Genomic DNA, 265,580 nt, shown 5'->3' on the forward strand with positions numbered 1-265,580 from the left:
AGCTTTCAGGTAGTTTTCTTATCATTGTTGCAGCCACTTAGTGCTCAACTTACAGTGTTGTTTTATCTTTTATTGTTATTACATTCAGCAGTAAAATGCCTAAGTGAAAGTCAACACTTAATGCTTGAATAGTCTTATTGCTAAGATTCAGTCCGGACATGTGGATTAAATTCCTGGCTCTGCCACAGACACCTTGTGTGGCCTTGGGCAGGCCACATCACCTATCTGTGCCTCACTTTCACCAGCTATAAAATGGATTAATGATACCTACCTACCTTTGTGAACGGCGTTGAGATTTACAGATGAAAAAGTGCTATACTATTGCAAAGAATAATTAATAGTGACTACTACAGAATGGAGATTTTCTACTAGAAAAATAATGTTTATTATCATGAAATATACAGTATCTGATATATACTGCAATGAAACTGACTCTGAGACTTGGAGTTGTTCTGATCTGAAATACGTGCAAGTTGCCCAGAGAGCTTTCAGGTAGTTTTCTTATCATTGTTGCAGCCACTTAGTGCTCAACTTACAGTGTTGTTTTATCTTTTATTGTTATTACATTCAGCAGTAAAATGCCTAAGTGAAAGTCAACACTTAATGCTTGAATAGTCTTATTGCTAAGATTCAGTCCGGACATGTGGATCAAGTTGCAGTGGGGGAGGTTTAGATTGGATATTAGGAAAAACTTTTTCACTAAGAGGGTGGTGAAACACTGGAATGCGTTACCTAGGGAGGTGGTAGAATCTCCTTCCTTAGAGGTTTTTAAGGTCAGGCTTGACAAAGCCCTGGCTGGGATGATTTAACTGGGAATTGGTCCTGCTTCGAGCAGGGGGTTGGACTAGATGACCTTCTGGGGTCCCTTCCAACCCTGATATTCTATGATTCTATGATTCTATGATGTGTTTTTTCACCAGGGAGCCAGGGGGGAGATCATGATTGAGCAAGACAACTTAAAATCCTGGGGTGAGATTCCATGTGGCACCTCTAAGAGGCACAATACAGAACTCAGAGCCCAGAAGGAGGACAGGTAAGGCAGCTTTTAGCCACGTGCGTGCTCTCTGATTTTGGGCTGCTCTGAGGGCTGGAGAGGTCCCCAACCTAATTTACAAAGCTCTGTTATGGCCCCATTCCCAACACACTCTACTGCCCGCAGCCCACTACCTATGCTCGAGCTTGGTAGAGGGTCTTCTGGAAGTAGCCTATTATCCAAACTTCCCAGCCAGAACTGGGGCTTTTAAGACTCTTTTGCATCTCTCTGGCCCTATTATGCAGAGTAAAGAGGCTGCAGCAGGGATGAGAATCTTACCTTTGGTCCTTTCACTCTGATTTGTACTGTATATAGAAAGCTGCATGTCAAGCCATTCCACAATAGCTTTGGCTAACACGCACTGTGCATGTAAGCCTATACCTATAAATATAAATAACAGAGCAGAGAGAAGGAAGCTGCATATAAGGCACCACTGTATGCTCCCGTGCTATAATTTTAAACAATCTATATTCCGAGCAGGAGAAAGCTTATATGTCACATTTTCTATCCTGGTGACTGCTAGATTAAATGCTGATATTTGCAGATGGTTTTAGTAAAAATGAAGAGAAACTGTATCAGTTCAACTGTATCAGTTCTTCCCAAATTAGGGGTAAAAAATCTCGTTATGTAAGAAATAATCCAAATTATGGCCATCCTCTTTTTGAGTGGGAGAGGAGGTCTTTAACAAGAAGGGGTGACTTGATGTATGTGGACATGGACAGTAGTGTGACCTGGCATTTCATACAAGTGTCAGCATCTAACATGGCAAGGGGGGCTGAGATGCTAGTGAAGGATTAGCCTTGTCATTGTGCACAAATCTGAAGGAACATCATACTAATTAGGGCTTGAGTGGGAGTCTTTCCACTGACATCAATGGGAGTTGGGCAGACCCTTGAGCTTTCCTATATGGGCTTGTATTAGCACTGCTTAAGAAGTGGCACATTAAAATAAAGTTTGCAAGTGAAGTACTACTTTGGTTTCCTTCACCAGTGTAATCAAGGGCTTTGCAGGGGAGGGGGGAAATCAGCATTTTTGTTTCATTTGGGAAACAGGTAGTTTTTCTGGTTTAAAATTGGTGAGTCCTGAGAATTGGATTGTTAAATTAGATTGTTTTCTGTTGGACTCCCTATTACCCTGAAAAGGGTGGGATTAAACTGTGACTGGGCTGGAGGGCTAAATGAAGGGAGGGTGAACAACCAGAGGCCCGAAGTGGATGTCAGCAGGGGGTGCTAGCTGGGACAAGAACTGCTACACGAGGCCCAGCCATGAATTGGTGCTCCAGGGGCAACACCACTCTTTTACCAGGTGATAGGATGCAGTGGTAAAAAAAATGCTGGTGACCAGTTTACCCTAATGTTCCTGGTGCTGCAGCAATAGTGGGAGAATTTCACATGTAGTTCCTTATAGATACAGCCATAGCATAGTCAAAGCTATTGCAGCTTGGTTCACTTGATTTAGTGACGCTTTTCTGGCTTTTTTTTTATTATTTATTACTTCTATCATTACAGAGCCAACAAAATCCTGGGAGAGAGAGCTGGAGTCTACTGTGGCTTGTGTGTCATTCCTGATATTTAAATTCTGAATGCAGAATCTGTTTTTGCTTCTGAGTGGTGAGGCATGAACCAGAAAAGACTCAGCTTAATGTTTAAAGCCCGGGTTGAGTTTACAAGCAGGACAGGAAAAACTCAAAATATGGCATTTTTCCTAAATAGAACAGGTTTGATCTGGAATTAAGGGAATAATCAATCTGTAATCACACTGTTATTTTTAAAATCACTTTCCAGGCTATACCTGCACTTTCAGAAGCTCATTACATTACATTCCTCACTGACCATACAAAAAATGCGGGGCCAGGTCTCAAGCTGGTGTAAATCAAGGCTGCTCTATTGGTTTTAATGGCACTAAATCAATGTATACAAGATGCAGATGTTGCCTATGGTTTGTGGTTTATCAGTACAGGAAGGTACACACACCTCTTTGGAGTAATTACCAGTTATCAAATCTATATGAAACATAGTTATAAAAAGATATAGTAACATTTCAGTGGCTGAGAAACCCTGCTCTTCAGAGGCTATGACATTTACAGCTGTAGATTATAATACTTTATATTTAATGCCTTTCATCTGAGAACATCAATGCCTCTCATGAGGGGCTTATTCTCTAAAACAAAGCTAAGATCTAGTTGTTGTCAGCTTCTTATTCATTATTTGTGTTGTGATAGTGCCTAGGAGCCACAGTTATAGACCACAGTGCTAGTTACTGTACAAACACAGAACAAAAAGTTAGTTTCTAACCCAAAGACCTTACAATTTAGGCATAAGACAAGAGACAACAGATGGCTACAGGTAGATACACAGGGGAACGCAAGCAAACAACACACGGGGGAACACAAAAAAAGAATAAGACATGATACACAGTGATCTGATCACGCCAGCTGCTAACCATTGTTGGTTTTTGTAGGCATCACAGCAAAAGGAGCTTTTTAAGAAGAGACTTGAAGGGGGATAATGAGGTAACTTTGCAGATGTAGCCTTCCCTGCTTATCATTACATTCTAACTGAACTTTTAGGCAAATATGGATAAGGAAGCATCTTAGAAAGTTACTTACACCAATGAATTAATGTCACATATACGTTTTTCATCGCAGGCCTTTGTTGTATAATATCAAAATGTACCAGAGTTTTGTAAGGCAGAAATCTGACTTTCTTGGCGCCTGATAGGGAAACAGTGGGGGCAAAAGACGTATCTGGTTTCAAGACTACGCTTAATAAGTTTATGGAAGGGATATGATGGGATAGCCTAATTTTGGCAATTAATTGATCTTCGACTATTAGTGGTAAATATGCCCAATAGCCTGTGATGGGATGTCAGATGGGTTGGGGTCTGAGTTAATACAGAGAATTCTTTCCTCGGTGTCTGGCTAGTGAGTCTTGCCCACATGCTCAGGGTTTAGCTGATCACCATATTTGGGGTCGGGAAGGAATTTTCCTCCAGGGCAAATTGGCAGAGGCCCTGGGAGTTTTTCACCTTCCTCTGCAGCTTGGGGTAGGGTCACTTGCTAGAGGATTCTCTGTACTTTGAAGTCTTTAAACCATGATTTGAGGACTTCAATAGCTCAGTCATAGGTTAGGGGTTTGTTACAGGAGTGGGTGGGTGAGATTCTGTGGCCTGCGTTATGCAGGAGGTCAGACTAGACGATCATAATGATCCCTTCTGACCTTAAAGTCTATGATTCTATGATAGAATACCAATTGAAGTTAACAGAGCTTTTCCATTGCCTTCACTGGGCTTTGTATCAATCTCTTGTTCCCCTGGTACCTGGGTCACAACAGTCACAAAAATCACAATAGAATTGACTGTACAGTTTTACTATGCTAAGAATCTTTACAGACTCCCAGTGTGATTCTGTGGTTGCTGACTGGTCTACAAAAGATATCTTACCTTTTTTTTTATAAATGTGATTGAGTGCAGTTCAGACAGGGATAATGAAGAAATGAGTGAATCTATCAATCCTATTTTTATAGTGGGTGACGGAAAATAGAAATGACTCATGCTTTCACTCATCATTTGGCAGGCTCATCACACTCTGCAGCAAAGTTTAATCGTATTGTGTAGTGGCTTGGGCCAGGTTTCTGACTGGGAATGTGGGCTGGGGCAGCTCTGCGGCTTCCTGTCTCAGTTTTCCCTTTTGGACTCCTCAATAACCCACAAAAGGCTTTCACAAGTCCAACAACAATAGCCCTTCTTGGGGGTCTCGTTTATTAACATAAAGTTGGAAACAAACACAAATGAGTCTTCCACCGCTGCCTCAAGTTGGGCACTTCCCTGAGGGTCTGTCTGTCTTCCGGTTTCCAAGTTGGACACAGTTTTTCAGCCCTTCCCAAGTTTAGTTCAGTCTTTCCCCTTAACCCATTGTGGGATCCTTTAGGTCACTCCTGCTCTCTTCTGAGTAGCCACTCACACACCTTACTAGATGGAGTCTTTCACGGGCATCTGTCTGCCTTCTGGTCTCCTCTCAAGCCAGCACCCTACTGCTGGACTTCCTTCCTTCAATGATCAACCCTGCATAGGTGTATCAGGATGGGGCTAATGGAACAAGACTGACTGGTACAAGGCCTCTGGCCCTTAAAGGTGCATGCCACCCTGTTACAGTTATGCTAATAAATTCACTATTCTGGCTTCAGAGAAGCAGCATGAGATTTAAGAATCATCCCAGACTACTAAATAAAGGACTGGTCCTATAGTCATTTGACTCAAAAGAGTTTTGCTAGCATAGGAACTGCAAGATTGAGTCTGTCATAGTATATGGAATTAAATGCCATCTTAAACAGGAAGTGTTTATTAAATAAAACAACTACAAACTCAGACACAATCAGACTTCCCACCCCATTGGAGTTCCAGCTTTGTCTCCCTTGTTTACAGAGGACTACATCCTCAATGCAGCATGCAGAGGCAGAGCGGCTGAATAATATTCTGCAAATAAGCAAATAATTGGAAGGCCTCATAAGAGATTCTGTGGCATTTGGAGGCAGCTGATGAGGAGTGAGTGGCTTTAATCACAGAGGCAGGGTTTCTGGCACTTTGATAAGAGCATGGTATCGGAGGCAGTGGGAGGAGTGTGCCAGATACTCGAGTCCAAAGACCTTTGGCAACTGAAGCACCTACAGTGCTTGCTTCAGCCATGGTACGCCTGGTTTCATACCAGGGACTGTGTCATAGAAGTTTGGTACCATGGCATGCTGGAGACTCCATGAAAAACTGCTGTTACAATTATAGTGCAGGTTTCAGAGTAACAGCCGTGTTAGTCTGTATTCGCAAAAAGAAAAGGAGTACTTGTGGCACCTTAGAGACTAACCAATTTATTTGAGCATAAGCTTTCATGAGTGAGCTTATGCTCAAATAAATTGGTTAGTCTCTAAGGTGCCACAATTATAGTGCAGTTACCATGCTATGTAATGCAATTCTGGTGCAGTTACAGTGCAATGTACAATTACAGTATGTTACAGTGCAATATTATAATGCAAATTACTTCTACTGAGCATAGCAAATCAGATAAGCCATGCAGAAGGTTGGTTAGACTCTGTGCATAAATATATTAAACTTATCAAGCAATGGCAGTAAATCCAGATGCACATGTGGTTATACATTTGCCCATGAATTATTGTATGTAATATTTGAAAATATGCATTTCCTGGATAATATTATATAATATGGGCTGTTGATTAATTGCAGTTAACTCATGCGATTAATTCAAAAAAATTAATCACAGTTTCAATCGCACTGTTAAACAATACCAATTGAAATTTATTAAATATTGTGGATACTTTTCTACATTTTCATTTATATTGTGTTCTGTGTTGTAACTGAAATCAAAGTGTATATTATTTTTATTACAAATACCTGCAGTGTAAAAATGATAAACTAAAGAAATAGTATTTTTCAATTCACCTCATATAAGTACTGTTGTGCAATCTCTTTGTCGTGAAAGTGCAACTTACAAATGTAGATTTTTTTTGTTACATAACTGCACTCAAAACCAAAACAATGTAAAACTTCAGAGCCTACAAGTCCACTCAGTCCTACTTCTTGTTCAGCCCATCACTGGGCTTGTCTACACCAGGCAGCTTTTAGCAACAAGGCTGTGTCGACACAGCCTTGTCGCTAAAAGTCAGCATGCGTAAACACTTTGTTGGTACTTTCTTGGCACTTTTGCCGACAAAATACTTCCAGCCTTGCAAGTGGCATTAGCTTTGTAAGCAGGAGAGCGCACCTGCCGACAAAGCCACATTCACACTGCCACTTGCATCGGCAAAACTTTTGTCTTTCACGGGGAGGCTTTTTTAAGTACCCATGAAAGACAAAAGTTTTGTTGACAACTTTGCAGTGTAGACATACCCGTTAAGACGAACAAGTTTGTTTACAGGAGATAATGCTGCCCTCTTATTATTTACAGTGTCACCAGAAAGTGAGAACAGGCGTTCACATAGGATTTTTGTAGCCAGCATTGCAAGCTATTTACGTGCCAGATATGCTAAACATTCGTATGCCACTTCATGCTTTTGCCACCATTCCAGAGGACACGCTTCCATGCTGATGACGCTCGTTAAAAAATAATGTGTTAATTAAATTTGTGACTGAACTCCTGGGGGGAGAACTGTATGTCTCCGGCTCTATTTTACCTGCACTCTGCCATATATTTCATGTTATAGTAGTCTCGGATGATGACTCAGCACACTGTTGTTCATTTTAAGAACACTTTCACTGCAGATTTGACAAAACGTAAAGAAGGTACCAATGTGAGATTTTTAAAGACAGCGACAGCACTTGACCCAAAGTTTAAGAATCTGAAGTGCCTTCCAAAATCTGAGAGGGATGAGGTGTGGCGCATTTTTTCAGAAGGCTTAAAAGAGCAACATGCCAATGAGGAAACTACAGAACCCGAACCACCATAAAGGAAAATCAACCATCTGCTGGTGGCATCTGACTCAGATGATGAAAATGAACATGCGTCGGTCCACTCTTCTTTGGACTGTTATCAAGGAGTTCCCATCATCAGCATGGATGCATGTCCTCTGGAATGGTGGTTGAAGCGTGAAGGGACATATGAATCTTTAGCGCATCTGTCATGTAAATATCTTGTGACGCCGGCTACAACAGTGCCATGAGACCGCCTGTTCTCACTTTCAGGAGACATTTTGAACAAGAAGCGGGCATAGCATTATCTCCTGCAAATGTAAATAAACTTGTTTGTCTGAATGATTGGCTGAACAAGAAATATGATTGAGTGGACTTGTAGGCTCTAAAGTTTTACATTGTTTTATTTTTGAATGCAGTTATTTTTTTGTACATACAGTAATTCTACATTTGTAAGTTCAATTTTCATGATAAAGAGATTGCATTTCAGTACTTGTATTATGTAAACTGAAAAAGACAATTTTTTTGTTTTTTTTACAGTGCAAATACTTGTAATCAAAAATAAATATAAAGTGAGCACTGTATACTTTGTATTCTGTTTTGTAATTTAAATCAATATATTTGAAAATGTAGAACACATCCAAAATATTTAAATAAATGGTATTCTATTATTGTTTAACAGTGCAATTAATCGCAATTAATTTTTTTAATTGCGCGATTAATCGTGATGTAGAGGGGTTTGGCTGGGGTTCGTTCCCCTCCGGTACAGCAGGGAACCACACCGCCACGCTACTTCCTTCCAGTTGCTGGTGGGGAATTAGCCAGGCAGCAGGAGTCTCTCGCAGTGGCAGCAATAGAGGCAAACACAAACAGTTATTCACGCCCGGCCCATGGTTTGGGGGCCATAGTGAGTCAATGGCTCAGGCCCTTAGGCTAAGGGGCTGAGCAAACAGTTATATAATTGGCAGGCCCAAGCCCTGGATCAGGGCGGGGCAGCAAAGAGTCAGTGGCTCAGGCCCTCAGGCAGGGGCTGAGCAAAGGCAGCTAACCATCACTGTATGTCTCCTGGGTGCTGGCAGACACGGTACTGCATTGCTACACAGCAGCAGCTTATTGCCTTTTGGCAGCAGACAGTGCAGTAAAACCGGTAGCCGTCGTCAATGTAGTCCGGGGTACTCTTTTAACCCACCTCGATGAGGTCAGGGGCGCCTGGGCAAACATGGGAGTGACTCAGCCAAGTCATTATCCTTTTAAGTTTCGTCTCATGGCGATTCAGTCCTGCCGGCAGTCCTACTGCACCGTCTTTTAATGAGCAGCCAGGAGACGATGATGGCCAGCAGTCATACTGCACTGCCTTCTGCCGAGCACCCAGGAAATGACGATGGCTAGCAGTCGAACTGCACAGTCTTCTGCCAGCAAGATGTATAAAGATAGATGAAGTGGATCAAAACAAGAAATAGACCAGATTTGTTTTGTATTCATTTTCTCCTCCCTTTCTCCCTCCCTCCATGAAATCAACGGCCTGCTAAACCCGGTTTTGAGTTCTATCCTTGAGGTTTTGAGTTCTATCCTTGAGGAGGCCATTCTGTTTCTCGCAAAGCCACCCCCTTTGTTGATTTTAATTCCCTGTCAGCCAACCCTGTAAGCCATGTTGTCGGTCGCCCCTCCCTCCATCAGAGCAACAGCAAACAATCATTTCGCGCCCTTTTCCCTGGATTGCCCGAGCAGGAGCAGACGCCATAGCACAGCAAGCATGGAGCCCGGTCAGCTCACCGCAGCCGTTATGACCATTGTAAACACCTCACACATTATCATGCAGTTTATGTAGAACCAGCACCTGAAAAACCAGACGAGGAGGCGAGGGAAGCAGGGTGATGAGGACATGAGCATACTTTTCTCTGAAACTGCAGTCCCCCGCAATTTGGAGATCATGGGGTTAATGGGGCAGGCTCATGCCGTGGAACACCGATTCTGGGCATGGGAAACAAGCACAGGGTGGTGGGACCGCATAGTGTTGTGGGTCTGGGATGATTCCCAGTGGCTCTGAAACTTTCGCATGCATAAGGGCACTTTCATGGAACTTTGTGACTTGCTTTCCCCTTCGCTGAAGCGCAAGAATACCAAGATGAGAGCAGCCCTCACAGTTCACAAGCGAGTGGCAATAGCCCTGTGGAAGCTTGCAACGTCAGACAGCTACCGGTCAGCCGGTAATCAATTTGGAGTGGGCAAATCTACTGTGGGGGTTGCTGTGATGCAAGTAGCCAACGCAATCATTGAGCTGCTGCTATCAAAGGTAGTGACTCTGGGAAATGTGCAGGTCATACTAGATGGCTTTGCTGCAATGGGATTCCCTAACTGTGGTGGGGCTATGGACAGAACGCATATCCCTATCTTGGGACCGGACCACCAGGGAAGCCAGTACATAAACCACAAGGGGTACTTTTCAATGGTGCTGCAAGCACTGGTGGATCACAAGGTACATTTCACCAACATCCACGTTGTATGGCCAGGAAAGGTTCATGACGCTTGTGTCTTCAGGAACTCTGGTCTGTTTAAATGGCTGCAGGAAGGGATTTATTTCCCAGACCAGAAAATAACTGTTGGGGATGTTGAAATGCCAATCGTTATCCTTGGGGACCCAGCATACCCCTTAATGCCCTGGTTCATGAAGCCGTACATAGGCACCCTGGACAGTAGTAAGGAGCTGTTCAACTATAGGCTGAGCAAGTGCAGAATCGTGGTAGAGTGTGCATTTGGATGTTTAAAGGGTCGCTGGCGCAGTTTACTGATTCGCTCAGACCTCAGCGAAACCAATATTCCCATTGTTATTGCTGCTTGCTGTGTGCTCCACAATCTCTATGAGAGTAATGGGGAGACGTTTATGGCGGGGTGGGAGGTTGATGCAAATCGCCTGGTCACTGAATATGCACAGTCAGACACCAGGGCGGTTAGAAGAGCACAGCAGGAAGCGCTGTGCATCAGAGAAGCTTTGAAAACCAGTTTCATGACTGGCCAGGGTACTGTGTGACACTTCTGTTTGTTTCTCCTTGATGAAAACCTGCCCCCTTGATTTGCCTCTAAATTCCCTGTAAGCCACCCGCCCTCCCCCCTTCGACCACAGCTTGCTTGCAAAGGAAATAAAGTCACTATCATCGAAAAAACATGTATTCTTTATTAACTGATTATAAAAATAGAGAGATAACTCACAAGGTAGTCCGGTGGGGTGTGGGAGGAGGGTATGAGGGAAGGAAAAGGCCACTTTAAAACTTGTTGAATGACAGCCTTCTGTTGCTTGGGCTGTCCACTGGGGTGGAGTGGTTGTGTGCCTGGAGCCTCCCTGTGTTCTTGGGTGTCTGGGTGAGGAGGCTACGGAACTTGGGGATGAGGGAGGGTGGTTAAGTAGGGGCTGCAGCAGCAGTCTGTGATCCTGCTGCTGTTCATGAACCGTTTGATCCCGCAGTAGCCCCAGCATTGCCTCATGCCTCCTCTGATCTTCCTGCCGCCACCTCTCCTAACGTTCATCAGCCACTGTCCTGTACTCTGCTATTGTGTCCCTCCACACAGCTCTGTCAGTGCCAAATGACTGCATGAGCTCAGAGAACATTTCATCGCGTGTGCGTTTTTTTCGCCGCCGTATCTGAGATAGCCTTTGGGATGGAGGAGGGAGGCTTGAAACATTTGCAGCTGCTGGAGGAAAAAAAAGGGAGTGAAGTATTTAAAAAGATACATTTTACAGAACAATGGCTATACTCTTTCACGGTGAACAACACTATTCACATTACATAGCACATGTGATTTTGGTACAAGGTCGCATTTTGCATCTTATATTGAGTGCCTGTGGCTTTGGTGTTAGAGATAACACACGCAGTGCCGGGCAACAGAATTCGGCTTGCAGACAGCTATGGTAAGTCATAGTCTTTCGGCTTCTGCAACCTTCATAACAGCAGCACCCTCCTTTCCCATACCAAGCAAAGCCCATTGAGTTGGCCATTTAGTGCTGCGGTTTTCCTGTTAACGTGCAGCAGCAGAAACCAAACTAACCCCCTCCCCTCATCCAATTCTCTGGGATGATCGCTTTACCCCTCCCCTCACTGTCTGGCCGGTATCAGGGAAGATCCCTGCTAGCCATACGTGAACAGCTCAGCGCCAATGCCCCCGCCCCCACCGTGTGACTAACTGTGGGGAGGATTTCTTTTCAGCCACAGGCAAACAACCCAGTAAGAATGGGCACCTCTTAATGTCCCCTTAATTAAATTCCCCTATTTCAACCAGGTTACCATGAACAATATCACTCTCCTGAGGATAACACAGAGAGATAAAGAACAGATGTTGCTTGAATGCCAGCAAACACTGGGACCATACACTGCCAGGCTTTGTCATGCAATGATACCAGATTACTTGTTACTAGCATGGCATGGTAAAGTGTCCTACCATGGAGGACGGAATAAGGCTGCTCTCCCCAGAAACCTTCTGCAAAGGCTTTTAGAGTACCTCCAGGAGAGCTTCATGGAGATGTCCCTAGAGGATTTCCGTCCATCCCCAGACATGTTAACAGACTTTTCCAGTAGCAGTACTGGCCACGAATGCATCCCAAGTCCTCAGGGCTACTTAATTATTAAAAAACGCTTGCTTTTATAACGTGTATTATATTTTAAAAGGTACTCTCACCAGAGGTCCCTTCTCCAGCTTCGTTGGGTTGGGAGGGTATTTCAGTCAGGGTGATAAAAAGACCCTGGCTGTCGGGGAGAACGGTTTACTGTGTGCTTTCCCCAAGCTCGTCCTCCTCCTCCTCATCTTCCCCATCTGCAAAATCCTCAGGCATGGCGGAGAGTACCCCATCATCGGAGTCCACGGACAGGGGTTGGGTAGTGGTGGCGGCCCCCCCTAGAATTGCATGCAGCTCAGTGTAGAAGCGGTATGTCTGGGGCTCTGTCCTGGAGCGTCCGTTTGATTCTTTGGTTTTCTGATTCGCTTGTGTGAGCTCCTTAAGTTTCACGCGGCACTGTGTTGCATCCCTGATGTAGCCTCTGTCCCTCATGGCCTCAGATTTTTTGAAATGTTTTGGCATTTTGTCTTTTGGAACGTAGTTCTGATAGCATGGATTCCTCTCCCCATACAGTGATCAGATCCAGTACCTCCCATTCGGTCCATGCTGTAGCTCTTTTTCGATTCTGGGACTGCATGTTTACCTGTGCTGATGAGCTCTGCATGGTCACCTGTGCTGATGACCTCGCCTGGCCAAACAGGAAATGAGATTCAAAAGTTCCCAGGGCTTTTCCTGTACACCTGGCCAGTGCATCCAGGTTCAGAGTGCTGTCCTGAGCGGTCACAATGGTACACTGTGGGATAGCTCCCAGAGGCCAATACCTTCGAATTGCGTCCACACTAACCCTAATTCGAAACAGCGATGTCAATTTCAGCTCTAATCTCCTCGTTGGGGAGGAATACAGAAATCAGTTTTAAGAGCCCTTTATGTCGAAAAAATGGCTTCGTTGTGTGGATGGGTGCAGGGTTAATTCGGATTTAACACTGCTAAATCCGACATAAACTCGTAGTGTAGACCAGGCCCAAGGGTCCCACACATGCCTAACACAACATGTGGTGTACCTCCTCCAGTGCACTAAATGTCCCAGTCACAATTATGTGAGTGAAACCAGACAATCATTACACTTGAATGAACTCACACAGAAAAATGATAAAAGACAAAAACACCATCTCACCCCTGGTCAAACACTTTTCACAAAGCAATCACTCCATATGTGACCTCTCTGTCCTCGTCCACAAAGGAAACCTCACAACAGCTTCAAAAGATGAGCATGGGAGTTTAAATTCATATTTTTACTAAAAATCATGGACATAATAAAGACACTGGGTTTATGGCATATTACAATAATCTGTATCTCACCGACCACCCTTTTTAGTCCTTTGACTGCCAGATGCTGAGACTGGATGACAGGAGAAGGATCACATGATAATTGCCCTGTTCTGTTCATTCCCTCTGAAGCATCTGATATTGGCCACTGTCAGAAGACAAGATACTGGGCTAGATGAACCACTCGTTTGACCCACTACGCCCATTCTTGTACTCTTAGCTGTTAACTGGCCACCTCATCTTGAATGGTTTCTTACAATATGTGTTAGCTACTTATTCTAAACAATTTGTTCCACCTTGTACTTAGCTCTGACACTCTGAGTACTTTTCCCAGACCTGAAGAAGTGCTCTGTGTAAGCTTGAAAGCTTGTCTCTTTCACTGACAGAAGTTCGTCCAGTAAAAGATATTACCTCACCCACCTCTAAGATGAGTCATGACCTAAAATGAAACAAAGAAGGCATTGAAAGGCAACACTGCAGAACTACAAAGTCTTGTTATTAATCATTAATAATTATTTCTTCAATGCCATGAGATAAAGAGAAAGGTTCCTGCCATCAAAAGCCTCCAAACTACAAGTAACTGAAATTTCAGCATGACTAAGAGTATGTCTATTCTGCAATTAAAAATCTGAAGCTAACTTGAGGTCACAGGCAGTGCTTAATTTGTAATGAAAGAGGTGCCAGGGCTCAGGCAATTTTTGTACATTTATAACTGATGTAGCAAGCCCAGAGATGCCAGGGCTATAAACTGCCAAGCCTCCAGGTGCCAGGGCTCACCCCGGCAAGTCCTGGCACAGATTAAGCATTGGTCATGGGGCTTGGGCTGAGGAACTGTTTAACTACAGTATAGACATTCAAGCTTGGGCTGCAGCCCAACCTTGGGGACTCTCCCACCTCACAGGGTCTTAGAGGCCGGGCTCAAGCCCAAGCCCAAACATCTACACCACAGCGAATGCACCACAGCCCCTTAGCCCAAGCCCCTTGGCTTGCATCAGCTGACATGGGTCAACCACAGGTTTTTAATTGCAGTGTAGACATACCCTAATGGTGGCAGAATCAGACCCTAGGTTAAGAAGGCATTACTGTGTCCAGTGAATTACTTAGGTCAATAGGGAAGGAACAACAGGAAAGATACTGAAATAGTGACAATGGTCATGAACGTCATAAATACACAGAAGACTTTTTGAGCGTTAGGGAGGTCAAGGGTGGCTGAAGGGAATAAAGAAATTGAGCAGGCAAGGGCAAAGCAGATGGAGGAAGAGATGGGAGTAGCTGAGCAGACGGATGTGGGAAAGACGTAAAAAGAAGAGAGATTAGTGGTGGGGGTGTGCGGGTGAGTATCCAAAAACAGAAGAGAAAAAAAAAGAAAAGAATTAGGTATCATTTTGGAAGAACATGATGATGTTGAAATTGTACCTTTGCAAATATATATATGGCAGATTTTTTTTTCTTGAAATGATTAAAGAACAAAGTATGCCATCCCTGTCTCCCAGACACTCAAACGCTTCCCCCCGAAGGTCTAGGAAAGGATTAAGAAAACAGCATGTATTTCTGCTGTGTGATTCAAGTTTGTTTTCCTTCACTTGGCTGACGGATATTTTTCCACTAGACTTTGCAAAGACCTGAGTTGGGTGTTCAACTGTTTGTTTACAAATACAAAAATATCTCTGACATCTGTCTGCATTCTCTCAGTAACTACATCACATTTCCTGCAATTTCCCACAATCACATGCTGACCCTTGCCATAAACTTAGCATAGTTACATTTGCTGAAACACCCTTAGCTTTACTTTTCTTTTTAAATATCACAGCTAATGTAAATTGTTGTTTGGGAGTTGCAAATTTTAAGGGACAAAGTTAAGATGGATGGGTGGTGTAAGTCATCTGGGCTTATAGTTAGTGATGAAAGATGCATCCATTTCCAAAAATTATGGACAAATCATCAGCTGATCAGGATGCAGTGGTGGAGAGATAAGGAAACCACCTTTGTATCTCTCCCAGTCACAGGCTACCAGGGCAAAACTGGTGGCTTAACTAACTCAGAGCAGCTAGAATAGATCCCCTAGGAGCTGGTCCACTATCTGGGAATTGGTGGCTCCACTCTATCTGTCTCCTAACAACTCCCCAGGCCTGTCTCCTGCAACATGGGGTGGGCTGAATCCTTGGTGACCTAATAGTTAATTAGTTAATTTTTGCTACTTCAGTAGCACAAAGTGAATTTGGAGGGCAGAGGCTCTGGCCTTGTAATTTTTTTTTAAAATTAAGTGTGGATTTTTTGTAAAGAAATTACAATATTGTCAAGGGTGTTGGCTGGACTCCACTGATGTGCACATTCAACCTTAACTCTCTTTTAATGAAGATTTTTGTTTACGAGTATGTGGAAAAAGATCAGCGTGTGTGCCCAATTGTCTCCCTGCTCTCTGCATCCCTGCTGCAGACCCTATTTTCCAAATACAAATGCTTCTTGATTTTTATTTTAGCTCATTAGGCAATTCTTTAGGATAAAGGGGAACATAAAGAAACTATAATGGATAAAATATTGGATCACAATGGAAGAAACCACTTCAGTAACAAGATGATTCATTAAAATGAGCCAATGTTTATATTTCACTATTTGATAACTAAACAAGGATTTATTGTAGAATTCTTGGAAAAAGTTTAGAGTGAAAGACTTAGCCATCTGGTAACTGGGTATACTTTTACAGAAGGGACTGCAAAAATATAAGATAGCTGAAATATATATATATATATATATATATATATTAATTTTGTGTAGGGACAAAATACACATGGAACTTCCTGTTTTTTGTATTAGCCAACATAAAATAAACCTCATGCTGTAGAATTGTGCAGACAGTCTTAAAAAGAATGTTTTCCTGCCCCCATAACTGCAAGAAAATTGCATTTTATGTAGTAAAAATCATGAGAGTAAATGTATTTACAGGATTGCAAGTCTGACTGGAATTACAAATGAAGTGGCTTAATCAGAAATATATAGTGATCTATTCATAGCTGTTTCGAGATGCCAAGAACTTTGCAGATGCCATTGGGTCACATTTTATAAAGCGACGGATTATAATGGGGACAGTGTGTGTGAGAATCAAACAAAACTCCTCAGAGATGTATTTTCTGACAAATAAGCAACATTATTCTCCCATGGCATGATTTCATAATTGTTAGCATTCTCTTATTTTTCATACAGATATGGGGTAGTTGTCTGATCACAGGATGGGGCACAAGGAACTCTTGGGGTGAAGTTCTGTGCTGCCCCTCTGAGATGCACAATACAGATCTCACATTTAATGGGGAGAAGGATAAGGTGGCTTTAAGCCACCCTTACCACCTTCCTGATCTTGGGCTTCTGAAAGGGCTGTAGAAGCCCACAGTGTAATTTAGCTCTGGTGCCCTATATAAATGAAGGGAGCCCTAGGGGTAGCAATGCTGTCTGGATTTTCCACAGCCTTACAACTGTCATAGCTTCTGTTCCAGGGGAATCACCTCCCAGCTGGAAGTGAGGCTTTTAGAGCCCTTTCCATGCTCTGAGCCTTTTAGCTAGAGTAAAGAGGCTGAAGCAGGAATGAGGATCTCATCCATAGTTTGGAATCCCAGTTCTGACACTGACACTACTTCTGTGGGTTAGGTATGTTACATTTTTTGCCTGTATTTTGTCTATGAATGTGTACAATACTGTAACCTGTTTCTGCTAGTGGTTCTGTTCCACCGGTGGGGTTCAGAGATGGGAGTGCTAGTGTAGAATAGCCATCCGTGTTTTAAGTGCCTTGTCACCTTACCTTTCTCAGTTCTACGTGGCACAGTGCTTAAAACACCAGCAGATCTTAGTACCTTGTCTACAGTAATGCTCCCATTGCTTTTACCATTGGTGGAGCTGAACCACTGGTTACCACAGTAGGAAAGGTCAGGAAAAAGTTTGTGGTGTAAACAATGGTTGAGTGAGTCAGTGACACAGCCAGGACTAATACCTGAGAGTGAGTAGGTTGAACATGGAGTGACTACACTGATGTTCATGAGAGCAGAATTGGCCTACTGTCTTCAAGTCACATGCCTTGTCCTAGAGACCACAGCATCTGTTGTTTTACTGTACGTAAATAACCTGAAAACCAAGTCACTACTGCTACATAAAGTATCTTGAATATATATTCTCATCAAGAGGTATGTTAAAGCAGACTGTTGTGGGAGAGAAGCAAAACTCTCATTGTAGCGCATAATGCTGGAAACATCCTAGTTTCCTAAACATCCTAAACATGTAGTTTAGACTCAGTTTGTGGATTTAATAAGATTAGATGAGATCCATTACATTTGATTTTAGCTGACTAAATACCAAGGTTCAGATTCTGGGCTGCACCTCTAAGAGGTGCAGCACAGGACGCACTGCCCAGAGGAAGGGGTGGGGTAAGCTTTAAGCCATCTTTGTGGACTCCTGCTCCCGGGCTGTTCTGGGGGCTGGAAAGGCTCAGGACATATCTTAGATTGCTCTGAGGGCCTTTCTGAATTCTGGCAGCTGCTCTAGGCTGCTCTGCTGCCCACAGTGCTGGGTGCTGCCGCACCCCAGCTCCAACCCAGTCCTGTACAGAGGCTTACAATGAAATTCTTGGAATGCAGCCTTCCAGCTGTCTTCCACAATACCTGTGGTGGTGGAATCCTGTCTTATCTGGATACAGGGCTTTCCACTGCTCCAGCCAGCCCTTTTACATGGCATAAGAGTGCCAGAGTGTGTGTGGGTGGGTGGGTGAAATCCTGGTGCTATTGAAGTCAGTGACAAAATTCCCATTGACTTCAACAAAGCCAGGTTTTCAGCCAGTATATTGTATTTTGTCCATTATGAATGGAGTTGGTAAAATGATTGGATGGCACTGAAGAGCTATTTCCAGCTCACAAAAGCTAATGAAAACTCTGCACTAGAATGCAAGCACCAACACTGTTGCACCCAGGGATCTGACTAAGGATTAGGGGTGATGTAGAGCACAGAAGTGGTATGTGGAAATTGTAGAGATTAATTGGTACTAGTGACCTACGTTAGTCTCATTCATGGTTTGCAGAAGCAACAGCTTTTTCATATAGTTGCAGCCAACTTGGAAAGTATTATTCAGTAATGGGAAGCTCAAAATACACCATGGGAAACCCAGGTCTGAACACCCCCAAACTTTCAGTTTGAAATCTAGAGCCAGATTTTGTAATTTGAGTCCATGTCGAATCAAATAGAAATTGCCAATTTGCAGTTATAATTTATGGGTAACAGAAACAGGCAGTTGATTGAATTTAATCCTGAAATGAGCATGACACAAGGAAAGGTTGCAGTTTATTTTCATACTATGACAAATGTGGTTAGTTGGCTAAGCACACTGTACCCTTAAAATACACGATTCGCCTCTGCTGATAATATCAAGTGATGAAATCAGTTTTCAGCCGAGAGAAAACTCTAGTGCTTATTTCTTTTCGCAAGTCAAGATGATGGAAAAAGAAGAGCATATGTCACATAAATTGGAATTGATGGTATCCGTGCTTTCAAGACCTACACCCAAAACCAAACCAAAATTAACATTGGAGTATTTATCTAACACCATAATTAGTTAACTACAAATGACTCATGTTTAGTGCTTGGTTCAGCAGAAAAATTGCAAAACTGTTTTTTTGAATTTTTACTGAAGAGGCAGTTTCCCTTTAAAAGAGTAAGGGGTAAATCTGGTCACTGTACTTGCCTGGGAGGGGGCAAAGGATATATTATCTGTACCTGGAATCTGGGTTTTGAAGGAAGAGTGAACAGGCACTTTTGTTTTCTGAATAAGACGCGAAAAGTCATGACATAGAAGCCTGATGATGAACCTTAAATGTTTTTTTAAATGACTTTTTGCTAAAGGGAGCTCTAGAATCTAACCATGGAACAACCTATTCCCATGTTTTCACAGGAACATGGTATTTTGTTAGTGGAGTATAATCTGTACTAATATCACTATACATGTATTTGTCCACTTTGTCTAGTGGTTAGTTCACAGGACTAGGAGTCTGAACATGAGGGTTTCATTCGCCTCTGTCGCTAACCCCATCTGTGACCTCAAGCAAATCACTTAAACTGGCCATGCCTCAATCTGTAAAATGAGGTAGTAACCTACTTCACAAGGGGGCTGTGGATTAATTAATGTTTATAAGGCATGGTGAGATCCTCAGATCAGAGGCATTATATAAACACAAAGAATTAGCATAAATTCTGATTTCAGTTACATCCACAACCTGGTTGCTCATGTGTAACACAACATCATTTGGCCAATTTCCTTTTCTGAATGGCTTTGGTTTAACCTGCATTTGAAGTAAGATTAAGGAAAGAAATACACTCACCATTTTAAACATTTGATTTGCATAGACTGTTACTACTACCTGAGTGATTTACTTTGCTGGGTTAACCAGTTAAGAATTTCCATTAGGCCTTATCTCTGCCTGATGCTTTTCACTTCTGAGAGGGGCTGAGCTCCCTCCATTTCCACTAATTTCAGAGGGAGTTGAGGGCAGTCAACACTTCCCAGAATCAAACCCTAGATAAAACCATTTTTTATGGAGATGATTCGAGTTAATGACTGGATTGCTAGAAATATTGGCATTGACGACCAAAACATTTAAACTTTAAGAAGATTAAGCTGATACCATATAAACCAACTGTAGTTTTGCAAATACTATGCAACCATTAGGAAGCCCCAAATTAGTTAACTGTGATACCTAGATTGCCAAGGATAAATGGAAAAGGATGAAGAAATAAATATGCCAAAAGGGAACGCAAGTCAGCAGTCTATATGAGGCAGCTGTTTAAACAAACTGCTAGACACTGGTGGTGATGTCTAAGAGGTACTTGCAGACAGAACCTTGCGTGTTCCTATCAATGGCAAAGTGTTTCACTTTGGGCACAAATGCCATTATGTTTGTCATCGGTATTTAATAATGTAAAATCAGAATGGGAAGTTTTCCATTGACTGCAATGGACTTTGGATCAGGTCCAGTGTTTCTAAAGCATTTGTCAGCATTTCATAGGTTGAAATTCACACACATTTCTACTGGATTTTTCAGTCTTGTGTATCATTCTGAAAGAGTATCCTGTCAGTGTCTGAGCTTTTTGATTGTGAGGAATGCTTGTTTTACATGGATGCTATATCAACTTTTGGACATAGCAAGGCTACGCATGGCAGAGTTTATATTTTTTACAAATACTTACTTGGCTTTTGCAGGATGGTTTGGTAATGCCAAACTTTTGGGTAAGTTGATCAGTACTGAATTCCCTCCATTTCCCCTCCATCAGGCACTGTGCTTTTATTTCATATTTAACTTCTCGCTCCTGTCTAAGGCTGACAGGGCTACGTTCAGCAGTAAAAAAAGATAAAGCTTGGTCTGTGTGTTTGACTCTCTGAAAAGACATTGCATCCAAATCAGTTACAAATCTGTAATATGCAATATCGTAGTAATGACATTTCTTTATTAGAGAACCAACTCAAATATTCATCCATTTCACTTGGTATTTGAGATTTAAATCTTCAGGATCACAGCAAGTACCCATCTAAGCAGGAACTGACCAGGCCATTCCTTGGATGGGAGACCTCCAAGAAAATCTGTTTCTGGAGGCTGAATGGAATTATATTGGTGAGTCAATTGATGACATTCTTATTCCTGATTCTGTATTGAACAAATGGCCCTCAAGAGATGCTACTTTCTTGATGAGATGTAAAACTAAGCTCTGATTATTAATGTTTCTATGGCACTTTCAGTAGGAGTGGAGAATATCTCATGAGCCAAAGTTTTGGTAATTACCCTTGCCTGCCTAAAACTGCTTTAGTAATTTCAAATGGACAAGGCATTCTTCAGTTCTTGATCTGAGGGGCTGTACTCTGTCAGATTCTTATGCACTATTAAACAACTGACATGTTACAGTGATGAGTGAAATGATTTCTCTGTATAGAGGACCTGGTACTGCAGTCTTTCCTGTCTAAACTTCTTTTGAAATCACTAGGAATTTGTCTTGAGTAAGGACTGCTGATTTGGACCTATACTTTCTAAAGCACTTTGTAACCATTCTGGATGAAAGGCACTATGGTCCAAACTAAAAGCTGTGTAAATAAATGAGACTTCACTGATGTCAGTGGTGTTTTATTCCAGCTCTGAGTTTGGTCCTATGAAAAGTCATTACATTTCCATGAAAAAAAAGAAAATAAATGATAGACTCAATTCTGTACTATAATTTGGCCCCCTTTGTGTTGGTTTAGTGGCAAAAAGGGATTGGAAAATTGCTGGATCTCCCCAGCTCAAGGAAGTCCCCACCTAGTATAGCGCAAGTGTAGCTGTTTCCTATGTCACCTGTTCTGTCAGCTCCCAGTGTCTGGCTAGGTCAGGAATGGGAGGGGGCATGACCAGAGTGTTACTACATTCACTTCTCAGTGTACCTTTTTCATTTCTAATCATGGGCCTGACCCTGCAAGCATAGAACTCCTGTTTACTTTGGTGGGAATTTTGTAGGATCATGCCCTGTATCACCTGGAAGCAATGGGAGTTCCTCATGCAGAAGACTTGCAGGATTAAGTCCTCTGTACTGCACCCACAGTATTTATAAACATCAAACTTAGCAATATGTTCTAGGACTTATTTGAACAGGAAATTGTTACTGACCACGTTAATTTTGCTAAACAAATGAAACCACCACATTGCTGATTCAAGTCTATAATAAGCCACCAAACACAAAGGGAACCAAGCACTTTAAAACGGTTAGGAGAGAAGTTCTCACTTTGGCATTTAACTGACATCTAATTAAAACCAGACTCTTACAGGAGGAAGGAAGAATTAAAATGGTAACACGTACACTATGAAACACTTTTCAGTCAGCATCTCATTATGCAATTTACTATCAGTATTAGCGTTTTCCAAAAGACTATGCTGAGCATTACCTGCCCTTTAGGAGAAAAAGGCTTAGAATCTATACCAAGTACCAGATTATGTCCATTCTACTATGCCCCGTTGAAGATACCACTCAAAGAACATGTGAGATGACATGTTTTATTAGGCAGGAGACACAGCTGATATTTCATGCAGATTGTCAGCTACTTATGTTCTCAAAACTGGGCTAGGAAAATCACGTGAGAATAAGCTGTTTATGGATTTCCCAGTATTTCCTGATTATTGACTGACACCTTAAAATACAGAGTGAATACAGAGTGGTATTTTAGTATTCCCACTTCTGATTCTAGTTAAAATCATCATGTGCAGAGACACGTGAATAATCATTTTGGAGTCAGAAGAAAGAAAACGCATAATGATGCTTGTATTATCCCACACTCTACATTTGTTTGCCTTTATTCTCAACCTCAAATTTTTACCTTATAGCAAGGTCAGAATTTACATAATGCAACAGAATAAACAGATAATAAACAAACATAATAATCAGATAAATAATAAACAGAATTCACATAAGGCAAGTGGTGCTTTTATCTTACTTGAATGTAAAAGCTGTATGCTGAAACTTCATGTCTGATTGCTTTTATCTCAAAGAAGAATCCATACATGGAAATTATTTCTTCATGATATCGTGGCTCCTAAAGGACAATTAATTAAGAAAAACTCTCTCCAAAGTAAACTCAAAAATATGTGGGCAAAAATCACAGATAATTATTATTAGGAAAAATATGTCTCATTTTGCTTGTCATGTAAAAGAAAAAATGCAGTCGCTGTGAAATTATATTTAAACTAGTGGAAAGCTATAAGCGGAGTGCAATGAAAATCAAATACAGACATTAAAAATTATAATGCTCTAGATCCACAAGAGTTGTAAGGGGGCGTTTAAGGCGGGGGGACTTTTAGGTTCAGGGGGATGTCTCTTGGAAGCCTGGGGTCTGTGTCTTATTATTCTTTGCCTCTATGTGCTCATCAAAACCAAAGTGTCTCCAATATGTATGGCAACTGGGATGGAGGAGCATTAGGAGCTTAGCCTGGAAGGGTAGAGCAGGAAGGAAGGCCTTCTGTTGTGTCTGATTACAACATATAATGAATTTTCTATTCATCCAGGGTGGAATTCATCACAGTGCAGAAGGCCAACACAAGGCCAATGCCTTACTTAAGCCTTACCTAGGCCCTCAGAATTGTAAGGGAGACATTTAACCGCACAAAACACATGCCACACTGGCAGCGCCTGTGCAAGCTTCTTCCCGCATGTGTCTCAGTCTGAGAGTGGTGTTCAGGTCCATTCAGTCACTGACTACTTCAGAGACAATTATGACAGTGAATTCTGTCTTGTAGACACTAGCCTATTTGGAATTGGACTGCAACTGCTATACATTAAATAGATAACTGTCAATTTACATAGGGTTTGATACAATGCCTATTGAAGTCAGCTCATCCCCAGCTTACCCTCTGCCCTTTTCAGGGTCCACGAATACAATGAAAAATAGGATTTTGAATTAATACACATCATCTAGCATTTCTACTGTGACAAAGTTCCTTCTCTGCCTTGGTGGGTCTTGAGCTTATTGGCAGATTTGCTTGCCTCAGAGATTCCCGGCAGCCCTCAGTTTGGCCACTTTTGCTAGTGGCTCAAACCTGCCATCCACTCAGCTAACCTCATCGCTGGCCAGCATGGGGGAAACAGAGAACAATCCCCGCAGTCTCTGTGTCCCACCTAGTGGGTCGGGAACAGGCCATATCCCTTTCCAATTTAGGCCTTCCCTTCTGGTGTTTCTCACAGACCAGGTCAACTCCTCCTGTGTCAGATCAGGAGTTGGGGAGATAGGGGGAACCCAGGCCCACCCTCTACACCGGATCTTCCTCCTGAAGCCTGACCACACTTGAACTCTTCAGTCCTTCCGCAGCACGCCTTCTCACTCCCTGATCCTTGTGTGCCTCCCTACTAACTGATGGGAGGTCCTTTTTAAACCAGGTGTCCTGATTTACTTGCCTGCCTGGTGCTATCAGTATGGGGTTACTGCAGAGGGCAGTCCATAGGTCTGTGAAGGCTCTCTCTGCTGCGTCAGACCATCTCACCAGATCAGGTCCACGGGCCTTCACTAGGTCTGACAGAGGGCTTGCCCTTGTGGCAAAATGGGGGATAAATCGTGGGTAATACCCCACCACACCTAGGAATGCCCGGACTTGTTTCTTGCAACTTGGAGGAGGCCAGTTTTGGATGGCCTCTAACTTATTCAGTTGAGGTTTTACCAGACCTTTTCCCACAATGTAGCCAAGATATTTGGCCTCTATAAACCCTATGGCGCACTTGGCAGGGTTTGCTGTAAGGCCAGCTCACCTGAAAGTATCGAGGACTGCCTCCACCTTCTCTAGGTGGGTTTCCCAGTCTGGGATATGAATGACCACATTGTCTAGGTAGGCAGCAGCATAATGATTATGGGGGCATAACAGCTTGTCCATGAGGCACTGGAAGGTAGCTGGGGCCCCATGTAGTCCAAAAGGGAGGACAGTATATTGGAAAAGACCCTTTGGTGTAGAGAATGCAGTCTTTTCCTTTGCATCTTCGGCAAGGGGAATCTGCCAGTACCCCTTTGGCAAGTCTAGGGTAGTCAAGTACCGGGCATTGTCCCAACGGTCCACTAGTTCATCTATTCAAAGTATGGGGTACGCATCAAACTGGGATACCTTATTCAGTTGCCGGAAGTCATTGCAAAACCTTGTGGTGCCATTAGGTTTGGGCACTAACATGATTGGGCTGGACCACTGACTGTGGGATTCTTCAATGATCCCCGACTCCAGCATTTTTTTAAACTTCTGCTTTTATTTCCTCCCTTTTGGCTGCTGGCACCTAGTAGGGCCTCATTGTTACTCTGGCCCCAAGGTTCATGATGATGTGGTGATATGTCTCAGTTGTTCGACCTGGTTTTGTCGAGAACACATCTTGGTTCCGGAAGATCATCTCAGACACCTCATTCTTCTGGTCTGGCGTTAAATTGGGAGACACCCTCACCTGTTCGGAGGATTTGTTTTCCTGGGATAGGTCTTTTCAGACAGCTGTGCATGCCAGGGTTTCAGAACGTTGACATGATATATTTGCTCTTCTTTCCAACATCCTGGTTGTCGCACCTTGTAATTTACCTCCCCTACGGGTTCAGCTATTTCGTACGGTCCTTGCCACTGGGCCAAAAGTTTACTCTCTGTTGTGGGTACCAACACCATTACTCGTTCTCTGGGCTGGAACTGCTGAACTTTGGCTTGGTGATTGTACTGAGCTCATTGGGCCTCTTGTGCCTTCTCTAGGTGTTCCCGCACAATGGGAGTGACCCGTGCAATCCGGTCCCACATTTGTAACACATGCTCAATTACATTCTTCCCCTCATTGGCCTCCTCCTCCCAAATTTCCTTGGCTATGTCCAAGTTGCCTCAGGGGTGGCGCCCATATAATAAGCTCAAAGGGAGAAAACCCAGTTGAGGCCTGAGGTACCTCCCGGATGGCAAACATAACGTATGGTAGTAGGGTGTCCCAATCCTTCCCGTCTCGACTTACCGCCTTCCTTATCATAGCCTTCAGGGTTCAGCTGAACCTTTCTACCAGCCCATCGGTCAGTGGATGATAGACCGAAGTCCTCAGGGTATGTATGTGGAGTAGATCACATAGGTCCCTCATTAGTTTTGACATAAATGGGGTTCCTTGGTCCGTCAGTATCTCCTTTGGTAGCCTCACTCGGGCAAAGATCCCCACTAGCTCTTTGGCTATTGTTTTAGAGGCTGTGTTCCGCAAGGGGACAGCTTCTGGATACCATGTAGCATAATCCAGAATGACAAGTATATATTGGTGGCCCTGGGTAGTCTTCTCTAGGGGTCCCACTAGGTCCATGGCTATTCGCTCAAACATCATGGCTATGATGGGTAGGGGTACCAAAGGTGCTCTCAAGTGGGGACGAGGACTGTGCAGCTGACACTCTGGGCAGGAGGCACAGTATCTCCGCACTTCTTTGTGCACCCCGGGCCAGAAGAACCTTCGTAAGATCTTTGCCAGGATCTTCTCTACCCCTAAATGCCCCCCCAAAACATGGCTATGCGAAAGGCTTAATATAGCCTTCTGGTGTTTGTGAGGCACTAGGAGCTGCTCTACCTTCTGTCCTTGTACTGGTGCAACCCGGTACAGGAGATCCTTTTTTATAATGAAGTAGGGGCTAGGTCCCTGGGTTTTCCCTTCCATGGGAACCCCATCTGTCTCTGTTACCTTCTTCCTAATGTTGTCGTACCTTGGATCTTCAGCTTGCTCCCGTCCGAAATGTTCCCTCCTGGGGCTGGTCTACCCGAGTTCTAGGGGACGGGTCTCTATTGCTTCTGCTGGTTCGGAGGCATTAGGGTTGGGGTCTGGCTCAGGTGTTTCTCCCTCCCGGGTGGCCTCCTTTTCAGCTGCCTGGGTCCGCCTACCCACAAGAGCGACCCTCTGGCTTTGGGTCAGTATTCGGGTTCCCAAAGCCTTAGCTGCCCTTCTTTCCTTTTTCTTCTTTCTGCCCCACTTGGGAGTAGAGAAAATGTCTGGGGAAATTTCGGAGAAAACTGGGAGTTGATAGTCTACCGTGGATGCCTCACTAGCTTCAGGGTCCTCCCCTTTCTCCAATCCCCCTACTCGGAGTAAGTCATCAAATCCTGGAAAGTCCCTCCCTATGAGCACCGGGTAAGGGAGTTTAGACACTACACCTGTTGCTACCTCTGTAGCGTTCCCTTGGATTTCAATTTTTACCGGGATGGTGGGGTAGTAACTAATCATCCCATGAACACATGTCACCCTTGGGCATTTTGCCTGTAGTAACTGACAACATTTCACGAGCTTTTCTGAGATGAGTGTGATGGCGTTCCCCGAATCAATCCGTGCTGTGGTCTCTACTCCATTTAACCTCAGTGGCCTGGTATATTTGTGTGGGGTTAATGCAACCCCCACAATGTGAATTAGGGAGCATGGGTTTTCCTGGTTGCCTAGGTTATGTTGCATAGACTCCTCAGCATTGGGGCACTGTGCAACTATGTGTCCCCCCTCCCCACAAGCGTAACATCTGTATGGGGCCCTAGGCATTCCCTCGTCTCTCGGTTTGGGCAGTCTAACATCACGATCCTCTTCACTCTCAGTGCTTTGACTTTTGGTGGCCTCTGGTGGGCCTTCAGTCCCCCTCTTTTTCCACCTGGGTCTTCCTGAGGGCTCAGTTGACTGAGATCTGGGGGTCGGTGCCACTAGTTAATTCGGGGCACCTCTTCTTTAACTATTTGGGTCAGTTCCCTCGCTGTCCTTTGCCTCTCTACCAGTGAAACAACCTCATCGTAGGTGGAGGGGTTGCTCTGGCTTACCCAGGTGCGAAGGTCTGGCGGTAGTCCTCGCATGTACTGGTCAATGACCAGAATCTCTAGTATCTCTTCTGGACTCTGAGACTCGGTTCGTAACCACTTTCGTGCAAGATGGATGAGGTCATATAATTGGGACCACGGGATTCTGTTTTCCTGATACCTCCACTTCTGATATCACTGGGCCCACACTACGGTCGTTACCCCAGAACTGGCCAGGATCTCTGCTTTCAGATGGGGGTAGTCTGCCCCAGTCTCTTCAGACATATCATAATAGGCCTTCTGGGCCTCCCCACACAAGAATGGGGCGAGGATGCCAGACCACTGTTCTTGGGGCCAAGCCTCCCATATGGCTGGCCTCTCAAAGGCCAGGAGGTATGCCTCTATGTCATCCTCCTGCATCATTTTCTACAGCCAATTGCTGGCCCATATGACCCGTGTCCCATCCTGGCTGCGGTTCAGCTCTGGAAGAGCCTTCACCTGGTTTACCAGTTCCCGCAACATAGCACGGTCTTGAGTGGCCTGGTCCATTAACAAGCAATTGGTCTCCTGCTGCAGCCTCACTGCCTCCTCACTGCTTAGAATAGAATCATAGAATCATAGAATATCAGGGTTGGAAGGGACCTCAGGAGGTCATCTAGTCCAACCCCCTGCTCGAAGCAGGACCAATCCCCAATTAAATGATCCCAGCCAGGGCTTTGTCAAGCCTGACCTCAAAAACTTGTAAGGAGGGAGATTCCACCACCTCCCTAGATAACGCATTCCAGTGTTTCACCACCCTCCTAGTGAAAAAGTTTTTCCTAATATCCAACCTAAATCTCCCTCACTGCAACTTGAGACCATTACTCCTTGTTCTGTCATCTGCTACCACTGAGAACAGTCTAGAGCCATCCTCTTTGGAACCCCCTTTCAGGTAGTTGAAAGCAGCTATCAAATCCCCCCTCATTCTTCTCTTCTGAAGACTATCCCCATGTGTTCCAGTCCCCTAATCATTTGTTTCCCTCTGCTGGACTCTTTCCAATTTTTGCACATCCTTCTTGTAGTGTGGGGCCCAAAACTGGACACAATACTCCAGCTGAGGCCTCACCAGTGTCGAATAGAGGGGAACGATCACGTCCCTCCATCTGCTGGCAATGCCCCTACTTATACATCCCAAAATGCCATTGGCCTTCTTGGCAACAAGGGCACACTATTGACTCATATCAGTGCCATCCATTGTGGTGGGGGAGAAAAAAATAAACCCTCTCCCTCTTTTTTTTTTTTTTTTAAAACCCTCCTTTTTCCACAACGCGGTGCACCTGATCCCACTTTTCACACCAGTGTGACAAAGTTCCTCCTCTGCGCGGGTGGGTCCTGTGCTTATTGGTGGATGTGCTTGCCTCAGAGATTTCCAGCAGCTCTCAGTTTGGCCACTTTTGCTAGTGGCTCAAACCTGCCGTCCACTCAGCTAACCTCATCACTGGCCAGCATGGGGGAAACCGAGAACAATCCCCGCAGTCTCTGTGTCCCATTTAGTGGGTCAGGAACAGGCCAGATCCCTTTCCAATTAAGACCTTCCCTTCTGGTGTTTCTCACAGACCAGGTCAACTCCTCTTGTGTCCGATCAGGAGTTGGAGAATGGGGGGAGCCTGGGCCCACCCTCTACACCGGGTTCCAGCCCAGGGCCCTGTGGATAGCAGCTGTCTACAATGTTCCCTGTATCAGCTGCATGACAGCTACAACTCCCTGGGCTACTTCCCCATGGCCTTCACCCAGCACTTTCTTTATCCCCCTGCAGGATCTTCCTCCTGAAGCCTGATCACACTTGAACTCTTCAGTCCTCCCGCAGCACACCTTCTCACTCCCTGCTCCTTGCATGCCCCCCTACTAACTGATGGGAGGTCCTTTTTAAACCAGGTGTCCTGATTAGTCTGCCTGCCATAATTGATTCTAGAAAGTTCATAATTGGCTCCAGGTGCCTTGATTAGCTTGCCTGTCTTAATTGGTTCTAGCAGGTTCCTAACTGCTCTAGGGCAACCCCTGCTCTGGTCACTCAGGGAACAGAAAACTATTCATCCAGTGGCCAGTATATTTGCCTTCTACCAGACTCCTGTACCCCACCGGTCTGGGTCTGTCACACTACTTTGTCTCATTTATTTAAAATATTTTTCGTTGTCCTAACAAAGAAACTAACTAGACTAACAAATGTAGGTCATCTTCCTTGATTTGTTTTCCCATTTAAAATAGATTACAGATCTGAAAACAGCTGCCATTTTTACAATAAAAAGTACGTGAGTAAAAATACTGGTATCCACTGAGAAACACACCAAAGCCTAGAGACTCCCACCGGACACTTTTGATTTCTTTGTTACATACCTGTTTAAGCAGCAGACCAAATCTCACAGCTTGCATAGAAAAATCTCTCTGCAATGTCATGTCACCACCATTCTCCAGCTGAAGGGAAAGGAAAATATGTCCCATTTGATGAAGTCCATTGATTCAATATATTATATAAAAGAAGCACAAAGCTAGGCACAAAGAACTTATGACTGTTTCTGCTGCTTTCTCAGTGAGGCAATCTTCATAGGAATGAGTATCCTACATTTAAATTGACAATGTATGGTAGATTGTACAGTTTTTCTTCCTAGCAGTTTGGAACAACTGAGCAATTAGTGACATGGGACCCAATTCTCCACTGTTTTGCATCTTGTGTAGTCATTTACACCTGTGCCAAGTGATTGAAAAGTGAGTGTAAAGGGGTACCAAAGCAGAATAGTAGCATTTTGCACCGACTACACAGGAATAAAAATCTACACAAGGTGCAAGACAATGGAGAATCAGGACCATAATCTAAAAAAGATCTTTTTAATGAAGTGGAGTATATTTATGTTGTGGAAAGTTATGATAAAATGTTCTGATTCAAGTTTCTTTGTCATTATTATTTCAGTATTTTCTTTTAGAAGTAGCATTAACTCCCCTACACATTTTTCCCTCCTCAGAAAGTATGCGTTTGAGATATGCAGCTGCTGACCTGGGCAGCCAATTGCAACAAAACTCCTAAGGGAGCGGGAATCAGTGCAAACTAGCAGGACATCCTCAGTCACGGTCCAAGTTCTATGCAGCTGTGCTCTGTCTTCCTCTTCCCATTTTGCAAGGCCATTGACTTCAATGGGAGATGTACCTGCTTACGCCATGTGTGAATTTGTCCCCATCTGCTTATGTGGAAAAAACCCCCACAAATAGCAAAACAATAGAAGTGTCTAAGAAGTTGTTAATGGAAACAGACTCTCTCAGAAAGCGTAGCTGGGTGTTTGTGTATGACAGCATAAAAAACCATCATATTATCCACTATCATGCCTTAAGCTCAGAAGAAAAGATTGCCAAAGCAAAGCAATTTTACATAGGAAAAATTAGACTACAGCCTTTTTTAAGCCAGGGATCATCTGTTATTCCATTTGTACATTACCTGGCCGACACAATGAGGCCTATATCCTAAGTGGGGCCTTGAGGCACTCCCTCAGAACAAAATATAAGAAAACGTCTGAGCTCCAATGAATATATACATATAAACACTTTCAGTTTTTGAACAATGTAGAAGCATACCAACTCACTGCATGGTAATGGTGGGACAGAATCTGTGTCAGCCATGGCAGCGGGAGGAAGTTAATCTGCCGCAAATCCTCCAGATGCTTACCTTTGGGATTTGGGGGGAAAGTTTGACAAATAAAATTGTATTATTAAAAGGAATTAAAGCAGACATATTACAGAGAACAGTTATGGCAATGTGGGAGGATCCGAATATAGAAGTCCACTAAAAATTCATCACCCAGCCTCACTTTTCAGACTCCCCACGTAATTCACGGAAGGGTTGTTGTGCAAATCATCCATAAAAGGAGCTAGGGAGGGGCATTCTGGGGATGGTCTCAGTGGTCAGGGTCATGATACACATGTTCGTGTGCAGACTGACACTTGCATATTAATAGCTCCTGCTTGCATCCAATTGTGCATTTTTTTCATATCCCTACCCTGTGGTAGGATTAATCCACATGGGGTGTATAAGGCTATGAAATTGGCACATGTTAACATGGTCAGCTCCAGGGATTTGGTGCATCTTTAGATAAAATCCAATAAAATGGTATGGAAACAAAAACAATAAAATATATATACCACACAGGTAAGTATTTACATTGATTTGGAAGGTTGCTGGGTTCTCAAGATCACCTTATTCACTTGTCCTTCACCCATTGGGTGTACATTTCAAGGGTCAATATTTTTCATATATTTCAGAGAAATCCAATTTTAAACACTGAAATATTGATTTCGGCTCACTTGTAGGAGAGTAGGAGTTTTCACTTTTAACTGTCACTATGCATTCTGCATGTGTGCAAAAGAAGTGTGCCTAGGTAAGATAGGTAGACAGTTGCATAATTCCTTGATATGGGCATGCTCACTTGTGTACATAAATTGGGCTTTTGCACACAGTGAATTACTGTGAGTGTAATTTCAGATGACAGTTTGAAAGTGTGGGCCAATGCTTTGTAGGTCACAAACACACTATAAACTTACTTGAAGTTATTCCATGTAACCGAAGGGATTGAAAAACAGTTATATATCTCTGTCCTGCTTCCCTTTCCAGAAAGGAACACCTCTTGGGTAAACTAAAAACAAAACAAAGTAGCAGAAAACTTAACTTAACCCAACATGATTTCATCTCCACATTCTAAATTTCACTATTTAGGGTTTGTTTTGTGTATGCACCTCTTAACATACCAGCTTTCAGCTGGACTGTATTTGACCCATTCATAAGGCAACTTTTATAGCATAGGAATTAAAAAGTACTGATTTACTTTCCTATCCTCTCACTGTGTTTTTTAAAGTAAAATTGACTTCTTGGAAGTTGTGCTTGGGTACTGATGGTCAGATTTGGATACACATGGTCACCAAATTTCACACATTTAAAGTAAAAAAACAAACAACCCACTTAGTGAGTCTGCTTTTAAAAATGTGCTTCAAATGACTATTACTTCTCAAAAGGAGATGAAAACATTATCATGCAAGTTTCTCAGAACTCATTTGGAAACAGGCTGTCGCTTACTAAAGGCAGATCAAGGCACGGACCAGCCCAAGACGCTCAGATTATTTTTCCATGAGTCAAGAGTTGCTCAAAACAAAAATTTCCCTGCCCATACCAAGCCCATGTTGTTGCACTACGCTCTTACCAGCAACACTGCTGCCAACCTCCTTGCTATAGAAAAAATGACAAATGGTTTGGACAGTTTTTAAAATTTGATTCAGTCTCTCTCTCTCTTTTATTTGTGCCTCATTTCTGAAGCCAGGTGCTCTTAATATCATGAGTTCAGCTGTACAGAGATTGGAAGGTGAGGAAAATGATAACTAATATATGTAAAACATCTCTAAAAATGACCTAAAATAGCTTGACCTAGCATGTGACCATCACAGATGTGATGAACTGGGAAAGTGGTTGCATTGCTTTCTAGGACTATGTGTGACTTTAGTTTCCCTGTTCAGTTATGTATTGTTGCCTGCCCAAACACAGAAAGTTTAATCAAAGGAGGCCGTACATGGGCTGTTGATGGACCAAGCGGGAAAGGTAAAACAAGGACACAGATAAGTCAGCATCATGTACACAGCTTCAAAGGAGATAACAATGGCTGGGCCATCAGCTGTGGGGGAGAAGTTATCTAGCTGGCTCTGTCCAGGCTAGGATGTTTTACTCTTCCCAAGGCTTAGCCTGGAATCAAAGGAGACACAAAAGATCCAAAAACCCTGACTGGCAGAAAGGGAGTGGAGAAATGGTCAGAGATGCTGACCAGGACGTGTTAGTGAAAAAGCTGACATGCTGGGAGGACTCACTGAGGGTATGTCTAAACTGCACTTGAAGTTCAGGCTCTGACTCAGGTTTGAGCCCAACCCCCACTTCTGTCCACACACAAATCAGTCTGACAGGTCAGCAAGTATTCATGACCTGGGTTCTAGGACCCTGCTGGGGTGAGGGTCGCAGCCCGACTCCTGTTGTCACTGAAGTGCAAACCCTGTCATTTTGCAATGTGGACGCAGCTCAAGCCGCAGTCCCAATTAAAAAGTCTGCACAGTGCAGCATAGACTTGTTAGCATGCCTGTGAAACCTGGGTCCAGCAATTGTAAACCCAAGTTTACAACACAGTGTGGGCACTCACTTGCAGGCTTGGATACACTGAGTCCACATGCCTGGGTCCCCAGACCTAGGTTTACAATGCAATGTAGACATACCCTGGAGAGACAGAAGGAGAAGGCTCAGAGATGGGGAAAAAGACAGACGGGCCTGAGCTATAAATGGAGGTTAAATTTAAATAAGGGAATACCATGATAGGTCTTTGTTGTTTTAAATCTACTTCTCCAAGCTCTGTGTACCTTTTAGTCCATAAAAATCACACTTTGTTTGATGAAGCTGTTTCTGACTCACCGCAAACACATACTGTCACAAGCTCCCAGAGAGAAACTATGGTAGGGTCCAGCCCCAGTTGGACCTGCTGAATTAGTCACAGTTAGTATTGGGGGCAAGAAGAGATATAACCTGGAGACACAGACAGAGAGTGGTTGAATTATAGGATCTTGCCCCAAAGAGAAGTGGAGTCATGGGCCTGCCACTTGAAAGGGGCGCACTCGGGGGATGAGAAGAGGGTCTCAGTGGAGCAGCCTACCCAGAGACTGTGACACTATCATTTTTCTTGTTCATCAGCAGTAACATTTGGGGAAACAGCCCAATCTCCATGATGGCTCTTTTTTTTTTTTAATTGCCTGTAAGATTGCTCTAGGGTACATTCATTACCATATTGAAAGTCACAGTTTTCTAAGTGACTTTAAAACTCTGTTTGCAAATGAAACTTCTTGGGGCCAATGGTGGCCCCCGCTGCAGTCCCTATTAATCACTTTAAGGGCACAGAAGGACCATTAATCAGTCTCAAGGGGCTGAAGGAGGATTCCCTCAGCACAGGAGCAGCACAGACCCAACGTAAATGGCCCTGCACTGTCCTTTTCACAACCCCCAGTGTCCTGCTGAAAGCCACAGGGGATATATATATATATATAATGTCTAACAACTTGTGTTATGTAATGATTAATAGGAACTAGGTACTTCAAGATTTCCTTGCCAAGCTGGAAGAATACAGTCCTATGCAGACTGTATCCTAAACAAAGTTGCCAAGTGTTCACTAATCTACCCACATCACTTAGATTATATTTGATAAGACAAAATGCCTTTTCCCCTATATTTCCTTTTATGAGTTGTTGCAGTTGCAAGCAGTGTCCTTCAGACCTGCAGTTGCATGCTTTGCAGTACTGAAGGTTACACTGCTGAAGCAAATCAACATCCGGTAAGAGAAAAAGGCTCTTGCTTTGTTTCTTATGTAATTCACATTTCCTATAGCTTGCTCTCCATCGACATATTTGACAGCAGCCTAACCTTCAGTACTGCAAAGAATGCAACTGCAGGTCTGAAGGACACTGCTTGCAACTGCAAGAACTCATAAAAGGAAGCTTTAAAAGGAAATATCGGTGGTCTGATTCTCAGAGTTGCTTGGCCCCCATAGCTCCCACTTACTTCCAACTGTTGGGTACAATTTTTTTAAAAAATATAATTACAGACAGACTGGAAATGAGTTGTAATTCCTACCATTCATGTTTGTAATCAGTAGAAGTACCTGACCACTACTGAAAAGGTCAGTGCTGACTGGGCTTCCTCTGTTACTGTATCTCAGCTCAGAAAATGATAAAGGAACTTAAAAGGGGTTTTCCCCACTTCTATTTGTTTGGAAGGAGAAACAAGTTGTCTGAGCTACAGTACTGCATATGAGTAGAGTCTACCTAAGTAATAAAGAGGTTAACACACAGCAAATTCATGTAACCATTAGAAGAAATTGTCTTTGTAGCAATTGCTCCCTTTTAGTGTATGAAAGAATAGGTGCTTCATAAAACGTTCTTTTTAACGTACAGTAGGCTCCAGCCTTGCCTGTTTTCTCTGTACAGTCTTTATTTAATAAGGCTAATGGGCTGGGCCCTGAAAGGCATAGCCTCCTTGTAAATTCTCTGCACATTTCAGGATATGAATTAATCAAAATAATAAATGGGCTAAGTCTTGAACTCAGTCAAAATGCCCATTGAAATCTATTAATATAACAGATGGGGAAACAGAGGCACAAAGATTAATGTGTATGTCCAAAAGCATGCAATGAGTCAGTGTGAAAGCCCAGACTAGCACCAAGTTGAAGAATTCCTCTTTCTGCTATAACTCCTTAAACTGTGTGGCACCATAAGGGGGCTAGAAAAGCCTTGGATTAAATTTGGGAAGAATAACTGCAGGTTGTTTACTAGGCCCCCTCCACACACCCCAGGGCCAGGAGGAGGCGCGACCAGGGGTGCTGGAATAATTTTTAAATTGGGGGTGCTGAGAGCCATTAAACAAACTGTAAATCCTGTATATGATGGAAACCACTTCAAGCCAGGGGGTGCTGCAGCCTCCCCCCCGCCCTGCATCCCTAGTTCCAGCACATGCAAGCGCAGCAATAGCAAATGCTGCAACACTGATTCTGGCCAACACTGCTGCTCTCTGGCAGGATGATTTGGGCTGCCTAAACTACTGTGGAGATGAAAGGGGTCAAGCTTAGGGAAAATGAACAGAAGAATCTGACCATTAGAGCAAACTCCAGTCCAGCACTTGGAATGGAACCCAAGATTCCTGAGTCTCACCATTGCTTTGCTATCAGCAAACATCTATGAAACTCACTGGCAAAGTGTCCTATTCTGCTCTAGTGGTAGTTCGTATGCAAGATGACAACCTACTACTGGTATCAGTTACTCCATTAGCTCAAGTAGCAAAGGTCAGTGTGGTGGATCTGAAGGTTCCAACCATGCTGATGAACCATGTGGGGGTCAATATGATGCCATCCCACAGGATGGAATTTCTGGGGGGTTTTCAGGTTGCTTAAAAAAATTAAGAAATTACACACAAAAACCTATGTTAAAAGATAGTTAGCGTTGCAAAGTAAAGCACTCAAAAGTTAGGAAATGCCAGGATTACGGTTGCCTGTGCAACCTTAATCTGGCCCCTTGTGAATATGCATTTTGATAGTCATTAATTACATGATCATATGCTTTTCTCTTCTACAGGACTCCTGACTCATTCAGTGCATAGAATGAACCTGCTCTAGGGATGAATAATGGTTATGTAATAAAGGAGACTGTTGGACCCCTTCATCATTGGTTGCAGAAGTTGGAAATTGTGTTGTGATTCAGGCCGGGGACTGCAGAAAGAAAAGGGATGATCTCATGCTTAAAGAAGTTGAATGTTGTCCTGGAGAAATGGATGTATCCTACCTCTGTCACAGAATTCCTGTGTGATGCTGGGCAAGTTGGTTACACCAAACTTTCCACTTTTTTGAGTACCTGACTTGATATCCTAGGATTTGATTTGCAGAAGTCCTGACCACTCACAACTGCAACTGAAGTAAATGGAAGCGATATTTTGAACATATAAATGGTTATAAAATGCTGAGTAATCTGAAAAAACAGGTACTAGGTGTCTCACATTGGGCACCCTGGATTACTGAATACTTTTGATGTTCATTTCACAGTGGCTCAGTTCCCCATCTGTAAAATGGGGATAATAGTAACCTCTCACCTCACAAGGGTATTGTGAAGATTAAATACTCTTTGTGAAAAACTCAGATACTATTGTGATGAGAGCCATAGAAAAGCCCATGAGGAATAAAACCCATGATGAAGTTAATAATTCTGTTTTCAGTGCACGATTTGGATAGTGTGCAGTAAATAAAGCTGGGGGCCACACAGCAAAGAATGCGGATAAAACAAAAAAATTGTAAACCTGATCACTAAGAGAGGACCGTCCATTCTGTGCATTGAATGAGGCATGGGCCTTGTGGAAAATGTGGTATGTGATCTTGCAATTAAAGACTATCATATTGCATAAGGGAGTGAAATTGAGATGGAAGACAACTTTAATTCTTTCATTTCCTAACTTGAGTGCTTGACTTTAAAACAACATCAAGTACTCCTGGGCTAAGTTCCCTGCAAGCTGCACAGGCGCACAGTAGCCTATTTAGCGCCACACAGGCGCTAAGGAAACCCGCCCGGAGACCTGCCATGGCCAGGGGAGGGACATCCCTCTCCCCCGGCCCCAACCTAGGCCAGCCCCCAACCTGCCGCGGCCGAGGCGGCCTGGACTCAGTCAAGGCCGGGGCGGCCCGGCCTTGCCCCAGGTGTGGCTGGGGCAGGGTGGCCCAGCCTCAGGCATGTCTGGGGCAGTGCAGCCTGGCCTGGACCCCACTGTGGCCGGGGCACCCCTCCCCCAGCCCGAACCCAGCTCTGGCCCAGACCTGGTGGGACTGGGAGAGGGGCGCCTTTCCTGCAGCCCCAGCCTTGGAGTTGCCCCTACAAGTGCTGCTGTGGGGAGAGAGAGCTGGGGGGAGTCCTCTCTCCCCACCGTAGCCCCAGAGTACCCTCCTGCACCCCAAACCCCTCATCCCCAGCCCCACCACAGAGCCTACTCCCCCAGCCAGAGCCTTCACACCCCTGTACCCCAACCCTCTGCCCCAACCCTGAGCTCCCTCCCACATGCTGAATCCCTCGGCCCCACCTCCACCACATGAATTTTGCTATGTGCACCAATATGAAGGTAATGTGTCACACATCACCTCCATATTGGCACACATAACAAAATTCATTCTGCACATGGGTGGGAAAAATGAGAGGGAACACTGCTCCTGGGGAATTCTGCACCAAAATATTAAAAATTCTGTGCACAATATTTTAAAATTCTGCATATTTTGTCATAACAACACAATATAAGCACTCCAGTTTCAATTATTTTGGTAATTTATTTTAAAATACCTGTCAACAAGTATGTCAACAATACAGACAACAGCAAAAAAGATTCCCCCAGGAGCAGAGAGTTAAAGAAACCCCTTTGACAACCTAGTTCCAGTTGGGGGAGGGGTGCTGGAGGGGGCTGTGTGGGTTCCCCAGAGCCCAGACACCTGCACTCCCATCCCCCCAGAGCCGAGCCACAGGGCACCCCCGGCCCAGACACCAGCACTCTTCTCCCACTACAGCCCAGTTGCGGGGTACCTTCTGACCCACCCACCAGCACCCCACTCCCCCCAGCCTCCAGCACCCCCAGAGCCTTTACTCCCCCCAACTTCTTTACTGTCCCACCATGGAACATGGCTTGGTGCGGCCCTGCCCTTCCTCACCCTTTGCCAGAGCTGGGTCTCCCAGACTCTCTCTTGTCCCTGGGAGACTGAGGATCAAGCAGACCATCCAGCCTCCAGCCCTGCCAGGCTGGGTGCTCCAGTCCCTGTGAGCTGGCCTCTGCTGAGTCCAGCAGTCCCTAGTGGAATCCAGCAGTTCTGTGGGGGAAGCAGGGAATTCTGCGAAATTCTGAATTGCGCAGTGGTACAGAATTCCCTGAGGAGTAATAAGGTTACAATAGGGGTTTTTTGTGTGTAATATAATATCTAAAGTGTCCAATGCTGCATTTATAGCAAACCTGCTTATAATCAACAATTGGCTTTACCCAAGGAAACCAAATGTGAAAAATCTGTATTTTTCCCAGTATTTAACAGTGGACAAAAAGTCAGAGTAGAGCAGCAAATGTATATGCTTTTATACATATTACTAATGCTCTGAAAAGGAAGTGGAAGGTAGTTCGCCTTTGTTCAGGAGTGAGGCAGAGAAGTCAAATTTCATTTCCTGAAAAATCACTTGCACAAGCTATATATAGTTTTACTCCTAAAGCATGGTTGAATAATTTATCATTTTATAGTACATTCTAGAGCTGGGTGAAATATCTGATGCAAAATGTAAAAGATGCAAAATGGGCTTGCTCCTGATTTAATGAAACTCCCTTACCCAGGTAGAGCAGATCCTCAGAATAGCTGAGCTCTGCTCAGCACAGCATTTGAGGGTGGGGAAAGGTCATTTAAAGTTATCCTTGCAATCTCCCATTTGTGGTAATGCAGCCTCAGGACTAGTTCTCACTTATGCTGGCTGTTAATAACACCTAAGCGTCTTGTGCTGCAGGGATAACCCCTGACATGTCCTCCATATTGAGGGGGGGTGGAGGGCCAACTATGCTGCACCCTGGGAAATTCCTGGCTGTCGTATTTGGGCACAAAAATTATTGAAATTAGGCACAAAATATTTTGCATTATCTGATTATCAGCAAAATATACACAGTGAATTTGAAATGTGAGTTTTGAACTGGAATTATGCACATGGCTGAAGTCACAAGGTATTCCTTCTATTTTCTGATTGGCCGAGTCATTCCATGTGCTGAGAAGCCCATTTTGATTTTTCTCAGCAGGAGGGGCTGCAATGCATGTGTTTTTGACATGCTAGTGAGAAAAAATGAGCATGTCTTCCATAGGCCTGAACAGTGAAGGCCACAAGGTCTTGTGGGGCATGTCGATATCCCAAAACTTCTTCAGTTGGCTGCAGTAGTAGGGAGAAGCTCTGTGCTGTTTCCTGCTGTAACCCTCGGAGGCAGACCACTTATTTCCTCTCCACCAAAGCCATTATGGAGTGAGGGGCAGCAGACCTAAGACACAGAAGAGACCCTGCTATCTGCTAAAATCACCAGAGATGGAAGAAGGTAAGACGGCAACACAAAGTAAGAAAACAGGAGCTGAGTTGTGAAGGGATTGGGGAAGGGTGCTAAAATGCTGGCATAGAATCATAGAAGATTAGGGTTAGAAGAGACCTCAGGAGGTCATCTAGTCCAACCCCCTGCTCAAAGCAGGACCAACCCCAACTAAATCATCCCAGCCAGGGCTTTGTCAAGCTGGGCCTTAAAAACCTCTAAGGATGGAAATTCCACCATCTCCCTAGGTAACCCATTCCAGTGCTTCACCACCCTCCTAGTGAAATAGTTTTTCCTAATATCCAACCTAGACCTCCTCCACTGCAACTTGAGACCATTGCTCCTTGTTCTGTCATCTGCCACCACTGAGAACAGCCTAGCTCCATCCTCTTTGGAACCCCCCCTTCACGTAATTGAAGGCTGCTATCAAATCCCCCGTCACTCTTCTGCAGACTAAATAACCCCAGTTCCCTCAGCCTCTCCTCATAAATCACATGCCCCAACCCCTTAATCATTTTTGTTCCCTCCACTGGACTCTCTCCAATTTGTCCACATCCTTTCTGTAGTGGGGGGACCCAAAACTGGACGCAGTACTCCAGATGTGGCCTCACCAGTGCTGAATAGAGGGGAATAATCACTTCCCTCAATCTGCTGGCAATGTCTCTACTAATACAGCCCAATATGCCGCTAGTCTTCTTGGCAACAAGGGCACACTGTTGACTCATATCCAGTTTCTCGTCCACTGTAATCCCCAAATCCTTTTCTGCAGAACTGCTGCTTAGCCAGTCGGTCCCCAGCCTGTAGCAGTGCATGGGATTCTTCTGTCCTAAGTGCAGGACTCTGCACTTGTCCTTGCTGAACCTCATCAGATTTCTTTTGGCCCAATCCGCCAATTTGTCTAGGTCACTCTGGACCCTATCCCTACCCTCCAACATATCTACCTCTCCCCCAGCTTAGAGTCTGTGACATTATGAGTGTAATATAATATCTCATTGAAAGGTGTCAGGGTCAGAAGCAGTTAATTAACTCACGGACTGACCTGACCCATGGCGGAATTTTAAAGACTGGTTAGGAAGATATGTAAATGAATAGAGCTTTGAAATGCAAGCCTGTATTGTTAGAGATAGAAGGGTAGATGTTTGCTCAGGTCTTGTGATGTAAGCAAACAAGTCTTGTCTCTTGCTATAGCTTTGATTCAAAGATCAAAAAAGGAGAATTAACATTTAAGAAGACACTTGAGTGAAATAGCATTATTGTCAATATATCTCTTTGAAGGTTGTGGTAACCTGTAGCTGAACTGTTTAATGGGTAAATTACCCTGTACTAATTGCCTTGATGTTTAGGAGAAGGAAAGTTAAGCCTGTTGTTTTCTCAGGCTAAAAGGCTGCTGGAAATGTATGAAAACCTTGCGACACGATCCTTCTTCATCTCAGATCTGCTTTGGGTTTCAAGAGGGGGAAACCTTAAGCCATAAGGATTGAGATCCCCAGTCACTGACTGGAGTCACCCTGAATATGGGCACTAGACTGTAACCTGTGGACTATTTCTAAAAGGACTTTTGGCAACTACAAGCTCATCTCTGCTATGTATCTGAACCTCAAGAATTGAATTCAAGTCTGTATGTATATTGATCTTTTAACCAAAACGCTCCCTCTTTTCTTTTAAAATAAATTTTGGCTTAGTTAATAAGAATTGACTATAAGTGTTTATTTTGGGTAAGATCTAAGTTATCATTTGACCTGGGTCTGGAGCTTGGTCCTTTGGGATCAGGAGAACCTTTTCTTTTATATGATGAAATAAGAATTTCAGCATTTATCATCATATGTTTGACATGTGTGTCTGGATGGAGGCCTGAGGCTGGGTACTTTAAGGGAACTGCATTATTTGGACTTCTGAGTAACCTGTGAGGTACTACAGAAGCTGTTTTGTGCTGGCTTGGTAAATCTAAGTATCAGAATATTCACCAGCGTTTGGGATTTGTTTGCCCCGTTCTGTTTGCAGTTCACCCTGATTGAGTGACCTCAGCTGGCTCCCATGGGCAGCACCATCATAGAGTCATCTGCAAACTTGCTGAGGGTGCAATCGATCCCATCATCAAGATCATTAATGAAGAAGTGGAACAAAACCGGCCCCAGGACCGACCTCTGGGGCACGCCGCTTGATCCTGGGTGTTCTCCAGTTTCATACTGGAGCACTGAGCAATCATACCGCTCTCTTACGTACAGTACAACTCCTCCACCTTTTCTCCCCAGCCTGTCCTTCCTGAACAGTTTATACCGATCCATGACAGTGCTCCAGTCATGTGAGTTACCCTACCAAGTCTCTGACATGTTCAGTGGTGACCACTGTGCATATGTGTACGTGACCACTGAAACAGCTTTGGGGAGGAAACTTGGGGAGAAAAAAAGTAACACTATACAGGTGTAAAATCTTTTTTCTTTCTTGCCAACAATGTATAAAAGATTTTTTTTCAAATATTTTACCAACTCTGTTCTAGGTTTCAAAAGTATGACGTGTTGGGTATACTGGGCTTTTCACATCATCATATTACAAAGGGAAAAATAAAAACGACCCCAAAGCCTCAAAAGAAAACTAAACCAAATAGTGAAAATTTTCACTAAAAAAATGCTTGACTTCAGCAGTCTTATTCAATCTTAACTTCCTTTCACAGAGATTAAGCTTGTTCTTTACAGGTGCTCTGATACTATGGTGATGGACATCCCAGAAATATTTTAGACGGATGGATGGGAATTTTGTCATTCCCTTCAGTGGGGTCAAGATTGTACCCTTAAGGTTTGATTCTCCACTACATCGTACCATAAATAAACAGTTGTGCACATGCCTTGTTGCTGTAAAGTGGACATTAAAACTTTCCCCTACTGCCATGAAGTAGTTCTACACCTCTAAGGAGAGACTCCATTTGTTCAAAGTCCTACTTGCTGAGAGCCAAAGTACAAGTTCCAAAAAGGACACGGCCTACCTAAAACTGGGTGTTAGTAGATATAGTTCTTATACTAATTGCACATACCCTATTGCTGACCCTAAGCATTCAAAAATCATGAGTCAGGCCCCCAAACTCATGAGATTGTCTTAAAAATCATGAGAGTTCACAAAAATAATTTGGTTTCAGAGTAACAGCCGTGTTAGTCTGTATTCGCAAAAAGAAAAGGAGGACTTGTGGCACCGTAGAGACTAACCAATTTATTTGAGCATGAGCTTTCGTGAGCTACAGCTCACTTCATAATTTGGGCGTTCTTTGTATTTACCTTCTGTTTTCTGAGCCTTAGGGTACACTTGGTTCAGGTTTTCAGGCTTTTCTCTGTAATCATGAAGTCTAAAAAAGTAACTTTCTTTTTTTTTTTTTTTTAAGAATGAGGTTCTCACATCACTTGCCCTCAGGAGCTAGAGCTTTAACAACATATCAAATATTGTGAGATATACAATAAAGTTGTGAGACCTAGCAACAGATATATATTGCTAAATCCTGCCCTATGTTGTGTATCCTCTTCCTTCCTTGTCTATGTGTGCAATAGCATAGCAAAGATAAATTCTCTACCCTTCTTTTGAACAGAAAGCCTGCAATTACCAGCGTGGCCTCAGAGGACTGAATCAGAAATTCCAACTGTAATTTAAAAAAATATACATCTTCAAACCCAGTTTATGGTAGGAAGCATTACTTAATCTTTTGAATTTATAGGATTACTGGGATAAAAACATTGTTCAAATTTCCCTTTCCTCAAGAGGAAGCATTGTTTTCATGACAATTTTAGTTTTTCCTTTTTTGTATGTAAAAACACCCCACACCACTGTTGCATATAATTTAATTCTGGGAAATTGACTCTCCTCTCTTTCCCTCCTAACCCCCTGCCAGGTGACTGCTACCATGAAAGAGACTTTTTGGGCTCAGATGTGTCATGTATCCTGCAGTAATTAATAAAATCACTGGCTTTTCCTAAGCATCTGGCAAGGAGTCATTGCATAGGTTAAGAGCTGTCTACACTCAGTCTAGTTCAAAATTAATAAATCTGAAGGATTTAAAAAGCTATTCATCATTTTCTAATTTGTTTTTATTGGCTAAAATGCTAGAGTGAGTTCTATCCAAACAAATTAGGCAGCTGCATCTGTTTCATAACAGAATAAAATGTCAACATCTCATTTTAGAAAATGACTTTCAAGTGGCGTAGACAACACATTCAGGACTGGATGCTGATCTCACTTTCACTGGCATAAATAAAAGGTATGATCCGTTGGTTCTATTTATTAAGTTATGAGAGTAAATGAGATTGGCACGAGGCTCTTAGTTTTCTCCACTGTGTTGTTTCCCCTACCGTACCTGTTGTTTGCTCACCGTACCCATAGACTGGGCTAGATCCTTAGCTGGCATAGTAGCACATAAGTCGATGGAGGCAGACTCATTTACACTAGATGAAGTACTAGCTCTTTGAGCCAAATATTCTTTAATATACGGAGGCAGGAATTTTCAATATAATGTTTTTAAACTTTGTTTTTATAATTGTCAAGGCTCTTCTTCAGCTGCCCAGTGAGCAGTGCTGCCTCGCCTGTTTTCACAGTCTCAGTCACACAAACACACCCCCTGTTTCTTTTCCGTTACATGCACCTTTAATCCTCTGTTTCCCAATAGGACAGGACATAGCACAGGTATACAGTAGGAGGAGCCTTCCATACATCTTCTCGCCTCCACCCAAGCTAACCCTCTGAGCTTCTCCTTACCTCCTATTCCTCCCAATTACATAGGGCTAATCTTCACTAGGGGCTAAATCGGTGCTGAGGCAGCGGCATCGATTCAGCGGGTCTGGGGAAGACGTGAGCACTCTCCCGTCAATTTAATTAATCCACCTCAAGCTATGTCAATGGGAGAGCGTCTCCCATCCACATAGTGTGGTGTAGTCACCGCTTTAAATCACTTTTAAACTTACGTAACATAACAAGCGTAACTTACATCGACTTACAGCATTAGTGTAGACAAAGCCATATGCTCCCCTTAACTGCTGGGCTAATGAGACAATTAGCTCAGTAACCACCAAGTGAAACACTAGAAACAATTAGAAAAAAATTAGAAATCCCCACTAGAAACAATTGATGGGCTTCAATTAAGTCTGCAGCCTTCTCTGTGCTGCAGCAACTTGAGTGCCCAGGGTGCTACAGCTAGCATAGTACTGTCACAATAATACATGTCAAACACAGGCCTGACTTTAAAACCAGCATTCCATTTTGCACTTGTATCTAATTAAGGGTAGAAATTCACAGATGAAATGAATTGCAGGAGTAACTGATCGTCATTGGATAAGTACCTCCTGATCTGAATACATATCAGGAGACATCTGAGAGACATAATTTTTCTCATGATTCTGCAGTTATTTGTAGGTGCAAAAGGAGGGTGGGTGGGTCAGTGTTTTATACCAGGTCCCAGACTAACCTTGGCTGCCCTGAACAGAGGATGGGTAACAGTTGTGGAAACTATAACTCTGATCCTGCAAAGAGATGCACATCATGACCTCATAGAGTTCCACTGACTTCAGTGGAAGTTTATATTTACATAGGATGTGGTGAACTGGGACCTATATAAATATGTGTGTAACAACGTCTAGAATACCTGTACCTACCACTATGAGTGGAAACTATAATAAAGCACCTTCCAATTACTACATTAAATACCCCCTAAAAAACACTGCTAATGTGAAGGTTTTTACATATTGCTCTTCTCTTCTGCTACTCTTAGCATTTATTTATTTATTTGTAGCCTGTGCATGTTTTTCCACTGTCTTGTGATATAAGTCTCCTTGTTGCTTCTAGGTTTTTGGCTCCTGTTGTTGCATCAGGGTTTGGTTGCAAAGTCTGGCCACATTTGATCTTCCTGAGATCTGGAACTTTTTTTTTTAATTAGAACCTGAACCTGACAGCCCTTCGTGCCCAGTATAACTGTATGTGCATTATTTGATCTTAAAACTACAATAAATACATCATGTTCTCTCTCAAAATGTCATAGATATCAATATCGTAGCATAAAAATCCAAATGCATAAAGAATGCTCTGATGAGACAGTGATTTAAATTCAAAATATACATTTAAATCCACTCAGAATACAGTTTGAGGATTAAATTAATCAAATAAATAGGCCTGTTAAAATGTAAAATCCATGCTAAAAGTAAAACATATATGTATATATTAATGTAGGTGACATAACAGAGAAAACTCTTAGCTTATTAAAAACTTCGTATTTAGCACCTTCAATCATTTTAATCATGCATGACCCACTAACATTTTTACACAAACACATCTCAGGTCAAACTAGTAAATAATGAAATCATCCACAATTTCAGCTCATTTCCTATCTCTCACTGCAAAAATGTTGATTCCAGGCATGGAAGTGCAACTCTGAGCCAAAAAGTAATTACTTTATGGTGTTCATGACTCATAGGAAATAATGTCTCATGAGGATCATCTTTAAAAAAATCCCTAAATATACTGGTTTTAAACAAGAACGCTAGCAAACTAAGGAAAAGGGGTCAGGTTCTGCCCTGTGCTTGACCTCGGTATCCTGCCCTTGTGGCTCCCACAGAATCCTCCTGTCCCAGGAGTGTTCACCATCCAGCACTGAATTGACACAATGGCTCTATCCCAGAACCCCATGGAGTTTTTGATGCAAGAGCATATCAAAGGTGGCCCAGGAGATAGGAGAGGAAGGGACATGTGGCCAGAGCACACTGTGCTCCAGCTAATGGCCTCTTGAGGGCTAACACAAGCCAGTGCAACTTGGAGAAGCCCAGTTCAGAATTCAGGAGGCCTTCCCAGACCACTTCCTACCTTGCCCTGTGGTGGGCCTTTGCCTCAGTCTCTTCCCCGGCTCACAGTCTATCAACTCTATTCTCTCTATTCTTCTTCCACCAGCTCACCTCAGGGCTTCTTAGCCCTTTCTGCTATCCAGCTGGTTCTGCTGGAGAAGAGTTTTCTCCAAATCCCTCTCATGCACTGCCGGACTCATAATGTTGATTGAAAGGATTTCTTTTTACTCAGACCTTCACTCTGTTACCTGCTAAAGTACTTTAGGATTTTTTCATGAGATGGTATTATCTGAACCCTTGGGTTTAGCTGTAGGTAGGTCCAACAAAGAGTTGTTTTCAGGAGGTAGAATTCATTGTATGTAAACAACCTGCCAAGAAGAAATGATATATGAATAATAGGTTGGTATGGATTGCTTGTATTGTCATCTAAGGAAAAGAATAAATACCAGAGATTACTTAAAATTACAATTGAAGAGCATCAGGAGTGGATTTATAGATTAGGCTTCTAGAGATATTTGGAAAATAACAATACTTCACAATTAAACTGAATTTTGCTGCATAAGAATTACTGTAGATCAGTCTAATGACCTATTTGCTCCCAGTATGAGATAGTAGTCAGTGCCCGATGCATCAAGGTAAGGCATCAGACTTGCATAATTCACTTACCGTTGGATGATATTCAACTTGGTGCAATAGGTCCATTACAGTTAAGGCTAAAGTCATCTTTCAAATCTTTTCTACCAGCGGGAGGGGGTCTCCCCTCTTGTCCCATATTGTTAGTGTGAAAGATGGTGATGGGGCCAGGCTGACTCACTGTCAATAATGCCATCATACAGAAGGGTTGCACTATTCCAACCTATCAAACTCACAGATTTCTCGCAGGCTAAGAAAACAGAATTTGCCTCTACAGCATTTCAGCATGCTTCCCCTCTGTAAAGCTGACTTCCTCAGGCTATATGCAAGAAAAGTGAATTTCACTCTTTGTATGATAGTACAATATCATGGAGCAGGGTGACTGTTGGGGAACGGGGGGGTGGGGGAGGGGGAGAGAGAGAGACAGTGAAAATTTCCTTCCCAGTATTCTGTGTTGTCCTTTTTATTGGAATTCTCTAATTAAATCACCCTAGAACACAAGTGGGCACAAAATACCTGAGTTCCAGTTCAATACACAGCTCAATCAGACCCGCCTATTAAAATCAAATACCTATCACATTATATTATTCACAACTGTATCCTTCCAGTTATTGGGAAATTGTTACTTTCCTGAATTATTAAGACATGTTTTCCTCTGTCATAAATATAAAGGGAAGGGTAAACCCCTTTGAAATCCCTCCTGGCCAGGGGAAAGCTCCTCTCACCTGTAAAGGGTTAAGAAGCTAAAGGTAACCTCGCTGGCACCTGACCAAAATGACCAATGAGGAGACAAGATACTTTCAAAAGCTGGGAGGAGGGAGAGAAACAAAGGGTCTGTGTCTGTCTGTAGTCGTCTTGGCCAGGGACAGAACAGGAATGGAGTCTTAGAACTTTTAGTAAGTAATCTAGCTAGGTATGTGTTAGATTATGATTTCTTTAAATGGCTGAGAAAAGAATTGTGCTGAATAGAATAACTATTTCTGTCTGTGTATCTTTTTTGTAACTTAAGGTTTTGCCTAGAGGGGTTCTCTATGTTTTTGAATCTAATTACCCTGTAAGATATCTACCATCCTGATTTTACAGGGGGGATTTCTTTATTTCTATTTACTTCTATTTTTTATTAAAAGTCTTCTTGTAAAACACTGAATGCTTTTTCATTGTTCTCAGATCCAAGGGTTTGGGTCTGTGGTCACCTATGCAAATTGGTGAGGCTTTTTATCCAACATTTCCCAGGAAAGGGGGGGTGCAAGTGTTGGGAGGATTGTTCAGTGTTCTTAAGATCCAAGGGTCTGGGTCTGTAGTCACCTAGGCAAATTGGTGAGGCTTTTTACCAAACCTTGTCCAGGAAGTGGGGTGCAAGGTTTTGGGAAGTATTTTGGGGGGAAGGACGCGTCCAAACAGCTCTTCCCCAGTAACCAGTATTAGTTTGGTGGTGGTAGCGGCCAGCCCAAGGTGTAATATTTTGTACCTTGGGGAAGTTTTGACCTAAGCTGGTAAAGATAAGCTTAGGAGGTTTTCATGCAGGTCCCCACATCTGTACCCTAGAGTTCAGAGTGGGGGAGGAACCGTGACATCCTCCATGGAAGCAATTTGTTTCTATTTTATGCATAAAGTGCCTGAGCATTAGGGAGGGGCAGGGTGTGGTGGCAGATGTTTTGAGCATTAGAAGGAAAAAAGAAATAGCTGGCTTTGTGAGGAGTCATAGCGTGAGAACCACAAAGTAACTTGCCTACTGGGCATAAGAGTATCAGATCTGATAAAGAAGACTGACAACTTGGAAGAGAGTGTAGAGAATGAGCTGCAGTTGTGGCGTGTGTTAGTGCCAGAGATGTAGGGAAATATAGGTGAGAGGTCTTGGAAGCTAAAGCGAGACGGGTCAGTATTGTAGGAGGAGTAAGGCTACGTATTCTGTATTCCATACACAGCGCTAACTAAGCATCTGGAATCCAGGCAGCTCAAATGCATGGTTGAAAAGATATTACAGAAAGGAGAGTCTCAAGTTACAGGAAAAGGAGAATCTTTCATTCATCAGGCCATTTTTGTTATAACATGAACCTAGAGACACTAAGCAGTGGAGTGATATCTTCTCATTTCACATACATAGGACACCAAACCATCATTAGATATCCTGCGGACAGGTACATACCAGGAGATAGAAAGCTCCTTATCACATAAACCCAAACTAATTTGTCCCCTACAATGAGTAGACTATGGCATTATTTGCTTATTTTTAATTGGAAGATCATTAGACTTTATTCCTCACTTCTCTTCATAATAGCAATTACCAGGTGAGATTCTGGTCCAGAGAAATAACACACAAGGGAAATATGCCCATCTACATAAGATAGAGGAGGTTTTAGGAGCAAAGAGTTTAGCACACCAGACTGTTCATGTTCTGAACCTTTAGCCAATCCACAAGTTGTTTTGAAATGAAACTAATATTAACCTCACCAGAAGTTTTCTATTTTATGGCCATCATAATTTTTCTCTGACAAACACCTCAACATAGCAGATATTCTGTGCAACAACACAGTATTTCCAGGCCTGTAAGAATGCTTTTAAATCTGAAGGGAAAGTCTTAGTTATCATCTTGAACTGCATGCTCAATAGGTATTTTCCTTTACGGGTTAAGGCAACAAAGTAATATAGATTAGAAAGATTCACTGAGGACTTGATTCATTGTGGATAGGTATACATTGTGGCTCGTGCATAGGGAGTAAATAATATTTGCATGTCCAGAAACAATGAACAGCACATCAGTCTGACCTGGGAGATCTGAGCACTTTCTGCAGCAGTTCTTGTGGAAGTTTCCGTAGATGGATCTGAGAGCTAAGCTGAGGAACAAGGTTCACCTCTAGCCACCTTTCGCAGTCTGTTACCAGTGTTTCCTGTTTGTACTGTTTAAAAAACACCAAAAGAGAGAATAGAAAGAAATCTATAAACCCTGGGTACCACCTTGTGGTCAAAACTGGTAGTATTCAAGCTCAAACACAGAGCCAACCAAAAGATTGGAATAAAATGCGTTTTTTCACTGAAATGTTAAACCTTCAACTATATGTCTGTATATCACTCTGCATTCAATTAATGTTATCTTACACTTTTTTTTTACCATATTGCTCACAATCATTAGGATCTGGCCTGTTTCAAATTGAGATGGAAATTGTTTTAAAAGTTCAAAAGCCAAAGAAAAATCATCCTTTTGGGGAAAAATTTCATAGCTCAGATCATGTTGTTCATTGGAATATTAAAATATTAATTAGATGGTGAACTACTCAACATTTACATTTAGATCCAACAACCTAAACTAGGTGTTACATTTCATATCATAATTCCCAGAGACTGTTGATAGCCATATAATGTATTATAAATGTAAATAAATACCAAATATGGTGTTGCAAACAAGTCTGCACACCTGAAAGAATTTACTAATAGGAATCTAGAACCTTTAAGACAGTTTGAACTTTCTCTGGTCTGAGATATAACTTGAAGCAACCTTGCTACTCAAGTGAATTTTTTTTTAAACTTCAGTAGCATTTCTAGCTCACCTTGCAAGCAGCACAATAATAGCTACAAATATTGGCTGAGCAAATTCCACTCTTCATAATGGACACACACCTAGCACAAAGAAATAACTAGTTTTAAAAGCAAAATATAAAATATTACAGCATTAAAAAAACAGGAGAGTATGGTTTACTGGTTAAAGTACTGACCAAGAAAAAACACTCCAGTTACTCCTGATTGGGCCACTAAGTTGTACTGTAACATTAGGGGACTTAGTTTAACCTTTATGTGCCTCAGTTTAATCATCTTACCCATCAATTTATCATACTTTCCTATCATCCTTCACAGTAATAATTTATATGGTAAATTTAAACAGCTCTTTACAAAACAAGTCAGAACTCATAATGTAAGATAGACAGGAAGTTGCACACAAGACATGATGTGGACAACTGTTCAGGGAAAGGACTGCTAGGAGAGACTGTTTGTAAAATGAAGGAAGAAAGGATTCTTGAGAAAACTGGCTTAGTGAACTGAAGGGGGAAACTGTTCCAAGCACAGGAAGGGCCGTATGATGGAAGGCACAAAGCCAAGAATGCATTGGCATTTTGGATAGAGTGGAATGAGGAGACAGAAAACAAGAAAGGAGAAGGTTACATTAGTGAAGACTAGAGGTGAGCAAAGCATTGATAAAGGTTTTTAATATTGGGGACGGAGAGGAGATTTTGGTGAAACTGAGGGGGAAGGAATGGTGAGACTTAGCAAGGAACTGCACTTGGGGAAAGCGAAGAGCCAAAGGATGTACTAGAGTTGTGACCTGAGCTACAATAATGATAGTGGAGTCATCTGTTGTTACAGAGAAGGATGCAGAGCAGTGGACTAAGGAGGAAACGGGAGACACTGTTTTGAAAAGACTGAGATGGAGACATAGTACGTGGAATATATGTAAAGTTCTTTAATAAGTACCCATTTTACAAAGTAGTTTTACATGCATAAGACTACGTCCAGATCCCACTTAAATCACTGTAAAACTCCAGTTCATTTCTGTCTCACCGGGATTTATACCAGGTAGAAAAATGCATTTGCAGTATATTAATAACCTAAATTGTTCTGTTTGGTTGGGCAATCAGAGTTCATCACTGGTAGTGCGTCTATGTCTCAGAGTATGTCTTCACTGCGAGTGAAGGTTTAGCTTTAATCTAGCTAGCACAGGAAATAGTAGCGGACACAAGGTGGCATGGGCTTCAGCACTGGCTAGCAATCAGAGTAAAAGCCCCTTGGGTATGTATTAATGCAGTTAGTACGTGCTGAAGCCCATGCCGCATTAGATTGAAGTGAGCACAGTTATGCCTATCCATTCGTTTGCAGTGAAGACAGACACACACACACACACACATTACCAGTGATGGACTGTGATTGGTCCAACCAAACAGAACAATCAGAATCCAACACTGGTCGTGGGTGAATATCTCTGCAGATATTATACTAGTGTAAACAGCAGCTTCTCTGTAACTTGAAGTCTTTAAATCATGATCTGAGGACTTCAGTAACTCAGTCAGAGGTTATGGGTCTATTATAGGAGTGGACGGGTGAGGTTCTGTGGCTTGTAATGTGCAAGAGGTCAGACTAGATGATCATGATGGTCCCTTGTGACCTTAGAGTCTCGCTTTGATTTAATGTGACTTTTACTTGGTTGCTAGCTTGGGCTAGCACATCCCACCATGTGTACACTACTGTTATTACCTGTGCTAACGTGTATGCCTATCCATGCTACAATCACACCTTCACTTGCAGTGAAGACATACCCACAGAGAGAGACTGTGATTAGTCCAACCAAACACAACAATGAGAGTCCATCACTGGTAGCGTGCATACATATCTGAGGCTATATCTTCACTGCAAGTGAAGGTGTGATTATAGCACAGGTAGGCATACCCATGCTAGCTTTAATCTAGCTATCCTGGGAAACAGTAGTAATGTCGATGTGGTTGGGTCTCAGCATGTACTAGCTACTTGAGTACATACCCAGACTAACATGAGTATGCCTATCCATGTTCCAATCACACCTTCACTTGCACTATAGACATACCCTGTGTGTTTGTAAGCATATTTTTCTCTCAGAGGAATAACTGATTCTTGTTTTTCACTTGTAAATATTCATCTCAACTTAAAAGTGTCTCCAATATTTCTCCCAATAAGCTTTCCCTTTCTATTTCTTTGGAGAACTTATGGCAGTTGTGGTCTACATTAATAATCCTGAAAGAAAGGCTTTCTGACAGTAGTCAACCCTTCAGCATCCATTTCCGGACTTCCATTTGTGGGTCTGCCTTGTCCCCTCAAGGGACCAATTGTAAATGCTGCTGAATGCTGAAATCAGCGGGACTTTAGGATGCTCAATGATTCATAAAATTGGGCATCAGTTGAGTGACTTTGATATTTTATTTTAAATATTAGTGTCCGTTAGTGTCCTTTTTGTTGTACTTTTAGAATTCTGCCTCTAGCCCAGACGTCTCAGGGCAAATGTTAGGGTGAATAGAAGTAGAAGAAAGGTATTAATTATCTCCTTTTTGTCTGTGAGAAATAAGTTTACCTATTCATAGCTCCTGAGGTCAAGTGCCCTTTGCCAAGAACTTCTCACTTGGCCAACTCAAGAAAAAATATTCAGTTGTAAAAATATTTTCCAGTGAAATAACAAACCAATGGATGATTCACTTCACGGCTGTTGGCAGATCAAGGGTGTTGTTTTGTGCTTCTGTTGGGTGACAACCACATATTTTTCCATCATCTCACCCTAAGGATGCTCACGCAAGGCCCATGTGCCAAGAGACTAAAAATATAGCCAGTGAGAAGTAAAACAAACTGTTTGTAGAATGTGAGCTACAGGCAGAGCAAAACACCCTTATGCCTGCAGGCGCATTGGCAACCGTGATCAGCAGTTTTATAGTTACTATACAGAAGTGCTAGTGTAATTCAACAAGCATTATAAGTTGAATCTTAAGTAAAAGCCATAAAGAAACTAATAGCAAACATACATGCATGATAGCAACTAACTGTGGCCCTGTCTCTTCTCTGCTAGCTACAACCATGTGTAAATGCTAACACGGAGGAGCATGGTTAACCTGAACAGTGTGGAAAAGAATAAGAACATTAGCCCAACTGTGCTACAGATACATCCTTCTTAGGTAGCCGAGACTACAGTTTTACAAAATGGCTAACACCATTTCAGCTACACTCACAAAAATAAAGACAAGCAAACATGATTAAGTTCTTAATCTAACTATTATTGGTTGCAAAGAATAAGAATTACAATAAACAGAAGATCTGAAGCCTTATCGACGTAATTGGTTACATGATTTAGGGCCTGATGCAGAGTCTATTGAAATCAATACATCTTTCCACTGATGTCACTGGGCTTTGGATGAGGTCCTTCAAGAACCTGGGGGATAGATACTACTAATTGAAAAGACTGAGGAGATGCAGGGGATTTTCATTTGTTTTTCAAGCAACTTTCATGCTGGTCAAGAAGTCTCCAATGTTTGGACACAAGGATATTGGGTTCATGTTAGTCATGGGTGTAAACTGCCAAGAGGGAAAAACACTGTTCTGGAATTTTTCATGTTTTCTATTTATTTTTTATTCTACTCTCATTACTCTGCAAGGTTTTGATGATTTACTGATGCAATAGAACCTACTCAGTTGTCACCCTGATATCATCTGTGTAGCTCTTTATTGGGGACTATTGCTAGGGAACAGTTCCAGCACGAAGTATTTCAAGGGTTCTGAATAATGAGCATCTGAATGACTGGCACAGCTGTTGTTGCCGGCAAGCCTAGTCTCTCTGGATGAGAGGTATAAATTGGTTTTTGCTGGCATAAATGCCCTGCTGTGTTATTCTTTGTATGCTGCTTCCCCTGCTATAAACAAGATGATTTTACCTTTCTGGGTGTTTTAATTTGTTGTTTTGCATACTGCTATTTTAAAAGCAATTCATAAACTCCTAAGAGTGAGATAGCACAGTGCACGCCCCTCAGTCTCTGCTAATCAGAATGGTTACCCTAATCCAGCATTTTTCAAATTCAGCCACCATGGCTGCATGCAGCCACCAGGGGCTTTTCTTGCAGTCATAGCCTCCTGGGTGCTGACTGGGGTGAGGGGGTGGCTGGAAGCAGTGGCCCCTCCCCCAGGCTGCCAGCAGGGGTTGGTCTCTGCCCTCTTTTGGAGCCACAAACACTATAGGAGCAGGCGACCAGGATGAGTTCCCCACCTTCCCAGGGGGTGTGAGGCTTGGGCTTTGGGCTTGAGCCCTCAGGTGGTGGGCGGCAGGCTCTGGCCATGAGGTGGCAGGCTTCATCCCCCAGCCACAGGGCTTTGGGCTCTGACCCCGCCTCATTCCCCACACGTCACCCTTGGGCCCCTGCTGCCTCCTCCAGGCCCCAGCTGTGCAGCAGAACCCCAGGATCCAGCCCCAGACTCACCCCCCAGGTGCCCCATACCCCGCTACCTCTTCCAGCCCCCAATCCAATCCCCCATCGCCCCTGGCCCTCCTTACCCACTGCCTCATCCAGGGGTTTAATTTGTCCCCCAGCTTGCCGGGGATGAGTAAGTCTCCTGTGAAAAGTGACATTAACACATATACAAATATCACTTTTCACAGTAGCAGACTTACTAGCTAGCAATTTTTTTTTTTAAATCAAACAGAAAAGGAAAACATGCAAAGCACATTATTTGTGTTTTTATTCTGTTTCGGTTCAGTAAAGATTAGAGACAACTGTACATTATTTTTATTACTGAGTCTGCAAAAAATCCCTACATAATGACATTACAATGATTTGGACATGGATATGTGCATATGTATTTGTTTTTTCTGAAGTTAATTATTTTAGGAAAAATTAAGAGTTGGTGCCGGCATTCTGAGGCCTCCAAAAAATTTGTTGTGAGACCCCCTGCTAGCACATTTCTGATTCTACGGACATGTGCCAATTCCAGTTACAGCAAGAGGATTTATTTGCTGTATTGTATTGTTAAGCCACTACACGACCAAAGTTCTTCCTGGGAACTAGGTCATTCTAATATAGCTGGTGTCGTTGAAATCAATTTTCATTTGGTCCTTTCCTGCAGCACTGATTATTATCTGTTAGGGTTGCAGCCTCAGCATCAAGTACCAGCATTAATTGTTACGGTTTGCAACATGGCATAGTGTCAGTGGCTGGCCAATAAAACACATTATTAATTCCTCTTTATGGTTTCTGATGTACTCTGTCCTGCCATATAAAAAGAACTGTGTCCACCTCATTTTGCACTTTCAAATGATTAAACGTGGTCGGCCTGTTAGAGAAATTCAGTTTTCCAAGTGATGGCATCTACATTTTTACTGCCATATTTTCATTAGGTTACAGGGAAGACTCCATGCCTGGGTTTCCTTAGCAAGACCTTTGCCAGATAATATAAGGGAGTACTAGCGGGACAACTAACCCACTCAGCACACATTATACATAATACCTTAAATCCCTACACATTAAGAAGAGTTTAGGACTTGACCCTCTAGTGGAGCAAAAGGTTATATTAGAAATAAAGCTCACAGGTTTTTAAATGCAAATACACAGGTACAGGTGAATAACTGATTATGAGAGAACTAAAGCAATATGGTAGAATAGGAGCACTAAATATATTTGGGGCAGTTTTATTTCTTTATCAAAGTGCCAAAGGGAAGATGCGGAGCTGACTGTGATGAACTCCTTCAGAGACTCTGGTGCTTCTTGGGGTTTTCAGGAGGAGGAGGAGGATACAGAACAAAATGTGACATCCAATGAGATGCTGTGAACTGCCAGCCACTGTATACAGAAGAGTTCTCAACAGCTGCAGAATCAGCTGTTCTACACTTAATCTATCACAGCTATCCATGTACTAATCCAGCCATGTCAGAAAGAAGTGGCCATTTATTTTCTTGTTATAAAAATGACCAAGTATTTTGGGTTAGCCTGGCATTCTTCTTCTGCTCCCAAGACACAGCCCCTTTCTGATGTAGATTTGTGTACATTTGTGTATGTTCACAGTCTGGTAGCAAGGCGGCTGGGAAGAGTGTATATTGTAGGTGTTGTGTTGTAAATAACCCATGTGCTGCAGGCAGCAGACAGTGATCATATAAATCACAATCATCTAGGGCAATTAGGCCTAGAACCCTAATCCTTCAGTTCCAAAAGCACAGGCCTCTTCCACTTGAGGTAAAGGGGAAAAAAATCACACAGCATCACACACACACACACAACCAGCATCTTACAGTGGCACAAAGTTTACTTACTTCTGGAAGAGGCTAGGGAACTGCAGCACAGATGCAGCTGCCAGGACTCCCACAACATCACCCTCTTCCACCTCTGGTTCAGTACTGTATAAATTCTTGAGTGCTATAGCAAAGGCTTCACAATGCAATATACAAACAAACAAAAAAACCTTCAGCATTAGGTTGTGCTTTCCTTTAAAATGGGGGCGGCTGCTGCACAAAGGATACGGCCCGTCTCCTGGTCAGTGTAGATAGTAAATTATTCGCTGAGACCACATGGTGGGGAAAAGTTCTAGTGTAGGCAAAGCCTTACTGTTAGCTTCATGCTCAGTTCAGTTAATGCTCAGAGACCAACCCTGGGCTTACAACCACAACCCAAGAATCTGGCAGTGCCCCTGAATGGTGAAAAGTCCCAGACACACCAGTGTCGAGACCTTTAGTGGAAGATACTGAAAAAAAGTCCTTTGAATTTTTCAGCAAATAAATGTCATAACCCAGCTGCCCTTCCTGAGAGAGATGGTTTGCATGCTTTCTCAACATAACTGCAAATAAGTGAGATCTAGGCTATAAAATAAGCATAGGCTGCTCTACGATAAAATTAACTCCTATGCATTGGGCTTGTACAAACCTATGTGCTGCTCCTGCTTAAATGGGATTTAAGTGGTGGATTGTCCTTATGCTGGCCCTCTGCACAGGCGTGAGTTTGACTGCTAGCATATAAAATGCCACCCCCACTCCATGGCTCAACAGCGAGTATGTCTGGTCTGATTGGCAGGGGATAGACAAGCCCTGGGGTCTTGAAAGGAGCAGGAGAGGTTAGCCCATCCCTTTTCCCTGCTACCCCATTAAAGTTAAAATTGATAATGTTGGGGTCTGCCACTTTAAATTCTATCCCTGTGTCTGCATTCCGTTCTCATGTGTGTCCTGATCAATGGGCCAAATGTCAGTATCAGAAATCTCCCTAAAAACAAACATTCTAACAAAATAACAAATGCTTCTTTATATTGACATTTCAGAAGTGTCCAAATAAGAAATCTGGTTTTATTTTTGTCCCCCATAGAGCACAAAGACTTAATTTGATGTAGGAATGTCGCGGACGCAGTGAAATATCCTGTTTGCATTTGTGGTGATAGTCACTATCTAAAAGACAATTTGCCATCTCTACATTACCAATTCTAGTGACTTCTGGGTCCTGAACATCCAATGAAATGATGATCTTTTTCATTTTTGACTTCTCTTTGCCAAGTGCCTTAGTTTTCTGAGCAGCCGGGTTGGACTGTTTATTGTGTTTGCCTTCTACCAAGAAACAAATTTGAATATACATGAAGATTTCATATGCGACTTGTGGTATTGTATTCACAGTACACATTCTAGAATACTTTGCTACACAACTCACTTTGGCAACCAATAAATAATTCCTGCTTAGGTGTAATACACAAAGAATGAGATATTTCTCCTCCATCAGAATTGGCACCCGTCTTTGGCAATCTCAACAGAGAAGCCAAGAGACCATGGAAACTGAGTTATCCTGGCAGTGGTCCTTCCAAAATCAGGTTAAGGAGATATTGGCCATAAGCTGTAGAATTTCCATTAACTTCAGTGGACTATGGGTTAGGTTCCATGTTTTTATTGCCATGCAGAACAGACTAGGAAAAGCTATCATGAGTCTGTGTCCACTCATTTCTCTCCTGTAGAGGAATTAACCCAGAAGTCCAACCCCTTCAGGAGCACTCAGAAGTCAGGACAGATCCATGTGACAAACTGTATTGACTGATAACTCGGCATTGTCCTTGAGAGAACCAAACCTTAATTATAGGAGATTAAAACCAACTTGGTTTCTTATTAATGTTATTAAAAGGTGGGTAGAAAGCTGGCTAGATTGTCGGGCTCAACGGGTAGTGATCAATGGCTCCATGTCTAGTTGGCAGCCGGTATCAAGTGGAGTGCCCCAAGGGTCGGTCCTGGGGCCGGTTTTGTTCAATATCTTCATAAATGATCTGGAGGATGGTGTGGATTGCACTCTCAGCAAATTTGCGGATGATACTAAACTGGGAGGAGTGGTAGATACGCTGGAGGGGAGGGATAGGATACAGAAGGACCTAGACAAATTGGAGGATTGGGCCAAAAGAAATCTGATGAGGTTCAATAAGGATAAGTGCAGGGTCCTGCACTTAGGACGGAAGAACCCAATGCACAGCTACAGACTAGGGACCGAATGGCTAGGCAGCAGTTCTGCGGAAAAGGACCTAGGGGTGACAGTGGATGAGAAGCTGGATATGAGTCAGCAGTGTGCTCTTGTTGCCAAGAAGGCCAATGGCATTTTGGGATGTATAAGTAGGGGCATAGCGAGCAGATCGAGGGACGTGATCGTTCCCCTCTATTCGACATTGGTGAGGCCTCATCTGGAGTACTGTGTCCAGTTTTGGGCCCCACACAGAAGGATGTGGATAAATTGGAGAGAGCCCAGTGAAGGGCAACAAAAATGATTAGGGGTCTGGAACACATGACTTATGAGGAGAGGCTGAGGGAGCTGGGAATGTTTAGCCTGCAGAAGAGAAGAATGAGGGGGGATTTGATAGCTGCTTTCAACTACCTGAAAGGGGGTTCCAAAGAGGATGGCTCTAGACTGTTCTCAATGGTAGCAGATGACAGAACGAGGAGTAATGGTCTCAAGTTGCAGTGGGGGAGGTTTAGTTTGGATATTAGGAAAAACTTTTTCACTAAGAGGGTGGTGAAACACTGGAATGCGTTACCTAGGGAGGTGGTAGAATCTCCTTCCTTAGAGGTTTTTAAGGTCAGGCTTGACAAAGCCCTGGCTGGGATGATTTAACTGGGAATTGGTCCTGCTTCGAGCAGGGGGTTGGACTAGATGACCTTCTGGGGTCCCTTCCAACCCAGATATTCTATGATTCTATGATTCTAATCTTCTCCTCTCCAAGACAACACCACAAGACTTCTGAATTTTTTCATTAGGCACTACTAAGAATACCTTTTTTGCTTTTGTGCTGGCTTTCCAAATCATTTATGTTCACTGGCTCTACTGCAGAAATTAAAAGCTGTGACAGCGTCTTGGATTTAAATAAATAGATACGATGAAGCTCCCATAAGAAGCCCAGGCACTCCAAGGCCACATCTAAAGAGACAGAATAGTTGGGTAATTATAACACTTGTGTTAAAATTCAGATTCTGATCCTAGTTACACCAGTGAGAATGTGGAGTAACTCCATGGAGCATTTTTTATTCAGATCATTATTTCTGTGACAGTATTTATCTGAGATGACCTCACCCGGTTCCATATCTTCTGTCATCTTCTGCGTGTGGGAAAAGATGACTTCTTTTGTGCAGGCTTGATTGGAGTGTACCCTCAAAGAAGAAAAGTTGAGGCAAAACCAACATTAAACATATTTATACATATTTCTCCTCTTGGTTTTTTTTTTTAGGCTAGTATAAAAAGACATAAGAAACATTTGTTACCTCTCCAGCTCATCGCCGTTCTGAGATTGTGGTGATAAACGTGGGCAATGGTCTTTTGTTTCAAGTTCCAGATCCGATGTCTGAATCTTTGGTTCATCAGACAGGGACACAGGTGTGTCAGCTGAAGAATTAAGGAAAGCACATTTCCTTATTATTGACTCAATGTATGTTGGGTAGGAAAATCCCAGGCAATGTCAGTTTAGCAAAACAAGACTTTTTTCCCACTCAGGAAAAATAGTTGGATTGATCACATTGTTACTTAAGAACTCAAAGGGTTGAGTTCTTGATTCACAATTACAGGCTCTTTACAGTTTTCACATCATTCACAGAGGAAAATAATACTTTACTATCTTGTCAGAATTCAAATATAGCATGATTAGGGCTCCTATGTGCTATAGTAAAACAAATAATATTCTTGGGGTGAAGATGGCTAAGGCACGAGTATGGGGAGTTCAGTTCAATTCCTGGCTCTGCTAAACACATCCTTGGCTGCTCTTAGGCAAATCACTTAGGCCTTGATTTAGCAAAGCATTTAAACCCCATCTTAATTTTAAGCCCAGGATTAAAGCCCATGGACTTCAATAGGATTTAAAAATGTGTCTAAAGTGAAGGACATGCATAAGTGCATTGTTAAATAGGACTTTGCACTGCCTAAAAGAGCTTTGCCAAACTGGAGTGTAAAAAAAAAAAATCTATCCTTGCCTCAGTTTCCCCATAATGAAATGGGAATAATGGTCTAATTAACTGGCCATAGGGCACAGTTGTAGTTCCAACTAGTGAAGGAGAGTAACAACTGTGAGCTTTTAGGCAGCTGCAGCTTTGCCACCATTCTTGCCCAACCTCAAAGGTGTATTGTGTGGCTAAGTTCATTGCTATGTAAAGCACTGTACAATGCAAAGTATTATTTACCACTGTATTTCTAGATAACTAAATCCTCTCTGCATTGACTTATAGCTGAAAACCCATGTCTCTGATGCGAATTGTACCTGTACTTTTAGTTTTGCCAGGGATTAGGCCTTTTTGTGGACCTATGGGTTAATAATGGCTTCACCTAAATGCACTGATAATCTTTTAGGAAGGGACCCTTAAAAGATTTGTTCAAACACGTTGCCATGTGATGAAAGACAGCTGTGACTAGGGCTGTTACAGTGGTTCAGATACCAACACAGAACTCCATCCTCACAAAAAAAACCTTTCCCCCAGAACTGGAACCTCTTTTGAGGTTCTGAGGTGCTCAGCTACTGCGCCACCCAAAGCTCCCTCTTGGCTGGGGATCCACTCCCTTGGTCTGCAGCTGCAAAACCAGAAATGCTTTGCTGGGCTCTTTTGCTGCTGTCGAGTCTCTGAATGCTCCAGAAGGCTGTTGTTAGATCTGTTCACCATCTCTGGTCTTTGCTCCTAAATACTTTAGTGTTTAAATGGACAGCAGCAGCATTTCTGTGTCTCATTGCCAACGCCAAACATGCAAAATCAAGTCCGTTCCAAAAAGGATGAGACTGGCCTTTTTTTTTTTAAGAAAGATTTTTTTAAAAAATAATAAATTTGGGGGTTTTTTCTTTGATGTCTGGTTTTTGAGTTTTTACAGTACAGGTGGTCACATTTTCAAGCTCTTCCTTGCAACCACAAGAATTAGAAACATATTTTTTTTAATGAAAGCTGAGACTCTCGTGTACTCGGTTGTCTCCAGAAATTGGGGCTTTAAGTCACACAGCAAATATGCAAAACTCACAATAACATTGCGAGAGCCGGCAACATTGCGTTGCTGCAGAACGAGAGGGTAAGGAAGCCATCTGCCTCCAGAAGAACAGCCCTACAGAGGTTGGGGAGGGAAGTGTGCACCAGCTGGTATGTCAAAGACATCACATCTATTGCTCAGCTCTAGCAGTAGGTTTACAGGCCAATTCTGAACATCCAAAGAAGGAGAAGGGATCAATTGGCTGGTTCCAAACATCTAGGAGGGTGTATAACAGCCATCTATTCATCCCTGGAATAATAGACTAGATCTGAAGGTGGTGGTTGATCGGATGGATTTTCCCCAAGTACCAAGTGGCACCCAGTTGCCGTGGGTTTTAGTTGGGAGGATGGGGGACTCTAAGTTCAAATCCAAACTTACCCAAAGTTCAGGAGTGTTTGGAGTGGAGATTTTCTTGTGGGCACATTTCTATTGAAAATGCATGAGAAATAGCAAATCATGCTTTCTCCTGTCTCCCTACCTGTCATCATCCTCTTCAGGGTCTCGTTGAGGCAGACTCTGAAAGCCTTATTGGCTTGTGCGGTTCCTAAGAGATCACAGCTTAGGCTGTAAGGGAACTGCCAGCGATTGGTGAAACCAGCTTGTATGCGGAAGTAACGTCTCAAGGGCAATGGAGCCTTAAACAAACATAACGATAAATCTTTGTAATACGTGTTTCTCAAGGTCTGGGTTTCTGCACCATTCTCTTACCCTGCTTTCTACAAATTCAATGGGAATTTTATACATGTATGGTAGAAAGAGCAAAATATTGGCGAGAAGTGTTGATTGGGTCTGAAAAGAAAATTTTGCCCTTAGTACAAACATGTATATGCTTATATGAGAATTATTCCAAGATTTTCCCTAAGATGGCTTTGCCTTTTTCACTGTTTGATTTATGCTGTTTGGAGGAGTACTTATTTAACTATTAGTGATCAAAATGAAATAATTTGGTAGGCTGGTAAATTATTTTGTACCTCACTGGATGGAAGGTTGGATTTGTGGGCACTTGATGGTGCATTGGGCCCACAAACAGGCAGTGGAGTGACAGGCAGGTTGCAGCTGGGCTTTAGGGACAAAGCTGTCCGTCTTTGATGGTATGGGAAGAGGAACATGTTGTGGGGGATACTTACATTCATCTACTGTACTGATTATTGCTTTAGGGAAGAATGATCTTTGTTGATGCTTGCACTGAGGTGAATTTGAGAGTCAGGATTTAGCAGGAATGCTGGTTGGATGCGGGCCAGTGGTGTCAGACATAAAGGAGGTTTGGTTTGAAATGCTTGCAAGGCAGCTAGGACAGGAAGCTGTCAAATCTCCTTATGTGGATCATGTCTGGAGAAGTGTGAACCAGGACATCGCTACAGTCTTATTGGACACAGGTGATACAATCACTGCATGCAGGAAAATCAGGTACAATGGTCTTGAGCACTACAGGGAAACTGGGCTCATTTATCAAACATGGAGGCCAATTTGTGGTTAGGAGAACTTAGAGATTGGATTGATGGAAGGCAGATACCAGGCACTGGGTGGAGGAACACGCCAAGCTAATTGCTGGCATCCCAGTGACCGTGCAGGTGAGATGCTCAAGGGTGTTCCCAGAGACAAGCATGGATGAAAGACCCTGGAGAGGACTGGTGGACTCTGTTAGCCTGGAGGAAGAAAGAGACCCCTTAAATTTTCATTGACTGAGGTGCTGTCAACCCTCCTCACAGAAAGGATCCAAAGGTGGGCTGAATTGTAGGGATTGGGTTGAATATATATTTAGTAAGAGGCCATTTACGAGGCCAGAGGGTAGTTTAGACCTCCCTATTAAAGTTAAAGCATAATAAAATGATGGCTTTCGGCTTTGAAACCTACCCCTGCACCATTTCTGCATTTGCAGATCAATGGCACTTTGAATCTCATCAACTTCACAACTCCAAAAAGCTGGAGTGAAATCTGCAATCTTTGCCACCTAATTATCCTGTGTCACAATGGATTCGCCTTTAAGAACTGAATTACAATTACTACAGTTCTAGGGTGTCTATTGTTTTCAGGAGCCTGCCTATACAACAGTAAATACATATGTGTAACTCCCATTAGCATTATTGGTAGTTATCCTCATATATATGCTATCAATGAGAGAATAGATCATAGTCTTCAGTGCTTATAGCTACAAAAATCAATAACTGTCATATGTTTGGGAGTGACAGTTTAGAGATTCTTATGCTATTTAGACGTTTTAACTCTAACAAGACATAGGCATCAATCTGAAGATATTATACCTACCTTGGATATTTTCTTTTCACTTGGGGAAAGTCCTCCCAGGGCTGCAAAAGGGACTGAGAGCAAATAGCTGAGAGATAACGGAACACAGTTAAAATTTCAAAAAAACAACAACAACAACAAAAAACCTCTGCAATGGTTCTGTTCATGTCAGTAAAGCATGAGACCAAAACTAGATTTTAAAAATTCGTAACGTTCTTCACATTCTCTCTACTAGAGAAGGATCAAATTCTACCCTTTGATTTGGGTGCGCAATTCCCAGGGAATTAATGGGAAATGCATTGCCAGTTCTGAAGACAGAATTTGACCATTTCATATTTAAAATCTATGGGCCCTGGGATGCTCAGCACCTTTGAAAGTGAGATCGTGGAGGTCTCAGATTGAGGCACAATGAATTAGTGAGCACATTTGAAAATTCGGCCTTAACTTTGTGCCTTGATTTCCACAGCTATACAATGGGGATATTTTCCTCCCAGTGCGGTTTTTTTTAGGCTAAATTCAGTAATGGCTGCAGAGCCCTAGAAGCCCCGTAGATAAGAGGAGGAAAATGCGAGTATGTGAGACGTCAGAAGGAAGTTTTCCTGCAGCATGCATGTATCAGTTGCATAGTGTTGCAGGAATCATTTGAAAACAAAAGTCAATTCTGTGAGATGGGAAGTGATCTCTCTTATTAGACAAGGAATCATCATTCAGCAGGAAATCTCACTGCTCCTTTCAAATATATCTGAAAACATTCACTCATACTTACCAATCTGCTGGTTTAGTATCTAATGAAGGAATCTTGGGAACAAAAGTAGTAAACTGTGCTAACTCTAGTGATTTCTGACTGGAGACTAAACCAGCAGTAGTCTTTAAATTCGCCATGATGAATGCTGTTAATAATGGTAAACTTTCTTATGTATTGCTGGTCTTAAACGCAGCTGGGGAGGGTTGGGGACTAGCTGCAGAAGGATCACAGCCCCCTTCCCCTGCCATCCACTGCCTTGCAGTTCTTCTAGACAGGCTATTGCATCATGTTTCCATGGAAGACACAAGACACAGTCTGTATTGGAACACAAGGGACCGTTCTAGTGGTCATCAGACGCAGACAGTTTGTTACTATGACAAGTTCTTCCTATTATGACATCATGAAATCCTTGAAGAAATGATGTATAAAGCATCCTGCAGCTACATTGTAATAGAAACATCCCCATTTGATAATTCCCCATTGACAACTAGTATTTGAGATGTCATTTATCCAGTTCTTAATCCATTTAACGTGTGGTTTTTTATATGATATAGACCTAACTTTTAAAATCAAAAAGCGTTACAGAAGTCGATGTACATCACATCTCTGCAGTTATCTTTTATCAATCAAACTTGTAATTTCAAAGAAGGCAATCAGGTTTGACAAGACTGTTTTCCATAAAACTCTGTTGAGTAGCATTAATTATATTCCTACCCTTTAATTCTTTATTGAATCATTCCTCAGCTTTTCCATTATTTTGTCTGGGACTGATGTCAGACTAAGTGGCTGATAGTTACCTGTACCTATGCATTGCATCAGAAGAACTGTGCTCGCTACATCCACATGTAAATGCTATTACAGCTAACTTAGCTCTAGCATAGTTATTATGAATAGTGTGGACAGAAATAAGAACAAGAGTAGCCCAGCTGTGCTAGAGACTAATCCTCCCTTGATAGCTGACGTACATTTTTACAAAATGGCCCAGATACTAGTATTATGGATCACAACTGGGAGGCTGCATGTCTGTATAATGTGAAGTCTCTGGATGGGTTGTCAACTGTAGGGACTGAACCCAAAACCCTATGGATCAAAAAGTATAAATCTCTACTGCCTGAACAAAAAGACTGAGTTCTTAGCTTAAAGCCAGTAGCACAGTCCACCATTAGAAGAGACAAAGAGGCAGCATGGGTTACACTCACACTGAAACAGCCTTACAGCAGAATATTTAAGCACAGATACTGATTGACCCAAGAGCTGCATACAAGTTCTTATTTCATTCGCTACCAAACAATGGTTTGAAATTGAAACTTTATGTGGAAAATGTTCACATAAAAGAAACTGAACTCCACTATACGTTCAGTTCCCAAATCCCTGGATGGCAGTTTAGATACGCACCATCATTAAAATCCACAGTCTATTTTTAAGTACTCCCCTTTAATATAGATATTAAAAGTCAGAAGCCTCCAGAGTTTCTTATTCCACATCAAGAACTAGAGACCAATCCTGAAGTTTGCTTGTAGTTGCAGGAAAATCTAAGGATGAAGCAAAGTCAACATAGATTTATAAATTCTTACAGGTGTGTTTGTCTCACAAATTAGACCAAAATTTTAAGCCTTTTTAAAAATCACACACATTTTAGAAAGACTTAATAGTAATAGGTATTTCCTGATTTTCTTTTTTCAATTTTTTATGTGGATTGAAATATTCTACTGCAGCCTTGAATCAAAAGATTTCAGTATTGAGCCAGTCTGAGTGCCTGAAACTCTTTAGAAAATGACTGCAATCAAAGGGAAACTAATTTACAGGGAAAGGGAGTGAAAGCTGTAGGGTTTGTCCATTAAGCAAAGGTTTGATTGGGGTTTGCCATTCTTACAGATGGTTACATTCTGGGAATCTGTGTCCCAGAAATACCATTCCAGAGTATGGATTCTTTTCATTGGGAGGCAGACATTGCCTGCCCACCTACTCCTCTCCAGAAGGTCCATTTAGTCACAACAGTCTCACCATCTCTGAAGAGACTGGAAAAATGAGGAAGCCCAGTCTCTGCTTCTAGTGACCAAAGGAGATGAACAAAGGAGATTTGGGGTATGTCTAAACTGCAAAAAAAAGACCCGCAGCATCAAGTCTCAGAGTCTGGGTCAACTGACTTGGCTCGCACTACAGAGCTAAAAATAGTAGTGTAGATATTTGAGTTCTGGCTGGAACCCATGGTCTGAAACCTGGTGATGGGGGTGGATCTCAGAGCCCAGGATCCAGCCCAACGCTGAATGTCTACACTACGATTTTTAGCCCCATAGTATGAGCCCCTCAAGATGAAGTCTGATGACCTGAGCTCTGAAACTCACTGCCATTGGTCTTTTTTCACAGTGTAGACATTCCATTTTGGTCTACTACCATAACAGGTAGAGATAAATGAGTGAGTCCACAAGAACCCACCTAGCCACTCCCACCTCCCAGGGAGTAGCCATAGATCTCTAAGGTAATGAAGGTCAGAGGCTAGGAGTAAAACCAAACCAAATTATTGTTCCAACGGATCGCATCTTTGGACTCTCACTTTCCGGAAAGCAAGAATCAATTCCCATAATCAACCCCCAGCCCATTCATCCCCATGGCCTTTCAACATTTTGGGAGGAAGAATTAGCATCCCTAACAGTCAGAAACGGGTAGACAAACTTGATCCTAGATGAGGAAAAAACTGGATGAAGTCCCTTATGTTTTACTTTTCATAAGACCAGCCCTGCACACAGAAGTTTTAGAACACTTCCCTGCCCATTTTCTCTGGATGGCAAATATTGACTTTTAGTGTCTGGTCTCACTGTATTCTGAATGGAGATCAATTTTATATGGATTTTGGGACTCTTCTCCCCACCACCAACTCAGTCAATGTCTATATCGAAAATCTTTTTAAGACATCTCTTAAACGCTCACTCCACAGACATCATCCATCATTTATTTATTTATATAGATAAACAGGTTTAACATATATATTTAATTTCCAGTATTACAAATGTTACAAATTACAGTATTACAAATTAAATGTTACATGTATATAAAGGAAAATATGGTCCTTTAATGCTGAATAGTAGCCACTGAAGGAACTATCAAGGTAGATCCAACTTGGCTAAAGGGCCTTCCCCAAATGCTAGCTTCAGCTGTTGGGTGAAAGGCAGCATGTATCCGAAGAATTAGCAATCTCCCCTTTCGTGCAATTTTTACAACTAACCACTACATACTTTTTTTTCCTTTTCTTTACAATATTCAAAGAATATATCCTGTTAAGCAATGTAATCAGTAGGGATTCTCTCAAGACATCTTAGCAGAGGAAGTGATTGGCAATTCCAGTCTAAAGATGCAGTTTTATTAACTAAGAAACATTATTAGACGCTGCACACATTTTATTCTCTCATTAAAGTAAAAGTATGTAATGTAGAAAGACACTACTTCTGACCACAGTTTCACTATTACAGAACTGTCTGTAATAAAGACAATAAATATTTAGCAGAATAAACAGTTTCAAGGAGCTGGATCAAAGTAATTCAAGCTAATAATAAAATGAAAAAACCCTGCTGATTTGCTAAATACCCTTTTATACATATTAGATTACATTTGTCTGAATAGTCTTAGTAAATACTCTCAGCTGAGTTCCTTTGTGTTGCTGCAATCTTATTATTATTCAATATTTCTATTAAGGTGGCTCCCAGGAGCCATAGTCATAGACCAGTCTCTGCCCCAAAGAGCTTACAATCTAAATATAAGACAAAAAACAACAGATGGGATACAGACAGATGGGCGAGTACAAGGAAACAATTCGATAACATTGGTCTGCATAATCAGCAATACTTTCAAAGCAGATCAGAGTTACACTATATCCTGAAGATATAGCAGCGTCAGCAATTTTATGTAAAGCAGCAATTAAGTCAAATGGATTTTACAGCCATCCTAAACAAAACGAAGGGAGTTTTGTAGATGCCTGCAGACTCCAAAGAATAAGTTATTGTCTTGCAATGATTTTCAACAAATTACTGAAGAACCAAAACTGGAAATCTAGTGAATTTGTAATTGTATTGTGAGTACAGTTGCATTTGTCTAGTGAGTTCCATAAACACAAACACCAGGTTTTTTTCAATGATATTGTAAAGTTAGATCTCTAAATCCATATTAAAAATATACCCTCATTTAGCTATAGCAATTGGACTTGAAGCAGAAATTAACTCAGCGAAGTCCTATGACCTGTGTTATGCAGATGGTCAGACCAGAAGATTACAATGGTCCCTTCTGGCCTTAAAAAGCTATGAATATTAAACATAAATTAAGATATTTAGGTTGCTATGGAGCACACAATAGTTGAACTACTACTAATGCCTGCTGTTTATCTAGTGCCTTTCATCTTGAATGACCCGAAGTGCTTTATGCTTTACTGTACAAGCAAATACACAAATTATTATAGTTTTGCTCCTGTTCCTATTGAAGTCAATTAGAGGAGAATCAGGCTCTATTTACAAGGATCACTCCACACATTATTAAAATACCTACATTTAGGACAGGAAGCAAAGAATACTATATCCAATTGAAATCACAGAGGCCATTTAGATAAGCAGAATGTCATTACTCAAGTTGTAATTTGGCTAGGACACTGGGATTAACTCCACTATCCTTAAATCTAGCAACAGAGTAAGTTGATCTTTTGGAAGGAAGCCCACCAGTTGACAACCATTTTGCAGATTAATGTTGTTTTGCTGTTTCATAGCAAGGTTCTCAGATTGTCACACTGGTCGACAGAAAATATCCATAATGTAGAATCTTTTCATACATTGTTTCTCCTCTCCTCAACTTTGGTTTGAATGATTCATGTTAATGATAATGATGAACATTCTTTGAAGGATTCTTAGATACATTATGGTGTATTAGATTTTTCAATTACTTTTTGAAATTTTCAGTTTGTTTTTTAATTTACTTATGCCAACAATTCAAAATCATTTCGAACAAGTAAATCCTTCTTTACCATGCTACAAGGCTGCTACTTGCAGCTAAGGTGGTGGGTTTTTTTCTAGGTATAATATCACATTAATGTATAAAAGTTCTGTAATAATGTATATGTTCCAGTGGAACACTATATATTATCCCTAGAAGCTCCTTAGGCTAAAGAGGGGGTAGGAGAGGGAGGTTGCCTACACTGTTAAGTCACAGTATAATCTATATCCGCCACTGTACATTTCCTTTGAACCTCCATCTTTTCATGCCAGACTTAACTACTCCCTTTCAGATATCTCTAACCTCCACTAATTGTTGTATTATATGTGAGCAACATTCTTAGGACTAGTTAGTCATTTTTTCTAAAAAGGCAGCCTTGTAGCGTGGGTTTACTGGGGTTTTGTTTTGTTTTTCACTTCAAGTTAAACAGCAGATGCCACAACACTGCAGAGACAAGGAGCGATAAGTGGCTTATGGAGATGGTGTTTCTTGAACCCAGGCTTTTGGCATTACAGTTGTTTGAATAACAACAGTGAACGCTCACTCCAGGTGCTTTGGATCCATCCCTTCTTGCCCGTTCACAGAATGATTTGAATGAACAGGACTTCATAACACCACCTACAACAGAGCCACATTTAATCCAAAACATATCAAGATGTTCAAGTTTGCCTACTTGTTTCACTGTCTTATTAACATGAATCTAAACATCCAATGATCAAAGGTAATGAAGAGATGAGCATCATAAGAAGCAATCATTTTGATGCTATGGCATTTTTATAAGTCTGAGTTTATAAGCATAAATTAATTAATTCGAACACTTGTTATTTTATTTCATCTACAATAATGCACATCTACATGGTGCATTATTATAGAGCATTAATAAGAAGAATTTAATGGCTACCTATATTACTATTTGTCACATTTCTGCTAATCCATACACGATAAGAGTTAAGATTTATTAACAGAACTTTTAAAAAAAGAGCATATGTTTAACTACCTATATTTTCTCATCATCTCACGACTAGCCTCTTCTACCAAATTGGTAATTTAATTCTCACAGGTATCTCTTGACAGAAATTAATACATTTGATACTTTTTGGTTACAATTTTGCAGCTACTTACTTGCTTGTCCTCTTATGACTGCACATGCATCTGAGAGCCCTGGACATTGCTGAGTTCCTTGTCTGTTACATTCTTCATCACTAGAACCTACACAAGTATAACATTGCAGTGCTTCACCTGTCATTAAGAAAAATTACTTTACATAGGTATTGCTCCTGAACTTGTTAAGATATTTTAAAAGCAACTGTTCAATTTCTTGGTTTTATTTCTATCTGAAGCAAACACTGAAAACGGCTAATTTAGTTACACTGAACTTTTAACTTACAATGTGTCTAAGGATTTTTCAAAATCCAATCAAGTTTTATTTGTCAGATTTGGATCTCAAGATAGCTTTTAAAGACATACAATGCATACATTGCTTTGGTTTTGGTATTTTGCACATAATGAGATATCTAAGATTATTTAATGTACTGTAATTGGCATCACACCTTTTTGTACAGTTAGGAAACAGATTCCACTAAAACAAACTGGAAGTATAACGTATTTTTTCATCACTGTCTTCTTCAGTTTACAGTACTGTGAATAGAATACACACCTGAGATCTATAAACACCTACCTGTCACGATGATACTAAATAATGATACTAACTAAGGGCTAATTTTCTCCTAAAGTATCTAATTCATTTGAAATATTATGATTCATTCCTCCCAGTACTAATCCAAAGATAAACTGTGCGGCAGTTTTAAAGGTAAGCATGAATTTGATAAGCACTTTAAACAACTGAATTAAAACTTGCAAACACAAGCAGGTGCTCTCGCTGTCCACTGGGAAACATGTATTAAAAATCTATTAGAAGAAAGATTGTATTTTACAATAATTATGTTAGATAAAATTCGGCTCTGTTATCCACATTAACAAACTAATTTGATAGCATACAAAACCAACGGAAAATCAAGACTGGCAAAGATTAATGACAAAGATGCTGAACTCTTTGCATGTGTCTGATATCAGAGACTATAAACAGAATTAGCTGAAATTACTTACTTTTGATTACAAAAAGCAAGCTGAGAAGAACCAGGCTGAAGATTGTCTTCATCATGGATATCCAAGAGATGCACCATTAGACAAAGAAAGCAGTTTGTCTGTCATTAAAATCCTAATGCTTGTCTTACATACCTAATCCTCTATAGAGGATGACTTAGAGGATGAAGAGGTGTGCAGAATGCTACTTATCTAGCTTATTCTGGTTATACTTCTGACCAGATGTACTTGTCCATTTCCATATGGCAAATTCTTAAAGTAATATCAGGAAGAAAATGTATTCACTACTTACCCTAAATATACTTAATAGAAGCCATCTCATAAAAATAGATCCTGCAACATGTTACTCATATGAGTAGTCCCATTACACACCTGCAAAGGTGCTTTGCTGAGTCAGCATCAGAGTGCTCAGCACCTTGTAGGATTAAGGCTATGTGTACACGTCTACAGGGCCCAACTCTGCAAATACTTATGTACCTGAGTAACTTTACTCTTGTGAGCAGTCCCATTAAATACAATGGCACTGCTCATGTGAGTTAAGTTACTCATATGTGTATTACTTGAGCAGAAATGGCATTTCCCCTTACCACGTTTCTGGCATTACATGTAGAGAAAGCACCAAGTAAATAAAATCATGCTTATTTCCAAGTTTCAACGAAAAAATTTATTTACAATAGAGAATTTTATTTACGAGACATGCATTTTTTTTCATTTTTAATTTTATTTTACAAATCAGCAAATGCAGATCAAGTTTACACTCCTTAAGGCAAGAGTCCCCATGCAAGTAATACATGTTTATATTAAATCCAAAAGATATCCAACATGGGAACTCATGTACGAAGGGAAGGCTAGGATCAGCAACTTGTAATTTACTAGAGAACTTGACCATCTCCCTGATACAGGAACTTTGAGATCAACTTGCTATGAAATATACTATGAAAATGCAAACGATAGCAAGAAATTCTGATAGTCATCTTAGTACTGCATACAATTAAATCAACTTTATTTAGAAAGAAAATACAGTAGTGCATACGAAAAAGTGAAAATACAACCTGTCCACATCAATATATGGACATCAGTGTGCCAAAGGTCATATTGCACTCAATGTTGAAGTCCAGAAATTTGGTTAAAAGTTAGCTTTTCCCCATTTTGGCAATCAGTTCATCACAAATCTTTGTTAATTCTTCTATCTCTTTATTCTAAAAAACAAACAAAACAAATTAATAGTGCAAAAATATCTTTTAAAATATAAACATTTAAACAAATATAAACATAAGGCATCTTTTGCATTTATTATTATGTGATTTTAGGAAAAAAATCTTTTCCCCACTAATAAGAAAAGAAAGATAGAAATGGATAGTACTGCGATCAATGCAACAGTGTCAATTTAGCAGGTCTGGTGAAGACACGCTAAATTGATGGGAGAGTGCTCTCATATCGATTTGTATACACCACTTCCCTGAGAAGCGTAAGGGAAGTCCGCGGGAGAGTGTCTCCCATCGACACAGCGCAGTGTAGACACCATGGTAAGCTGATCTGACTATGTCGACTTCAGTTATGTTATTCACATAACTGAAGAAGCGTAACTTAGATTGATTTACCATGGTAGTGTAGATCAGCCCTCGGCCTCTATTACCTCCCCCTCCCCATATGATCTGGCAACACTGCCAAAGCATGGTTCTGCTCTGAAAAGTAGGTTGGGGTCCTAACTGACAGACGGCGAATAACTGTGACACTACTGGTTCTGTAAATCCCAATAAATATGCGTGACTTAAAAAAAGGATAAAAGCTGGTGCAAGTACATGATTTAAAAACAAAGTAATTGACAAACAAATAAAAAAATTAACATTCTACAGAATTAACCACAATTTCTGTGCATTAAAAAACCTTTTAGTGAAAAGGAAACAGATATAGCTTAATCAAAGTCTAACAGGAAAATATACAATTTGTAACCCAGCATATAACACAATGCATTTTATAATGAAGTATGTATGATACACGAAAATTTTCTTCTTCGATTTAGCCTTCAAATTATCATCATAATCGTCATCATCATCGTGGGTCATTTTGTGATTCTAAATTTGTTCAGACAGGTTAACTGCATTAGCTAGAGCAGGGGTTCTCAAACTGGGGGTTGGGACCCCTCAGGGGTTGCGAGGTTATTACGTGGGGGGTTGCGAGCTGTCAGCCTCCACCCCAAACCCTGCTTTGCCTCCAGCATTTATAATGGTGTTAAATATATAAAAACATTTTTTTAATTTATAAGGCGGTGTTGCACTCAGAGGCTTGCTGTGTGAAAGGGATCATCAGTACAAAAGTTTGAGAACCGCTGACCTAGAGCAACTGATGCTGGCAAACTGCATCACTGTAACTGAGTTTTAGTACAGAAATTCTTAAATTACCTTTTGTTCCAGTGTTCTTTCCAATGCATCCACTTTCAGCTGCTCTTTACGGAGACTGGCCTGATATGCTGCTTGTTCTTGTTGAGCCTTGCCTCGGACTTGTGCAATTTCAGCATTGGCTCTATAGAAATACAGGTTTCTCTGGTGAATGTTAATTCTTGCAAAGGGGAGGACTAAGGCTAACGACAGCTAAAATAGATGTGGCGGATGAATGTGGTTGGGCAGTTGCTGGGCACCACTTTGAATGTGCCCTTGAAACTTTACAGCCACCTTTGACTAAGATAATAAGATAGTTCTATCTCCTTACTCCGGGCCTGCCTTGAATAGAGACTGTGAAACTCTTTTTATCAACAGTTTAATCCTGAGTTAACTGTTCTAGTGGAAATATCTCTTGTGTGTCTTAGTTCAGATAATTATCATAAGACTTAAACATAAGTGGGCGCTAGAAACACTTACTTGATCTTACCAAACTAGCAAAGAAACCCTCGGAAGCTGTCTGTCTTAGGAGGAGGCCCTTCATGTAGTCCATTTCATAGAGCACCATTATCATTAACCAAATGGCTTTGCTTTGTTCTCTGTGATCAGTTAATATAGTGTTGGTATTAGTGCTCACTTGTCACCATGGATTTGTCCCCCTCCCCCACAGAAAAAAAAAGAAGAAGAACTACTGGCGATTTATTAGTCCAGGCCCTCTCCATCACAGATGAACATGAACTCCATCAAGTAAAATACAGGCATACAGTGCTGCAAGTCATAAAATATTAGGCCTGTCTATTGAGGATGTTCCTGTAATCTAAACACCTGAAAGGGTAAACACTCAAACAATTACCTGTCCAGTTTTTCTTCAGCATGAACTTTGAGGGCTTGGTACCTCTGCTCCTCTTTCTTTACTCGTGATAAATACTCCTGTGCACATTTCTTTAACACTTCTTCATTCTGAAATGAGCAGATTGAAGTGTCAATGGCATATCAACAAACAAGGTGACAGTTTTCAGTCTGTGCTGGTGAAATTACAGGATTTAAACTCCTGTAGCAATATATGGCTACACGCACAAGTCATCTGAGGCAGTATTTTATGATCCAAAAAGTTACAATACTGCACTTCGTATGTTGTACTTGAGTGAAATTATTTGTTTTACAGGGTAGGGAGCCCCACTGCCCGAAGCCCTGTACAAACTTATAAGACATGGCCCTCAATCAGAAGAGCTTACAGGCGGAATTCCAACAACGCTAGTTATGCATGAGCCATCTCTTAATAAACAGATAATTCAAATCACCATTAACACAATATATATTGCATTTGCTGTGTAGCATGTATGAAGTTGTTCTTTTATAATACTCTAATACTTCTGGAGCTATTCCCTCATAATCAAACATAAACACATACATACATACATACATCTCCTCCTCTCTCCCCCTCCCCCCCATTACAATCTAATGTCAATTTGTAACTTGGACAAATGACTCAAAACAATGACAGTAGCTAAAGGTAAGCAATGTTTGTATATACCTATAAGAGAGTTTCTCTAGTTTTTTGGAAGGAGGAGAGTTAAAACTTTGACTTACTTTCCGAAATCCCTCCAGAACCTCTTTCATTTTTTCATATCTCCTAAAAAGGTCTGCCAGAGATTTCTCCACAGAGTTCAGGTCTGCCAAAGCTTGTTCCTTCTCCACAATTAGCTGCTGGACAGTATGATGGGAGACAGATTTCTCTCTCTGTTCATCCTCTGCAATAAAAGCAAGAGTATGGAATGGGTTAAGAACACTGAATGACTATCACCTGTAGTTTTTATGATACTCTGCTGTGTAGCTTGTATTAATGGTTAAGTGTTTGTATTCAATCCAGAAAAGGCATTATACAGAGGCATAATCCTATGCTCAGTGTAATTTCTCTAGTTATAAATTTTACTTTTGATGTGAGAAACAAATGTGATCAGATCTTGACACTGATGATTTATATAAACTTTGAACTCAGTTGTTCACATTAAAGAAAGAGAGGTTGGATTCTCCCTTTTTGCACCAAAGAGGAGCTAACCGTAAATAAGTTAAATTTCTGCACTATATTGATATGTGGCATGCACTATTTGTAATGCTCAATCTTCATGCCTCCTGGCATAGTGATTAATCTAATACAAACTCCTGGCTTCATTTAATTACTCTTGAGAAAATAGGCCTTCAGTTTATGTAGAACTGAAATATGATTTTGCTGTGTATTGTAGCCAATGCAAGTCAGGAAACTTGGCACCAGATTTATATTTTCTAAGTTATCTGTATGATAAACATAGGAGTCAAGTACAATGGCATCCTTTTTGATCTTCTCATCTCTGTAACTTCAAAACCAGGAATGAAGTCAAGGAAGAGCCTGATTCTATACAAAATATTCCACCACTCTTTTCTTCAAGTGAGGACTCAAGAGATAAACTGGCACCTCTTTGCAAATATAGAAAGGAAGCTCTGATATTCTGTTTCTTAAAATGCTTCATTTTTCATACCACAAGCTACGATTCCAATGTTCCATATTTCAGAGTGCATTCTGAATAGTTACACATTGTAAAGAAAACACAACTGTGAAAGATAATTGTATACTGTTTTCTTAAGTCTGTTATGGAAGTTTAGATGAGGTAACAAGTTCTCTTGCAACTTTCCGAAGTGTTTTTTATACAAGCCATTTAGCCCTATTGTGTTTGCAAACATGGCAAAGAGTTCCATTTTTAATTTGAATTGAGGCTGTAGTTTGAAATAAACTTTTTGAAGTGCAGTTCAACTCGGAAACGTGACAACATAGAAATGGCACTCTCATACTCGGATCATCTTTCCTCCTGGGTATTCAGAGGTTTCTACTGCTTATTTTGTTAGTCCTGCTGATCCAATGCAGTTGAGAGAAAGTGAGCTGGTTTTCCATCTGGTCCATCAACTGAAAATGGTTTTCAAAGCTCCAATCAGTAAATTTGTGCAAACTCACTGATAGTACTGGCATTACACAAGTGTGGCTGAGGGCATAATTTGGCCTGCAGATTTGTTTTTGTTACGGGTGATGTATGAGATGCAAAACCAGAGTGGTTCTCATGGTGAATGAGCTGGTGTGGGAATTAGAATAACATTCTTTCACTTGTAAACTGTACGCATCAGATAAGGAGAAACCATTGAGAAACACTGAACCCCACAATACCATGTCACTTTGCAGAGTTTCCCTTTAATAAAATTTTAGAAATCATTGTTAAGAAATTCTACGTACTTATTTCAACTGTGATCTCTAAAAGAAATGCTGTGAATATCTACAGACACAAGGGAATAAAGGGAGAACCATTTCCATTTTTCATCCCTCATTTCTTTTCCCAGTCTTCTCAGGGGTCTTCTGCTGAAGTCCCATCATAATATTAGTTTTTATTTCTGTTTTGTTTTTTTAAGGATCACATGCCACTTAAGGGCCTGATCCTGAAACAGATCTGCAGGTACAGGCCCATTCTCCTGCACAAAATCTCACCTCCTTGTGATTCCATGCAAGAATAAGGGTCCATATGTGTGGAACTGTTGCAGGATCAATCCTTTACCATACACTTAAGTGGCAACTCAAAAACCCAAAATTTTGCCTTTTTTCAATGTCAGCAATCACACTAATCCCTACGATATTTCAGTGACTTCCTTCTCCTTCTGTCTCTACGGCAATCTGCACTGTAAAGAATTCACCACACACCTCTTCACATTCATAAAGGAAGTTCCTTTCCCTCCACCTCCTGGAATCTTGGCAGCTGCCCTATATCAAGAAGGGCTGGACCAGCTCCCACCAAAGCTGATCACCACCATCACTCTCTTCAGCTGGCCAGTGGAGATTAGAAGAGTGACATTTAGTGTTCACTTCATCTGCCTCATGTCTTGCATGCTGTCCCTGTCATGCCTTCATGCCAACATCTGGCCAGGTCCCAAACTTAGATCCCAAAGAAGGAGAGGAATTATTTAGGTGGTACAAGGATAAAATGATAAGGAAAATGTAGACTATCAGGACAAAGCTTCCTGACTGTGAGCTCTAGGAAACTTAAGAACAGTGTCCTAAGGGAAACGTTGAAAGCCCCATTGCCTGGGGCATTTTAAAAAGGGTTGGATGAAATGTGAATATACACTATGGAAACTAATCCAACATTTCCTGGGGTGAGACTGGAAGACCTAATAGATATTTTCCATTACTTAACTTCAGTGACTTCCCTGAGCAGTAGTACTGTGCAGCTAATAAACTGCCAGCAACATCCTAGTTAGATAATTATAAATAAATATTTATATACAAGCTTATATAATTCCTTAATTAAAATGGCGAACATCACTTGAACATGCTGTCCACAATTCACAAATAAGAAAATCCTCCTTTATACTTAGAAGTGATATTTTTATTGAAAGAGCCAGAGAAAAACAGATACTAGCGAAAGAAAGGTATCACCCAATATCTTTCAACCAATTTTCAATCTCAGTTAACATTTGCATTATTTAATGGGGATGAGGCAAATACAAAGAATAAAAGCAAAAAAAAAAAAAAAAAGAGCAATATGTCAAAGTTGGTGAAAAGCACTACTTACCAGGTTTGCCTGTTTATTTGTTTTGCAAGCAAATAGCAAGAAGCAAAAAAAAAAAAATGGAAGCAAAATAGAAAATCAGGGAATTTGTTAGGAAAGCAGAAATAAATTAATGCTTAACAACCTGTAATGCAGAAAGCATACAATTCTTTTGTTTTTATAATGAGATTTTAAAAAACATCCTTTAATTTTGAAATATATGAATATATTTTTGGAGAGAAAATTACAAATACATTTCCATTGCAACAGTGAAAAGTAAACACAAAACAGACCTTTAGGGAAAAAATCATAAATGAATATGATGCTCACGAAAGCAAAGGACTATTGCTGAAATGCATCCTTCTACAAAGGGCCAGGACAAGTTAGCACTTGTTAATACTGCAGAGTAGTGAATTTTATAATGGAGAATTGACTTGAGCTCAACACAGTGAAAAAAAGGGCAGTGCAAGCTTTTTTACACAGTTCATCTGCACTCCATCCTGATCTGCAACACTGTTACTAGTCCACTCTATGAGCCTCTCATGAACAGAGCATGCTGTGTGTGTGTACAAATGTGCAATAGGTGCTAAGGCAAACAAACTAATGAAAAAGAAAGCAAAGACATATGCAAAAAGGCACTAGTTCGGTATGGAGCTATGTATTGACAGCTACAGTGCTCTCACCCACACAATACAGATCACTGAACGGAACTACTTGGATGAGTTAAATAGAGCAATATTTGTCCCTACATGTATAAACTAGCAAATTTAGGACCTGCTCCCGCTGAAGTCAATGGTAAAATCCCCATTAATGGATTATATAGAGAGACAAGACATTCTAGAAAAGCTCTACTAGGACCTATTGACCTAATTGAATATTCCTTCCAAGGGATTAGAGAACTAGGTTCAGTTGTAATTAAGTCGACTTCTAGTAGTTGGCTTTATAAAGAGATCAGAAGGATTCAGTCATAAATAGAAACAATTCGGGTGAGTGTACTCATGTTGAAGTACACTATTTTCCTTATTTTGTTTTATCATTAAGGCAGCTTTGTTTGCAACAACAATGCACAGCTGGCTTTTCATGAATACAGGTATAGTATATTGCCAATCAGCTTTTTTTCTACTTGCTAGATGATTCTATTCCTTATTCAATTAAGTGAGCTCATCTTTATCCAAAATTAATAACGTAATTTAGAGCCATGTTTCTAAATAGCTGCTACAGATCCTGTTTTGACACAACTAGACACAGTTCAACAAGCATCATCAATTTGTCTGAATTCAAAGTATAAGGATCTTACTGTTTGCTCTGTGATCAGAGACCAGAAATTTTAATTATTCTTCATTTGTTGGAAATAATGATAAAGAAAACAGCTGCAGGTCCTTAGAATTTACTCCATAGTGACACTATAGTAACTCCCCACTTAACGTCCTCTCGCTTAATGTTGTTTCGATCTTACATCCCTGCTCAATTACAGAACATGCTCCATTTAAAATTGTGCAACGCTTCGCTATAACATCATTTGGCTGCCTGCTTTGTCCACAGCTGGCAGCTCCCCTATTAGCTTCCCTACATCCCCTCCCCTGCCCACCAGCAGACCCTGGGGATCAGCACCTTCCCCCTCTTCCCTCAGCCTCCTGCCCGTGGCAATCAGCTAGCTTGTGGTGTTTTGGAGGGGGGTGGGGAGGGGCAAGGACTTGGCGCACAGGCTCCCCCTCCCTCCCAAATGCCACAAACCAGCTGATTGCTGCACGCGGAGTCCTTGGGGAGGGAGGTGGAGCCTGCATACCGTGTCCTCACTCCTCCCCCCTCCCTCCTGAATGTGCAAGCCAGCTGATTGCTGTGGGCAGGAGGAAGGGGGGAAGAGCAAGGACATGGCATGTGGAGTAAAGGGGGAAGGGGGGGAGAAGAGGCGGGTTAAGGGTGGGGGTTTGGGGGAAGGGGTGGAGTGGGCGGGCCGAGGGTTGAGTCCCCCGCTTCTGGTGCTTGCAGAGTAGGGGAAGCTGCCACTGCTGCTGCTCAACGTGCTTCTCCTAGCCTACAGCACCTTCAGCCTCCTTGCCTGCCTCACTGTCTCCAGTGCCAGTGGGCTGTGCCTGTGTGGGGTAAGGCGGGGGCACCTCTCAACTATAGGACTGTGCTGTATGTTTGTAAACACACAACATGTGCACACTAATCCCCCATCCCCAGCCATTCACTGTTGCTTTATGGCTCAATGGCCCTGCTCGGGAATAGGACTCTACACAAAGTGTTTGCGAGGCCACCAGCTGCCTGCAAAGAAGCTGCAGGTGGTGCACAGCAGAGGCCCTGCCTTGCTGTCTTGCTACACTGATGATTGTAGTATTACATTGCTTGTTTAAAATTGTTTAAAATGTATATAATGCCTTTTGTCTGGCAAAAAACAATTTCCCTGGAACCTAACCCCACCATTTACATTCATTCTTATGGGGAAATTGGATTCGCTTCACATCATTTCACTTAAAGCCGCATTTTTCAGGAACATAACTACAATGTTAAGTGAGGAGCTACTGTATTTCACAGACAGCAATTTCCATTCACCAAACATTACATAATATAAAATTGATACAGTGGATCAGTGAAAGGAGCTCAGGCATCCTAGTCATGGGTGCCTTAAGAGGCTACTTATAAAATAAATAGATAGGAGCAGCTTTGACTGGGAGGTACAGCTATTAAATTATATTTTATTTATAAATTTCAAACACTGAATGTTCATCTTCAGGCAAAGGCTAAAGATTTTAACAACATAGTAAGCTGCAAACTGAAAAATTGTGTGTGCAGTTTAAAGTAAGCCATCTGTAATGGGCACCCATTTGCTATTACCTACAGTGTCCCTTTTCTATAAAATTCCTGTGCTGTACATTTTCTTGCATCAGTAATTAGGAGCCCTAGTCATGGACCAAGGTCCCTTTGTAAAGCTCCAAGCACTAACTGAACAAAAATTATGTCACACTGAAATCACTGTGTAAGTGGAAATAAGTAGTCCCATCCAACAGGTAGAAAATAAGGTGCTCTAAATAGCTTAAAAGTAGAACGTGAAATAGTAGTCACTGAAAAAGAGTATTTTGGTGGTTAACTATTCAAACTAGCTTGGGAGAAAAGGACAGCTGTAGTATCTGACCAAATGTACGGCCAGGTGAGACTGAAGAACTTTCTACGTTCTTGTGGTGGCAGTTTGTTCCTGTGTGGAGGCTGAATACAGACTTAAGTATTGGAACATAAAAAATGGAAATATATCCTCAGCAGGGCTAGCTCTAGGTTTTTTGCCGCCCCAAGCAGAAAGCTGCCAAAACAAACAAAAATAAAAGGGGTGTGTGTGTGGGGGGCACAGAATGCCACCCCTTGAAAAGTGCCGCCCCAAGCATGTGCTTGGTTTGATGGTGCCTAGAGCCGGCCCTGATCCTCAGCCTCCCTGGCCATGTGCTACAAAACCCGAAAAAGAAGACCTATCTGGGACACTGGATGAAAATATTTGACATAGGGAAAAGCCAACTCAGTCCTGGGATAGATGAATCTTGGACATGAAACACAGGAAGCAATTTCAGATTGTATGAGAAATCAGCAAAGCCACATTTGGAAGACTCTAGTGCCTGATTCTCCACAGCACTGAGCCAGATTTATGCTGTTGCATCTCTGCCAACTTCACTGGAGACACACCAGCAGAAATCTAGTCTAAAACAGTGGAGAATTCAGTCCAATGTGTTTTCTGCTATTATAAAATGTGCATTACAAATGGCAGGGCACCAGCCAAAGGCAATCCAAATTAAATGGGGATTTAAAGCTCTTAAATTCAAAAGGGTCAGAGAAGTTAGGTCAGCATTCACTGAAGAGGAGTTTAAGACCTTATTTTGAAGTCACTTATGCAATGCTTATTTACATTTTTCACCTGAATGGCAAGAGATGCACAATGCTGCAGTGAATGAAATCAGTGATCTGCATGGAAGGGAATGTATCTCCCTAAGGTTCTACTATTTACGTCAAAAGAAGTTGAGATTTGTCGGTGCAAATTAGTCAAATTATTAATCATTATTATTATTGTTTGCTTTGGGAGAAAACAAGCAAGTCTGTTATATTCACCGGTTTAAATGAAATATGTTTAACTCATGTTCTGAGCTTCTTACTCACTTACTCCTTCCACAACATCCAGCCCATACATATATGCAGTACATGTGGGGAAGTGCCAACATTATGAAAATATTACTCTAAATTTAGCTATATTAATGGAGAAGAAATGATAAAAATAACCAAAATATTTGGTGTCATGCAGGATGATACATAAAAAATTGAAAGCGCCAGTTTCAACAGAGGGTAACACAACGACATTTATAAATGTCAATGATAATACACTAGTAGATGTAATGAAAACTTTTCTCATTATCAGTCTATTTTTAAGACAGAGGCACATACACATTACATGCCACACATATAGAGCTTTACTTGGTACTCCCCATGACCATTCTCTGCTATAAATAATGCTATATTGTAAAGATCAGTAGAAATACACTGAGCACATTACAATACAACCACTTTCCCCTCTCTTTGATGAATTCATTAGTCTGAGCTGACCTCCCTTCTGAAGCTCACTTTCCAAAAGAAATAGATATAAGTTTATCTCTGATTGGCCTACCTTTCCTGGCCCTCGGAGACAAAGCTCCAAATGAAGCATTCTGCTGGACACAACACCAGCCACTCTCCCCCGCCTAGCAAGCTGAGAACCTTCTATAACAAGAAAGCCAGAATCTGAAGATAATATGGGTTAGGAAGTCCTTCAAAGAAAGCTTTTTAAAACAGTGCCTTTTGAGCTAGGCCTAAAATGCCACCAGAGTTCAGGAATCTTGCAATTTCTGTTTTTGAGAAACTTTGTAAGTAATCTTTTATTTGCAAGATATTTCGTGAACAGATATTTTCCAGCTTTTCTAGGGGTAGATCCTCTCATAATTTATATTCCAAAAGCCACATTAGCTTCAGTACGTCACTCAGGGTTTGGCCCCTAGTGATCTCTGATCTGGGAGTGGAGTTAATTCACGGTTTTGCTGGGATAAATGTACCTAAAAAAGATGGCCTCTGTTGGTGTGAAGAAGCAAGTTTTGGTACTGGTAGTTAAGAAAAAAAGTTGTGTGTGTCTGGTAAGAGTAATTTAAATGACACAAATGCCTTTCTGCAAGAAATATTCTTGAATCTCAGCCAAAATAGTTGTGTATTCTGGACGTGTTTTCTATGGAATAGCTTGCTTTGGTGTAGAAGAGAAACCTTGGACAATCTTGAATGCTTCAGATTATAGTATCTGCAGAATGGAGTATTTATTTTTCAGCTTAAACTAGTAGCACATAATTCTGCCCTCAGATGTATACACAATTCCCATGAATGTCAATAGGAGTTCAACGGGCATATCCAAGGTCAGAATTAGGCCCCCAGCCATAAACATATTTCTGTGCTCTCTTCAGAGTCTACAACACCATATTCCATAGCAGTAACACCTACCTATCATCTGAGCAATCGTCTTCTCATATTCTGAAACTATTTTCCTACAAAAGAAATGAAAAGAAAAGCTGTGTTTGCAAATGTTATAGTTGCTAATGGCTTACTTGAATAACAAGGCTATTAAATAGCTGCACGTCTATATCATGGCAAAATGCAATACAGATCCACTTCACACACTTAGAAGCCATATAATCTCTTGTCCTTTTTTGTTTGAGGCTGTTGCATTATTATTGACTCTCTGAAACAAAAATAAGCGAATAAATTCAATACAACCAAGCAGTTCAAATGTTGATTCTAATTTTTTAATTTGCCATTTGAATATAAAAGGCAGAGCGGAGAAACTGATTTTATACAAGTTTCTTTTATTCACCATAATCCTAAAGTACTTCACCAATCATGAATTATATCAAGGGTCATATTTTCATTTAGGATCTGGAGCCATGGGCAGTTTGATTCATGTCGGGGGTGGGGGGAGAAGGGGGAAGAGGGAAGAGAGGGTAACACAATTTTCTTCCTTTTTCTCTCTCTCTCTCTTTTGATTAGCTTGTGTTTATTTTTACTTTAGGAAAAAGATGAGAGGCTTTCATTTTAAAGATAGCTACCAAATCTTACGCACATCAAATACAAAGTAAGGGACATTCATTCAGTTCTTAAGACTGAAAAATCACCTGAAATAGTCAATCATGCAGCATGGTTGCCCTAATTTTGTGCAATTTCTGTAAAACAATCAGCAAAATGATAATTTTATGCTTAGTCTATATTTTAAAAAATACAGTCACATCCTGTTTTGAATTTTCTTCTTGAAAAGAGGTTAACCAAAATAAGCAGATTAAAAGTGATTTGAAAAGCTGATCCATTCCTTCCCACATCCAAATCAAGCTAATGAAATGAGACTAGCCTTAGCTGTGCTTTGAATGATGAGCCATATATGACTGTCTATCAAATCAAAATAACCATGTGCTTAGTCCAAAGTGCGTATTCAAAATATCCCTTTTACATTTTTTTGTTTGTATTCTGTAAAGTCGATTTTAATTGCTGCATTTTGAAAAAGTGTATTGCAAATAGGTCGTGTTACTTGGGTGGGAGAAAGCTCAAGTCCAAAAGTTGATGATAAATGGGGAAGTGATGGGATAGCCGATACAAATGAGTTATTTATAACCTCTCCATCTAAACAAAAACAAAGTGAAACCCGAGTTAAAAGCGACTCCCGCAATTAATGTAAAGCCCACCCTTAATGAACACTGTACTTAGTGTCATTGGCCCAATGCTGCCCCTATTAGCCCCAGTCCTGTCAAGGGGTCAGAAAAGCATGACCCTTACTCAGCTGGGAAGTCATGTTGACCTCAGTGAGACTCCACACTCCAGTAATGATCCAGGTTTGTAGAGCTCTTTGCAGGACTGGAGCCAGGAAATGCAAGGGCATGTGCTGTGCTCTTTGTGGAAAAGTAGGGCAGAGCTTTGGCATGAACTGCACAGCTCTGTAGCATCCACCTGGGGATTTGTTCAGAGTTGCTGAGGGTGCTCTCAAAGCATTAATTTTGCTGTAAAAAAGGCAATTTAAATTAAAAAACTAAGTTAGCTTTAGGAATTTTCCCTAGAAAGGAAGGGCTCTATTAGCATCCACAGAAGAGTCCAATAGCTACATAATGTCTTTAACAGCTCTGTATATCCTAGGAAGTTACATGGTGTTAGAACAGGAACCTGAGGAGTTATGGCATCAAATTTGTTGTTAAACACCATGTGCTAATACAATGTGATCTCCCAGGCTAGACTAGCCCACACAAGTTAGAAATAGAAAGAAAGGAGACCATCCTGTCCATTTCTTTACCACCGTAGTACTGTTTGCTACAGAAAATGTTCTGGTGTTTTGCCCTGTCTAGATTTAATACTTCAAGGAGAACCTTGTGAGACTATTTCACAGCCTCAGAAGATCTAATGTCAAAAAACTGTTTTTCTAACATTCAGTCCACATTTTGCAGTACACAATTAGCTCCCCAGTTCTATTACGTTATTACCCTTGATCCATGCATACAATCCTCCTTGATAGCAGCAGGAGTTGTACAAATAGTTCCGCATTTGAAATGCCCCTTAAATTTTTGCTGTAAAAGGCTCGTTTAAGCAATGTCTTTGAAAGAAAGGTTTTTAAGCACTCCCCCTTGTAAAGCCTCAGATATGGTTGTGGTAGTTTGCTCCTTAGAGGAGTGACTAAAAAAAAAAAAAAAGGCCTGAAATAGTTCTCTAAGTTATAAGATTAAAATTAAAAAATACATCAAAAAAATTAAAAACCTTTAAGACCCTTTAAAACATCTGTTATCAGATTTCTTTTCCTATTAATCATATTCTCAGGCTCAGTTTAGTGAGACAAACCAGCTCATCCTGTGTCTCATTTGGTCTTGTACAACCTATTTATGCGATGACACCAATAATAAGGAAAAAACCTCATTTAGTACACATCTGGTACTAAGACCAAAATTTCAGCAAAAGGGAAAAGCAATAATGATCCTTTGAGCAATACCTCTCAATGTATCAAAATACAGTGTCTTTCAGAAAGAAGCTACAGTTCATCACCCCCCTTTGGAATGGTAGAAATAGACCCAAAAAACAAAATCTAGCTGATCTTTCTTCTATGCATAGCTTTAAGATGACCTCAAGAGTTGGGTGAATACTGCCAAAAACTTCTTTGCCAATAGTCACTTGGATGTGTAAATGAATCTGCTTTGCTTTTACTGTTCGTGCTCTTTTTATGTTCACCTTCTGCAAACATTCATGCAATTGAATTTTACTAGCACAAATGTTATTAAATTTACCAGTGTGAATATTCCTATAAAAAGTGCAGGTGCATACATTCAGCCAGGGAACAGAAACAATACCAGGTTATTTATCTGACTAATGACAACTAAACAACATAGCCTGAATAGGGGAAAGTTCACCCCTGTGCAGAGAAACAGCCTAAGATCAATGCACCACTCCTCTTAACTCTCACTATTTTGAGGATTTTATGCAGTTAAAGTGGTGATTTGGCCTTATGTCTATCTGAACAGTGGTAAATTTCACCAGTAGAGAATAGCAAAAACTAGCAGAAAATGATTTAGGATCAATCCAAAGTGTGTAGTCCAAAAAAATAATGAAAAATTTCAAATAACTAATACATTTGTGCAAATCCCAGTTTGTTTGTGGATATTCATAAGCAGAAAGATTCAATTAATCTTGTCAATGACTGCCTCACCTCATCTCCATTACTTCCCTTCGGCTTTCTTCATATTTGTCTTTCCACTCGGATACTTCTCTTTCTTTGGCCACAGTCTATACAGAGGAAGAGGAAACAGGCTGTAAGAAAATTAGGTAAATCCAAGGAATTCATTAAGACAGCTAGGTAGCTAGATACTAGAACTAAATTATATTTTAATGGGATACACAACTGCTTTTAAAATTTAATATTCAATGCTGATACTAGAGCAAGGCCTGAGCTGAAGATTTCATATCTAGATTTGGATCCAAATCTATTCACCCCCAAGGAATTTTTCCATTTCAAACCATAAGGTCTGCATTCAAACGTGTGTATGTGGAACCCAACTCAAACTTCCCCAAGCTCTTTTGAGAGATGGTAAATCCTGTGTTTAAATTTATGCTCCTCCCTAATTACACGTAGATATGTTTACAGAGCTATTCCATTCCTCTATAGATGGAGTACCCTTATATCTGATTTCACAAGGGACCAAATCTTTAAATTCGTAGTAGGTCTTGAGTAATGCCTTCAGGATCTATCTTGAAGAAAGGTTCTGTTCTCATGCATGTATTTCTGGACTGAGTAACCATGGAATCATAATATCCATAACCTACATTCCTCCTTGTCCCTCCCACTCCTGTTATATCCACACAGTTTGTGCTTTTCTAACATCAGATTGTATCATCTTTTCAGGCAGGGATCAGTCTTTCATATTTTCTGTGGAGCACCATGTAGGCACCATAAAAATAATAAAACGTAGAAGAAGCCTTATAACATTTGTTTTAAAAAGATAAACCAATATTCCTTTGCTCAAGTTGTATAGATTGCAGGTAACTGCATAGTGATATGTAAAATAAATAATACAAATTTCCGTATACCGGGTCTGCTTCTCATCTACACCAAGCAAATAAAACTTACTCCCATTTTAAGTCCCTTTTACACTGCCAGAGCAGTGTAAAGGGGCCTTACTGTATAAAAGAATCAGGCCCACAGTTTTCTGTACAGACTACATCTAGTTCAGGTGAATGGCTTTTGAGAAAACTAGAAAGAAGTAAACTACCAACTGAAGAAACTTCTTATTTCCAGACACTATAAAAAGTTACCTCCTGTCTGGCAATTCGTAGTGCAGAATCCAAATCTTCTTGTTGGTAGAGCAGATCGGTGGTATTTTCTGCCTCAGAAGTGCTGATTCGGGAGTACAGAGTACTTTTAGAGATGGAAACATCTGCTGGGATAGCAGGCTCTTTCTGTATTTAAAAAAAACAAAACAAAAAGAAATTAACCATTGATTATGGGTTTACTAATAGTTCAGCTGGCATTTAATGGGGAAAATGAAACAATGAGGAAATATGATCTTACAATGAATGGAAAACATTAGAGTGCCAATCTATTAATATTTACCACTTTGTTCTTATACAGAAAACAATAAAGAGAATGCTGGGAAATCTAAAATTAGGAAGCCATGAGTTAGACCTTCTCAAAACTACTCTACACCTGAGAAAAATGAAATATCCAACAATAAAAACATTTGAGTGAAGAAAACAAGAAAAAAACAGAAGCAGTCATCACTGAAGGGGAATCAGTTTCAGTAAAACAATATTTAAAATGACAGAAAAAGGTAAGCTAACAGATATTGTACCAGCCAATGTACTTTATCTACTGTAAATTATATTCTATAGATGGTATTATAGATGCTACTGCTCCACCTGTATATAATGCGTGAGTACTATACGATAAATTAATAAATTAAGTTCAGTTTTATTCTAAAGGGCCAGTCTTACACATCCTACTTGCATGATTCAGATCAAGTCAACAGGACTACATGAGTGAGTAAGGCAAACACACTTTGGCCCAAAGGTGCAAATAAAATAAGAAATGGGGAAAATATTTAAAAACCAACTATGCAAAACTTATATGCATTATCTTGCAAATAATATAATAAGCTAAACAATGCAAGATACAATGCATTCAGGGCTAGCCACAGAAAAAAATGAGAAAGATTATAAGAGAGAATTAGGAGGGTGCTAAAAATAAATCATCACAGTTTTAAGAAAAACATGTGGAAGGTGAAAATTGCACAAGAATTGTTTCATATGTGGAACAAGAGGACAGTGAAAGAGACAGTACAATATAGGTAATATATTGTTAGAAATAACAGCATTTTTAGCTGATGATGTACAGTTTCAAATTTTTTTGGACTCAGAGAAGATAACAGAAATGGGGTTCAATCGTCACAAGCACTCATATGGCCCACATTACTGTACTATCTCAGCATCACACAAACATTAATTAGTGTAACCTCACTATACCTTAGTAAGGGAGGGGAGTATGATCATCTTCACTTTACAGATGGGGAAATGAGGCACTAGAGATTGGTGGCCAGGTTCTCCATTACTATGTATCTCAGCTACTCATTTACACGAGTGCAAAGTCAGTATAAACAACCATTCAGATAAGCACTATTAAAAAAAACCACACACACACACAAAAACCAAACCCAAGAACACCCTAACACACACACACACTCCTTTAGCAAGTGGATGGGACTTTGCAGTAAAGGGGACTTCAGTAAGATATACAAAATCCTTAAGAAAAAAGAGAACTGATGCTTGTAAGAAGTTTTTTGATCTGTCACGTATAATACTAGGAATAATGGGACAAAATTCTGTTAAAGAAAGGTCAAGTGTCAAGGAAGTTTAGCTTAACTCTTTACACACAGAACAGCTAACGTATTAAGTAAAATACTAAAGGTGGTAATAGAAGCAACTTGCTTTATCTACTAAGTAGCCATGCAGACTAAACCAAGTTTAAGGATAGGACTGAAGATGCTGACATAACTTGTGTCATTCAATTAGTAGTATACGAACAAGTACCTACAAAAACACTGCATGTGACAGCCTTTGGATTGTGTGCCTTGAATTTGGCTTCTTTCGGATTTGCCTTTACTGTTATGACTTTGTTTCAGATATTCATAGTGCTTTTGGGGTTTGTTAGTATTTCATTGTTTATATAAAAATTGTATTTGATCCTCTATGTTCAAAGTAAAGTACAAATATCGGGCCAGATCCTGCTTACTTTATTCAATAACATAAATGGCTCACTAAAGTTAGCAGTATTTGGCCTATTATTTAATCCGCAAAACATCCCTGTCAAACAGGTGAGTATTAGCCAGATTTTTACCAATTGGGAAACAGACAGAGGTGAAATGACTTGCCCAAAGACACCTAGTGAGTCCATGGTACAGTCAGTATTAGAACTCAGAACTTCCTGATTCCTAGCCCTGTGAAAATCCCACCATCCCATGCTGACTTGGCATCATGCTTTAGTTCAGTGGTTCTCAAACTTTTGTACTGGTGACCCCTTTCATACAGCAAACTTCTGAGTGCGACCCCCCCACTTATAAATTAAAAACATTTTTTTATATTTAGCACTACTATAAATGCTGGAGGCGAAGCAGGGTTTGGGGTGGAGGCTGACAGCTTGCGACCACCCCCCCATAATAGGGTCATGACCCCCAACTTGAGAACCCCTGCTTTAGTTCATCCATAAATTTATGAAGCTGTTTCCTTTCCTTAAAAATTTATATTGAATAAATTCAAGTATAATTTGTTTCTAAGTATACCTCGCTCTGTATTATGGTTGTTTCATTTTTAATATGAGAGTATACAGGTTATCATTTTCTTTTATTTATATAATTTATAGACATTTCTATAGTGCTTATTACAGTTGTTTTCTATTTATTAGGGTCAGGTGAAAAATTCATAGCAAATAGAGTTCAATAATTTTTTCTTATATTACTGTTCCAGAATGATCTCAAAGCAGAACGCAACCTTCTCTTATTATTTAAATTATTTCCTGTGTTGTGTGCACTAGTAATACCAGCTCTGTATCTCATTTGGTGCAAGTATTGAAACTCAAACTGCATTAGACTAGATTTGACGCAAGTGATATGGCATGTTTCTGTTCTGACTGGATGAGTGTAGTCTTGCTATCATGTTTCTGCTCTGAATATTCACTTTTTTGAGTTTAAAGTTTGTTTTCCATGATTATACAATATTTGTCCAGATTCATTCTCCCAGAAAACATTTCCAGCAGTTAACTTGTTTGCAAGAAGATTCAGGGAAAGCAAAATCAAAAAGGTACACAAACACTCAATCATTTAAGAATTCGAATGAACATCCGAACAATCTTTTACTCAGTTCTGCTATTCATAGTGGTATCATGTGTTATGTTCATCAGTGCTAACAGTAAGAGAATTCAGGTAGAGAGAATTTACAGTCAGTAAAGTTTATGAGCAACATATAGGAGCCAGGGAGGGGGGGGAAAAAGTCACATTAACAAAACTAAAAGATACAATTAGAGAGGAACAAGGAGTCACAGCACCAACATTTCTAACAATCGAACACTGTTTTTCTTTGTTGAAAAGCAGTATTTCATATGGTAATGTCCACCTTTGCTTTATAAGTTCTTGATGCACTTGACAGCTTTGTCAAAGAGAGAAAACACTATTAAATTGCAGAAACTCAAACTTCAGATCAACAATTTCCCCAGATGCTCAGCTACAGTCTTGGATATCTGAAAAAATCCATGAAGGGATTGTCTTGTTTCACAGAAACGCAATTTTATTCAATGGAATTTACCCTTCAGGGCAGGAAGTCCCCTGTAGAACAGGTGGAATATTAAAGAACCAGGACTGTACCTGAACTGCAACAAAATAACATATCCCAAGCCACCATAGTGATATCACACTTAAATAGAATGCAATGATCAGGGATGTAACTTATTTCTCAAATAGCTCATTTGCTCTTAGAAACAAGCATACTGATGATAATTGAATGTTTTTTCAAGGTTCTCTTAAACCATAGCAATCCAGATAAAGAAGAAAAATTCCTTATGCCAAATTTGTACTAACTACTGTATTATCAATAAGCTTGTGCAGTACAAAAAGCTTGCAGCACTTCACTCAGCTCAAGGCGTTCCCCTCCATAGAGATTTTCAGCCTCATCCGACATGCACAGTATTTCGAATTCTGATACATCATCATTTGATATCAACTCAGCTCTATTGGTAAAACTTTTAAAACCAGTCCTTCCATGTAAACAAAAATGCCACAATGCACAAGAATTTGGGTAACAGAATATGTAGTCATTAATAACTATTCCTTTCTGATGAACCATCTATTATTCTCTTCTCTGATCCATATTACACATCTCCATTTCACATTATGTGCTACATTTGCATGCCTTTCCTACTGAACAATATTTCAGATGTCAGATCACTCCCATGACACACTCTCTCTCTCGCTCACGCTTCATATATAAGAATCAATTCTGGGTCCAGTACATAATCCCCAAGTTGCATTCTGGAGTATATATGTTTTAAGTCTGAACTAACACAGAATATTGTAGATATAAATCTGTTTTCACAGTAAAGTATTCTTTCGTCCTTCTTCCAGATGAGCGCTTCAGTAAAATTATTTTACTTAAGTATAAATATATCTGTACACATTCTTTATATACAGGCAGGGTGTGCCTGCATAGTATTTTAAAGCTCAGCTTTGAGTTTAGGCTAATACTTTGCTACTGGATGATCACACTTTCCTTAGGACAGTAAAACTGGTTTTAGGACCAGATTCCATTGCTGGTGTGATGTAAAGCAGCCAAAGCACAGCGCTAGAATCTGGTCCATGATTTTTATTTTTTGGAAGCCTATTGTACACTCATTGCACTTTTAATAACATTGATGAGATATTCACATGCACACACAGATTCATATATGGTTTTTCTACTAAGGGATTTCCATTCTATTAAAAAGGGGGAAAATATTTTTCTAAATCTACTAGTTACTTTATGTGTACTGATGGAATTCTGACCCTATGTTTCACTTCTGTCCACACTGAAATATAGAATGAAGTAGTCTATGAAACACCCAGCATTGAAGTTCAGACATCATCTCTATATGTAATAATTTAGTCCCTTTGACATTAGTCTTGATTCACAGTTACTGGAATAGTGTCAGTAGTTCTAGAGAGCTTTGAAATAGAAATCAGAACGTTGCATTATATCACTTGCAGCTGAAATGATAAGGGAAAGTACTTAATGTTCAAATTCTAGGGCCTGTTCCTCTCTCCACAATGTCCACAGCAATAGATCCTGTTAATATCAACACGACACAGTGAGGAAAGAAAATCTCTACAAGCTTTATGGTGTGAGTGAGATATGACCCTGCTTTTGTACAGACATTGTAAAGGGGGATTTGTCAAATAATCATTCTACAAAATTATGATTAATGAAGAGGTATCTTTTTCTTCCTTTGTTCTCAATTCCTCTTCTCGCATATCTCTGTCCTATAAGAACAGAGGGGTGCAAAATCCCAGGTAGTTCCTTTATAGGCCTTTCTGAGTTCTCATGCCACATTGTGTGCTGAACAAGCTATTTTAAAATATGTATATATGTGACAGTTTGTGCAGTAAAACCATAGGGCCCAGTATAGTTGGATTCAGCATCTAAGAATCAACACAAAAAAGCCAGGCAAAGTGAGTTTAATTAGGAAACTAGCTAAGGGATTTACAAACGATCACATTTCACACACAAGGATCAGCCAGTAGGAGTATCGTATTGACTGGCATGGCTGCCCTCGCCCCTGTTTTTAAAGCTTAAGGGGTCACTGAACTCTTATTTTTGGTATTTGGGAACCAAACACATTCCTTTTCCTCTGGTCACCTTTCCTGCACTGGGACTGTAAGCATGCAAAATAACAGAAAATGAGAAGTGGCACATGACCAACTCCAATATAATTATCAAATGCTAAATCAAATCCAGTTGATTCACTGGTCTGAACAATAACATCAACATAGGTTCTAAGCACTATACTGTAGCCCATATTCTGAAATATACAATACCTCTCAATATAAAATAGTTACTTAAGTAAAGTACATTTCAGAAGACTATCTGAAAGTTTTGATTTTATATTATAAATATATATTTTACACACTTGCACACATGCAAAAAACAAAAATTCTTCAGTGGCCCCAGCCATTCAATAATTATGATAAAATCTACCATTTATAGGTAAGTTCAATATTATTGGGTGAAAAAAGATGTGTGTTTTATCTCTTCATCAAACACAAACACAAGAGAGAAATTAAAGGCAACTTTGGACTTGACTGCATACAGGGTAGTAGTTTGATGTCCAGTACACCCTATATGTGGAGCGCAAAGGACAGCGTTAATGATCCATGCTCTTTTCCATCTCTAACTCCTGTGTGCTCTTCATACTTCTTTAGTCTTAAAAAATTTACAAAGGCTACAAGAGGATTTCTGTGACTACGACAAGATACTTTTCCCTTTCCCTCTCAACACTGGGGATAAGTGCTCTCAAGTAACCCAGGAGTTCACTTGTTTCCATCCTCTCCAAAGCAAAAATACATGATGAGCAAAGGAGGAGGGTGAAAAGACTCTCTCTATGCCTCCTCCTCCCTCTCCCCTAGCAGAATGCTTTGTGGAAGTTGTGGCAGAGAGTGGTTGGACAATTCACTGGGACTTCAGCACAGCTGGAATTATGGGGCTAAGATCCAAGGAAAATGAGCCCAGGCAAAGAGATGGCAATTTGGGAGCAGCAGGGAGAAAACTGCTATCCCATTCATTTTTCAGCTCTCTGAGCCTCAGACATAGAATGACAGAGATGCATAACTCTTCAAATACAGTACACTATATTGAATACAGTACTCAACGATTCAACAGCTCAAGTACTTGTGCAATGGTGTGGAGTTCTTCTCCGAGTGGGTTTCATATGCCCCTCTGAACTGAAATACAGGAGATCGGATTAATTGATCATGGTAAATATAGGGGTCAGCCATGGCTGTGTTGTCTATAAAGGAACACAACTATTGAAAACTATCATTCAAAAAGGAAGCCTAAACATTGGAATTGCATCAGTCAATGGATGAATTTTCTGTTAAGTGATAAAGAAAACAGACTGGGAAAGAGAGTATCAATCTTCAGATGCAGGGGACTTTGTCTCTCTCAGACCAAACCACTGGAGTGGGACAGGCCATTGGCACAGCATGTTTGTGAGGACACTGATAACCAGCCTAGACTAAAGCCCTCAGAACTTTATTGTTATGTTTTCCCGAAGTAACTGTTAGAAAACCTTCGCTGTGGTAGCAGGCACAAGCCCTACTTCTGATACAGATGGGATGGGGGACACAGAAACTGCCAAGATAAGGAAAAAGTCTGAGAAAGGGAGAAGAGGAGGAGACATTTAAAAATGCTTCATCTGTAACACCGCAAATGGTCATTGTTCTTTCTTATACTCTGTTAGACACGTTGCTGATATATTTATTGAATTATGCTTTTGCCAAAATTTTCCTTTTTAAGAGCTGAGAAAATGATAATTCGACCAATAAATCTACAGTATTCATATAAAATAATACTGTCAGAACTATGAATTCAGCACCTAACAACAGTACCATCACCACTAAAAAGATAAAAAGTTAATTAGGGCAATTACAAGCACAGGGCTTTATAAATCACTGACCCTTACACAGAGGGATTAGACTCTGCAGGGGAATTAATGTTACATGTGGGTCACTGAAATCTTAGTGTAAGTAACTGGGAAGCATATACATTTCCTTTGTCAAGCATCGCTTCTAGAATTCAGGTATTTAATTAGGAATGTGACCTGATACACTTTGATTTACCAGCTACACAAATCCCAGCTCACAAAAGAATTCCAAGGAAACAAAGATATGCATGGGCACTGAAATGAAATGGAAGAAATTACTATAATATTCACATAAAATTTATCCATTTAGCTGGGCTGAGGTCTGGCTTTCCTTTTGCAGCAATATTTTCGCACTCACAAATGTACGATGGGCAAAAAGTGGAATAATCACACCTTTTAACTACGTGATTTGTGCTTCCACTCAGGTTAAACTGTGGGCCCAAAAACGTGGGCCCAATTTTGCAAGCATGACTGTGCAGAAAAAGGAAGGTTTTGTATGAAAACTTACACCCCTTAAACTTTTGCTACCTCTGTCCTCTCAAAACAATTATGAATATTGCTTCTCTTACTGCCAACACCCTTTTTCCATTGGTTTCTCTAATTTACACAAGAGAAGTGCTGATTTCAACACCATAGCTTTACATGTTCCTACCTCAGCTATTCTTGAGCGGCTGACACAGACGCTTTCTGAGACCTGTCCTGCCTACACAAAAAATGGGAGCTGGACACACAAGGCTGTTCAACAGTCCTAGATTGTTCGGCCTAGCTGTGTTCAGCTATCTTAGCACTGGGAGGCTGAAGCCACATTTGCCAGTAACAGTTCTTTTCCTTTGACTGTTTTCATTCTTATTTTTCAGTTGTATCTGAGAAGAGACTGTCTGCATTGTTTCCATCTTTGGAGACTGAAGAAAAAGGGCCCTATCCTGCTGAAGTCACTAACAAAACTCACACTGATTTCAGGAGGTCAGGACCAGACCCAACGTCTCCTCTCACAAAAGCCAATCTTCATCTGAACAAAAAGGACTAATTCCTACTGCCCAGTAATATTATGATTCAAGCGTTATCATTTTTAGATTAGCACTTAATGCTTGAGTTTCTGATTTAGATGTAACTTAATCAATGTGAAAGGTAGTTTTGTTTTTATTAAAAAGATGTTGCAAGATTTTACATCGATATGCACCACAGTTATAAATATATTGATACCATATTAAGAAAATATTCAGTGCCTTTCAGAAAGTATTCCTGACAGCCAGTATCCTCTGTCTATCCTCAGTAGCCTCTGGATTTAAGTCACTGCAGTCATCTGGTGTATCCTATTATATTTAATCTACATTGAGTCCATCAGTCACTATAAGACACTCAGTGTTAGTCACAAGGGTTATCATCATGGGCTAATTTGATATTAGCAAGATCTACTTAAAGACTAAAGTTAACCAAGGACAAAAGTCCTTCTCAACCTACCATGACATCTGTATCATTCAGCTAAAGACATCACTATGCCTTAGTTATAGATGTATATAAAAATACGCACATTTTTCTGGATTCAGAGCAGTAAAACTAATCGCAGGTATTTTACTCCCACTGGGAAAATGCCATTTATCATTTCAACCCTTATTCCTTCTGTTTCTAATCAGAAAGTTGGGCCCAAACCTGCTACCATTCAAGTCAACAGTGAAGCTTCCCACCGGCTTCACTAAAAACAGAAGCCCACATACTCAGAAACATTCATATTTCCACAGGGAATTAATTACTTACTATCTTTTTATACCATTCATTACCCGAAATGAAATAGCCATTAGTCACTTAGACAATTGCATCACAGGCCACTATTTACCAACATAAGCTAAACTTGTTCTAACTGGCCATCAGTTAATCCATAAAAGTACAGTACAGTACCCTATCGAAAGAGACATACTTTTATGAACCGACTATCTTATGATTGATTAAAGCACAGATTAAGTCTAATCTCTCAGCCAGTCAAAATGCAGTTATGGTGCAGTGAACAGCTGCCACTTAAATATTAAAGGAATTAGTTGGGGCCTCCCAATGACTTATTTATTAATCATTTACTGTAAGAAAAGAAAGGTCACTGGAGAACAACAAGGCAGAATAACATTCTCCTGATATGGAAATAAATGTCTCATGTTAGCAGTTTGCTGTTGTCCTGTCAGCATTCCATTCAGTTGATACCATTTTCGACGTATACCACCAAGATAAAACTCGTGGGGTTGCTGTGAGCTTTTTGTTAAAAGCATCATAAGGGTCTTCCTAGACAGGTGCAATGTTTTGTACTAAACATCAAAGATACTACATCAGAGATCACATTTCAGTCTCGTTTCAAACACAGGGGAGATCACATGCATCACTGGAGCAGTGTCACTCTGATGATGCATCACACTGACATGGCACTAGCCAGCATGCTGTAGAAGTATCAATACAGAAAATCTTTAGATCTTAATGAATAAAGTCGATTTATGCTGGGGAGGCTCTTTCCCGTGAGAGCCTTTGAGGTCATTCAAAATCATTTGAATCCCGTTCTTCAGAAACCTGAAGTGTGGGTAGATTGAACTTTTTAAGTTTTAGGGTCAAGTTATTAGATCTCATGCTTAAATGACCTGTAAAGGGCAAAATGCACCGCTAGCCAGAATTTGTAATACTCTATTCAAAAACTTTCTTATTTATTTTGCCAGCAAACACTTTAGACCAATCCCGATCTCAAATACAAACACATGATCATCTAAAAGGCAGAATTTGGCTGTCCCCTGTTTTATATGACGGCCTTTTGCCTCCAGATCTTCAGTCAACTTTGGAAGTAGAATTGTTCTGTGAGTGGAGCGGGTGACAGCATTTTTGTGTTGAGTGAGGCTATCAGCATGCTCTTTGGTGTCATATGTACTGAGGTGCACACAGCTTCAAACGTCACTCAGAGAGGCTTAGTTACCTTGTTGTTAAAGAAAAAGCAGCACTCTGGTTCTTTATCTGTGCACACACACACACATTGCAGGCATAAAACAGATACCTCGGTATCTAAGGAGCAGAAAGAAGACAAGGTAATCTGTCTGGCTAGCGTCAGTGCTTCTATCCTCATTGCAGCAAACTCTAACTCCTCCTGTCAGATGGTTTTAAGCAATCCACAGAAAAAAATGTATTAAGAACATGATGTAAATGTTTTACACACACAGAGAATGAATTTTAATGTATCATGATAATTTTTGGGTAACACACATTCAGTGTTCCTTTCATGATTAAAACATCAGCAGAACACAAAAGCAAGTTTTCAGGTAGTTTTGAGATATTTATATCCAGAAACTCTTTCACTAGAGACTAAGTGTTAACAACTTTTTGGGTGGGATAAATGTTTTTCAATTATGATGCCCAACTAGACAAAATTATTTCTTTGTCATGCTAATTGTTTTTCCCTTTCACTATTCACTGTATTTATGATTGCTGTCATTTTTTATTCAACATTACTTAGCAGTTTTGAAATGTAAATTTGCATTGGCTATTTGGAAAATCTGCCGTGATACACGTAAACCTACTCTCCAGAGAGATTTCCTTTTGTCAGAGGAAGCCAAGTCAAATGACAAGTTAAACACAATCACAAAAACAACACCTAACTCTCATTTTACCTGGTTTTAGCACCAATGTGACTCCGCTGATGTTAATGAGGTTACTCTGGATTTACCCTGGTGTACCTGAGAGCAGAATTAGGCCCTACATCTCTGAAACTGTCTCTGTGCTTACTGGCCCACCAAAGTAAAGTGTACTCAGTCAAGTTAATCCTCCACATTTAAGATTGAATGCAGGACTCAAAATAAGAGTTTTATTTTATAATATGTTGTACTAAAACACAGTTAGTGAGATTATCGAATTGAGACTGTTCAGCAGTGTTAGAACACAAGAGTTAGAGAAACTAACTTATTTGTTCAGAAAGTTAAGTCCAAATCTCACTATCTCTTAAAAGTTTCTGAAAGGCAAAAGGTACTTTGAAGAGGGCCTGAATTTTTCTTTAATTAACTTTTTTTTTTTTTTTTAAGATAGTGAATTGTGTTCTCTACTGGTGTTTAGAGAAACTTAAGAAAGGAACACTGGTATTTACATTTCTGCTACAAACCTGAAGTTTCTGAGCAAATACGGGGGGGTTCTTTTCTGCTAAGTCAGGTTCTAGATATTCAAGCTGATCACATATTGATGTTTGATGTGATATCCTACTGAGAAGAGCATCAGCAGAGACAAAGGAGTCCTCAGGAGTTGTCTGAAGGGTAAGGAGGATATAGAACAAATAACAGAGGCTGCCAAAGTGGCTCAGGCTGAAAACCATAGATTTGCTTCAAACGTTTGTTTACTGCCTTCAGTAACATTTTCTTTCTGGCACACATGCATAGCCAAGCAGAAATAAATACAATGAAAATCAGTTATCAATTAAAAATTTGAGTATGAAGAATGAAATAAATGATGTTAAAGCCTCTAAAGCAATGGTTCTCAAACTGCGGTCCATGGACCACTTTTAGATACTTCTATGACAATTGGCAGTCAATTTTCTGTCAGACAGTCACCACGTTGTGTTTGTCTTAAAGCAAAGAAACTTCCTGTAAGTTGAAAGAAGAAAAGGAGTACTTGTGGCACCTTAGAGACTAACAAATGTATTTGCGCTCAGTCCAGGATTCTCACAGGAGTTTCAGAGTTTCTTTGACCAATTCAACTAAAACGATCCCCAAACAACTTTTTGCACTCACGACAATATGTCTTTTTGTTCCTTTGGTATTAACTCAATTATGATCAAATTTGCAGATGCCACCAAGATTAGAGAGGTCTCAAACACACCGGAGGTCAGAATCACAGTGTTCACCTGTTGAGATTAGAGCAATGGAAGCTCCACTCGAAGAGCAGAGTCTTCAGGCTAATAAATGTGAAATCCCCTGCCCAAGGACAGGAACTCAAAACCACAAATACACAATCTACAGAGATGTAACTCAGTAGCCATGCCTGTTGCATTATAAAGTGAGTGTATTTTAACTTTGTCTCCTTAATACTGTCGTTCTTCCTTATATGTCCAAGTGCCGGGGAAAACTGGGGGTCCTTCAGAGAATCTATCCATAATATTCAAAAGTTTGAGAACCAGTGCTCTAAAGTCTAGAAGCAGCTACAGCCTTCGAAGTAAGACTCAAAGTCTTTACACTGAGTCCACTGGGAACTAGATTGAGTTCAAAAGCGCAGATTTCTAACAAAGTCTCTCACTTCCAGTACAGCATAATATCAAAACAATTGGCAATTTATCAGAAAATGAGAAATATCTGTTCATCATCTATTAATGCTTTAAAACATCACAACAGATATGCTACACTCACAAAGCAATTCCACATATTTTCATACAAGATCCCCCCGAGAAAACACGGGCACAGCCTATATATTTACATTTCTCAGGTTAAAACATAACAAAAATCCTTATAACAAATAAGCTATTGAGAATATCTGCCTGTAAGAACTGATCACAAACATACATTTGAGCTTAAGATAAGAACCAGGACAACTTTTCTCAATTCTAACAGTATTCTGTTTGGCCAAAATGGGGATCAATTCCCTCACTGGTGTCCCATCAAACCCTGTTATTGCCAATGGAAATTAAGCATGTCTATCAATAGAGACTAAAACCCACGGGAATGATGTTTGGCCATGTAGATTTGGGCACACATTGTGCACTGAAACCTTCCTGGTTAGTTACATGGTCTGGAAGAGCAAAGGCTGGTTTTGCTCAGGTGAAAGATTGCCCATGCAATTTTGCAAGCACAACGTTGGAGGCACTTCTTAAAAGTGACCTTTCATCCTTATGATTAATGTGAAAAGGCATAAAGCTAAAGATGCTAAATTTCTCAGCAAGTGATCTTGCTTTTTAGTTTGTTCTGGTTAAGTAGTTTCCATTTGGGGTTTTCATATTCTCACTCCGTAAGTTTTCGTCTAGCTCTACGCATGTTATAATTGCACAGTCTGTATGTTCTCCTCTCTTAAGACATGGGAAGATTGCTTTTTGGGAGAATGTTTCCATCACTCTTCTCATATATTACTTACTATTTCAATGGTGTCTGAAGCTGTTCCTAAACTCATGGGCTCCAGTTCTTTCTGTTTTGATTTGTCAGTTGACTGTAAGTGCATATCTTGGCTGGCGGTTAGAACCCGGGAACCTGGGTGTTGTATTTTCATTCCAGAGGATAGCTGGGCTTCAGTTTCCTCGAAACTTGATCTGGGATCAGATAGATAGTGTATATGTTTTCAGATTAGGCTAAAAGCCCAGTCTCTGCTAAAAACACAGCAAATCCTCTTCAGTTAAACTGTCATGTTCTCATCTTCACAAGAGCTTGATAAATTAGGATAATTGACATAAGGTTGAATTATAGCAATATATCTTGCAAGATTTTGAGAAATGTTTTCAGAGTAGTACCCAAAAGAAATCTGGATAAACCCTGTACTACTGGATTAGATCAATGAGTACATGCACATCCCTCACATCACTTTGCACTTATTTCTCACTTCTACATAAATCTCTATCAAATAAAAATTGTTACGTAGCAGCAGTTTAACCCCCGGGACAACGCCATTTCTAAAAATAAACAAAAACCCTTAAGATACATAATTTAAAAATGGATTAATTGTTCAGAAAAACAAGTTTAGGAATGCCAAATGAAGAATTACAATACGAGGAACATACTGAAATGAAACTATCCTTAATAATGAAGAAAAAATGTAAGTAGAGAACCATAATCTACACTGAAGGCACAGCATAGTCTTCACTGAAGACTTTAAAGTAATCATCATGACTATGCAACAGAAATATATATCCTTATTCTCCACTCCATTACTCCACTGACTGGTGTAACAAGGGACAGTTGGACCCAATGTTCCCTCTAATTTTTTATATCCATGTATGGAATGAATTTTGTTATGTGCACCAATATGGAAGTCATGTGTGGCAGGGGTGGGGCTGAGAGGTTCAGAGTGCGGGAGTGGGATCAGGGCTGGGGCAGAGGGTTAAGATGTGTGAGTGGTGAGGGCTCCCAGTAGGGGGTGCGGTCTCTGAGGTGGGGCTGGGGATGAGGAGTTTGGGGTACAGGCTGCCCCGGGACTAGAGTCAGAGGACTCCCCCTAGCTCTCTCCCTGCTGGCAGCAGCTCTGGGGGAGAGGAGCCTCTTCCTGACCGCAGCAGCTCCGGGGGAGAGGTGCTTCTTCCTGCTGGCAGCAGCTCCGGGGGAGAGGTGCCTCTTCCCACCAGCAGCAGCTCCGGGGCCGGAGGAGAGATGCCTCTTCCCGCCGGCAGCAGCTCCGGGACCGGAGGAGAGATGCCTCTTCCCGCCGGCAGCAGCTCCGGGGTCAGGGGAGAGGCCCGTGGCAGCCCTGCACACCCCAACTTGCTCCCCTCTCCAGCCACCCCCTACCTCTCTCCTTTCCAGGCCCCTGTGGCTGTGTGCCTGCATGGCCCTTTATAGTCTGCTGCATGGACCTGCCGCTTAGAAGGAACTTAGGTGGGACTCTATACGTTTAATAGATATAGATTGTGTTTTAAAGAAAACAGACAAAAACTAAAGCACACAACAGAAGCACGCCTGACTGGAAATAATTTTACTGTTATCCTTTTCCTAACAGTCCTTTTATTATTAAATGTTTTTGTTTGTTGTTTGCTGTGTGTGTGGGGGGGGCGGGGGTTGTGGGTTGTTTTTTTTTGCAGTGATGTACCCTGAACATGGAGTTGTAGAATCAGATAGTCTGACCAGAGGAGATTTGACTGGACTTTCCTGCTGTGCATCAAATACAAGGTACAAAGATTGCTTCTTCAGGGTGCTGCCATCCTGCTGTCAAAAGAAAAGGAAATAATTATCATCCAACTTTCCATTCTCCGTTAAGGTTAATTCATTGCCTCAAGTGACCCAGTGACTGACAAATTCCATTTCTCTTTTGAAAAAATTCATAGGTTTTGCAGAACCTATGTTCTGCAGCATAGCACTCCCTATGGTGCTACGACATAGTGGAAGTATTAAAAGAACAGCCTATTTTAGAAAAGCTGCTGACCACAGCACAGACTGTGTAGTTCACAATTTTTATTAGTTCCTCCACTATCATTTGGGATTAATTAGAATTCAGGTACTGTTCTGCACCTGTTCTTTTTGAATGGGTTATATCGCATTCGCTGACAAAGTGTTATCAAAAATGTAATCAGAACCTTCTTTATCTCATCAGATTGAACACCCAAGAGTCTCCACACTAACAGACTGTTTCATTCTTATAAGCACTGTGGGAAATTCAGACATTTGAAGCTTATTAATACTATCTAATTAATCGAGTGAATACAAGTTAAGCAAAAAATGTTGATGTTATAAAGTACTTTATTCCCATATTTTACAGTAAGTCTTTGTTTTGAAGAGAGTCCTCATCATTTCTTTTCATAAAAGCTTGAGTCATGGTTTTGGAGAGTTAAAGATTTCCATACATTGTTTGGTAACCCAACATAGAGTGCTCTGCACTTGCTACGGCTTGAAGTATTGAATACCTTTACTTCTCCAAGAAGTGAAACTAAACCTTAACATTAAAAAGATTAAATAACTTCTATAAGGATAAGGACAATAAAGCACGTGCAATTTACTTGACTACGCTGACTAGAAAGAACCGTGTTTACAATCTGCTGCAGATGTACAGTTAATTCACTGTGTAGCAGGGAACTATCCATACAGCATTATCACAGCAACAAATAATGACTACAGCGTGTAAATAAATGTAAATGAAAATTTGAGAGTGAAAACTTACCGGCAAGGAGGAGCCTATTTTCTCCATATATTCTATTTCATATGAGTTGCCATATTCCAGCTCTGTAACAGAAACAAAGAGAAATGTTCTCATGCATGGGGTGGGGGGATATAATTTTTGCATGTGTGAATGAAATCTTGGCAGCTTGTTGCTAAGTGTCACCCTGGCCTGCAGCTTTATTATTGATGCTTTTTCTAACAGGCCCTACAAACAAAATACACAGAGACACTTGTGCCTTGATTTTCAGCTGTCAATCAACATGGCATAGCCAAAGGCAGAATTTGGTGCAAGTCATTATGAATCAATTTTCCTATAAAACTCCAGATTAATCTGCTTCCTTTGTTCAGGATTCTATTACAGACCCCAGTGGCTTTACTAAAATTGCAGAGCCCTGTGAAACACTCCAGTATATGGTATCTGAAGTGCTGTGTCACATTACAAATCGTTGAAAATATTTTGATGTAGTCTTGATAGCTATTTCTTCTATTGAAAGAAAGAAGATTGCAAGATGACAAGTAATCAAATGATTCCACTCATAGTAAAGCCATGCAGTTTTTAATTGGGAATGATGATGATCTTATTCCTTGATATTAAAAAATGGATAAACCATCCATATGCTTATTTGGTGACGGATAGGACGGTAGCATAGATACACTTATTTTCAAATTTTAGTTACAAGGGACAGTTCAAAGCCTGAGTATTTACAGAGAAGCCCTGCCCTAACCTCTAAAAAACCTTTTGTTGCTCTACTATTTCAAATCCCTTAATTATACAATAAGAATTAACAAGCACTTCTTGCAAACCCTGGTCACTCGACAGTGTACTGATATAGACACACACAGAGACAAAGAAACTGCTGACAGAACAGAAGATAAATGCAACAAATACAGGGTGTAAGGTCTGATCATGCAAATACAAAAAGGCAATAGGACAAAGCAGTAAAAAAAGATTGATAGGTACAACAAATGTATCTCAGATTTTGCATCTAAATCCAGTCACCACTGATGTTCAGAGAAACACTCTAACACAATGGTGAGTTTGTTTCCTGAAGATAAAAATTAAGGATTCTTGTTAAATAATATTCATGCCTCAAAATTGTTTATTTTTATTCAGCTTTGTAGTTTGTTATGTTCCACACAGTAAGTCAGTTCTCTTCCTATGGGCCCAATTCAGGAAATCACTGAATCACATGCTTAATTCTATTTCTGTATAGTAAAAAACAAGTGACTGGGATTTAAGCATGTGCTTAAATACACTTCCTGAACTGTGACGACATTCTGAATAAGGGCCTATGTCAGGTAGATATTTTTAAAATAAATTAGGCTGTTTTTCCCCAAGACTAGTGTAAATGTCTTAATTATTTTGAAAAGTGAAAATCTCACTATGAAAACAATATTAGAGGGCATTTGTGCAGAAATTCAGATGCTAAAAAATGCCCACAAATATTGTTAACTTCTCTTCTAGTTAAAAGTCTCTCTGGGTATAAATAGCATGTTTTTGAAAATTCATGCATTTCACAGGCCATACATTTAAGAAAAATTGCAATAGGTGAAGTTTAGGATATTGTATCCATTAATCTTTTTGCTGAAGGGAATCCTGCTATAGCAGGTTCAGTAAATTGAGGTGTTTGGCATCCCATGGTCTATTTTTAATGGTAACAGGCAATCAAACAAGGAGGAAAAGCCTACCATATGAAATACATGCTTCTTTCTAGCTAGAGCAAAAAAAACAAACAACCACACAAAAAATGACATTAAGAGTAAAATGAAAGAAAAACAGAACCCGAGGAAGACGTTTTGGAGGAACTATTAACTATAAGACAAAACAACATCAAATGCTTAGAAATGCCTTTCTCCATTTGTTATCACTTCATATATTACAGTGAAGTCTTACAAACTGGTTCTTAAACACTGGGAAACAATCTGTAACAATATATACCAATGTTCTTTATAGCCAGGAGACATACTGTCAGTGTCCTCTGCTGGCCCTAATAATAACAACCCTGCATCTGCTTAATCCCCACTCTTGCAGCTGTAATCCAAAGGGTTTGATTTTTAGGTTGATTGATATTTAACCCTATTTGACACAAAAGACAGTTTGTGGATTAAGATACATCAACTAGAAACAAAACAAATAACGTGGCTCATTAAAGATTATTCTTTTGTCTCACTGCTCTCAGTGGTTTCAAACATACTTGTCATAAATATAAAGGGAAGGGTAAACCCCTTTAAAATCCCTCCTGGCCAGAGGAAAACTCCTCTCACCTGTAAAGGATTAACAAGCTAAAGGTAACCTTGCTGGCACCTGACCAAAATGACCAGTGAGGAGACAAGATACTTTCAAAAGCTGGGAGGAGGGAAAAAAACAAAGGGTCTGTGTGTCTGTCTATATGCTGCTTTTGTCGGGGATAGACCAGGAATGGAGTCTTAGAACTTTTAGTAAGTAATCTAGCTAGGTGTGTGTTAGATTATGATTTCTTTAAATGGCTGAGAAAAGAATTGTGCTGAATAGAATAACTATTTCTGTCTGTGTATCTTTTTTGTAACTTAAGGTTTTGCCTAGAGGGATTCTCTATGTTTTGAATCTAATTACCCTGTAAGGTATCTACCATCCTGATTTTACAGAGGGGATTTCTTTATTTCTATTTACTCCTATTTCTATTAAAAGTCTTCTTGTAAGAAAACTGAATGCTTTTTCATTGTTCTCAGATCCAAGGGTTTGGGTCTGTGGTCACCTATGCAAATTGGTGAGGCTTTTTATCCAACATTTCCCAGGAAAGGGGGGGTGCAAGTGTTGGGAGGATTGTTCATTGTTCTTAAGATCCAAGTGTCTGGGTCTGTAGTCACCTAGGCAAATTGGTGAGGCTTTTTACCAAACCTTGTCCAGGAAGTGGGGTGCAAGGTTTTGGGAAGTATTTGGGGGGAAAGACGTTTCCAAACAGCTCTTCCCCAGTAACCAGTATTTGTTTGGTGGTGGTAGTGGCCAATCCAAGGACAAAGGGTGGAATATTTTGTACCTTGGGGAAGTTTTGACCTAAACTGGTAAAGATAAGCTTAGGAGGTTTTCATGCAGGTCCCCAGATCTGTATCCTAGCGTTCAGAGTGGGGGAGGGATCTTGACAATACTTATAGTGGATGGCAAGATGGAGGGCAACTCCAATGTATTAACAAAGTGCCGAAGTGATATGCATGAGTCTGAGCACTATGTATTGTTTGACTGCAAAGATCTATCTGTACAAAGGTAGCTCTTGGTTATAGGAGGACAGTCACAACAGTATCAAGAGTGGTATAAACTGCTGTATTAAGAAACATCTCTTGAATTACTTAGATTTCTCAAAGCAGCATGAACAGAACAGTCAGTGGAAATCATGATTATTTTAAATGACCTCAAAAGAGGAATCACTGTTGATTATAATTAACATGTAATCTGAAACTCTGAACACACCACCCAGCAACGCTTCTGAAGCAGGATGATTAGCATTTAATTAGGAACTCTGTTCACTTTCTGTTACCAGTCTGAGAGCTGAAATGATGGTTTTAGTGCATCCATACATTATGTTGTTTGTTCAAAAAATCATTTTTGGCTCACTTTTTCTTTAAGGAGGAAACATTAACATCACACAATGAAGTCAAAATAGATACATTTAGTTATAATTTAACATCAACAAAAATGAATGGATTATTCAGATTGCACCATCTGAACAGGATATCCAACAGACCCCACAAAAGCCCCAGAGCCTGCATACTCTTACACATGTGCATTTGAATGTTCACATAAGCAGTACCATTAAAGTCAGCAGAGTTACTCAGATGCACAGGTTAAGCTCATGTGTAAACTGTTCGCAGGATTGGGCCTAAGAGCCAAGTCCTGCAGCCCATAATCATGCAAAACTCCCCAGATTTTTGCCTTAAATTATTCAATGATATTTTAACAGTACATTGGGCATGTGGGCAGAAAAGATCAGGCAAGAACCATGGAAATAGAGCCAACAAGATAAAAAAGGATCATAAAATTCTGAAGTATAAATAAGCCCCCCAACCATAAACTAAGTTGGAAATTGGTTAGTATTTATTTATACATTCATTTATCAGATGTACCCCTAGGGTAAAACCTGCAAAGACTTACTCCTTCATGTAGTCCGAAGAAAGGCAATATGACTACACATGCAAGTGAGAAATACTTAAGTGGGATAGGTTCTGATCCTTTCACAGTTCATAAATAATAATAATATAAAATAATCTAACAAACTTGCAATTATTTGCCTCATACAAAAAGACACACATCCTTCAGGACATGGAAATGGGGATGAATACTGTGCCTGTGAAAGATAACCGTCACACTGCTAGATATTGTGGGGTTTTATGTATTTCTTATGCTTGAAGAAAGCTGAAGCTTAGGAGTTTGGAGAGATGATATGTAGCCAAGAGACTGATGGCGAGATCTGAAGCTGGGACCTTCAGTACTGAAACACAAGTCTCTATCACCTGAGTTAAAGTACTAGAGGCCTAGCAAAACCAAAGGAAAGCCTTCTACTGATTTCAGTAGACTTTGGATTGGGTCCTAAACCCATTAGCTGGAAGGAATAGCAGGCCACCATCCCCTCTGATTTAGACACAGCAGGGAACGTGTAACATGCTCTGAACAGTGGATTATACTTATAATTAAGTGTACTGAAAAAGAAAAAATTAGTCATATGTTGCTCTGAAGTGCTGCTCTGCTGTCCTATCTGCAGCTGAAAATAAGAGTGTTTCCAGTCTCTTTCAGTTTCCTCTCTACTCTTTGTCTTTTCCTTGATAAAGAAAACATTGACTGGAGCTGAATGGTGATTTATAAGCTTACCCTCTGTAGGGGAGCTGAACTTGGTCTCATTTACAAATGTAGATAGATCGGATGGTTGTGGGTAATCCTGTTTATCTGTATCCAGATCCACAGTCATGCAAGTCCATTTCTGACTGGTTACGGAAGAAGCCAGTTTTTCCTCATCTGTCGCATGAACCACGGTGGATATAACTGGGGGTGTTTCTGGAGTAGGCAGTGGAGTGGAATCCTGCAGAGAACATATGTTAACTGAATCTATTATCTTTCATTACCGCATTGAGCCATCAGTTAGAAATATTTGTCTGAATTCTTTTATCTATCTCTCCCGCTCCCCCCTTTCCTGTTTTAATTCCATGCTACCTACTACAGCTCCATATAAAATGAGGAAAGAGACCCAGCTCATATCTGTAGCATTTGGAATTACACCAGGAATAACTTGTCTCAATAATTAGACTCTCTTTATCTGTACAATGAAACTCTTTTTTATAATGAACACAGATATTGCAAAGCTGTGTTGATGAGGTAGAATGAAAATCCTGACTTAAGTGTACTGAAATGTGCCAACTGCAATTCAGTTGGGAGGGGAAATTGGGGGAAAGACTTCAGCATACAAGGGATCCACAGGAGATTTTCTTTGCCATCTTTACTGAACACTTTTTTCATACTATCTTTTCCATGGCATCATTTATGATGTATGTAAAAGTTTCTAGATTCTGTTGATGCAGGTAAAAAAAAGATGGACGTTATTTGGAGTTGACGGTCATGCATGTGAGCTCAAAGATTTTCAGGATTTAAGATAGAAATATCTGCGGTTGGAGATCAGTACATAAGTGACACATAAAATGCATAGTCTCCTAGGAATTCAAGCGTGATGGCTAGGCCAATTGACTTTTGGGGCTTGTCTGCATGGTGAGTTAATGCACGGGAAGCCAGGGCAGTCTACAGTGCACTAGCTTGCTGTCTGGACCCAGCTTCCATAGTAAATGTTTTGTAATGTGCTTTGAAGTACTGCTGTTTGAAACACCACACTCACCATGTAGATTAGCCCTGACACTTTCCTTATGGTAATGATCTCACATAATATAAACACAGACCTCAAAGGTCACGAATCCTCCCCCTCTCTCTACAGTGTCAGCCAGCTGAAAGGGAAAGTTAGGATACATAACGTGGGAGGTGGACAATGGCATGAAAAGAAATGTCCCAGATTAAAGTAGTGAGCCAAAGGCTATTTATTATCTTATACACGGCACAGCCTTTGCTAACTCCTCCCCGCAAGAAAAGCCACCCACCAGTGCTTTAAGATGACAAATAAAAATACTATTTGTGTCCACATACTCAGCAGACTAACACACTGGACATTATTTGTACTTTTCTTTCAGCATATCATTTTTTATTTGTGCACTTTAAACTTTTCTGGTCTAATAGGTTAGATTGGGGTCGGCAACCTTTCAAAAGTGATGTGCCGAGTCTTCATTTATTCACTCTAATTTAAGGTTTCGCGTGCCAGTAATACATTTTAACGTTTTAGAAGGTTTCTTTCTAGAAGTCTATAATATATAACTCAACTATTGTTGTAGGTAAAATAAATAAGGTTTTAAAAATGCTTAAGCAGCTTCATTTAAAATGAAATTAAAATGCAGAGCTCCCCAGACCGGTGGCCAGGACCCAGGCAGCGTGAGTGCCACTGAAAATCAAGTCGCATGCTGCCTTTGGCATGTGTGCCATTGGTTGCCTACCCCTGGGTTAGATGAATTCTTCTGAGTGCTAATATCCTAAAGGTATTTGTTCATTACTATATTTATAAGATTTCCCAAAGGATTTTATAAGGATTTCCCAAAGAGTATTTCTGAACAGTCCAACTGGAATTCCTAGGACAAATACCAGGTCTAACAGGCATTGTACAAATTGATCTTAAAACTGGAGGACAAAAATTAATAAACCTTAGCAATACTTACAACTATTCAAATATAACAATGTTACATCAAATTTACTTTCCTTCTATTTGCAAAACTAATGACATATGTCAAAACATAGCACTTTACCTGAGAGGGCACATCCGAGAGGGGAGATCTTTTTGGTGACTTTTTCACCCTAAATGTATCACTAAAAACAAAGTTAAAACAGTAAATATGGCATACAAAAGAGAATCAGCAGCATATAACATTTAGCAATACAGAGCTAAAGAAAATACTACCTCTGTAAGCCCTCCTGCTTTAAGACTCCTTCCATTACAAAGTAATGCCACTGAAAAACATGCTTTAAGTATTGCTTTTTATCATGCACTTTGATACAGGACTTTGTTCCCTAAACCAGTAAGATAAACTAAGTAAGGGAGTTGAACAGCAGGATTGCCATGTGTCTAAATTCATTCAAAAAGACTATTCAAGTCAAATATTGATAGGGAATGAGGATTACCCAGTGGTAAGGGCACTAGGATAGGACTTGGGAGACCTTGGTTCAAAAAGACCCAGCCCCATCACAGACTTTCCTCTGTGACCTTGAGGAAGTTACCTAGCCTCTTTGTGTCTCAGTTCCCCAGGGGTAAAATGGGGATAATAGTACTTTATCCTCACAATAACCCTGTGAGATAGGAAATACATTGAAGATTGTGAGGCGTTCAGATACTATGGTAAAGGGGGCCATATATGCACATAAGATAGATAAGAGATTAATTTCCTCACCACTTGACAAAAGGTTTTTGATGAACTGCATATGAAAGTTTGTGGCAGGATATGCACATTGTTCCTGAGATTTCAGGACCAGATAATCATATTAAGTTCACAGTGATGGTAAAGGAAACCCCACAAACTTGGGACTTTCATGGTATTTCAAGATGAATATATTTACTGACATGGCAATTCTGCTTCAGGCTCTTCTAAATCCCAGAACATAAACTGCCAATACAACAGTTTTAACTAGGGCTGTTGATTAATCGCAGTTAACTCACGCGATTAACTCAAAAAAATTAATCACAATCATTAATCGCAGTTTTAATCACACAGTTAAACAATAGAATACCAATTGAAATTTATTAAATATTTTGGATGTTTTTCTACATTTGCAAATATATTGATTTAAGTTACAACACAGAATATAAATGCCACCTCTCTGCTGGTGGCATTTGACTCAGATGATGAAAATGAACATGCATTGGTCTGCACTGTTTTGAATCATTATCAAACAGAACCCATACAGTACTCACTTTATATTACTTCTGATTACAAATATCTTCATTGTAAAAATGATAAACAAAAGAAATAGTATTTTTCAATTCACCTCATACAAGTGCTGTAGTGCAATGTCTTTGTCGTGAAAGTGTAACTTACAAATGTAGATTTTTTTTGTTATATAACTGCACCCAATAACAAAACAATGTAAATCTTTAGAGCCTACAAGTCCATTCAGTCCTACTTCTTGTTCAGCCAATCGCTAAGACAAACAAGTTTGTTTACATTTACGGGAGATAATGCTGCCCGCTTCTTATTTACATTGTCACCTGAAAGTGAGAACAGGCGTTAGCATGGCATTTTTGTAGCCGGCATTGCAAGGTATTTATGTGCCAGATATGCTAAACATTAATATGCCTAATCATGCTTCGACCACCATTCCTGAGGACATGCTTCCATGCTGATGATGCTTATTTAAAAAAATGCATTAATTATATTTGTGACTGAACTCCTTGGAGGAGAACTGTATGTCTCCTGCTCCATGATTTTACCTGCATTGTGTCATATATTTGTGTTATACTAATCTAGGATGACAACGCAGCATATGTTGTTTGATTTAAGAACACTTTAACTGCAGATTTGACAAAACACAAAGAAGGTTTCAATATTAGATTTCTAAAGATAGCTACAGCACCCGAGCCAAGGTTTAAGAATCTGAACTGCCTTCCAAAATCTGAGAGGGACGAGGCATGGAGCATGCTTTCAAAAGTCTTAAAAGAGCAAAACTCCGATGCAGAATCTACAGAACCTGAACCACCAAAAAAGAAAATAAATCTTCTGTGCTGCTGGCATCTGACTCAGATGATGAAAATGAACATGCATTGGTCTGCACAGTTTTGAATCATTATCAAACAGAACCCGTCATCAGCATGGACGCATATCCTCTGGAATTATGGTTGAAGCATGAAGGGACGTATGAATCTTTAGTGTATCTGGCACGTAAATATCTTGCCACACCAGCTACAACAGTGCCATGAGTACGCCTGTTCTCACTTTCAGGTGACATTGTAAACAAGAAGCAGGCAGCATTATCTCCTGGAAATGTAAACAAACTTGTTTGTCTGTGCAATTGGCTGAACAAAAAGTAGGAGTGAGTGGACCTTGGGCTCTAAAGTTTTACATTGTTTTATTTTTGAATGCAGTTATTTTTTGTACATAATTCTACATTTGTAAGATCAACTTTCATGATAAAGAGATTGCACTACAGTATTTGTATTAGGTGAATTGAAAACATACTATTTTTAGTATGTTTTTTACAGTGTGAATATTTGTAATAAAAAATAAATATAAAGTGAGCACTGTACACTTTGTATTCTGTGTTGTAACTGAAATCAACATATTTGAAAATGTAGAAACCATCCAAAAATATTTAAATAAATGGCATTCTATTATTGTTTAACAGCGCAATTAATTGTGCGATTAATCGTGATTCATTTTTTAAAATCGCTTGACAACCCTAGTTTTAACCCTTTAAAGCATGGTGTTTTCCAGTCAAAGATGTAGAAAGGAGAACACCCACACATTATCATGTATAGATATGTAATGTACGCTGCCTATATGTGTGTTTGCCATTTCCAAAAGGTTAAAAATTCCCTAAAGAGAACATTCCAAGATAGATGCAAGATCTACCAGTGCTCCAGATGCAAGCTGCTAGACCTGACCTAATTGGCTTTTGGTATTAGGCGGAAGACGCAGGGAAACAGCCTGCACAATTTCACACCAAGTTACTCAATAAAGCCTTTGTGGTTGAGGTTCGATGCATTGGTGAAAATTATAGCTCTGCTCTGATCAATGACTTGCAAGGCAACAAAAGGAGATTATAATGAAGCATTTCAAATGATAGAGAATAAGTCACTACTTCACCTATCAGCATACATGACCAAAAAAACTGGCCAGCTGTTCACTGGTATAAGTATTCTATTCAGCCTGTTAATTACTAAATATGAAAATATAAATAATGAAAATAATTGTTTCCTTTAAAAAGTACTTATAAACATTAGATAGTGTTTAAGAAAGAATGGCTGTACAGTGTTGTATAATGCAATATTCTATTAATCAAGCTAATAAGAATGTGTTAATGCTTTAGCTAAGGACATCATATATATACAGTTTTAAAAAAACAATCCTTCTAGACAGGCAACCAGACACTGACAGAATAGCTTCCCTCAAGTGTATTCACAGCCAGGCAATTTCACTTAAAATAACTTTTACATAAGCCAGTAAAAATAACACCATAAAGCTCCATGCCCAATAATTCTTGATCATGCTGCAAAATAAAGTAAAATAATTTTTTTTAAAAAAGCCCATAAACCATTAACAAAGTATAAGGCACTTTCACCATAACAGGCCCGTGAGATTAAATTTACTTACAACAGAGAACATACAGACATCACATCTTCTACCATCCTAAGACAAATAAGACAAAGAAAAGAGAGACAGACAGAAGGAACTGACAAAAAGGATAAATCTGCAGACATTCTGTTAATGTGTTAGAGCAAAATCATCATACAATTTTGATATCCTTTGAAGTCTGCACAACCTTAAAACATGTTTTAATGGGAAGCGGGGGAGAAGAGAGGTGATAATTCCTAAACCAGTTTATGTTCTTAAATTCAATATAATTTTCTGACATGTTTTTACCTTATGAAAACCATTTTTTCATAGCAGAGGCCTACCAGTTTAATTGCTGTCAATGCTTTACCCATTCTTTGCCTTTCCTGAGGTAGCCATCTGTTTTCTTTTCAAGATAGAGCACTAGTTAATATACAGTATATAAAAAAATGTTCCCAAGGAAGTTAGTAGCAATTAAGTTTAAAGAAACAGGAGAACCCTAGGTTCTTTTATGACTATTGATCTATCAGTAAAAGGCAGCAGAAAAAGCTCCTGGTCTGTGTATTTCAAAATTACTTTCACACTCTGAGAAAGAAAGGGAAATTTCTTTAAGTTCTCGTATTTTTGGTTCTTAATGAAATCATAGTTTGAGTACTGACAGTTCAAAGCAAATGCTTAATAAACTGGGACAGTTCTATTTGAATAACCAGGGCTAGAAGAAGTCTTCATCCTCTTCCATGCTTGTCAGCTTTAATGCCATATTTTTAAGCAGGATGATCTTGAAAGCTGGCACCTTCCATATCTAAACACAGTCTTTTGAAATGGTCTGGATGCTTCCCAACCATCAATACAGTTGAGAGTTGAGGTTTAGATCTAAACGGGCCACCCATTCTTTATTCATAACCAGGGAGCACTGAGGGAGCAGCTGCTGCTCTTTGTTCAGTATCATCTCAGCAAAATGATCGGTCTCAGAACCACAGTTAAATATTTAGATACATGACTGGAATGCAATTTGAGTTGAGCTGAAATCCATTCCCACGTCTGTTCTTTTAATAGAGTGGTGAGTGAGTGTTTAGCATGTTTACACTTTTACTCCAGGATGATAACTCATTTGTATTGCCACTAATATGCACTGCAGAATCAAGCACACTGTAGTGTTAGTGATGCTTAAGCTAGTGACTCACTCCTAGGCATCCTACAGGTCTGGCCTGGAAATCACCATGCTCCCCTCAGCTAGAAAACACAATAAGCAACACATTTTCAAAGCAGTCTGCAGGGATTTCTCCCTGCAACTCTCAATGTTAACAAAGACTCTTGGCTTTGAAAAACTAACCCTTAAACTAGTTTTTAAAAATAAATAAATATAATCTTCGGATATTACAGTATCAGTTTAAACTGAGTCAAGTAATTCCTGAAATGAAGATCAGCAAGATAAGTCACCATTTAAGGTCCCTCACTTTAATAGCTTCCTTTCTTCTTCTAGGAGCTCCCCTGAAGTATTTGTGACTGGGCTCCCCAAATGATGGTTCTCCTGCAGTGGACCCCATTAAGCAATCTCATGCCACGAACTCTTATGTGGGGAGGGGACAGACTGGGACACAGACACAGGGTTGCCCATTTCACCCCCCAACAAGCCCTGCAGTAAATCCCCTAAAAGAATATTATAGCTGTAGGCTCCATTCTCATTAACATGCAGCTCCTGCGCACTGGGGACAACCTTTTAGAGGGATCCCAGATACTGCTGTGGGCAGGTGATTCCATGGAAGCACAGCACAGGCAACTGTGTTGCCTGGAGCCAGGGAAGAGTAACAGAGGGCAGATAAGCCTTGTGCCTCCTGCAAACATGAGGTCTTTTGGAGGGGGTAAATCCCTACCCCCAGTGAAAGACTACAGAGAAAATTCTGTGGAAGGAACTTCATGGAGTGCTCTCACTAGCTCCTGTAAGTTTTTCCAGGTGATGGGGCAATCTGGACCAGTGTGTCCCGTCACAAACCTCTGTTCTCAATGATTAAACAACACAAGGCCTGTCTTGCAATTTACAATACATGGGCTCGCACACGGACTTCAGTGGATCTCCATGTAGGCCCAGGGGACCTCTTCCTGGCAGTCAACTGCTGGACTGAGGCCTTGGATATTAAAATCCCCTCTAGAATGTAATTCAAATCTCACACACACAGATGCACTTTTTAGTCGTGTTATTTTTGTTTAAAGTTGAATATTCTATTCTTGGGGAATTCTTTAGGTTTTAGGAATATTGAGTAAAATACCCTGGCTCAGTAGACATTTTTTATTTCTCTGGCACCTACTCTGAACTCCAGGCATTTCCCAAAATTTAAAACACATCATCAGAAAATCTGGCATCTCCCTCAAAAAAACTGAAGTCATTCTGCCCAGTGGTATCATATTCTATAACATTCACGTAAGTAATTCAAAAATGGCTTCAACTTCAAAAAGCAAAACACCCCCAACCACATACAAACCTAAATTTGGCAAACGGCTAGAGTTAGAAGCCCAACTGGTGCCAGGAAATAAAAAGTACAATTGGACATTCTCCATCCTTCATTTTACAGCATTATGGACACTGTACAATGTTTTACATTTGTTTTACAATGTTTGTTTGCCTTATCTTTAGCTCTTCGGTCTTTTGTTAGTTTTAGTGAGAAACTTAAATCTTAAAATGTAGTATGTTATCTTTAATTAGCAGACACTATTAAGTTAGAAAGCGACTTTCAGAGCGATCTTATTCGATATGTTCTCTGTTTATCTGAAATCTAAAATCCTGTGAATAAAATCTGTGGTAACTAATTCAAAGAAAATTATGCCTAAAGGGATAAGATAGCAGAAGTGCTCATCAGCAAGTTAACTACTGAATCAGTACGGCTGGATACCAAGTTTTATTAACCAACCAACCAAATGTAGCAGCTAGAACCATTTCTCCCACAACTTGGCCTATGGACATAGAAATAGGAGATAAACCAAGGGGTTTTTGATCATCCTGTGAATCCTTAAACTACTTTTCTAGAAAAAAATATTTTCAAAGGTTATAGCCTCACATTAAAAAAAATATGAAAAAAACCCCAGGAATTCAAACTAGTAAAAATAAGACAGTTTTCCGCTTCTCATTCATACATATACATAAAAAAACACTGGATGAAAACATGGCCCTACTGAAGTCAATGCGAGTTTTGCCACTGATTTCATTCACTATGTCCCACAAACCCTAACTCACACGAGTACTCTTCATTTACGTGAGCAGTCCCATTAGCTTCAATAGGAGTTTGTGTGTGTGACTACTCCCACAAGTAAGGGTTCACAGGATCGGCCTTGCATTAGCAACAGGCCGGGGAATTATTTTTTCCCATTGCTGAACTCACTGCACAACGAGTAAGCTAACATTGAAAATGTGGCACAAAAATTGCTAAAGGCCCAATCCTAGTCCCACTTAACATCAATGGGCATTCAGGCACTGATGTCAGTGGGAGTAGGACTGGGCCCTTAAACTTCCAACATCCAATTATTAATCCAGTGACCTGGTCTGGGTTCAATTCTCTGGGTTTTCACTACAAGTTATTTGGTGCTGGGAGCAAAATGGCATTGATAATGTACAGGAAAGCCTATGCCCACCATGAAGAAAAGGAGTACTTGTGGCACCTTAGAGACTAACCAATTTATTTGAGCATAAGCTTTCGTGAGCTACAGCTCACTTCATCGGATGCATACCGTGGAAAGTGTAGAAGATCTTATTATATACACACAAAGCATGCATCCGATGAAGTGAGCTGTAGCTCACGAAAGCTCATGCTCAAATAAATTGGTTAGTCTCTAAGGTGCCACAAGTCCTCCTTTTCTTTTTGCGAATACAGACTAACACGGCTGTTACTCTGAAATATGCCTACCATGGTAAGCCATAAACATAAATCCGGTTGTCTAGTTAATACGTTCATCAGCACAATGTTTCTAATCTTACTAATGACAGGTTTCAGAGTAACAGCCGTGTTAGTCTGTATTCGCAAAAAGAAAAGGAGGACTTGTGGCACCTACAGCTCATGAAAGCTTATGCTCAAATAAATTGGTTAGTCTCTAAGGTGCCACAAGTCCTCCTTTTCTTTCTTCTAACCTTATTGAAACCCATGAATTATAAAACTATAGTAATTATAGAGGGTTGCAAGGAGGAGCACTTCACAATCCAAAAATGTCTTTACCCTTTAACTTACGTTTTTAGTGGTGTCTTCTTCTTTTTTGCAGGTTTATTTAGGTTGTCTCCTTCAGTTCCATTTGTTTCACTGCCATTGGCTGGTATCTCAAAGGAGGCTGGAGATTTAGAAGGTGAGCTGGTGATCTTCGAAGACAGCCTGAAAGCATCAGTTGAGTCCTCGCAGGTGTCTGGATCAAAACTGTATGTTTGTTGAGGCAATTTGGGAGATTCTTGCATTTTTGTAGTGGAAGAGAATGGGTTAAAGTTGGGATCATCCCACTTGTCAATATCAAAAGTATAAGAGCCTTTTGAAATCGGGATATCACTTGGATCAGTGAGTGACTTGGTTGGTGTGGTGGGAGAATTGTCAAGCTTTTCCACTGTCTTTTTAGTCTTTGGCCTCCTTAGTGGCATTTTGGCACCAGATTTTTTACCTGCTCTTTTGGGTGGGGGAGTGCTTTCTTGCTGGTCCTCTCTGCTGCCCTTTTCCTCAGAATAATCAAACTCTAGTCTCACAGCTAGACCTTTGACTGGAGGATCCTCTTGTCCTCCAGTGTCAGATGGAGTCACCTCCACGGCCTCTGGTGCCGTTGTAAGAGGTTGGGTTTTTTTACTGGCAGGGTGAGAGGTTTGCACTTTGCTTCCTCCAGTACTAAATGTACTAATTTCTTCAAAGTTCTCTCGATCAAAGGGATAGGAAGCGTCAGGCACAGCAGGGGCCTCCTGTTTCTCCGTAGAGATTTGGGAAGGTTCAGTACATTCAGGTTTAATTGATTCAATCTTTACCTCAGATACCAGTTTTTCTTCACTTGGGACAGAAGCTTGTTGGCTAATGTCAGATGGTTCTTGTTGCGTTTCTTTCACGGGTGGAGAGTCTGCAGATTTTTTTGCGGATTGCTTCTTCTTTAACGAAGGTGGCCTAGGTTTCTTTGTTCGCTTAAGGGTACTAGAAGCACTACTTGAACCAGTACTGAACACGTCTGCCGTTGGAATTACTGTCTCATTATTGCCAAGATAGGAAACTCCATCAAAATCACTAGCTTGCAAACTAAGAGACCGAGACAAAGTAGACCTGGAAACTGGGACAGAATCTGTGGATTTTCTTCGAACATTCACTTTAGGGTCACAATTCTTAGCTTCTGGAGTGCTAGGTTCTAAAGTATGGAAAGAATCTACCAACTCACTGTTATCAAAGTCTAAGTTGTAAGTCCCGCTGCTGGCTATAGGCTTATCCTCATCAAAGACAGTAGAAAATGAATGGGAGGGAGGACGGAAAGGGCTTTCTTCAATTGATTCACTATGTGATGCATCAATTATGGACACAGTATCAGAACAGAATCCTATGGGAACAAACAGAAAAGTCAGTGAATGAAACACATCAGTCATTAAGCCCCAAATGCTTTTCTGTTTAAGTGTTTTATTATGTTTTATCTAACAAATATACCAAAAATGGAACAAAACCAAAAAATACAAGTGAGACAAATGGACTAAATCCTAAATGAAAGAATATATGTACACCAGGGGCATATTTAACTCATGGTATAAATGCAGAAGAACAATTGAACAGTTCTTTTTTTTTTCTCTCTCTCTCTTGTAGTTTGGTGACAATACATTATATACACTTGTAAAGGTTTACATGGAGTATTTTTAGTTGCTATTTCAGAGCGAGGTAAGGAGACAGAGATGGAAATCGAGTTAGTAGAATATGCTAAAATACTCTAAATACTGGGTGATCTGACCATCAAATACTGGTTCACCCACACTTCCCTCTAGGATAATGGTTTAATACCTTCATTTACAGAATTGTATCAAAAATATTCTTTTTACACGTTTCAGAGTGGTAGCCATGTTAGTCTGTATCAGCAAAAACAACGAGCAGTACTTGTGGCACCTTATAGACTAACAACTTTTTACAGTAGCTGGTACCACAGTCCTCTAATTTGACTGAAGCTTCAGTGACTTGCATATTTTTTTCCCAGTTTAATGTCCCCACATTCCATCTTGACCATCCTTCCAGTGCAAGAGAAGACTGGGTATGGCTTTCTTTCCAAGGTTTATCTATACTACTCTTGTTTTGGCCAGGGGAGAGGGAAAGAGGGAGGAGAAGGAGAGTCAAAATTCAGAGTTGAGTTGATAACTCCATTTTTTATATGTCTTTACATATGAGGTATTGAGAATTTCAATTTAAAATAAAAAAAGAAATAAAATAGGGAAAGCAGGCAAAGAGAAAGCTGACTGTACAAACGTTTCTGAAATTGCACTTTTCCACTAGAAACAACATTGGAAATGGCCTCACTTTACTATATTTTTAATCATTAGTGGGAAAACCCCCTATTTGTTGAAGTTCTACAACCAGAATTCTCTCTCTTATGGTTAAAGTATATAGATCTGTTCATGACAATGTCTTCTAAAGAGGTTAACAGAAGCCCCATGACTTGGGACATTTAAAACTAAGCTGTTAAAGCAGAAGCAAATATATTTTAGGACACAGGCAGAGAAGTAAATGGATTAACTGACCTTGTGACAGAGATGGCAGTTTCCTGCCATATCCTGGAAAATCTTATTGCATGAAGTTAAAGTGTCTTAGCCTCTCATTGTATTAAAATGGAAATGTGTAATTGTGGGATTGTATGTAGCTTGTTTAGGAGACCTGACTAATATAAATCTTGGGAAGTGTTATGTGCTTAGGCGCACTCTTTTAAACAATAGGCTAAGACAAGAATGAATTGTAAATTGAGTAGACTTCCTAGGAAATAATTGGGAAGAGAGGAATACAAATGACCCACCTTCAGATCCATCCTTTTGAAGCTATGCCTTGAGCAGAACCCATTGTCTGGCTGATTACCTATTCACAGTCTCTTCAAAGACCCGAACTGGACAAAGAAGTGACTCTCAGATGCATGGCTGGGGTTTAAAAGACTGACTGTTCACCAGCCAGAGTCATTGTTGGAGTCAGGGGTGATCTCTGGTGAGCTTATTAGCATATATGTAGATGCTTTTGTTGTTTTTGATATGGTTTCTCTGTAATGCTTTCACCTTAAGAACAAATGTTCTTGCTTAGAAAGAGCTGTGCAGTAGCTTCATTATGGAAATTACACTGTTTGCCATTTCTGAAGAGAAAAGCAAAGCAGGCTTGTTTAGGCAGCATGACTTTGCTGGGGAATTCAGAGCATAGGCTGGGAGTGGTACAGAATGGAAATATCCCAGTCAGAAAGGAGAGAAATCTGTGTGTGTCTGCCCAAGAGAGGCAACAGCAGGGGAGCCAGAAGTCTAAAAGTGTGTGCCCTGGCTGTACCAGAGAGGGAGATTACAGATGCAGTTGCCCTGAACTGTGGCAAACCCATTAGATCTTTTTCCATCTCTAATCTTAGTTATGTGGATTACAAAAAAATTCTGCAAATCCTGATCATCCCTAAGAGACCATCCATGAGTTGAGAATTGGTGGAGCCCTTAAGCTGAGGTGGGAGTGGTTGGCACAGGATCCAGCTTTGATTTTCCCCGTCCCTCAGCTGGAGGAATTCTCAGATGGCCAGATTTCAGCCCTTCTGTTTCACCTGAGAAGTACAAAAGAGCTGGATAGCAAAAAAAAGACCATGGGGTCATGTCTGAACACCAGCTTAGCAATGCCTTCATTGCATGGATGAAGCTCAGGTGGCTGGAGAACTCTGGTATTCTGGGGATGCAGCTAATCATTATCTCTCTGTATTATAGGGACAGGCCCCCGGAGCAGCGGCTCTTACTGGATGTCCCCTGGCAGACAACTCACCCCTGCCATTGCACTCCAAAACCAGAATCCCTAGCCATAGGTTCACAGGGATTTGCATTATACCATAAAAATGTAATATACACACACCACCGTACTGTAGCACGATGTTTGCATCCATCAAATTCTAACCTGTCATTTTGGGTGAAGTTGAAGTGGATTTCAGCAGGTTGATATTTAAAAATTTGCACACGCCTATTTTAGCAAGCAGATGCCCATTTGCCAACTTGTAGAAATGCCTCTTATAAGAAATTTAATTTTTGCCTAGTTACAATTTTTTCTGCATCTATTCTGGTCTCAATAAAACAAAACAAAGTTAGAAAATTAAGACACCAGAATTTGTGAAGATGATCAGAAATAGTGATGGTCTTATTTTCTCTTGGTTTATAAGTTGGCTATGAATTTGAAAATGGATATTTTGCCAGGGCTGTGTCATTAGTGGGATTCATGAGTCTTTCTTCATCTAATACTGACTTAACTTTTCCCCAAATACCTTAACAATACTCAATAATGATTCTTTGGGATGGAATGTAACAAATACATTCCCATTTTCTCTTGAAACAGAAAATGAAGTCCTTTAAATTCAGATTTCAGGTGCAAGTACTTTGCAGACCAAACTCATGGTTACCACGCTTCTGATGACTGCATTGGTCTGGCCATATTACCTTCCAATTATTCTGCTCTGCTTGTGTTCTAGCTAGTAAAGTTCTAGCTACAGGCAGAGACCACAGGGCATTCACAGTTGATTTAAATACTATACCAGTGGTTCTCAAACTTGTTCCACCGCTTGTGCAGGGAAAGCCCCTGGCAGGCCGGGCCGGTTTGTTTACCTGCCGTGTCCGCAGGTTCCGCTGATCACGGCTCCCAGTGGCCACGGTTCGCTGCTCCAGGCCACTGAGAGCTGCTGGAAGTGGCGGCTAGTACATCCCTCAGCCCGCGCCGCTTCCAGCAGCTCCCATTGGCTTGGAGCCACGATCGGCTGAACCTGCGGACGCGGCTGGTAAACAAACCGGCCCGGCCTGCCAGGTGCTTTCCCTGCACAAGTGGTGGAACAAGTTTGGGAACCACTGGACTAGAGCAAGGCATGTGGTCATCTGATTACAACTACTGGTTTAGGAAAAAGACATTAAAAAGACATTTTATGGCTTATTTACCAAGGTGTTTTAAATTATGCTGAAACAAAGACTAGTAGTAAACTGGAAGGCTACAAAATAAGAACTCACACTAACTGAACAGATATTTGCTGGTTGCCATCCTTTCACTTGTATCAGAATCAAATACATTTATCTATGAATAGTAACTAATCAAATCAGATTGTATTGGGATTTGCTTCAAAGACAGCACTGCAGTCTTTCAGGTTAAAAGCACTAAGGAGTCATAGAATAGTCCAGAGCCTGGTAACATTCATATTTCCTTTCAGTTTGTCTAGGTACTCATACGTCCTCCATCACCATAACAAATTTAAGCAGTGTGCCCATACGACATATATCTCATCAGATATTACTGTGTTTGACTATCTGTTCATTTTTTTCAGTCATTAATGACAGAATGCTAAACAACAATTTGTTACCTTTTTTCTTGTCTGGACCTGACATTCATTAATTATTTCCTTATACTAGACAAGTAATTTCAAAAGTATGGCTAGCATATACATTAGAGTTGTCACTGTCACTTCACTGGGATAAAGACTCACTAGTAGAGCTAACTGGAAAATTTTAGAACAGTTTTCTAAATGGAAAATGCTGTTCCATTAGAATCGGAACAGAACCAAATTTTTGAAATCTTGAAATTCTCCATGAAATTACATTTCTTTTTCCTGCACAATTCTGCCCATTAATACTTTGTGTTAAGGTAGCATGGATGAAAGAGAAATACAAAGAATCTATACTTATAACTGTTATTTAAGTCCTTACTACTATATTTTACTACTAGATCCTGTGGACAGAAAGCATTTCCTCTTTGCTTCAGAGGCAATTATGTATCTGTGTGAAGGTTTTGCCAGGAATATTATTTATGGACATAAAGTGCCAGCCACTTTGAAGATAGCAGACACTTCCTAAATCAGCACCTTCAGATCAACCCCTACATTTTTAGATTTCTTTCTTTGGAATTCTAGCTACACAATTCCATGTTTCTCTTTGAAAATTTAGTGAGTTACGTGAATTAAAAAACGGATGCACTGTGATATTCTTTAAAATAAATGCTAATCAGGTGGCACTACTTTAAGAGTGCGTATTTTTTCTTCTTACTCCAAAAGGGTTGTGTTTGGGGCCACGATCGGCTGAACATTCTTGCCGAATGTTTTTTTAATTAGAGTTGCCGCTGGCAGCTGAGCTGGCTTTTCACACAATGCGATCATTTTTTGACACTGATCAGTCTACTGCTAAGGAGACACCAGAAGTGTCACAAGACTCCAGTATTAGTCTAATCTGTACACTTTACATGGGAATGGAGTGGAAGATAGCTAAATGCAATTAATATAAACGACTGAATAGCTCTGCCAGCATAGTCCAAAATGTAGGTCAGTGTGAAATGAAAAGGGATTCCAACAAGGAGCCTTCAAAAATTGTGTTAATAATAATAAACAACATAATATTAATAACAAAGGCTTTCGTTATGTCAGGCATCAAAAGGACTGAGGCCCCATTGTGCTGGATATTGTACAAACATATATAAAAAGATGATTTCTGCCCTGGAGGGCTTACAGTCTAAAAGACAGAAACAAATAATGGATTGGGGATATATCATAAAGCAAATTAATATGGTGAGGAAAGAGCCTGAGTAGTTACATTATTTGCTTTTGTTGGTAGTTAATTTCTTTAAGGATTTAAGTTCTCCTGCAGCCAGCTATAAGTAATAAAGACCAAACTGTCTAAGAAAGCTGCCGTGCTTTCCAACAGTGTAAAATAAAACAACGTTGAAATTCTGCTGGCAGCTCCACATATAGTGCAGAAGCTGATTCCTGCTTATTATGTTGCTTTTCCCACCACACACACAACACACTCCTGATCCAGTCCTTTACTTATTCCTGGAGTCTAGTGCTCTCCAGTGTACATTTCAAATTAGCACGGTCAATTTTTGTTATTTTGTGAATACATCCAAAATGTGGGCTTTTGGGAGAAATTATTTGTTACGTTGCTGTAAGACTCCTGCTACATTACATCATCAATATCTTCTAATGATAGAACTGCAGCGGATGGAGACTTGAATTGTACTTACTGTTGTGAGACAATGCAGCTTTATTACTACAAAGAGCTTTTTAGACCATGCTCTTTTGACATTAGAAGTGCATCAACAGTGCAGTGAATTTTGCCCTTTCACATCAAAGTGATCTAAACAAAAGGGTTGTGTTCCTACTCACAACATTTTATCACAAAGGCTGTAGTTTGTTCATTAAAGAACGCATTATGTAATACACATATTATGCAGTCATAAGAAGGTGAAATACGCTCCTGCGCAGAGGGCCAGCTCAAAGTCTAATGTACCACTTAAATCTCACTTTTGGCCCTATTTTGAGGACTTACATGGTTAATAGGCCCACTGTACAGGGGTGAAATTCACCTGCAAGTTGTTATAAATTATGCATAACATCCATCCATTGTTAGGTACTAAGCCAGATATGGGCAAACTACGGTGCGCGGGCCACATCTAGCCTCCTGCCCGGCCCCTGAGCTCCTGGCTTGGGAAGCTAGCCCCCGGCTCCTCCCATGCTGTCTCCTCTCCCCCGCAGTCTCAGCTCACTGCACCATCGGTGCAATGCTCTGGCAGCAGAGCTGTGAGCTCTTGCCGGGCAGCACAGCTACAGAGCTGTGGCCTGACCCGGTGCACTGTGCTACATGGTGTCGTGGCTGGCTGGCTGGCTCCCGCCGGGTGCCGCAGCTGCCTGTCCTGGTGCTCTGGGCGGCGAGGCTGCAGCACCGCCAGCCACCTGTGCTCCAGGCAGCGCGGTGAGGGGGCAGGGAGGGTTAGATAGAAAGCAGGGGAGTTCTGGGTGGTAGTCAGGGGGCAGGGAACAGGGGGGCTGAATGGGGGCAGGGGTTCCGGGGGGGCTGTCAGGAAGGAGAGAAGGGGTTGGACGGGGCGGCGGGGGGCAGTCGGGGCAGGGGTTCTGGAGGTGGTCAGGGAGAAGGGGTGGTTGGATGGGACAGGGGTCCTAGTGGGGCAATCAGGAATGAGAGGAGGGGTTGGATAGGGTGGCGGGCGGCAGTCAGGGGCAGAGGGTCCGGGGGTGGTCGGGGGGGTTAGATGGGGCGGGGGGCTGTCAGGGGACAGGGGGGGTTGGGTGGGGCAGGAGTCCTGGAGGGGCCGTTAGGGGTTAAGAAGCAGGGAGGGATGGATAGGAGCAGGGGTCGGGCCACGCCTGGCTATTTGGGGAGGCACAGCCTCCCCTAACCAGCCCTCCCTACAATTTCAGAAACCCAGTGTGGCCCTGAGGCCAAAAAGTTTGCCTGTCCCTATACTAAGCTGTACGCAGTGGATAACTGATTACATAAAGCACAAAAATGCAACTCAGGTAGCTTACGAATAGAGGTAGAGCCCAGGAAGGCAATTCCAGCCTTTTATTCACTATGATACAGGGCCCAATCCTCCATTCCTTACTCAAGCAAAAGTCTCTGACCTGAATGGGAGTTTTGCCCGGGTAAGGCACGAAGAATCAGAGCCACTATGTCTAAGTCACATCTAAGGACATACAAAAAGTACAAAGAATTGATGTTGATATAAACTAAAAAAGAACAGCAAGTAATGGATTAGAGCAGCAGTTCTCCATCAGGGGTTCATGGGTCTCTGGGGGCATCTGTGAGCCGGTTTCAGGGGGTCCACGAAGTAGGGCTGGTGTTAGATTGGCTAGGGCCCAGGACAAAAAGATCGGAGGCGGGAGTTGTGGGGCTAGAGCCCAGAGCCCCAGCGACCTGTGGGCAGAAGCCCCAAGCCGCCCCCGCCCCGCAGCTGAAGCCTAAAGCCCCCAGTTCCGCAGGGCTAAAGCCCAAGCCCATCACCCTTGGAGCAGAAGCCCCTAGACCCACCACTCCATGGGGCAGAAGCCCCAAGGCTCCCTGGACCATCAGCTGAAGCATGGAGCCCAGAAGCCCCCCGCCTCCTGTGACTGAAGCCTGGAGTGCCCTCCACTATAGAAGGGGGGGGAACGGACTCAGAAAGAAAAAGATTAAGAACCCCTATTTTAGAAACCACTATTCATTCTGGCTGTTGGAGATCACACAATGGCCCACTACATAGGGTACTGAACTGGGGACTCATAAACCCTGGGTTCTGGTCCCTACTCTCCCACAGGCTTGCTGTGTGCCCTGTGGCAAGTTGCTTCACCTCTCTGTGCCTCAGTTTCCCCTCCCACATTTTGTCTGCTTAAACTACAAACTGTTTGTGGCATGGACTATCTTTCCTGCATATCTGCGGAGTGCTTAGTACAATGGGAGCTGATCTCAGCTGGAGACTCTAGGCATTAGTATAATATGATAAATAAATAATGAGTGGATGATAGTAAATGTGTATGCTGATTTTACACTTCTACGGATGCTCTTATGTGAGAGCATGATGACATTGTGTAATGTTTGGCATTTTAATCTATAGCTTATTATCTGACAAATGGATGAGGATAGAAGGGTGTTACAAAGAAATGAAATGTTTGCACGAATGGTAGAGGAATGTTATTTTCCTCCATTGATATCAGGAAGAATGAATTACGACTTAATGTTCTGTGGTTAATTAGAGAGAGAACTCAACCATCATTTATGCAGCATTTTATAAATCTATTAGGTGTTGACGACATTTTAAACCATGAAAGTAAAGCTCCAATAGTCTGCAATAACAAGGGAAGCTATCCTAATGTACTTATATTTGTAAATAAATAATAATAATAATACATAAAAAAAGACCTGAACTGTAACTGGCATGAAAATGGCATGAATTTTCCGTGCCACAAAGGAGTGGGGGTTTTATTAGCATGAATACCACTGTTATAATATATTAGAGATGGATGGAAGAGGCAGTGTTCAAGTCCAGACTGAAGTTTGGAACTGGGGTTCAAAAGACATTCTGGGTAGAAGCTGACATTTGACACAGCTTCCTTCCTCTCCACTTCTTGCACCCTTCCTTGTGGCCTTGGGGAAAAACTGCAGACAGGAACCAGTCAGGGATGCCAGCCAGTAGAACAGCTGCAGAAGCAGCCAAAGTCGGGACCTTTCAATGTTCAGACAACTTTCTGAACTTTTGACTGGACTTGTGCTGATTGGCTGTTTGCTCCAACCCTCCCTCAGAGACTCCTCCTCCTTCACTTCACACCTGCCCCTATTATCCTGTTCTCTCCTTGTCCTGCCCCCCTTATCCTTTTTCCCTTCCATGTCCCTGCTTCCTTCTCTTTTATTTCCATTTATCTGGTCCTCTCCAAACTAAACCCAGGCCCTCGAAAAAACCATAAAACTAACATGACATTTGCTACCATCACTTTGCTGCTTGTGTGTGATCCCTTTTGCCCACCTTTCTGGGGCAGGGTCTGTGCTACTACTGTGTTTGTACAGTGCCTAGCACAATGAGGCCCTGTTCTTGGTTGCTCCTTAAGCACTACCATAATAAACAAGAATAATAATAGTAAATCCCCTGTTGTTCCAAAATGCTGTAAATCTGATAAAACCAGGTAGTCTCATGAAGTTATTTGCCACTGTGGGCAGAAGTCTCACGAGAACAGCTAATCTTGCATCCAGACCAGGTCTCCGAGCAGTTAGGCAACATGGTGGTAGAAACACTGGTTAATGCTGGTGCCCTCTACATTGGTACCAAGGAGGGAGCTGCCTCAGGGCTAGTACAATGGGAGTGGGAAATGGTAGGAAATTTCCCCAAAAGTTTAGTTAAAACAAGGCCTCTGCATCCACCCACTACTGCCAGAACCACAGCAACTAATGCAGCGGATCTCTTCTCTTGTGCACCTCCCACCAGTGCAAGCACATGTGAACAGGGCGTACTCCATATAGCCCACCCTGCTAGCTGCTCAAGAGGAGGATAAGCAGAGTAGGAGACAAGGCCAAGCTGCTGCTACTCTGAGTAGATGTCCTGCAGCCTGCCCATGCTCAGCCCAGCATCTGAAGAGCTGGTAGTGAGAAGGATCCTGGAACCTTGTTTCCTCACCCACAAGTCAGAGGAGACCCAATCTCCCACCCAGCTCACATGGAGACAGCGGATACCACCAGCAGTCAGAGGAGAACTGTGTACCTAAAGAACTGGTATCTAGCCTTAAGTATTAACTACAATTTTACTTTCATAACCTTTATTAAACTTACACTGGAGTTAAATAAATTTAAAACTCTCACCACGTCTCCTCAGCAGCAGGGTCCAGCTGTTGTGCTAATCATATCATGAGGCATAATTACAGTCCTCTGCATACGTTATTATTGTCAGGGCTACCTGGAATCATATGTTCCAAACTGACCATTCTCCCTCTTTCCCCACCCCCCAACCCCAGAAGACAAAGCTGCCTGGTCTCTAAATTGGAACACAGATTTTATGTTATTTTCTCAGTTTGCCAGGCCTTGCAGGTGCCCTTATTCCTCTTTTACTGAACTGGCACCAATGTGACCTTTGTTTCCTAGATTTATGCTACCAATTAGGAGCTGTGCTTCAGCTCCATGGAAGCCCTGTATAAGGGACTGACTCTGTGTGTGTGTGTGTGTGTGTGTGTGTGTGTGAGTATAACCTATGAGGCAAGTTAACACTAAGATAACGGATTTTTAAAAGTGGCTTTCGAAGTAGAAAACATTTCACTGTTCACATTGAAATAAGCATTCAATTAACCAAGTAACGGGGATGTTAAGTGATGTCTCCTAATAGATTTTAAAAACAAACATATGCTTTTGTATTTCCCTCCTACACTTGAATTGTTCTTGCAGCAACCCACTGTGCTGAATAACTGTATTTTACTAAATTTTGGAATGCTGTGTACTGCTTTGTTAGTTTGTTGTAAGTTGTCTGTTGCAGGCAAGTTTTACCTAAACATGAAATACTGATATCAAAATAGAACAGCTAGGATAAATAGCCTTTAACACAGTGCAATTCACAATTGTTACAAATGGATACATTCAATCTCCCATCTTCTCTTAGTAATATCCTAAATGAGGGAACAGGGAGGAAGGGGAGAAGAGACACACATGGGCAGGAAAGTATGTGTGATCAAGGATTCTGAGTAAATGGGAATCTATTGTAGTAATTAAAGACCACACACTCCAAGCCTGCTTAGCATATCTGCTCCTTTACTCTCTCTGCATTTAAATTTCTTTTGGAATTAGGGAAATTACATTTGTAAAAATTGATAAAGAATAAGGAAAACTGGGAAAAGGGAGATCTGAGGATGAAAATGAAAAGGTACTTGGAGATACAGGATATCTTCTTATCATGTCTTTTTAGTTTTTTGGCATCTGTATACTGGACATTGCTTCTGCTAATTATAATTACAATCAAAACTCCCATAGTTTGAGTATTTTAAGTCCAGAAATTCTGAAGGAAGACTAACTAGCTGGAGACATGTCTGGAACTCGTCCAAAGACACCCCACCTCCCCCCAAGAGATTGACAGACTTTACAGACTACTCACAACTTACTGATATCACTTTATCCATCTTCTGTGGTGAAAGCTGGCAGTTTTAGAACAGCACACAGCAAACCTATGCATCCATTCAGATGGAGAGAACCTTGTTCTAATGAAATACATGGGAATTTTGGATAGACAAAGTGAAAGTGTTTCACTGGAATTTAACCAAGATATTGAGCTAACTGCTCATCTCTTGCAAAAAGTGTGATGAGCCATTTAATGACCATAAGTAGTCAGATTGCCTGTTTTGCAGCTCAGCTGACAGTCACATTGAGCTCCTTGCTAATAGAAACTGCTTCTACTTTCACATCTTTCAATTACTTAACTCAGCAAACAAAGGAAATTAGGGTTTTTTGGACAGAATTTCTTCACATAAAATACAATATTCATGTTTTATGGAAAATATCTGTTTCATTGCCGTGTTATGTACTAATTCTATACATACTGTGTGTTATATTGCTCCACTGCTTCACAGAATTAACGTTAACGTTAATTACGTTCTTAACGTTCCTATTAATACATCCTGAACTTCTCAGAATATATCATCATGTGGTCACTTGCCATTTCAGGGGACATCAGATCCGAAAATACCCTCCTATTAACTGAGATTATTAATGACACCTAATTATATAGCTCTATGTGTTTAGTCATCTGATTAGTTTCATACAGTTCTGAAAACATCAGGAATAAAGAAACTGATTTAATATGGAAGAAATGCACCCAAGAGAGTTTTTCCTTGTTTCACAAATCATACTGTGGGCCTGATTCATCACCACTTACTCCATAACAGAGTGGAGAATCAGGCTGTATTTTTTAAACAAAGATGATGGTGCCAAAACATTACTAAAGTTGTATCGGGAGATGAATGTGTTGATTGATAATACCGAAAAGGACTATGCTGATGATAGTATTTAATATGTAATTGTCATTATCAAACTATGATATATGTTATTTTTTTCAGTGTGAAGAGGACACAGCATATACTAACTAATCTTCCAGCCATCCTTTTATTAGCACCCTTTCTTTACTGAGATTAACACTTATGTCCCCTTTTACAGTCATCTTCCTGAGTGATTCAGCCCACTCATTATATATATTCATTACCTGTGTCTTCCAAGGGCAGCTGTGGCCTTATTTCCTGTTCAGCTGGGTCTACTGGTGCTGCTGCTTCTACCACCGCTACTTCCAGTGGTGGCTGCGGGGGTGCAGGTGGAGTCTTTACAGGAGTGGTGGATTCTGGTGTCTCAAATGCTTCTTCAGAGTCCGAACTCCTGAGGAAAATACAAAACAAGAGTTTCTTTAATAACCTGGGCTAGTGAGCAAAGTGAGCTTTCGTGTGTGGAAGGGGCAAGTCAGACTTTGAAATGCAGGGTTTTCTGAGTGGAAGAAGCAAACCTCAGCCATCAGGCTACCTCTGCTATTCTCAAAGGCGGACTATGATGGATTAACGTCACACATGATTTCTAGAGCACGAATATCATGGTTACAGGTTTTCTCTGAAGAAATCTTTATGCTGCTTAAGATTTCTCTGTCACCAAGTGAACATGCGCTCAGAAAGTAAATGCTTCCTGAGAAGCCTGCTGTGCAGCGTAACGGAGACTCCAGTATGAAAGGCAAAAACAATGGAACCTTTTTCTGAATTTCTGAAACTTTTCTTGTCACGAGCATAGACAAACCAACACAGAAAGACAAAAAAGGAGCTTCTCAGGAGAGTTTCATAGCTGTTTATTAAAGGCTACGGCTCTAAAATAATCAAGCCTTATATTGCTGTGTGTGTTCTGACAAGCTAGAGAGCACACACGAGCATAACTGATGGGTAAGTCTCAAAGCAAGCCTCTGGCCAGCCCAGCCTCTCAGAAATATTACATTTCATCATGGCTGTATTTCTACATAGCATTTTAGGCAATGGTAAGTGACACTTGCTGGAAAATGCATTGACTCCTGTGTGCTATCAGTAATATACTTCCACCACTGCATTATCACATAGACATAAAAAAAAATAGACGGATCGGAATGCGCGCAAGCGTGTAAAGGAGGTGCACAGTGGACACAACCAAACGAAATGCAAGCTTGAAAGGAAACAACTATACAAAAGGATGCACTAAGTTAGCCTAAAAATCAAATGAAGATCTACATTGCACAAGGACATAACATGTTGCTCTACGGGGAGAACCACTTTAGGAAACTGTCCTTCTAGAACTGAAAGCTATACACTTGATGTACTTTTAAACAAACAAAACAAACTATATTTTAACATTTTTAAAACAATTTTTGTGAGCCAAGAATGCAATAACAATATTGTCTTGTTAATTACTTAGCAAGCATTTCTGCAGTTCAGATGCAGTTTTTCCCCCACTGGGTCTGTAATACAATGAATTGAATGGTGTGACAGTTTCCTGAAAGACAGGACTGACTTGCCTATTTCCAGTGATTCTCTGCATGGCTAGGAGACTGTAGTCTCCACTGCTTCTCACAGCTGTCCACATCCAGCGCGCCCACTGCATTGGGGACAAAATTTGCCATGAAGTGAAAGCCATTTCATCCGTGGAAGTACTCTACAAGCCGTCCTGATACAGTATGTAGAATCAAGGACTTCTCTGACTTCGTTAAAGTTAAAAGAAAACTCTGTACTGCCAAGCAATAAATTCTGTTTGGGTTCTCAAGGCTTTTAGATTATCTGAAGCAGCTCCATGTCACATAAAGTGCAAGTGGTGGATTTGCATTCTATTACATTCGCTTAAATCTCTCAGCATGAAGCCTGTGTGGGCTATTGCAGAAAAGACCCTGTCATTGTTCCTGACAGCTCAAGTGGTTAGATGGACCGGATTCTCTTCAAATTAGCTCTGTAGAATTCCAATGAGAACTCAGTCTTACTAGTTATGTTGTCACAGCACACGCATCTACTTGGACCCTACCATTAGCTCTGGAGCTAACTGATTACCACTACACTGCTGCAAAGCAGAAGGATTTCTGCTAAGTATTATTCTGTTTGGGTTTTTTTTTTGGCTAGGTCTATTGTGCATAAAGTTACCTCCTGCCTGGGGAACTTCACAAAGGGTAAAGTGTCTGTCTGTCAGTTATTACTACTGCATCAACTTCCGCAAATGCATTCTTTGCTTCAGAGCTCAAACCATATTTGGTTCAGCAACCTACACAGCTGAGTGAGCTTATTGGAAGAGGTGAATTGTAGTTTTTTAAATTATATTCCTTCAAAGATGCAGCATCTCTCAAGTTCACAATATTTTAAGATCAAGAATCACTGCAAACAGAGAACTTCTGTAAACAAAAAGAAAGCCTTACTTACAATGAGCATCTAGCTGAACAAACACCGTCCTTTCCCGTTTCCTGACAATTGCAGGAACCTTTAACCTCACTTTGTCTTTGAAACTATCTGGGGGAAAGCAATTTGGTTACTGTTTGATGTTTTTCTAACAGAGAAAAATAAATTTATTTTAACTAAGAAATAAAATGAGAACATTACCAAGTTTATGAAAAGGGCTGAAAAATAACACATCAAACAGCTTTTTATATAATTTGATCATGTTTTATGCATAAAAGAAAGAATACATGTCCTTTTCTCCTTTTAAATATGTGAATATAGTGAATTGTGATACAGCATGGCCAGAGGGCAGCAGAAGAGTGTGTGTGGTTTTTTTTTTTAGGCTTAAAGAGTTTTTATTAAAATTTATAATAGTAAGCAAATGGTAAAATACCCAGAGTTACAAAGTTACAATTGCATTACTGCTATTCAAAAGATACATATGATAATATAGTATTATATGCTACAAAGCTTTGGTCAATACACTCACACCCTTCCTTGATAACCTGGGGGTAAGAGACACAGGACCAGCCTTGCAGTTCAGGTTTCTCAATTCTTGAAGCAGAGCTTAGAAAAACTAATGCTAAGAGCTAACTTAGGGTTTACTTGACTAACTTAAACTTAAACCCTAATAAAACAAAACAAAGAATAAAAGCTTAGGGAAACCAAGCTTAGCCTAGTTCCCTTGAAACTTAAAGTTTAAGAAGAACAAGTATAGCCTACCAATAGTAGTAGCCATTGTAGGTAGAATAGATAGAGTGAGTGTAAGACAGAGTAAGTGAAAATGATAGAGTGGAGTGAAGTGAAGTGCTCTAGCGAGGTGCGTAACCTCTTTTACAGGGCACAAGTGCCGGAAATCCTCCCTCCTATGCCCAAATTTTATTCCTCACCCACAAATGTTAGGGTACACTTACCCCATAGGCTAGTAGGTTTGTGCGTATTGATGACACGTATATACGCACGTTAAGTTTCCTTGTGATGTACCTGTTAAGTCTGTGGGTACCACATTAAAAAAAACCCTATGCCATTCTTCATCATCTGTTGGTCTAGATAGAAGGTTATAGACATATGTGTGAATACTTATTTATTTGGGTAACAAGATATAGGTTAACTTTACTTTTCTGGGTAAAATATGGTCTTAATATAGACGTGTTAACTGTCCTTAGCTTAACATACAGGATATGGCCTTTAGGTCTCTTGCATTACAGCCAAGCTTACTTTAATATAAATCTCTAAACCTATTACAATAAACCAAATACTTAAACGTATATGAAAAAAATATATCTATGCAAGCAAGCAGGTTAGCTCTATAAGCTACACGACTCAGAATCAGGACAAGAGATTCTCCCATTGCATTCTCCTCTGAGCCATTCAAACCTCCTTCACTCATTAGTTTTGGGTCATATTATTTACAAAAGTTCTAGTGTTGTCATAATGGAAAAAACCAAAAAACAAATCAGCCAGCCTCCCCATCTGCGAACAACCCCTTCTCAGTAGGAAAAGTCCTACAACAGGCTTTGCCAACAGTTGGAAACTGGGATTTAAACTCCAAATGATCTCACTGTATTTCAGATCCATTCAAATTCCCCATCTAGATCTGAATGCATCCGATGAAGTGAGCTGTAGCTCACGAAGCAGGAGAGTGTTAGCAGGGAGCCTTATTCCCTATAGAGGGAAGAAAGTTTGCTATAGGTTAATTAAAGCACATGAAGCCAATTAGAGCACCTGAAGCCAGTCACATGATAAAAAACCCCAGCTTCAATCAGACAAGAGGAGAAGTTGAAGCAGAGTAGATTGGTGTTGGAGCAGAGAGCAGTTTGGAGGAGTTGAAACAGAGTGGATTGGTGTTGGAGCAGAGAGCAGTTTGGAGGGAAGCAGAGGAGAGTTTGGAGAAGTGCTGCGGTGGGCTAAGAAGACTAAGACTCTAGGTAAAGGGTCACCTGGTTTGTGCAGAGGGAGGGCAGGAAGCCCCACAAGCTGAAGGGCAGGAGAGGGAAGTAGCTCAGGGGAAGGAACTGCTAGTTCAAGCGGTTTACCACTATCCCTAGGGCGCCTGGGCTGGGACCCAGAGTAGTGGGCGGGCCCGGGTCCCTCCCTCTCCACCCCCTCCTCTAGGACACTAGTGGGGCAGTTAATACCCCAGTTCAGGGGCAAGAAATGGTGCCCTGAACCCACCCCCCAAGAAAAGAAAGCGTGAGACCCATCATAGTAGTGCCAGCAATTTGCCACAGAATATAGTGTGATATTATATTGGTGTGAGTACACTGTAGTCCTAAAACAATAATAGCTGCATTTATATCTAGAAAACAAGTATTATGAATATATATAATATGTAGCATGTGTATTAATTATGTACATATAAAATACTGTATTACATATAGTGCGAGGAAAATGTTTATTTTCACACCCTCTTCAAACTGTAATTCATGTATAAAAACTGGCTTAATGACACACTCCAATTTCTATCATTATGTATGTGCTACTGCAAGGCTGCCATTGTTCATTTCTTTTTACAGCTGAACTTACTACTTTCTTGGGTGAAAGGCACACAACCCATGGCCACCTGCTGGAAGTATCCACAGGAATCTCCCTGAGTTCAAACCAAGTCTCGTGGATAAGAAAGAACAGGGCCCTATGTTTCTACCCTTTATGTCTACAAAGATATCCTTACAAATGTGAACTCATGTTCTGCTGTCATCCTGAATCTGCAGACAGGCAGCTCTAGTTCCTTTCCATAACTTTCCTAAACAGCAGCAGACTGAAAATGAGAAGACAGATTCTGGGCTCTTCCACTGCTGCTAATAGTCTTAAGCCAGTGAGCAACAATGAAACCAATAAGAATCAATCAACTTCATTCTGAAGCAGAGCTGGGAAATGGAGCTCAGAGGAGGATCCAAGAAACACAGAGGTCTAGAGAAGGATCTAATACCACAGAATACCCTGCCACAGCTGTGGACACACACACACACACACCCCTACCTATCTTATAGCAACTAGGAGGTGTGAGAAGTGGTAATGGGGAGAGGGAGAAATCTCTACTTCCTTCCAATAGCCAAAAAGATATCAAACTCTGATATAAATGATGGAGCCCAAGATAAGGTCCCCAAATGACCCCTTGATAGGAATCCTCGCCCCTTTCCCAGAACTGGATTTTGAAGAAAGGATGGTTATTTCATCAGGGAGTTGCCCCTAGAAATCACAGGTTAGGTCCCCCTTATTCTTCCTAGTAACTCTAGCTAATAAGTTTAGTTATCTGGCCACTAGTAGCCTGGTAAATTTTTCAACTAGTATTTCATCTTCAACACTTTTTTTCTTTTGATTAAGTAATATCAGTGAATATTCATAAATGTCTTTGCTATCCTAAATAGAGGAAAAACATAGTAAAGAACTAGATAATGCTGCTGCAGTATTTGAGATATAAAAGATAGCACTTAAGGATGATCAGTGTCACACAGCAATGTCAATGGTTCCTAGTCCTCTGCTCTAACCATACTTCCTTTGGAAGTATTAATCCGGAAATGCTAATTGATACAGCAAATTAGTACAAAACAGCCAACATTTGAGATATGTGCTACAAAGGAAGTTTCCTCTTGAAACAAAAGAAAACATCATCACTTTTCCAATATTATCTGTTCTAAATGGAATTAGGATGCTAGGAATATAATGATATTACAATGGAACCCAGGATGAGTTATGAAACTTAAGTCTTTCACACATGAACAATCACCTGCACGTTAAACTTTTGTTGTTTAGACTAGAAGCAGACTCTTACACAACCAAGTTCCTCTATTTAAAAAATATGAGCATATGTATAGTAGAGGTTACATTATCACCTTCCTCCCTTTGTGACAAGTTGTTTTATAAAGAGTATAAGGAAAGACTAGTAAAGTTTTTGTAAGCAGGATTACAGTGAATATCTATGCTTCAACGGTTTCCTCTAGAATTTGTTTGCAAAACATACTATTAGCATCTTCAGAGAAAAGAAGAAAGTGCATCTCCCCCCCCCATCCCCTTGAAGCTGACATTATGAAATATAAGGTAGGATTATAAAGAATAGTGCATTTAAACTGATTATTTTGATTGATTTATTGAATGTTTTCTAGATGTGGCAAGTAAAGTAACAAATATTTACAAAAGATTCCTGGAAGTCTGCTAGAGTAGAACCTCAGAGTTAGGAACACTGTGGGAATGGAGGCTGGTCGTAACTCTGAAATGTTAGTAAATTCTGAACAAAACATGATAGTTGTTCTTTCAACAGTTTACAACTGAACATTGACTTAATACAGCTTTGAAACTTTACTATGCAGAAGAAAAAAATGCTGCTTTTAACAATTTTAATTTAAATGAAACAAGCACTTGCTTTGTCAAATCTTTTCTTAAACTCTCTTTTTTTTAGTAGTTTACATTTAACACAGTACTGTACTGTATTTCCTTCCCTTTTTTTTTTTTTTTTTTTGTCTCTGCTCCTGCTGCTGGATTATGTACTTCCAGTTCCAAATGAGGTGTGTGGTTGACCAGTCAGTTCATAACTCTGGTGTTCATAACTCTGAGGTTCTACTGTACTTTGTTTACAGTGATCACTGGTTGAAGGGATTTTAAAAAAACATGGCAAGCGATCAACACCTAACAGACTTGTAAACTAGTCAGTAGGTAAATCTGTTTGATTAATGTGCTTAACATCAAAGGGAAAAAAGTACCTTTGACAAGTAATCAAATGAAGAAAATGGTTAAGAGATATAAAAGTAGGTCTTTTCCATCTCTAACTTATATGATTGTGTATTCTGCACATACCTTGACAATGAACAGAAGACGAAAATCAGTTGAGTTAGGAAGATAATAAAGAAAATACAGATGGCAGAAGCTTGAACTGGACTACAGAATGATTAGGAGTGTATACAAGATTCCAGAGTTCAGAGAGGGTCTCATTGGTAGCAGGGTACAATGAATGCGACTAGAAAGAGGGAGATGAAAGAATCTTTCTCCAAAGTTACTGTATAAACAGCAAATGCAGTAGACATACAGCATTTTTGGACTACAGGGAGAGGCAGGAAATGCAATAATAATACTGGATCAACAGAATTCTGGCACGTACGAGAACACTTGTGAGAATTCAATGTTCCCACTCCAACTGGGAAACCTTGGGATTTTGCCCAGTTGTTACACAAATCTCAGGAGGAAATAATAAAGGAAATGATTTGGGATGACTTCTCTTCCTCAGCGTTGTCCTCACAGAAACCCCATCCTCATTAGATACTTTTTACTCCACTAATGCACTGATGGGTACACATTACAACAAATCCTCACTTACTGTAATTCAGTCTGAAGTGACACTATTTTCACTGACACTACAGCTGGACAGAATTCAGTAAGTGCGAATGGGATCTCTCCATTCTGATCTCTTCCCACCCACACCACTTCACCCTATTAAAGTGCTGCAATCACTAAAGTGAAGGGATCCCAGTCATCGCTTTGAGACTAGGCTCAATATAAAACCTGTTACAAAGCTGACAGGATTTCCTCAGCTTTATCAAGAATCCAGGATTTATTTCATGCTCTTGTTATAATTATTACTCAGCAATAAGAAAACAGTGCAACTGTGCATGCGGTCTTCATCTAGCAAGAAAAAGAAAAATTGATATCTTTTACTGAACCTACACTAGACAAAAGACCAAGGGGGTTAGCACAAGCTCTGTAAAATGTGGTTTAAATAAAGTACATCGTCCCAATGTTGAGCAGATTTGGAACCAATGTAGATGAATGCAGCTTTATTAACCTCTGTGGAGGTTTCCTCCAATTTAATCAACTTTATATTTGTTTCTGTTCTAAGCACACAAAAGAAAATTCCTACCCAGCTACCCAAAAGCCATGGAGCATTCTGATGTGCTAGCTACTATGGCACTTAATCTGGGGGTGCATGCTTGCATGACATTTTTGAGGCAGAGGGTTTTGAAACAGTACCAGCAGCCAGGGCTCACTGGAGTGAAGAAGTGCCCTCGCCATGCCCCCTCCTCTGGGAATGCTCCCTGCACTGGGGCCTGGGAATGGAGCTAAAGGGAATCCGCAAGCAGCCAGTCAAGCCTTCTTTTAGGTTGCTTTTGCTTCCAGAGCTAGAGAGAGCAGCTAGAACAAGAACTAGCATCTGTCCCTCTATATTTACATTTGAATATTTTCTCCATAACTTCACAGTTCACTATTAAGGCAAGAGTAGGCAGATTTGCTAAAAAATGAAAGCTGGTATAGAATAAATGAAATCTCTGTCTTGTAAGGGATATGTAGAATTTGTGAGTCTAACCTGCAGTATTACTATGTAAAGCCAACATCCTCCAGAAAACACAAAACTCATCCTTATTGTTAGAATTCAAGCTAACTATATCTGCCATTTCTTTTTTCTTTATGTAGCAGTCTTGTTTTAGTGATACTAGGACACAGAAACTACAATATTTGGCAGATTCATATCCTACAGGAAAATAATCTGTACATACCAGGAGTTGACTACATGTATTGAGTTTAGCACTGTTAAAATATGCACATCGTCATTCTCCAACAAAAAAATATGTACTCTATGTTCCATCCCTGTGCAAAAGCGTATGAAGGGTAACAACATTAATGCAAACAACATTAACAAGAACTGTGCAACTCTATTGGATATACGTACTGTAAACATTCTCCGAAGTCTACACAGCAGTGGATCAGCCCCGCAGCCCGAGGCCTGGGAGCCTGAGTCAGCTGGCACAGGCCAGCCAAGGGTTTTTCTTTGCTTTGTAGACTTACCCTCAGTGTTGCTCCTCCATGTCACCTCTGGCTCTATACACTTTTTTTAGGAGGCCGTGTTTTGCAAGTGGCTACATAGGTTCATTCCACAGAACTGCTTTCTCCTCCAGGCCCTATAACTCCCTCATGGCTCTTTCTGAAGATTTGTTCCCCTGGGCATCATATAGTTTGTTGAAAGGTGATGGGGGAGGGAAGGATTTGGTCCAATATTACCAGAAAAACATCTTCATGGGGGCCTCACCACATCATTACTTTCTTTGCACCAAAGTTTCTATGAAATAATGCTCTAAGTCATAAGTATAAGGGGATCAGAAAGTCTTGAATCTGATGGGACAGTGTAAGTGAACAGCCTAATGCTAATTCATGACTGTAATATGTGTGGTATTGTCTGAAGGCAATGAACATCTCCCACTATAAACATCCCACTAAAATGTCTGTAGCTGTTGTATACTAAAATTAAGCTATAAATTTCAATATTTATTGCACTATTTGTCAGCCACCCAGAGAGGAATCTAAATCAGCAAGAAAAAAGGGATGTTTACCATGTTAGAGTTTAGTATTGAAAATATCCTTAGTTTTTAATCCCTGTAACCTCAGTAAGAAGTGAACTGGAAGTACGAATTTTATGGTCTTACCTCCATCCATTTCTTTCAGAAATATTTCATCATAAAAATCACTGTGCACAATTCAGAATCAGTGATGTTGCTGCAATCAGAACCAGAACTCAGCTAGTTGGGATAGTGGGACTGCTTCTGCTCTGATGTCAACGGGAGTTTTGCCAGTTACTTCAATGGGAAACAGGTACTATAGCGATGAGGACCATATAAGCAGATAGACTTATTGGGCATCGATCCTGCTATCACTTTACCCTAAGCTTTGGAGAACCTAAAACTTCCAAAGCAATATCAAAGCTCTAGAAAAGTAGACAGAAGATCTGTATTATTTCTGCCAAGCCACATGATCCTTTACCTTGCCTGTCCATAGGAAAACTGATTCCCCTATATAATTTCTCAAGAACAATATTAAGCAGCAGTATGTTTTAGTGATAGGGCACTGGACAGAGATGCAGAAAATCTGGGTTACACTCTCAGTTCTGCCTTTGAACTACTGTATGACCTTTGGCAAGTCACTTCACCTATCTCCGTAACTCTGTGTCCTGCCTTGTCTAATTAAATTCTCAACTCTCTGGGGCAGAAAACTGACTGTTACTATGTGTCTGTACAGACTCTAGAACAACACAGAATCTTCACTGAGACTTAAAGGCACTTCTTTCTTCATCCTCCTGTACCCTCAAGTGCATAGGGCATCTACCAGTTTCCTCCATTGTTGGATCATATTAAAGAAGTTCTGTATTAAAATCACAAATGAGTTTGATTCCCCATAGTTTAAATTCCAGGGTATTACTAATTAAGAGGTCTCTTGGTTTTTGATACTGTTTCTCTCCATGTGTGAAACTTGCAAGCTGCTAATTGCCTTAGTACATTCTAAGACAGAATCTGTTCTCAAAGCAATTCACACAGAGAGAGACTCAAAGCAATACTCTGTAACAACAGAAACAGCACCCAGAGACTCCCCGCCCTTTTGTTGTATTAACAATTGTGATTAAAATAGAGATAGAGGATGTATGTGGACGGATGCTTGGTGTGGATAATAACTGAATGATCAGGGAGGTGCCAGCCTAAGAATCCAGTGTCCATCGGCTGAAGAAGGCGTCAAGTGGAAATAATCAGAGGACCCCCGGAGGGCAGACTGGAATCCACCCAACAGCCTCAAAAATGGGAGAACCAAAGAACAAGATAACATCTGGCAGCACGGAGCCGTCAGGAATGAGCCATCTGCTGATTGATTCAGCAACAGCATGATGAAGCAATTCCCATAGACTGGCATAGGAAGAAGTTCCTATAAAAATAGACTCTAGAAAGTGAGAACTTTGGGGTCTGATTCTGCAAACCAACTTCCAGGAGCATCAGATGAGCATCTGACAAGGCCCTGCTCCCTCCTCACGTCCAGGCCACCTGGCCAGTGGCTTGGCATGAGCAACTCTAAGGCTGGTAACTATGATAACAACCTTGCAGAACCTGTGTGTGTGTGTGTGAATGAATATGAGATTGAATGGAATGTTATAGCTATAACTGCTTACTATGATTCTTTCTGTATTCACAATAAATGTGGTATTTTGCCTTTTCCTCTTTAATAAGATCCTGCTGGTTTTTATTTTATTGGTATAACACCATTTCACCTTTGTGCTCATCTGTTCAGGCTTCTAAGTGTCATATTGATGGATTAGGCTTCTTTCTTTATTGTCCTGTGCAATATTTCTCTAGCTTGCCCTTTCTTCCCCCTTCTACCCAGGTGCTATCCATGTTATCACTCGACTTGGAAGTTGTATTGGTGGCATCCTTAAAGCATGTCTGTCATCATCTTCTTATCATGTTTGATGCTTTAGGTTGGTTTGCTCTACTTAGAATTTCTGAAGTTGCAAGAAACTCTTTCCAATGGACTCTGCAGATCTTCTGCAGGCATTTACTTTGGAATGAATTGCACTTAAAGATAAATACAAAGTATTTCACTTAGGAAGGAAAAATGAAAGGCACAACTACAAAATGGGGAATAACTGGATAGGTGATAGATCCTGAAAAGGATCTGAGGTTATAGTTGATCACAAAATGAATTTGAGTGAACAATGTGATGCTGTTGCAAAAATGGCTAATATTCTGGGATGTATTAACAGGAGTGGCATATGTAAGATGCAGGAGGTAAGTGTCCCACTCTATTTGGCGCTGATGAAGCCTCATCTGGAGTATTGTGTTCAATTCTGGCTGCCACACATTAGGAAAGATGGGACAAATTGGAGAGAACAACAAAAATGATAAAAGATTTAGGAAACCTGACTGATGAGGAAAGGTTAAAAAAACTGGGCATGTTTACTCTTGAGAAAAGCTGACTGAAGGGGGATCTGATAACAGTCCTCAAGTATGTTAAGGGCTGTAATAAAGAGAACAGTGATCAATTGTTCTCCATGTCCACTTAAGAAAATATTGGCTTAATCTGCAGCTAGGGAGATTTAAAAAGTTTTCCTAATATCCAACCTAACTATAAAGTTAGTTAAACTCTGGCATAGCTTGCAAGGGAGACTGTGGAATCCCCATCATTGGAGGTTTTTAAGAACAGGTTGGACAAACACGTGTCAGGGATGGATTAGGTTTACTGGGTCCTGCCTCAGAGCAGGAGTGGACTTGATGACCTCCCTTCCCAACATTTCTATGCCCTGGTCTACACTAGGACTTTAGGTCGAATTTAGCAGAGTTAAATTAATGTAAACCTGCACCCGTCCACACAATGAAGCCCTTTATTTCGACTTAAAGGGCTTTTAAAATCGATTTCCTTACTCCACCCCTGACAAGTGGATTAGCACTTAAATTGGCCTTGCCGGGTCGAATTTGGGGAACTGCGGTCACAATTTGACGATATTGGCCTCCGGGAGCTATCCCAGAGTGCTCCATTGTGACTGGACAGCACTCTCAACTCAGATGCACGATTGTTTGCCGTTACTCTGATGCAGGGAGGGGCGACTGACGACACGGCTTACAGGGTTGGCTTACAGAGAGTTAAAATCAACAAAGGGGGTGGCTTTACATCAAGGAATATTTCAGGCAGGACTTCACGGAGGGTTCCAATAAAAAATGTGCACCAATGGCTAGATTTACCTCGCTGCACCTTCTCTGTGAATGACTGCAGTGTGACCTAGAGGAATGAGTCCCCTAGACGGGGGCCAGAGAGGGGGGGTTTGCAAATGAGTACAAAACAAATCTGGTCTATTTCTTGTTTTGATCCACTCCATCTATTTTTTACATCTTTGGCTGGCAGCAGACGGTGCAGAAGGACTGCATGCCATCCACATCTCATGACTGCTCGGCAGAAGATGATGCAATAGGACTGCTAGCAATCCGTATCACCTGCCTACTCATCATAAGATGCTTCAATAGGACTGACTGCAGGACTAAAGAGAATGACCTGGTCAAGTCACTCCAAATTTAGTCCCTGCACCCATGTCTGCCCAGGCGCTCCTCATCGACCTCACAGAGGCGACCAGGAGCACCTCGGACATGACGATGACGGCTACCAGTCCTATTGCACCGTCTGCTGCCACAAGGCAATGGGTTGCTGCTGCTGTGTAGCAATGCCGTACCGCGTCTGCCAGCACCCAGGAGACATACGGTGACAGTGAGCTGAGCGGGCTCCATGCTTGCCGTGGTATGGCGTCTGCACAAGTAACTCAGGAAAAAAGGCGCGAAACGATTGTCTGCCCTTGCTTTCACGGAGGGAGGGAGGGAACGGGGGCCTGACGATATGTACCCAGAACCACCCGCGACAATGTTTTAGCCCCATCAGGCATTGGGATCTCAACCCAGAATTCCAATGGGCAGCGGAGACTGCGGGAACTGTGGGATAGCTACCCACAGTGCAACACTCCGGAAGTCGACTCTAGCCTCGGTACTGTGAAAGCACTCCGCCGAGTTAATGCACTTAATGCACTTAGAGCATTTTTTGTGGGAACACACACACTCAAATATATAAAACCGATTTCTAAAAAAACGACTTCTATAAATTCGACCTAATTTCGTAGTGTAGACATACCCTATGATTCTACAATTATTATCTGTAGTAGATTTCCATGACTCTGTTCCACAAAGACACAACAGAAATACAAATAATAAGCTACTAATATCTGTGGTGAAAAAATGCAAATAGTGGCCACGAGTTTTGTTTCCGGTTATAAACAGATAATCTGTTATTTTACATTTAGTATAAATTATATTGCAGTTCCAGAATTGTAACCTGCATCAGTGCAGTGTATTTATTTATGATCTGACCATATGAACTCAGTCCTCAGTTTCATGGTTCAGAATTAGCAAAGATCACCTAAACTCTAAATATTGTTTGGAAAGTTAAATTAACTATTTAGGATAGCTGGTATTTACTGACCACAGAATATGTTCCATAAAAGGACTGAGGGGAAAAAATATTTCACAATTATGGCTGAAGATGATTTATTATTTCTAGTACCAGACCTGGGAAACATTTTACAATACAAAATAATTGTTAAATCAGATTTAATTATTTTATTGTATAATATTTGCCTACTCAGTGAGTTCCAATAAAACAAGTTAATATGGGACTCTAAGTTAAATTAGCCACTTTAATACTGTGATTGTTAGCTGTATCCATGTATTCTTATATAATCGTTTTTAATATCCATCAGTGGTCATGCTCAAAAATGTTGTTATATATTTGTATAGGGACCCGTAGGAAACAGTGCAAATGCTGAGGTAAAGTAATCTAATTATCTAAGGCAACTGATACCATTAGATGTTATAGTGATGAGTGGTATAGAAAAATCTAAAGAGAAATATGCACAAGTTAAGTAGGACTATTGTAGGATTCATTATCTGCAATCGTTTCCCCTGCCCTTCCCTCAATGTACATTCTGTAGGCAATCAAAATGGCGAAATCCTCAGACACAGTGCAGCAGTACAGCCAACACAGTGAACCTTTTTCCATTCATGGTGAAGGACAGGAACAGTGACCTTAGTCTGACCTATAGAAGCTGGGTCAGCAACTTATCAGGTGCCATTTAAAGCCATCTGCCCTGCTCACTCCATTTCTTCCCAGGAGGGAGCATTTTCAGTACAGGACTTTGCCTTTATCTTGGTCAGAAGATGGGGGAGGTGCATACATGTCACTTATGTGTCACTGGAATCCATTTACAAGATCGTTCCTTAGGGGCACATTTTTGACTATTAACTATTAATGGACTGCTATCACACAGTTGTAAGGATTTTCAGTGACAAGATCATCTATCTTATGATTTAATAAATCCATGTTCAGTCCATACTGGGAGGAGGCAAACTGCAAAGCCCGTCACAATGTCTGGACAATGGTGCTAACCAACGAAGAGGGACTAGCTGAGCTGAAGGCAAAATTACGGATCTGATTCCAATCTCACTGACACTGGTGTAACTTCACTGTCTTAAGTAGACCATTATTAATGGTTTGTACAGGTATAAAATCAGAATCAGGACTTAGTTTATGGCTGTTTTTATACAAAAAGTCACCATTTCTAATACTAGCTGGACTGCCGCAGGATTGTGTGTGTGTATGCAGGAGGGTGGGGGTGGATTTAGCAGTATATTATTCTGTGAAGGATTCTGGGGAGTCTGTGAGATGCGGAATGCCCTCAGTTTCCACAGAAGCCAATGGGAAAATGACAGTGCTCAGGGTCTTGCAGGATTGGGCCCTTTGTAAATAACTATGATTTCCAGGGAAAATAATGTGGTCTGTTTAGGGATACCAACCAGGAGAGAAGTATTTAAAAGCCAATGTGTGCCTGACATGCCTCTGAACAATGGGATATTTGAAGGTTTCTTTCTTACCCAGTTTAATGCCAAAAAGCAGCAGAGGATTATCTTGTCACAGAACAATTTCATTATAGATTACCTGGTTAGTGGGTTTCCTTGCATCCTCCCTGTGTAACACTCATTTAATAGCCCCTGTAGAGCATCTCATGCTGGAACCACCTTAGAACTGGACCACATTATGCCAAAACACATCAAAGCTACATCTGCAGTGGCCCAGGCATCCAGCTTCCTGAACCAATGCAAATAAAAGCATCTTCACAAAAGATATACATCCGTCTAGGAGGAAGGAACTTGTGTGAATATATTCACTTATTGGTAACAGGCTACAGAATAAAGCTATCTGGATAACTTCCTGCTGCAGTAAATTCTGCTGAACATAGTTTTAGCAAGTTAAAACATGGCTAAACAACTAAAGAGTTTTTTCCTTTTTTGTCCAAAAGAATTTTCCCCCAAGATAAGGAGTTGTTAAGTGTCATGTGACTATTTTATGGCTTGAACTAGAAAGCAAGAGAAGCATACTTGGCAGTTTTCATTTTTATTTTTTAAAGGGAACTCATAAAATAAATTCTGTTCATCTGAAAGGTAGCCTATATTAGTGCAATGCAATTATACAAGTAGTAGTAGTGGCATTAATGTGTGCCGCAAGCAGGGTGGGAATTGGTGTCTAGAGAAGGATTTCAAGATTATTTCAGCATAAATATACTTATAGAACCTCAAGGAAAATATGGCTTCCCAGAAAATAATCAATATTACATTGGAGCTGATGCTTCCCAGTCCATAAATGATGGTTCATGACAAGCACAAGGTTTAACTCAAGGACATAAAGGAGAAAGATAAATCTGCATAATGTGCACTAGAAGCAGGGACTGTTTTCCTGTTTTGGACAACCCTCCACTCCCCCCCCCTCTTCCGCTTCTACACCAAAAAAGTACCCTCTGGGCCTATTCTTCCCTCAGCTATACCAGTGTAAATCAGGAATAGTTCCATTGCAATATTAATAGGAGTTACAGCACTATAAATTCAGTGTGATGAATAAATCTGTCCAGTGACATACTTGGACTAATGTAACACAAATTAGGTGTCAGAGTAACAGCCGTGTTAGTCTGTCTTTGCAAAAAGAAAAGGAGTACTTGTGGCACCTTAGAGACTAACCAATTTATTTGAGCATGAGCTTTCGTGAGCTACAGCTCACTTCATCAGATGCATACCGTGGTTTACATGCTATCAGAAGAGCAGTGAATTTTCATTTTGTGATCTCTGGACAGTTTAGCCGTGAGAACAAGGTGGTGGATTTTCTTTAAGTGACAACAGATACTTAGATGCTGTGGACTATATTTTCAAAGTATTGTTTGGACTTTTAGCTGTGGCAAATCCTTAATGGGAGTTGTGTCTAAAATACTGGAAATCACTTTGAAAATGTCTTTTTAAAACAGATTACAAAGGGAAAACTGTAAATCAAAAACCACCACCCACTCTATGCGAAAGTCTGATTTCTCCTGGGCTGACTATTCTGGGAGTCAGGTTGCTAATTTGATAATGCAACTAAGAAGAATTAAAGGTAAACGAATTTTAAAAAAACAAAGACTTCTGATTTCCCCCCTCTTTTACCTTCTATTGTTAAAAGAACTAAATAAGATTGGATAAAAATGAAATTATTTTTCTACTTGACTTTGTGAATTTGACTGACAGTAGTGTTTAGGTCAGATTCACTCTTTCCCTAATAAAGGTCAGTTCCCACCTTTCACACAGCAACAGAGAAGGGAAAAAAGTAATAAAATATAGAAACCCATAACTGAAAAAAGAATCTCAAAAACTGACAAGGAGACACAGGCACAAGCTGTGCAGAAGTACCCAAAACTACTTTTAACTCAATTTCGAAACTGACTAGAGTCCAAGTTCCTCGTATTGCTTTAAGTCAAGAGAGCCCAAACCGAATATTAAAAATCTCCTTTTAAACGTTTATAATTTTTCCTGAGAGCTAACAGCTCTAATAGGGTTTGCTTTTCAGCACTAGCAATATTAATGAATGATGAAGTTAATCCCATCTCTCTCTCTCTTTCTAAGCCTGTTTGTCCTCTTTCTTTACCCCAGGTTTATTCTAAATGATCACATATATGGTATTGAGACAGGACTCAAAGAACAGACCCAATATGTAGAATTTTCTATTCTCAAACCTCTTCTTAGCCCATGTTTCTTTTTCAATAGAAATCACTTCATCAACAGACAATTATCTTGATAGCATCACAACAAGATTGTCATCTGTGTACCTCTAACTAACCAGGTCACTGTTCTATATGCACTAAAAATGCAGAAGTCTCTTAAGAGATGGGAGGAAACAAAGACATATTTAGGATATCCCAATATTCAGAGCTAGAAAACACTTACCAGGAAAACAGTTAAAATTATCTAACAGTTGGACTCCAAATTACTGGTGTACCTTATTCATGGTACTGAGGTTACAGACTGATGGCATTCAAATTAACATCAGCTGTTAAAGGCAGAAGTATTTCCTACTCAGGACAGGCATCTTTCATTTGCCACTTAGTGCCAAGTACTAAAATCTTAATGCAGGAAACAAAAGCCTGTTAAATATACCTTTGGTATGCAAGCCAGGTGGCTCCATTCTTAATGCTTTACAATAACATGCAAAGACTGCAAAGGAAAATCACCAACACCACATTTGAAACAAGAGCTATATGTTTTGGTTACAGAGTAACAGCCCTGTTAGTCTGTATTCGCAAAAAGGAGTACTTGTGGCACCTTAGAGACTAACCAATTTATTTGAGCATAAGCTTTCGTGAGCTACAGCTCACTTCATCGGATGCATACTGTGGAAAGTGTAGAAGATCTTTTTATATACACATAAAGCTTGAAAAAAAGGTTTGTGTGTATATAAAAAAATCTTCTACACTTTCCACAGTATGCATCCGATGAAGTGAGCTGTAGCTCAAGACAGCTTATGCTCAAATAAATTGGTTAGTCTCTAAGGTGCCACAAGTACTCCTTTTCTTTTTTGTTTTGGTTACTTCATTCATCAGAACTTTCCCTTAAATCCTGCTAGGGACAGGCTCTCTGTAGCTCACAGATTAGCTCAACTACAGAGTTCAGAAGACAGCAGCAAAAAACCCATCTCTGCAAGTTGTGGAAATGGATCTATGACTTATTTAACCCTCTGGGAGAACCCCTGGCTATGGTAATACTGAAGATTCATGAAACAGCATTAGTCTGTAATGCAGAGAGAAACTGTTCCCTTGTCATTCTGGTGAAAACCTTATACTGGTTTGACTGTGGCTCCTTCCAGGGAGGGGGCGAAGGATTAAATTTGTCATTTGACAAATGCAGTACAGGAAAGAGGAGAAGTTCCTAATATCTCTTCACCAAGACAAATTCTTCCTTGCTTATCCTTGTGCAACCCCTCTGAACTCACTGAATGCATGGGAATTAGAGCAGGGCAGAGTTTGGCCCTCCAGGAACAGATTTTCACTAAACTTTATTCCTCCATGGCCAACATGAAGAAAACTGAATGAAAGACAACACTGCCAGCCCGTACAAGGGAGAAAAGGAGTGACACAGCCTCATCAACTAAAAAGACAACCATTGTACATGCTAATTATGTCAGAGAACAATTGCTCCCTTAGTTATTTTCCTTTTTGAAACAGAGGCTAGACTGCACACTTCAGGTGAAATGCTGGCTGATGGAAGCCAGTGGAAGATTTGACTTCCATGGAGCCATGACTTCACTCTTCATGTTACAGACCATATGCTGCTCCAATTCTCTCAATACAATGAAACAGCATCTCAATAAGCACTGAGAGAAAGTCCTGCCACATTAGGAGCCTTCTCAGCACAATGGTGTGCTGGTAAAAGTGGTAGGTGATTTAGGATGACACCTAATTGACTCGCGTCATACTTCTATCTCCCAAGAACATGGAGAGATAAGATACACATTTTTTGTTTCTTCCCTAGTCCCATCTGTATTATGAAGTGATGGCCCTGCACTTTGGAAGTTAAAATATGAGGCTCTCGGATTCTTTCCCTGAAAGATTAAAAAAAAAATCCATTCCCAGCAAACCTCTGAAGTCTCTTAAATTAAAGCAAGAAACAGATAGCAGGCTCAATAAATGTAACTTTATATACTGAAGCAGATGAAAATTCAAGCAGAGATTTCCTTTGAGCCTAATTATTTCTGCATTTCAAATAAAAGCTGATATATGTTTAACATGAGGAATAACGTCACAGTGTGCAGAAAAAAAATGCCCACAATCGGAGAAGTCTGCAAACCTGAATATTTATTTTAATTTCAGAACCTTCCCTCTTTTGAAGAAACTTGAAATGAAAAAGGCCTGGATTTTTTTCAAACTTGATTTTTCACTCCAAGGAAACTAAGGCCTTGATTCTGTAGCTTGCAAAGCTGGGAGGTGCTGAACAGCCTCAACTCCTCTGTTGGCTGGATAGATGGCAGCTGTATGGAACACTTAAGATGGATAAAGTTCTACTGCTAACATTGACTATAAAAATGGTGATGCTAAGTTCAACATTTAGTGACTCTAAATGATTTTCCAAATAAAAAGTGTTTAGTTTACAAATTAAAACTTCTGTCTGCCAGGGCCAAACTCTACCTGGGCTTCAAAAGCTTCCATCTTGCACATTATCCCCATCTATATAGCTCAGAGGTGGCCAACCCATGGCTCCAGAGAGCCATGCGGCTCTTCAGAAGTTAATATGTGGCTCCTTGTATAGGCACCAACTCCGGGGCTGCATCTACATGTGCCAACTTTCCAATGTGCCGGGTGTGTGTGTGTGTGCTCACTGCTCAACCCCTGGCTCTGCCACAGGCCCTGCCCCACTCCACCCCTTCCCACCTCCTCCCCTGACCCTGCCACACCCTTGCTCCTCCCCCTCCTCCCCAGAGCCTCCTGCATGCCACGAAACAGTTGATCGGGAGGTGTGGGGAGGGACGGGAAGGCGCTGATTGGCGGGGCTGCCAGTGGGTGGGAGGTGCTGGGAGCGGGTGGGGGGAGCATATGGGGGCTGCTGACGTATTACTGTGGCTCTTTGGCAATGTACGTTGGTAAATTCTGGCTCCTTCTCAGGCTTAGGTTGGCCACCCCTGATATAGGTTATGTAGGCCATACTAGGCCCTCTGTGGCCTCCGTGCAACCTCATACAATTCAAATATCTTTGCACAGGTTTGACCAATTGGAATGTAGTAAACAATTCTTTTGATGACACAAGAAATACAGAATCCAGCTAGTTTTCTCTTTGTTTTGTTAGCTCTGCAGAGCTACAAGGAGTATAAAGCAGTATTACTTATTTTGCCAATAAAAGCAGCCACTCTAAATACACATATATCTATTAAGTAGGATATACTACTTTTCCTCCCTCCCCTCATTTTTCACAAAAGCACTTAATGTTTCTTCAGGTAGGCAGAAGACCTCAAGGATTCCCTAGGCAAAATATAAAAACGCCTCACAGAGGCATCTAACATTGGGGGTAACAGCTTGCATAAGATTTAGTGACATCATTTCCATATTTTTATTAAACCAAATTGAGGCCTCAATTAAGCCCTGTGCAGCCTCAGTTGAAGAATTTGCCCCATTGACTTTGAGGGGAGGGACATTATATAGCTAATTCCTTGACACTTTTTTGTAACAAAATAAATAAGTTAGGGAATGCTATAAAGCCAATTAGTAAATGCAAAAACTCTGTATTGACATAAGATCTCAGAAAAAGGAAAGTTATGTATTTATGGATAGAGCTATTTTGAATGTACCATACAAGTATTACAAAAAATGAAAATATCCGCAGGCATTAATATTTCAAAACACACTGTTTGAAAACATGACTGATATAAATTTAACAAGCAAAAACTTCACCTGCAAATTACCAGTCGTTTTCATAAATTAAAAAAAAAAATTAATGGGTGAACTATTTAATTTTAAATAATGGCTACAATGTATGTATAGAAATGCCTTTTTATACAGATTTCTAATAGCAATACCAGTATACATTTTACAAATTGCCTATATGAATAGTTACAGAACAGGTATAACGATTCCAAAGGAGCCATTACGGTCCATATCACAAGCACAATGTAGGCAATTGTAAAAATACATTTTATGTGACACAGAACTGTATTACGTGCCTTGGAAACAAAGGATAAGTGCTCAAATTTTGGTCATGTCCCTGTATACCCCCTAAAAACTTTTGGCTAACTTTTCTGGTTTTCACAAAAAGAAAAGGAGTACTTGTGGCACCTTAGAGACTAACCAATTTATTTGAGCATGAGCTTTCGTGAGCTACAGCTCACTTCATCGGATGCATAGCACGGTATGCATCCGATGAAGTGAGCTGTAGCTCACGAAAGCTCATGCTCAAATAAATTGGTTAGTCTCTAAGGTGCCACAAGTACTCCTTTTCTTTTTGCGAATACAGACTAACACAGCTGTTACTCTGAAACCTGTTTTCTGGTTTTGAGTCTCTGCACACTTGACCAGACTGCTGTTAGTGATACATATGGGCATATAACAAAGCCCTCTGAAGTCAATAAAAACACTTCCATTGGACTTCACTGGATCAGGCCATTAAGAGTTCAGACCAGGGTTGCTAGGATAGAAGATGGGAAGTTTGATGGCAGAAATCACATGGCATTTCTCCTCTTTCCTTGACTAGATGAACCATTCTCATTAATTCATGCAGGTAACCCCCGAGTAGAGAGACCTCTTGGACTGAATGTATTCCCCTGCAGGATAGACAGAGTGGTCAACAAAGGCTGGATCAGAAATTAAACTTATGCTGCACTAGTGCTTACTACAACCATGCAGGATGGACAACCTATCAGTCTGGATCACTACCAATTTTGGTTAAATAGAAAACAAAAACCTTTAACACTATTAGTATAAACAAGTTTTATATAAAACAGCTGCACTTTTGCCAGAATCAGGTCATAAAAAATCCTTCCTCATACTATTAAAATTATTTTTCCCGAACAACTAAATTAGCTAGAGTAATTAATTTCCTTTAAACCTGTGAGAAGGCAAAGCTACAATTAAATTTAAATACATTTAAAGTATTTTTAAAGAAAAAAAATAAGAAAATAAAATGGTCAACGATGCCTGTGTTTATGTACACGCAAACATAAAACACCCAGTTAGCTAACTACAGCTCTTAACACAAATCCGACAGCCACTCATGTTTGAGCCTTTCTAGGCAACCAAGATACCAAAAAAAGACTACACACAATGGAAAGGAATACTGAACAACAACCTGCAGGGGCACCAAAGCTTTGGCCTAATACCAATGATCTGTAGCGTTGAGTTCCTTTTCTTGGGTTCTGATCCAGCTCCCACTGATGTCAATGGGAGTTTCACCACTGATTCAGTCAGAGTTGGCTCAACTCTCAGTCATTTTCTCCTTGGATTGGCAGGGGGTGAAAATTTCACAGAGACAGCTCTCGATGGGAGGAAGTAACATCATCAACCCTTTGGCTAATCAAGGAATTGGCTGATGGGCTCTGAATGAATCTTAACCAATCCCCTCTGGCTACAAGGATGGTGTCTATAATGAGCCTCTCAAAGCAAGATGTGTTTAGTGCAGGGGAAAATCTTGGAATTTGATAAGGAGCCAAGGATCAATGAGATAAAACATGGATAAATATTCACTACCAGTTCTACTTTGCTAATATTATGAAGAGTTAGAAATATTATTAAACACTAGAATATAAATAATGTAACAGTTGGCAGCTGAATATGATTTTTATCCTCAAAGATTCTCTTAGTGAGTCAGTCAAAGGTTAAGCAGGAAAAAAAATCTCACTGCCACACATTTTGTATGTGTGTATATAACACAAGTATTCACACACCCAAATACAGCATACAAATATTAACCTACACTCATTTCAATCAAGTCCATACCCATTATTGTGACTGAAACAAGCACTTGATTTTGCTATCCATCTGACCACCAGGGTGCATACTGCAGTTTGTACAGCACATGGCAGAGCTTACAGTATCAATAACCAGGTCTGAATTACACAGCTTTTATTATCATGCACTTCCCTTGGACTCTTTCCTTTTATCCCATTCAGAACTATGACCTTCCTTATTAAAAGTCAACTGTTTACTGCCAATGACGGCGCTACCAATAACCCCTGGCGAAAGCAAAGAAAACTGATAAAAATGAAGGGTAGACATTCTATTATTTTTCAATTTGATTAAAGATTAATTTGATTAAACCTTCAGGAGCCAAATTAATAGAGGTTCACGTAAGCCAGTGAGTACAATATGTGGGAAGACAAATTTTTAAAAAGCCTAGCGTCCCCTCTGACAAGTGCAAGTTGTGCTTTCAACTGATTGTTTGTCCATGTAGTACATCAAAATCTGTCCAAAAATCTATGCTTGTTAAGCAACCTGTCTTTAAGAGATTTTTCCCAAGTATACCAGAATCTAGTTCTCCTCTTATGCTGATTTTTTTTTTAAATCAGCGTAACTCCATTGACTTCAGTAGTGACTCCTGATTTACAGAGTTGTAATCTAGAGGAGAATAGAGCACAGAAAGTACAATTCTTATGGCCAACTCCATTAAGAACCAATCCTTGTTGGATCACAGAAGGGTTGCTTAAGATCCAGTGAAACTTACCAGATAGCTTACCACCTGATTTACCTGTGTAAGTCAGATATTTAGCTACCCAAACTGCCAGTATTGGCATCCACAATTTGTTTGCAGGTGCAAAGTTATATGGGTGCAATTTTGCAGAAGCAAAATGCACCCACAAAAAGAGAGGCAGATAGGAAGCCGAGCAGCAAATGCAATTCATATATAGATATGCTCAACTTCATACCATAGCAGGTCTCCACAAGACATAGCAGTTAGACGCACATTTTGTCAATATAGGCCCACACATATTCATGGAGAAAGAGAGGGGTCCCCATGCTTTAATAGCTTATTTTTCATAGCAGGCAGTTTGGATTTTTTAGGAAATACTGTATTTTCTTAATTCAATATTATTTATTATTCATGTGCTACAAGACCATCAACATCTTTCACTAACTATTCCCAAATACATCACCAGTTTTCTACTGACTTATGAACAGAAGGTTACGTCAGTGGTTCATACTAGGCACAAAGAGGTTAAATTGAAACTCTATAGCAATTCTTTTAAAGATAAAGGATCTAGAATATTATTTCTGTACACAAACATTGCTGAAAGATGTGACAGTGCATTTGATTTTCACTGTCCATAAGACAAGAACTAGTACTGTTTCATCAATGTGTTTTCAAGGCTGTGATGTAACGAATTCTTAAAAGGCTGTGAAAATTATAAATGAAACAATGCACTATGCATATTGCCTGACAACATGAGTCAATGTTAAAAAAATAGATACAGTTCTGTGTGTAGATGAAAACATAAATTTAAACAGGTTTTAAAGATAAAGAAGCATCACTTCATTCCAATTAAAACAGATGTTTAACGTGAGAATATTAGCATTACATAAAACAGGACTATATGGAAAATATCTGCACCGGTATATCGGAGCTAAGAACAAAGGCTGCCGAAACCCATTTAGGCCAGTATCTTATGAATGTAATAACATCATATCAAGCAAAGCTCTCTGCAGGGTACACTGGAATCTTACAATAGGAGCTGTATGGCCTTATGATCAGGCCAGTTAAAAGCCGGTTACTGTACTATTACTCTCCATTGACTCTGAAGACATTCTTATAAGAAACACACACAAAATGTTTAAGCACTCTGAGAATGTAAGATTTATATTAGGAAAAAGATGTTGCATTGAAAAAAGTAAATAAAAATGAGCTAAATTAGGTCAGTTTTAGACACCTGTCTTTGTAATGACATACATACATTGTGGTGAGCTTAAGGTATCTTACTGAGGCTAAACTAAATTTTGAACACGTTAATTAAATATGGTCTGTATGACTGAAACAATAAAAGACATGGCAGATCTAATAAAAATCCATTGGAGGATAAAGGCTACTTCCTTATACATTAGCTCGGTGGTTTACAGGAAAAAACAAAAAACACACACAGATTGCTGGCTAGTGAACTGATAAATCCACAAACAATAAATGATCAATTCCAGTTTACAAATGGTAAATGACTTTGTTGTTAGTGTATCTGATATACTCTTCTGAAAACAAAATTGTACAGTGTTCTAAATGAGCAGTAATTGTTTGCAAAAGGGAAAAGCGAACAAGTCTATCGTTCATGATTGCCCTTCAATGAGAAGGGATCTAAGGACACCTTGTTATTATGATTCATCACAGGAAATAACGTTAAGACGACATAGGTTGATGTTGATAAGGGTGATGTGAGTTGAAAAAATACAAAAAAACCCCCATCTGTATGGAAAGGAAAGAAGCCCTGGAAAACTGTGAAATGCAGCTAAACACTGTACATTTTAAACAGAAACATGGAGGTGATTTTCGCTGGAAATTGTCATTGTGTTTGATTGATTATGCATCCACACCATATAAAAGACAAACATAAGGTATACAGCTATGACCTGACATAAATGAATCGAGACAGTGAGTCAACCCAGAATGCCTATGTGCTATGAAAGTATTAAAGAAATAGCAATGGTCAAAACATAGCAAAACTTTAATTGTATCTTCAATTAATATTAACAAAGGCCTCTCAGTATATACCATGCATGTAAAGTGCAGAAAGGTGGAAGGCCTGGCAATACAAAAAAGAAGGGAGCAAAGGTATTCTACACTTACATTGCCTCTGAAGGTTCCCGATTCAGGCTACTTATCTGTGCCTGCTGCAGAGACTGCGAACCTCCCATCCTCAGCGTGCCTTGAGCTGAAGCTAGCTGCAAGCAAGGCCAGCTTCCTTGTTAATTCCCGCAGCAAAAAGCCCTGAGAGGTCTGACTGGAGTGGCGGCAATACTGCAGTGCAGATGGAAACAGCTGCTTGCATCAGTGGCAGCAAGAGCAGAGGCACTTCAGCAGCAGCTTCTCTTCTCTGAACTGTTGCCAGGGGTTTATTTTTTTTTTCCTGTCCAGATGAATATTATTTAAAAAATATAATAAAATCCCAGCCAGTGTGTCAGGCACTGAGGTTACCAACCCTTAGTCATCAATGGTCCTCTCAGCTACAATGAAGCACCTCTATTAACAGAGCCACTGGCTATTGAGAAGGACTTTAAAAAAATGAAGACCCTCCTCTTAAGCACACATTGTCAGCTACTGTGGCTCCCCAAGGACCTACAGGCAGGACCATTATATTGTGTTGACTCAGCTGATTTGAAATGCAAATGGATTTTGTACTAATCCTGCGCCTGCATTTCCTTCTAATAGTAAGCACATTGTATCGTCCACAGTGATTACAACAGAGAGAATTACTGTATATTTGTATTATTATTATTAAAACAAAAGAGCTCATCCCTCTGGCAAAAATGGAATCTTCCATCAGGGAACTAGGGAGAATGCCACGAAGAGCCAAGGTAAACAAGGCAATGTGTGAGCAAACCGGGGAGCAGTTCGATCCAAAGATATTGTTACAGTTAACCGTTTTGCTTCTCTGTGTGTGTGTGAATCTTCTTGTCAAATGATAAGAACCTTGGGAGTGATGCTGTTCAGAGGCTGTGAGAGCTAGGGATACTTTAGATAAAAAACAGCATTTCAAAATCAATGGAGAAGTTTGTCTTTCTGTTACTGCAAAGGTTCCAGTGTTTCAGGAATATCTTCTGTAAATTGCAGCTGCTGGAAGGCCTAGGCACTACCCACTCTCTTCGCATTTCCATATTTGGCAAACACATGGAGGCTCCATAAAAAAATTACACTTCATATTTCCCAGAGATCAAAATGTCAGCAGCAGTACTATCTACATTCAGGATCACTCTGCTAACTCCAGTGACTCTCATGCTTTGAAGCTACATAGTTAACTTCAGTTAACTGGAAGAAAGTCAAGAGATTAGACATTAAAATAGAAATATTAAATCATTCTAACTGTAGAGCGTGTAGCCGTGTATTTCTTACAGATGTGAATAAAGACGCCCCCACCTCTCCATGTACACACAGCTGAATAGCTTGTGTGTTGTATTTTCTGCTTTCAAAAAGTGGAGTCCTTTAAGGCTTGTCTACCCTACAAAATAACCCAGGGCTGACAAGTGCTGAATGTAGTTTAGCCACAAGCATAGACAAGGACAAAGCATATTCCACACCATTTCATTAACTGTGGTTAAATTGATCCTGACTAGGGACTTTGGACACTACCACCATGAGAATAATTAATAAAAGTTGGCAATTATTTATTATAACACTTTTCATCTTCATAAAGATTGCTTAATTCATCTTCACAACACTGTCAGCAAAACATATCTGAGATTCACTTCATTTTACAGATGGAAAAAGCCTGGGACACCAAAGTTTGTTTCCAAATTGCCAAAACGGCCTCTAATTTTTTGGGCAAGTTAGACACCAGAAATTAAGAAGCCACTTTTCAAAATTTGACCCTAATTTACTGGCCCAAAGAGACAGAGGTCATATCAATATCAAAGCCAGGATTTTTTTTAGGAATTCTTGGCTTCCAGTCCAGTGCCCAGACCACTGAACCATTTAGGATACCATAAACCAGGAGTGGCCAAACGTACTGACCCTCCGAGCCACATACCATAATCTTCAGAAGTTTGAGAGCCGCAAGACACGCACAACCTGCCCTGCAGGGCGGCACATGCCGGGGTGCAGGGCTTCTGTCACAATGCCCTCCCCCTCCCCCCTGCCCCGACTAAAGCCTTTAGACCACCCTTTCTGCAGGGCAGAAGCCCCTAGTCCCACCACCCTGATGCCGCAGGGCAGAAGCCCTGAGCTCCCCTTTGCCCAATCTTGTAGGCAGAGACTGGGAGGGGAAGTGTGGAGGGGGTGCTCCAGGAGCCACACTTTAACTGTAAAAGAGCCGCAGGTGGATCCTGAACCACAGTTTGGCCACACCTGCCATAAACAGTTACAACTCTGTAAAACAGATAATAAAACCAGTAAAGTGTTACTATTTTGTTAATTGTTTTACATTTTTGCATGCTCAGCATGTTAGGCACAAAAACTGAGTTCCATTCATGCCTGGTATAACTGCACTAAATTCAATGGAAGTATACCAGGCTAAGTGTAGACTACTGTGTTTATATAAGCTGAAAGATTGTATGAAAATCCTTGTGAAAGTCAATGCAGCCTAATAAAAACATGACTCAGTTGTACTAATATTTAACAGCAATGTCGCATATACAGCTATCAAATCAGGGGCGTTACTAACAATATAAAATGTGGAGTTTCAAGAGGGCATTGAAAATAATTTACTTTAGCAATAAATGTGAAAATATTAACATGACTCTAGTGTCTATCTAACACAGGAAGCAGTAACAGCCAGGAAGCTAGAATTGTGCTGCTGTTTTGGGGAAATTCCATTATGTTGAGGCTGTCACTCAATGTCAGTATTATGTGCTATTTTAATACTGAGTTACTGGTTAACGCTTATTTCAGTGTCATACGAACTTCCCACTGTGTTTATTTTTTATAGATGAGAGGAAGGCAGACAAGAGTTTATCGTACTTACTTTTAGAAAAATCCAACTGGGAAAAAAAGCAACAGGGTTATCAGTTATGCTCTGTGAAGCAAAAGGGATAAGAGAAGTATGTGTTCTATTAAGAGTAACACTAACAGTACTTGCTAATGAACAACAGAAAACTAGTGAAATGGGCATTTGAGACATGTTTTCTGGTTATATCAAGTTTCAGGTGCATCATCATCATCATATAGTATCTTGCTATGTTTAAGTTTTTCAAATGTTACAAAAGCACAACAGAATTAAAAAAATGTGTGGGGTCAAATACTGCACTATGCAACCCAGGGCAGGAAGTGATTGCAGGGTCAAGAGAACAGAATATTTATCCCACCCCAAACACGCCTACATAACAGCAGGACAAAATTCCCCATTAGCACCCATGAGAGCTGGCTAACACACTCATCACAGAGGCTCAGGAGCTGCAAACTTTGATGAATGCCATACTCTGACCTATCTGCACATATGCTATGCTTGGCACAAAACTTTAGTGGGGTTGCACTCTGCTTCTTTCAGGAGCAGCAGTAAGGTGCATTGCAGAACACAACCTGCCCCAAGCCACTCTGTCTGCACCAACACCATGGCTATGAGACCACCATGAAGACAGTTCCCCTTCCCCAACACTGTTCCTACTTATAGGCAGTATGGGATTTTTCCCTTAGCTCCAAGAAATAATTTTTTTCTAACCAATTTGGATACAGCCGTAAAAACGGGAATATAGAGTAAAAGTAGGGAGATGAGTGCACCACTGGAATGCTGTGGCCAGTTCTGAAGTCCATACTGTAAAAAGGAAGCTGAAAAACTGGAGAGCGTTTAGAGAATAGCTATAAGAACAGATGTCAAGTCCAGAACACAAGCTTTGCAATGTGAGTTAAGAAGCACAAGCTGTATGTTATCAAAGAGAAGGTTAAAAGGTGATTTCATCGTGGTCTTTTAGGCACTTGTGCAAGGAGAATTTATCTGACCTTTCATCTAATAGATGAAATCATGACAAGATCCAGTGGTGATAACTAAAATCAGAAAAAAATATATAAGCTTTTTTCCTTCTTTGGAAGGTGAACACTATACTCGTGAAAGATTGATACACCTGGAAATGGAAGTCTGTGTCCACAAAATAGGTACACTACAAGCAGCAGCAATGCAAGGTTTGTCCATATAGCCTCCCCAATGATCTACCAGGAACACGTCCATGGGAGAATGAGGAACTCAGCCTTCCTGCCTATTTACTCACTGGCCTCAGCCCATCTGCAGGTACTGCCAACAGAAAAGACAATTAGTGCTGGGTGTGATGGGGTGCCACTGGGGTGCCACCTGGAATTGGGGTTCCACTGAGCCCTCTAACCCACCAGCCTGGGCTCCCTCTCACACTGTGTTGCTGTGACAAGCTGCAAAGCCCTCCAAGCTTGCACTTTCACCAGCATTCACACAGGTAGGGGACACAGTACCCAGTTGCAGTTACATGGAGGCTCTCTAACTACCAGCCTCCCAGGCTAGGACCCCAGAGCAGTACCATCCTGCCCTGGTCAAATCTGGCCAGTATGTGGGTTTAATACCCAGTCCGCCTCTCCCTCAATGTGAAGAGGACCATGCACACTTGTGGTAGCTGAGATTTTCCCCAGGCATCTTAGTCAAATGCACACTGGTTTGGATTAAAACACAAAATAAGTTTATTAACTGCAAAAGGATAGATGTTAAGTGATTATAAGGAATAGCAAACAGATCACATTACCTGGTAAATACACAAAACCGCAAACTGAGCTTAACAACATACTAGATAAGTAGGATATGAATTAGCAAATTCTCACCCTCAGTGATAAACAGGCTGGCAGATTCTTAAGGCACACGCTGCCTTTGCTTTGCAGCTTGGGTTTCCCAAGTTTTCATACACAGGCTAGAAATCCCTTCAGCCTGGGACCATCACTTCCCCCAGTTCAGTCTGTGTTCCTCAGGAGTTTCCAAGTTTTTTAGGGAGAATAAGGTACCATCATGATGTCATTTCCCCCTTTTATATCTTTTTCCAAGTTGCTGGAAAGCTCTTTTGCTGTGACCTGGGTCAAACAGTTCCCATTGTGTAGTGCTATCTCTGAGAGGTTTCTATTGTACACAGTTCCTGGGGTAATCCTTGTGCTTGGGTGCATTTCCTCAATGAGCCATTAACATTGTTAAGTCTTTTTACTGTTGTACCTGAAAGGCTGCTTGTGGGTGTTTTCTACCTCACAACATGTTTCAGTAACACAAACATAGCCAAACTTCACATACGATAGATATTAATGTCTAGCAGATCAAGACTTTTAGAGTGATACCTCACAAGGCATACTTTGTGCAAAACATATCCTAATTATAGGACAGTGGTGAATAAGGGGATGCCAGGGCGTCACACTGGGTTTTAATGATACAGGGACTAGACTGAGACCACAACTGATTTTGCAAGAACTTGACTGTAACCTCAGATACACAGACATGCCTCATGATGTCCTTTATAAAACATGGTCACACAGAAGTGATGGTTTCCAGGCACATAGTGGCACCGTAGTTCAAAGTCATTCAAAGACTCTAAAGTTACAAGGGACCATCATGACCATCTAGTCTGACCTCCTGCACATTGCAGGCCACAGAACCTCGGCCATCAACTCCTGCAACAGACCCCTAGCCTCTGGCTGAGTTACTGAGGTCCTCAAATCATGATTTAAAGACTTTGGTTACGAAGAATCCGCCATATACACTAGTTTAAACCTGCAAGTAACTGTGCCCCATGCTGCAGAGGAAGGCGAAAAAACCCCAGGGTCTCTGCCAATCTTTCTCTGGAAAATTCCTTCCCAATCCCAAATATGGCAATCAGTTGGATCCTGAGCATGTGGGCAAGATGCACCGGACAGGCATCTGGGAAAGAATTCTTTGCAGTAGCTCTCCCCATCTGGTGTCCCATCACCAGCCGTAGCAGTCACAAGTCAGCTATATGTCATTGTAGGCAGTCGCATCATACAATTGCCTCTATAAACTAATCAAGCTCAGTCTTGAAGCCAGTTAAGTTTTTTGCCCCCCACTGCTCCCTTGGAAGGCTGTTCCAGAACTTCACTCCTCTGATGGTTAGAAACCTTCGTCTAATTTCAAGCCTAAACTTGTTGATGGCCATTTATATCCATTTGTTATTGTGTCCACATTGGCACTTAACTTATATAACTCCCCTCCCTTCCTGGTATTTATCGCTCTGATGTATTTATAAAGAGCAATCATATCGCCCCTCAGCCTTCTTTTGGCTAGGCTAAACAAGCCAAGGTCTTTGAGTCTCCTCTCATAAAGTAAGTTTTGCATTATTCTGATAATCCTAGTAGCCCTTCTCTGCACCTGTTCCAGTTTTAATTCATCTTTCTTATTCATGAGAGACCAGACTTGCACACAATATTCCAGATGAGTTCTCGCCAATGCCTTGTGTAACCGTACTAACACTTCCCTATCTTTACTGGAAATAACTTGCCTGATGCATCCTAGGACTGTATTAGCTTTTTTACAACCACATCACATTGGCAGCTCATAGTCATCCTGTGATCAAGCAATACACCCAGGTCTTTCTCTGTCACTTCCAACTGATAAGTTCCAAGCTAATAGCAAAAATTCTTGTTGTTAGTCCCTAAGTACATGACCCTGCACTTCACACTATTAAATTTCATCCTATTTCTAGTACTCCAGTTTTCAAGGTCCTCCTGATCTTCTTGTATGATATTCTGGTCCTTATCCGCATTGGCAATTCCTTCCAACTTTGTGTCATCCACAAATTTGATTAGCACACTCCCACTTTTTGTGCTAACATCATTAACAAAAATGTTAAATAAGTTTGGCCCCAGGAATGATCCCTGAGGAACTCCACTAGTAACCTCCCTCCAGCCTGACCTGTTGCAGTCTCCCCTTTAGCCAATTTCTTATCCACCTTTCAGTTCTCTCACTAATCCACATCTTCTCCAATTTAATTAATAATTTCCCATGTGGAACTGTACCAAATGCCGTACTGAAATCCACATAAATTAGATCTACTGCATTTCCTTTGTGTAAAAAATCAATTATCTTCTCCAAGAAGGGGATCAGGTTGTTCTGGCATGGTCCACCTTTTGCAAAACCATGTTGTATTTTATCCCAATTACTGTTAACCTCTATGTCCTTAACTACTTTCTTTTTTTAAAGTTTGCTCTAAGACCTTCCATACAATTGAAGACACAACTAACAGGCTCGTAGTTTCCTGGAACACATTTTTTCCTTTTCTTAAAAATGGGAACTATATTAGCAATTCTCCTGTCATAGGGTACAGCCCCGGAGTATACAGATTCATTAAAATCCTTGCTATTGGGCTTGCAATTTCATGTGCCAGTTCCTTTAATATTCTTGGATGGAGATGATCCAGGTCCCGCAGTTTAGTCCCATTAAGCTGTTTGAGTGTGACTTTCACCTCAGATGTGGTCATTTCTACTTCCATATCCTCATTCCCATTAGCGACCCTGCCACTACCCCATTAGCTTTTCATTACCTTTATTACAAAATGAGGCAAAGTATTTGTTTAGGTGTTGGGCCATGCCTAGATTATCTTTAATCTCCACCCCAACCTCATTGTATAGCGGGGCCACTTCTTTCCTTGTTTTCTTTTTATTTATATAGCTATTGAACCTTTTACTATTGGTTTTAATATCCTTTGAGGGATATCCTTTTCAGCCATCTCTGTTTGGCTTTTGCCAGTTCCCACTTTATCCATACACTTTCTAACTTCCAAAAGGTAGCTTTCCTTGCTCTTCCACCCCATCTTCCATTCCCGGGAACTCAACTGTGTTGTCACAAAGGAAAAATGTTGGGATACCAACACTGGGGAAGAACATTTACGGTATCAACCTGCCAATGACGGCGCTACCAATAACCCCTGGCGAAAGCAAAGAAAACTGATCAAAATGAAGGGTAGACATTCTATTATTTTTCAATTTGATTAAAGATTAATTTGATTAAACCTTCAGGAGCCAAATTAATAGAGGTTCACGTAAGCCAGTGAGTACAATATGTGGGAAGACAAATTTTTAAAAAGCCTAGCGTCCCCTCTGACAAGTGCAAGTTGTGCTTTCAACTGATTGTTTGTCCATGTAGTACATACAAACCTGCCCCAAAATCTATGCTTGTTAAGCAACCTGTCTTTAAGCAGATACATTTTGGCCCTAAATTAGTGACAAAAATCGAAATTTTCAAACCTGTGTGTCTGTTGTTAATCACTTAAATCCATATTTAGGCACCTACATGTGTGACCTGATTCAGCAGTGGTTGGACCCACAAACCTGATCAAAGTGACTGGGTGCCCAGCACGTGGGACACTGATTAAGGTGCCTATGCACATTGATTTAGGTGCCTAGCTTCAGGCACCCAATTTGAATATTTTGTCTTCAAGAAGCAACTCTGGACAAGGCTGAGAATGGCGAACATTCCAATGACAAACATTTATTCCTAATGTTGAGGCTTTGGAATGCTGCTGTTTGTCTTAAGAAAATGTGCCAATAAACAGAGGACAGACTGTTTTTATACTGAATCCAAGTATGCGAAGTGCATTTGTATGGTATCAGTGCTGAATTCTAACAATTGGATGGCATACTGGGAAAGGAACTGTGTCAACACCACTAGTGAGGGTCTAACAGGACTACAGTAGATAAAATCCCAATTATGCACCGTTTAAACAGAGTTACAGGGCAAACCAGTGACAGGGAAGGCTAGCCATACCCCTGAGAAATGGTCAGCACTTAGTATTTACATCTCAGGAAATATAGCATTTTAGGAGCTATGTCAACACTCCGTGACAGCTAGGGCCCCAAAGAAGTGGTCAAAATACTGTTACCCTTCCCTCTGCTCTTACAGACTCTCCCCATCCAGCTTCCTTCAGCCACCTACAAAGAACCACCTCCACAGCTTGCTCCGTGTAGGAGCCCCAAGCATAGACCCATGTGCCCCCTGGCCTGTTTCCTCCTTCTGTGCTAAACAAAGGGTTGAGCAGCAGTGATGGGTAGCGGAGCCAAGCTTGAACCCTCCCAATTACTTTCGTGCATTCCTGCAGATAACGCCAGAAAGATCCCATGCTCAGCTTTTATAGGGAGAAAAACTGGCCCGTCATAGTCCCTTCCATGCTTGCTTGCTGTTACCATGTGAAGGAAGGCTTCAGTAGAACTATGTTAACCTGGGCCAGATGCCACCCACTAACAGTGCTCCTCTCCAGTCCTGCTAGAACAGCATCAGCCCCAGTTTGATCCTACTTTACCCAGAGGTCCAAAACTCTGTTGTTACACCAGTGTAAATCGGAACTAATTCCTTGAGTAGGAAGGATTTACATCAGTGCAGAATATTTGGGCCAGTTTTTTTTTAAATAGGGATGTTATTAGTAGGATTTAGCTCCACTAATTCCTAATTACCAGCCATGCCTATAAAGGAGATATCGCAAACAAATGGGAATTTTCATATGTGCATTTGACATTCATTTAAGAAAATTAAATAGAGAGGCAAAGATTTGTTTCATGTCCCATGAATAGATGGGGAGCACAAAGAGAAAGTTTAGAGAAAGTGTTTCTAATATAATGCTGAGTCCTAGACAGCTGTGGCAAACCACCATAGAAAGGAGACAGCCTGGAAATTAGTCAAGCAAAAAGGTTAACGAAAAGCAAGCAAAGTCCATCTGTTCTCACTTTAGAGTCTGCACTGTGGATTAAAGCAATACTGTGACACTGGCAGACCTGGTTCCAATTCATGCCAAGGCCCCTGTGCCTCAACTGAACACTGACAAATGCATAGCAGGAAACCAGTCTGGCTCACCTGTGTGTTAGTGTTGTTAAAACAGGTATTCGGTTTATGAAAATGTGTTTAGTGTTTATACTTTATGAAATGCATGTATGTTGCAACATGCATTAATCTCACTGTAGCTCATGTTATAAGACAATAATTAAGTGTTTGCTCTGAAACCAGTCAGAAGAGAAGCATTACCAAGTGTGAAATACTAGTTTACCCCAGGAGGTGTTATCCTGCCCAAAAAAGAAAGGCCCATCACCAGGCAAACCATGTGGAATGTCAGAGGACAAAAGATTTTGTTGACTGCTCCCTCCACACCTGTGGAGAGGAGACGTACACGGGGACGCATCATCAGCTTTGGTGGAAGGGAATAAACATTGGTGGAAGGGAATAAAAATCCAGGACCAGAAGAAGTTGCATCACTATGCTGCTTGGACTTTCTAAGCAAAAGCAAGAAATCCCCAGCTGCTTAGCTTGGGTTAACTCTAGAGAACATATAAAGCTTGCCATTATAGCAGCTTCTATTACCTTTTGGAACCTAAGACTAAGTCATTGGTGTGTATAGGTTTGCCTGCTTTAAGCTTGTAAATAACTCTCACTTCCTTCTTTTAATTAATAAATAATACCTTTATTATTGGACTGGTTAGAAGCATTATCTTTGGTGTAAGATCTAAAGTGCAACTGACTGGTGGTGACTGGTCCTTTGGAACTGGTAGTAACCTGAATGTTGTTGTGATTTTTGGTATGAGGGATCATCTATCTCAAAGGAAAGTGTGCCTAGGTGGCAAGATAGAATGGAGTACCCAAGGGCAATGTCTGTGACTCCATGTTAAGGCTGTTGCAGTGCTTGGAGGGTTCATACTTGATACTTGCTTGGTGAAATTTAAGTGTAATATTCACAACCAGCTTGGGGTTTGTGTCCTGCTTCTTAACAGTCTGCCTGGAGGTTGGTACTCACCCTCTTGAGCCACTCCAGACAGCTTGGCACAGGAAAATTCACTTTTCTAACATCCCAGATATAGAAAAGCTTACCTTAAAAATTCTAACAGTTAGTTTTTGTTCCATCTGGTTTTCTAGCACTGGTAAGACATTAATCAGATGTCATCAAAATTGTGGCACCTATGTTCAAAAGACTTGGTGTCATATAAGAAGTGTCTAATGAAAGCCATCAAGCATGTCTTTGATCTGTGATCTATAGGTCAAACACAGACCAGGTTAAAGTTAATGGGTGTATTAACCACCTTTCATTCAGGCTAAATAAAAAGAACTGAATGTCCCTTTGTGTAGTGACAGCTGAAACAAGAGTGAGCCTCTGCCCAAGGCAATGAGCCACATTGCAAGGCTGATCAAAAATTAAACCATGTGGCCAAAGGGACTGATTCTCTGGGATGACTGCAAATACAGGAACTAAGGGATTGATTAATTGATTGATTGCAGCTGTGTTTGTGTCTGTGTGTGAGAAAGGCAGAAAGTCATCAGAAAGCAAGAGAAGCAGTGGAGGATGTGGTCCTGAGAGAAAGCTGAAAGACAACTTTTTGGGGGCACAGTACTCACTGGAAAGGTGAACTTGGATTTCTGAATAAGGAAATTGCCTCCTGTTTGTTCCTACTGTGTTCAGGGAAACAGGACTTTGTAAATAAACAGGACTGCAACAAAGAAATACCTGACTTGTATCATCTTTCATCTTATAACAGAAACAACCCCGCAAGGCTCCAAATATTGGCTAACCACTCGGGGAAAAAAGGGAAAATAGTACTGTTTTAGATTATGCTCCCCACAGTGGGTGGTGTGGACCAGCCAGTAGGATTGAACAGTTTAAACTAAAATGAAAGAACTCCCACATCTTTGCAGAAACATTGTACAAAAGATCAAATAGGCTGCAGATTATAGTTAATGAGGATAACAAATGTTACTAGATGAAACAGGAAATTACAAATTCAGATCTTTGATTGGTATCACAGAAGCACAAGTAACTTGAGGCTTGAAATGACATCAGAATACTAACACTAATATACAGCTGACATCTATCTGTATTAGTACTCTGGGAATAATGATGTAAACATTATAAACTCTGCCACATTTTGTAAAGCAGAATATTTTGTTTGAATTCCTTGTTGTGTGAAAATTATGGGACCCTGTACAAGCAGGAGCAACCCCAAATGAAGTCAGTGGACCATCACATGTTATGCCAGTGGTGAATTTGATCTGATTATGCTGCAATGAAAAGAGAGTAAAGTGTCTCTGGAACAATGGGCCAGCTAATTTGGTTATTAACCAAAGGTTGGTTGCTCTAAAGCAGTTGGGGATATAACCATTTCCAATTTAAATCCAAACTACAGAATGGGAAAGGGTCCACCAGCATGGTAAAATTGCAGGGTTGGAATCTTAAGCCTGGGCTCCACTGGGGCGGGGGTTCAAACTAAGATACGTAAGATACGTACGCCATTTGCGTAGCTGAAGTCGAAGTATCTTAGTTCGACTTACCTGGCCGTCCTCACGGCGGTGAGTCGACCGTGGCGGCTCCCCCGTTGACTCCGTTTCCTCCTCCTGTCGAGGTGGAGTACAGGCGTCGATTCAGGGATCGATTTATCGCGTCTAGATGAGACACGATAAATCAATCCCCGATAGATCGATCACTACCCTCTGATCCGGCGGTAGTGAAGACATACCCTTAGATTGTGAACTCTTCATGTGTGGTTGTACAGCACAATGGGGCCCTAATCCTATTTGGGGTGTCTAGGCATGACTAATGCAAACACCCAATGACATAGGATGGTCATATGAATTGTCAAAATTACCAGTTAACTTAAAGATATGTGACAAAGTATTTATAATTATGCTGCGTACCATTCCTCTAGATTAATGCAATATGCATAGTCAGATCATTTGTATTGGTACTCATTTAATTCATTAAAAATAGAGTATATCAGGATTTTTAATTTAATAGGATTAACATGTTCAACATATTTTCCCCTGGTCAATTCAAAGAAAAAATATTTAAGTACATAAAAAGGATACAATGAGAATGGCTATTGCAACTCACAAGAAAAGGAAGTCTGACCGATTAAAATACATTTCTAAAAATGCACCAATTGATCACTGTTTGCCAAGTTCAGTTGGTAAGGGCTCTGCTGAATCTAAATTGAATGTGAGATCAGTAGCATTAAAAATTATGAAAGAATTAGCATACCAATATAGTCTTTGAAACATTGTGTCTGGAACCCACTGTAAAGCTAATAAAAAGGCATGCAAATGACGACTTCTGGGACTCCAGCTCTAACGAGTGTCTTTTAGATGAGCTAGCAATTAATTATGACTGATCAAATGATAGCTGCACATGTTGAAGGATTTAATGCAAAGGGATATTTTAGGGAGGAATTAAGTAAATCACCAGGGTGGTAAAACACCATGGGCCTGATCATCCCCTCCTACAGGGAACACCTCAGGATGGGAACTTACCAATTCACTGTGCAGAATCCTAGAATGTAGTTTTACCAAAGGAACAAGGGATATGACTTCCCAATCATGTGGGCATATGGGGGAATCCTGAAGATGTATGCGGTCATTGGCTCTCCACCTGCTCCTTTGCCTTCCTCTCCAACTGGGATAGAGAGTGCCAAGTACAAGTTAGTGTTGCAATGAGCATGCAATTCAGCTGGAATTTCTTTTAAATCATGCTACTGTATGTCACCAACTGTGAGCAGAGGTGCTGGAACAATTTGTGTAGTGGGGGTGCTGAGAGCCATTGAACCAAACTGTAAACCCTTAGTTTATAAGATGGTGACCACTTCAAGCCAGGGAGTGTGGCAGCACCCCCAGTGCTCCTAGTTCCCAGCCTCTACAACAGTGAGTCTTTAAAGTGAACCATATCTGAGTTCAGGTTTCTTTCCAAGCATCTTGCACATCTCTAGGTCAAAGGTTCCACCAGATAGAGCCAAGAGCACTGTGGAGAGTAGCAGTGGTTTTCTCCTCAGGGAGCCTTCCCCAACTGGGTCCTTTCAGGAGTGTAAAGGAGTGGGATTCTGAAGAAGCCCTACTCTAAATGAAGAAGTAAACTATGAAGCAGGATGAGGGGAGCAGACCAATATGGTATTTTGATTGGTCTGACTCACTGTCATGACTGGGGAAAGGGGAAGAACTATGAAGGACGGAAACAACTGTTTTTTCCCCCCCATCTACAAAAAACTGGCTTCTGACAAAAACAAAACTTGTGGGGGAAGTGTTTGCTTCCTTAAAAAAAATAAAATAAAAATTATTTTTCATGGGAAACTAAAGCTGAAATATGTCTGATAACTGAAACATCTTGGGATTTGGCAGTTTGGGGCTGAACATTTTTCCATTTTCAGCTTTTGGGTGAAAACTCCAAATCTTCAACGGTAAGTGATGATGAAATCATTACATTTTGTTCTTATGGTTCATTTTTGTCAACATTTTTGGCAAGAAAATACAATTTCTGAGCAGCTCATTTCAATCCTTTCTAAAAGTGCTGTAAAAATCCATTCCTTACATTTAAATCTGAGTGAAATAGTTAAATTCTTATAGAAGTCAGGGGATTAGGTCCACAGGCAAACATCTAGAGAAGCTCCTTTGAAATCACACAAGTTTCTCTGGATTTACACCAGCATAGCCAAAATCAAAATGTGTCTCTGGGAATATAACAACAATACTAAAACTAATCTTCTAAAGAAGAGATAACTAAGACCTCTTTCTGGGTTCAGCAATACAATCTGTTCCAGCTAAGGTACACTTTAAAGATGGATAACACCAGAAGCAATTTTTTGCTGTTGATTTATTCACACAGTATTGTAAGTCCCATGGGCAGATAGTAATTAGACATGCCCCCCTTATGGATAAATTTATTTGTCAAGAATAATATATTTAAATAAGGGCAATGCTTCCGTGTTATCAGTCTCTGCAAACTTTAGCCCTATCACATTACTATTAATAAGTTTCAGTCCCCATCATCAGTAGATTCACTAGGCCAGAATTCTAGAATATAGCATGAAAAAATATGTATTCACTGGTTTGCCTGATTTGCACATGCAGTGTTTGCAATGTGCATGCAGTTGTGCCAGTTTCAGAAAAACCACACGTAACTGCTCACATACAATAGTGTGCAACAAATGTGAAAATTATATATTCATTTGCTGTGACATTACAACATGATGTAATTTAGATTTTTAAAAATTTTTACTATATTATTTTATTTACTTTAACATTAATTATAAATGCAATTATTAACATGCATGGGTCTATTAGCATTGTACCGGCTTCATAATGTGAATTGATATAATTCACTTTAAAGGAGGAATAGTGAAACTGACTGTATACAAATTACTGACAAATGCGCCAAAACAAATAAATTGGTAAAATGGAATAAAGATCATTTTCTTGTAATCTTAGTTGTAGTAACTACAGTACATAAAAAAAAAATCAGACTGTGATTTTAATTAGACGATGCATCTAATACAGAATGAAAAATATACATTTTTATTTTGTTTCTCTCTATATATTCAAGTGTCTTTAAGGACCTGAAAAAAGGCTCACAAAAATCAAGCACATTTAGCACAAATGACAAGTTTTTCTTACAGAGGCTGAGATTCCAAAACTGCATTGACACTGGCAAAATTGATGCCCTTAATTTTTCATTGTCGGAATCTGAAATGCAGAAAAGACTCAGATGTTTGTCAGCTAAGCCTGCACTACGCTAGGCTAAATGAAATGGTGGCAAAATGCTTGAGTCTTGCCTTCACTAGATCTTCCACTGTTGCAACTACTGGTGTAGCTGCACTGGGAGTGAATTACTCAGTGCAAGCAAGGACTCACAGTCTGTTCTATTTGTAAGGCTATTGATTTCAGTGGCAGATAAGAGCATGCTGATAGGGCAGGATGACAGGGTAGACTCCACCATGCAGATCTAGGGGAACAATTTTGCACCAAGGTTCAAACATCACCCATAATTCTATTGCTCTTGAGTAACCAATCTGTGGCCACCTAGCACTTCATGGGCCAAATCCATATTTGATCAAAAAACACCCCACAAACAACAAATCTCCGGTGGAAGTTTACCTACATAAAGGCTAAGTAAACACTCAGGATTTGGGTCAGTGGACATTTTACTTGGGCAAAATCTATGCAGGAACTTGGGAATTTGGCCTCCCAGATTCTTGCTATATTACACAGCATGGCCACTTACAAGTTCACAGCACCAGTGGGGATATAACTTAAACCCTCCTGCTCCAAAGCACAAGCCCCCTACCTAGCTAAAGGAGAATATGGATCAGTTATTTCTGATTCCGTCTGACAGAGAACAGTGGTATACCTACTACCCAACATATTACAGAACCCAGGTATTTTCTGGATCTCCAAATAGTAGGTGACCCTACACAGATCCCAATTCTACACTGAGTTTTGGATTGGCAGACTTCTGCATCCCACTCCACAGAGGGCAACTGGAATTCACTCACACTTCTCATTAAAGGATTGTTCATATACACATCACATAAAGTAAGTGCAGCAACACTTAAGAACAGAGTAAACCAGATGCAGAGTGTCCACCTTATTTCTTTATTGCCATGCTTTTTGTGAGTTAAGGCTGATAATTAATATTGTTTGACCATTCTTTGTGGATGGATTAATTAGTGTAATGCCAGATTCATTTTCACACTGCTGAATGTATGTTAAAAGCAAAGACATATCATATACTGCCTGAAGGGATCTGTAAAATACACAGTAATAACTAGGAAACAGAGGGCTACCGCTCACCCTTTTGTCCATGGCTGTATACTGATAAATGGGTTTAACACTGAGATCGGAGTTACACAAACACTCACTTGATATGGCTTCTTTCCAACTATAAAAATACTTCTAATATATACCCCAAATAGCCCACCTCTGAAGAAAATGGTGGGGAAATGCTGCTGAATTTCAAGTTGCAAAGAAGAACCATCTAAAATTCCACATATTACATTTTATGAACAACTGCCACAAAAATCCTGCTCTCTGGAATCAATTTTTATTTTACAGTAGGGGTTGTTTCACATCCTCCAACACAGGGCTCAAGACATCCTCCGACAAGGATCAATCCTATAGGTCCATCTCACATACACACATGTACACCTGCCTGACTTCAATGAGAGTTCCATGCATAGAATGCCTGCAAAATCTGTCCCCTAACCCTAAGGACCTCACTATTTCCCAGTCCTCACACAAAACGCCAGTTTAGATACTGCAATTTGGCTACAATCTTTCTGGTGAAATACTAGACAGGGCACACCGTCAGATTTGTCAGTGTTACTCCATAATCTGCAGGAGTGGTATCTATTTAGCAACACCAACCATCCTGCAACCTGGGGCTGAGTACGTTCTGCACACATCACCCATTGTTCTTGTTAGCCCAGTAAGCAAGTGACCAGAAACACGACCCAAAAGCTCAGGGATTTTTCACACCCCTGAGCCAGCAAGTTAGAGCACTATACAATGTAAGTGTAGCCAAGCTGTCAGTAACACCAAGGTCTTGCTGTTTTACATTTGTATATCCACTTTGTAATTTCCATCTCATTTGCTCAGTATACTTGTCAAACTGAACAGAATGATCCATACCTTCTAAAAGGGTCAAACTCACACATGGGGTGTGTGTGTGTGTCTTTTTTGAGTGCTTTAGACATTGTAATCAAAGCCAGAGAGGAATGAAAAGTAATCTTTGATTCTAGAATTATTTTTGTTGGTGATTCTAAATGAGGGAGGCATGCAATGTGAAGAGGATACAGCTTGATTCTGTTGAAGCAAGTCATCCTCTAAGGCCTGAGAAAAGCAGAAAACTAGCTTTCACTACAGCACCAAGTGAACCTAACCTGCTTCTGTAACATCCACGTCAAGTCCTGTGTGTAACTCCAATGAAGTAGTCTTACCACTTCCCAGGGAAGCTTTATGAAAACAGCCTTTCAAAGCCAATAATGGGGGAGCAGGGACATACTGTAAAAGTAACAAAGTTCTTCCAAGGATCTGTTGGTTTCAGATAGATGATGTGCTACAACAATTCAAATTAATTCTATGAAAATCGGTCGGACCTGATCACAACTTGATATAATTGTGACCTCTACAATATGTGTTTAACTACTGATAACACTGGTACAGATACCAGGGATGAGGCAAGATGGAGGTACCCTAATCACCCAGCTCCTCAACGTAATCTGATTCTCTAGGTTTATGAAAAGGAAAATTGGAATTATGGGGTTTGGAAAGAGAGACCATTCCAATTATATACTTGATACACTGCTCACCATGTAGTCAAATCCTGAGCTTACTAAAATCAGTGACTTCAGCCCTTATACTTGATCTCACTTAAAACCACTCTCTTTTTGGATAAATAAACTTGGTTTTTTTTTTAAATCACAAATCAGACACAGCACTGGGTTGATTTAAAGTGATTTAAAGTAACTCCGGGTAAAGCAACAAGTTGCCGTTTTTTTCACTCTTTAAAGGAGCAATGGATCTTATTTCTCCTCTGACTGTTCCAGGAGAGGGCTCAACAATTCAGGGTAGATAGTTTTGGGGAAAATCAGCACTGGGGTGGGAGTCACTTGGCTAGTAGTAACCAAGGCTGGTGTAGACCGGAGTGTGACTGTGGTGTAACAAGCAGGCTGAGTTGGAGTCTGAGTTTCTGAACCAAGGTTGCTCAACACAAAGTCACTCAGTGCATGCTTATATCCTGGCTGGGAGCATCCAGACAGGGAGGACCAGCAGCAGAGCATTTTAAGGCATTCAGGGCTACAGGACAAGTGGTGACATAACCTCTCACTGAACTGAATTGCACCCCAGACTCTGACAGGTATATCTTACTAGTTCATGCCAGATGATGCCGAGCACAGCCACTATCCTGTCCTGGACTGAACATACACAGTTCATCAGAAAAGCAATTCTTGAATCCAACTTCAAAATGCAAAATCTGGCTTAGTAACTCAATTCACTAACACTAGATCTAAAAGGATGTGCAACATCAGAACAACCACCACTGACGCAATCCAAGCTCCCTCTCCTGGCCTTTGTGAATAGTGCATATCGGAGCAAAACAAGATAGTTGTGTACCTCTTTCCAAAAGCTACCAGCCAGACACACATATCTGGACAAACATTTCAAAATTATTGCATATATTCTGAAGCAGGGAACACCCAAGACAGAAGTTGGATAAAACGCATCATTACACAATACCTCTTTATTTCCTTTGTCAATCCCTCACTGTCTTGAACAAGCGATTCTACATCATTAGCTGGTGTAGGAGCCAAGGATGCATCCTCAGGAACATATGTAACAGGGTTCTCAACTTCTTTGCAGCTACCAGGCTGGGAAGTGCTGCAAAACAATTCAATTATTATAAATAACAACCTCTGCAAAATGTAATCAATGCCAAGAAGTTTTCAACAACATTTGCAAATTACCCTTGAGACGCTAGCTTACTGTCAGACTGATTTGTTACGAGTCTGCCATGTTTTCTTTTCCCACATATAGAGCCCAGAATAAATAAATAGCTAATAGCTACTATCTATCTACTTGGCAGTTCACTGTGTAGTGTCTTTATGCAATGATCTCAAATCACTTTGCAAACCATAATTAAGCCCCACAACACCCCCAAGAGGTTGAGAGCTTAGCAGTTTGTCATTTCCAATCCTAAAAAACAATAGTAAAGTTTTCTTTCTTGAAACATTCAATATGCTGAAGAACTAAATGAATTCTCACTATAAAAACATTAGGGTTAGAGATCTGCGGTATTGTTTTAATACCGAGCAACTGCCACCATATTGCTAAGTCTCACAGTGCTGAGTTTAGAATACATATGAGATTTCAGTTCATGAATTTCAGAATAGGTAAAATACATTTTTTAAAAAGCCAACAGGGGTGTTTCAAGGATGAGGGTGATGGCACGAAAGTCATTTTGGTAACGGAGTGGCCCTCTCCTGACTATATCAAGAAATATACTGGTGATAAGTTACAGCTGCAGTTTTGTCAGGGTGTCTTTTGTTTTAAATGATGAGCCACAGGACAGTGAAAAGGACAAAGGACCTTTAAGAACAGCAGAAACAGGCATGACGCCAGACACAAAACATCACTGGTTGTCTTTATTCCATTTTCGAGCAATCAGAACAGGAATGTGGTGGTACAACAGTGAACACCTTTGAATATAAGTGTTGCGATAATGGAGACAAACTTTGTCCAGCCGTCCAAATTTTTCAAAATGGTCTCTTTTTTTTAAATCTATGGTGGGGAGGAAGGTAGCCTGGCATTTAAACCATGAAAGAATGAAGTTTTCAATTAGGATATCTTCAAATACTTGGTCCAATACGTAATGCCTCCAGAAAGGGGGGGGGAAGAATAGCTCAGTGGTTTGAGCATTGGCCTGCTAAACCCAGGGTTGTGAGTTCAATCCTTGAGGGGGCCATTTAGGGATCTGGGGCAAAAATTGGGGATTGGTCCTGCTTTGAGCTGGGGGTTGGACTAGATGACCTCCTGAGGTCCCTTCCAACCCTGATATTCTATGATTCTATGAAATAGGCTTTCACCCACTGCATAGTCAACACATGCATTTGCACCCACAAGGAATGGATGCAAAGGTGACTGGAATGCTGATAGGTAGCCCTCTGTGGATACAAAATTTGTATCCGCATCTGATGCTCAAACAAGGTCCGTGGCTATCTGCGTCCCTGGATATAAAATGTGTATCTGCAGATTTGCAGGGCTCTTGATATACAATTTGGATCCACATCCATCTGTGATCCACAAACATGATCTGCAGAGATCTGCATCTACGGATGCAGACACCCACAGATATAAAGCAGATATCCAGAGATTTGCAGGGCTCTACTGATATGTGGGAGACAGCCTTCCTCCTCAACTAGAACAACTTCCACGAAACACTACCTGGCAACAGATGTCCCAACTTTGCAACTTACAAAACTCAGGAAGGGACGAGCAGTGCATGTGCAAAACCCGCACAGCAGGTTCTGTTAACAAGAGAGAAGACCACGATTTGGCAGACAAATGCAGTGTCATAAAAACAAAACCATTAACCAAATGCAAAAATTAAAAAGAATGCGTCAGGCTTTATAAAATGAACAGCAATACAACCAGCCAGAACATGCTGTTGTAACATAAATAAAAATCCCCTGCCCTCTTTGCTCATAGACTTCCTTTCTGCTCCATGCTGTGCTGTCCACTGAATGCATCCGATGAAGTGAGCTGTAGCTCACAAAAGTTTATGCTCAAATAAATTTGTTCGTCTCTAAGGTGCCACAAGTCCTCCTTTTCTTTTTGCGAATACAGGCTAACACGGCTGCTACTGTGAAACCTAACCCATCCTGTGTCTCCAGAACAGGCTCCCTGCCATCTGTTAATAATTTTAACCATTTAGTAACTACACTGTTTCTGCCTTTGTCTGCAAATGATTATTCTAATGCAGAAACACTAAACTCCAAAAGATTTTTTTTTAAGTAATTATGGTTCTTGTAAGAAAACACCCAGTGTAAGAACAAATATTGGTACAGATCAAACCAAACCAGGATATTAAGTGACAGAAACCAGGTAAAAAGCCATGGGCAACAACACAGATCATTTCACACTATTCTCTTTAGGTAAGCAGAGCATGCTTTTGTGGCTTACAGGACTCTCTAGTCTCCTGTCATGCGTGCATGTGTGTATATGTATTAAAAGTGGCAAGATCTGCGGTCACTTTGATCTCTTCTGGGAGTAAGTTTCACATTTTGAAAGAAACAAGCTATTTCCTTTTTCATTTACTATTTTCCCCTTAGCTAAAAATTGCCTTTGTCCTTATATAGTAATAATGTCAAATATATACAGCAGTCGGTATGACTATATAGGGTTGCACCAAAACTAGAGGAAAATACTAAAAGCAAAAAATAAACTGCCAAAAATAAGTGACCATCGAACATCTGTTAGGAGTGTAAACAGAGCATCACAAAAGGAAACAAATGCACAAGGAGGCTAGTCAAGACAGGAACACACCAAATATAGATACAATTTATGAGGTGTTTTTTATTACATGTATACCCTCCAAAATACTGCAAGAATATTCTGAAATAAAGGCACACCAGTGAACTGCTTACAACACTACTCTCTCTCTCTCTTTCACACACACACACACACTTACTTTTTGATTCTCTCCCACCAACATTCCTTTAAATCTGCACATAAAAGAGAAACTTTTACCATAGAAACATATTTTGTCTACTGTCATTTCTAATGTGTTTCAAAATTAAACTAGCCGGCAAAACTGATTTTATAATAGGGATGGTTTACTTTGTATGGGCTATGACATAAGCCATGATTATAAAAACAATTTTCAAACACTTCACATTTAGAGAGCACTTTGCAGTTTTCAAAATATTATATAAAACATGGCTAAATTCCCACAATGACCATCTGGGGCTGGTAACTATATTGGGCTCAGTTCATTGGTTGTGTAAATGATGCCAGAGTGATTTCGATACAGACAAAATAATCACTCGGGGCGTGGACGTGGGATGAAGTGCTGCTAACATGGGTGTGCAATTCACTGCTTGTGTGACTGGTTGAACCACCCATAGTTGGGTTCGGGCCAGAGGGAATGTGGTGTGTGCAGAGTGAGACCTGTCTGCCATTACTAGCTGTTCAACTCATGCAGCAATGATGTCAGGGTGACTGAACTCAGGGTATGGCTACATTGCGGCTGTGGCGAGCCTCCCAGCCTGGGTATACAGACTTGTGCTACCTCCACTCAAATTACCAAGCTAAATACAACACTGTGGACATTGTGGCATGGGCAGTGGCTCGGGTGAGCCATGGGAGCTTGGACCCCAGGAGTTGGGCAGTCCTGGACTCCGGTGGCTAGCCTGAGGGGCCACTCGTGCTGCAACATTCACCCTGCTGTATTTAGCAAGCTAACTTGAGTGAAGCTGGAGCTAGTGAGAGTCTGCCTACCCGAGGGGGCTGGATGGCTCACTCCCAGCTGCAGTACAGACATACCTTCAGCATCTAAAGCAAAGCAGGTTCCCTCAACCTTCCAGATTGACTATGGTGCAACTCTGACTTTCAGGCAGTATCTGCACCAGTTCACATCCCCAAATTTGCAGTGCCTACGTTAGAACTCAACAGTCATTACTGAAACAGGATTCAGTATAAAACTGTTTTATTCTCAAAGCAAATTGGCAGCATACCCACTATGCCTAGCTAAGACATCACCAGAGACACCAGCTGGCCACTGTAGCACCCAGAGCTTTTTAAACTCCTGCCTCCACAATCATTAACCTACTGAGCTGAGCACGTCAGAAATCAAACATTTTTCAAACTCAGGGTTTTTTGTAAAAAAAAAAAATTAATTTTGAACAAAACTTCCTGACTGTCTCTATTGCTAGATTCCCCTGTTCCTGCAGAGCTTGCAGTGAGGAACAATCCCCAAGAGGCCTTTGCTGTGCGGGCATATGATGCAGTTAGGCCACACTCACTTCCCTATATAACAGTGCTGCCCTTAGTATATTTTAATACCACCACCACAGATGAACGTCACTCACATTTCATGCCCTCGCGGATGCCTGATTCCCATGCAGAGTGAGTTTCCACACTAGGAACTCAATTTGACACAACATCCCTGACTAACATCCCTATTTTGCAGATGAGAAGACTGAGGTAGAGAGATTAATTGATCTTTTCTGAGGCCTCACAGCGAGTCATCGGCTGGCTTAGAGCAACCGATTTCCTAGCTCCCATAGCTGAGCTCCATAATTTCACTTGCCTTTTAATATTTTTAAATACTTACTGTGGATTTTGTATCCATTCTTCTCCCCTTGCTCATCTTGAGCAACTGAGCTGGGTGCTGGGAAACACCATGGGAGAAGGAACTTTCCTTCTCAAGCTGTGAAGCAACAGTGATGCAGGTCTGCAGTTGCCACACCAATTTAATGGCTAGGGCAGAAGCTCTCTTTAGTAGGTAGAAAAGCCTAGAGGATCTTCATAGAATCAAATCCCTTGGTCTGTCTCTCTGGGCTCTGTACCATACAGGGGATATCCCTGGCCTCCCCAGCCCTCTCCAAATTCTTTCCTTCCCTATGCACAGTGGCACTGTTGCTACAAAGACCTTTTGCACTTTCACAGTGGGGGGAAGGTTTGCCCTTGAATTAGTAAATACAGCCAAACTATTTTCTCATGCAGCATGTTTACTCATGTTTTCTCATGCAGTATGTGGACTGGGCGGGGGAAGGAGGGCTGTTTTATGTCTGAAATGGAAATGGCTTGGCAGAACAGTTGGTGAACTCATTACCTATTTAGTGTTAAGACACTACTCTATGGATCTGGTAAATAAAACCCACTTATATGGACCAGACCATGTGGTGCTCTCTCTGATCAATGTTATCACTGGAGGAGGGTGGGGGCGAAAGCTGCCCTCAAGGGCAAAAACAAAGATATAATTTCTTGACTGGACAGATGGAGGGACAGTATCTGATCTCATATTACACACTGCCATCTGGAAGACATTAAGCACAAACTGACCCCTCCTTTATATGCTTCATTATTTTTCCTGTCAAAGTGCAGTCTATCTGAATTCTAAGACATCCCTTATGGGTACACATACACATGGAAGCAAAAGCAACTATATATAAGTAACCCCAAAAGGTGCTTTGCATTTGCTTTTATTGCCGCTGAAGTGGAATAGCATTGAGCCATCTGTGTTGCAATGCACTACGTTTTGATCAGAATAATGAGGGATAGGAGGCAGACACTGTGCGTATGTGCACTGAAAAAACTTTTCAAAGTAATATCAAAAAGCAACTGTGGAATAATTCTATACAAAATGCTGTAAAAGCAACAGCAGTAAGTGGCTATGCTAGGCTAAATAAACAAGCATGTATTATGCATAACAGAGGGTGTGGGAAGGTGAGACACCACTAAATGATAAATGTAACAAACATTTTGCTCCATTGTTTTAAACGTCCTCCTTGGTCAAGAGGCACCTGATTCTGATCTTATTTATACCAGTTTTAAATCCAGAGTAATCCTGTTAACTTTAATGATATTGCTTGCTTATACCGGTGTAAGATTTTTACTCTTGTTAGGAGATCTGCCTTGCTTTTGTTTGTTTGGAATGGGAGCTTAAAAAGTGAGCTCTAGCCACACTGAGCTTGAATACTCTTCTTCCAGGTGTACAGGTGACATTCAGAGAAGTTATAGCAGATCTATCACCATGACACTGCAAAGTGCCCAGGCAAGACAAATTCATTGTTAGCAAATAGCAGGGAATGAAAGTTGCCAAGAATAACAGGCAACCAGGTACGAAGAAGATAATTTGGCTTTGATTTCTAAATTCATCTTTGTTCTTATTTTCTCTTCTTATTAATCAATCTCAACAAGAACCAACCTGTGCAGTGATTTCTTAAGAACACTGAGTTTATTAAAGTTCTCTGGTTACAGGTTCACTGTAATTGCTCAGTGTATTACTCACCTGCCTTTTAATGCACTTTGACAAATGGACTGAAGGGATTTCTAGTTTCATTCTAAATACTTCTATCCCCAATTGCTATTTTGTTACCTCCTGCAACCATGTGTGGTGAATCACTGCTGATATCCTTGCACCTTCCACAGTGACATTATATGGAGATCAAGTCTAGCCCAATTTAAACTGATCCCTACACACTGTACTCCTCAGCAGAAAATTTGCACAGCTACCCAGCATAGATTGGGGCAATCACAAATAATTATAGTATTAAGAAATAATACTCTTATTAAATAATGTTAACCATGAAAAAGTCTGTGGCAGTAACTTCTGGGAAAAAATGAGAAAAATCAATCTAACATCAAAAAATGGTTTCCCACCCCACCCCTCCACGTCAAAATCTTATTAAACTATTTGACACAGTTAACCTTAAACTTGTTTCAGAGTAGCAGCCGTGTTAGTCTGTATTCGCAAAAAGAAAAGGAGTACTAGTGGCACCTTAGAGACTAACCAATTTATTTGAGCATGAGCTTTCGTGAGCTACAAACTTAGCGTTCATCCACTGCTAAAGGGTTCCCCCCAGCCTAAGTGGGGGATCCACAGGACCTGGAAGCCAAGTGATTTCAGGGGACAACTAATAAAATAACAGGAACAGGAGTGCGGACAAAGTGTCAAACAAAGGGAACCTGACGGGGACACTGAGCAGAGAACTCCGGACAGCGTCCACTACTCCTCGAAGGCATCAAGGGAGTCAGAGGACGCCACCCAGAGGAACTCTTCCCGGATGCGTGAATGGACAGAGGATCGGAAATAGGCCCCACAGTCACAGGAGTCTCCATTGGCCAACCTCCTCTCCCTGGTTTTATAGATGGCCAGTTTAGCCAGGGCCAGGAGGAAGTTGACCAGGAGGTCCCGTGGCTTTGTGGGGCCATGGATAGGGAGCGCGTAGATAAGTAGGTGAGGGGAAAAGTGTAGCCAGAAACTTAACTAAATATCTGTGAGGCGCCAGAATAGGGGCTTCAACTTGGTGCACTCCAAATAAACGTGCGCCAGGGTCTCTCTTGTGCCGCAGAAGGGGCAGGTGTCCGAGACAGGGGTACACCAAATACACGCCCGTACTCACGGCCCTGTGAAGGAGCTGCCAACTGATATCCCCAGCGGGCCTCAGGAGCAGGGTGGAGTATAGGCTGGCCCACGGAGTTCCTCACCCTCTAAAGATGGCAGGAGGTCCCGCCACTTTGTGTCGGGGCAGAACGCGAGGTTGAGGACGTGAAGGGTGTGGAGCACGAGCATGTATAGATGTTTCCTTGGCACAGTCTGGAAACGAACCGGCTGCAAGTTGTGCAGCCGGCTCACAGTGAAGGGGCGGGGGCACCGGTTGGGTCCACGGGGCAGGGGCCCAATGAAAAGGTCCGGAGGGCCTGGGGTGGAGGGTGGGTGGGGCATGCCCTCTCGCAGGACCTGGTCGAGGTAGGCCCGAGCAGCAGGCGGTAAAGCAGCCCTCACCTCCTGAAGTACGAGCCAGGGAGTACGAGGTCTGGAGAGCCCCATGTGCCGAGCAAGCGTCAGGAGATCCAGCCAGTCTCCCCGGTTGTAGTCCAGGAGGTCTCCGACTCTGGTGACTTCTGCCAGGACCAACTTCTGGCGCACCGAGCGGGACTCCGCCACCTGCACACGGAGCTGGGGGTTGTGTAGCAGGGGTTCTGCGAGGAGATCTGCCCCCTCGGTGGCCACCACTGACCTGGTCCCCGAGAACAGTTTCCAGGTCCGGAGGAGGTTCTGGTAGAAGTCCGGCAGCCCGGAGAGGAAGACAGACATACCTCTGACTCGTGGGAGCTCATGAGGTTTGAAAGAAGCTAATAATGAACATACCACAGGAGATTGCTCTTCCTGAATGCTTTCTAAAATAACAGCTAGTTGGCACTGTAGATCTGTCTGATTGTCTCTGTAGGAGCACAAACTAAACATCCACCCAAAGGCAGCACAATTTAGATTGTGTTCAAAAGACCATTTGTAGATGCTGCTGAAACTGCTGGTGTAACCCTTTCTTATTCCTCTGCTGTCAGAAAGAAGTGCATAGCTTCAACTCATTAACAGTTCATTCTCTTTCTAACAGGCTCATCATTATGGCAGAAATTCAGAATCATAATGATGAGGACGCCTCCATTGGTGTAAACAGTAACCAATTACATTTATAAAAGAGCTATCAATGAAATCTGCATATTAATTAAAACCTTGCAGTGACAGCAGGAAGAAATCACTAACTTCTCATCCTTATCTCCCCAAAAACATATGCTAATTACCCTCAAGTTGTTAGGAAGCATTTTGTTTAACCTGAACAACAAGTCTACTGGCACCTTAAAGACTACAGACTAACACGGCTACCCCTCTAATACTTTGTTTAACCTGCCTCTTTTCAACCTCAGTTCTCCCTATTGTGAATTGAAGTAATATAATATTTGAAATAGCAGCAGGGGGAAAATAGGTTAAATTTTCAAAAGTGCCTAAGTGATTAAGGAGCCTAGCCCCTGGTCTACACTAAAGGCAAGGCAGCTTATGTTGACCTAACTATGTAAGTGTTTACAGTAAAATTTCACTCCTGCCGACGTAACACCCACTACATTGACTTAACTCCACCTCCACAAGGTGTAGAGCCAAGATCGATGTAGTTACGTCAATGCAGCATCAGTGCAGACACTACATGGCTTACATTGACTGTTGCTGCCTTTCAGAAGCTGTCCCACAATGCCCCACACTGAAAGGTCAATCAGTGCAAGCACTCCTGGTGAGGAGGTGCACTGCCAACACAAGGAGCAAAGCAAGAACACGCACAAGCGATGAAATTACTGCAGCGGTTGTATGCTGACGTAAGTCAGGTCGACTTAATTTTGTAGTGTAGGCATGCTCTTCGTCCCATTTTCAAAATTATTACGCAGTTAGAAGCCTACAACTCATTGGCTGTAGATTCCTTAAGGCCTAAGTCACTTTTGAAAATGACTTAGATGTTTAAGAAAATTTAACCCTAAAACTACATCTACTGTTGCAAGTTTAAAACATGAACTGCTATGCCTCAGACCTTCCTTCCTTGAAAACAATATTGGTAAGAGCAACAGTAATCTGCTCACATCACTAAAAAAGCAGCGTATAATAAAAACAGGAATTTCCAATCCACTGCAAATAACTAAATTTGTTAATATCAGCATCATTCCAGCAAAGAATCTGGCAAATTTAAATATTAGGAGGAAAGGTCTAAACATGAAGGGCCAACTCACCTTGTGCTGAGAAAAAGGTGTAAGTTAATAAAGATATAAATTGCATTTGCCTGTGCCACCAGCCTCTGCTGTGCCCCAGGGGATTTACTCCCCCGGGGATGGGATATGCCACCTTTCCTTGCAGATTCTGTCTGAGGGGGCAGCTTGAAATTCTGGCATAGATTCTACAGGAGCTTCAGTGACAGGCTGCCAAGAAGAGGCACTGAAACAGCATATCATTTGGCCACCCTAGACACACCCCATCCCAAAACCAGTGCCACTTATTTCTTAGCTAGTGCCCTCCATGACACAAGGAAGTTTACAGTTGCTTTTCATCCCCATGACTGTAATGTGTCCCTTACTGTACCTTGCTGCAGTCAGCTCAGCGGCACCCAGAGGAGCAGCATTTTCACAAGGCAGAGAATCAGCTAACAGTTGTTTGGAAGAATCAGTGGAAGAAGCCAATTTTATGGCATCACCTGGCACAAGAGAACTGTATAAAAAAGAAGAGAGATGGAAAAATGACACAGTTAGAGGTCTTTGTAGAATTACAATTGCTTTTAATCCCTACATCTGGAGACATTGTTTAGCATAGGTAGTCTATAGCAACCTTATGTATACGTTTCCATGTGCATTACCTAATGCAGGGAAAGAGCTTTTTTAAAAAATCACCTATGTGCATGGCTCAACCGTCTAGTCTTTGGGTGTGCACATGCCTGTTTGAAGTCAACAGAACTTTGGCCTACATAAAGACTGCCTCACTGTATAATAGTGAGGCAATGCCAGTTTTGCTTACAATGTTAAGAATGCATGGGAAAATAAACTGGTGTTTGACACTAGAAATGGCAAGATTTCCTTATGTTGAGATTCATAAGAATTTTTTTCAAGTCCTTACAATTGCGTCCCTTACTGAGCTAGTGTTTTCTTCTACTTTTCATTTCCTATAGTACTTATGGTCACATTCTGAAACCATTCATGTTGTGTAAACAGAGAACCCACAATAACTTCAGTGGAGTGTTCCTCAATTTACACTGATGCCAAGGAGAACAGAACTGACCCACTGTGCTGAACTAAATTTCAAAATGACAACCTACCACATTTGCCTGTTTTTGAAAGGTGTAATATTACTTTTATGCAACTATTGGTAGAAAGCTAGATGAACAAAGGTCCTCATTATCCCAGGTTAACATCACTTCAGGGATCAGCTCTTGGAAGGAAATGTTTTGCCAAGATGTTGTAGATTACAAAGTTTTCTAGTTCGGTTGATAGAGTGTCTTTGCCTTTATTGCCTTTATTGAAAAAGGGGGTATATCTTTTTATTAATAAAATGGAGCTTGACCTTGAGTGTCATCTCTGCAGCTGGTCATAGGCCATTTCTTAAATCTGTGTTTTACAATTTTTTAAAAACTGAGCCCCATCCAGAAAAGTGAAACCAGCTGCACCTCTGCTACAAGCCTGCTAAGTGCTGGGCTATTAAAGCACTAAACATCTTAATTTACATCTTTATGTCCCTCAGTTAGTTCTAGAGGTCCCATCCTTAAACATGCTTTGGAAAATGCGGGTGCAGAGCTTCTTAATATGATGATACTTCCTCTCCTTTCTTACATACTTTGATGTACAATAGTATAGTTAACATTGTTGACATTTAAACTATCATCATTGGTATCCATGTTAGCACCTATTGAAGTGAATGTTTCAGAGTAACAGCCGTGTTAGTCTGTATTCGCAAAAAGAAAAGGAGTACTTGTGGCACCTTAGAGACTAACCAATTTATTTGAGCATAAGCTTTCGTGAGCTACAGCTCACTTCATCGGATGCATACTGTGGAAAGTGTAGAAGATCTTATTATATACACACAAAAAGCATGAAAAAATACCTCCTCCCACCCCACTCTCCTGCTGGTAATAGCTTATCTAAAGTGATCACTCTCCTTACAATGTGTATGATAATCAAGTTGGGCCATTTCCAGCACAAATCCAGGTTTTCTCACCCCCCCCGCCCCCCCCAACACAAACTCACTCGCTTAATGTCATCAGACCTCAGAACCAGTATTTTAGGCTCTTTGGAAACTCAGGCCTATGTGTCTTCATTTGTTATACTTGCCTTACATTTTAAAGGTTTGCTTTGGCAATGGTAACAGGGCTTTGTTTATTTTTTAAATGAAAGCTGAACCTCTGGAGAACAACTGGGAGGTCTGTGTGTGGTCCCCCATCCAACCTCACCACCTCATCTTTTGCACAATCCCAAGGTGGAGCATCATCCCTTTTGGGAAACACTCCCTTCAAAGGGACTTTAAGTATTCACGAAGTGTGCAAGTTTAACTAATTAGCTCACCATTGTACACTGCTTTGTGGTATAAAAAGCTATGTAAGTGTTGAGTATTATTATAATTATTGACAACACAGTCACGAACAGTCTTCTGTAGATACACAGAAAAGTACAGCACAGGTCATGGCTCTGAAAACTTCCCAACCTTGCCATGCTGATGTACCTTCATCTGCCATAACCTGGAAGGACCAACTGTAGAAGTAAGAAGCAGATTACATTTCCATTCTCATTCAGTCATTTGCATCTCTTTGATTCTGACAACAACAGACACCTTTCCCCCTCGCAACAGGAGACCAAGAGTTTGTCTACAGTGGCCCTTTACAGCGCTGCAACTTTCTCCCTCAGGGGGTGTGAAAAAAATACCCCCGAGTGCTGCAAGTTTCAAGCTGGAAGCTGCGCTGGCAGCTATTCCCCTCGTGGAGGTGGGGTTTTTTAGAGAGAGCTCTCTCCCAGCGCTGTGCCGCAACTACGCAAGCCACATTAAAGGGCTGTCATGGCAGCGCTTTAACATTGCCGGTGAAGACGTGCCCCAAATCTTTTCACACAGGTCACAAACTGTACAACTTGAAACCCATTTTGAAACAGAAAAGATGGTAGTGAAGCAGTTTATTACTAAAGCCACTCTACTAGACACCGGCCTAATAATAGAGGGAACCCAAAAAAGTGTTCCATCTAGTTCCACAACAGAAATTATTTTAAATCAGAGCTATATTAGCCTAATACACGCCTTTCAGATTACCACCACCACCACAAGTCCCCCACAGTACTAAGAAGTCTTTCAGGACAACTTTATCTCAGCATAAACTCTGCATAGGGTGATCAGTAAGGCCTCTTTTCATTCTACTGACTGAGTTCTGGGTCGAGTGGAATCTATTAAAGAGATCTACTAAAAATTACTTCCAAATTCTCCTTATGGCTAGCATGACTGAAATATTTTTCAAAGGAAAAATACTTCACAGTTTAACAACCAGCTGCTTAATAACAGCTGCAAATAGCACACTATAAATTCAGTCAAAAGACCAAAGGACTCAGTTTGCAATCAGGTTTCAGAGGAACAGCCGTGTTAGTCTGTATTCGCAAAAAGAAAAGGAGTACTTGTGGCACCTTAGAGACTAACCAATTTATTTGAGCATGAGCTTTCGTGAGCTACAGCTCATTGGTTAGTCTCTAAGGTGCCACAAGTACTCCTTTTCAGTTTGCAATCAGTATGTCACCCGGCTAAGCCTTCTATCAACAAGTGTCCTTGGTCTCTCGTGTTTCACAGTTTTAATCTTAAGGTATCTGCTTGGCCTTGAGGAGATGCATTTCAAATCATTGCTAGGGAGGCACATACATAAAGTCACTAATGAGTCTCTCAGATGAAGTTTGCCCCACTTTCCTGATGTGCATTAAATATAAATGAATAGTGAATAATGGTATGCATATGTGATATTTCTTCTATTTGAGAGACTAAAGTCCTGCTTTAATTAAAAAAAAAAAAAGCAGCTGATTTTGACACGGGTAAAATTTTGTTTTTTAAATAGGTAAAAGCAAGGCTTAAGTGGTTTGCTGACACGTGACAATGAGTGCTAGCAGGGATGAGCTGACTCATCAGGGATGATTATAGCTTTGCTTACAAAATTAGGGCTAAATATTGTCTTGGATCCATGTACAGGTCTCCCATTGTTATCCACAGTATCTGTATCCTGAACCAGGGGTGCCCAACCTATGGCCCATGGGCTGCACGTGACCCACCAGAGCATTTCATAAGGTCTGCTTCAAGAAAATACACTAATGGATGATTCATAAGCATTTTGTCATCATGTTTACATCATTTTAGTTTATATAAGTGTGTAAATAGACAATACTGTACCTAGAAACAACCTATCTAAATACATATGAAACAAGCTGAACTTAAAATATGTCAACACAGGTGACTTTAAATCCTATTAAAATATGTAGAATCTGTTTGGCCCACACTAGGCTGTGCTTTGTTTTATGTGGCCCTCCTGTGTAATAAGGTTGGGCATCAATGCCCTAAACGACAATTTTACACTAAGGTTTTTGAAAATCTTGAAGTCAGGAGGTTATGGGGAGGAGGGGAGAGAATCCTCCAGGCTGATCAATACTTTCCCCTTTATTCCTTCCACTTCATGTTCTTTCAGTTCAGGAGGGTTGGCTACGGCGCCCTTTGCAGCCTGTCAATAAGAGGCTCAGGTTTTCTCTGATAAAACCAGTAAGTGTCCAAGTCCAGCTATCCTCCAGTTACCTGAATAACCCATTGCTGCCCTTAATATCATGCAGCCCTGTGTGACTGCCTGTTTTTCACATATGGTAGATCCAGCCCTGCTTGAAGTGATTAGGGAAAATACTGGAGAGTAACACAAAATACTTATAAAGGGAGGACTGAGCAGTGTTTGTGTTGTTGGCCCAGCATATTTTTAGAGAAGAGGCATAGGAAGAGAATGTTGTCTAGTGGTTAGAACAGGGGCTGGGATACAAGACTCCCTGAGTTAATAGTAATACCATATATTTAAACCAGGACTGATATTAGGCCAATCAGTGTCTCTGAGCCCCAGCTTACCTGTGTACAAAATATGTGCAACAGTACTCACCAATGTACGAGGCTGTTGTGAGGGTTAATTATGTAATTTATGTAAGTGTCTTGTTAGTATACCACATATTAGCAACATTTTATAATGGGAAGAGGTCCAGTAGCCCATCTAAGTTAGTCCGACTACTTGCCTAGATTGCTTAATGTTCCTTCTGTTTCAATAAGTGCTTGGCTCACTCCTTCTAGGATAGGTGCAGAGTTTTAGCTTCTCTTGCTTTCTTTGGACGTTTACTCCATAAATTAGTTTCCCTTGATGATATCAAATTGAACTGAGGGCAGAACAGTGAGATAAGCTGCTGTAATTACTCTGCACACTCCCAAATACTTTTATTCTTTAAAAAAAAGGAAAATTACACTCTGAGATTCCTATAAAGATTATTCAACAGGCTTAGGAGGGAACAGGCCATTCTGTGCTGGTGTCAGAAGGAGACAGTCAGGACTGGCTCTAGGCACCAGCAAAGCAAGCACATGCTTGGGGTGGCACATTTCCAGGGGCGGCATTCCAGCCATCCTTTTTTTTCAGGGCAGTTGCGCTCTTGGAGCCGCGCCACTTAGACGGGGCAAGGGCGCTGCGCCCCTGACCACAGCGGGAAGGGGAAGACCCAGCCCCGGGATGCTGAGCTGCCAGGGCCCAGCTGCCACCTGGGGACGAGAGGGCGAGTCCTGCCGGGCAGCCGGGGCTGCGCTGCCTTGTGCCACCCAGTATATTGGGGCTTCTCTGCGCGGCCGGGCGGGGGAGGTGGTAAAGCCCCTGCAGGCGCTGGGAGAAGGTGACATCACTCCCTCCGCTTCCAGCGCCGCCTGCGAGCCCCAGCCCCACCTGAGCGTGGGGCGGCAAATTTTTTGCTTGGGGCAGCAAAAAACCTAGAGCCAGCCCTGGAGACAGTATCTCACTCTGATAAACAAATCAAAAGTGCTGACTCAACAGCTGTGAAGGACAAATAACATTCTCCTTCCTCTATAATACCTCCTTCAAGGACACTTAGGAGAAGTCTCTTAAGTGTTACAGCAGAAGGACAACTGCTACTCAGGGTAGTTCTCCTTAGTATACTGAGTCAGGTTTTTGTAACCTAATGCGGAAGTGTAGAGCACAGCTTATATTTCCTAATTAACTAAAATGAAGCCAGTATAACTTTTAATTATCCAAAGTTTTAACAAATACGCTGTCATTTAGAATAGCTAACAAATATTTACTGGTGCTTCAAATGTAACAGAAAAATCTCCCATCAGCTCCTGCATGCATCTCCCTTCACACAGGACTGGTAGTGCCTAAAAGCCTCAACCAGTTTGGGTCCCATTATGCTAGGTGCTGTAAAAACAGACAAGACATAACAGATGAATGGGACTAATAAGAGGTCAGGGTGAGGCAGGGCAGATGGAGGTGTTGGAATTATTAATAATGTTTGAAAATATTAATATTAATTTGGGAAAGTACCTAACACCAATTTAGCCATTTTTAAAGTTACATTCAAAGGCCAAAAGGTACTTTATGCAGTTGCGCTAAACATGCCCCCAAAGCCTAAATAATAAGCAATTTACTACATTCAAACAGTAACAAAACATTTATAAGCATTTGATTAAGACACTTACAAACAGGCTAAACCCAGGGATGCTTAGACCCATGTTGGCTGGCTCCAACATGGTCAGGCAGGTATTAGCAATGAACCCTTTAAGTGTTTACTTTTTTATGCGCTTTAATAAACAAGTGATGTTATTGCCAATTACTGACTTTAGCTAAAAACCAATTTGCTTATTCACCCTTATTTCCGGTCTTAATTCAGATAAAATTTACAACCTCCTTTCTTCCAAGGCCTTTCCTCCCCCTTCTTACTGTCCAACAGTTTTCCCATTTCACTTGGGTTCACACAGGCTTTAACACTGGTGTGTGGGTTGGGGAAGAGCTGTGCTGGCTTTTTTTAAGACAAATTTTCTCTCTTCGATTTAACCATCTGCAGTCATCTCTCTCGGTCAGAGGCCCTCTTTTTAGAAACTTCACCTTATCTCATTAGTTATTCTTTAAACCAAACATTCACCACACTTTTTTCCTTTTGGCTTTATCAAACTCATTATTTTTTAAGACCTTCCTTCTACAGTACTTGCTAGTCCAGGCTTTTCTTTACAATACAAATAAATTTCCTTAACTAAACTTAAGTTAACTAATTCTTTAATTTTATTCTTATCCTATACGGGTAACCAAATATAATATGTTGCTCCGACAAATATAACAATATCCTGGACAAATCTTACTGAGTTCAATACCTTGGGGTCCATTGTATTAAATATCCAGTTGTTTATGAGTTATTGTGAGATTGTATGTATCTTCTTTAGGAGAAGGGGGTATGCTAATATGATTCCTCCAGTTATCAGCCCTTTGAAGCCACCCCCTGGAGAGTTTCAGTTATACTAGTTCAAACTGAATTCTCTAGGGACTAACAAAGAAAGTGTTTTTGGATAAATAGCCTGGTTTTAAACAGGCTCAGGGGTTTTATTCCTATCCAGAAAATGCACTCCTTAGGGAAGGGTTGGAAGGACAGACACTGACCAGAGCCCATGTGGAGATGGGTGTGGGAGAGAAATTTCTGGTATACTTAGTAGAACACATATATTAAAAACCATAAAAGAACCTATATTTTTTTCTGTCGCATTTTTATCTTAAGGATAAAATATGCTTGCTTGGAAGAACTGTGTGATAACAGCGCTGTAACAATTACACCATGTCAGGTCTCCGAGGAGAGGAGAGAAGTGAAGCAGGCCTGCTTAGGCAGACTGTCTTTTGTTGGGAATAATACAGTGGAGAATTCTGGGAACTGTGCAGCCTGGAAATATCCCAGTCAGAAGGGACAGAGATGTGGGTCTCCACCCAAGAAACGCAACAGCTGGGGAGCCGGAAGTCTAGGAATAGGTGCCCTTGCTGAACCGCTAAGGAAAAGTACAGGTGCAGTTGCCCTAAACTGTGCCAGCTGTCCATAACATTTCTTCTCTAACTATTCTTTTCTCTACCATTCACCAGAAGCCATAATTCTTGCCAGGATACGAATACTGGCTTCTGTGGAAATAATTCTGATGTCACAAATTTATGAGGCCTTCATATGAGGAATAAGCAGCCAGAGCAGAGGAATTCTTCAGAAACAAAGATCCTCAACCAGAATGTGCATGGACCCTGTGTGAGTGTGCAGAAGAGAGTGGATAGGCAGCAAGAACCCTCTACCCAGCGCCTACAGCTCTGCACAGTGACTGGGCACAATTGCCATATGTGCAAGAACACAATTAGTGTCACCTGTAACATTAGCTATCCCAAAGGAAGTCAGGTGGTAGGAGAGACAAGCAGCAAAGTTGGCCTGGCTCAAAGGGCAGCACAAACTATAACTTCCAAATGGTTGGCATAGTAGCTGGACTCCTCAGAAGCTCTTTTAAAAAAGCCTGCCTGAAACACTAGGCTTCCTGAAATCCCTCCTGGGATACAGCTCCATGCTGCTTCCACCCAACATAGTGGCTTCAAGGCACAAGGAAATTGCCTCTGTGTGCAAAATATCCTTGGTGACAAAGAATGGAAGGAAGATAAATGCAACAGTTGTATTGAATAGAAGCTGAATTGTTTCTAAATATAATCTTCTCAAATGATTTTTCCTCAAGGGAGATCTCCATCTTCTAGAGAAAACCCCAACTCAACTTATGTTGCATTTTGCAGTCCCTGCCAGTAATCACAAAATACCACATACTAACTGGAAGACAATGGCATCACAGACTCAGCCAATCAGAGCACCCAATAGCAAAGAGTAATTTTCTGAAGCGTTACTTTTCTGGCAGTATTTATGGAAATGCTGACATGATAAAGAATTTCCCTCAGCAGGTAGTGATGTTAAGTCATAAATTACTTTAGGGCCTGGAATCCCTCTCAAATATTTATACTTAATTTACCCTATTAATGTGAAAAAACACAATCAATCATTAAGATAGAAGAGAAAGTCTAATTGTATGGAATGTTATATTAACATGATCAAATTAAAAACTACAATTTAAGGTGGCATATCATGGTCAGTATCTACGTATAGTTTAAAAAAGCCTGTAAAGTAAATGTACTGAAAGAGCATTATAGATTAAAATAATTTTTGCTATGCCCTCTGTAAACAGCAGTAAGAAGTTGCATGAAATATTACAAATATAAATGATTGCACAAGATGAATAAGCATAATGCATTTGCTACATTACTGCCACAATAACTCTCATTGTATTTCAGCTTTTTAGAAGGACAGAGTATTCTTAGTCACGCTGTGATGTAATTTTTATAGAATTTAAAAGTCTCCAATTTATGAATAGTAAACGTGAGTCAGAAGTTTCATTTTGCAATATAACTAACCCTTAAGTCTCCATTGAACTGCTAAACACACGCTGATACGAGAGTCTAAAAGGAATCCAACCACATTCTATGGCAATATCCACAAAATCCAAGTCTTTTCAGCTACTTTGCGATAATGATAGTTAATCCCCATCTAATTCAAGACTCTTAAAAAGCTCAGTACAGAGCTATATGAAAGACAACATTCCACTCAATATGAATATTGAAGACACGTTACTCTTCAAAAGTGAATGGAGAACAGCGTGGAAGCAGCAAAAAAAGTGTGACAGCTTTTATAAAGAGAAATAAAGAGTTTGCATGGCAGGACAGAAACAAACTACTTTTCATTTTTGATCCCCAAATGCTTTTTTTTTTAAGTTATTTTAAAAACCAACCCATATATAAGTTTAGTTGCATAACCATTTTTCTCAAACAATTCACACTTACCAGTGTCAAGAAATAATAGCCAGCTCTGCCATTCCAAATCATCCTCAGCTCAAAAATACAAAACAAAAACACGCCCACCAATTTAGCACAGATTCCTTTACCAGAACAATTTCTAAACTTCCATCCTTTCAGTCCAGACTTCAAAGTCAGACTTTAACAGGACGATTGACTTAACTATATCCACTGCTGAATCCACTGAAAGTAAAAACTTATCCCAGTCAGCCAAAGAAATATTCCAGAAATCTGTGTTTGGTGCTGCATTTCCAAAGTGCTTCTCTTCTGAATGGAAGGCTGTTTGAAAGTTGAAACACACAAAAGGCCAATGACTATAAAACTGGAGCCGTCTGACAAAGGCTCCTCCCATGAGGCTCCCCAAGGAAAGGCCAGTACTGTGTCTAACAAACATACAATTGCTCCAAAGGCATCTGATCCTGCTTTGGGTCAAAGGAATGCAGGGCTGCGTTACTGTGGCACGCCTCTGCATTTCTGGACATTTACACCATGCTTGAGAGGAAAGGACCTAATCGATCATTAAGCAAACTGCTCCTGAATTTGTAGGAATTTTGACCTTGCTCTTTCTTACACACACACACACACACACACACAGTAAGCCAGTGAGACTGACACGTGGTTTTCATTCTTTTCTCTTCAGTCTGTTACAAAGTTTCTTCCAAAACTTTTTGAGTCATGACAAGCTGATAGCTGTTTTAAGTTTTCACATTTTCCACTCTGTATGACACTAAAGACTTATACAAATTAAATGATTACAAAATAAACAACAATCCATGCAGCCAAGCCACACAACTGGATATTTAATTTTTAAAGACACTTCGCGGAACTCCGATTGTTGATGTTGGCAGAGTGTTTGGCCCAACTTTAAAGACGATCTTTCCAAAGTTCCAAGATGCAGGCAAGGTTCTGCCTAGTTTTACTAGCTATTATTGAAGCCTTACTTATTTAGAGTTGTAAACTTAAATCCAGACCCTTTAAGTGTGTTGTTAAATTCCAACTCCTAAAAACATATGCTATTGCCCTGTAGCACAATGAAACGGAAAGGGTTAGCTGTATCCCTAATTAATCCCTTCAATTCTCTATGGATGTAGGTCACCACAACATAAATATGTCCCTGTGAATATGGAATTATATCCTTATTTTCCATTGCTGTTTACTGCTCTGTGGCCTGGGTGTATATTCAAATTGCCAGCAACCAAGGAGTTAATCACCAGGCTATTTTGTATGTAAGTCTAGTTCATATAATAGAAGATTTAATAGAATCACTGCTCACCAAATGTTGTGTCCAGGTATTTGATATAAATGCTTAACTATAGAGGTTCAATTCAGCAAAGTTAAGAGTCTGCCTGGCTATGGCTGTAGAAGCCTGCAGACTCCCACAGTTCAATTGTGGTGCAGACTAATCCTTATTCAGGTGACAAAACTGGCTTATTTCCTCAGCTTCAGAACTTGATCTCTCAGAACTTTGTCCAGCTCTTGGTCTTGCACAGAGCTTAACAGTACCGTACGCCTCCTATTTATGCTCATATGTCTCAAGATGGCTAACAGTAATGATGTCAGCTGGACCTCTCGGAGCATATAGAAAAGTCACTAATATTTTCATTAATTCTGACTTGCTTTTTTGCCCAACCATGTTCACAACCCTCCTTATTCAATTTTCCCATAAAGCATTTGCCAAACAAGTGGCAGTAAATTAAGAAAAAGCAAAATCATTAAGAAAAAGGGTTAACCTTGACAAATAAATTGGTTTGCTACAGATAGCCCACTCAGCTCCAGAACTGAGAATCAGCATCAGTACTGACAGCAAGAACTGAGATCCGGAGAGAGGTAATATTACAAGCAGCTGCTAGAGAGGATGATTCTCTCTCACCTCCCTTCTCCCCCTCCCCAAACCTGAGCTGCAGGAAACCAGGAATGGAAAAAGAAGAGTTAATGGGATTTTCCTGGTGCAGGTAGAGGCTCCCAGCTATCCTCTGGTGCATGGGGAGTCAAGAGGGGGAGAAAAATACCAATTCCACTTTCATCTGGAATCCATTTTAAAAATAGCTTTTGCAGGTACACTAGCTCTAGAGGACAGAAGAAAAAAAGTGAAGAGACTGAGTTGCATTAAAGGCTCCTCTCTCCCAACAACCCTTAATCCTGGCAAACATCCATAGCCAAAGCTTATCCCAGATCTTGCTGATAGGGCCAGTTTTAGCATTTTTTACCAGGACTGAAACACATGTTGCCACCAACTCCCTGCCACCAAAAATATTACTGACTCAAGTCCTAGCTTTCCAACCACTGAAAAAAATAAACAGTTGACTGACTTGAACACTATGCTCACACCCAACTCTGAATTAATGTGAATGAACAACACAGTCTCAGACTACATAAATAAACTGGGTAACCATGGGGAGAGGATCATGAGATGACTTTTTAGCTTAATTAATCCGTCCCCTCCCTGTTTATTCACTCATCTCTTATCGCATCTCTAATCACAACCCCTTCATTCATCCAGTGCCATTAAACTCGACACCCCCAACCCCCTTCCATTGGCTGCTTCTCCAGCAATTTATTCAATTTCTTCCCCAGTGCTCCTCCTGGTGGACATGGAGTTGTTACATAATAATCCAAGAACACTGATCATTTCATGGATACTGTATGAATCATTTTATGGATACCCTGATTAGTAAAATGAAGTTACTGTACAGTGTGTTATTAGACATCCCTGTATGACCATACTGATCTAGCTTAGCAGGGGACTGATGGAAAATGACCAGGGAAGGAATAAGCAACCTCCCAATAAACTGTTTGGGGCAACTACAGGACATCAGCCTGCATCCAGGTTCCAACCAGAAGTTACACAGCTGTTTTCGTAGGAGTCTAGGGATCAGAGGGATATTAAACAGTTAAAAGGACTCTCCAGAGAGAGCGTGTTGAGTGTGCTCTTCCTGATGAGAGGGACTGACCTGGACAACAGAAACACAGGTCCTGCCAGGGTAGCTGAAAGAAGTTGGTGTCTTTCCCCAGCTTCCGGGGAATGGTAAGACTTAGGGAAGGACCAGCAAGCATATAGGGTGTTTATTGTGTTAAGATCAGTTTTTCTCTTAAACGCTTTGGTTCTAAATAATGTAATACTTGGTTTTAATAGTCTTACACTATGAACCACTGGGCAAAGCTGCTGGAGAGAAGAGAACTGCAGTGCTGAATTTAAGTCAGGCCTGCTGAGGTGATTACAGTTAGTACCCGAGGTCTGCAGCCTAAGGCCCCGTCTGAGAATGGGAGAATCATGTGATTCCACACCCAACAAAAGCGATGGCTCAAGGCCCAGGACCTGAGTGAGAGCGCTCTCCACGAAGCCTTGAGGAGTCAGAGATGGAGTCAGCCCTTATGCATGAGGTATCCTCCCTCAAGTGAGCCTCAAGGCCAGTACACCTCTTCACCTTCACATCACGTCTCACCAAAAAAACCCCAAATATTTGCTGGGACACCTACAAGAAATTAGACAAACTGGGGATCATTGATATTTATAGGGGAAAAGCCCAAGAAGGGTTTGTATGTTTTCATCCCTTTTCCGCAGCCTTCATTTATTAAATGGCTTAGATTTAGCTCTCTTCTGACTAGAGACTGTGTTTTATGTTTGGACAGTGCATAGCATTTTGTGTGTACTATAACACGCCCAACAGAAGTGATGGCTCAAGGCCCAGATCATTATTATCGTAACAACAGTTTACATGGGGGGGGGGGTGTTTGTAGGAGGGTAGAGGGGTCTTTAAATCCTGACCCCTTATCCCCCAGCTGCAAAAGCAGATCCCACTGCTGGAGAATTGGGAGGCAGCTTGTTCTGTGTGCATTCTGATGAGTTTTAGAACTTCGGTCCCAATCCCGCAATCAACAGTATTCATTTGGGCTCCATGGAGGCACAGCACATGTGGTACATTACAGGATTGGGGCCAAACACAACCTGTTGCAAATATTCTCCTTTGAGAGATAGGAAAGTTTATCATTAGCCCCTACCAAGGGGTGAGACTCCTTGTAGCCTGGGTGGTGCACTGCACTCAGAACCCCCCCTACCCCCGAAGTTTTCAATAAATTACCAGACTTAGGTTGGTTCAAAAACCCACACGCCCATCATGGGGTATGACTTATTCAGTTTTCTAGGAAGGGTGACTTACTTTGTTAGTTGCCCCGAAACACCCATCTTTGGGTCCCTGTAAAAGTCGTGCTCAGCTCTGCATCCCGGTTCAGGAGACACGCCTCCCAACCCCCTTCCTGGGGCTGGAATAATGCTTCCAATTCTCTCTCTCTCAAAACAGGAGTCCCCCAGCTCTCCTCCTTGGAGCCACGTCATGAGTTAACCAGTCTCCCTGTCTCTCGTTGAACCAGAGTCAGTTTCCCCACCCCCCTCAGCTCTTCTCCTAGAACAGGGTATATATACATCAATGAAACAGTCATTCTGTCTCTTCTTCTGTCAGGAGCCCCAGCCCTCTTGCTGAAGCCAGGTAATTCGGGCAGTTATTACCTCTCCATAGACATATCAGCTCTCCTCCGTGGGGCTGGGTGATAATGTAGGGCCTGAGCCAGGTTCTCCCTCAGCTGGCCCATTTTCCCTTTATTAATCCTCAGGCTAGGAGGATCCACCAGGCAGGATTCTGCTACTGGTGCCTGCGCTGCTATGAGGGAGGAGACCATTGGGTCCCCTACTCCCAGCTCACTCCCAATTGGTTGGGTGGGAGGGGAGCCTTGCCTCCACCCTCTCTCCAAGGCTCCTGGCCCCAGGGCCCTTAAAGATACAGTGATGGGATTTTCTCTCAAGCAATAATTATTCCTGGGACCACTTCCTCCCTCTCTCTCAAAATATTGTCCCTTTCAAACCTTAAAGGGTCAAGCCATGTGACAGGTGGGCTGACTACTAGCAACCACTACCTTTAAGAGGGCAGACTACCTATTTTAGTCCTATCACAGTCCTATTTTACAAATATGGAAACTGAGGCACAGAGAGCTTAAAGGCCAACACTTTCAACCTGGGTGTCTGAAGTTAAGCACCACGTCTTTAATTCTGGATTCAAATGCCTAACTTTGGGTGTCCACATTTGAAAACTCTGCACTATGTGACATGACAAAAGCCACAGAGGGAGTCACTATCAGAGCAGGGATTTGTCCCATTTAATCCATGAGACCATGCTACTAAAGCTGCCCCTCCCTGTGGTTAGAAGAGCTGCCTCAGTGCAGGCAGCTAGTGGTGGCCCTCGCTAGCTAGCGGTAGCCGGGCCAGCACCGGCCTCTTCAGCTGTGAACTTAATCTGAGGTTTTTCAACACACTATGGCAGTATTGCCAGTCTCATGTTTTCAAAAAACTCACGAGTGAGACCTCAAAATGTTCCCTTCCCCCCAAATAAAAATGCGGTCTATGCCCCTCTTTACTGGGTACATAATACAAACACCCACAGACCTTTTCTGCAGAATGGAACCTTATATTTACACTGTTTCCTGCACATGAATACAACCTCATGAGAACTATTTGTGGTGGCTGAACGTTAGAGCTGTGCAAATCTCAGCAGTTTTGTTTCTTAAGACTTTGAGAGAACCTCTCTTTCAAGTTAAGTTTTGCATAGGGGTTTGAACCTCCAGAATATCACTGTGTTTCAGGTTTGAGCAAACCATATTCAAATTTGGAACCATCAAATTTTTCCTGGTCTGGGGTCAGAATGATGGGAAACCAAAGACTTTTGCACAGTTTCCAGTTGAAAACAAAAACTGGCCCAAGCTGTCTTGAAAATCAGCCCAAGTTTGCTGAAAGTTTTGTAAAACTCAGTGATCAATCCCTTTGGCAAACCCCGCTGTTATTTGTGAAAACAAGCAAACAAGGAAGCAAACAAACAACTAGAGGGACTTTGTGGAGAGGAACCCTACTGCAGAAGTTTCACACATCACTGTAGCATTTTCAAAAAATTTAATCAAATAATTACATAAATTATTGTAAAGGGCCACAATAATCAGTTTCGCAAAAAGAAAAGGAGTACTTGTGGCACCTTAGAGACTAACCAATTTATTTGAGCATAAGCTTTCGTGAGCTACAGCTATGCTCAAATAAATTGGTTAGTCTCTAAGGTGCCACAAGTACTCCTTTTCTTTTTGCGAATACAGACTAACATGGCTGTTACTCTGAAACCAGTAATCAGTTTAATATTTTGCGTGAATGAGAGGAGGAATGAAGCAATCAAAGTGAGTTAATACCAATCTGCTTTGAAACAGACAAATCATAAAACTACCCTAATTGTTAGAAAATGACCAATTGTATGCACACTTGGGAAGACAGGACTAGAAGTGATTGAGTCCAGTCCCCTGCTATGGCAGGCAAGCCTGTGTATAATCAATTTTTCCTTCCCTTTGAAAAACAAATCCAGTTTTCAGTGAGTGCTGAGTTATTCTTAGCTTTGATGCTTCTATCAGCAAGAAGTGAATAACAATGTTATCATAATAACAAATTCCAAAGGCTTCACGTAAGTTCATAAAATCAGAAGGGTTTTACAGATTACATTGTTTTATCTTTCATTAGCCAAGTTAGCTGTGAAAAACAATGGAGTTCAAAGAAGTAAAAGCTGGTTGGTGACCTTCAGGTGCCTTCAAACAGGAGCATAAAAGCAAGCATGTTGGGCTCAGTAAGTGTATAGAGCACATCATCTACAGAACAGGAACCTATACTTTCTAGGAACACTGGTCACAGATTGAATCTCTCCACAACATCAGAATAAATGAGTGCATGTCTGGATAAAAAAGTGGCTAGTTATGGGCCAGATTGGCAACCAGTTTAGGTCCTGTCCAATTTACAGATATCCTACCTCCTTCGTTTGCTACTGTGGCAGTTGAGAGAATCTGAAGGGCTCGAGCAAAGAGCTTCCCAGTTTAAACACGAATGGAATGTTAGGCAGGGTGTACCCGGTAAAGAACACTTGATTCTGCAATGCATTCCCCAGCGGGTCATTAAGGTGTGTCTACACTTCAGTAAAAAACTCACTGCCCCGATTCTCAGAGCCCTGGTCATCTGACTCCGGCTTGTGGAGCTAAAAATTGCAGTGTGGACATCTAGACTCAGGCTGGAGCCTGGGCTTTGATACCCACTCCCCTCACAAGGTTTCAGAGCCTGAACTCCAGGCCAACCCCGGATAGCTACACTGCAGTATTCAGCCCTGGAGCCCGAGCCCCGCAAGCCTGTGTCAGCTGACACAGGCCAGCTATGGCCGTGTCACAGGTCTTTTATTGCAGCATAGATATGCCTTTAGAGGCCAAGTGCCACGTTTTCTGTTGGTATCACTGCACTGGAGCAGAGAATCTGGCCTAATGTGTGTTGACTTTCAGACTATGCTGTGAAGACCTACCTATTTTTCCAGGCCCTCTCCACTGGGATTTATCAGGTGGTGGTGAAGGGAAATGAAAGAATTTAAAGTAGAACCATTCTAGAGACCAGAGTCTTACTGAACTCTATGATTCTTTACTGAAAGAAGATCAGGACTGAAGGGGGTCTGATGGAGACAGTCTAATGGATGGCCTTCAAAGAAAGGGAGGAGGTGAGATCAAGCTTATAAAAGAGGAGACCGCCCCGATATGTTTGAAACACCTTCAGGGATTAGCCGTTCACTAAATTAGGTCCTGATCTTGGAGGGCACTCAGCATCTTCCGGGAGTGTATCCTTAGAGAGTTAACAGCAAAGACGCCTTCGACTGTAGTGGCTAAAGTCTCCACTATACACTCGGTGCAGAGGTTTTTCAAAGTTGAACTACAAGAATAATCCAGTATGTTACTGGTCACAGCAACTGTAAATATACTGACTAAAACCAAATCTATACAAGGAAGGATGGTCCAGTGGTTAGAGCATTAACCAGGACTGAGTTAGATTCCCGCTCTGTCACAAATATCCTGTGTGACCTTCGAAGTCACTTAGGGTATCTCTGCACTGCAGTTGGTTGTTCTACTCCATGGGAGAGGTTTACTACAGCTTTTCCAGGAAGTAAAAAGCAGTAGCGGGCGATTACCCCTGAGACTGTATCAACTCCTACAAGTTCCACCCCATAGGGAGGTTTGCATATGCTGGGTCAGGCTGGGTTTTCTTGGTATAAAAGGATGAGCTTGAATTGATTTATGGGCTTCTTTCAGATCCAGCAAACTGACAGGATCTTCTGTCCAAGGCGAGGGGAGGGGGCATCCCTTGTGGCGGGGATGGAAAGACTTCAGCCTACTCGGGCCTCATGAGACTGATGGGTGACTCCTGGTATGTTTGGTGCATGTTTAAAGCTGTTTATTAGGTTTTCTCTGGCATGCTTTTACCTTAAGAATAAATGTTCTTGCTTAGAAAGAGCTGTGTGGTAACTTGTAACTGCTGGCAATACACTGTTCGTAGTCCTTGCACAGAAAGCAATACACTGGTAGACTGACTTCCTGGGGATATCACAGTGTAAGACAGAGCTGTACAGCCTCAAAACCCCTGGTCAGGAGGGAACAGGACAAAGGCCTCTGCCCAGAGACAGGTGATGGCTAGAGACCTAAGACCTGACTGGGCACTCCTGGAGTGGACCCTGGAGGGGCAAAACGGGTTCAATTACCTTGAAACTGTGACAATAAGTACGTAACACAGACAGACTGATCCAGAACTTTTCATGCAGGTATACAGCACCAGCAGCAAGCACTACCTGAATGCTAAAGCTTAGCTAATTTTGCATAACTCCCAGATGCTATGAACTCGGCACACTTTGGCTTCCAAGCTCCTAGGACAATACATATTTTGTAAACCGAAAGCCTATCATTATATCAACATGCAGGTTACAAGTCATGCTAATTGAAAATTATCTGATGTCACATTCAAATTGCCATGATTATAGTGCTTAGTCCAAAGTGCCAGGTGAGAATGATTACATACTGCCTACACAGGATTTGCTTCTCCAAGTACCACACAGCCTGTTGAGTGTATCTGCATGCATGATAAGGTAGGCTGACGCACAGAGGCAAACACAAATTTGAGTCAACTCTAAGCATTCACTTACCCTTGAAATTACAAGTGTACTGTCAATTGTGGTCACTGATATTTAGATATGGGCATTGAGCCATTTGCCTGGCCAAATCTATACACCCAACTCATTTGACTCTCATTCTGAACATAACAATACATATGCTTGACCTTTTCCATACAAAACAGTGTCCCACCCATAGGAATTGCCAGGAAGGATAGAGAATATGACCTTGGTTCAGAGTCAGGAACAGAGAAAGGAAAGAGAAGGAGGGAGTAGTTGCAGAGCATAATCAGAGTGAAAATGAAAAGCAAAGGGAGGGGGAAACATTGGGAAAAATGGATCTTAGAACATCTCTGAAGAGGAGTCTTTGTTGGGGGGCATCAACAAGATGTAAGTGTGCCAAGATGCAGAAAAAACTGGAACGAATCCACAACCCAAAGTCACAGAGAAAATGACTGTGTCTATAACTGCTTTTCTTTGAATTGCCCACCACAGGGCTCAGGGCTGGGACTAATCCCACTTTACATATTCCATTAGTAACAGGGAAAATAGACCTAATTGCAAGGTGTCCAAATTTGCAAAGAGAGTACAAAGAGAGCAGCGATAGCTGACATATGGAGAATTGCAAGGTTGAAACATGCATTTGGGGAGAACTAACAAGAACATAAAAGAATCAAAAGTGTTTTAGATAAATGAGAAAGAAAGAAAAGAAGAAGGAAATTAAGAAGTCAGGGTGTCTTGACTACTCATACATTGAAAATATCACAAAGCAATCACTGCATTTCCTTAACAGAATGTTTACATTTTATTAAACAGAAATAATGTTTCTCTAGAGGCATTAAGGGACCTTTTAACTTTAAAAGCATATGCAGTATCCAAGTCAATTTCAGTACCTATTTTAAGAGTATAATTCTCAAAAATATACTTGAGTGTAATTGCAAAATAGCAAGGTCCACCTGCAGCTGGCAGGGGATGGATTAGTAAATAAATAGTTAGTTCTTTGCTTTCATGCACTTATCTCCTTTAGTTCATAAACAGATTAATTGAGGTAAAATGTTTAACCAGAATACTATGATGGGTCTGGTTCTCCATTACTCTGCACTTGACCCAATGTAGGGATATCATGGGAGTTATATTTGGGTAAGGACTACAGGACCAGTTCCCTTGTGATTAGAAACGTAACACTTTACTAATGGCTATTCCTATGAGGTAGAATGAGATTGATGGACTGGAAAACAGAGAGAAAGAATATGGATGCTGGAGTGCCAGGAAGAAAGGCAAATAGACAAAAAATGTCTGATGAAATCAGATACTCTTTGTTTTATGTGAAAGTCAGCTTCAGCTATTTTTTGTTCTCTGTGTTGTAATCCTGAGATGAATGCAATATCTGAAGAAGGTAAAAAATACAAAATAGTGAATTCTGCAGTGGGGAACGGAGCGGTGGGGGGCAAGGGGGCGTTGCATAATCACAGTTTAGATACAAAATTAATTTTAACACAATGATTCTGTTTTCAAACACCACAGGACTCAAATAGGCATAACGTTCCAGCAATCAGAACCTACTTGAGTGCACAATCTGAGAAAGAGCTATGCATTCCATACCTCTCTCAGAAAGACTGTTAAAATATTTAATACTCTATTTACTATGCAGGGGGGAAAAAGATCAAGTCAGTATTTACTAAGGAGTCAACATTCTTTTCAGACAGCTTACTAATCTTGCCAATTTCCAACTGCAAAAATAGTGCATGAAAGAAAATTAAAAAAACATGTCTAGGCCAATTTTACTTATAGGATTACTGTCTGGCCTACGTAAATAGAATAAAGAGGGTTTTTCAACTTACCCTGCTCTGACAGAGTGCTGTGATTTATTTGGCATGTAACAATATTGTCAAGCTTTATAAATGACATAGCTTAATACAGGTATAAAAGAGAACGAAAACCAATGTAAATATTGGAGGGAACAGGGTCTGCACCATTATGGCATGAGCTTCAATAGGCATCGGGTGCAATTTTCAAAAGCACCTAAGAGATTGAGAGTAGGGCTGGCTAGAAAACAAAAATTTCATTTTGCAAAAAATGTTGAGGTTTTGACGTGTCTTTTCATTCTGATGTGTAACGAAAACAAGAAGAAAGAGACACCCACCCCAGAATAGCCAATAGCCCTGCGGTGTGGGAGACCCAAGTTCAAGTCCTTGCTCTGGTTCCTTCCTTGCCTCCCTCACCCCACAAGAAATTCATTCTGCTACCCGAGAAATCTTCCTGACACAAATTTCAGTTTCAAAAATGAATTAGCATATTCGGACAAAAAACAAGCCAAACATTTTCTCGAAAAATTCCCAACCAGCTCTATTTAGGAGTACAAGTACCACTGCATAATGCCTTCCAGAACTCCCAAGGCACTCAAGGGCAGCAGAATTCAAGAGAAAGAATTGCAGCACACACTATCGTTCACCACAAGCCAGCTCTGCTGCCTGGTTCAGGGGGAGGCTATAGCTTCATCTTTGGGGTAACTGCGCTCAGCGGAGATTGTGCAATCATATCTGCAGTTGTGGCCAGCTTCGTGGCTCTTTACACCCTTCCCCCCATTGCATACCTACACAATCTAGCCCCAGCTTCGTAAACTGAGCATCTCTAACCCTCTGAACTGTCTGGAAGTCCACTAATAAATTGGATACTTTGCCAAATCAACTAATCTATTCCTAGCACCTAAAAGCAGCACATCTGGGAACGACATCACAGCATTTAATCATTAAACCTCCCAGGGTACTTTTTCAAGATTGGATATTTGTTCTGGTGTCCCAGCCAAATTCCCATATAGTTACAGAAATGTATCTAAAAATGCCCATACCACTTTTCAATTGGATATAGAATTTTCTTCATATCTTGTTCTAAATGGCTGTGGTGCACTGCTCAATAACTCCTCTGCATATCAGTGGTAGGTGCAATGATTTCTAAGTATATATAGGCCTATGTTATTCCGTTGCACTTGTACAGGAAGTGCCTTTGTATAGGGAACCTCTTCCCTCAGCATACCTATGCAGCAACAAGAGCACAGGATGCTATTCTGGTACTCTCTTGAGCAAAAAAAAAGGCCTCATCTAATGAAAGTGCTATCACTCCATAGTGCTGAGGATTTGTGGTCTGCAGTTTGGGGGCATGTTCAGGCCTTTTCTACGTATATCTCCTTTTCTTCCCCAGTAAAGAACACGCAGGAGGAAAGTAGAGGGTGATGGAGTAGCCATCTGCTAAGCACGAAGTGATTCCAACCCCATGCATTCCAAACTCGGAATCCAGGCCCTCCAAAATCATGGGACTGGCTTGGGATTTTGAAAATAATAAAATTTGGGTTATTTTTGTTTGGCTCCTGGTTTTTGAGCCTTTGGAGTGATATTATTGAGCTATTCTCTGCAGCCACAAGGCAGGAAATTAACTTTTTTTCCCTTCCATTTAATCATCACGAGACTCCAGGAGCTGGGGCTTTAAAATAAACCCACAAATGTTATGAGACTTCCAAACAATGGCAAGAGTTGGCAATACAGCAGGAGCCAGTAAAAGAAGTTTGCTGCCCCTGGAGAAGAGGAAAGAGAGGATAGTTTCCCTCTCCTTAAGCGTCTGTAGTCACCAACAGCTTGGTCTGCATCAGAGACCTGCCAACACAACCCTCCTGTTTCTACTAGTAGCACTTTGCTCCACTTTCCCCCAGAAGCACAAGAATTTCTGGCATAACCCACTCTCCTGAAAATAATCACGCCAACCCATGGTGGATATTAGAGAGGAAGGCACTGGGGCTGGAATATCCCCTTTACCCAGGCAAGGTCTCAGCATAGGTTGGGACTCTTCCTGGTTGTTATAGGGGCACTGTTTGGATCTCCCACTTGTACTACCACCACAGAAGCAACCACCTAGCCCCTGCCCGAACCAGAAAGTAGAGGAAGGTCCTGAAAATTAAGAATTCCATCTTCTAAGAAGGTGCTTAAATAAACAACAATAATTTAGGCCCCTTCTACCTAACACAACTGAAGTTTCACTATAAGTTATCTTGGAATTGACGAGGGTTGAAAACCACCCCTTACGTAACACAAGACACACCAATTTCCTTTTCCTAACAAAACACCTATTTCCACTCAAATACCCTGGTTTGGGATTTTTCATGACTAGAATCTCCTCTGCCCCTACCGCAGATAAACATCGCAGGCCCAAATTCATGTGCCATTTTCTCATGTCTGCAAACTTTACCCTGGATATTTACTATAGCAAAGGGATAAACGGATACCACTTTTTTGAGGCAGAAGATCCTGAGACGGGGATATATGGGACAGAGTACGAAATTAAACAAAGAACGTTTTAGGCTGCATATCTGGAAATATTTGCTAAGAATGAGACCCACTGGATTGTAGAACAATCTGCCAAGGAATATAAAGGAAGCCCCTGTTCCTGAGTTATCTAAAAATGGACTGGTCAATACACTAAAACAACAGGGGATAAACTAGCTGGCTCAATAGATGTTTTCTAGCTCTCTTTTTTAATAATTGCATATTCTTATGAGAAACAAGACTAAACAAAGGCAGGGTCTCCTCTTTACCTTTGGAAGTCCTTGTTCTGTGAAATCTACACTCACACAGATTTCAAATTGCTCGGCACACAGTATAGCACATGCACTGACAGTCATATAGATATAAAAGTTACATTTGTGCTTACAGAAGTAGCAGCTGCTTGTTGGTACAAAATACTCATACTGGAAAAACAGGTGACAATGAATTCAAGCATATGCAAGTATTAAGCAAATAACTTATGAATTGCCAACAGCTGTTCCAAAGACCTCACCCTGTTTGCCACAGGTATTAATTTAAAGAATGATACCCACCCTAATTTAAACACATACACACACTCTTTCTTGGCTTCTGAGCTATTTTAGACCAGGCAGACAGTTGGTATGGTAAATTTGAAAATGACTATACTATGCATCCTCCATCCTTTTTTAAAAAAGACACACGCACAGGAAAACAAGCTCAAGAGAGAGATTATGAAACTTGGGATCTAATTTTATCCTATCAGTTTATAAACAGATTTCTAAGGAGACCAAAAGAAAATAAATTTTGTTATTAAACCTTATCATAATTTGATGGCTTTTTAAGTGTATATTTTGTTCAGAAAAGTATGCTGTATTGAGCTTCTGTCCCAGAATTACATAGAAAGGAAGTAAAACCCTTATTTTTCCACCATAATGGGCAATATTAAAGGATGGAGGACAGAGACCTTAATTTTCCCCTCATATCACTGTTTTACCATGGCAACTTTAAACAATGTGGCATTGATAAACATTATTTTTCCTTCCTATTCAATTACATCTTTTTCATATCTATAATACCAAGAAAGAATGCATCTAAATAGAGCATTATTGCCCTCTGAAATACTTAAGCTTTTCACAGTACCTTTCTACTCTGATGTCATCTCTTGCCTCATGTGAGGTGGCCTTGGCTGTTACAGCTATAGCATCCTTTTCAGGTACAGGAAGAAGAGAATGACAGGGCTCAGGGAAGTTGCTGAGGTTATGGAAAAAGCAGTGATATGATTAGTTAGTGGTAAAGAGGTTATAGGTTGATATTCTTTTGAATTAACATCTGTGCTCATACTAGAAATTCAAAATTTCTTCAAAATGCACAGAAGAAAACAAATTTCATTTACCGTTTTTAAAATAAAAACCATGTTTGAGGCATTCTTGAGCTCCCAACAAAATATTTTGCACATACACAAACCCTTAAGAAAGCTACACATATGAACTCCTAACATAGTACACAGATAATATACAAATGCAACCTCAGTTAATTGAATGTCTTTGGGGACACTGAATATTATCAAACAATCAAGGGCATTGTTAACATAATTAGCATGTGTACTCCCCCGCACCCCAAAAGTATTCATCTTTTGTCGGTCTTCTATTTAGATTATAAATTCTTTGGGGCAGGAACCATCTTTTTGCCCTGGGTTTGTACAATGCCTAGCATAGTGAGGCACTGCTCCATGACTAGGGCTCCTAGATGCTGTGGTAATACAAATACTATTCAATATATCAGGGAATGGGACCGTTCTGAACAACAGTGGATCAGGATAACTGAGGTTAGAGTAATCAAGGTTGTAAGGCAGCTGAGTTTTTTAACTTTCAGATTATAGTCTACAAGGAAAACACTGCAGGCCCAATTTTTCAACTAAAGCACACCTATTTAAGGCTTCTAAATTTAATTTACTTCACTAACTTTAGGCAATGCAGTGTGAAAATTGGGGTCATAACAGAATCACTACAGAGGAGTTTAAGAACCGGAAAGGTCAATGAAGCTGTTGAAAATCAAGGTCTTTACAAGTCCCAAAAGGTCACTTCTATTATATTTAGACCTTACAAGCGATTTAAAATGTCTTCTACTGAGACCAAATTTTAGTCTAAAGTCAATGGGAACCATGCCCACCTGAAAACCTGCATCACAAACAACAGATTTATATGTGTAAAATATATCCCTCTGCAACCCTAGGACAATGACAACTCTGTCTCACAAAATTAATTTAAAGTAAGTACCTTTCTGTAGGTAATCCTTCAGTAACCATGTCCAGAAGTTCATTGATGTGATGTTTCTTAGGCTCAGTGAATGAAGGGGTTGGTATCTTTTCTTCGGCATCCAGCGGTGAGCTGTCATGTTCTGAATGCATCTTGCTCCATTGATTTTCAGAAGCAACATTAAAATCTGTACTTACAAAATCCTCTTCTGGCTCCATCCCTGTAATAGTTTCTGAGTAATGCTGGTTTGTATCTGTCCCTTGATCTTGAATGCTTGCTTTCAAAGCTGCATCACATTCACTAATTAATACTGTCCTTGTAATACCTGTTTTAGGGGTGTCTCCAAGTTGCTCACATATAGAAGCTTCTGCCTCTGCTATGCTGAACGTGGTGTCACTTTCTTCCTTCACATCCCCCTTAGTCACACTGCTGAATTCATGTTTAAAGTCAGCCTGGGAATGATCATCGTGGCTTAATTCATTTTTAACGTGATCTATTAATCCATGTATTGTTGCTTCTTTTCCCTGCTGTGGGTCTTGAAGATTTCCTAATATTTCCAGGCATTTTCTACTTCCCAAAGCATCCAGCATCATACATGTGTCATCCTGAGACTTAATTTCATGCACAACATTATTGTGAGTGGATTTCTCTTGGGTTTCACCAGACAACATACAAAGATCATCTCTTTTCATGTCAGCTTTGAAGAGGTCTCCTTGAACAACTGTTGATGCTGACATGTTGCAGGTACCATTGACAGTGCTTGGGTGACAATCTTTACTTTTCTTCTGCTCATTTGGCATAAAGTCCTGGCAATGATTTTCAGAAGATATCAGATCTTCTGATTCTGCATTACATTGTACAATTAAATTACATTCCTCTGCCTCTGGGATGGCAGCACTTTCTAAATCATTCTTTGGAACGGTGCCTGTATCTTCTGAAGAGGTCCCAGGAATAGTGGGCTGGTCCTTATTGTCATAAGATGCAGTTACGTTTTCAGTTTCGGCCCCATCAGATGAATCAGATTCCAGCTTTTCTATCTCTTGATCCACAGGAGCTCCAGCATTCATACTGCTAGTATGTGTACCTTCCTCTGTTTCCATCTTACTGCTTTTTGTGCTGTCAGTTTTGTTGTCCAGCTTTCTTAAATTCGTAAGAGGCAGTTCAACAGGTTTAGAACCATCCAATTTGGAAACTTTCTTTTCTGAAAAGGTACCTGCCTGTTTATGTTCCTCGTTTTCTGGAAGCTTTAGTTCTCTGAGCATGTCTTCTTGCTGTGCTGACTTCTCTTTGGGAACTTTACTAAAAATCTCAGAATCCAAAGGCAACTCTTGTCTCTCTATTTCTGAGTCACTTTCTTGTCCTGCATTATTGATGCTTCCATCAACTCCTTCACCTACTGTGTTAGGCTCTGAAAAGTTCTCAGCACTTAGCAGAACAGGTATAACTTTAACCATGGGACTCTGCCGACTGCCTGCATACATTTCAGATGAAAGCTGGGGTAATTCAGCATTCAGATCATTGAGCACAGGTTTCTCAAATATTTTACTGAGATGCTCCCTGAAATCAGGAAAGCTGGCATCAGCGCCAAAGGTCCTGGAGCTCGGAACATCATTCTCCCTTTCTGCCATCTGCTTGGAAATATTTATTTTTGTCTTGGTTATGCTATTATTCTCTTTCAAAACATTTTCAGTTTTCTCTGCACTTCCAGAGTTTTCTAAGATCTTCCTGTACTTGTCATCTACACAGATATTTGTTGCAATTTCCTCATTACATCCTTCTTGTTTACCAGCAGATGAAAGACTCAGCAGCCTCTCTCCTAGGCTAGGAAGACTGAACAGAGGCTCCGTTGAACTGACACTTTGCTGTGCTTTGAAGTTTACATCACTTTTTGTTCCTTTAGTTTTAATTGCAGATATCTCCTTCTTCAGCTTCTCAAAATTAAATTGTGATAAGTTTCCTGCAAACTGCCCTGCATCAGCAGAATCTGGTATGGGTGAAATACTCTCTCCTTCACACTGGAAACTTTGGCCAGGAATACCTGTTTCTTTCATGGAAGTATTTTCTAAATGGGCTGCTTCACTGCTGTTTTGATCAGCTGTGCTTATTATCCCTGGTGAAATATCTTTTAAATGCACAGGTACGGTAGCATCAGCTGTACTCTGCAAATCAGAAGCAGCTTCTAAGACATTTTGGCATGTTTTAACTATCAGCTTATTATTTAGTAACTCACCCACAATACCGTCATTCTTAGAGTTTTCAGGTTGCTGGCTAGCTTCACTATGATGATCCAATGCAAAGGTCGATGTAGAAAGAATTGGGAATTCTTCCGTTTCAGAGCTAGCAGGCAAATGCTCATTCTCGGCTTTTTTAATGCAGTTGAATGTATATGAAGCATTGTTGGGCACCACTTCTCTGTGTTCCTGTAATTCACAAGGATATTCCTTTGCACCTGAATTTGCATCTACTTTCCGATTGCTTGTCTCTGCGATAGAAGAGTCCCGTTCAAAATTTAATTTTATATTTTCAACTTTTGGGATGATTTCACTGTCTGAAATCAGATCCTTTTTTGTTTCTAGAACTGAGCCTTTCACCACCAATTGCATTTTTTCTTGGTTTTCTGAACTAGGTATTTGAGTATCATTCTTGTTTTTTTCATATATATTTTCTTCAGAGTCATCATCAGAACAGGTTATTTCAATACCAGTTAGCGAAGTCTGTGGTATCTCAGTGACACTTACTGAATTCTGTACCCCTGGAATACAGTCAATAGCACCAGCACTGCTTACATTAGTATTGTCTGCTGTCTTACATATGCTGTCTGGCTGTTCATTTATGTCAGATTCTTTTGAAAATGCATCATCTTGACACGCTTCTTCATGATGACTGACTGAGATCAAAGAATTATTCTCCTGCTTGGGCTTGCTAGTGATCTGCCTACTGAAGCGATTTCCTTCTGCCTCTGGGTCAGTTTTACTTTGCTGAGTGCAGTCTTGCAAAGTAGCTACCTTCAGATCAGAAATATTCTGCAAATGCTCAGTGTTGCACATGTTTCCTTTCAAGCAAGCAGTATTTTTATTTGAGTCCTCCCCTGGCACTGCATCAGGATTATATTTGAATGGCTCTGGCTCTAGCACAGAAGGTGCTGTTTGAGGGCTGCTTGTCATGTCTAGAGACATATCTGATTTGCTTCTGCATGTGTCCTGACAGTCACTCTGATAACTTAACTCCACTAAATGCTCATTTTTCTGAGCCATTTCTTTATGTTCCTGTTCATCAGTACTTGTGACAGTTTTCAGATTGCTTTGGTGTTTGTGTTTTTCAAACCCTATATTTGAAATGTGCTGTTGACTATTTCTGGCAGCAAAGTTCAGGCTCTCTCTTTGCTCTGTTTGTGGAAAGGTTATTGAAACATCTGCCATTTCTTGCTTTTCTTTAATACAGCTTTTAAGGGTCTCTGGAGAGCCATCTTTGTCACTCTCGGATGGCTGTTTATTCTCAGTTATGCTGCTATCATGGGATTCTTCTAAACTCCACTGCTTTTGCTGGGGACTGAACTCCACAGTATTTGCTGATGCTTGAGAGATTTCAGAATGAGCCACTCGCATACTTTTGTCACCTTTTGCAGCAATTTGTTCCTGCTGAACTTGCTTTGGTGTGTCAGATGTGCATTCCTTTTTCAGTGCCAAATCTTTATCATCTACACAGCTTTCCACTTCAGCTCTGCAGTCCTTCTGCTTAATTTCATTCTTTTCTTTAATGTCTACAGCACTGCTATGTTCAACAACAGTTGCAGATACGCACGCAGGATCACTATTAGGCACCTCCGCTACTTGTCTGGTCCATTCTTTGCTTTCACAAATACACGAGGCCTCCTGAATTTTTGCTGTGTGTAGTGCAACACAGCCAGTAGTTCCTATCAATTCACTTAAGCCCTGATGTTCAAGTTCTGATTTGGGAGTCTGTATATTTTCTTCAGACCCTTCATTGCTTTGAAACATTTCTTGATGCTTCGTTTTGCACTCAAACTCCAATATAGCGTCTTGAGCAAAAGTGTGTTCCCAGGATTCATCTTGCTTAGTTTGCATAATATTACTGTCCTGAGAGTGCAGAAGTGGTGAACCATGTGCATTAACTGAACAAACCTTTTCAGTCATTTTACAGCCTAGCAAGGCTAAAGTTTTGTCTTCTGTGTCAGAGTTAAAATGATCAGAAGTCAGAGGGCATTCTTCCCTGCCTAACTGTGGAGTTTCCACAAGTGGAAAGCTGCACTTTGAGGACAAGTCGTGTGTGGCAATTGCTTTCTCTTTGTTCATTTGTTGTTCAGGTTCACACTGGAAACAGAGTGAATTATCTTCAGCTACTTTCAAATGACTCTCTGAATTCAGATGCTTTTCCACAGCATTTTCATTTATGTCACTGCTTAAAGTCTTGTCTGAAAAGCTGATTTCTTTGAAATCACGCCCCCAGTTGGCATCCTTCCTGTCCTGCTTGTTGCTATCATCGAAGTTCAATAGCATCCCTTCTGCCTCATTTAACGCTTCAGGTGATGCACTCGTTGCTATAACTTGCACTTCCTCTGTTCTGTCCTTTCCCATAGAGTCTTCAGTTTTTTCTGCAGGTACTTTAATGACAGTTTCTTTTAGATTCAGCTCTGTGGGTGTACTCCCACAAGTTAAATCCAATACATATTTTTCCAGTGCCAATCTTTCAGGTACCATGGAATCTTCCTTGGTGGAATTCATAGCATTTTCTACACCAGAAAGAAGGATGTTTTCTATTGACACAATATCAGCTTTTATTGTTTCATTAATGCTATCTTGATCTTTGGTGTTTTCAGATGTGAGATCTGGTTTTTGCTCTCCCTCTACCTTAAGCAACAGAGGCATGTTGAAAGGTTCAGTGCTAACAAACAAATTCACCTTTTGAGGCTCTCTTTCAAACCTGGGCTCCACTGTTTCAGAAGTTGTTTTTTGTGCTTTACTTCTACCTGGATCTTGGGGTTCATTTGCAGACACAGATTCCCCTGGAGGTTCATCTGGCTTTGGTACCAGGAACAGGTCCGAAGGGTTAAAAGCCAAACCTGGCTTTAAAGTGCAAGCTGCTAGTTGCTTCCAATTGTTTTCAGAGAGATGTAGGTTTGGGTCATTCCCTTTAGTTGTGGTTATATCTCTTCTACATAAACTGTTGACATCACTGAGCTCAGGGTTATCATTCAAACTCTGAACATTCACAACTGCTCCATATTTTTCACTGTCTGAGCCTCCTGTTGTGGGATAATTTAGGATTAAGGTTTCCTTTTTCATTAACAGACTCTCTGTGCCATCTGTTTTCTGTCCACCTCGCTGTATTACAGTCTGCTCCTTATGACCCACTTCCAAAAATCCTGGCCCCTGCTTGGCCTCTTGAGTGGTAAAGTAATCTGCTTCTTTACCCTGGGGTAATGAGACAGCATGCAAATCCCTCTTGCCATCCAGCTGTTCACTCTGCCATAATGGTTCTAATTCACATGAATTTGTTTGTGTAACTCCTTGTGTCAAAATAGCTTCTGCAGAAGGGCTAGATTCTAAGCTTGTATTTTCTGGATCATTCTCACTCTTTTTAGTAGAAGAGGCAGCAATATTGTCACTTTCTGGGCCACTGTCCACAAATATAGCATCTGCTGTTCCTATTTCTTTGTCATCCACCGTGTTTGGGGAAGGCACCGTTACAATACTCTTTGGGGTTGGTAAATCATCACTGCTGTCTGTGAGATTTGCTGTGACATATTCTTTGGCACATTCTGCTAAAGGCATGGAGATAGGTAGGCTTCTCCCCTTTGCTTCTGCAGCCTGTGTCAGTAAGTCAGAACCAGTTTGTCCTCCATGTTCTTGCAGGATATTTCGCTGTGCCGTCACCTCTGCAGACACTGCACATGAATTTGGATCAGATAAACCTTCAGCAGTGTGGCTACCGATGCCTTCATTACTGCTGCTGCCAACAATGGAAATGATTATTCGTTTCATGTCAGCAAAGAAAGTGGAGCAAAACATAAAAACAATTCATGCCACTGAGGTTTCAAAGCCATGCAGTACGTGCATTGAAAAGTTGACAATCTGCTTTCAAGAGGCAAGATATCAGAGGCACACTCTATAGTGATCCAAAAACTCATTGCACTGAAATATACTTCCTCAGCCTTGTCTACTATCCGTCATACTTGTCTTATGTTTTTACCTCTCCACAGATTTGGTATTAATAATTTAATTCCTACACTAATGTGTTTTTCCCTCCAAAATGCTGACAGAAAAACACGAAAAAAATTATAAGAGAAAACTGGACCAAAAAAATTTAAAAAATCCTCAATTTTGCAGTTCCTCCTAGCATAGACCTACCAGTGGAGCTAGAAATGTTTGTTCAGGGTTAAAGGACCTGATGTCCCTGATCATCATCAACATCATTTTGTAGTGCTTTTCTTGATCTTATTCAATTAAGCAATAAGGGCCCCATCTACTAAAACACTTACTTCTGGGTGTGGTGCTTACTTCTGAGAGTACAACAGTCCTATTGATTTCACTGCGACTAGTGATACTAATAAGCGCTGCACCGGGTAATAAGGGTTTGCAAAATCTGGCCTCAAGACATGACTGTGTTACTGCATAAAACTCCATTTAAGCACAGATGAGGCTAGTCGAGGCTAAAGGTTTCCGCCCACACATTGCCATGCAATAATACATACTTTGTCTAGCCTTTTTGATATGTTGTTTGTTTTTCAATACATAGAAGAAATAACTGCTTGCAATAGCTATTTTTCCCCCTCAGAGAAAGGTTGAGGAAGAAGAAATGAAGAGAATAAGATTGAGAGTGTCTGTGTAGGAGGGAATAGGATATTTTCTATGATTTATCTCCATATTCATTTCACTTAAAATTAGGGCTGTCAATTAATCGCAGTTAACTTACGTGATTAACTCATAAAAATTAATCACGATTAAAAATTTTTTAAAAAGCGAACAGCATGCTGGGAATAATTAAGAAAGGGATGGATAACAGGACAGAAAACATCATGTTGCCTCTATATAAGTCCATGGCACGCCCACATATTGAATACTCTATGCAAATGTGGTCACCACATCTCAAAAAAGATATATTGGAATTGGAAAAGGTTCAGAAAAGGGCAACAACAATGATTGGGGTATGGAATGGCTTCCATTTGAGGACAGATTAATAAGACTGGGACTATTCAGCTTGGAAAAGAGACGGCTAAGGGGAGATATGATTGAGGTCTATAAAATCATGACTGGTATAGAGAAAGTAGATAAGGAAATGTTGTTTACTACTTCTCATATCACAAGAACTAGGGGTCACCAAATGAAATTAATAGGCAGCAGGTTTAAAACAAATAAAAGGAAGTATTTCTTCACACAACGCACAGTCAACCTGTGGAACTCCTTGCCAGAAGATATTGTGAAGGCCAAGACCAAAACAGGGTTCAAAAAAGAACTAGATAAATTAATGGAGGATAGGTCCATCAATGGCTATTAGCCAGGATGGGCAGGAACGGCGTCCCTAGCCTCTATTTGCCAGAAGCTGGGAATGAGCGACAGGGGATGGATCACTTGATCATTACCTGTTCTGTTCATTCCCTCGGGGGCACCTGGCACTGGCCACTGTTGGATTGGCTAGATGGACCTTTGGGGGGATTTGATAGGTGCTTTCAACTACCTGAAGGGGCTTCCAAAGAGGATGGATCTAGACTGTTCTCAGTGGTAGCAGATGACAGAACGAGGAGTAATGGTCTCAAGTTGCAGTGGAGAAGGTTTAGGTTGGATATTAGGAAAAACTTTTTCACTAGGAGGGTGGTGAAACACTGGAATGAGTTACCTAGTGAGGTGGTGGAATCTCCTTCCTTAGAAGTTTTTAAGGTCAGGCTTGACAAAGCCCTGGCTGGAATGATTTAGTTGGGGATTGGTCCTACTTTGAGCAGGGGGTTGGACTAGATGACCTCCTGAGGTCCCTTCCAACCCTGATATTCTATGGTTCTATGCTATGATTCTATGACCCAGTAGGGCCGTTCTTATGATTAATCACCGTTTTAATTGCATTGTTAAACAGTAGACTACCAATTGAAATTTATTAAATATTTTGGATGTTTTTCTACATTTTCAAATAAATTGATTTCAGTTACAACACAGAATACAAAGTGTACACTGCTCACTTTATATTATTTTGATTACAAATATTTGTAATCAAATATCTGTAAAATTGATAAAGAAAAGGAACAGTATTTTTAAATTCACCTCATACAAGTACTGTAGTGCAATCTCTTTATCGTGAAAGTGCAACTTACAAATGTAGATTTTTTTTGTTACATAACTGCACTCAAAAATAAAACAATGCAAAACTTTAGAGCCTACAAGTCCACTCAGTCCTACTTCTCGTTCAGCCAATCTCTAAGACAAACAAATTTGTTTATATTTAAAGGAGATAATGCTGCCCACTTCTTATTTACAAAGTCACCAGAAAGTGAGAACAGGTGTTCACAGGGGACTTTTGTAGCCAGCATTGCATGCTATTTACGTGCCAGATATGCTAAACATTCGTATGCCACTTCATGCTTTGGCCACCATTCCAGAGGACATGCTTCCATGCCCATAACACTCATTAAAAAAATAATGCGTTAATTAAATTTGTGACTGAACTCCTTGGGGGACAATTGTATGTCTCTGGCTCTATTTTATCCGCATTCTGCCATATATTTCATGTTATAGTAGTCTTGGATGATGACTCAGCACATATTGTTCATTTTAAGAACACTTTCACTGAAGATTTGACAAAAGGCAAAGAAGGTACTAATGTGAGATTTCTAAAGATAGCTACAGCACTCGACCCAAGGTTTAAGAATCTGAAGTGCCTTCCAAAATCTGAGAGGGATGAGGTGTGGAGCATGCTTTCAGAAGGCTTAAAAGAGCAACACTCCGATGAGGAAACTACAGAACCCGAACCACCAAAAAAGAAAATCAGCCTTCTGCTAGTGGCATCTAACTCAGATGATGAAAATGAACATGAGTCGGTCCACACTGCTTTGGATTGTTATCGAGCAGAACCCGTCATCAGCATGGATGCATGTCCTCTGGAATGGTGGTCGAAGCGTGAAGGGACATATGAATCTTTAGCGCATCTGGCATGTAAATATCTTATGACGCCAGTTACAACAGTGCCATGAGAACACCTGTTCTCACTTTCACGTGACATTTTGAACAAGAAGCGGGCAGCATTATCTCCTGCAAATGTAAACAAACTTGTCTGTCGGAACGATCGGCTGAACAAGAAATATGACTCAGTGGATTTGTAGGCTCTAAAGTTTTACATTGTTTTATTTTTGAATGCAGTTATTGTTTTGTACGTAATTCTACATTTGTAAGTTCAACTTTCATGATAAAGAGATTGCACTACAGTACTTGTATTATGTAAACTGAAAAAGACAATTCTTTTGTTTTTTTTACAGTGCAAATACTTGTAATCAAAAATATAAAGTGAGCACTGTATACTTTGTATTCTGTTTTGTATTTAAATCAATATATTTTAAAATGTAGAACACATCCAAAAATATTTAAATAAATGGTATTCTATTATTGTTTAACATTGAGATTAATCGCAATTAATTTTTTTAATTGAATGATTAAGCATGATTAATTTTTTTAATCACTTGACAGCCCTACTTAAAAGCACTAACAATATACCATAAATTTTAGGGTGCTGGGAAAGATTGGAAACCTATGTGCTGGTGGGAAGATTTGGTGTGGCTTGGGAAAATACCAACTGTTTATATCTGCCAGAAACATGCTCATAATGAATTCAGAGGTAGTAAAACTCAGTTTATAATATTTAGAAATGGTATACTGTGCTTTACACACTCAAAGCACTAGACAAACTTTAAGGCCTGGCTGCCTCTGCAGGGATCAGCTTGGATTAGAGTTAAGGTTGCCACTGTCCAGGTTTTCCCAGGATCATCCCTTTTTTGAGTTAGCTGTCTGGGAAATCTGGAAGAGTGCTCAGTACACATTGCAAACATTTCAGTTTCATAAACTCAGGATCATCGGGTTGTCCTCATTTTTTGTACTTCAGAAGTGGCAACTCTAACTGGACCCTAACTAAATAATCCTTGCAACACCTGTGATGTAGGTGAGTATGATCATCTCCACTGTACACATGGAATAACCCAGGCAGAGAGGGGAAGAGACTTATTCAGAGTCACACACTGAGTCAGTGCCAAAATGATTAGAACTCACTATTGCCTCGCTTGTAGTAGGTCTATATTTAGTCTACTGCAGGTGACTAGTGAAGTAGAATGAAAACCTCAGATTGTTGTAATGCACTACAAGGTGCAAACTGCTACAGCAGTTGTAGTAAAAATCTCTCTTTGTACTGTGAAACTGTCCTGTAGTCCAAATGACTTCCCCATAAGCAAGTTCCAAGATACTACCCTATTCCTAAACACTACAAAATAGTTTCCCCATATCCCCCAAGATTTGTTTTTTATAAGACTAGTTTCTTTTCAAGGCACACCAACTTTAAATGGCCAGCCCCCTGAATTTGCATGTCTTAAAGATGAACTACAAGTCAAAAGTAAAATCTCAGTCAAGACCAGAAATGTGTGCTTAATTCTATTAAGCAAGCTGCAGGGAATCAATCAATCAGTACTAATTTACAAACTGAATTGATAACATTAAGGGGCTTTAAAAATTATTTTCTCCACTGTGACACATTCCTGGCACTTTTCAGCGCTCTAAAATACCTTGGAATGTATCATTCAGTGACTTTTATGGCAACATAAATGGCAATGAGATATCTGGTATCAGTGATGTCACAAAAGGATACCCTCAACAAACCAGAATGTGCCAGTGGGATTTCACTAAGGAAGGAAATAGTTTCCAATCATAAAAGTTTCTTTCTGTGCTAAATGCATCCCACTGCCTGGCTAGGGGAGGTGGGGCAACCACCACATATCTGGGATTAAGTCAATTTTCATTTTAGCTTTTTGTTCCTTTAGCAGTTCACCTCTTTCTTAAAGAAATTATTTGGTGGAAGTTGTTACATGCCTAAGACCTGGTCTTCACCTAAAACTTAGGTTAGCCTAGCTACGTAGCTCAGAGGTCGCAAAAATTCACCACCATGAGACTGAGAACTGGGAGATGTGGGAAATGATGGTACTTACAGGCACTTATGTAATGATAGATGTCATTTTCATAGATTCATAGATATTTAGGTCAGAAGGGACCATTATGATCATCTAGTCTGACCTCCTGCACAATGCAGGCCACAGAATTTCACCCACCACTCCTAAAAAAGACCTCACACCTATATCTGTGCTATTGAAGTCCTCAAATTGTAGTTTGAAGACCTCAAGGAGCAGAGAATCCTCCAGCAAGTGACCCGTGCCCCATGCTACAGAGGAAGGTGAAAAACCTCCAGTTTTTTTGATAGTGTTGCCAACACATTAACCCCAGATTATGAACTGAATTATCCAACAGCTCAATAGTTAAAAAGATTAATGGTGGGGAATCAGAAATGAAGAACTCAGATTCAGATAAAGAAAAAGTGACAAGGGCATAAATTCTAATAGAGTCCTGCTGCTGACTGGAGTATCTTGGAGACCTGACAAATGCATGTGACATCACAACAGACTATATTTGCAGATTCCACATTGTGTAAGGTCAAACATCTGTAAACTGGTGTGGAGTTGTTTCATTTTCTTGAATATGGATCTGTGAGTTCTTGATCTGTCTAATGCCATGTGGGTAGCTATTTTCAAGAGCTAAATTAGCAGACTCACTCACCAGAGCAGATTTTTTTTCTTGAAAATCTGCACGCCAGACTGTTTAACACTGTATGAATTATAGCACACAAATATCCCTTTATGGCCTTGGTGTTTGATTTAAAGGTAAAATCTTGCCTATCTTATTCATGCCAGTAAGACAAGTAGGGTGACCAGATGCCCTGATATTAGGGGCTTTGTCTTATATAGGCAACCTGTTTTCCCTGACTCCCCCCTGGTTCCGCTTTTTCGCACTTGCAATATGGTCACACTAAAGACAAGTATGATTTGTATATAAGTTTTAAACCTTAAGTGTATCCTGCACAGAATCAACTGACAATGATAGCATATGTTGTACTGACAACATAGGTGACTAGTTCTTATTCTTCGTCCTCTTCTACCATATGCCAGTTTGTCTTAAATTTTTATTCTGGGCTGCAATAGAGGAGTTAAAAAACATATTTCCTAGCTATAATCCAACATCTGTGAAAAAATATTATTCATCAGTAATTACAAGGAGGGAATATATATATTTCCATTATTTCAGTAATGTGGCATGATTAAAAGATGCTATCCCTCTGAAAGTCCTTTACAAATGTAAAATAAATGTACATCCTCTACTGGGGTTCTTGGTCTTTCTTTGTACATAATCTGTTTTTGCTTGGTATCCTTAAAGGACAATTCATACCAAATGGGTAATATTTAAAATGAGAAACACAGGTACATGCAAATGAGGAAGTGTAAAAGAACATAAAGTAGGTCTTCATTGCTTCAGTATAGCTTAAAGCATGCAAAGGAATTTTGCTAAAATTAGTTTTGCATTCAGTGAAAAATATATCAAGCTGTAATCCTGCAAAGATCTATGCGCATGTTTAACTTTAAGCATGTGAGAATCCCATTCCATTAAAATGTGCTCAATGGGGATTATTCAAATGCTTCAAGTTAAGCATATGCTTGAGTCTTTGCAGGTTTGGGCCTAAAGTTTCAAACATACAAACATTACCCTAAAATTATCATCTCAAATAATAATAATATTCTTAATTCTTATTTGGCTAAAATTATTTAAAGTTATTTTGCATAAGACAGAAGAAGTGCAGAGAAATATAGCTTGCTTGTAGTCGAACATTTAAAGAGCCCTGTCACTACAAAAGTTATAAGTATGCAGCCTGCTACACCTTTTAGAACATACTGTGACAGAAATAGACTGCTTTGTAATTTATTAAACACTGTATGTTGACCTGGTTGTTGAGATATTTACTGTATAATTGTATTGGGTTAAATATTGAAATGTTTACTGTATAACATGTAAAAAGAAAAGGAGTACTTGTGGCACCTTAGAGACTAACCAATTTATTTGAGCATAAGCTTTCGTGAGCTACAGCTCACTTCATCGGATGCATACTGTGGAAAGTACAGAAGACGTTTTTATACACACAAACCATGAAAAAATGAGTGATTATCACTACAAAAGGTTTTTTCTCCTCCCACCCCACTCTCCTGCTGGTAACATACCGGCAGGAGAGTGGGGTGGGGGGAGAGAAAACCTTTTGTAGTGATAATCACTCATTTTTTCATGGTTTGTGTGTATAAAAACGTCTTTTGTACTTTCCACAGTATGCATCCGATGAAGTGAGCTGTAGCTCACGAAAGCTTATGCTCAAATAAATTGGTTAGTCTCTAAGGTGCCACAAGTACTCCTTTTCTTTTTGCAAATACAGACTAACACGGCTGTTACTCTGAAACCTGTATAACATGTGGGGGTTAAATCAACAGGGATGATGGGGAAACAAGAAGGAAGGTGAACCAAAGGCTCAAGAGAAGACATCCCTTGGTAAACACTTCAGGGTTGTTAAGAGACAATGCCCAAACTATTAGCTGTGTAGTTCTGACTCCAGCCAAGTTACAAAACTTGTTTTACCACCTACAGCATTCTAATGGTGATTAAGGATGTAAATTAAGGATGTAAGTGGTGATTAAGGATGGCTTCAGGATAACTTAGTTTACTTTATAAATTATTTTTTGTTAGTTAACAACATATTCATGATGCTGTAATCTAGCCTGGTTGAATTCTCTGTCACAGCAAGTGGTCCCCGGTCTCTGTGTGGGAGACAGCCTAAGAGCCACAGAAAATGTGGCACTGAATAACTGAATGTGACAGGATGCATGGCAACTTGAAACCTCCTACTGATGCTTAGCTCTTTATAGCACAGGGCTGATCTCCAAACCTTGGATCCCACAGGATTTATATGGATCATTGAGGACTGGCCTAAGGCTAAGATAATCCATGCAGAAGCCTTCTGCCTCAGCACTTGCTCTGGGGCTCTGGTGCCCTCCTGACAGCAGGCTCCAAAGGAGCATATACTAAGGCTTCCCTTGGCCATGGCTGCTACTGAGATTTTCTTAAAGAGAGGCTCTTGATCTGTATTACCGTTCCTGGTCAAACTTTACAGGGCCTACAGGGGTATGATGTGCTCCCTGACCCCCACCCACATCCCTACCAACAGCCCACCCTGCCCACTTTCCCCATACAGATCTCCTGCCCACTTTCTCCATACAGTTCCCTGGGAGGCTGGTACAATGGAGGTGTGAGCAGAGTCCCCGCTGTGTATGTACTGGGGGAAATGATCTAGCTATGTGTTAGTCACATCAAGGCCAAGGCAAAGTTTGGGATTGGCTAAGAACTCCCCAACAGTCCTACTGCATCTGAAGAGATGAATGGTGGGGAATGAATAATTGCTGTTAAAGAGGATATTTAGTACTATAAAAGGGAAAGAGAATCTAAAATCGGAACCTTTCTTTGCATACTGAAGTTAAGTGCCCCTCCAGTAAAAATTGATTTTTCCATATTTTACACACTGATATTCTAACAGGAGAATGCAGGCCATGCACAATGAGTATTAAAACACTTTACAGATTGTTATACAGCTTTTCTGTTTAGGTCTATCTACATGCATGGAAGAGATGCGGCTAAAGTAGTATGAAAGAATGAGAGTTTAAAATAAACTGGAATCTGAAATATTTGTGAACATCAGGTTTCTTCCTTTTATTGTCATTGTTTTAATTTTGCCAGGATGTAATAGTTTAAACAAAACATAACTGGCTATATGCCAGCAATTTAAAGAGTGGGGGCTACTGAAAACTCTATTGCCCAAATTACCCTCCACCATCCAGGATGTCTTCTGAAACAAGAATTATTCTTTCCTAAATTTTCATCCCACTAGTTTAAAAAAAAAAAAATCAAAATTTTCCATACCAAAATGTCAAGTTGTCTCAACCAACTACTACAAAGCATTTGGGGGTGCTTTGCATTTCAGACCATGAAAAGCTACCAAAAAAGGGGTATGTTTACCATTAAATAAACTGCCTTTGGATGATAGAGGAAGGAGAATATGAAATTTTAGTACTTCTTGGCATTGTGGGTTCTAAATTATAATTAAAACCAGTCAAGTGTATCAAATTGTAGTTTTAAACCAAAGCAATTTGTTTGTAATACTTTGCTTCTTCAATGAACTTATTGTTTGGAAAGCCCACGCACAAGAACTGCGGATATTAATGTAAGGTATCTCATACTCACACCACATGTCAGCTAAAGCAGTTGTGTTATTTTTGATGCACACTTAGCATTTCTATACCTGCTTATAGCTGGGATCTGAGAACTTGCATCTTCATTAATATCCAGACCAGCAAAAAGAAGATTATTGGGCCCAACTCCTTGCTGGGGTTCCCCTTTCTTGAAATCAGATACTACTGACCAGCTCTCTCTGCCAGAACTGGAGCAGGAAAAAGAGAAACACTCACTACATGGGTTTTTACAAATATATTTGCTGTTATTTATCTCAAGATAACAAGAGTCTATCAACTTTGTATAGAACATTTTCAAAATATTATCACATTCTTCCTGATAACCTTTGAAATTAGTACACTGACAGGATCAAATTCTGGTCTTGTTATCACCAGAGCAACTCCACTGAAGTCAATGCAAAAAACGGAGAGCAGAATTTAGCCCATATGCTTTACAGCACGTGAACTGGATTTCTCGATATTCATGAGAAACCTCACCAAAATTATAGTAGGCCAGATCAATCATTAACCCATCAAAAGCCACAGGAAGGTCATAGTTAAGCAGGAAATGTGATAGCCTTGTTCCCTACACATTGTCTCCTCTTGTGGGTAGGGTTCGGCAGGCAACAGAAGGACAAAACTCCACCCCTAAGAGGTCCTGAGATCTGTGGGTCTCTCAAAAAACCCATAAGGTACAGGCCCTGTGAGAAACTTCCTAGGTCTCCTCTGTCCCCACACAGTGGCAAAGACCTATCTGAAGGCTGGCTGCAGTGGCTTTTCACATCTGAATGGCTGGAATAAAAAAATACTTTGAGGAAGTTTGCAGCAGAAGAATGAAAACTTGCAGGAATTGCAAGGACAACATTCCTCTTGAGGTCTGCTGGGAGATGATACTGCTGAGAACATTTCTGCACACACCTTCCTGCCTAGATACAGCTCCCAACCCCAAGGAGCTCTAACTCTGTGGAATTCATGTAGAGGGGCCCCCATGGGCTTTGATAAGTAGAAGGAAATGTTGCTATGCAGATAAACTCAGTTTCCTCCCTCAAATAGATTTATATTTGAGGGACAAGTGGCATTCAGCCGCCAGAGACTGAGCAAAAACAGATTTATGGCCATTTGAGCAGGTTTACTCTCTCAATTCATCCTCTCCATGACAAAAACTGGGAGGACAGGGAATTGATGTGGCCCATACTGAATGTAGTTTAAAGAATATCTGGAAATCATTTTGACAAGAGCTGGTTGAAAATTTTCAAATTTAAACAAACCAAGCCCCCCCCCCCCCCCAATTTGAAATTATATTTGCAAATTCCCTCCCCCTTCATTTTTTTTTTATAAATCTAAAGGCTGGTCAAATATATCAAGCTTCAAAATTTTGATTAAGTTTCAAATTTTAAAAAAATTGGGGGGAAATGTCATGAAAATTGTTTTGAAAATCCATTTATTTCCTCTGAACTCTTGGATGGAGTCCTGATGATTTACTGTGCTTGAACTTTTTGCATTGCTTCCAGCTATCTTCCTTAAGAATGCAACAATAATGTTAGCCTACAGCTCACTGCTGAACTATGCAGAGATTTAAACTTTCTGATATATCAGCTGTTGCTCTTTAGAACATTTTCCACGTTAAGGACTCATTTGAGGATGTCAAACTCCTTTACAAATATCAGCGTTTTAAGCCTTCAGCACACATCTTAATAAAGTATTACCATCCCCATTTTACAGATGCAGAAAATGATGCGCAGAGAGGTTCAGTGCCTTGCCCAGGCTGACCCATTTGGGGGCTTGTCGACATTGTGGAGTAAAGTGCACTATGGGTATGTGATTTCTAAAGCTAACATGTGGACCCTAATGGTGTGCATTAAAGTAGGACGGTTTCAAACAGCACTATGTTAAAGCGCACTAGGGAAACTTTAGTGCACACCAGCTCAGTCTGCATGGACCAATTAATGTACAACTCATCAGTGAACGTTAGAAACCACACCCCCACAGTGTGCATTGCTGTACCGTGCAGACAAGCCTTGATCAGGGACTAGAACACATATTTCTCAGTCCCATGTTTTAATTACAATACCATCCTTCCACTAACCTTCTAATTTTGTTACATAATTGGTAACGGGTTGAAAGGGCCCACAGATAGATATTGTAGTAGGGTTTTGTATGTGTTTTTCTTAACCATGTATAAAGGCTGTAACTGTATCAATATCAAAAGGTGCTTTTTGATAACTGAAAAGAGAAAATAAATTTCGCAATAATGCTTTGGAGCTGGGAATGAAGCAGCAGAGAGAGCAAGGAGGAACTACTACACACTAAAGATCTTGGAAGTTAATTATGTTATAGATGTGGGTACAAACAGTTCTCCTCAATTGTAATGAGCACCACTAATAAAAAGGATGTGTGCGTGGAAATGCAGTTTCAAATATATACCCCTCATTTCACCAGTTTATAATACCCATAGGCTTTAAAAATGTGCTAGCTACCATGCTATCTCAAACATAGTGCCAGCCATCATTAATCCCCATCCTACCCAATTTCTTTCCCTCTCTGACCCTAAAATACACTGAATTTTAGAAACAGGAAATTAAAGAGACAAGGCAGGAAGTGCCCACATAATACATCAAATGGTAACTTACAACACGTTTAAAATAATTTTTAAGAAATTTAAATTTTCATTAGTTATCCCAAGCAAGTGTACTGTATAATGATTACTCAAGCATAGACTGGCTAAGACACTGTATACACTAGGGAAAGAATCTGTGTAGCTGCATGTGGTATGTGTTAACCACAATAATAAACAGAGAGGAGAAACATGTGCCTTTGAAATTCTCCTCCGCCTCAAGTTTACATCACAACTTGGATTAATTTTGCCAAACTAATGTAAATGACACATATGGGGCCTCACTGATTTTGAAGATGCATATAGACAGACACTTTGTGTGATATTAGGAACTAATCCAAGAAAGAACATGTTTTCATGTACAGACCTGGTCAATGATATTAAAGTGATTCCACATGGCAGAGATTCATTCATATATCGTTAGAAAGTGCAATACTTCATCAACTTAACTTTGTTAGCAAGAACAAAACTGGGAATTTGTCCCACAGGAACTATGTCTATTTATTTATACAACAAATTTTTGATGGAAACTTTCTTATTAAAACCAGTTTTGACTGTTGATGTTTTTTCATGGGGCTTGCCAATTTTGCTAAATAAATGATACTCTGGGGCAGATATAGAGTGTGTTGTGGAGTTTTGTCACAGACTCTCTCATTCTTAACTCCCTCACATGAGTGCTTTGAATAACTTATATAGTTATGGTCATGTGATTCTTTTTCTGTAAAATATTGTATGCATTGAATCCTGATAATCAGTGGAATTCTAAAGCCTTCAACACAACAGCAGGCACAAGACAGCAGCCAAACAGATTTTAAAACTGACCTCCTTTGGGTAAACCTTTTTGCTATAAAGCTGGTTCCCTTGGCTACCATCTTTGGAAGCCATCAGTGATAGCCTCAGGCTATGTCTACACTATGCACCTTTTAGTGACACAGCTGTGCTGCTACGGCAGTGCCACTAAAAGGCCTGCTGTTTGTTGGAGGGAGACAGCTCTCCCGCTGACAAAAAACCTTCCACCCCAACGAGCGGTGTTAGCATTGTCAGCAGGAGAGCGCTCCTGCCCACAAAGTGCTGTTCCCACCCGCGCTTTTCATCCACACAACTTTTGTCTTTCAGGGTGGTAGTTTTTTAACACCTCTGAATGACAAAAGTTTTGTCTTTCACTTGCCAGTGTAGACAAAGCCTTAATGTCTGTGCTTGTGGGAGCTTACATCCAGCCTGCCGCATGACAATAGAGATTCGTTGTGTGCTCATTCCCAATTTGTATCATCACTTAAAAGAAGAAAGAGATAAACTAAATATCTTGGAAAGAAAAGGAGTACTTGTGGCACCTTAGAGACTAACCAATTTATTTGAGCATGAGCTTTCGTGAGCTACAGCTCACTTCATCAGATGTTTACCGTGGAAACTGCAGCAGACTTTATATACACACAGAAATCCATGGATGGGCTAGCACCAGCAGGAGAGTGAATTTGTGTGGGGGGGTGGAGGGTGAGAAAACCTGGATTTGTGCTGGAAATGGCCCACCTGTTGATCACTTTAGATAAGCTATTACCAGCAGGACAGTGGGGTGGGAGGAGGTATTGTTTCATGATTTCTGTGTGTATATAAAGTCTGCTGCAGTTTCCACGGTAAACATCTGATGAAGTGAGCTGTAGCTCACGAAAGCTCATGCTCAAATAAATTGGTTAGTCTCTAAGGTGCCACAAGTACTCCTTTTCTTTTTGCGAATACAGACTAACACGGCTGTTCCTCTGAAACCCATAAATATCTTGGATAGTTTGAGACAGTATTGTTATTACAGTGTTGGATTATTTTATTTGGCTCTTGATGAGTCAGGAACCAGTTTTGAGAAATTTGTGTTCGTAAGGGGGTTCCTGTTAAAACATATTTGCTACTACCTGACTTTTGTATAGTAACTCCAATTCACAGTCACCTTACTAACGTAATTATATGTTATAAGATATACTGATTACATTAAGAAGAATTTTTGCCAGTTTTGATTATTTCTGCAAGACTTCTTAAAATTAAATTGAATCATTTGCCTTGGTATTATAACAAAGAACACAAAGGGCCAAGTTCTGATAGGCTCTGGAAACAGAGATAATAGCTCCCAGAACGAGTATACTAATACACTACAAAACCACCCTATTCTGGGTGAGATCAGCTGACTTGCAGCTCCCACATATATACTGATTCTGCTATGGTCTGTCAGTGTCCACCCGTTATCTTTTGCTTTATACTTAGATTGTAAGCTCTTTTTTGTTCTGTGTTTATACAGGATCTAGTACAGTGGAGTCTTGGTCCATGACTGGGGGCTCCTAGGTGCTACAAGAATACAAATAAATAGTAATAATAAATTATAGTAATAGCCAGGGGGCTCCGAGTAGGGCAGGGCAGCCCCATATGTATATAAACTGAAATAAATTGATTGCTCCACCTGACCATCCACGATGTATGTTGCAGAGGACGTGCAGAGCAGCGTCTCTCTAAATCTTTCACAGTTCAGACAGCCAAATTTTGTTCTGTCAAAAAACATGTTGCATGTTTGGTAGAGATTGGAAGTGGTTACATTTATAACACTATACGACTGTGAAAAGAATGAAAATATAACGTAAATGTATAAGTATGAAAATAATTATTTTTATCTCTAATGTTTAATGATAATCATTGTTTCCAGTGTTTTGTTGTGTCTTCTCACCCACCACCTTTTTAAACATAATTTTGGTTAAAACGTTAAAAATGTAAAAAAGCTGCTGAGAGAGAGAGAGAGAGAGAGAAGGAAGCTATTGTTGGTGGGGAAAGAGGAAAGTCTATGTGCATATTATAGGATTTAATTACTGCTCAAGAAGAATGCACTCAAATGGTGGCTACTTTATCTTATTGAAGAAGTGTCCGTGTAAATACAATTGAAAAATCCTACCCACACACCAGTAAATAATTCCTGCCACTCCTTGTGAATGGTAGATATCATTTGCATCCTGAGTCATGCTTATGATTTGGAAAGAATGCAACCCTGTTGAAATCACGCTGGCATTAAACAGTCTTCCCATTGTAACAGCTGAAAACGTTACTTACATCAGAAAAGTAGAATTCAAATTCTCCTTAGATGGTATCAGTGTCTCAGGGGAAAGCAGTCTCCCTGTGTTATTTAATGAAGTCCAGGTTCTGTTACCCTCTGCCATCCTTAATCATACCACATAGTACTTAACTCCTTGAGAAATCCATTGACTCCACTGTGATTATTCAGAGAGTAAAGTACTACTCAATGTGAGTAAGGGTGGCAGAATCTATCCCTAAATTATGGCCTTTCTAAAACCTCTATTATACACATACTAACCACTGTACTTAGCCATATTTTAGCACCTAAAAGACATTGCTCAGTATTTTTGTGCCCCAGGAAAGGTTTTATTAGCATGAACAAAGGAGATTTAGATGAACAGTTATTATGGTAGCTAGAGAGTACTAATTTACAATGATGTATTTAAAAAAGAAAGATAATTTTAGTTAATATTAATATCCTTTGCTTTTTGATGTGCTATTTTGCAGACCATCTCATTGTCCATGAGTAAGACAGATTTTAAATATTGATTGCCCACTAACAAAGTCTGGCAACGACACACAACCAATCTCTCAAATAACAGAGCTTAATGTTACATTCTGAATATTGACCATATGAAGAAAGAAAGTCCATTTCCTACCTCGTAGCCCTTGTAGTTAATGGTGAGACATTATCAGGCAGTGGTGCAGCAGCAGCAGCTGCAGGTAGAAGATTCAAGGCGTCTTGACCACCAGATCTTTCTGTACTCTTCTTTTCCTGTTTTTTCTTTTTTATATCTTGCCCATTACCAGGAGGCTGGCCTGGTTCCAGAGCCAGGGCTGAGGAAACATTCTGAAACATTAAGGAAAAAGGTCAAGTAAGTATCTCATCATATAGTCTAGAGCAGTGCTTCTCAAGCTATCTGATATGGGGGACTGGCAATTTTTTTTCCCAATGTGTGCGCAGACCGGCAGCCGATGCCTTGCGGACCGGCACTGGTCCGCGGACCACCACTTTGAGTAGCATTAGTCTAGAGTACATAAGATTTTGTAGACCGTTATGTAGCTTCCATCATTTTGTTCCATACACTGACAAAACTTTTGAGTAGGGTAACTATGATGGAACTCAGAGATTCCATCCTTAAGCCATCTTCTTTTCCTAACTGTATATTGAACAGAGGGAAATTGTTGAGTCAAAAATAAATATAAGAAAAAGGGCATAGATGGAAGAATGCCTGAAACTGCTCAAGGCATTTACTGGCCCAAAGAGGTATGCATCTTCTCTTTCTCAAGCCCAGCAAATGCTTTCTTGTGCTAAGTACATTTACAAGCATCAGAAGGAAGAAGGATGGAAACAAGCTATAACTTATTTATTCATAAAGGTGACAAACAATTTGCAAAATAATATAAAAATAAATCAGCATTAATCAGCCTAGAACCCAAAGCAAGATATTCAGAGCCAGATTTCAAATTCAAATATTACAAGAGTGTTCAGATCCAAGGTTTGGCATTGGTTAATTGAAGTTAACAAACAAAACAAAAAAAAGGAAGGCCTGATTCTCCACTGCCGTGTACCTTGTGCAATCATTCACACCCACACAAAGTGGGTATGAAATGTCATTCTGACTTGGTAACATGTTATATCCACTTTTCACAGCTGTAAATGGACGTCAGAGGAGAACCTGGCCCAGAGCACGAGCAGGCACTACTCAGGACTCGGCAGGCCAAGCATGCAGCCTTGTTGGCAGCACAAGAGATCATATCAATATAGCATGAATTTTTATTTACAGTAGCTTTCCATAAGCCTGAGCCTCCCCTCTCACATTAGTCTCCCCACTCACATTCCTACAAATGGAAAAGGTTTCAGAAATTTCAACATATTAGCTTCCTGGCTCACAAACCTGTATTTCAATTCACAAGAGAAGCTGTCCTAAGTATTATTTTCTGCATGAAGGCTGCCAACATCCCACCCACCCAACTGAAGCTTTAAGGGTATGTCTACAGTGCTTCTAGGAGCAAGCCTACCAGCTGGGGTTGACGGACTTGTGGTAGCGGGGCTTGGGCTAACGTGCTAAAAATACCTATGTAGACATTGCAGCTCAGACTGGGACTGAAGCTCTCAAGCCTGGGGCATGGTGGGGTGGTTGGGGGGAGGGCTTCAGAGCCCAACCTTCAGCCCAAGTTGCAAGGTCATAGCAACATCTACACACATTTATTTACAGGAATCTCCACAAATATTGTCAAATTGGGTGCAATCCTAGATGGCACTACGACATGTTATCCGCTCAGAGTCGAATTCTGCCTGGACCTTACTCAGTGAAGGGAGGGTGCAAAAAGCCTTCCTACACCTTGCACCATCTATGCAAAGGCCACCAAAGTTGATGAGCAGAGAGGACATGGGGCCATTTTTCTGGACCTGCTACTCACTATGGGGTCAGTAGATCTGGCTGGCTGCATAAGATAGAGGGAGGAGAGGTAAGTTGAATCCCCAAAAGTGGTACATAGGCAGGTACGCATCTTTTAAGTGCCAAGATGCTCTGGGAGGAACTGCCTCCCCAAGGCAAAATGCTTCTTGATGCGCCCCCTGGGGTGGTGCAGCCAAAGGGCCCAATCCTGAATCAGCAACCACTAATACGAACCTCTGCATCTGCGTAGAGCCTCATGGGTATATAAGACTGATTTCTAGTTCTGGGTTTTTGTATTATTATTTTCTTCATTGACAAATGAAGTTGATACATTTAATTGTAGAAAGACTTTGCATATGAAACCACATTTCTTTCCTTGTTAACATGCTGTGCTGTCATGCCAACACAGACTTTTCACATTAACACTGCGCTGTCACACCAACACAAAGTTTTCATGGTCAGAGTGGAGAGCCAGAGACGCTCAGCTGGGATAGGCTGACAGCTCTAGGGTTGTTTATTGTGTGTTTGGACATCCAGCTTGTGGGCTTTTCATCTGTTTGGGTTTGTATACGGCTCCCATCACTACAGTATCTGAGTAGTTCCCAAGATTTGAGAAGAAAATCTCTATCAAGAGAGGTGCGTATACATATGTATGTGTGTATGAAGAATTCACTGGGAAAAAGGAATATTGAAGAAATGTGTTTTGCATTTAATTCTGGAAACCGTGACCTCTGTCTTCATCTCACTCTTGCAGGAGCAAGTTGTACAGCCTAAGTCCTGCTCACCTGAATGTTCTGTCTCCCACACTTGTGAACCTTTCCTCTGCTGGTTGACAGTTTCGTAGTTCCAGTGGAACGTAACCTTGAACAACAGTTATGATCATGGCAGGAAAGGAGCTCTCAGGAGATCTTTGCACCATTATTCTAAAGTCAGTCCTTGAACTGGACTTAATTAAATGGGAAAGCAGTGCAGAGAGTGGAGTACTAGGGTGATATGCTCACAGCAAGCTGTGCTGCTAAGCAAATAAACTGCTGTGTTTTGTATTAGCTGTAGCTTTTCTCAGTGTCTGTGGCTTTACTTCTACATATAACGAGTTGCAATAATCAAAACCTGGTCACAAATACGAGTATCATAGTAGGCAGCTCTCTGTCCAATAGGATGGAGCGTAATCTTCTGGCCTCTCACAGATGGATGTAGGGTTTGTTTGTTTTTTTTGCTGCCACAACTATTTGGGCCTCTAGTAGCACAGAGAAACATAAAAGAACCCCAAGGGAAGAGACCAATCTAACAACCGCTGTGCAGATGCTTTCAACTGTTTGGGGATGTTACAGAGGAAGCTTATTCTTCCAAGTACTTTTGTAGGGACAGGATTTTATAATTGTACTATAAAAATTGATGTAAACTTTGAATTAATTCTGCCAGCCACCCTTTATGAATAACAGAAAGGAATGACCGTCTGAGACTGGGATCTTGTTTCCTATATGCATTATAAACTGCCCTCTAGTCATTTCTTTGGTTTAAGGTTTAGTAAGTAAAAGAGGGGATCTTGTATTGTGTCTGTATTAATTAGATTAAAGGAATGTTGAAGGCCTGAGCCACAACGTAAACTGTTTTTGACCACAAGATTTAGTGAAGTTTAATTTCTGTCTTCTCTGTGAGAGACTGTGTGAATGAGGAATGTATGCATCAGGAAAAGATAAGGTGTGAAGGCCACTGTTAACCAGATGGTCAAGAAAGAAGGGGCAAAGACGCCTAAGGAGATTTATCTACACCAGAGTACCATCAATGCGCATCCATGACTGAGGGAAGTCAAATTGATGACCCTGGGGTAAAGGCTGGCACCCCTAAAGACAAGTGATTAAGTACAGGATGACCCTCTCCGAGGTGTTTTGGAATGTTTACATCAAAAGATACACCAATTAAGGAGTAACCTGTCACAGACTAACACAGCAAAATCCAGACTTCCACAGAGAAAAAGAACTATAAGAACAGGGTGCTTTGCCATGGGATTTTCGGTTCATCTTGACACTACTCCAGGCAGTGGCGGATTAATGATTTTGCCGCCCCTAGACCCTGAAATAATTGCCACCCGCCCCAGCAGCACCCCGCCCAGGCTCAACTCCGCTCCGCCTCCGCCTCCTCCCCTGAGCGCGCCACCGGGTCCTGCTTCTCCCCACTCCCTGCCAGTATTTGTGTGCAAAACAGGTTCGCGAAGGATGGGGGGAAGAGAGAGGAATGTAGCATGCTCAGGAGAGGAGGCGGGGCTGGGGCGGGGATTTGGGGAAGGGGACCAATAGGGGCAAGGAGGGGGTGGGAAAGGGGGCGGGGAAGGGGTGGAGTGGGGGCGGAGGCCACGAACCGGCGCTGGGAGAAAGAGCCTCTGGCTGCTATTATAAATTTGCTGCCCCTGCAATTTTGTCGGCCTAGGTGTTAATACGCCACTGACTCCAGGAGCATCGGATCGCAACCGACAAAGCCCAACTCCCCTCTGTGACCAATCTGGCTGGCCACTAGATTGATCCAGACTCCAGACTGGTAACTATAAAAACATCAACTGGCAGGACTGTGTGCATGATGTGTATGTGTGTGTGTGCCTGAAAAGCATATGCTAACTGTTGTATTTTCAATAACTATGGCGTATTTGCCTTCTCTCTTATAAAAGATCCTGTGTGCTTTGTATAGCATAACACTTTCCTCTTCTTCTAACATCAACTTAATGTTTCCTGGGATCAGTTTTAGTGAATTGCTTTAATCAAGGTGCTGACTTCAGCCAAGAAAGGGGGAGACTGTACTCTCTGTGTATAATGTAGATAGTAGTGGCTGTTGTCTGCTGGCACTAAAACCTGCGTAGTCTCCCCAGATCTCCCAATGCCTTCATATAAATGTTGATGAGGATGGGAAAGAGGACTGAGGCTATTGATAGATCACGGTTGTGGGTAATGCATGTGGAGAAACAGTTGCTCACAATGACCGTTTGGGTTAAATTGGAGATATCAGAATGCTCAATCAGGAAACTGAGGTTACTTAAAAAGTTATTAGATTGTACTAGCGCTTTGGGACAGGGACCATGTCTCCCTCTGGGCTTGTACAGCACCTCGCACAATGGGGCCCTTATTCTGATTGAGCCTTTTGGCTCACCTTACAAATCATGAACAACAACAATCTATGCACATGAACCACCGGTAGCTTTCAGCACCACATTTTCTGTCAGGATGTCCCACTTTCAGGCTCAGGCAGGTTGAGAGGAATGCAGTTACGAATTTAGGCATTAACCCACTATGGTCCTGGTATCTACTCCTCATTCCTAATTAATCTCTTTCACAAGATCAGCTCTTTAACTCATAGGTCTCTTTCAAATTACAAATCCTCTGTGTCCTACTGACCTGAAGTCATCCCACTTTCAATGCCAAAGGGTAATGGGGGATGTCTCCTACGTACAAAGCCATTTATCAAACCTGTTTCCTATAGAGGCAACTTATGTTCTCTAAATTTACAGCCAAAGCCATTGAATCCTGAAAGTAGCATGGTTAACCTGAAGTTAATAAATAGGGTGGACCTGATTATGGTATTGAAAAAAATTCTTGCTCATCAGCATGTCAGATAGCAAAATTACCAAAGTATCGTCACCAAAACACATAATACTGGTAGTAAATATTCCTGATCAAAAACAGTGCTGATGTCCATGTTACACATTTGCAGCATCACAACCGGATTCTTCCAGACCCTGTATTGTGTCATATTGCACTGTCATGTACATCCAATTTTTCTAGAAAATCTGTTGCTTCCCAGAATACTTTGGGACCAGAATGATTTGGCAGGTTTTGTGTTGTTTTATGTGTGACATCTACTATTCCAGGGATTGGCAACCTTTGGCATGTGGCCCATCAGGAAAATCCACTCGCGGGTCGGGACGGTTTGTTGACTTGCAACATCTGCAGGTTCGGCCAATCGCAGCTCCCACTGGCCACGGTTCGCCGTTCCAGGCCAATGGGGGCTGCGGCGCGGGCCAAGGAATGTGCTGGATGCCCTTCCCGCAGCCCCCATTGGCCTGGAATGGCGAACCGTGGCCAGTGGGAGCTGTGATTGACCGAACCTGCGGACGCTGCAGGTAAACAAACCATCCGGCCCACCAGCAGATTTCCCGGACAGGCCGCGAGTCAAAGGTTGCTGATCCCTGTATTATTCATTACCACAACTTATAGGTTACCTACGTGCACACATGTTAATTTATATTATGTACTTGTTTATATTACAGTATAATATATGCAAAGGTCAGGGCCTCTTTGTACGAGGCATATAGGAAGGTGCATTGGGCCCTGTCCCAATTATTTTATAATCTATTAAACTAAGAAGCAATGAAAAATGTGTGTAACAAACAGTAATAGGAAGAGGGGTGAGAGGACAAGAACAACAGTAATGAGAATATGGTTCCATAGGCTAGCTATAGGCACAAATTGAAAGTTATAAATCATTTAGAAGTTTTTTTCCCCACTGTAAATAAGTAGGAGAAAATCTTCTGTGACTAATTCAATTCAGTTTAGAATGCTGGCTCTAATATTTTTTAATATTTTTTCTAAATATCTTTCTGTTGTCAGTGACTTAGTATTTAAGAGATTATGGCCCATAATCAGCCTTCAGCTTTTCCTGTACAACTCTGATTGGCTGAGGGTAGAACTTGGCCATGTTATATATTTTCTGAATATAGCTGTTCTAAACAAGCATAACTTTCACAGAGATGTATATATTGGCTCAATGGTACTCAGCAGTTTGAAGGCAAATCTCATTCTTGCCCTCTCATTCCCACACTGGCAGGTGTCTGGACCATCATCAATGACAGGAAAATAAAAAACACTTCTCATCTAGTTAGGCAAGAACACATAGCCAGGCAACTAAATTTTCAATATCTAATATTCAATAGCTAACAGGGCCCAAAATCAGGATCTTAAAAAAAAAAAAACACAACAATCAAGGTGTAGGTCTTTAAACCAAAAGAGGAACATTACCTTTTAAGTGATCAAGAACTGCATTTTAAAGTAGGTTTGTGTTAGCAGATTTCTAGTTCACTGCTACTTTTCCCTCATAAAAGGGTATGCACTTGTGAGTCTATGCCGAGCGGCAGAGAAACAAAATTCAACTGTTTTGTCAATTTGTTCAGAATTCAAATCACAAAGATATGCAAACAAATTGCTGTACTAGATTTTCCCCACAATACATTCTTGTTAAGGTAGAAAGTTACAGGATCGGATTCCACCACAATTCTTTTTTCACCATGAATAGCGTTCATTACACAAAACGTACAGTTAGAGAGCTGACATTAAAAGAAAGCATGCATATGAAATTAAAGATTACTACTTGTTTGACCTCTTGAAATCTCTGAAGTGATTTGACACTGCAATTTTTCACTGCAATTTTACCAGTCAGTGGAGCATGACATTTTTTTAATTTTTATTCAATGATCATTGATGAGACAATTTTTTAAATCAGAAAAAAGTCACAGTTAAGAGTGACTGACATTGAGGATATGCAAATATCAGAAGAAACAGCAAATATCTCAATACTGCATTTTTCTTTAAGCCTGTATTATACTTAAGGGAGTAAAATTATTTCTTCTGGAAAAGGAAATATAATTAGGGACTGTATTTAATCCTTCCAAAAGGACAGATCGCTTATGAAAGCACAAGGCAAATGTACAAAGATCAGCTATCAGTATCCCAATAATTGTTTTCTTCTGGTGCAGTCTGTTTGACCAGGGGCTAAAGAGACCAATGATTTACAAGAATAGTCTATTATTAAATGATTTTAGAATCCAAGAGATTTAAATTATCCAGTAAAATCCACCCTTATACTATGGCAAACATTATTGAATCAGAAAGTTGCTTTAATACAGCATTTGATTCTATTCACAATACGGTTCCCTGAACGCTCATTGAATCTCCCAGTCTGATTTAAAGCCCTAGCAACAGCATTAGCTGCTGCCATGGTATTGTATTACAAAATTCCAAGAGGTCTGACAGTTTCCCCAACAGATCAGTAAGCTCTTGATAAGGCACCACTAAAACGATTGTTTTAAAAGTAGAAATTTGTACTTAAACACAAGGAATGGGTAGATGCTATTTTTTTTCTTCTTTGAATGAAGGAAGTTGCTTCCTTTTAAATCTTCCCCTATGGTACATTCCTACATTAAACACACATCCTTTTATGGCAGTTGTTGGAACATGCCATCGTTCTGACTCTAGTTGAAAGTAATCTTTGAAGAGTTACACTCAGTTTCCATTTCTCATAGCTTCTAATAGTGTTTATTGGGAAGGGGGGAAAAAAGAGATGGAACAAAGCTTTGGAAGTCTTAATCAATAAACTAGCTCTTACCTTTTATTTTCTCCACATCTTCCATTGCTCTTTTCTAACATGAGCTACAAATTATTTCTTAGATTAGTTTAAAAGTTTGTCTGTTTGAATCATCAGTTCATTCACTCCAAGTCAACAACTTCCTCCGTAAGAAGCTTATGGTGAACAATCTGACTGCAGGTGAATGCTGGGAAGTGGACCAAAGGTCATCCCCATGGTGTCAGGAATCAGATTTCAGAAACAACTGCCAAGCTGACCAAATAGGGAGGGTAACACATGTTAACTGTTAAAGACAGCAGGCCACACATCTTTTCAGCCAAATGGTTTGCACATGTGTGACTTAGCAGGCTATTATCAAGTGAAAAAAATGTGTACATGATCCTCTAAAAAAGTGGTCCATCTGTAACACTTTGCCGCCAGGACACTGCTCATTTTACTGCCCTGAACTGATTGCAGAAAAGGGTAGTGGAAAATTTGTTCATCTAAAACTCTGAATAGTAGAGCATTCGTCAGTATTCTTGTTATACTTATGAATTAAATTAATTTCTTAAAACTGCAGCCTAGCCCTTGTGAAAAGAATAGGCTGCTATTCATAGTACATCCAATACACAAAGTGGGATACTGCCACTTGCCTGAAACACTAATCTAATACCCTAACAACTATTAGACAGGAGTGCCTGTGTGTGTGTGTGTGTGTGTATTAATGTTCCATCTACACTATAAAACTGGTCAGAAAAAAAGAGTTTACAAGAGGGATTCTTGAAAAAGGTTTCTGATAACATAGTTGTGTCGATCATGTGGATGGGAAATCACTAGGGCTGTCGATTAACCATAGTTCACATGATTAACTCAAAACATTAATTGTGATTAAAAAAATTAATTGCGATTAATCGCACTGTTAAACAATAGAATACCAACTGAAATTTATGAAATATTTTGGATGTTTTTCTACATTTTTAAATATATTTATTTCAGTTACAACCAGAATACAAAGTGCAGTACTCACTTTATATAATTTGTATTACAAATATTTGCAATGTAAAAATGATAAACAAAAGAAATAGTATTTAATTCACCTCATACAAGTACCATAGCGCAATCTCTATCGTGAAAGCACAACTTACAAATGTAGATTTTTTTTGTTAAAAAAAACAAAAACAAAACAATGTAAAAAACTTTAGGGCCTACAAGTCCACTCTGTCCTACTTTTTGTTCAGTCAATCACTAAGACAAACACATTTGTTTATATTTACAGGAGATAATACTGCCCACTTATTTACAATGTCACCTGAAAGTGAGAGCAGATATTCGCATGGCACTTCTGCAGCCGACATTGCAAGGTATTTATGTGCCAGATATGCTAAACATTTGTATGCCACTTCATGCTTTGGCCACCATTCCAGAGGACATGTTTCCATGCTGATGACGCTCATTTAAAAAAAAAATGTGTTAATTAAATTTGTGACTGAACTCCTTGGGGGAGAATTGTATGTCTCCTGCCCTGTGTTTTATCTGCATTCCGCCATATATGTCTTGTGATAACAGTCTTGGATGACGACCCAGAATGTCTTTTTAAGAACACTTTCACTGCGCATTTGACAAAAACGCAAAGAATGTACCAACGTGAGATTTCTAAAGATAACTACAGCACTCAGCTTAAGATTTAAGAATCTGAAGTGCCTTCCAAAATCTGGTCAGGGCAGGATGTGGAGCATGATTTCAGAAATCTTAAATGAGCAACACTCCAATGCGGAAACTACAGGACCCAAACAATCAAAAAAGAAAATCAACCTTCTGCTGGAGGCATCTGACTCAGATGATGAAAATGAACATGTGTTGGTCCACTCTGCTTTGGATCGTTATTGAGCAGAACCCATCAGCAGCATGGATGTGTCCTCTGGAATGGTGGCTGAAGCATCTGGCCCATAAATATCTTGCAACGCCAGCAACAACAGTGCTAGGTGAACACCTGTTCTCACTTTCAGGTGACATTGTAAACAAGCAGCAGGCAGCATTATCTCCTGCAAATGTAAACAACCTTGTTTGTCTGAGCGATTGGCTGAACAAAAAGTCAGACTGAGTGGACTTGTAGGGTCTAAAGTTTTACGTTGTTTTATTTTTCAATGCAGGGTTGTTGTTTTTTTTACATAATTCTACATTTGTAAGTTCAACTTTCATGATAAAGAGATTGCACTACAGTTCTTGTATTAGGTAAATTGAAAAATACTATTTATTTAATTTTTACAGTGCAAATATTTATAATAAATAAATATAAAATGAACACTGTGCACTTTGTATTCTGTGTTGTAATTGAAATCAATATATATGAAAATGTGGAAAACATCCACAAATATTGATATAAATAGTATTCTATTATTGTTTAACAGCACAATTAACAATGATTAATTTTTTTTTAATTGCTTGACAGCCCTAAAAATCACTTTGTAAAAATGGTTGTAGAGAATTGTTTGAGCAGAGTTCCTTGCAAGGTCAGGTCCATCATTTGCATTTTCATCCCATCCTTGTTGGCAAGGTCACTATACTTTACTGCAATCTCCTCTGCCAGGTAAATGATATTTTTAGTACTGAGGTCTTCGGTGTTGTCAGTGCCTCAGACGAGATTTTATTGTGCTGTATGATATTGCAATAACAAATGGAACAGTGGCAGGTGCAGCCTCCCGTCCCGGGTTGATGGGTGAACTCCTCCTCCTGCAGCAGCACCCTTCGCCACAGCACCATAACCTTAATCCTAGCCCAGCATGGAGGGGAAGACCCAGGAACTCACCCAGCAGTGGAGGCTCCTGTCCCATCGGAGAGGGTCCAGCTCCCTACTCAGGGCACTGCAACCCTGCACCCAGGCCAAACCGGAGCAGCTCTGCAACCACATGTGCCAATTTGCAACACCCGGAGTAGGGAGCCAGGCCCACCCCACATCTGGGGTGAGTGCAGGGTGGCTCATTCTCCAACACACACACCCAGGCCTCCCCTCTGCATCAGTCCGAGATTAGGGTTGCGGGGTGGGGGGCGCAGAGTGTGCTACTGCAAGTGGTCAGTGCCTCCAGGTCACAACTTCTGGAGCAAGGAGAAGCACACTGGGAAACTTTTAGGGCACCTCAACAGGGTCGACACAGCCAGTTAGTGCCCACTAGAAAACAACCCCCCACTGGTGTGCACTAAGGCACCATGTAGATAAGCCTCTAACGAACACAGAAGTTGCTGCTTGACAGAGCTCCAACATGAGGAGTTCTCTACCAACATTGCAAAGGCAGTGGCAGCTTTCTGGGGGCAGGGATCTTTTTGTTCTGTCAGTGGCCCAAGTACAATGGCCTTGGTCCTTCACTAGGCCTCATAGGCACTATGGTAAAGCAAATACAATAATAATAAAAATAATAACAACAACTACTCATGCTTTATATCAATGTGTCTTAAAAGAAACCTTGGAGGGACTACTTCTGTGGGTAAAGTAATTCAGCTTTCACAACCCTTCAGTCTTTAGTCTCCCTGATAAGGGTGCCAATTATCATGGAGGTTTTTCCATGCCATTTTATAATCGACACTAACAGGACAAAGTTTAGGCAATTGTGAAAAGAAAGCAAAAGCAATTTTAAAATAATTCTGCTCCGAGACTTTTTAATCTTATGACTCTACAGTAGTCTGTTATTTTCCTCCTTCTGAGTCATAAGTTAGAAATCTCTAACTGCGCATGTAAAAAAAAAAAAAATTAAAAATGTAAAAATGCTGTGCTTCCATACTCAGCCACTGTCTTAATCTCCCTCTCTCACACACCACGTTTCTTTTCCCCTTTCAGAAAAAGCAATGGCAGCCTGAACCCAAAGGTTGCACTCCTTGCACTGTGGGTGTTTATGACCTTTTTGCACGACTGAGGAGGCTGAACTATTTCTCCCCAGAACAGGTGCAGCGCAGGCTGCGTCAACGTAAGCTTCTTCACAACAACCCACCAGCGTGCTTCAGCCCTGAACTGCATGAATGTGTGCAGCAGATGCTTAAAAAAAGTGCACTTGGGGACAAATGCGTTACAGCTACGGAACGGCTCTCAGATTTCTGGGAACTGCTCTGTGGTTTTCACCTGCCCATGTGATCGACATCACTGGGTTGTTGGGCAGCTGTCTGTTGCCCCCTGGAAATTCTGGGCTTCTTAGACCTCATGTTAAGTATGACAACAGAAAACAGCAACCCGGGCTTCATATAGGGTTGCCAGGCATCTGGTTTTTGACCGGAAACTGCTGACCAGGCCCTTTTGGCTAAGGCAGAGGGAACCTGCCCTGGCTCCGGAAGCGGTCAGCATGTCCCTGTGGCCTCTAGGCTCAGGTGTGATCAGGGAAGCTCCGCGCGCTGTCCCCACCCCAAACACCCACTTCCAAAGCTCCCATTGTCTGGGAACCACGGCCAATGGGAGCTGTGGGCACAGTGCCTGCGGCCATGGGGAGCACGCAGAGCTGCCTGGCCCCACCATGTAAGGGATGGCCATGCTGGCCGCTTCCAGGAACCGTGTGGAGCCAGGGCAGGCAGGTAGCTGGCCTTAGCCCCCCTATGCTGCTGACCGGGAGTCGCCTGAGGTAAGTGCCGCCCAGCTGGAGCCTGCACCCCAAACCCTCTGCCCTAGGTTGGAACCCCCCTCCCGCACCCTAACTCCTTCCCAGACCTCACACCGCAACCCCCTGCTCCAGGTTGGAACCCCCTTACGCACCCAAACTCCCTCCCGGAGCATGCACCCCAACCCTCTCCCGCACCCCAACTCCCTGACCCACTCAAAACCCCTCGGCTCCAGCCCAGAACCCCCTCCTACACCCCGAAGCCACCCCAGAGCCTGCACCCTCAGCCAGAGCTCTCACCCCCGCTCCCTCATCCCAACCCCCTGCCAGGTGAAAGTGAGTGAGGTTGGGGGAGAGCGAGTGAGGGAGGGACAGATATGGAATGAGTGGGGGGCAGGGCTTCGGAGAAGGAGCAGGTCCGGGGCCTCAGGGAAAGGGCAGAGAAGGGGGCAGGGCAAGGGTGTTTGGTTTTGTGCAATTAGAAAGTTGGCAACCCTAGTGACAGTTGCTGTGTTTTTAAATACCTAACGGGAAGCACAGTGACTGGGCTCTCCTGGAGTGCCAGAAGTCATTGTGCCTCCCACAGGTTTTCCCCTAGGAAAAGGTGACTCTGCATAGCAGCTACTTGAAGTGTATTAAAAACTGTGTTAAAATCCCAAGCTATCACTTTAAGGGTGAAGGGTTTCCCGGTCCTGCTTGTGTAACACTGACAGATCCCGGTGGTCAGTGGCTGGGATCAAACCTGGGATCTCTGGAGCTTAAGACATGAGCATCTACAGCATGAGCTAAAAGACGTGTCTCTCTTAGCATGGCTGTAGCAGACTCATCAAACTCTAGTGCCACATCAAAAAGGCATGGGTTGCACTAGCAGGCTAGAGGACTCTCTAGGGAAGGGTGCCATCTGGACCTACAACAGTCAGGATATGTCTACACAGCAATTAAAACCCCTGCGGCCGGCCTGTGTCAGCTGACTTGAACTTGCGGGGCTTGGGCTAAGGGGCTATTTTAGCCCAAGCCCCCAAGTCCAAGTCGGCTGGCACGGGCCAGCCACAGGTATTTAATTGCAGTGTAGACATACCCTCTGTCTACAGCCAGCCAAAAGGTCAGGTAGGGTGAGGTGTGCCTCCGTTTTATTGAGTGGCCTGCAGCTCTCTCTCTCTCTGTCTCTCCCCCTCCCTCCCTTGTGGATTGTTGTTCTGAATTTTAAGGCATAAAGTGGTGTTACGCTGCAACCTTCCAGCAAGAGTATTTTGTTTTTAATCTAACTTCTCTGTGTGTATGTTGTGAACATAACACTAATAAGGACTAGGCCTTAATTGCACAATCTGGGCCAAAACTTTTGTTGTCACTAACTCTCCTTGAATGTAACAACACAATTTCCCCTTAATTTGAACTGTTGCTTTTCAAAGGAAATGTGACTTTTGGCTTCCACTGAGTTAGAAATACAGGGATTTTAATGTGTTATGCCACCACCAAGAATAATTTTCTGAAAGTAACTTTTTCCCTGTTTCTAGGATGACCGGGGGTGGGGTGGGGGGGAAGGGAGCTGGGGTGTTAAAAATCACACAGCAGCTGAGAACTCATTCACTGCCAGAGCCAACTTGAACCTTAAAAGTGCCAAGTTCAGTTCTAAACCTAGAACTTTCTGCTTCACTTTATCCCTTTATTACCATTACTTGTTGTGTGATTTTTGAATGTAGATTGTATACTCTCTGCAGCAGGACTGTGTCTTTTACTCCTTTTCTGTGAAGCTCCTAGCACATTCTTGCATGCTCAGAATTAATAAACAGACCTTCTAACTTTTAAGTTAGTGCTAAATTTAGCATACAGTCTCCCATCTTTGATTTGTGCTTGTACATTTTGTTCATGACACATCTCAGTGCTGGAATTTTGGGATGTTGCTACCTGATAAATATATCAACACCACATGTGAATTGGTATTGGCTCCATCAACAAAATTCATTTCTCCATCTTAATTCATAAAAAACAGGAAGGAAAGCTGGCAATGCAATAACATACTAGCATTGGACATTTCTCTAATAGCATAGAATGTTACTGAACAACTAAACACATGTTTAAAAGTAACTAGATTTTGATATTTTTTTTTTGACAACCTCCTGAAAACATATACATGACTGCTTACTAAATTTGCAGTCAGCATCAAGAAGAGAAAAGCCAAAAGGTCATGCATGTCAAACAAACAGCCAAGACTTATGTTAAAATGTTGAAACACAAACCATGCAAATCATTTTCATTGTCTAATACCTGCTGTGTTCCTTCATTGGGTGGTATTAGGATGACTTTATTTGTGCCAACAACTTCTGACTAAAAACAAATATAGTTAAACATTTATTAACTAAAACGTGAGTTTGGATCACTTGATAAGCAAAACATAACAAATCTTTTCAATGGATGCTTTGCAGATTTCAGTGATTCTTTTAATTCTAATTATTTGTAATGTTATCTGCCTAATAGTGCATTTTCTGTTAACAAGAGACCCTGAAAATAATTTGGGCTTGTGTCCTTTTTTTTTTTTTTTTAAATCACAATGTTGCAAATGGTTTGGGCCAGATCTGGCATTTGTCCTGCCTTCTCAGTACCACTCCAGCTGCACACGGCAGGTGGAAAGCTCACTTAGCCAGTCAGCGGGTGATACCCCAAGGATAGAGATGTATGGCAATAAAAGACCTGTGGCACAGCTGCGGCTGGCCTGGGTCAGCTAAAGGCTTGCGGGGTTTGGGCTGCAGGGATATAAAATTGCAGTGTAGGGCTAGAGCCAGACTCTGGGACCCTCCCTGCTTGCAGGGTCTCAGAGCCCAGGCTCCAGCCCAAGCCTGAAGTCTACAGTGCAGTTTTATAGCCCTTCAGCCTGAGTTCTGCGAGCCCAAATCAGCTGACCCAGACCAGCTGCCAGCTTTTTACTGCTGTGTAGACATATAGAGTCAGCATAATCAACTCTATGAGATCCCACTCCCAGCCCCAGCGTAAAGAAGAAATGTGGCAAGGCCAGACAGCTGCTGTGTTCCGGTGATCTCCAGCTCCTAAAACAAGGGGCCAATCACAACTTTTTCTCACATGTAATCAATGGGCCAAATCCTGAGAGGTGTTGAAGCATCTACAACTCACTATTTGCAGCCCTTACAGTTACATTGGCTCTAGCTAGCCATATATTTAGCAAAGGGAACGATTACAGGTACTTTTCACTGCAGTGATTTAAAAAATAAAATGTTTGAAGGATAAACACATCTGTACATTTATCAGACAAATAATCCAAGATCACCTTCCACCAAAATTAAATACTAGAAGACTCTTGTGCTGAGCAAGGTATAAATGCCTGGATCAACACATGTAAACTATACAGTTATCTTGAAAGAGGAGGAAACTAATATAACAGTTTACTCTTTAAGGCCCAGATTTTGCCCGCAGTTGCATTCATTAAACTCCTTGGTCTTGCATGGGTATTACAGAGCAGAATTTAACACATCAGGAAAATGAGCAGTTCTCTGAAAAGACTTGCTCTAAGATAGGCAGTAAGAACAAGGGGGAAGGAAAGTTTTATCACACCCACCTGATTTTCTGTGCGGCTGTTTTCATTCCCCATTGTGATGCAAGAGATCCAGTATCACACAATAATTAGGTTAAGCCAGATAACTAGAAGAAACGAAAAACTGTAAACCTTCATCGTATAATCAAGAGATTTGAAGCTTTGTCTCCCCATCCTTTTTTCTCCTAACGTTAAGGCTCATAATGTTCTTCATCTCCAACGCATCAAGGGAAAATAGCTTTCTAAGGGTTCCTTCTGTGATGCTCCTCCCTGATCTCTTCTCCAACATTGTTTTTGCTGAAGCTGGCAGACTCTCCTCTAAATACAACTTTGTTGCTATGTTTCTCAGTTACCACAAGCACTGTGTATATCATCTGAGTGGTTAGGGATTTTCTTTGCCAAAGTTAGTTCTGATGGACAGCTCATTTGAAACTTTTTGGTTTTAACTGTATTCAAATAATTTTTTAAATTCTTATACTACCTTGAATTCATACGGAGTCTGGAATTGTAATGTTAAGTCTGTCAACTTACTACATTAGAAGTACTATTTTTCCATTGAGTTTTAGATAAAAGCATTTGGTTTTAACATCCTTAACACTCAATGAAATCTTATCCTGCTGCCCTCACTTAGACAAAACTCCACTTACAGGCAGCGGGCCTGACTGATTTCATACATATTTCACACAAACAGGGCCTGATCTTCACTTCCCACCATTTTGCACCAGTGTAACTTCATTGATTTTAATGGAATTACTCCTGACTTCCAGAATTTAAGCCCAATGGATTATTTCCTTGTGTAAAAAGTTCAGAACTTTTTGTTCATCCAATCTACACAAGGAGATTAAAAAAAAGGATGGAATTGTTCTCTACTTAGGGGGTTACTACAAGCTCATTTTCCTAATTTATCAACTCACTGTTATGATTGACTCAAGATACTCAAAACATAGCCTGCACAGTAGTTCAGACTTCATTTCCAGTAGTGTAAAATGCAGGTGTATTCCCCAAGGAACCCTCCACCAAAATATTACAAATACTCTCTTTACTTTTTGCCTTATGATGAAATTCCAGACTGTTGGCCTAAATCTGCTCTCATGTTCTGGAATAAAGCAAGAGTAGCTAACTAAAGCTGATGACACTATGTGGGTGTAAGAAAAGAATTGGGCTCTAGTAGTCCATAAAACACCATAAGCTTGTAGGGTATTTTATTACCATGATAGAATAGAATGGTAACTTTTTTTAAATTGGAGGGGGTTTTTTTATGTTATTTGGTGCTGTGCTTATGTACAGTGCCTGAACCTGCTCCCATGGGCGCAGGATTAAGCCTTTAGGGTATGTCTACACAGCAAAGAAAACCCGTAGCTGGCCTCTACAAGCTCGGACTCATTGAGCTCAGGCTTTAGGGCTGTTTAATTGCTGTGTAGACTTCTGGGCTCAAGCTGGAGTCCGAGCTTTAGGACCCTGTGAGGTGTGATGGTCCCAGATCTTAGGCTCCAGCCTGAGTCCTGAAGTCTACACAGCAATGAAACAACCCCACCGCCTTGGCCCTGCGAGCCTCACTCAGCCAGCCATGGGTTTTTCTTTGCTGTGCAGACATATCCTTAATAGGAGCCCTAGCTTTTTCCTGTTGAAGTTACTGTCAAAACTCCCATTGGTTTCAAAGGGAGCAGGATCTGGCTCAGAGATCATACCAAATTTCAGGATGGGTTCTCCCAAGAGATAAAGTGGCTCATCATAGAATGGTGAATGCTCTCGACTCCCATTAAAATCAACAACAGTTGAGGATGTTCAATCTCATCATTTTGCCGTCTGAACAGGACCATCCTTACGATTTATGGGGCCCTACCTAGTTTTATTAAACTGGTGCCCGTATGCCTGACTTGGGGCACAGCCACCACCCCCACCCGCAGACCCCCAGAAGAACCCACTGCCCCCCATTACTGACACACACCGAGCTTCGTACAGAGCAGACACAGCGGCACCTCGGGCTTGCAGCCTAGGGGGGTGGGACGAGGCAGCAAAGGATACCGAGCCGCCCGGCCCACCTCACGGCGGTGGAGAATCACAGTTCCCCACAGAGACCCCTGTACCCTCTCCCTCACACAGAATGTGCTGCGCTGACGCATTCGGCTCTGTTAATATGGCCCCTGCCTAAGGAGACTGCAGCATGCGCTAGGTGTTCAGGAGCTGACCCGCTCTTACCTGCTGGGCTGGTGGTGCCCCAAATTTTCAGGTGCCCTACACAGCCGGGTACGCCTAAGGACGGCCCTGCATCTGAAATGGAAATCCCACAACATGACCAAAAAACACCTGTGGATGAACCCTTTTCACAAAGCAATCACTCTATATCTGACCTCTCTGTCCTTATTCTCAAAGGAAACCTGCACAACGCCTTCAAAAGACGAGCCTGGATCTTAAATTCATAACTTTGCTAGATACTAAAAATCACGAACAGCAGAGACACACTGGATTTATGGTTTATTACAACGATCTATAACTCACTAATTTACCCCCTCCCCATCAATGACTAGAGAGGTGTTAATGGGCCACTTCACCTTGAATGATCCCTTGAAATTGTTTAACATAAATTGTTAACACATATCTGTTCCACCTTGTATTTAGCTGTTACACTCTGAGTTCATTTCCCAGATCTGAAGAAGAGCTCTGTGTAAACTTGAAAGCATGTCCATCTCACCAACAGAAGTTGGTCCAATAGAATATATTACCTCACCCACCTTGCCTCTCCAATCTCACAGATGAGACTCTGAAACAAGGTCCTATTGAGCCATCATAGGCTAACAGGTAAATATTATAATATATTTTGAAATAATACACGTAACAGTGTCTTAACAAAAAGAAAAGGAGTACTTGTGGCACCTTAGAGATTAACAAATTTATTTGAGCATAAGCTTTCGTGAGCTACAGCTCACTTCATCGGATTTGTTAGTTTCTAAGGTGCCACAAGTACTCCTTTTCTTTTTGCAAATACAGACTAACACGGCTGCTACTCTGAAAAGTGTCTTAAGAAACTGCTTAAACAACTACTCCAAGACACTAGCAAATTTAATTCCTTCCCCAAGGGAAGACTTTGTTGACGTTTCCACGCTGCTGACCAAAAACTTTTTCTGTTCCCACAGTTTGTTCTGTGGCAGGAAAACAGCTGGCCTTGTACTCAGATAATGTTGAGATTATGATACTAAATGAAAAAGTCAGGAAGTTCAAAGTCAAAGCTCCCAATTCTGCCCTCTGCTGGATGTGCACAGCAATAGCATCTGTGGAAGAAGCGCACACCTGAGACCAGAATTTAGTCCATTGGCCTTAACCTTCATGTCCTCTCCCCCCACACCCCTTCAGCATTGCGAATCATCATCAAGAACAGAGTTTGGGGCTCAATTCTTCCCTTGCTTTGGTCCGCTTGTGTCATGTTAGTGTTATTTAAAATGTCTTTCAGGTGAAATTCACTCCGTTTCAGAATATCCTGCAAGGCTTGTTACACCACTTCAGTACTGTTAAGCACAGCAACTACTAAGGGAGACTAAAACTGTAAGGTACGATTACAACCAAAATAATACAGAGTTGCTTACAGGACCTTATTAGAATTTACAGCCATTAAGATACATGAAAATGCAGCAGACATATAAGTACTAAAAACTCTAATCACTAATCCCCAATAAAATATTTAATTTTTTTTTTCTTTCCTTGCAATATAAAGCTGTCTGGGCTCCTCAGCTCAGATCTCATCCCTTATCCAGGAGTTAAAATAAATCTGCCAGAAATTAGGAGTAAAAGTAAAATCTCTACATTAATAAGTGAAGTGTACATTGCTGAGTTAAGACATTTTTGCCAATTAAAATATAATTTCAGTGGGTTTATTTTACATATATGTGAGTCCATATACGGTTCTAAAATACTTCCTCAATGCAAGTCACAACTCTGGTCTGGTCTGAGTGTTCTTGCTTAACATTTTCATATTTATTTTATTTCAAGTGAATATTAAAAGCTTGCTAATAAAACAAATCTCAGCCTATAAATTAAATATTAGTTCAGTTAAAATATAGTGTATCCTTCCTATGTTCCTAAATACCATGGAACAACTTTAAATAAATAATTTTAAATAAATTAAATGTAATTTAACACTTCACATTTCAAAATGTAACTGCTAGTACAAAGCTGGCCTGGTAAATCCTTCAAGCCCTTTTCTGGTGTACAATAAAATCATTTGCCCCCTTAAATAAAGAGAATACTTTATTTTGCACTTACATTCCAGGATTAAGTATGGTTGCTCTGGAACTACTGACACTCCAGACTGTTGTCTTTAAACCATTCTTTTCAACTGCACCTCACAAACCTCCACCTCTTTTTCCACCTCCTCTTCCACTCAGAATCACATGAAATGTAGGCTTATTTCAGCAACACACCCACTTAATTTACACATAACCAGTTGAACAAACAACTCTGCCTCCACCCCAGGCACAGAAGAGAACCAGTTTCTCTCTCTTTCTGTCTCTCTCTGTACTGTTCAAGTGAGAGATTATGGATTTGCAATTTCATTTTAAAAAAAAAATGCTACTGTATTACACAAATACCATTTCAGAAAATGTTTGTCTCTTCATCACAATGTATAGTACTTGTCCATCTAACGCATTGGCACTTCTACTTACACTGAAGATTTACTCAAGGTGAAACTGTATCAATATTAACCAGGTGGTAGTTTATTTTAATAGAAAAAAATATTATTTTCACTGTTTTTGCTTATTTGTATTTTTTAAGTTTGTCTTTCATTTTCTGACCCTGCTGTCAGAAACTCCCGGAAGTGTTTACTGCCAAAGGTAAATATTCTCGCACAGGCTGTATGTTGGAGTAATTTCCCAATGAATCATCTTGAAAGGTGGAGGCCGATAACAAAAACACTTTGAAATGTGATTGTGCAAGAAGGACAGGTTTATAGTGTGAGCCAATTGCTATTATTGCTGCTTGCTGTCAGTTCCAGGAAGTGCACCCAGAAAGGGAGCTCACAAAGGCAGCTGACAGCAACAGCCAATGAATTTCTCATTTGTTAGAACTGCAAGTGGCTCTTGCTGGTACCACATGACATGACAAACTGTCCTTTAGTGCATTTTGAGGGATTGCACTACTGTACTAATTTTTGCACTGTTGAATGCATGCTATCTCAAGAAGCAAAAGTAGAAGGACTTTCATTGGGCAGCTGTCAAAAATGAGCAGTAGCTCACAAAAGCTTATGCTCAAATAAATTTGTTAGTCTCGAAGGTGCCACAAGTCCTCCTTTTCTTGTCCTACAGTTACTCACAACTGAATTCATCTCAGAGGATTTTGCAAATGATCCTGGTTCTTCAAATATGCAATTTAATAACTTTATGCATATGAGCAGTCTGACTGAACAAAGTATTTGCAGGATCAAGGCCTAACTGAATTCCATTGCTTCTGTACCATTTTTGTTAACAATATACTGGAAGCGATTGTGTCCCCAACTCTAACCATTATACGCTGGTGCATAGCTACTGACCAGAGGAGAATTCCCTGGTGCAGGCATAAGTGACTATTTCCCTACTCTCTTTTGCAAACCCTGGCATGCCCAGGGTGGAGTTAGTGGTGGTTCTGTAGCACATAGCATCATGGGGATTCTGCGCCACAGCTCACAGGGAGCTCAGGATGGGCTGCCATAAATGAGAACAACAAAATGCTGGTCTGGGTCTTCACAGTAGCCTACAAACTGGAGGGAACAAAAGTGGCTTTAAAACACCTATCCCCTGGGCTCCACCTCCTGGTTTAGGTTCTGTACAAGCTTATTTTATCAATGTTTTATTTAATCAAGCTTATTTTATGAAATTTGGGTCTTCACTGTACCTGACAATACCCCCTTTATTTATTTATTTTTAGTTGGGCCATCATAATATTCATTGTTGGCAGACAATAAAATTATCTAAAACGTATGTGTGAGCTCTTTCTCTTCACCTATAAAACCAAAGGCCTCTTACTGGAGCTTAGGAAAACACTGCCAGCTAGCACTAGTAGTAGGCAGGTACCATATCCTCTCTCTTTGCCCATCACGAAAAGGCAGCATCATTCACTCATACACACGCGCACACACCAAGCCAGTACATGGCACTATTCCACCTATCATATCAATGTGGGTAAACCCAACTATCTGAAATTGGGAAAGGTGCCTTGCAGAATATAACTTGCTCAGCACAAACTGGGGGTGGGAAGAGAGGGGAAATCAACCTTTTGTAGTTGTTCATGATTCAGGCCCTCTTTATATTTGCTATCAGAACATGTGCAAAGCAGCATTCCTTTGTTTGGCCAAACTGCAAATATTTGCACAGCTCCTATGCAGCAGTTTACTACTGCCAGAAGCATGAGTAATCTGAAAGGTGGATGGAGTGGCATATGGGATCAGGTGGCTATGCGCTAAGACACATCAACCACACCCCCAACCCTTGGACCTACTCCAGAACAGCTCTCAATGTATTTGAGGACATCAAGAGGGTAAACAACATAATTTTGGGGAAGCTGCCAATGAGCTATATATCATTTAGCTGATTCTACATATTTGTAAGAGGTGACCTGAATTTGGTCCTAGCATATAAGTCCTTTGTAGACTTAAAGGTCCATAGGCTACTCATGTATTGTGACTTTTAGAGGAGTAGAATATTCACTGACTAAAATCTATATGGGAAAAGAGTTAGCTCAGGGTCATTTTACTTTAGAATCCAAACACTGTCAAAGGAAGATGGGATACATTTTTTCCTTAATGTCACACTGCCTGATACTGTGAAATAAATGGATTAAATTGCAGAACTCTATGGAAATACTGAGCATAAAGTTATGCATCTGCTACACTCCGAGGGACGACACAGCAGCCGGGTGTGTTCAGAAGAGATATAATTTCGGCATTGTATAATCTTAACATACCCACTGCAGAACCAGTCTGTTTGCTTTCTGAATCATAATAATATCTTGAAGGCCTATAACGAGCATCACCCTAAAGTTGTTTCCAGCCCTAATTTCCTGTCATACAACAACTAGCAAAAGCCAGGCTAAGATCTAGGAGAAATCCCATAAAGCACTCTTCCTATAATGGATATTACTGGATTATTCCAAAAGTGCACACATTGATTCCACTTGATGTTGCTTAGCAACTTTGGCAGCTGGAGCCACTGTGAACACTGCAGAATTATACTGTTGCTCAGCAGCCACAACCAGAGTTGGCTTTTAAGGGGGGGAAGCCTGTGAAACCATTTTTTGCTGCCCCTTCCCCAAATGGACTGCAACCAGTATTTGTCCACCATGGTTGCACCACTATGCACAGGGACAGAGAATCTGGGGGAGTGATTGTGAGAGGATAATTTTGGGATACATCCCACATTTGTCTGATTCAGTCTACTTCAAAACTTACTTTTACCATTCTGCTGCTACAGGACTAAAGATATTATCATTATTAATTTTTTTTTAAAAGAAGAAACCTAAGATTCTCCTTACATTTCAAGGTCCTCCAGATCTAGGGCCCTATTTTCATCAACTTTAGGGGACCCACAGTCTGGCTTTTTCTGGAATAATACAGGGCAAGCAGGGAACTGTTCAGCCTGGAGCTACCATGGTCAGAAGGGAGAGACACGCAGGTCTCCTCAAGGTGCTCCAAGAAAGGCAATGGCTAGAGAGCACAGAGTGAGAGCCCTTGCTGATCCGCTAAAAGGAAACACAGGTGCAGTTGCCCTAAACTGTAACACAAGTGAACATAAACTTCAAGTGCTGTGCTGTAGCTAAGAGGGCTAATGAAATTCTTGGATGTAAAAGTAGAAGAAGGAGGAGGAGAAAGATGGTATTACCTCTGTATATGGCATTAGTGAGATCCTGATGGATACAGTATCCAGTGCTGCTGGCCATAATTTAAAATGGGTGTTGAAAAAAATGGAAAATTCAGGAGAGAGCTGCAAAATGATTTTAGGTCGGAAAAAACTGCTTTATAGCAACAGATTTAAGAAGCTCAATCTGTTCAGTCGATCCAAGAGGAGGTTATGAATTAAGAGGTGATTTGATCACAATCTACAAATACTTACATGGGGAAGAGATTTCTGGTAGGTTTTAATCTATCAGAAAAAGGCAGAATGAGATCCAATGGTTGGAAGCTGAAGCTGGACAAATTCCAACGAGTAATAAGGTATGCATTTTAAAATAATAATAGTAATTAGCCATTGGAACAGCTTTGTGCTAGATTCTCCATCACCTGAAGTCTTTAAATCAAGACTGAATACCTTTCTTAAGGATATGCTATAGCTCAAATAGAAGTTATATGCAGAAACTACTGGGTGAGATTCTTTGGCATGTTTTATGCAAGAGGTACGACTACATAATCATAATGGTTCTATTTGATGTTAAAATCTATTAATGACATTTCGCTGATGCATGTAAGTCTGCGTATATATGTTTTTACATTTGCCTTGTGTGCTGTGAAGTTCTTTTTTTTCTGAATATTGTGACTCCATAACTTACGTTTGTTTCCAGCTTTTTTACTGAATTTCCAGAGTGCTTGCTAAGACTAAGGAACCCTCTGATTATGATTCTGCTCCTATCTGTTTTGATTTCAAAGCGTGGGCTGTGAATATGCTATCATGATTTACTGAGATCACTGATTAAACTGGAGAACCAAATGGATTATATTATTAGATTTTGACATGGGGTAAAATTTTCAAAAGTACTCAAGTGACTTCCAATGGGACTTAAGCTCCCAAGTCATCGGGCTCTTAAAAATTTTACTCATGGTCTTATTGTTATGAAGTAGCTAGATACTGTAGTGACATGTTTAATACACAACCATAAGATAAACAAACAAATGCTTGGTTCCACATATCACCTTCATAAGTGGTTTTAGAAAATAGCAAACAGCATTTATGGGAAGTACAGAATACAATTTAGCAGCCACTTGATTCTTAATTAAAGTGACGCTTACAGGCATTGCACAAATTGTCCTTTCCCCCAAAGATCTTACAATCTCTAAACAGACATGACAGACCAAGAGTAGGAAAGGAAACGGAGACAGAGAGAGGTATGGTGACTTTACCCAGGTCACATGAGTGGCAGAGTTAGGATTAGAACACTGCTCTCCTGAGTCTTATTCCAATTCACTAGCCTTTCTATTTCAAAATTTCTTAAATCTTTTTAAAAATCGCCCAAGATATTGCTTTTGAGTGAGTAAAAAGCATCTATGTACTCAGAACATTGTCCTGTTCCCTGATGAAAGACGGCTATGCTAATTAATAGTGAATTCTAGACCTGGAATAATATTTCCCAGGTTGAAAAAACTGTGCCCCATTTCAGCCTTTAGTAATACCAAATAGTCCCATGGCAATATAGGATGAAAGTTGATCTGGAAGCCTCTAGGATTTTCCGCCTGATTGTGTGGCACCATGACTGGGGCAGAGTATCCAGGTTTCATGATTGCTTGTGTCCATTCCATATTAATTTAAGAAAATACCTCACACCCAGTTATATCATTAGACAACTATGATTACATAATTAGGTACACAGTCAAAGTGCCTGTTACGGTGGGTGTCACCATATTTTAGACACACGACACTGGGTAGGAAATGAAGGAACTGAATTCCTAAACCTAGCTGAGGCAGAGGCTGGAAGGACATTCCTCTGACTTTGTGAGGGTGGGGCTGGGAGAGAGCACGCATGAATGCTGGGAGGCAAAGATCTGAGTTGATGGGCACGGTTGCTGACTTCTGGGCCATACTGAAGGGGCATTTTCTCCCCCAAACTACAGCAATAGGGAAAGTGGGACAAAATCCACAGACAGCCAAAGATGGTCTCAGTTATCTGCTGGCAGAAGGGGAAGGATAAGCTGCTGCTATTTGGCTCACCAGATCACTAAAGCCACATACAGAGAGGGGAGACCACACTGTCAAAGCCACACATGGAACAGTGCCAGGAATCTTTCATCTCCTGCCTAGCTCCAGCTTCCTTCTCCTCCCTACTGCTCCCCTGGCAGCAGCAGCAGCTGTAGAGTTGACCTACTTCCTCTGCCCTCTCTGCTCCCTCCTTCTTCCCAGAGACAGGCAGAGAGAAAAGAAAAGCTCCAGGGGTTGCCAGTAAGTTGAGTCTGGTGATATTGTGACAGCTGTGGAGAAGGACAGACAGGGAGCAAGGGCTACTTGGAAAATGAATGATTCCTTTCCCCTCCCTCTGAAGCTGTGGAGGAACAGCCTGATCCAGCTGCCAACAGTTGCCTCTCCCTGCTTGTGGCTGGCAGCCATGTTTCATCTTTTAATTTCTGCCCCCCTCCCACCCGCCCCGAGGCTGCAGTGGCAAAGCAGAATTGCTGGGCTGTGGGACTACTCTCAATTCCTCCCTTGCCCTTCCCTATCACTCCCATGCCAGGGCCATGGAATCAGTGGAGATGGTTCTTTGGCTCCTACAGAAGGTCTCTTGCACTGGGGTATTCACTTGGGGACCTTAGGGTTTTTTTGTGCTGCTCACAGTACACGTAGGAATTCCTTTGATGGTGTACGTCCCCTCCAGAACCCATCCAGCACCCTCAAAAGCAGACAATTTAGCCAGAAACTTCCTTTCAATGAGAGGAACTTAAAGTAGCTACCAAGAGAAGGAAGCTCATACTAACTTATGAGGTCAGAGTTATAGAAGAGAATGACAAGGGAGCCACTCGATCAGTGGCTGAGGATAAACGTTGTTTTAAAACACCACAACCTACCAACTCTCAACAGAGTGGCCTGACAGAGAAACAATATTCTCTTTTCTGAAAGTGCACTGGTGCTCTTAATATCTGAGGGCAGAGCACCAAAACAGGTCCCTCATCCCAACAGGATAAGTGCCTCTCAAACTCAGATGTTAACAGTCAGACCATGACTTTGGTAAGTGTCCAATCCAAGTGCAAACAATAGCTCAACAGAATGACCACCAGCTCTGTCAGAGCTGAGCTAGTAACCCAACTGGGATAGTTTACTAGTCATCATGACCTTATTCTAAAGACTCACCTTTCACACTGATGTTAAAATCAACTGGAAGAATATTTTATGAACTGAAGCTTGGCAATCAGCAAGAAAGTTTTTTAATCTTGCCCATTATCAAAAAGAGTATATTTTACAATAATTATACTTAGCACTAATAATAACACCTTTCACACAAGGCTCTCCAGTGAATTACAAAGAGGGATAATAATGCTTACCAACAGAAGGGGGAACTGATGCACAGAGAGGCCGAGTGACTTGTCCAAGGTTACACAGCACATGAGGGTACAAGTCAGGAACTCAGGGCTAACTCCCTGTTCCCTGAATATCATTGCAGAGGGAAAACTGCTACTGACTCCATCCAAGGTAGTCATCTTGGGATAGCAGAGCATGTGCTGCAGGGAACAAGTCCTGTAGCAGTGGTCTTCCTAAAGTGGCCATATTGTATCAGTTCTTCACAGAGAGTCCCCTTCATATTTTAAGGCTGAAGGAACAAAATAGACTGCTTGTGATGGCTCTTAAGAGTAGGCCAGGAAGAAGAGCCTGACCACAGCAACATCACACAGAGGCCATTAAGCAGTACAGAGAAGGAAGGGAGGGAGAGAAGCAGCTGGCATTAAGCCACTTTTAATTATCTTATTTCACATGGAAAACGATTAATACTATTGGTGTCTCCTCAGTATAAATATTATTAAATAACATTAGTGTTTAAAAAGAAAAGGAGTACTTGTGGCACCTTAGATACTAACCAATTTATTTGAGCATAAGCTTTCGTGAGCTACAGCTCACTTCATTGGATGCATACCGTGGAAAATACAGAAGATGTTTTTATACACACAAACCATGAAAAAATGGGTCTTTATCACTACAAAAGGTTTTCTCTCCCCCCACCCCACTCTCCTGCTGGTAATAGCTTATCTAAAGTGATCACTCTCCTTACAATGTGTATGATAATCAAGGTCGGCCATTTCCAGCACAAATCCAGGGTTTAACAAGAACGTCTGAGGAACAGGGGCGGGGGGGCGGGGTAGGAAAAAACAAGGGGAAATAGGTTGCCTTGCATAATGACTTAGCCACAGAGGGAGTGGCTTGTTTTTTCCCCTTGTTTTTTCCTACCGCCCCCCCTCCCCCCGCCCGTTCCTCACACGTTCTTGTTAAACCCTGGATTTGTGCTGGAAATGGCCCACCTTGATTATCACACACATTGTAAGGAGAAAAGGAGTACTTGTGGCACCTTAGAGACTAACCAATTTATTTGAGCATATTTGTAAGGAGAGTGATCATTTTAGATAAGCTATTACCAGCAGGAGAGTGGGGTGGGGGAGGGAGGAGAGAAAACCTTTTGTAGTGATAAACACCCATTTTTTCATGGTTTGTGTGTATAAAAACATCTTCTGTATTTTCCACAGTATGCATCCGATGAAGTAAGCTGTAGCTCACGAAAGCTTATGCTCAAATAAATTGGTTAGTCTCTAAGGTGCCACAAGTACTCCTTTTCTTTTTGCGAATACAGACTAACACCGCTGTTACTCTGAAACCTGTCATTAGTGTTTAAAACTAATGTGCAAATTATGCACCTAGATTTTTGTCTTGATTGCTGTGGTACAACTCAATATTAGCAAGCAGGTACTAGGTGAATTCAAAATATCAAGAAAAAGAAAGTCACTTAAACACAAAACCTGAAGTAATTGTTATGACCTAGTGAACAAGACTGGTTGCTAAATACATTATCACTTCCTAAGATGAAGCATTGCTTCAGGTTTGTTCATGTGGTGGTGACTTTTTTTAAAAAGGTGATCTAATCACATGGTAATGGATAGTGGCCCCAGGTCCCACTGTAGTTGTTGAAGATAAGTAACTAAGCCAGTCGCTGTTATCACAGATGGCACAAGTCTTCATCCTTTAGACAGACATAAGGCCTAATCAGCTTCTCCTAATGACAGATTTAAATTCATAGCACATTACCTTGCCCCCTTGGGTCTGGCACTATTTATATTTATGTTATCATTTTCCAGTAATATAAACACACTGCTGGGTAGTGAGAAAGTATCTAGTGTCAGAAGCTCACTCTTCTTTAAAGTTGTATTTTTCCATAAGGATTTCACTACGGTTAGTACACACATTGGGCCTGCCTAAGATTAGCTGTGCTGTAACTCAAACTTGTGTTTGCTTTGGGGAGAATGCCCCAGAGATTGGAAACCTTATTCAGCAAAAGTTTGGGGCAAAGTTTAGTTGTATGTACTGGATTTAAGTTTTTTAAGCAGGAACAGTAAAGTTGAGCGAAAGGTTGGAAAGAAAACCTTCAAAATATGAATAAAAAGTCACAATATTTTTTCCTGAGTCTGCAAACAGGCTGGAACAACTGCTCTTAGAGGTGTGAACATCCCCACACCCATTAATCTCAATGGGGCAGTGACTCTACAGTCCAATGAAGTTGCTTTAAAATGCTATATTAACTATTTAACTGCTGGCCATTTTAGTGGACAAAATGGGAAAGAGGAGGACAGCAGTCCATGGGAAATGGAATTGGTGCAGGAAAGGAAAGACAGAGATGGGGTATGAGGGAGAAGAGAGGCAAAAAGAAAAAGGAGAGAAACTTAGAAGAAGAAAGGTGCAGGAACAGAAACAGAGGACAAAAATAAAACTAGTATAAGTGAGATGAATCAGGACTTATTCTGTGCATGAGTAAACTCTTTCAAGGCATAATTAGTAAAATCTAATAAATATGAAAAGGAATAATATTGCTCTTCGAAAGATCTGGGGGTCCTATGGATAGGATGAAATGTTTAATCTAAAATATGAGAATATAACTTGCCAAATATAGCAGGATTGTAGGGTACACTGAAGAAATCTCATGTTATTCTTTATTGCAAGGCTTAGTACCACTTTCTGAAACTATTGCCTCTTCTTTATATTAATAAAAAATGTCTAATGTTGCTGTGATTAGAATATTGGCTTTGGGCTGGTAATTCTACTTGTAAAGGGTATTTACAGAGTACAATTAAACAGATTTTGAAGCTAGTTTGATTAGAATGTCATCACTGGTGAAAATAACCTGATGCCTACCTTCCCTCAATAGTCTTGCCATGTAAATGGCAGAATGGATCAAGCTCCTGCAAAAGAAATGGAAAGAAAATGTTTTACACCATGAATTTAAAAAGCCACAACATGGTGAGTTTTTCTTCTGGATTCAGTAAAACTGGGTAATACTCCAGATTTGTGGTTAACAGCAGCTCTTTTTCATAAAGAAGGTGGTTGTGTGTTATCTTCCCGTTTTCAG

General features: G+C 40.8%; 3 protein-coding genes across 12 annotated transcripts; all 3 read right to left on the reverse strand.

The window, feature by feature from the left end:
* Window positions 1-18,779: 18,779 nt before the first annotated feature.
* BTBD16 (BTB domain containing 16) lies at window positions 18,780-65,790 on the reverse strand. Its single transcript, XM_078853932.1, has 17 exons — window positions 65,675-65,790; window positions 64,930-64,996; window positions 63,143-63,299; window positions 60,930-61,050; window positions 60,742-60,818; window positions 60,445-60,588; window positions 58,626-58,751; window positions 57,477-57,591; window positions 51,226-51,295; window positions 50,447-50,577; window positions 47,296-47,415; window positions 32,156-32,247; window positions 31,201-31,283; window positions 29,966-30,043; window positions 22,798-22,896; window positions 20,535-20,723; window positions 18,780-18,848 (listed from the first exon to the last, which is right to left on the reverse strand). The coding sequence occupies exons 1-17, from the start codon at window positions 65,788-65,790 to the stop codon at window positions 18,780-18,782; spliced, it is 1,854 nt and encodes a 617-aa protein (XP_078710058.1).
* A 7,586-nt stretch (window positions 65,791-73,376) lies between these two features.
* Window positions 73,377-218,190, reverse strand: TACC2 (transforming acidic coiled-coil containing protein 2). Of its 10 annotated transcripts, none has more exons than XM_073354171.2 (20): window positions 213,488-218,179; window positions 212,352-212,462; window positions 188,584-188,709; window positions 178,701-178,841; window positions 133,718-133,884; window positions 120,278-121,598; window positions 116,103-116,138; window positions 112,548-112,608; window positions 110,527-110,734; window positions 105,688-105,749; window positions 104,623-104,735; window positions 102,964-103,135; window positions 101,012-101,152; window positions 89,496-89,639; window positions 88,393-88,469; window positions 85,167-85,210; window positions 76,696-76,856; window positions 75,959-76,065; window positions 75,130-75,250; window positions 73,377-73,926 (listed from the first exon to the last, which is right to left on the reverse strand). In XM_073354171.2, exons 1-20 carry the CDS (start codon window positions 218,059-218,061, stop codon window positions 73,861-73,863), a joined length of 7,953 nt encoding a protein of 2,650 aa, XP_073210272.1. In that variant the 5' UTR covers window positions 218,062-218,179; the 3' UTR covers window positions 73,377-73,860. The 10 variants fall into 10 exon arrangements, with proteins under 10 accessions (XP_073210272.1, XP_073210271.1, XP_073210276.1 ...); XM_073354170.2 differs by having other exon boundaries at window positions 104,623-104,738; XM_073354175.2 differs by lacking the exon at window positions 116,103-116,138 and having other exon boundaries at window positions 112,548-112,596.
* A 14-nt stretch (window positions 218,191-218,204) lies between these two features.
* LOC140915210 (uncharacterized) lies at window positions 218,205-243,349 on the reverse strand. Its single transcript, XM_078853933.1, has 4 exons — window positions 243,240-243,349; window positions 235,131-235,321; window positions 218,251-219,433; window positions 218,205-218,216 (listed from the first exon to the last, which is right to left on the reverse strand). The coding sequence occupies exons 3-4, from the start codon at window positions 219,256-219,258 to the stop codon at window positions 218,205-218,207; spliced, it is 1,020 nt and encodes a 339-aa protein (XP_078710059.1). The 5' UTR covers window positions 219,259-219,433; window positions 235,131-235,321; window positions 243,240-243,349.
* Between the last annotated feature and the right edge of the window lie 22,231 nt (window positions 243,350-265,580).

This window comes from Lepidochelys kempii, chromosome 7 (assembly GCF_965140285.1).
Source record: "Lepidochelys kempii isolate rLepKem1 chromosome 7, rLepKem1.hap1, whole genome shotgun sequence".
Taxonomy (NCBI): domain Eukaryota; kingdom Metazoa; phylum Chordata; order Testudines; family Cheloniidae; genus Lepidochelys; species Lepidochelys kempii.

Excerpts from the sequence above, each read along its gene's own strand:
- BTBD16 (XM_078853932.1), bottom strand. The coding sequence starts at position 65,790 with ATGGCGAATTTAAAGACTACTGCTGGTTTAGTCTCCAGTCAGAAATCA. Across the intron at positions 58,752-60,444 it reads CCAGCACAAAAGCAAAAAAG|AAGGCAAACACAATAAACAG; the intron begins GTATTCTTAGTA and ends GTTTCTTGGTAG. Across the intron at positions 22,897-29,965 it reads TTGGTCTGCTGCTTAAACAG|GAGCCACGATATCATGAAGA; the intron begins GTATGTAACAAA and ends ATTGTCCTTTAG.
- TACC2 (XM_073354170.2), bottom strand. The coding sequence starts at position 218,061 with ATGGGAAAGGACAGAACAGAGGAAGTGCAAGTTATAGCAACGAGTGCA. Across the intron at positions 105,750-110,526 it reads GTTCAGCTCCCCTACAGAGG|AGCTGGAATATGGCAACTCA; the intron begins GTAAGCTTATAA and ends TTTCTGTTACAG. Across the intron at positions 89,640-101,011 it reads TATTTGCTCAGAAACTTCAG|AAAGAGCCTGCTATCCCAGC; the intron begins GTTTGTAGCAGA and ends TTTTAAATACAG.
- LOC140915210 (XM_078853933.1), bottom strand. The coding sequence starts at position 219,258 with ATGCCTTTAGCAGAATGTGCCAAAGAATATGTCACAGCAAATCTCACA.